General features: G+C 45.5%; 2 protein-coding genes, 1 non-coding gene and 2 pseudogenes across 5 annotated transcripts in view; all 5 read left to right on the forward strand.

Annotated features, from left to right (window-relative positions):
- Nucleotides 1–26,414: 26,414 nt before the first annotated feature.
- FGD5 (FYVE, RhoGEF and PH domain containing 5) lies at nucleotides 26,415–166,920 on the forward strand. Its single transcript, XM_053598601.1, has 21 exons — nucleotides 26,415–26,732; nucleotides 33,999–36,654; nucleotides 91,266–91,398; nucleotides 107,091–107,149; nucleotides 107,262–107,292; nucleotides 132,646–132,806; nucleotides 132,956–133,112; nucleotides 133,684–133,771; nucleotides 135,240–135,290; nucleotides 135,921–135,979; nucleotides 141,905–141,976; nucleotides 144,781–144,849; nucleotides 150,600–150,683; nucleotides 151,716–151,795; nucleotides 154,248–154,347; nucleotides 154,744–154,881; nucleotides 155,342–155,471; nucleotides 156,172–156,302; nucleotides 157,903–158,031; nucleotides 165,015–165,169; nucleotides 165,550–166,920. Exons 1-21 carry the CDS (start codon nucleotides 26,720–26,722, stop codon nucleotides 165,584–165,586), a joined length of 4,533 nt encoding a protein of 1,510 aa, XP_053454576.1. The 5' UTR covers nucleotides 26,415–26,719; the 3' UTR covers nucleotides 165,587–166,920.
- On the forward strand, nucleotides 37,853–38,016 carry LOC128592965 (U1 spliceosomal RNA). The gene has a single exon (XR_008382165.1). It is a non-coding gene; the product is annotated as a U1 spliceosomal RNA (small nuclear RNA).
- A 9,866-nt stretch (nucleotides 166,921–176,786) lies between the features above and the next one.
- Nucleotides 176,787–177,722, forward strand: LOC128592426 (cyclin-dependent kinase 9-like; annotated as a pseudogene). Its single transcript, XR_008381864.1, has one exon. The product of XR_008381864.1 is annotated as a cyclin-dependent kinase 9-like (transcript).
- A 5,768-nt stretch (nucleotides 177,723–183,490) lies between these two features.
- NR2C2 (nuclear receptor subfamily 2 group C member 2) overlaps nucleotides 183,491–288,358 on the forward strand; it is a 118,268-nt gene continuing 13,400 nt past the window's right edge. The window contains exons 1-12 of one of the 2 annotated variants that reach the window (XM_053598603.1): nucleotides 183,671–183,807; nucleotides 202,116–202,199; nucleotides 253,388–253,498; nucleotides 267,464–267,664; nucleotides 271,053–271,155; nucleotides 275,801–275,980; nucleotides 278,380–278,527; nucleotides 279,240–279,333; nucleotides 282,199–282,332; nucleotides 283,950–284,127; nucleotides 286,247–286,368; nucleotides 288,251–288,358. The exon at nucleotides 288,251–288,358 is cut by the window's right edge and continues 32 nt beyond it. In XM_053598603.1, the coding sequence (XP_053454578.1) occupies nucleotides 202,140–202,199; nucleotides 253,388–253,498; nucleotides 267,464–267,664; nucleotides 271,053–271,155; nucleotides 275,801–275,980; nucleotides 278,380–278,527; nucleotides 279,240–279,333; nucleotides 282,199–282,332; nucleotides 283,950–284,127; nucleotides 286,247–286,368; nucleotides 288,251–288,358 (1,439 nt within the window). In that variant the 5' untranslated portion in view covers nucleotides 183,671–183,807; nucleotides 202,116–202,139. Of the gene's footprint in view, nucleotides 183,808–202,115; nucleotides 202,200–253,387; nucleotides 253,499–267,463; nucleotides 267,665–271,052; nucleotides 271,156–275,800; nucleotides 275,981–278,379; nucleotides 278,528–279,239; nucleotides 279,334–282,198; nucleotides 282,333–283,949; nucleotides 284,128–286,246; nucleotides 286,369–288,250 lie in introns of both variants that reach the window. The other variant, XM_053598602.1, reaches the window with a different exon arrangement.
- On the forward strand, nucleotides 237,708–246,824 carry LOC128592318 (protein downstream neighbor of Son-like; annotated as a pseudogene).

The raw sequence follows: 288,358 nt of genomic DNA on the forward strand, positions 1-288,358 counted from the left end.
CAATGAATCCCCAACAATAATAAAAAACTTAAAAAAAAAAAAAGAAGAAGAAGAAGCCTGCTCTGAACCAGTGTAACAGTAAATAAAAAGATTACTCACCCTGGAAAAAAGAATTTGAGGTGGGTATGAGCTATGACGCCATGGAACTCTACCCAGGGCGACACATTCTGTCTCAAAAAAAAAAAAAAATAGTTCATTCCTATCTTTTATAAGTTGCTCCTAAAAATAGTAAATGCTTCCCAAATCATTTCATAAGGCTGTATTTTTTTAGTGTAAATTTTGTCAAAATATAACAAATACAGAAAAATAAACAATGCATAAGTTCCAGCTGAGTGGATTCTCACAAGGTGAGCATATTCATGAGACCAGAATCCAGATAAAATCAACACCTTATCCAGTAGTTTTGCCTGCTTTTGCATTTTATTTAAATGGAATTATGTACTGTGTACTGTTTTGTGTCTGGTTTCTTTTAGATTCATTATCTGCGTTTGTGTATGATTGAAGTTCTTTTGATCACCTTGGCTTACAGAATCTCATCATACAGATACACCACAATATATTGTAGGTGGGCAACTGGGTTCTTTCTGAGCCTCGTACACCTCAAAATCAGATAAGGTCAATATAAAGGAAAAAAGATGAAAGCTCATTGCTTATTTCACATGTGAATATAGATACAAAAATTTGAAATGAAATATTACCTAACTGATCGTATATTTGCTTTTAAAAATAATAACTTATGGGGCTGGATGGGGTACCTCGTGCCTATAATCCCAGCACTTTGGGAAGCCAAGGTGGGAGGGAAGATTACTTGAGCCCAGGAGCTTGAGATCAGCCTGGGCAACATAGCAAATGTCATCTCTACAAAAAGAATAAATTTTTAAATTAGCATGGTGTGTGGTACACCTTTTGGGGACAAGGTGTACCTTGTGGTTAACAGCTGTAATCCTAGCACTCTGGGAGGCCAAGGTGGGTGGATTTCCTGAGCTCGTGGGTTCAAGACCAGCCTGAGCAAGAGCAAGACCCCATCTCTAAAAATAGCCGGGCGTTGTGGCAGGCACCTGTAGTCCCAGCTACTTAGGAGGCTGAGGCAAGAGAATCACTTGAGCCAAAGGGTTTGAGGTTGCTGTGAGCTATGACATCACAGCATTCTACCAAGGGCGACAAAGTAAGTGAGACTCTGTCTCAAAAAAAAAGTTAAATTGGCTGGATGTGGTAGCGCACGCCTGAAGTCCTGGCTGCTCAGGAGGCTGAGACAGGAGAATCCCTTGAGCCCAGGAGTTTGAGATTATACAGAACTGTGATTATGTCATTGCACTCCAGCCTGAGTGACAGAGCAAGACCCTATTTTAAAAAAAAAAAAAAAATTATAGTCAGGTAAATTTATCCTAGCAATGCAAAGACAGTTTAGCATCAGAAAATCAATCAATGTGTTTCACCACATTAATAAACTAAAGAAAAATAAAATACTATCTGAATTGGTGAACAAAATGCATTAGATAAAGTCTTAGAAGACTGAAAATAGAAGGTCACTTTCTTAGTAAAGGTTATATAATGGAAACCTACAACAAATATGTTTCTTAATGGAGACACTTTAAATGCATTTCCTATAAGATTAGGAACAACGCAAGGATACTACTCCAGCGTACTATCCAAAAAATACTGGAAATCTTGAACACTCTGTAGGAAGATATTAAAATACAGGCATTCGGACAGGAAAACATAAAATTATCACTATTTTCAGATAATTTCATCATCTGCCTACAAAAACCAACAGAATCAATAGATAAACTATTGGATCTACCATGGATTTAGCAAATTGCTGAATATGAGCTCGTCTATAGTCAGTTTCTCACTGGGAGCAACTCAGGCCAGGTTGCAGGCAGGGGACAGGGGGTCTTAAACACACAATGGGATGGCTAAGAAACACCCGTGATCCGTAACACAGCAGCAGTGCCAGGAACGTACTGAAAAAGCAAGCCTGAGAGGATGGGGCCACCCTGCCGAGAGCCCCCAGAGGTCCACCAAGGCCCTGAGGATGCAGAATAGATCTGAGGCCCCAGTACCCTTCCCCCAGAACACTCAAGTGTTTCCCCTTGAATAAATAACACTTGCCCCTTCCTGCACTTCCCCTCCCACCCCTGCCTTGGGACCAAGCAACTTTGGTCTCCAGACAGCCACTTCCTCATCCGTAGAATGGGATGATCACAATAACAACCTCCCAGGCCAGGCATGGTGGCTCATGCTTGTAATCCTAGCACTCTGGGAGGCTGAGGTGGGTGGATTGCTTGAGCTCAGGAGTTTGAGAACAGCCTGAGCAAGAGCAAGATCCCATCTCTAAAAATAGCAGGGTATTGTGGCCAGCTTCTGTAGTCCCAGCTACTGGGGAGGCTGAGGCAAGAGGATCTCTTGAGCCCAAGAGTTTGAGGTTGCTGTGAGCTATGACGCCACAGCTCTCTACCCAGGGGGCCAGGAGAACAGAGACTCTGTCTCAAAAAAAAAAAAAAAGAAAACCCTCCCAGGGATACCAAGTGGATTAAATGGATCACGCAGAGAAAAGATTTAGTTCGTGCTCAGGAAACATGGATGAGGATCACTATTAATAAAATAGTTAACAGTGCTAACCTCCACGGCAGCGGGGCCCACCCACCTGCTGGCTGCCTCCCAGTCTCCAGCTTCCTCAAGGGTTAAGAAGCTTGGCTGTCTGCCAAGGAGCAGGAGTGGGAATAGAGTATCAGCTCCAACCAGGGCTCCCTATCTCTAAGCATCTCCTCCCGCCCAGCTTGCCGTATCATAATGACTTCCCCAGCTGAAGAGATTGGGGGTGGGCCACCCCCTTGGCTGCTCTGTCACTTGCCTATGCCTAGGGACTGGCAGAGACCCCCGAGCTGCCCAAGAGCTGTCAGCTCACATGTGAGAGAGAGATTGAGTTGCTCCAGCTCTGGTGGGGTGGGGGTGGGGGGGCAGTTCCTGGAGAACGGGGGAGGTGTGAGCCCCGTCAGTGTACCCCCTGCTCTCTGAGTATCCAATAGCCTGTCTCGCAGTGGGTCTGGGCAGGATGTTTCACAGTGTAAATTACAACCCAGTAGTGACTTGCAAAATCCATGGAGTTCATCGTAATGTGCATTTTGAAGAAGAGCTGTAATGGAAAACAAGATCATTGCATGTAACGGAGTGACAAGCTCCATTTCAGTCACCTGGGGAGTGCAGTGGTAAAAAAAAAAATGCAAGTCCCAGCTCGGCACCTGTAGTTCAGCAGCTAGGGCGCCAGCCACATACACCAGAGTTGATGGGTTTGAACCCAGCCCGGGCCTGCCAAACAACAATGACAACTACAACCAGAAAGGGCATTGTGGCGGGTGCCTGTAGTCCCAGCTACTCAGGAGGCTGAAGCAAGAGAATCGCTTAAGCTCAAGAGTGGGAGGCTGCTGTGAGCTGTGATGCCACAGCACTCTACCGAGGGCGACATAGTGACACTCTGTCTCAAAAAAAAAAGAATGCAAGTCCTAGAACCCATCTGCCCGGCCATGTGACCTCAGACATGTGACTTAACATTCCAGGCCTCAGTTTCCTTATCTGTCTGTGGGGAGAGGACTAGCCCCTGGGTGGGTGGTTGCGAGGAGTGAAAGAGTGAGCCAGGAGCGGAGCTCAGGGACGCAGGACAGCAGCAGTGTGGGTTCTGTCTCTTGGTCTTCAGCGTACAAAAGGTATTTCCTCATTGGGAGAGTAGTCACAAAAGCTTGAAAGCTGCTGGATTTGAGGACTAGTCACAGGACCAAGCTATGGTGAGAGTTAGGGGTGCAACCTTAGGCAGCAGGGTGACTCTTAGCAAGCTGAATAGTGGGACCGAGAGGAAAGGAAAAGAGAGAGGTCCCAGAGGCAGGTCTGCCTGTGCACAGCCCTCTCCAGCTTCCACTCTGGCTGGCTTCCCTCACCCCTGCCACACTTGGCTGATCTTTAGGACCCCTCCTGGTCATCCAGGCAACTGATTTTTAATGAGCGACTGCTACCTTGGCTACTCAGTGGTGTGAAGACAGGGCAGCGAGAGAAGAACCCTGACTCGGGCTGAGCTTGTCCCAGGACCCTGGTGATGCCACGTGAATCTCCTGAGTGGCTGTGCTAGGCCCCACACCAGGCTTGACATACATCTGTTCATCTAATCTTGCACAGGATTCTAGCACGCACATTTTACAGGGGATTTAACGGAGGCTGAGAGAGGCTGAGGCAGCTCTAGAACCCAGGCTGCAAAGCCAGCGGGTGGAAGGTCTGTGCTCGATGGCCTCGTGCATGCACCTAGTCCTGCCAGGAATCCCGAGAGGTCAATGTTAGAAGCCCGTCCTGGTCACGCAGGCAACTGACCTTTAGTGAGCAGCTACTACCTGCCAGGCCTTGAGGACTTAATGGTGAGAGGTAAGCAGAGCCTGACCTTCGCTGTTTTTGCAATGAGGAAATTGTCTTTTCTGTCCTCCTACTACATGCCAGGCACTCAGCTCACCTGCCTTAGCCTGTTTGATGCCCACCTCAATGCCTTCCATGCTCACCACTCCATTTTCAGGTGACAAGCTGAAGCTGAGAGTAGGGAAAGGCCTAGCCTGTGACCCCATAGCCCATCTATGCTGGAAGCAGGATCTGATCCAGGATTCCAAGCTCTAGTGACTACCCTGCAGCCCTCAGAAATCCTCCCTGAGCTGGCGAAGCTGCAGCTACTCTCTGCAGGTCGAAATGTACAAAGGCCCACCTGGCTCCCTCCACCCTCAATGTCCCCTCTCATCTTTCTCTCTTCCTCATAGTGGACCCCTTCAAGCATATCAAGATCCACCCCAACCCCAGGGCCTTTGCACAGCCACTCTTCTGCCCGGAAGGCTAATTTGCTAGATCTCCAGATGCTTAACAACTTACAGTTGGTCAGTCTCAGCTCCTCAGAGGGGCCCCTGCCCTCCCTCTCATGTCCTTCACCTCCATCCCCTGGCTCCTGACAGCACACTGCCTAGATTATTTTCTTCTTATTGCCTGTTACTGGTTTTGTTTGATCGTGTCTTGCCAGCCTGCCTGATGAAAATGCAAGTTTTCAGGTTCTAGTTCTACCCCTACAAAGCAGAGTGAGCATAATAAAAGAGCCCAGGACAAATAACCCAATTAAGATGTGGGCAAAGGAGCTGAAAAGACATTTCCACAAAGAAAATACATGAATGGTGAATAAACACATGGAAAATTGTTCAACATCATTAGTCATTAGGGAAATGCAAATTAAAACCACAATGAACTAGCACTTCACACCCACTAGGGCTATCCTCACATGCTCTCTCAGGTGTGGTGGGAGGTATTTCTTCATGTCTTTATTTATGAATGAATAAATGAATGACAGGGTCTCACTCCGCTGCCCAGGCTAGAGTGCAGTGGTATCATGGTAGCTCACAGCAACCTCAAACTCCTGGGCTCCCGTGATCCTCCTATCTTAGTTCTGAGCAGCTGGGACTGCAGGTAGGAGCCGCCATGCCCAGTGTCTCTCCATTTTTAAAATAAAACTTGACTTCAATTTTTACGTTCGCAGCAAAATTGAGCAGAAGGTACAGAGTTCCTTTATACCTCCTGCACACCTTCCCCGACCAAGCGTCCCCCAAGCAGTGAGCCCCCATTGACACATCAACACCAATCTGAGTCCACGGTTTCTGCGAGGGCTCACGCTTGACGCTGCACACTCCATGGGTTAGGACAGATGTACAGTGACATGGATCCACCACTGCAGAGTCACGGAGAATAGTGTCACTGGCCTAAAAATCTCCTGAGCTCTGTTGATTCATTCCTTGCATCTCCCAACCCTGGCAAGCACTGACTTTTTCACTGTCTTTATAATTTTGGCTTTTCCAGAATGTCAAATAGTTGGAATTAGACAGTGAATAGCCTTCCACGCTGGCTATTTCTCTTAGTGATAATGCGCTTACACTCCCTTCAAATCTCTCATTTCTTCCTCCGGGCAGGTCCTCACCCTGTAGTCCAGCCCCACCCCTGACCAGCCCCAGTCTGACTCTGTATAGCACTGAATATTTCCTTGTCTGGATGTCCTGGGGTTTACTTATCCACTTACCTACTGAAGCACATTTTGGCCACTTCTAGTCTTTTTGTCCATTACAAATAAAGCTGCTATAAACATCGGTGAGCAGATCTAAGGAGTTTTCAACTCATTTGGGTAAATACCAGGAGAATTATTGCTGGATCATATGGTAAAAGTCTGTTTAGTTTTGTATGAAACTGCCATAGTGACTTCCAAAGTGGCCTCCCCACCAGCCGTCAATGAGGAGGTTGCTCCACATCCTCACCAGCATCTGGTGTTGTCAGCATTTTGGATTTTTTAATGGGCTCCTCCAGCCAGGGCCTGGGTCTCATCTCTCGGTGATGTCTTTGCACAGAGAAAGTCTCCAGAGAATGTTTGTTGAATGACTGAGTGAATGTTGGTAGGAGAGGCAGGATGGGAGGAAGAGTGGGAAGGGGGTGGCCACAGGGCCTTTGGCTGTGATGGGCTTTGACCTAGGAGCAGACCGAGCCCTGCAGGCTCCAGAGAAGAGCATATTGAAGCCAGTACAGCTCCCTTCTTCTCCTCTTGCCCCCACGTGAGCCCCAGAGCACTCTTCCCTCTGCTTTTCTCACTCTTCACCTCAGTTTAGAGGCAGCTCAAGACCTTATTCCAGAGCAGCTCTCTCCAAGACCGCACCGTGCCTACAGTCCCTCAATGAAGGCCTTCCACCAAGAGGTTCCCAGAGGCTCTCACGGGTTCTCTGGACAGGGTGCAGGGCATGCCACTTGGGCTGTTTTATTTCAACCTTCCATCAGGCCCAGGAAGCAGGTGCACATGTGAAGCCACCACACAGAGGGGGCCAGCACACTGTCCAGGGGGAGAATTGTCATCTACTATGAGAAGCCTGGAAGTCAGGAGGCCTGATTCTAGTCCTGGGTCAGTGAAAACTTTGCTTAAGGACATGAGTAAGGTCAGGGGCCCCCTCCAGCCACCTGGGGCTGTGACAGTGTACTCCCACCTTGGCAAGGGCCTGAGGCCAGGCTGTTCTGGGGTGTATTGGGTCCAGCCCAGAGGCTACTCAACTCCCCATAGCACTGTGAGCCCCTGGTTTCCACCAGCCCCACACTGAGCACCACAGGCTCTGCTCCGGCCGTGTGAGGCTGTCACGCGGGGCAATGCTGGGCCAACCATGCCTCAAGCCAGCAAGAGTCCATCATCCCACCTGACACCCAGCACACATGTGCTGACCGACCCTAGTGCCTAGCTCCCCCTAGGCTACAGCAGTGGACAAAACAGGCGCAACCCCTCTTTCCCCTATAAGGGGAGAGAGAGACACCAAACTGGTGAGTAAAATGTGCAGCGTGTCCAATGTGGTGAGTGTGCCGTGGGGACAGCAGGAGGGCTGCACTGAGCAGGTGATGTCTGAACAAAGCCCCGAAGGAGGTGTGCAGTGAGCCCCGGGGGTGTCTCAAAGATAGGCCTTCCAAGCAAAGACCTGGGGCGGGAGCATGCTTGGAGCACAGAGAGAAAAGCGAGAGCCGGTGGGACTGGATGGTGGGAAGGAGGTGACGTCAAAGAGGTGACGGTGTGTGGGGGGTGGACCCCTGGAAGGAGTTTGGCCTTTACCCTGAGTGAGGTGGGAGCCATGGAGGGTACTGAACAGAGGGGAGATGTAGTTTGAGCAGCATCCGTCTTTGCTGCTGGGAGAACAGTCTGTCTGGGGGCCAGGTGGGCAGGAGAGTGTGTGGATGTATTTTGAAGATCAAGGCCACCAGGTGAGAAAGCTAGGCAGCAGGATGAACTCAGCGGCAGGATGGAGATGCTGCTCCTGAGTGGTGGAGGCCGCCCAGGGGCATGGTCAGGGCTGGGAACAGACTTTTGCTTGTGTTCATTAGAGAGGCACCCTGGGCATCTCCTGGTCAGGAGGGCCAATGCCACCATCTGCAGATTCCAATCCAACCTGCCACCTGCACAAGTGAAAGAGGCAGGGCTGGGACCTCTGGGCTCAGGAGGAACCTCCTGGGGGAAGGAGGACCCTACAGGCGCTGTGAGCTGTAAGGGAGGTATGAGCAGTGATCGTGCACCTCTGAGAGCACAGTGTGGCTCATGTCCTAGGCCTGTCCAGCCTGAGATCCAGGATCCTCCCCCAAGCTGGCCTCCAGGCACCTGGAGAGTCAGCAGGGGACTCTCCAGGAATTCTCATCCCATTAGTACCATCAAGGAATTCACGGCAGCTGTCATAGCTGTAAGCACTGTGCTCCCCCTCTCTTCTCATCTCCTGACTACACCAGGGAGCAGTCTCCGGGTGCTACCCTGCCTCCAACACCTCTACCACCATGGGGAGGGCGGAGCTGGAGCTCAACACTGTTTGGCTAGAAGTTAACGATACAGCTTTACATCCCACCTATCTATTTTACAGTGACCTTGTATTTATGGCAAATCACGGCAGTGATTGGAAGGTGCCTTTTTAAATCTATCCAAGTTGCGAATGCGATGGATGTGATGAGAGGTTATTTGTTGAAGAAGCAGGTGGCAAACACCCCGTGAGCAGCCCCACAGGCCCCACCGTCACAGGCAGGGCTGCAGTCAGGTCTGGCTCATGTGGATCCTTTAGTCTGGGGGTATCTGGGGTGTCTGTCCTCATTCTCTGTGATATTTTGCTCCCTCTCCCTTATTGTCCTCTGGGAAATGGGAACACGTGGAATCCAGCCTTTGTCCTACCCACCTCAGCTGGGTTCTGAGAACTCCTTTTTTTTTTTTTTTTTGAGACAGTCTCACTTTGTCACCCTTGGTAGAGTGCTGTGCTGTCATAGCTCACAGTAACCTCTAACTCTTGGGCATAAGCGATTCTCTTGCCTCAGCCTCCCAAGTAGCTGGGACTACAGGCGCCCGCCACAGCACCTGGCTATTTTTAGAGATGGGGTCTCCCTCTTGCTCAGGCTGGTCTTGAATCTGTGAGCTCAGCCAATCCACCTGTCTCAGCCTCCCAGAGTGCTGGGATTACAGGTGTGCGCCACCGTGCCCAGCTGAGAACTTCTTTTATAAGGAGTCGGGTCTGGGCTCTTGACGCGTCCCAGGCCACAGGAGGGCGTCTGTACACTGGCCAGGGCTGCCCACAGAGCTACTGCCAGGAGCCCTGACTTTCCTCTCCACCCTAGGCTCAGGGCGTAAGGACAGCAGCAGGCTTTGCTCTCTATCTACCAGGGCTTTCCACATCTCACCGGCCCCCTGTGCACCCTGTGTCTACCCCACTCAGCAGCCCTGTGATGTGGGGGCCAGCCCTCCTTCTATAGATGAGGAAACAGAGAGATAACATGGCTGGCTGAGGTCACCTGGCAAACAAGTGGCTGATCCAGGATGGCACAGGGATAGTGGATACCAGGCTGGGCCCCCAAGTTCCACTAAAGAGCCACCTAGGAAGGGGTGGACAGGAAGTATGGGAGGCTGCAGAGGGAGGGGCCACAGGACTCAGCATCTTCCTGAACAGGTGGGCTCCACCCTGCGGCCAGGGCTGCCCCCCCACATGCCCCATCTATTAGGGACAAAACCAGGTCCCCGGGCCTGGGGACTTAACTTCTCCCTTGGAGGGACTTAAATCTGACTCCAGAGGAGGCACTGCTTAACTCAAAATGCTGCCATTTCTGACAATGTGAAGTGAAGCCTTCTCTTTAGAGTCCCTCAGTAATGGTTTTTAAAAACTCGTATTTACTGTACCAGAGACTGTTCTAAACACATCATAGGTAATAACTTGCCTGTCATAGCCCTAAGACGTGGGTGCTTTTCATTATTCCCATGTTGAAGATGAGACCATCAAGGCACATAGAGACAAAAAGACTTTTGTAAGGGCACAAGGAGGTCAGTGGCTGAGCTAGAAGTCAAGCCCAGAGAAGTCTGCTCCACACTTACCGAAAGCTGTTTGAATAGAGGGAACAAAGCTGCTGGGACCTCTGAGACTGCTGGTGCACAACTAAAGATGCCCTAGCCTGGAAATGCCCTCTCAGTACCCGACTCTGACCTGGCACTGTCAGCCCTTGACAGCTTCCTTGGCAGGTGGGATCCCACCTGTGTTCTCATACCTCCAGCGATGAAGGGCTCACTCCTCCTGGATGCCTGCATCCTCCCTGCTATGCTGTGCCTGAGAGGACTCTCCTGGCCTTTGGCTCCGGCCCTCAGTGGCTCTGGCACTGACCTCTGGGCTTCCTGACTTGCCTGCTCCCCTGCTTTGGGACAACACCTGGGACCCCTTAAGTCTTCTCAGCTGCAATCCCTCTGACCTCTACAGAGATGGCAGCCTTTCTGAAGTCCAAAATCTGTGCTTATGGCCCAAGGGGCTCAAAGGGTGGTTTGGAAGACAATCCTGCCAGGGAAGTGGTGGCTTCTGGGCTCTGCTTCCCCCCAGCCTCTCCACCGTTGCCCCCAGTGAGGCCAGCCTGGTGCACTGTTTCTAGAGTCTAGCCCTTTTAAATTTAGCTGCAGGAAAAAGCAGTTTGTGCAGTCCTGGAACGCAGAGACAATCAGCAACAGGAAAGAGTCATCCGAGGGGAGTTTTCAATGAATTATGGAGGCATTGTTCCTGCGCCCAAGGAGCCGGGCTGCTGGTCCAGGCCTCACTGACCCAGCCCAGGCTTTTGGGGCAAAACACTGCCTGGAGCTGCGTCAGGACAACACAATGTGGGCCTCTGAAGGCCAAAAAAAAAAAACAGCCAGAGGAAGAAAAATACTGGAAATTCCCTGTGTCCCGGCGTCCCAGCAATGGAAGGGCCTTTCTTGAAAATCAACAGCAAGGGAAAGGTTGCTGCCTGCCCAGGCAGGGGCCTCGGGGAGCGGGAGGAAGTCACAAGAGATATTTTGAGATATTTTCAGTCTGGTGTGATGCTGGTTGATTTTCCAAAACATAAGGGCCTCATGCTGGGGGGAGAATTGAGGTTGGCCTGGGGCTGACCAGGGGTGGGGCCTGGTGCAGGATGGGCCAGGACGAGGACATAAACAGAAGCTGACCCAGTTGGAGAGCTCTGGTGTTTCAGATGGCCGACTTGCAGACCCGCGCAGCCCTGGGAGGCCTGGCGGGGTGGGGGAGGTCTCCTGTTGACCCACAGGCCCTTCCGGACCTCACCTTGGTAGGAGAACCACAGACGAATACTGAGATCTCCCATACAGAAAGCCTGTCGAGTGCCAGACTCTGCTTACTCACCACTTCTGAAGAGGTGCTCCCTACCTATTGGGTACTTCATCCCGTTTCTGCACAGCTCCGATCGGGAGAAATACCAACAATGTTTATGGAAGAGACACAGCGGTGACAAAATCAATGAAAACTCTTGTCCTCACGGGAGATGACATTCTAGTGAGGGGACAGACAGTACACAAAGTTAATAAAATACATGGCATGGTAGAAAGTACAGGGACTATGAGGGAGAAGATAAAGCAGGAAAAGGGGTAGGGAGTACTTAGTACGCGATTCTGGAACTAGGTGGTTAACAACAAGTTTCTCCTCACTCTCACCTGGGACCCATCTCCCTGGGATGTCTCATGGGCCCCCACTCTGCCCTCTGGGCCCGTAAGTCCATCTGCTCCCCCTGTACTAGGACAGCCTTGCTATTCTCCTCATGGAATGGGGGCTCCACCGTCTCACCCTTCTCATAGGAGCCAAGAACTGAGCACCTTTTGCAGAGGTGGGCAGAACATTACAAATCCTCCATCTCCATCCTAAACCCTTTTAGCTGGTTTTTGGAGCTGCATCCCACTGTTACTTCCCACTGAACACACCAACCTCTGATGTCACAAGTGGTTAACACATCCCACCTCCTTTATCCAAGGTAATGTGGGCCTGCAGACTCAAGAGCTAGAATTTGCATTTATTCCTATTGTTTTATCTGGGGTGTTTTATCCATGTGGCTTGCAGAGATCTTTTTGGCACAGAGGTGGAACACACATGAGGTAGACAAAGGGTTAATATTCTCCAGGCACACAAGAGTACCTAAAATTGATAAGAAAAATACATAAACAAAAACAAAGGGAAAAAATGTGAGCAAAGAATATGACCAGACAACTCACAGACGCAGAAATGCAGATGGCCAATAAACAGATGAAAAGATGCTCAACCTCTCAGGCAGTCATGGAGATGCAAAATAAAGAAACGATGAAATGCCATTTTTATCCCATCAGATTGGAAAATTATTAAATATTGATGGCATCCAGAGCCAGCAAGGAGGGGGGACAGGCAAGCGGTTTTGACACTGCTCATGGGAATGTGAGCTGCCATGATCTTTTGGGATAGTATTCTGTATTAAAGTTTAAAACGTGTATGTCCTTTGATCCAGCAATTCCACTTTGGTGAATGTATCCTGCAAAACCAAATAGACACATAAGGTGATAGGTACAAGGACGTTTGTCCCCTGCCCCCCAAAAAGGCACTAAATGTTGATCATTAGGGGAATGATTTAATAAATTCTGGGACATTTGTTCTCCAAAATGTTAGGCAGCTGATAAACACAATTACGTCTGTGTATACGTACTTGCATATGTATGAGCCTGGCACTGTGTTTATGATATATTATTAGACAAAAACAAGTTGCAAACTCAGGTTTGTGGTATGATCCTATTTTTGTAAACATGTTTGAAAGAGCGGAGTCAACTGGAAAGAAATATTCACCAAACTGCTAACATCAGTTACCCCAGGGGAAGATCACTAGCAGCAAGATGATTAAATTTTCCTATGTCACTTCTGTTTTGTTTGACTTCTGCAATAAGTTTTGATAGCTCTAATAATTTGAGCTGCAAACGCTCTTTCTTAGAAGTCATTTTAAAACAATTCTTATGGGGATCTGCCCATCATGCCTTCATCATCTCCCCAGGATAGAAGGTTGTCCTCTCCCTGGCGAGCTGGGGGTTCTAGCTTACCACGGACCCTCCTCCTGAGCCTCCCAAGGGATTTTCATTCCTCTTCTCACCTGTACCCTAGCGTGAATCCCATACTCACTGAGTCTAGTATGTTCTCCCCACCTCAGTTTCCTGCATCTTCCTCTCCTGTGCCTCATCTCACCTTCTCTGTTCTGTAAATATGACTGGTGCCAGAAACTGCAGAAGGGACTGGGCTGGGTGTCTGAGTCTTGGTCAAAGATTTGGGAGTGTAGGGTCTAGGTCTGGGATGACAACCAGTTTGCATGTTGCATATCAACAGTGGTGATGGCTACCAGGGGTGCTGTGCAGAAAGGGCTTCAAGGATCTCCTGGCAAGAGTGTGGTGATTGATTAGCCATGTCTGCCCCAGGCAAGGGACTGGTAAATGGGGGCGTGCCAAAGTTACTGGTTGGCCACACTCAGTCTAGGCCAGCTTTCCAGGAATAAGCACTGGAGTCACTGAGGATCTTAAGAACGTGTGGATTCTGGTCCAGCAGACCTAGGGCAGGGCCAAAATGCTGCCATTCTCACAGGCCCTGGTGATGCTGACACTGCTGGTCCTGGGCAAGGGACAAGCCATCTCCATTCCCAGCGACCTCCTCCTCTCCCACATTTGCAAACCCTTTCCAACTATTCTGCACTTCTTATATCCATCACATAGTTTGATTCTGGGAACAGCCCAGCTGATTATCTCTTTTGAGGTACTGGAGGGAAAAAACTTGCTTGAGTTCCCCCAGCCAGCTGAGGTGGCAAATCGGTCACCACTTCTCCTCACCATCTCCTCTCCTGCAGCCAAAACCAACCAGAAAGAGCCTGCTGCTGCCCTGAAGTGCTGTGTTCACTGCCATAAATAAGGACTCAGCCGAGCCAGCTCCCTCCTCCTCTCAGCAACATCTCACAGCAGGCTGGGGCCTGGATGCCAAGGAGGGGAGGGAGGCTGCTTTGAGACAGCGTGAGTTATGGGCTCCGGGAAGCCCATTAGTCACTGAAGCGAGAGAAGTTAACTCGAGCTTATTAACTCTAAACGTTTATTATTCACATTGATCACCCGCAGCAGACAGCACCCATCCCCAGCCCCCAGAGTTGGCCAGTGCCTTCCAATGGCAGGATAGTGGTGCGGGCTGCAGGCTCCCTGCATTCTAGGGTCCCCAGGAATTGCAGGGATGGCACAGACAGGCCCCCTCAGTAACACAGTCAGGCACCATCCCCACTGTCATAGGCCAACCAGAGGCAAAGGAGGTGGGACGGCCTGGTATTGATTTTAGCAGCAGGTGACCTTGCATCTAAGTTGCATGACTTTTCAGAGACTCAGTTTTGTCACCTACAAAATGGGGATGGCTTCATTCATTCACAAACATTTATGTGGGCACTTACTATATGCCAGGCAGTTTCTAGACCTGTGGATACAATAAAGAACAGGAAAGCTCCAGTCCCTACAGATGGTCTGGAGATGGGGACAGACATAAACAATCAGAGTCATTTCAGATAGGGGCCAAGGGAACAGCATGGTGGAGAGTAACTCGGGGCTTGGGGATGACATCAGTGGATCAGGGACGATCTCTCCAAGGAAGGGGTATCTGAGCAGAGACCTGAAAGAGTCCATGAAAGATCTGGGCAAAGGGGAGTACAGGCAGAAGGAACACACAGTGAGGGCGAAGGGCCCAGCTCAGCAAAGCAAGGTGTGCACAGTGACAGAGAGGGGCTGGGGTGGCCTAGAGGAGGAGTGGGGAAAAGGTGACCGTGTCATGGGAGGGCAGCAATGGGGCCACATCACAGGGCCAGGCCCGCTCTTGAAGGACTTGGGATTTCATTCTCCTGGCCGTGGGAGCTACCAAGTTGTTTTGGGTCCAAAAGGTCATTAAGGATATAATCCTAACCTTCCCTGGTGGCCATAGGACATGAGTGGACACTGGGGGTTCCCTGCCCTGCCTCTCATTCCCATTTTGGTGTCCCTGCCCCCAGCTTCAGTGGCTGACAGCTGTCCCCTTCTCCTGAACACTGCCCTGGGCACCAGCAGGCACCTCCCTGGAGCGATGCCCCCCTTCTCCAGGGTAAGGTCTCTCACCAGAGGAGGCTTTTCTCTCCTGCCCGCTGGCGTTCCTCTTCCTGCTGGGAGCACGCCTTCAATAATTCACGTGCACCTGGCTCCCTGACTCAGGCTCTCCCTCGGGAACCTGACCTAAGACTTGAGGATTAGATCAAACGGTTGACTATAGAGGCTGAAGCCTACATTTGCACACAGTTTGCCCAGAATGTTCCTGACTTTAGCACTGGAAGTCCTGTATTCCAGGAAACCCCTCAATCCTAGGCAAACCAGGAAGATTGGTCACCGTAGGTAACTGTAGGGAAGGATTCATTCTTTCAGGGAGTCTGGCCCATCCTCACGGAGCTCACAGCCCGGCTGCAGCAGGCAGGCAATGCCCTAAAGTGGTTGCTCCACCTGTGAGGGTTGGCAAAGTGGGGCCTGGCAGCCCAGTGACTAGGAAGGGGGCATTCTGCATTAAGCACCCACCCTGGTGAGCTGGTGATCAGGAGAGCCCTGTGCTTTCATCTATAAATGCACAGTGAGGCTTCGAGAAGTGGTCCCACCAGCCATCCCCTGAGCTTCTCCGGGCCTCAATTTCCCCATCTGGGAAGGTCCCACCAGCTCCAGCAGGAAGCCCAGAATGTCTGCCATGCAAACTGCTCTTTGGCAGAGCCCTCCAAGGTGACCAAGGCACCTGGTTGACCATCAAGATGGTTAAGTGCTCAGGGAACCTCCTCTGAGCCAGTGGACAATGTACTGGTCCCTCAAGCCCCTGGACAACCAGACAAGTAGACCTATTATTTCCATTTCATAGACAAGGAAACTTAGGCTTAAAGAGAATTAATGACTTTCCCTAAGTCAAGTGAGGAGTGGGCCACTTCTTAGCTAATTCAAGAAGATAAGCAGGTATTGTCATCTCCACCCTATTCATTCTTTTATGCTTTCCCCTTTTATCCACTCACCTACTGCAGAAGGGACTGGAGGAAAGCACAGATTCCCAGCCCATCTGCCTGGGTTCAGACCCTAGCTCCACCATGCAGAAGCCTTGGCACTGAAAGCAAAGACTTAGCCTTCCCTGTGCCCGGAGTCCTCCTCTCTAAAAGAGATCAGAATAACACCTCCTGTAAGGGACTGTTACGAAGATTAAACGAGTTAATATATGTGAAGCACTTAAGAGTCTGGCACGACGTCAGTCTCAACTATTATTGCTTTTTTATCACTGTGACTTAGTACGATGCAAGTCATAATAATAAAACATTGGAAACAACCTTAATGTCCAACAATAAAGGAGTTAGAAAGTCAAACAAGATTTATCGATTTCAGTAGACACAGCAATTATGAAAGGGTGATCTTGGTGCAGATGGACAAACAGACCCAAGGAACAGAAGTGAACAGACCAATAAGTGAAGAAGCACCAGATTAATGACACAAGGGGACACTGCAGTACAGTGGGAAAAGGATGCTTTACACTGGATCAACTGGACAGCCACGGGAGACTGGGAGACTCTTGACCCCTCCCTCACACCACATACCCATTTCTGTCTCAGTGAACTCTAAAAAGCCATCCCCCCTGACCAAAATACTGGCTGTGTATGTGTTTTCCCAGTCCCGTGCATTTGGAAAAGGTAACATTAGGAGCAAAATGTGTGAACTTGAGGTAATGAAGCCATTTCAAATATGTGCGCAGACTGACAAGGAAGCCAAGGTGAATTTCAGCAGCGTCGGTGGCTCCACGTGAACGCAAACTTTGGTTGTGACGGTGGTCCTTTTAGTAAGATGATGGCCGTCCCTTTATTTCGAAGGTAACTCACACTTCTCACCCAGTCCAAGATAATCTCAGGAGAAGGAAGATGAATTTAGGCAAGTAGTCAATAAGAAAGTTCCAATTTCCTTTGGAGAAAAAGGAAAACATGTTTTGTTGTCCCCCAACGGTGAGATGGAAAAAATAAAATAACTAAGGGAAAAGTCACCCCACGCTTTCCTCATGGCCGTGGGCCCCCACCACTGTGGTGCCATGAGGAAGTCGAAGGTTGAGCGAGCAAAACATGTTTTCCTTCAGCAGGACATCTGTAGGACTGTTGGAATCAATTATTGGAAAACACAAAAATAAAATAAACTTCAGCCCATGGTAAACACTACCCCTTCTTTCTGGGGTCAGGAAAACAAAGGCCAGGATTGGGGTCAACAGGGAACAATGGGCAGGCGTGAAGTGGGAGTCAGGGACTTGGTGGATAGTGCAGGCTGAGTCTAAAACCATCTAGAGCAGGGGTTCTCAACCTTCCTAACGCCGCAATGTATTTTCATTGTTACAAAGGGGCTGCAACCCACAGGTTGAGAACAAGTTCTCATGAACATCTGTGAGTTCATGGTTCGATGTCCACCTCATGGCGTTGGGGGAGAACATGCCATTTCACTCACTCAATGTATATCTCACTCCTAGGCTGTATCCGGCTGTGAGCTGGGCCTGGGCCAGCCTCCTAGGTGGGCAAGCAGTGCAGCCACAAGGGGCCCTGTACTCAGGAGAGTCCCATGCTTGGTGTGAAACCCCATGCTCTGCTGGTACCATCCAGACAGTCTTAATTTTTGGGGGGGGAGTGGGTGGGTGACAGAGTCTCACTTTGTGCCTGGGGTTGAGTGCCATGGTGTCATAGCTCACAGCAACCTCAAACTCATTTGCTCAAATGATCCTCCTGCCTCAGCCTCCTAAGTAGCTGTGACTATAGGCACCTGTCACAACGCGTGGCTATTTTTTGGAGATGAGGTCTCAGGCTGGTCTCGAACTCCTAAGTTCAGAAGATCCACCCACCTCGGCCTCCCAAATGCTGGGATCACAGGCGTAAGCCACTGTGTCCGGCTAGACAGTATGAATTTTTGAATAAGATCCTGTAACTGCCACTGTTTGGGGGAAAATTATCTACATGTTTGTAGGAAAGTCCTCAGTTATGACTAGATGTGAGGTCATGTTTCTCTCACATGCCAGCTGTGTGTTTCCAGGCGTATCACTGGGCCTCGATTTCCTCATCTACAAAAAGGGTATTACACGCATGATGTATATACATATAAAGCACTTGTGAAAATTAAAAACATGTTATGTAAAGCCCCACAGTCCTATCAGTCTGAGGAGGCACCAAGCCCACACTTACAGGCAGGGAGTGTCTGGATCTCGAGGGTGGTGTTGACAGGTAGAGGCAAATTTTCCCCAGGCTTCAAATTTATGAGTTTGACCTGACCCTGGGAAACTGTCCCTGGACAGCAAGGGCTGGATGCTGCTATCGGTGAACAAATGGCATTTAAAATAGTTAAAAATCGGTTAATCGAAGTATCAAATCAGTGAGAGATGGCACATGGATTGGATCTTCCTAAAATAGAAGTGTCTTCTACCTCCTAGACATCAAATCCTAACTGATCACCTACTATGTGCCAGGTACTTCATTAATAATACCTAGTGATGAAGTCTAATGTTTGCTGAAAGGTTACTATGTGCCAGGCACCAGGCTATGGCTTTAGGGTCATTATATCATTTCATTTTTCTAATGGGCGTATGCACAGGGTACTAGAAAAGAGTTATTTTACAGATAAGGAGAGCAACTGGTCTGAGACTCAGGGCTGGTACATGGTGGGGCTGGGGCTCAATTTCTGCCTTTAAGCTGTCAGAGCTCTGTCCCCAGCTCTGGAATAACCAGCACAATTCATCAACACACCTCCTTAGCCACCACAGATGGAAGGTACTCCCCCACACCCCCACCCCTCTTTAGTGATTCCCTCAAGCTGCAGAGGCTAGGGCTCCAGCCTGCGCCCCTTGCTGGAAGGCACCTTGGAGGCTGCTCCTACAGGTAACTTTATGTGTTGGCTGCAGCCTCTTCTAGAAGGACTGAGCCCCAGTGGTCACAGGACAATGGATCAGTGCCCAGAGCAGCCAAGTGTTTTAATGGAATTCCCAGACTGGGCCAGATTAATTTCTCTAAGTATCTGGGTTTGGCAGGAGGGAGGCTCACACCCAGCGATTGATGGTGTCTATGACAGGGGGTCACAATTGCCTCCCAGGTACTTCTCTGTGCACAAAAACAGTGGTGCGTATGTGCTTGTTAAGCTAATTAATATGGTCTTTCTGGAGCCACTATCTCCCTCGCCCTCTGCCATGGGGCCGGTGGAGAGACACAGTCTCTACTCTGTAGCTTGAATGGGGAAAATAAATCAGGTGGTGGCCCTAGTGGCTCATCAAAATGCCTCTTTTTAAATCACCACCCCTCCTGGTGCACCGGAGAAGGTGACATTGCTACCTCTATTCTGCAAAGCCAGCCAGCAAGGGAAGGGGGTCAGCCCCTGTGAGGGCTGGAGCTCCTCATCCCAAGGTGAGTCCAAGCACAGGTGGCTGGCAGAGGCAGAAAGATGGAATGGATTCCTTGTCAGGGCCTCCTGGCACCAGGCTCCCCAGCTCCACAAAGCAAGGCACTGACAGGCCTTGGACACTACTACACATTGGGCGAATTATTAACAGTCAGATTCTTCTCTGATGACCCAGCTGGAACTTAAGGCTCTTTGGTGAGAAAAGGGTCCCTGGGCTCCTCCCACTCAGGCTCCCAAGTCTTAACGCCATGTTTTCTAAAATGAAGGATCTTGGGCCCAATCCCTGGGAATCTTACCTCCCCAGGCCTAGACTCAGGCATTGGTATTTGTATTTCAACCAGCCCAAAAGATTCTTCAAATCAGGCAACGTGGATTCCCTACATTAACTCAAAGGTGAGGACTGTGGCAGTGACCTTGTCAAACCTTCTGAAAGTCAAACCAACCTCTTTCATCCTCTGTCTGTGTGTGAGGCCCCTTTCAGACAGGGTGGGACAGGGTTAGGAGAAGGGCACAGTCCTCAGTTTACCCTCAACTCCTCAGGCATAAGATTTTTACTTCTCTGAGCTTCATCTGAAAAATGGGGATAATGAAATGTCCTTCCAGTGCACTCACCCCCAACACAGCCTTTTAGTGATGTCAGTCGCTTAAAAAATGTTAGTTCTTTTATAGGGCAGACACGTAATCTTTGCTCCCCTCACCCTCAGCTAACTCGTCAGAGCTGGTCCCCTGCATTTAATAGATGTTATACTGAGCACTTGCTGTGCACTGGGCTCTGTTCTTAGTGCTGAGCAAAATAGAAAGACTCAGCCCTTCCCTCCTAGGCCTGGCATGCTGGTTGGGGGGAAAGATGGCACACAGGCACAAGGACAGACAAATGGGACCATTTCACGTACAGATGAGCGCAAGGCAAGGGAAGAACGGGGGTGATGGGATGTTGAGAGACCCAAGAAGTGGTGGCAGGGTCATCTCTGTGAAGAGGTCCCATTTGAGACTTGAATAGTGAGGGCAGCTAGCCCAATTGTGTGAGAATTTGGGAAGAGAGTAGGTGCAAAGCCTATGGGACCGGAGGGAACTGGGCAGGGAGGGAGAGGAGGAGGCCAGTGTGGCAGAACCTAGTGATGATAGGGGAGGTGACAGATGGGGAAAGGGATGCAGGTCTCAGGGGCCATGGCAAAGGAGAAAACATGCTATTCCCAAAGCAACTGTTGAGCACCTGCTGTGTGCAGCGACAATGCTCCTGGCATCCTTACAGTGCCAAGGGAGGGCTGGTCAGGGGCAAGGCTGGGCTCCTGAGTGGAGGCCACCCTGCCTCGCCGCCATCAAAACACCAAATAAGTGTCTTTCTTTGTAACTGGGGTCTTCCAAGGTTCACAGGGCAAGGTCCCCCAGAAAAAAACACCTCTCAGAGTCCAGAGTCCTTGTCACTCTTGAGTTGAAACCCACCAGCACCCATGGCCAGAAAATCTTTCAGAGTGCGAGATAGGTGCCCTCTCTCCCCTGCTTCAACTGCTCTATGGCTGTATTGCTCTAAGGATAAACCCAAACCCTTCTGCTGTGTGGCCCGGGTAATGACCAGCCTCTCTACTCCTCTAAGTTCACCGCAACACTTTCATCCAATTAATGGGCACATAATCCCAACCCTGCCTTTCCCTTGCAGCGGTGAGACTCAGAGGAGGCAGACCCCCCCCTTGTCACCTGTGCAGTGTCATACCCAGGAGAGGTTGGTGAAAAGAGGTTCTGGGCCAGGCCTGCCCTCTCTGGAAGGGTTAATGTGGCCTCTTTGTCCCATGGTTGCCATAGGGACAGTTCCTGTCCTTCAGGAAGCAGGGAGAGCAGTTTCCTGTTTTGAAGAAGGCTTGAGGGCTGTTTTCCTCCAATCCGCCTGCCCAGAGAGGGGCAGGAAGCCTGGGGCCGGGCCGCCCCTGCTGCTGGGTGTGTGGTGGAGCCGTGCCCACACCCAGCCAGCCAGGAGGGGCTGTTGTGGAAATGCAGCCTCGGGGAAAAAGCCAAATGGGCCAGTGCAAGGAAAAAAAATGGCTGGCCGGAAGAGGGTGGCCGCTTCCTCCTCAGACCTTGAATCCCACCCAGTGATAAAAATCCCACCCAGCGATAAAAACTCCCAGCTGGCCCTGCCCAGGCTCAGGACCCCCTCCCCCAGGGCTAAGCCCTCCCTTGGTGAACTGAAGGCCTACTAGACCTGTGAGGCTACTGCCTGGCCCTCTGGCCTTAAGGCACCTCCACCCTGCACAGTGGATACCTCACCTAATCCAAACCTAATACTAATCAGGTTTGGCCCCCATCTCCCATCCCCACCCTGCCTGGAATGCCCTTGCCTCTGATGGTGCAGGTCAAAGCCCACCTCCTCCTGGAAGCCTTCCCAGCATGCACTGAGTCTCTGCAGCTGTGGGTCAGGAACATTCATGAGTTTAGGCTTAATCTCCCGTGGCACCTCTGCTCCTGCTTCCTGTCATGCCTGCCGCCCACCCCCGCCACCCGACTCACTCACCACTCTAGCTGCTGCACAGTTTTCTACCACATAGGTCTAACCATATGACTCCCTCCCCCAGAAATACTCTATGGCTCCGGCTCCCATCACCTGCAAAAGTCTAAACCCTTTAGCCCATCATCAGAAAGCCCGAAGGCCCCGTACACATCCTGGGGTGTGACTGTAACATACATTTCACTGTGCCTTCCCCATCTTCCTCTTTCATCCCTCCAGGCACTTCTGCAGGTTGGTCCCCATACCTGGAATGCCACCTCTTTTCCTCTACCTGGAGAATGCTGCTTGACCTTTAAACCCAGGCCAAATGTCACCTCCTCTCATTTAACCCCATAAGCTCAATTCAGTCCCCTACTTTCAACTCAGCCCCACTGTATCACTATTAGCTGATCTCAAGTCCTTCTCTATGAACACACTGTGAGCTCTTTGAGGATGGAAAGTAAGAGAAAGGAACTAACACTCATTTTATCCTCATTTCAACCTGAGAGAGAGGTTTCATTATTCCCATTTTAAAGATGAGAAAACTGAGGTGCGGATAGGTGAAATGGCTTGCCCAGGGCACAGAACCAGCAGCTGCTGGAGCTGAGAGCTCTCCAGGTATCCTGCTCCTCTCAGCCAGGGTGAGCAGGGTGGTGGTGGGTTGCTGAGCCAAATATACCTGTCTCCCCACCCACCTTTGTAGCACAGGAAGGGATAGGCGGCTGTGCTAAGACACCATCCACCCCGGCAGGGGTCTGGCTTAGATTTGTTCTCCCTGGAGCCAGGAAGGCAACTCAATTACTTTTCAGGAAAGATAAGCCCCAACGACATCGTGGCACTGTAGGGTGAGCAGTCCCAGGCTGCAGGGACCTTGAGGTCAGCAGCCGAGGAGACTGCAGGGCCAGGGTAATTTCCTTTTTAATAGCATGCATTTAATCCCTGGTGACAAAAGTTATACTTTGTGGAAAACCACAGTGGGACCCTGCCATAGGAGTAGGAAGCAAAGGTGACGCCAAGGTGGCCCGGGTGGGAAACCAATCCTTGATTGTCATCCCCTTCTGAGTGGAGGCAGGAAGCAGTGCCCAGGCCACCTCCCACATTACCCTCCCCCTCCACACCCCGCTCATTCCGTTATAAACATGGTGCTCAATAAGTGCTCTTTCTTGTCCCTCTCATGCTCTGATTGTGGAGTTTGTGTGCCCCACTCCCTGGTGAGTTTAGTTTGTTTGTAAATATCCTCTGAGCACCAAGTGTGTACTAGACATTACGTAACGAGTGCGTATTGAGCGCCTCCTTTATACCTAGCTGAATAACCTCATTTAGTGAGCAGACACTATTATCACTTCCACTCGAGGGTGGGGGGCAGAGAGCCGAAGGAAATAAGACAGCCAGTCCCAGAACCAGGGAGCACTTCCCACCACTTACTAGCTATGGATTTCTGGGCAGGTACCTTAGCCTCCCTGTGCTGTGGCAGCCTCACCTGCAGCACGACAGGAACAATGCCTACCTCCTGAGTTTGTTGAGAGGACTGAGGGAGTTAATATATGTGCAACACTTGCTAAGTGCACAAAATAAGCACTCAGCAAATACTAGCTACCATGATTTGCGCATGGGGAAACTGAGGCTCAGTGACTCACTTGAGGTCACACCCAGGTTAATGTGGGTCATTACCACCATGTTCTACTGCCTGTCTGGGAGGCTTGGTAATGGGCACTCTCATGTGAGCTCATAAGAGCCTGGGGTCCTTTTTTGTTTCTGGAAAATGAGGCTACATCCAGCTTTGGTGCTGGCTTAACACTTTGTGGAGGCTCCAGGCAGGTGGGAATAGAGAGCTGAAGTTCAGCAGTTTGGATCTGAAGTTGGCATAAATCTGAGCCATGTGCAGGGAGGTAATGAGCCCAGATTGACTAAGGATAATAAAAAGATGAGAAATATTTGCTTATTTGGAGAACCATGGTGTGTATTATGCATATGCATGAGTGACAGGTGTGAGCCAGGGAACTTTGTCCAAAGGGAGGTCTTAAAGGGTCTAGTGTCATCTCCACAGCAGGGGTCTAAAGGCACCTTAGGGGTGGTGTAATAATAGGAACACTAGCCAGGAGTCAGGTCTGTTTCCCCCCTTGGCTTTCTCAGCAGGCCTGTGAGCTCTGGAGGCCATGGTGATAAGTCTGGCCTGCTCACCCAGTCCCTAGCCTGAAGCCTGGCACTGAGTAAGCACTTTATGCATTTTTGTTAAATGAATGAATGAGCACATGAAGGAAGGAAGAAAGGCCTGGGATTCTGGGCAAATGTGATATATGGCAAACAGCACGGGCCTTGGGAGACAGACAGACCTAGGTCCAGCTCTGAGTCTTGACTAAGTATCTCATTTTTCCATCTCCTGGTTTTCTCGTCTGTAAAATGGGGGCATTGATACGAATCACTTTACGTTGTTGTGAGAGTAGCAGATAAAGGGTAGAGCACAGAGAAAGTGCTCAGTAGATGTTAGTGATCAGCACTTGTCATCACTGTCATTACTGTCTGCTGTTGCTGTGACAGCCTTGCCATCTGGCTGAGGTACTGGACATTCAAGTTCCTTTTATCCCAAGTTCCCCAGGCTCTGATGCTGGCTATTCCTTGGATATGTAGAAGCGGGTGACAGCACCCTTCCTTCCCACCCCCACAATTCTCACAGACATGGGCTGGTTTATCACCTTGAGGTTGCCAGGAGCTGCCAGCCATTCTAACCATCCAAAGTAGACAGAAAGAGAGAGAGAGGGGAAAGTAAAAAGAAGAAAGAAAGCGGGGGGAAAGAGGGAAAGCCTGCTCAGGGATGCCCGATACTTGCTGATATCCGCCTTAGAAGTGTCATGTCCCCCACCCTGACAGGCTCCTGCAGAAAAGTGGGAAGAGGCTCTTGCCATTAAAGGGCAAAGCAAGAGGCTGTAACCATCTGACAAGTAGCAAATGGGTGAATGGTATGTGAATCCTGGCTGGGTGGTGTTTCCAACTGTGAATCGGAAATAGAATACCTCATTTATAGAATACACACGTTAAAGGCTTGAAATGGGCTCCGCACCCGTAGTACCGTAGTTATGGTGCCAGCCACGTACACCAAGGGTGGCGGGTTTGAACCCAGCCCCGGCCAACTAAACAAGTGCAACAAAAAAATAGACGGGCATTGTGGCAGGCGCCTATAGTCCCAGCTACTTGGGAGGCTGAGGCAAGATAATTGTTTAAGCCCAAGAATTTTGAGGTTGCTGTGAGCTGTGATGCCATAGCACTCTACCAAAGGTGACATTGTGAGACTCTATCTCTAAAAAAAAAGAAAAAAAAAAGGTTCGAAACAGTAATAATGATGCTCATTATCCCCACATGTCCATAGCCTTTGTAGGTATTTACATTCATTGTCCCTGACTTCAGTGAGCGGCTGGGGCTTAGTTCCCTAAGTGCAGCTACTACCATCGGCAAGAGGTATCTATAAAGCCCATGGTTTTTCATGCTCATTTTTTCTTACTAGGAAGATCAAACAAAGGAACTTCAATTCATAGCCCATCACTCCACACCACTTTGTGGCTTCAACTATACAAGTTCAGACCTGTGGTTTTTCCCAGCTGGCCTTGGTGCTAAGATAATTTTTAAGTAGACTTTCTGAGCCTCCAATCCCAAATTCAACAGGAGTGGAACGGGCTTAGCAAAGCACTTAGGGCTCTTCCTGTCTTCCCTTCTCCTTTGCCCAGGCCCCGCAGCAGAGAGTAACAGTGGTGGTGGATTTAATTATCTGAGCCTCCCTCAACTGCTCTGCCCTGGGTGGGGGGTGGGGGGGTGTCCTAGCTTATTGTTTTTACTACTAATTCCAGAAACAAGCTCCATTTCTTAAAAAAACATATTTTCTTTTGGCATCAAATGCTGAAGCAATTCATCCACTTGCTCATCTATACCCACCTTTAAACACAGACCTCACCCACTTTCTCTAACACCAGCTCCATCACCCATGTGGCCTCCATCATCTCCACTGACTCACTTGACTCCATCACTCCACCACTTCCATCATTTCTCAACTGCACCAGCTCTATCACCTCCACCACTCCCACCACATCACCTATCTCTACCACTTCTACACCCCATCACCTCAGAGGAGCCCACCATCTCTACCACTTCCATGACCGCCACTTCATCTAGCAAGTCCACTATCTCCAACTCTCCCCAAACCACAAAGTCCATTATGTCCTCCCTCTACATCATGACTTCCACAACTACTTTTTTTTTTTTTTTTGCAGTTTTTGGCCGGGGCTGCATTTGAACCCGCCACCTCCAGCACATGGGGCCGGTGCCCTACTCCTTTGAGCCACAGGCACCGCCCACAACTACTCTCACCACCTCTCTGTCTGCCTCTGCCACCCTCTACCTCCTCTGTTCCTACTACCTTCCTCACCTCTGACCATTTCTACTGCCTCACCACCCTACCATCCCCATCCCCTCCTGCCACACCTCCACGCCTGGACCCTCGGCTCCCTCGATCCCTGACGGAGCAAGGAAAAAAAAAAAGAAAGAAAAAAAAAAGCCTTCCTCTTCGGGAGCAGGAGGAAACGTCTAGGAGGGGGCGGGGGCGCGGCAGCGGCCAGAGAGCAGCGCGCAGCGCGCGGAGCCCGGAGCCGCCAGCAGACGCGACGCCGCGCGCTGTCCCCGCCGCCACCCCTACGCCGCGCGTCCACCCCCTGCCCTCGGCCGCTGCCCGCCCCCGGAGGCTCGCGCCCCGCGCCCCCGCTTGCCTCGCGCTCTGCACCGGGTCGCCAGCGAAGGCGACGCGGCGCTGCCCGGGCCCCGCCCAGCCCGGAGGCTCGCGCCCCGCGCCCCACTGGCCGTGCGCGCCGGGGGCGGGGCGGGCGCTCGGGGGTGCGGGCCCCGCGGGGCGGCCATGGAGTGAGGCTGCGCGCGACTCGCGCTCGGACCCACGGACCGACCCGCGCACCGACGGGAAAATGAACAGAGCAGGTAGGAGGCTCCGCGCGACCTGGAGCTCCGAGGGACGCGCGCGAGGGGTCCCGGCCAGGTGCTCCAAGTTGGAGCTCGCTGGGCGCTGGGCGCGAGCTGCTGCGGACCCCCAGACCTGCCGACGCGACTCGGCTGCGGGTGGACCAGGGGCGGGCCCGGGACACCTTCGTGGAGGAGGCTGAGAACGGGGGCCCCTGTCCGAATCGCCCCGCCTCAGGGACGCCCCCTCAGCCTGGGCCAGGCCGCGCCCTGGCGGTGTCCGCCTTTATCCCACATCCCTCTCCCACCGCGGTCCCCACAATGAAGGCCCCTTCTGCAACGGAGGAAGACTCCCGTTTCGCAAAAGCCACCTGGTCGCGCCTCCGAGCCCCTAACCCGCTCCACCCTCCGGGGTACCCGGCAGGCCCTTAATCGCCCACGGGGCCGTCTGGAGTTCTCCCCAACACGGGTCTCCCCGGTGATTCAGTGGTCGGCTCCCCCTTAAGATGAAATTCCGCCTCCCTTCGCTCTCCCCAGTCCTGAGGCTTGGAGCTCACTCTTCGGTTGAGATTAAAAAGCCGGAATTATTCCCCCTGTAGCTACCCCTCTCCCGAAGCACCCTGGCCTGAGGCCGCCTTTGTGCCTCCCCTAGAGACCGAATGCCAAGGGGACACTCATTTCCGTGGCTAAACCGCTCTGCTCCCCAGGCGTCCCCACCCCCCAATACCCCCATATGTTCCTGTTCTGTGAATTTAGCTCTTCCAGCTCGTCCCGTCAGTTCAGGGATTCTATGAAATCAGAATGTGTTTGAAAAGAAATCTTAGTGATCCCCCAAAGGAATGCCATTTAACAGATTTAGAAAGTGAGATTCAGAGATGGGCGGTGCCTGGAACCCAGTCACCGGGATTCCCAATTCCATCTATGGGGAGGGTAGAAAGTTCCCTCAAAGAGATTTGCAAGAGAACAATCCCAGCTAACTTCATCTGCCTGCCAAGGAGCGGTCACCACTCTATTTTCTTTTTCTTGTAGAATTTAGGAGACGGCAGCCCCCTTCCCGACCAACACCCTTGTCCAAAGCCATACTCCAAAACACACATCCCTAAAGAAACAGGAAGCCACCATTTTGGCTGTCTTGGAACCATATCCTGCTGGTCTGTGTGTGTTGTGTTTTTTTTTTTTTCTTTTAAAAATCTTTTTAATGAAAAAAGTCATTGTCTTAGAAGGGAGGTACAGGCAGGAGATATTGGGCTGAACTGATCCTGACAAAGGATTGGGATTGTGGCAGCCAGTTTTCCTGTGTCCAGGCCCTGTTCTTGCTGGGCATATGGACACCTGGGCAATTAAGAATGTGGGTCACAGAATTGGGTGGCAGGCGGGGCAAGGAGTCCAATTTGTGGGAGTGGAAGTGGCTGGAACAGGGTCCCAGAGCACAGCCAGCCACTGCTTGGAGAAAGAAGATTGACTCCTGCCTGTGCTGGCGTGGCCTGACAGAGCCAGGCTAGCTTTTTCCTACACTCCTAATAAAACTTGCTTTATAACAATGGTGAGAGAGTTTCCAGTTTTCTCACGTTTTCCTGCATGAAGCTTGGGCAAGCCCTCCCTTCTGTGAGAATCTGAGAGATGGAATGAATTGGAATAAATTTAGAGGCAGGTTTTGTCCCAGGAAATCCTAGCAGTTGCCCCTCTTAAATTTAACTATCCTGTAATTTGTCTCCAGGGTAAATCTGGTTACTTTTTCAGTGTGATGACAGTGATGACTTCTGTGTTCCATGGTCTGAATTTCCTGATCATGTGGCACAATGGTTCCCTGCCTCCGTGGGACCGAATCTCAGCACCATCGTAGACTTAGCTCTGTGACCTTGAGCAGGTTACTTAACTTCACTGTGCCTCATTATCTTTATCTGAAAAATAGGAATAATGTTTGTTGTTGAGTTCTTAGGATTAAATAAAATAAAATCGATAAGGTGCTTAGAATAGTGTCTGTCACGTATGTGACCAATAAATACCAGCTAATGTTTATTGGGTGCTGACTGTGAATCAGGTACTGCTTTTCAGTGTTTTACTTGTATCAATTTATTTAGTTTTCTCTCGGTAACCTTATGAGATAAGTACTATTCCTATCCCCATTTCATAGATGGGAAAACTGAGGTACAGAGATTTATTGAAGGGGCTGAGACAAGATTGAAGCACAGATTGTTTAGCTGCCTGAGATCTTGGTTTTATATCCAGTGCCGAACACATAGTGGGTGTGTAGCAGCCCTATGAAAAAGGGTGTATTTCTTAATTTTATCACGAAGGAGACTGAGGCTTAACGAGGCAAAGTGGCGTGGATCACACGCCCGTGCACAGCAGAGCTGGGATGGGAGCCCAGGTCTGCCCGAGCTGGAGCCCACCCCTTCTATTCCCTCCTGTGTGTCTCCCTCCTCCGTGCTCTGTTGTGGATCACTGGACTAGCTCCACAGCAGCCTAATTAGAAATCACTAGGCTTGGCTTGGACATTCCAGGCACCCTGGAATGAAAAGTTAAATTAAGATGCAATTGGAAGGTGAAATTGTTAAGATAATTACTCTTGCAACATATGGTTATGAGAGTTCTAGGGGGAGTATAGTGAACGGCAGCTGAAACAGACTTGGGAACTGAAAATGGGAATGTCAGGGCATCGTAAAAAGAGCCCTGAGTTTAAAAGATGTGGCCAGCCAGAGCAAACCAGACTGACTGTTTGGTCCAGTCCCCTCATTCTACAGATGAGACAACTGAGGCACATCAGGGGAAGGGAATTGCCCAAGGTCATACCTCCGGTTAATGGCAGAAGGAGGAGAAGGGACCAGGGCTCCTGACTCCTCATCCAGTGCTCCTCTCAGTAGCCTTTCTAATTGAACTTCTGCATAACTGACAAGGGAGCCGCAAGCATGCATGTGTGAGTGACAGATATTTAATTAAAATATAGAGAGAAAATATAAACTGGTACCAGGAGGCTGGTTTTAGATGATTTCTATCACCAGAAGCTGTTCGAAATCTCTTCCTCCCATCATTGTGGTTCCCCACTCCCTCCTTATCTCTTGGCATGTTCTGCATTTGAGTCATCCTCAGGCATGGCCAGGGAGTCCTGGGCATTAGTAACTCAGGGTAGGGAGGGAATAACCCCTGAGTTCTGTGATACAGAGAGAGACAAAGGACTCCAGAGGCGCTCAGGAGACCCCAGAGGGCTATACCTGTGCTGGATTCTGGAAAGTTAACCTCAAGGAGGTCTGATTTAGCCTGTAATTCCCCCACCCCCCGCCACCATACCCTAAGGCTCAGCAAACTGGACTCTATCCAGCTCCCAAAGAGCTTTGCATTTACCTGCCACCAGCCAGTCTCTGCAGAAGCTGTTCCCTTGACATGAAAGGCACTATCTCCAGTCACTTTTTCAGTTGTGAAAATTGACCCCGTCCGTCCTTCCGTATGCACTCAGTACTCTTCTCTTGCCTGAGTCTTCTCCAGGTAGAATTGGTCTGAGACATCGGGGGCTGCATCTGGTTTCTTTTGTGACCAGGGATGGGCAGGAGGGAACTGGATGCTTCACACTCTCTTGATTTTTTTTTTTTTTTGCACTCTGCTTAGCCTCTGCTGGCTGGAGCCATCAGGACTCCCCCCTTGGCCCTATTCTCTTCTCTGTTCATGCTCATGCCTTAAATTCCATCTCCACGATGGCTGCCTCCCGCCAGACCTCTCCCCAGAACCAAAGCCCACTTGCCATCTCCACCTAGGCCTGTAACAGGTAACTTGTATTTGACATATGCAAAGTGAAATTGTAGCTTTCCCTCCCCAACACCTGCCATTTTCCCCATTCTTACTTAACCTTTCTTGTTGCTCAGAGTAAAACCTTAGCGTCATTCTCATGTCCAAACCGCCAGCAGATCCCCTCAGCTCTACCTTCGTATTTGGTCTCTGACTCCTTTGCACCCCAGCCTGCTCTGAGGCTCCATCACCTCCTCACAGGTCTGCCAGCTTCCTTCCTCGCCATTTCGGTTTACTTCAGCATATTAGCTGGAGTGTGCATGTCGTCCTGCTCAAACCCCTGCAGTGGCCTCTCACATCACTCTGAGTCAAAGCCTGAGTCCTCTCATGGTCTATAAGGCTCTGCATAATCCGCACCCTCCCCTCTGGTCTCCTCTGCTTCTCTCTCTCCCTCACTCACTCTCGTGTCCTCTAGCTTGGTCACTTTATTTAAAATTGCCCCTCCCAACTCCTAATCTTTCTCCATAGACCTTATTGTCATCAAATTTACGCTGCGTAATGTACTTACCTTTTTTCCTGCAGATTTCCCTCACCTCCCAGTATATGTAATCCCCAAGGGCAGAGCCTTGTTTTACTTATGATGTGTCCAAAGAATCTAGATGAGGCCCTGCTATATAGTTGGTGTTCAATAAATATTTATTTAATGTTATTAGACTGCAGGAAATTGAATGGGAGCAGATTAAAGATAGCCTACCAATGGTGGGCCCTGAGCTTCTAAGCCCTGGACCCAGCCTGATATAATTTCTTACTTGAGTAGCTGTCCCTGGTCTCACAGGCCTCAGTTTCCCCTTCATTTTAGCCTTCTGCATTACTAGATGCTGGGATCTCTGAGTCTGCACTGTGGAGGGAATGCTCTGTGGCAGCAAGGTGGAGGCAGAGGGTCCAGTGACAGGACCTAGGGCAGGAAAGCCAGGTTCTAGGTGGACTTGCTTACCCTCTCTGTGCCTCAGTTTCTTCATCTCCAGTGAAGGGTCAGACAAGGCCTCTGATTCAGAGTAGAGGCAAGTGAAGAACTGTGTATTCCAGAGCTGAGAGCAGAGGTGGCCACTGAGTCCTTGTCATTCCTAGAGACTCCTGTGGGAAAGGCATTTTCTTGCAGAATCACGCCTCAGACACCTACTGTAACCTTTCCTGAGAAGACAGTGCCCACAGATCAATAGCTTGATTGGATGAAAAATGGGGTGGGGGGAGGAGCAATGTAGCCAGGGTGATAGTTATTTTTCTTGGCCCGTCTGTCACTGTTATGTCTCATGGCACACATGTGAAATGCCACCTGTTAAGGTTGAGAAATGGGAGTCCCCACCCCCAAGGAATAATTTCATGCCAACTCCTAACATCAGAAAATGAGAGCTTGAAGCTAATACTACATAATGCATGTATATTTTCATGTGGAATAAAACATACCAGGAGATTTGGGGTAGGCAAAGATTGACTTTATTTGGACAATAAGAGCTACTGTCTATTGAGTATAGGCCTGCTATTAAGAACTTTTACTGTGGGGTGGCGCCTGTGGCTCAGCGGGTAGGGCGCCGGTCCCATATGCCAGAGGTGGCGGGTTCAAACCCAGCCCCGGCCAAATTAAAAAAAAAAAAAAAAAGAACTTTTACTGTATATCTTTTAATCTTTATAACAACTACTTGAGGGTAGGTGCTGTGTCACACCCATTTTACGGATGAGGAAACTGAGGCAGACAACCAAGTCCATTAGACTTATGTGAATGAATAGAATCTGGAGTATATGGACTTTGTAATCTGGTATTATTGCTATGCCAAGCCTTTTTTATTTCCTCTGGGGCCTCTGCTGAATTGCACATGGTTCTACCAGCCTGGGGCAGATGAAATAAATGTTTGCTTCAGATGTATTGAAATTAAGTTGCCAATGGGACAGTCTCATGGAGATGTCTAAAAGCACTTGAAGAGCTGAGCTAGAAAGCATCATAGCAGCCAGCCACATGTGGCCAGTGAGCGCTTGAAATGTGTCTGGTATGAATTGAGATGTGTTGCAAAAGTAAAATATATGCTATGTTGAGAAGACTTGGTATGAAAATCAGAACTTCAAAGATCTAATAGATTTTATGTAGTGATTACATATTGAAATGATAAATTTGGGTATATTGAGTTGAATAAAATATAAAATTAAAATTACATTCACCTTTTTATACTTTTTAATATGGCTATGAGGAAATTAAAAATTACATGTATACTGACCTGCGTGGCTCACATGATATTACTATTGAACAGCTCTGGATTAGAGACAACTGCTGTTAACGTGCTACAGGGATGTAGCTGAACATAAGGTGCCTGGGGAAAGAAGAGCATCTTCCTTCCTGTCATGAGCCAGGCTGGCATTTTGAGGCCATCCTGTGTCATACTCGAGCCTTGTCAAAAATGGAACTGGGAGATGAGACCAGGCTAAAAGAGAAACATGAGGGTCCTAACCCACGGGCCGTGGGATCCAGGCAGTACTTCTGGATGGGGATGTTAGGACAGAATTGCATTCCTGAAAAGCTCTTTCTGCCCACAGCGTGGAAGTGGGTGTAGGGAGTCTGGCAAGAGGCAAGGAGGCCAGGGAGGAGGCATGGAAGGGCTTAGAGCAGAGAGATGCCGAATTTGGAAGTTGGCACTACTCCTTCAACCCTTCCCCTTGTCCCAGTCCTTTCCATCCTGGAAAAGGTAGCTGAAATGTCATCTTCTCCAAGAGGTCCTCCCTGGGCATGGCAGCCCACATCTCCCTAATTCCTGTTGCGTGTGGAGTCTGCACCCCTTCCTCAACATTCACAAGGAAGGAAATCTTTTGCAAATATCCATGTTGGCAAATACCATATAATTTTGCCCATGAAATTTGGGTGCAGGGCTGGCTGGGCGCAATCTTGAATCATGTAGATTTCAGATGGAACTCTCAACAGTATCAGGCATCATTGTTTCAGGACCTTGGTGTGTTATTCATGACGGGATGAGATAATGGCTGTCCAGTCATGACATTCCCAGGGTCTGTGGCCCTATCTTCCACTTGTTCTGACTCGGTTATGGGTACTCACAGGGGTAATTCTTTTCTGCAGTGTTACTGCATGCGGATAGCCAGTATCCAGTGAATTAGCTGTAGGAGGAAAGGAAACTCCTTGAGGACATCAGGGATGGTGATCTTCAGGGTCAGCCTTTTCTCATGGTCACTTGGCACATCGAAAGTGTTTAATGAATAGCTGTTGGATGAATGAATTTAATGATCTGGATACTTTAATTGAGGAGCACAGGATACTTTTTCAGTTCATTTTCGTTGGGTGGACAGCAGTTAGAGGACAGGTCTTTTTAATGTTTACTGGGAGATCAAGGGTTTCTAAAGGTTGTAGAGGGGATAAGCTTAAAACAAAACATAGCAGATAGGGTTCACATGGGTTGGGGAAACCATCTCCAGTGTTCCCTTACAAATGGTAATGTAGGTGACTCTGGATGGAAATCAAATTAATTGTACTTTTATCCCCTTCTCCTTTTCTCTGTTTTTGTCCTTTAGATTCACCAAAACCACCCCTTGCTCCCAAGCCCAAGACGACCAGTCCACTCACACCAAGGACTGCACCCAAATTCCCATCGTCATCCAGGCCTGATAGTCTTCACAGCCCAAACTCCATGTTCAGGGGACCAAAACCCCCCATTGCTCCTAAGCCCAGGCTGGCTGCCCCCAGCGAGTGGAGAGCCAGTGTGTATGTGAACAATAGCGTGAACAAATGCAGCAATGGGAGGCTGCTTTACGTAGACAGGGGGCTTGATGAAGGGCACCGGCCTAACCTGGAGTGCTTGGAGTCAGAGACAGACGAGGATTACATCGTGGCCCCCAAGGCCCCGCTGAGTGCGGACGAGCCCAAAGATGGAGGCTATGCAGAGAACGCAGGCATGGTGCCTCCGGATGCTTCTGGGGAAGAAGAAGAGGAACATGAGGAGAGAGGCGAGGCAGGTGGCATGGAGGGGGCAGGAGCTGGTGAGAACTCAGCTGCCCCGGCTGACGGGGTGCTGAGCAGGGAAGGTGAGGAAGATGTAGACCACACTCCTGAAAACGGGCAAGAGGGCTGTGACAATGATCCGGGGACAGAGGAGCAGGTGTCCACAAGTGAGGAGGAAGAGAAGCTGGTGAAGGAACACAACGCGTACAACCTGGAGGGCAGGGATGGAGAGAATGGTTTTCACGGCAATATAATCCTAACTTTCGCTGATGTAGGGGACCCAGCAACCCCTGGTGAGGAGCCTGAGCCTCTCAAAGCCGCCACGGAGGTAGAGGAGGATGGTGAGGAAGGCTGTGTCAACACCGAAGCAGGGGGGACAGATGAGGGCGTGGATCCAGACACTGAACAGAATGCTGACCAGGCCAGTGAGGAGCCCCCTGAGAATGAGGAATTAGCCTCAGGTGTCCAGGAGGCAGAGACAGGCCCAGGTGACCCTGAAATCTCTGAGGAGGAATGTGAAGACATCACAGGTGGTGGGGACCAGGTTGACCAGGATGAGCCGTCTGAGCATGATGATGAAACCAACCATGAAGAAATAGCAGCAGCCTCCCAAGCGGTGGTAGGAGACCCTCATGACAGCGAGGACCCAGCACAGGACCAGCCTGCCGAGGAGAACTGCCAGATCGTACCTTTTGAGAGTGACTGTCTTGATGACTTGGTGACTTCACTCACAGGAAGCCCTTACGAGTTCTTCCCAACTGAGAGCACCTCTTTTTGTAGCGAGAGCTATTCTCCTCTTTCTGAGTCAGCAAAAGGCTTAGAATCAGAGCAGGAACCAAAGTCAGGGGTCTGTGCCGGAACGTTCCCTGGCCGGCAGGACTCCCTACAGGGTGGAGCTGAGGAAGGCCCCTTTGTCCCTGATGTAGTGGTCATGCCAGAGGAGGAGGATGCTGCAGATGACTCGCTTACCAACCCCTACGTGATGGGAGTTGGCCTGATGTGCCAGGCTGACCCTGGAGAAGAAGAGCAGTCTGAGACGCAGGCTTCAGCAGATGTTCTCAGTGGATATGCTACAAAGGAAGATGTGAACGCTGATGCCGAGGGCGGCCTGGCCCCCACTGACAGGAAGAACGTTGTCACAAGGGCCCGGCCCCACTCTGGAAAGGTAGCAGGCTATGTCCCAGAAACTGTCCCTGAAGAAACCGGACCGGAAGCTGGCTCATCTGCCACGGGCATCAGAGGTGCCCCTGAGGATGCAAGGAAGACGGTTTTGTCGTTGGAGGGAAAGCCCCTGGAAGCCAGCAGGGCCTTGCCAGCAAAGCCCAGAGCCTTCACCTTATACCCTCGGTCATTCTCGGTGGAAGGTCGAGAGATCCCGGTTTCTGTGTACCGGGAGCCAGAGGGATCCGGGTTAGACGACCACAGGATGAAAAGGAAAGAGGACAACCTTTCTCTGCCATGTGTGATCGGCTCTTCTGAGAGTTTCTCCCAGAGAAACCACCTTCCATCCAGCGGCACGTCAACACCATCTTCTGTGGTAGACATTCCGCCCCCTTTTGATCTGGCCTGCATCACCAAGAAGCCCATCACAAAGAGTTCTCCCTCGCTCCTGATTGAGAGTGACTCCCCAGACAAGCACACCAAGAAGAAGAAGTCATCCTTTAAGCGGTTCCTGGCACTGACGTTTAAAAAGAAGACGGAGAACAAAGTCCATGTGGACGTTAACGTGTCTTCCTCCAGGTCCTCTTCAGAATCCAGCTACCACGGGCCTTCCAGGATTCTGGAAATTGACCGGAGAAGCCTCAGTAACTCCCCTCAGCTTAAGTCTCGGACTGGGAAGCTCCGGGCTTCTGAATCCCCCTCCTCCCTCATCTTTTACAGAGACGGCAAGAGGAAAGGGGTGCCCTTCAGCAGGACAGTGTCTAGAGTGGAGTCCTTTGAAGATCGCTCCCGGCCACCCTTTCTGCCCTTGCCGCTGACCAAGCCACGGTCCATTTCATTCCCCAATGCTGACACTTCAGACTATGAGAACATTCCAGCCATGAACTCGGACTATGAAAATATCCAGATTCCACCCCGGAGGCCTGCAAGGGCAGGCACGTTTACGAAGCTGTTTGAAGATCAGAGCAGAGCCCTATCCACAGCAAACGAAAATGATGGCTATGTGGACATGAGCAGCTTCAATACCTTTGAGAGCAAACAGCAGAGCACAGACCTGGAAGCAGAAAGGTACTGTGAAATTATATTTCTTTTCTTGTTTGGCAAATGTAGCTATTCCAGAGGCAGCTTAGGTGTGGGGCGGGGTGGATAGACGGATGGTGCCTGCTTTTTAGCCTCAGGCTCTATTTTTTTTTTTTTATGGCCCTCAGTAGAGTGCCGTGGCCTCACACAGCTCACAGCAACCTCCAACTCCTGAGCTTAAGCGATTCTCTTGCCTCAGCCTCCCGAGTAGCTGGGACTACAGGCGCCTGCCACAACGCCCGGCTATTTTTTGGTTGCAATTTGGCTGGGGCCGGGTTTGAACCTGCCACCCTCCGTATATGGGGCTGGCGCCTTACCGACTGAGCCACAGGCACCACCCCTCAGGCTCTATTTTTTTTGCAGGTGTGTGAGTTGAGGTGCGTGGCTTTGCCTCTCTGAGCCTCCATTTACTTCATCTGTGAAATAGGACTTATGCTACCTCATGGCAGAATGTTTAAGGAAATCAGAGTAATAGCCGGGCGTTGTGGCAGGCGCCTGTAGTCCCAGCTACTTGGGAGGCTGAGGCAAGGGAATCGCTTAAGCCCAAGAGTTTGAGGTTGCTGTGAGCTGTGATTTCACAGTGCTCTACTGGGGTGACATAGTGAGACTATGTCTCAAAAAAAAAAAGAAAGAAAATCAGAGTAGACATTCTTTGTGGAAGAATTATATAAAATGCCAAATACACGTACAAATGCAAACATTTTACATTATTTGGGGGGGTATTTTTCATTCTTCTAAGTAGATAGCTTTGCTACTTCTCTCTGGGAGAGTCAGTGAGAGAGAAGTTTCTGGAATCTTGCCAAACTATCTATCACTGTCAGGAAAATACTGTAAATCAGTGGTTCTCAACTTTCCTAATGCCACGACCCTTTACTATAGTTCTTCATGTTGTTGTGACCCCCAACCATAAAATTATTTTTGTTGCTACTTCATAGCTGTAATTTTTGCTACTGTTATGAATCATAATGTAAATATCTGATATTAGGCGACCCCTGTGAAAGGGTCGTCCAACCCCCAAAGGGGTCGCGACCCACAGGTTGAGAACCGCTGCCCTAAATTGAGATTGATACTTTTTTATTGTTTAAACATACACTATATTCAGCAGAGAACTAAAAGAGACAGTTTATTTAAATTGTTTAAAGAGCTACCGGTGCCTTGAGCTAAATTTCCGAACGGAAGTCTTAAGAAGTACACCTGGTGGGGGAGATACCATGATCACGAAGGTGGTTTTCCCAGGGCGAGGCTTATCCATTGCACTCCGGATGTGCTGACCCCTGCGATTTCCCCAAATGTGGGAAACTCGACTGCATAATTTGTGATAGTGGGGGACTGCGTTCGCGCTCTCCCCTGTTTTTAAAAAAGAAGTACATCCAAGCTGATTATTTTTTTCGGACTAATTCACCTTGGAAGTGCGAGCGAGGCACTGAAGTTATTGAGCAGTAGTGGAGGCTTTCTGACCCCACCTGCCCAAGACTGACTGGACGCCCTTTATTGTCATCGAGAGAATAATCGCCAAATCTCTTGTCCTCCATGCATGGTGGATGCAGTTTAAAGGCGATGCAATTCATCCACCACTATTTACACTCTTTGAGGGCACCTGATCTGAATGAATGCAAAGCCAAAATGGTTGTGACTTTAAAAGGAATCCTCTGATTCTTTCTTCTCATGGATAGGAAATTAAACCAGTCCTACACTGCTGTGGCCGCTAGGAATTCCCTTGGGAACCTGCAGTAGTGACTCAAGAAGGATGATGCGTAATTAGCTGTTGCTGGAGCATAAATGCTAGGAAGTGTTTGCATGGTTTATTCTCTTGAGTATTTTACGTGGTCCCTCACCCCCACCCCGGCCCCAACTTCTCCCTACCCCAAGTAGGAAGTTCCTTCTAGGATAAAAAGATTTGTTTGCCAGAGCAGAGGTACATACCACCCCTGCCCAAGGGATCAAGTTTAATTTGGAGAGTTTGGGCTTGTGGGAGCTGCACGAGGAGTAGAGAGGCAGAGCTGACAAATTCATTGTATGTGTAACTATCAGCAGGGTTTGACAAGACCCAGCCCTAGCTGAGTGCCTCCTGGCCCTAATGAAAACAGCACCAAGCTTGGAAAGAGTAAGCTTTCCATTCAGGAAAAGACCTCAAAAGCCATATGGTCAACCATCCCACCTTTGACAGGTGGTTACCCAGTCTGCACTTTAAATCCTCCAGCTGTGGGGACTCAGCCACCCCCAGTGCTGTCTCAACTGTTGCTAGAAACTCTGATTATGAGAGAGTTTTTCTTTCTGACTGACACAAATACTGTCCCCCTCTAACGTCTCTCCCTAACTCATTCTGGCTCTTCTCTCGTAAGGCAGGCGAGTGAGCTCAGTTCATCTTTTGTGTGGCAGCCCTTCAAAACTCAAAATCTCCTATAGAATTCCGTCATGTTATAGCTGGAGGGAACTTCAGACGTCATGCAGTCTTGTTACAGAAGAGGAAACTGAGGCCCAGAAATGAGTGTCAGAACTCAATTTTCCTCACTGCTGGTTGGGGATTTTGTGGTGAACTATGTGAAGGAATGCCGATCTGGTTGTGCAGCCCACACGCGGTATGATTCCAAGGGTAACTCCTTGGCCTTTTAGTCTGTACGCGATGCCCCCAGGGTTACACAGTGCACTGGCTGCTTGGCTGTATGCAGAGTATCTGTGCTTTGATCTATACTTTGACCCAAAACAAGAAAAAGGTCTCTTCATCCAGACCGACGTGACAATAAGGGAATAAAATAGCTAAGAAAATGTTAAAGCTATTGGATCTTGACTGCTTACCGTGCGCCAGGCACCACGCTCCTTGCATTACCTCACACTCGAGGCTGTAGCTTAGGGCCGTGGTTGAGGATCCTGAACTGTCAGACCCTGAATGTCAAAAGCGCGGTTGTGCCACTCTGCTGCTATTTCGCTGGAGGCCAGATTGGGATAAATCTCCCTTGTGGAAAGCACATCCTCTTGGACATTAATCAGTGAGCAAACCTTTCTTCCGCTTTCCTGAATGAAACAGATGGGAGCAAAGGGGAGAAAAATCCCTGCTTGGGGCTGGAACAGGTCTGGGCAAGGGAAATCTGAGATCCAGTGAGAAGCACAAGTGACTGCCGCAGGGTGGGGGCCCCTGCTTCTTTGCCTGGATGGGCGCTTTGAGTATGCTTTGGAGGGTTGCTGCTGCTCTGACACCTGTGTGCAGGGCGCTTGGGGAGAGGCTGGCAGGTGGTTCCATCCTCTTCCTCTGGGTCCTGCCCCACACCTTGCTTCAGTGTGAGGATCAGAGGCAGAAGCCAAAATAAATATCAACAGCCCTGACAGAGGGCAGGGCAGTGTACCAGGAAACAGGGATTCAAAGCCCAAGGTTCCCAAACTTAGTATGGGACCTTGGGAAAGACTGGGGCACAGTGTGCTCATCTATAAAACGGTAAGGTGGGAGCGTTTCTATATTTCTCAACCATTTGCCCTTTCTGTCCTGCCTTCACTATTTCTGTTATTCTGCTTATCCTGTGATTTACTTATTTTTCTTTAAAGCAATCCATCTTTCTCACTTAAAAAAAATATATGCATAGGAAATATTTTTGTCACTGTTGGGACATGGAAAAGCAGCATCAGTTGCCATAAATAGAAGGCCACTGTAAAAGTAAGATACAAAGAAAAATAAAATAACGTGGGTCAAGTCTAGCTTGCAAAGACTGTGCGCTGGAGGCCTGGTTGTCTTTTTATTAAATAGGAAGAGGTGGTAAAGACATCTTGGCAGGGCGGCACCTGTGGCTCAAAGGAGTAGGGCGCTGGCCCCAAATGCTGGAGGTGGCGGGTTCAAATCCAGCCCTGGCCAAAAACTGCAAAAAAAAAAAAAAAAAAAAGACATCTTGGCACCACAAGGGGACTTCCTACTTGGCATAAGGACCAAGAAAGAAGTAACTCTCAGTGTGGTGTCATTCAGTGTTTTTTTTTTTTTTCTTCTTCTTCTTTTTTTTTTTATTATTAAATCATAGCTGTGTACATTAATGCGATCATGGGGCACCATACACTGGTTTTACAGACCGTTTGATACATTTTCATCACACTGGTTAACATAGTCTTCCTGGCATTTTCTTTTTTTTTTTTTTTTTTATTAAATCATAACTGTATACATTGATATGATCATGGGGCATCATACACTCGCTTCATAGACCATTTGACACATTTTTATCACAGTGGTTAACATAGCCTTTCCGGCGTTATCTCAGTTACTGTGCCAAAACCTTTACATTCTACATTTACCAAGTTTCGCAAATACCCCTGTAATATGCACCACAGGTGTGATCCCACCGATTCCCCTCCCTCTACCCACCCCCCCCTTTCCCACTTCCCCCTATTGTTAAGTTGTAACTGGGTTATAGCTTTCATGTGAGAGCCCCAAATTAGTTTCATAGTAGGGCTGAGTACATTGGGTACTTTTTCTTCCATTCTTGAGATACTTTACTAAGAAGAATATGTTCCAGCTCCATCCATGTAAACATGAAAGAGGTAAAGTCTCCATCTTTCTTTAAGGCTGCATAGTATTCCATGGTATACATATACCACAATTTATTAATCCATTCGTGGATCGATGGGCACTTGGGCTTTTTCCATGACTTAGCTATTATGAATTGGGCTGCAATAAACATTCTGGTACAAATATCTTTGTTATGTTGTGATTTTTGGTCTTCTGGGTATATGCCCAGCAGAGGAATTACAGGATTGAATGGCAGATCTATTTTTAGATCTCTGAGTGTTCTCCATATATCTTTCCAAAAGGAATGTATTAATTTGCATTCCCACCAGCAGTGCAGAAGTGTTCCCTTTTCTCCGCATCCACGCCAACATCTCTGGTCTTGAGATTTTGTGATATAGGCTAGTCTTATTGGAGTTAGATGGTATCTCAAAGTAGTTTTGATTTGCATTTCTCTGATGATTAAAGATGATGAGCATTTTTTCATATGTCTGAAGGCCGTGCGCCTGTCTTCTTCAGAGAAGTTTCTCTTCAAATCCCTTGCCCAGCCTGCGATGGGATCCAAAAAAAAAAACAAGGCATTCAGTGTTATTTAAATCCAAGTGCTTTTTCCACTAAAGACCTTTTTCTACTAAAAGTATCTCTGCTTAGAAACAGTGTATAATAGAATCCAGAGGGCACTTGGGGCCCCCTACATTGGGTGAGCAGCAGCTCAGGTTCTAAGGGAGGGTTATAAAGTCTCCTCCATGCTGTTACCTCCTTTGAGATTTGTATAGCAGCCTCTTAGTATCTACCATAATATTATCCATCTTGTATAAAATAAGTTGTATAAATTGTTACCTATGTATACCTTTCCCATAGTATACAAAAAAGGTTTTGTCATCCTTTAGTTTAAAAGGTAGCCCTAGGGCAGCGCCTGTGGCTCAGTCAGTAAGGCCTCGGCCCCATATACCGAGGGTGGTGGGTTCAAACCCGGCCCCGGCCGAACTGCAACCAAAAAATAGCCGGGCCTTGTGGCGTGCGCCTGTAGTCCCAGCTACTCGGGAGGCTGAGGCAAGAGAATCGCCTAAGCCCAGGAGTTGGAGGTTGCTGTGAGCTGGCACTCTACTGAGGGCCATAAAGTGAGACTCTGTCTCTACAAAAAAAAAATAGATAAAAAAAAAAATAAAAGGTAGCCCTAAAACATCCTTTTTTTTTTTTTTTCCAAACTGATCCTCATACAAAAAGGAAAAAAATGTTTTCAGCAGAAATCTAGTCTAACATCTTACCTTTCTGACAAAGGAAAGTAATATTCTACCTCAGTCAGGACTTGGTCAGGGCAGCCCGGCCTTCACTTCTGAATATCCCATGGCACCCCACTATGTTGGTTACACGCTAGAAGCCTAATAAAAGTATGTTGATGAATTGGTGATTCTGAGCTTCACAAGGGGAAAGAACTATCATATGTCAGCATCACATATCGTGTATAAAGTACCTGTTTTCAGCAACAGTGCTAGGCGCCTTGTATATACTTATTAAATACTCATTGTATGCAAAACACTGTACACCCTGGCTTGTCCTTAGGGTCTCACTCAAATTTCTGTCGTCACATGTTTGTATTTTGCCTAATGTTCAATCTACTTAGTCAGAATTATACAACAGCACAGATCCCTGAGGCCACTTTTATCCAAAATTTTATCATGAAAAAGTTCAGATTTACTGAGAAGAGTTTTACAGTGAGCATCTGTGTGCCCACTACCTAGGTTATAATTCAAAAACACGTTTTTGTTTTTGTTTTTGAGACAGTTTTACTTTGTTGCCCTCGGTAGAGTGCTATGGCATCACAGCTCACAGCAACCTCAAACTCTTGGGCTTAAGTGATTCTCTTGCCTCAGCCTCCTGTGTAGCTGGGACTATGGGCGCCCACCACAATGCCTGGCTTTTTTTTTTTTTTTTTTTAAGAGACAAGGTCTGGCTCTGGCTTGGGCTGATCTTGAAGCTGTGAGTTTAGGCATTCCACCTGCCTCAGCCTCCCACAGTGCTGAGATTACAGCCTTCCCGGGGCCAATTCACATCTTTCTGCACTGGCTTTCTCTCATCTCCTCTCCCCAACTCCATTAATCCATATTGTTCTTTTTTTTTTTTTGTAGAGACAGAGTTTCACTCTATTGCCCTCGGTAGAGTGCTGTGGCATCTCAGCTCACAGCAACCTCCTCAAGGCTTAAGCAATTCTCTTGCCTCAGCCTCCCAAGTAGCTGGGACTACAGGCCCCGCCACAACGCGCCGCTGTTTTTTTTGTTGTTGCAATTTGGCCGGGGCTGGGTTTGATCCTGCCACCCTCGGCATATGGGACTGGTGCCCTACCCACTGAGCCACAGGTGCCGCCCCCCTGCATATTGTTCTCAACACACTTATGGTGGCCTTTTGTTTGCAGATGAGGACACAGGCCCAAGGAGAGCCTGTGAGAGCACCATGGCTGAGCACATAGGCTGTCAAGCCAAGCTGCTGGGTTTCAGTGTATACCACTTAATTGTCTGTGTGACATGGGCCAAGTTACTGACCTCTCTGTGCCTCAGTGTCTTTTATCTGTAAGAGGGGATGATAGTCATGTCTGCCTTGTAAATGTCATTGAGACTAAATGAGTTAACACAGCACATGGTAAAATGACCCGTAAGCATTGGCTGGTATGATGCCAGGATTTGAATTTGATTCTAGAGGTGTGGGATTGAGAGGGAGCATCTGGACCCTTTCAGTGTGAGGATGTCTCTGTCTCCTTGTCTTTCCTCCCCCTCTCTGTCTGTCTTTCTCTCTTTCTCATACACACACCCACACCTACGCATACACACACACACACTCAGAGCTGTACTGCGTGTGTTTGACTCAGCATTTAGGATATCACATCATCAGGTTGTGATACAAGCTTTAGCCGCAGCCTTACCTCTGATTCCCCGTGAGATGGGTTCAGAGCTGTAGACAACAGCTTAGGGACATTGATTTGGAGTCATGAGCCACCTCTTAACACCAAATACAATAGAACTAGGGTTTTCATGATTCCATAATCCTAGTAAGATGCCTGTCTCTATGACCATGACTACAGTTGTTCCTTCACTTGTAATTTTAGATAGGAATCTCCAGTTCCCTTTTTCCAGGTGAGAAAACTGTGGCCTGATGAAGTGGTATGAAGCATCTTCTGTCACATAGATAGTGAGTGGCCAAACCAAAGTCTGTGTGACTTTCAGTCCAGTGCAGTTTCACTACTGCCTGTTTTCTGTGGTTGGAAAATGCCACATTCTCTGGTGTTCTTAACCCAAAAGCTGTGGGTTGTCTTCCTGGCAGGTGGCAGGGTAGCACAGTCACCCCAAAGGGCTGGCATTGCTCATCAGTCCCGGGGCTCAAGGAAAAGTGGAAGGACACCTTCCTTTCTTTTCTGGTGGCTGTGAGTTTGTCTCTCTGTTGGCAACTCATCAATAAGACATGTTGTTCCCTCCAGGGCTGCAGTGGGGACCCTTGCTCTCTCGTGGCCGCCTGTGCCTGAAGAGCAGACAGGAGCTCTGGGTTTGGAGTGTGCCATCTGTTTGGGATCATACTGCTCATTAGGGAAACTTCAGACAATTCAGCACCTCCCCCCCACACACACAGGAGCAGCAGCTCCGAGTGCCTGTGCCTTGCAGAGAGAGCTGTGTGAGCTGTAGCACTTCAGGATTCTGTGCTGCCAACCCAGGGGTGTCGCAGAGCTGATCGTTTGAGAAATGAATCGTTCTAGGCAGGGAGTTGTGCTGAGTGACATGTGGAAGGACAGAGGTGGATCAGGTACCATCTCCTCTGGGAGTAGAGGAGAACTTCAACCCAAGTTACTGAAATGCAAGATAGAAAATGCTCAGGCTCGGCGGCTGTGGCTCAAGAGGCTAAGGCGCCAGCCACATACACCTGAGCTGGTGGGTTTGAATTCAGCCCAGGCCCACCAAACAGCAGTGACGGCTGCAACCAAAAAATAGCTGGGCATTGTGGCAGGCGCCTGTAGTCCCAGCTACTTGGGAGGCTGAGGCAGGAGAATCGCTTGAGCCCAGGAGTTGGAGGATGCTGTGAGCTGTGATGCCATGGCATTCTACCCAGGGTGACAGCTTGAGGCTTTGTCTCAAAAAAAAAGAAAAGAAAATGCTCAGGAAGAGGGTTCCAGACGCAAGGTGGGTGGCTTCATGGTCAAGGTGGCGCTTCAGCAGACTTTGCAGGAAAAGTAGGATTTTGACATAGTGCTAGAAAAAAGATGAGACAACTGTCTGGGCACGGTGGCTCACGCCTATAATCCTACCACTCTGGGAGGCCAAGGTGGGTGGATTGCTTGAGCCTAGGAGTTCTAGATGAGGCTGAGCAAGAGTGAGACTCCCGTCTCTACTAAAAATAGAAAAACTAGCTGGGTGTCATGGCAGGTGCCTGTAATCTCACCTACTTGGGAGGCTGAGGCAGGAGGATTGAGCCCAGGAGTTTGAGGTTGCTGTGAGTTAGACTGACACCACAGCGCAGCCTGGGCTACAGAGTGAAACTGTCTCAAATGGAAAAGAAAAAAAAAAAAAAGAAATAGGACTCTGGTGAAAAGGACCTCATCTTTGTTCAGGAGGTACCTTGACGCCTTTATTCCGGGCACAAGTCACATTATCTGAGGACATGGAGATTGATTATAGAGAGGAGGGTGGGTGGAAAGGCTTAAGGACTAAACTCAGACACCATTTCTTTCTCATTTCTGGTTAGTACAGGAGAGTCTTGCCCTGGCTGAGCTAACTCACTCACTCTGCTGGCGTTCTCTGAGTGTCTGCTCACCATCAGCCACAGCCTACGTGGTGGAGGTGTGGAGATCCCTGCCCTTGAGCATTTTTAGTCTGGCTGGGGAGGAGGATGAACAGAGAAGGGGTAAGTGGGACCTAGTGATAAAGTGGGAACACTTGGTTACTGGTACATCCGGGTAGTTCTAGATGGGGCAGTGGGGAGCCATCGCTATCTGGAGGACATGTGAGGCAGGTCTTGATAGGCAGCAGGAGTTCATGATGGAGACAGACCATTCAGGAGAAGCCTGTGCATGAGTCTGGAGGTCACAGAGGACCTGGGGTCTGGCGCCATGGTTCATGCCTGTAATCCAAGCATGCTGGGAGGCTGAGGCGGGTGGATCCCTTGAGCTTAGGAGTTTGCAACCAGCCTGAGCAAGAGCAAGACTCTGTCTCTGCCAAAAACAGAAAAAATTAGCTGGGCATGGTGGCACGTGCCTGTGCTCTCAGTTACTCAGGAGGCTGAGGCAGGAGGATCACTTGAACCCAGGAGTTTGAGGTTGTTGTGAGCTAGGCTGAAGCCACAGACTCTACCCAGGGTGACAGAGTGAGACCCTGTCTCAAAAAAGCAAGGAAGGAAGAAAGGACGGATGGACAGACCCCTGGAAGTATGTTCAGATGGAGCTCTGTGGGTAGCTATTACATAGTTGGAAAGCAAGGTGTGGCCCACCTGAGAAAGCCTCATGTATCGCATTGATGGGTTTGTACCTCGACCCCTAGGGAAGTGGGAAGTTCACAGTAATTTTTTAGCAGGGTGATGCCCTGACAGAGATTGTGACATGATGGGAATGCCGGGGATCATGGCTTGGCATGGATACTTTGTTGACAGGGTGGAAAGTGAGGGGATGGAGAGACGGAAAGCAGGGAGTTTGTTCACAACTGTCACAATGGTCCCCATGTCTATGGCCTCAGGAAGGGAAGTGGGGGAGCTCTGCCCCCAGATGTACACAGTAACCCTGGTTCTTCCATGTCCATTAGCCCCAGGGCTAAACTGTGTCTGCTCTTGGCATTTCTCTTCTCATTCTTTATCTTTTACAGTCTGTTTGGTCCCAGATAAATAAAAGATTTGAGTTGGTTTCCAATAAAAGACATAGCAAGAAATAATAAGAATCACTCTTTAAGGGCGGTGCCTGTGGCTCAGTGAGTAGGGCGCCGGCCCCATATGCCGAGGGTGGCGGGTTCAAACCCGGCCCCGGCCAAACTGCAACCAAAAAATAGCCGGGCGTTGTGGCGGGCGCCTGTAGTCCCGGCTGCTCTGGAGGCTGAGGCAAGAGAATCGCTTAAGCCCAGGAGTTGGAGGTTGCTGTCAGCTGTGTGACGCCACGGCACTCTACCGAGGGCTGTAAAGTGAGACTCTGTCTCTACAAAAAAAAAAAAAAAGAATCACTCTAGGCGGCGCCTGTGGCTCAGTGAGTAGGGTGCCGGCCCCATATGCCGAGGGTGTTGAGTTCAAACCCAGCCCCGGCCAAACTGCAACAGAAAAATAGCCGGGCGTTGTGGCGGGCGCCTGTAGTCCCAGCTGCTGGGGAGGCTGAGGCAAGAGAATCGCGTAAGCCCAAGAGTTAGAGGTTGCTGTGAGCCGTGTGACGCCACGGCACTCGACCCGAGGGCGGTACAGTGAGACTCTGTCTCTACAAAAAAAAAAAAAAAGAATCACTCTTTAAAATAAGAGTTAAAGGAGACGAGCCAAGTAATAATAAAGTTAGGGGGAAGGAAATAATATGGGGGAATCCCAAGGACAGTGCTTACAATTAAAATTCTGAAATCAGCACAAAATACAGCTTGGAGTCCCCTTCTTCCTCCCTGTCCACCAGTACACCCCCGCCAGCATCCTTAGAACGCAGTAAATACTTTGCTGAAGTGATTTCCTAAGAGAGTAAAACCTGACTTTTATTTTTTACAACCATGGACAGTTCTGTAGCAACAAATAACACATCATGTAAAACAAAGGTGATTTGCAGCCTCGACTGTAAATCCTTGGTGGGTACGTAGCAGAGCTGCAGCGAAGCCTTCTGCTGACTAATTCCACTGGTGCTCAGAGCCGCGTAGCTGGATTTTTGGCATATCCTGGCTTTGGTATTCATTGGTATCTTTATATCTGCCTGTAAACCAGGAGCCTTCCTACTATTATTATGTTTTTGACAAATGAACTCATGCAGAGCTTTCATTAAGTTTCATTGAAAGGACCTAGAAATGCCATAAAAATTATTATAATCTCAAAACCATCACATCCTAATGCATGTGGCTGTGCTTCTTGTTGAAATTGACTGATGAGAATACTCAGTTTTTAATTTTCTGACTTAAAATAAGACCATCTGCAGCTGTTTCTTTTAGCAATAATTTTTAATTAAATGCAATAAAAATTTACAGGGAAGGACCCTAATAAGAAAATCGTGTCAGGAGCACAGTTATTGTAACATTAGAAGCGTGATATTAGGACCCCCGACTATGGGTTTTTTTGTTGTTTTTTACTTGCAGAGCTGTATCGTAGATGGCATCCTGATTAAGTGTTAATCACAATGTGGTTTTACCTTCAGAAAGTCAGGGTTTACTCCCGTAGGAGGTGTGAAAATAATTCCCGCTAATAGAAGGCCATCTTGTCGTCCTGTTCTTTGGTGAGATGTCAGCAGCAGGTCTCTGAGACCAGCTGAGCCCCAGAGGAGTGAGGTCTTTGTTCTAGCCTTAGTCTGGATAGTCTTTGATGAATTGGGGCCTCACTCTTCCCCACTGTCAAATGGGAACAAGACTGTCAGGCATTGGATGAAGCCAGAGAGAACAGTTGTGTGGATGTTTCCTGCATTGCTGCAGGACATGTCCACCAAGTGCCTGGGCACTGCTCCCTGAGCTTCAGGTCTAGCAGTGGACAGACGGACAAGGCCCTTGCTCTGGCAGAGCTGATAGGCTCCTGGAGAGAGACAGATAGTAAACTAATAAATGAATCAGTAAACACTAGAATTACAGTTTGAAGCAACCAAGAGCAATGTGATGGAGAGTGATCGTTGGGAGGGAAGGTAGTGTTTGAGTGAAACTTGAGTGATGGTCACACATTCTGGCGGGTGGGGAGACATTCCAGGCAGAGGGAACAGCAGAGATAAAGACCCAGTGTTCTGAGGCTGGACGCCCTCTTGGGGTTTGTGGAAAGGCAAGGGGGCCTAACTTCTTCAATCCCTGTCATGCGATGGCATTCCGGTCATGGCAATAGCACGGTGTCTCAGAGCACTCTGGCCAGTCTGGAACCTCCCAGCGATGGGCTTCACCGGGTGATTGATGGTATTTAGTGGGCACAGGCGGAGGAGAATGTGCTATGCCCCTAACCTTTTCCTCTGATCGGAGCCTCAGTTTCCTCCTCCTCCGTGCAAGTGGGTATGATGGTCTCCTCATCACTGAGCTATTTCAAGGAGTCAAAGGGATACTGTGTGCACAAGGGCATTGTTAGGTTTTCCAAAATAATTCTATCAGTCTTGTACAGTGCTGCTAGGAGTGATACTGCTGCATATGAGCTTTACTGAGCTCCCTATGGGCCAGGCCCTGTGTTAGACCCTTTATACATAGCTGAGTTAATCTTAAAAACTGCTCTGAAACTTAGAGACATTGATACTGCTTTTTATCTATACCCAGCAGATTGGAAACTAAGGTACAAAGAGGATCCAAGGTCACACAGCTGGTCAGCAGGTGAGCCAGAATTTTAACCCAGGCAGTTTTCCGTATCCATCTTCTCAAGTAGGCCGTGAGGTTCATTCCCCCTTTGTGTGCATTATTGCATTTACTTTTCTGAACATCCCTTTAGGGATAGTTAGCCAGTTTTATTTATTTATTATTATTTATTTATTTATTTATTTTTTTGTAGAGACAGAGTCTCACTTTATGGCCCTCGGTAGAGTGCCGTGGCCTCACACAGCTCACAGCAACCTCCAACTCCTGGGCTTAAGTGATTCTCCTGCCTCAGCCTCCCGAGTAGCTGGGACTACAGGCGCCCGCCACAACGCCCAGCTATTTTTTGATTTGCAGTTCAGCCGGGGCTGGGTTTGAACCCGCCACCCTCGGTATATGGGGCCGGCGCCCTACCAACTGAGCCACAGGCGCCGCCCTATTTATTTATTTTTAATAGAAGAGAAGGGCCGTGCCCATAGCTCAGGGGGTAGGGCGCCCGCCACATACACCGAGGCTGGTGGGTTCAAACCCAACCCAGTCCAGCTAAAACAACAATGACAACTACAACAACAAAAAATAGCCGGGCATTGTGGCGGGCACCTGTAGTCCCAGCTACTTGGGAGGCTGAGGCAAGAGAATTGCTTTAAGCCCGAGAGTTTGAGGTTGCTGTGAGCTGTGACGTCATGGCACTCTACCCAGGGCGACAGTTTGAGACTCTGTCTCAAAAAAATGAGAGAGAGAGAAAACTGAGGTTTAGAGTGGGGACATCTCTTGTAAGCCAGTAACAGTGATGGAGGTAGGATCACAAGGGAGATACCTGCAGGCAGGGTTCTTCCCTCTTTCTGGTTCACTCTCTTGAGATCATATGAACTGGAAGTGACCACAGGTGTCAAAGTAAGGACACACAATAGGGCATGAATCTTCAGAGTGGAAATGTCCTTTTTATAGGTTTGCAGAATCGGACAGCTTACAATGACCACTTGCTTAGATCTCCATGGCCAAGGAATGATGTAAAAATTATACAGAGAAGTAAAAGCGCACACGATTGCAGTAGCAAAGAGATGATGTACAAAAGGTTAACGTTTTCTTAGCTCGCCTGGCTACACTCAGGACGGCCCTGGGGGGATTTATTATCCAAGCTTATGGTACGCCGGGTCAACAGGACAAAAAAATCATCATAATTTCTGAGTAATGAATTAATGTCCCAAGACTGTCCAGCCTTTGAGAGACGAAGGCAGCCACCCAGCCATGTGCCGGGAAATTCTGATCTTACAGCTAAGAACTGTGGTACCTCCTTGTCTTGGAGAAGCCTGGACCTTTGGCTGTTTTTCTGTGAGATGATTGTCTCAAGTTGAGATTGTTTTTTGGGATGATGTGGCTGGTCTCTATGTAAACAGACCCATTCTCGATATGCGTGGGGGTTGTTTTAGAGGCCTGGATAGGGCCCAAGGGAAGTTTCTCCAGGTCAAGGCATGACCCAAGAACTTGAAATTTCAGCTTTCTTGCATGATTTTAATTAACAAAACAAGACACATACACATTAAAAAAAAAAAATCCTGCCTTACAGAACCAACTCAGGCATCTTAAGTTGTGCTGTATTCTGTTATCGTGAGACTTTCTTACATTGGAAAATGTGTCCAGCAGGACTGTCCTGTGAGGTAGTGAGCTTCCTATCATGGTCAGTAATTAAGCACAAGTGAAAAGGATACCAGAATTTATCACAAGGCTCTAGTAACTTACACAGGTCAGGAGATCTGAGCTCTTGGATTCATTTTTGGTAGAGTCCTAAGGAAGAAGGAGTAGATACTCCTCAGTAGCCCCTGAAAGGTTTCCAAACCTCAAGGATGGAGAGGCCCAAGGAGACTATAGGAGAACTCAATATCCACAATAAGGTCAGGTCCAAAAGGTATCTCCTACTGCAGTGAAACATGTTTTCACGAGCAATGCCTACTTCATCTGGATCCTCTGAAGTGCTGAAGAACTTGCCCTCTGTAAAGGCAGCCCTCAGAGGAGTGGTAGCCCCTGGCTTTGGGCTTCTGAGCAGAGTGCAGAAGTCCTCCTCCAAGGGGAAGGGCCAGGCCAAACTGAGGTGAGGGGCAATGTCTCTGAGTTTCATATATGCAGTTTAACTCAGCTGCATATAAAGGGTCTAACACAGTGCCTGGCCCATAGCAATCTCCGTAAGGCTCGTATGCAGTAGTATTATCTGGTCCTCCTCTGACTCCCTCACACACTGAGTCTTGTGGTGTTCAAACTTACCGTGACAACAGGGTCCTTTTTAAAATAAAATCTTACTTTTGAAACCCCAACATAAAAGGCAAAGATTTTTTTTTTTTTTTATTAAATCATAGCTGTGTACATTAATGTGATCATGGGGCACCATACCCTGGTTTCATAGACCGTTTGACACATTTTCATCACACTGGTTAACATAGCCTTCCTGGCATTTTCTTAGTTATTGTGCTAAGACATTTACATTCCACATTTACTAAGTTTCACATATACTCTTGTAAGATGCACTGCAGGTGTAATCCCACCAAGCCCCCTCTCTCTGCCCACCTCCCCCCAAAGATTTGTCATCATAATTCTCTTTCATAAGTTCCAATTTTTAACACTTAATATGAAGTCATTTAACAAGTTTGTCGTGATGAACAGAAATCTTGAACACCGGGGTTGTGCGATGCAGCGCTACTTTTATGGCCCCGTGAGGGGTGGTGGCTGTGTGATGCGGCGTACCAAGGGGGCCGAGTGTATGTTCCCTAGAATCAGATGCTGAGTTCAAATCCCAGATCTGCCACTGACTAGCCATGTATTCTTGGAAAAATTACCTCTCTGCATTTCAGCTGCCTTTCCTTACGAACAGGGGAAAAGACACTAGCCACATGAAAGAGTTGTGAGGATTGAATGAGTTCACATTTGTGATGATTTAGCAAGAGCCTGGCATAGTATAAGTGCTTAGTACAGTTTAGCTGTTGTTGTTAACACTGTAGCACTATCTGTGTCTCTGAAATTCAAAGCAGGCATTTGTGAACCCACAGGAGCCTGGGGTGTCGGAGAAATGCAGTTTGAAAACCCCTGCTCAGTGGGAGAGGTGGCTCACACCTGTAATCCTAGCACTCTGGGAGGCCAAGGCAGGTGGATTGCCTTAGCTCAGGAAGTCGAGACCAGCCTGACTGAGCAAGAGTAAGACCATCTCTACCCAAAATAGAAAAATTAGCTAGGCATTGTGGAGGGAGCCTACTTGGGAGGCTGAGGCAAGGGGATTGCTTAAGCCTAGAAGTCTGAGGTTGCTATGAGCTATGAGGCCATGGCACTCTACCCAGGGTGACAGAGTGAGATTGTGACTCAAAAAAAAGTGTGTGTGTGTGTGTATGGCTTAGCGCCTATAGCTCAGTAGCTAGGATGCCAGCCACATACACTGGAGCTGGCAGGTTCAAACCCCACCCGGGCCTGCCAAACAACAATGACAACTACAGCCAAAAAATAGCTGGGCAATGTGGCGGGTGCCTGTAATCCCAGGGAGGCTAAGGCAAGAGAATTGCTTAAGTCCAAGAGTTTGAGGTTGCTGTGAGCTGTAATGCCACAGCACTCTACCGAGGGTAACATAGTGAGACTCTGTCTCAAGAAAATAATAAAAATAAAAGTAAAAAATAAACCCAACAAAAGCCCACCTCATTTGCTACAATCTGGGTAGTCTTCTTTTAAGAGCCATCTGTTGAACATACATATTTATTTATAAATCTTTTTTCACCAGTAACTTAATCAGTGAAGTAACTAAAACTTTTAGTTAAAAGTAACTAAACTTTATGGAGCCTTGTGCCAGGCATAGTGGGGGAGGTGGAAATGGTGGTTCCTGCCCATCTTTGAAAAATAGGTCTTTTGTTCTCTTCAGGGAGCAAGGCCATAGATGTGACAGGTGAGAAGCCATTCAGGTGGTTGAATAACTGTTGGATCATAAGTTTCTGGGTTATAATATACTCCTCACCTTCTCTTTATAAGAATGGAAATGAACTCAACAGAGTAAATAGGGATAGGAAGCAGCACCCTCCCCATCTGCCGCTGTTTTATGAGTGTTATATCACTAATCCTGCCACTTGCCATGCAGGACCAAGAGTGTCATACAGCCTCATTTTCCAGGTAAGAAAACTGAGCCTCCAAGATCTCAGACAGTCTGAGAACCCAGAGGACAGAGCCGGGACCCACAAGGAGCACCCAGGACTGAGCAGTGCTCTCTTCTGGCAGGAGCTGCCCCCACCTACTCCCTCAGTCAGTCCCTCCCCAGCGGGTGTGTACAGAGGGGCTGGGGGATCCCTGGTTGGAGAGACTGCCCAGGAGATCCCTTCTGTGGGTCAGAAAGCTGGACTACAAAACCAGTAAGTTCAAGAAATCCCAAAGCCTTAAGGTAGCGGCCTCACACTTGGGCAACCTGCTTTTTGTGCAATTTACAAAGCCTTTCTGTACTTGTTTCCCTGGTTCTCCCACAACCACCCTTTTGGAGTAGATAAGACACCAGCTAAATGCAAACTTTAAGCAAAGACCTGAAGAAGAACAGGGATAGTGAGGCAGTTATTTTCTATTTGAGGCCTGAGTAAGCCATTTTCCATAATTTTTCTTGGTTTTCTCCCCTAAAGTGGGGATAATACACAGTGACAAGTATCTAAAAGCTCGGAGGAACCCATGCCAGGTGCTTGGTGCAGGGCCCGGAGTGTAGAAGGTTCTCGGTGAATGCTACTGTTGTTGTTCTTACAACTGTACCTAATGTGAAGAAGGTATTTGAGCATCTGGCAAATAATAAGGAAGTGGCAGGGGATGAAGAGCAGAAAGGGACTATAGGCCCCAGAGGCAAAATCAGACTTAGAACCGAGGGGCGTGTGCTGTGAAGCCACCATGCTGTGCGTACTGTGGGGAGTCCAGGCCAGTGGAAGCGCGGTCCTCGGGCCCAACCTGGGACAGAATGTGGCAGGCTGTGGGCCACACCTGGAGCCCCGCCCTGGGTGATAACAAGAAAGGAGGGTGATGTCATGCAGCCAGGGATTGTTCTGGGCCATGGTCCCCTCCCAGAAAGCTTCTTGTAGATGCTGCATCTGGTTTCCAGGGAGGTCCCTGGTCCAAATCCAAGTTTCCTTGCCGGCTGGAAGCCAGAGGTCAAGGCTGAGTTAAGCACTGTGGAGTGAGTCAGTGGCTTAGCGGGGATCGGAGAGCGTGGGCAGCTGCCCAGCCCCTTGGATGAAGAGGCCTCCCCCATTCCCAAACCCAAACCAACTCCAGGAGGCCCTGCAGTCTCCATCCAGCAGCTCAGTGAATGAAGAGGTATTTGTGCTGTGTAATCCTCTGCCTTGACTTTTGGGTTTTCTTTGCCTCATTTCCCCAGCCTTCAGAGAGGGAGGTTGGTTCAGGATTCCACCTACCCTGTCTGAACCACCCTCACTTTATGGAGGGGACAGCGGAGGCCTGGAGAGGGGAAGGGACAGGTGCTGGGACGTGGTTACTTGATTAGCCCGTCATGAACATGTGGGAGAATGATGAAAGAGGGGCACGCCATGTTAACAGGGCATTTCATACATTGTTAAACTCTGGGATGTGTTCCTCGGTCCCCAGCAGGTGAACACCACTCTCCCCAGGAGTGGTTCACTTTCTTCTTCATACCTCTGGTAGACTCTATCCTTCCTCCTGAGTGGTTATGGAGCTGTCTCCCGTCCCACACTGTGAGCCCCACCTGGGCGACCCACAGACAGCTCATCCCTATGTCTCCAGCGTTTCTCGTAGGGCCTGGGTCCCCACTGATGTTCAATGAGAGTTGGTTAAATAAACAGGTGTATTCTGGGGGCAGAAGGGCACTGCGTCTCCTCAGATGGGCACCCCACACCCATATAGAACTTGCTTTACACAGATCCTTGTCAGGTACCGTCACCACCAGCTGCTGGAAATTAAGAGAAGCAGGGCAGGGGATAGCCCTGTGCTCACGGAGTTGACAGTCCGCCTGGAAGACAGACATGAAATGCCTGATAGGCACCATTACACATTTAAATTCAGCTCTGCTGGGTGAACCAGAGAAGTGCAGAGAGTTCAAAGGACTTCTCATAGGAGCCCTGACTTAATTATGGCCAGAAAAGGCCTCTGAGAAAGTGAGTCTTGGCCTTGGTCCTAAGATATGGTGGTGAGTGAACTTGATAGAGGGAGAGGGTTAAGAGGAGTACAGGAGAACAACATGTGCACAAGGAGAGAGAGGTGCAGTTGCCATTCCCATTTTACAGATGAGCAAACTGAGGCTCAGGGCAGGGAAGTGACTGGCCTGAGGCCACGAGGGTCAAGCTGGGTTATGCATGCAGGACTGTCTGACCCCAGAGCCCGGGCCCTTTCTGCTGCTGCCTCTGACCTGAAAGAAGCAGGAAGCCCAGGCTGCCTGGGGTGACGTCAAGGTGTGCTGGGCCAAAGCCCTCACTTCCTCCGTGAGCAGGTCAGACTTCACTCCTCTCCAGCACCCAGAGGCTCACCCACTCCCAGCCCTTTCTTCTCATGTGCTCTGCATCGCAGCCCAGTTTTAACATCTCTTATCTCTTGGCCTCTGTTTCCTCAGCCATATAGTGAGGGAGTCTCTAGCAGCCCATATAGCCTATGGCTAGGAGAAGTGAGAGTTATAAGAAATACCTGTATAGCTCAATAATGGAGCACCTTGGTGAAGGGGGTGTGGAGAGGGATTTAGCTCTCCTAACAAGCATGAGAGCTCGCCAGATGAGAGCAGTGGTGATTTGGCAGTCTCTACACCTGTGGTGTCGAGAGGCAGGAGCTCAGCCTTATATTAGGCTGGTGGAGAAGGCAGTCGGGAGCATGCGCATTCTGTCACAGACTTGGACTCGCTTACTCTGTCTCCTCTTCTGCCTGCAGAACGCCAGCACGGCGTCTCTGCTGAAGGTTACCAAACTCTGCTAAAGGCTAAGATCTATCTTTCTAAGAAGACTGCTTTACTCTCTCTAAGACACACACTCTCTCTCTCCAGCTAAAGTAGATAGCCCTCAGGCACCTAGCAGACCTGAGCAAGGTAACTTAGCAATCCGTGTCCAGAACCTAGTTAAGCTGGGCCTGAGACCTGGCCAGTCTTGGGCCCTGACAAGTGGTGTCAGGAATGAGATGTGACAGGGGTCAGGCAGCAGAACTTCTCAGGTTCCTGTCTGTGATTTTGCTGTATATGATTCTGACCTTGGAAAACACTTGTGAGCCTCATAGCTTTCTTAAAAGCAGTATTCAAATTACGAGCATTCACTGGGCATCCCTATGCACCAGCTCTTGTAGGATTGGGGGCTGGAAATCACAGGTGGGGGTCAGATATAGTTTCAGAGGGGAAGGCAGGTTTATAATAGTTGCTTAGACAACAATATTCTGGTAGCACAGAAGGAACAGCCAAGTGCTTTGAAGAAAAGGCTTCCCCAAGGAGTTTACAGTGTTAAAGTGAATATTTGAGATGGGTTCATAGGGCAATTAAGAATTTGTAAAGTGAGGCTGGGCACGGTGGCTCATGCCTATGATCGTAGCACTCTGGGAAGCTGAGGCAAGGGGATTGCTTTGAGACCAGCCTGAGCAAGATGAAGACCCAGTCTACTAAAAATAGAAAAACTAGCCAGGCATGGTGGCAGGCACCTGAGCCTAGCTACTCAGGAGGCTGAGACAAGAGCATTGCTTGAGCCTAGGAGTTAGAGGTTGCTGTGAGCTGTGCCGCCACAGCACTCTACCCAGGGCAACAGAGTGAGACTCTGTCTCAAAAAAAAGTTTATAAAGTAAAAAAGGGTATTCTAAGGCTGGATGCAGTGGCTCACACCTATAATCCTAGCACTCTGGGAGGCCGAGGTGGGTGGATCGCTTGAGCTCATGGGTTTGAGACCAGCCTGAGCAAGAGTGAGACCTCTGTCTCTAAAAATAGCCCGGTGTTGTGGTGGGTATCTATAGTCCCAGCTACCGAGGAGGCTGAGGCCAGAGAATGATGTAGGAGCCCAAGAGTTTAAGGTTGCTGTGAGCTATGATGCCATAGTACTCTTACTGAGGGCAACAAAGTGAGACTTTGTCTCAAAAAAAGAAGGGGGTATTCTAAAAGGAAGGGGCCCCGTGCACAAAGGCACACAGACATAAAGTGCCTTGGGCCAGACTGGGACGGCAGAAGGAAGGGGAGAGAGTAAGCCCTTCTCACTCTGAAGTGCAGAGTGGAAGCAGAGGCTGAGAGCACGTAACCAAGGCCAAGACTCCCAGCCTGGGGCCCTCTGTGCCCCTGCAGCCTCTGTTGGATTGCCCCCTGCCTTTTTAGCCATCATTGGAACTCTCTGACATGAAGTGCGACGCTCCTGTGCCCCACAGTTGGAGAGGGTGTGAGTGTAAAAACAGGCAGGGGTCTGGTCTGCCTCTCAGTTATCCCAAGAGAGATGACCGCTCAGGTCACAGGCTTCATTCTCCAGTTGTTTCTAGACCATGATGCCTTGGTGACAGGTATAAATTAGTTTCCTTTGAATAGGACAATTAGAGCTAATAGCTGGGCAGAAAATATGTAAAGGTGGCACTGGCCCAAGGACTGTCCTTCTCTGTTTTGTGGCTTTTCAGGATCTTGCATCTGCCCTCTCTCTCTGGCCAGAGGACCAGCTGGTTTTGTATAAAGTCCAGCCTTGTGCAGACGCTGCTCCTCCCGCAGAGATGGGGACGGACTGGGAAGTTATTTTCAGGCTCTGTGTGGATCACCAAGTGATCAATTATGGTCATTTACAAAGGTATTCATTGTATTTGCAGTTTGGTTTGGGGCTTAGGGCCCTGGATCTGCCTCTGAGCCCCAGAACCGGTCCAAGGAAGACCCTGGTTCTGCCTCTTGTGTAACCATTTTGCTGTACTCCTCTTTCTGGGCTTCAGTTTCCCCGTTTACAAAATGAAGGCTTTAGCTAAATGATTTCTTAGGGCTGTTCTGGGTCTGAGAGGAGACATTCATTTTCTGTTGCTACAGCACCAATTCACCAAAAGCTAAAAGCAATTCACTTTTTAGCTCACAGTTCTGTGGCTCAGAAGGCCAGACGGCTCATCTGGGTCCTCTGTTTAGGGTCTTGTAAGGCTGAGACCACCATGTCCGCTGGCCAGAGCTTTTATCTGGAGGTGTGAGAGGGGAATCTACTCCCAAACTCTTTCAGGTTGCTGGCTGGTTTCTGTTCCAAGCAGGGTAGGACTGAGGTCCCTGTTTCCCCGCTGGCTATTGGCCGGGTCTGGTCTTACTCCTAGAGGCTGCCTGATTTCTTATGCTTTCCATGTGGCCCTCTCCAGCTGCAGTGAGTTGAGTTTTCTCACACTCTCAATCTGACTCTAGCCGCAGAAAGTTCTTTGCTTTTAAAGACCCCTGTGATTAGATTGAGCCTGCCCAGATAATCAAGGATAACCTCCCTAATCAAAACTTTAGTAACCTCAACTACATCTGTAAAGCCAGGTAATGTAGTATATTTATAGATTCAAGGATTAGGGTGTGGACATTTTCTTTTTTTTTTTTTTTGTAGAGACAGAGTTTCACTTTATTGCCCTCGGTAGAGTGCCGTGGCATCACACAGCTCACGCAACCTCCAACTCCTGGGCTTAGGCGATTCTCCTGCCTTAGCCTCCCAGGTGTGGACATTTTTGAGGCCCATATTCTGCCTATCGTTGTTTGTCCTCAGACCCCCCAATTCACATCTGTCCCAAATGCAGAATGCATTTGCTCCATCCCAAGGTATCCAAATATCTTTTGACAATATCAGCTCAACAAATGCCATCTGGATCTCATCAGCTCCAAAGTACTAAATTCCATTGTCTACAGCATCTAAATCTGGTCTGGGCAAGGCTCTGGGTGTGATCCATCCTGGGGCACAATTCCTCTTCATTTGTGAGCCTGAGGAACTAAAGAAATAGTTAGCTGCTCTCAAAAACCAAGGTAGGATCAGTTATAGACATTATAGTCCAAACCGGGAGAAAATAAAAGGTAAAATGAAGTCATGTGACCCTCCTGAGACCTCAGATCCCTTTCAGGAAACTGTAGGGAAAAGACACAACAGAACCTGAGGTTTCCTAGCCCTCTGCCCGCCCACCTCTGCTGGCTGAGTGCTGGTTATACTCCGGCCCTGTGTTTGGGGTCTCAGGAGTACACGGTTGCGCAGTTGAAATAGTTGCTTAGAAACGGTAGGAAATTTAATTGAAATGGAGTAGAAAGGATTTGAGTAAGACTTAAGGATGGTGTTTGCTTTGAAAGGGGTTTGTTAGTAACAAGAAAGGAAAAGCATGTGTCCTGGCATCTTTCGTCTGTTCCTTGACACTAGGAACTTCATGAACATTTGACCTGTCCCTTCCTAGCTGGGTGGAATTGGAGAATTCATTTGGACACTGGACACCTTATAGAGTTGGGAAGATCTGATGGGAGCCGTGTTTGAGGGCCTCAACCTGTCTGTAAATAGTAGTTCTGTTTGCGGTAGGGGTGGGCTGCCGTGGGATCTTCTCCTCCTTGTTTGGCATGACTCCCACCTCCCCAAGATGAGCAGATTAACTGGCAGTGTTTCGAGGACAGCATGGGAAGGATGTCTTAGGTGGCATAGCACAGCGTCATGGAGGTCTCAACAATAGCCAGAATTCTGGCCATGGAGGAGGAAGTCGTACTGTGGGGATGATCCAGGGAGAAAGGAATTCAGCCGTTTTGGTTTAGAACTCATTTTTTAAATGTTTCATAAAGAGTCACATGCACTCCAAAAATTCAGACCTGGAGGGAAAAATGAAATCTCACACCCCTGAGCCCCCTTCCCAGATAGTTCGTGCCTATACAGTCATGTGCGGATACAGACACACATGCACATTTATAGTTATGTGTAAATAAGCATGCATATTTATTTAGAGACCCTCCACTTTTTCTAGACATAGGTGGAAGCATATTGAATACATTCATCTGTATCTTGCTGTTGTTACTTTAGAGATGGTTGCCTATCGGGGCATATAGGTCCACTCCCATTCCTCCACTATCTAGTCACCCACTGATAGATACCTAGTTGTTTCCAGTCTCATCTGACTCTACAAATGCTGCATTTCAAAGCTTTATACATATTTGCCCATATTTGTAAATAAATGTGAGGTTAAAAACCAAAACCAACCAATCAGCCCCATTGTGCTGATAGAATCACTATGAACATTGGATTGTACTTTGTTCTTTCAGAGGGTGGGAATGTTTAGTGTATGTTTAACAGGGATGTGGCCATGTCTGCATAAAATTGCTTCTTTTGTTTAACTGTATAAGTACTTGCCTATATTTTAAAACAATTTACTATCATAAATTGATTTTATTTCAGATTAATATGGGATACATAGGATTAAGTTCTATAGTATAAAGTTAAAGCCCGAGTTGTAGTTGTGCCCTTCACCCAAGAAGTGTGCAGTACACCTGTGCACTTGACCCGTGAACTTACTAATTAAAATGTCAGGCAGTTGTGGTAGGCTCTGGAGATTCAGCAGTAGCGAGTGTATGTACAAATACTCAGTTTAGTGGTTATGCCCTAAATCAATGTACTTACTCTCTTTTGTGACGTAGAACGCTTGTGATATTTTGCTGTTTTGTAAAGAACACGGGGGTGAACCTGTTTGTAATTAAAGCTTTTCCAGGATGTGGGGTTACTTCCCTGGGAGCAGAGTCAAAGGTTGTCACAGACTGTATTGTCAAAGTGCTCTTCAGAGTAATCCCCTGGGCCATCTCCTTTGGGCCCATCTAAGATGGAGCTGTGTATCCCCAAGGGATGGAGGGGGAACCATTGTGAAGATTAGTAATAAACATGAAGACAGGACAGAGCAGTCCCCATGGTAAAGTACTGTCATATGCAGGGTGATCATTTCCAGAAGAGGCTGGTGTGTGCTTAGGAACACCAGCAGGGCCTGCTGGGTTAAATGCTGTTCTGCCCTGATTTGTATCGAATTATGGAGGGCTGATGAGCTGCGATGGGTTTGAATAATTCAAGATTCTGAGACACGGAAGGGATTATTGGGGACAGGAAAGAGATGAACAGGCTCAGTTAAGGAGCAGGTTTATTTTTTTTAGGATAAGATTTCCAAGAAGATACAAGAAAAGTCATATGCCAGAGGGCATGGATTTAACTGACAATTGTCCTTTCTCTCTTATCTGGAAAGGACACAGGTGGGGGGAGGGCCTCTGAGCAGTACAGGAGTTAGCATTCTGAGAAGAAAAGACAGCCCTGCCACTGGACAGCTGCCTGCCCCCAGAGGACCCCTCTCTGCCTGCTTCCCTCATGTTTCCAGTCGCTTCTTTGAAGGTGCTCATTCCTGGGGGTCTAGAAGTCCCCCTACCCAATCTCCCAGTGTGCCGAGGTCCCAGACCCTAGCTTTCTACAGTCCCAGAAAGGACTCAGGCATTTGCTAAAATCCAGATGTTTGGCTCCTGTCTCCGCTCCGTACAGTGCTCAGCCCGAGGGTTAAGTCTGGGGTGTGCTTTTGTCCTAGAAAGGCATCCCAGCTGAAGCAGCTGCAGCTTTCTGGGACCCAGTGAAATTTAACTACACATCCCCGTGTTGAAATGCCAAGTTGTCCTCAAACCAACTCAGTGGTGCTCCCAGCCAGGCCTTTCCACCACATCCTCTGAGGAGTCCGTGGAGAGCTTTTCTTAGACCTCAGACCTCAAGAACCACAGCCACGTGCCTCAGCCCCTCAGCGTGTGGCCAGCTGTCCAGGGGCTGGAAGCAACTTTATCAGGACCTTCTAAGCCTGGTCTCCTCCCAGATCACCAGATCCCAGGAGCAGGCATGGGCCCGGAGGTGGGTCCTGCACAGGTGTCTAACCCCCCACCTGAGCCCACCTGCTGCATCTCAGGCTTGTGAGCACACGAATTCCCTTTCCCGGATGCCAGCTCTCTTGGGTGGGGCTCTACAGCCCACTTCAGGGCTTCCCACCCTCATCAGGGCCCCTTCTCCACTTTCTCTCTGCTCCCTGCACACCCCTCAGAGTCATTCCCATACGTGTCCTGACAGCTTCGACTTCTGTGCACTTGCCTATGCTGTGCTTCTTGCCCCGCTCCCTCACTCTTTCTGCGCATCTGAATCCTCCCCAAGGGCACGTTGCACTTTAGATACCACCTTCCCCTCCAAGTCTTTGCTGTATCTGTGGGCAGTTCGTGCTGTCTCTGCTGTCATATGCTCCCAGCAGTTTGCCTCTCCTCCACAGCTCTGGACCTCTCTGCTGCCTTCCCTGTTTGGTGGTGGTGCGTATGTTCTCATACCGTGATTTCTGAGGGACCAGCACTTGTCTGCCTCCTGCCTTAAGTGTCCAGCCTGCTGGACACTGTGTGTTAGGTGAGGGTGGTGTATGGATGGGAAGGTAGGTGTTAGCGCTGGTCCCTCTGTCCGGGGTGTCATCTTGTCTAAGATGGATTGCTTCAGTGGGACCTCTTGGCTGGGCCCTCCTCCCCACTACTGAAATAGAAAATAAATAGTGGGATATTTTTAAGTGTTTATGATATTTGTCAAATGGAATCTTATGCTTCTTGTTCCTAATTTTTTAAAAATCCTGAAGGTTGGATGCTTGCTAGTTCTTCAAGAAAAAGAGAATCTAAATTAAGTTGCTTTTATCCCCTCATGTTTGACATTTTGATTTATTTATTCTTATTTTCTTTTTAGGCTATGGCTCTTGATGAAAGGAAGGGTCCCTATCCCAAACTTAACACAGTACTTGGCACGTGGTGGGGTCTCCATAAATAGTGAGCTGAATTGCCCTGGAATCAAGGGCGTGGAAGCCCTGGGGTGGGGGGTGGGCGCCTGCGGTTCAGGGAGTGTTCTCTGCAGGTGCTCACAGCGGGGGGTTTGGCTCTGGAGGAGTGCGGCTGATGTTCTGTGTCAGATGCCCTCTCTGCTATGGTCTTTTCCTTTTAGTATTGAAATCTGACACCGGGATCCCCCTCCTCCCTCTGCAGATGCTCTCCTGGGGGCTGGCACTGAGTCGGCCTGAGGCGGCTGCATATAATTCTCTGCCCCAGGGCTCCATGGCAGGCATTGCATACAGAGTGCCATCTGGGTGCCAGGTAATCCCATTCCGGATGCCAGGCCCTGATGGGGGACCTGCTGGGTCCACCCTGCCCTCATTGTTGATGAGGTCGCAGTTAGCCCCTCCCCATCAGAGTGCAGTTCTCATAGATTAAGCACAGGCCTGATAAGCTGGGGTCTGCATCTGTGCATTCCCAGAGGGCCTTTCTCACTCCATTGATTCTCACCACAACCCTGTGTCTTGGAAAGAAGGAATTCCTGTCCTTACCTGACAGGTGGGGAAGCTGAGGCTTAGGAAAGAGAAGTGGCCTACCCAAGGTTGCACAGCTAGGGGAGCTGGAATTTGAACCTTAGTCTCTTGACCCTTTCAGCTATAGCATTTCTTAAATCTTACTTAACTTTTTTTTTTTTTTAAACAGAGTCTCACTACATCACCCTGGATAGAGTGCCATGGGGTCACAGCTCACAGCCACCTCAAACTCTTGGGCTTAAGCGATTCTCGTGCCTCAGTCTCCCAAATAGCTGGGACTACAGGCATCTGCCACAACGCCCAGCTGTTTTTCTTATTGCAGTTGTCGTTGTTTTAGCAGGCCCAGGCCAGGCCGGACTCGAACCTGCCAGCCTCGGTGTATGTGGCTGGTGCCCTACCCACTGAGCTACGGGCGCTGCCCATGCATTTCTCAAGTCTTAATAGGCCTTATAAAAAAACTATTAAAAATGCAGATTTCAGACCTGGTATGACACCTGTAATCTAGCACTCTGGAAGGCCAAGGTGGAGGATTGCTTGTGGTCAGGAGTTTGAGACCAATATGAGCAAGATAGTCGGATGTGGTAGTAGGCGCCGATAGTCCCAACTACTCAGGAGGCTGAGGCAGGAGGATTGCTTAAATCCAGGAGTTTGAGGTTGCTGTGAGCTAGGCGAAGGTCATGATGCTCTAGCTCAGGAGACAGAGCAAGAGGGAAACTGTCTAAAACAGAAAAAAAAAAAAAATTACAGATTTTCTGACCCTGCCTCTAGAGACTCTGATTCACTGGGTGTGGGATGTGGCTCAGAAAGATGCATTTCTGACGGACTCTCCCAGGTACTCCCAGGTTCACCCGAAAGCAGAGGTTCTTAACCTGTGGGTCGCGACCCACAGGAACTGTATTAAAGGCTCGCGGCATTAGGAAGGTTGAGAACCACTGCCCTAGAGAGACACATTCCTACACCACATGGCTTCTCCTTCACTAGCTCCATGGAAAAGTCACTTCCCCTTGGCCAGATCCATTCCAGAAATCTCAGGGCCAAGCTGAAAAAAGAGGAGAAACAGCTTCATAAAGGAAGGGATGGGGAGAAGGGCCCCAGGACTGCCAGACCTGACAGGGTACGTGCAGGTTGCAATGCTGAGCGTCTTGCTGTTCATTCAGGTTTGGTGTAAAACCCTGGCTGCATGGCTATTAGCTGTGTGATTTGGTGTTAGTTGCTTAATGTCTCTGTGCCTCAGTTTTCTCATCTATGAAATGGAGCTAATAATTCCTACCTCATGAATGGCCAGGAGAGCTGAATTCGATACGTCAAGTATTGCACTTGAACAACGGAGAAAGCCCCGTCTGTCCTTAGCAGGTTGGAGGCACACCTGTCTCCATGCCTTGGCTCATGCTGTTTTTCCTTCCGGAAAAGTCTTTCCTTCATCTTGTCTCTGGTCAGTTGCAGGAGCCAGTGGCTGCTGTTTCATTACCTTCTAAAGTGTGCAAGGGTAAGGAGGTCCTTGCACGTCAGTTTCAGAGTGGTAGGGAAGGACAGATGTCCACCTCAGCTCACTAACTTCTGTGCCTTCTGGACATTTGAGAATTAACAGGAATTCTGCCTCAGCTTGCTCAAAACATTCCTACTTGTTTTTTTTGTTTTTTTCCTTTTCCTCTTACTTGTAAATGCTAATGAAATCCTGGTGTCCCCCTACCCCATCCCAGGTTCTTTCCCTCGTAAGCGTTCTGAAGGCAGATGGGGACTCTCCTGTGCCACCCCGTGGATTGGTCTGGGCTGCAGGAAAGGTTTCATCCAGCTGCATTCTGAAGTCATCCTTGGCAGGCGTGGTGGCTCCTAGCACTCTGGGAAGCCAAAGAGGGTGAATTACTTGAGCTCAGGAGTTTGAGACAACCTGAACAAGAGCGAGACCCGTCTATACTAAAGATAGCAAAACTAACCAGACATTGTGGTTAGGAGGAGGTTGAAGCAAGAGGATTGCTCAAGCCCAAGAGCTGAGATTACTGTGAGCTATGAAGATGCCATGGCACTCTACCCAGGGTGACAGAGTGAGACTTTGTCTCAAAAAATAAAAAATAAATAAATAAATAAAGTCATCCTCAAATTTGCTGGCCACATCAGCCCCTGACTTATTTTATTCTGGAGAGTTTGGATTAGAACTAATGAAGTTAATTCAGTTTGAGGTTGGGAGGAACCTTCCATGACCAGGTGCTTCAGTTCCCGGTAAGCCAGTGTTGGAGTGCCTCCAGGGACGGGCACACTCGCTGTCCCCGTGCAAGGCTGCAGCATCACGGCATTGTGCCTGTTAGTCCTGTTAGTCCTCTCCTTACTTTGAAAGGTTCAGGAAGTTTCCTCAATCTGAGGAGTCTGGGGACAGTTGATGCAGGCAGGCAGAAGGTAGCAGGACTCTACTTACTGAGCGGGGATGTGGAGAGTGTATCAAGACAGAGACACAGACCCTGGAACCCAAAGATCCCTCAGCAGTGGGTGTCAGAGTCAGCCCTCCCCAGTCCCAGGTCTGGAACACTCCAGCATGCTTGGTTTATAGACCGTCACAGTTTGAAAACTGCCTTAACACACTTTACATTAAAGCCCTGGGCTGCTGAATGAGGTTCCCCAGGTCCTCCCCCACTAGGGGCAGTATACATTTCAGAATCTAGAGAGGGGCTACAATCGAAACTGGGGACCAGAAGGCCGAGCAGGTAGAGTGGAAGGATGTTGGGCAAGATGCTGTGCTGCTTGGAGGCCAGGTTTGGGACTGGCTGTAAGCACAGAGATGAGAACCCACACTCACCAAGCCCAGTGGCTTGATGACATAAAGGGGACTATCTCTTAGAAAAACTTCCCTACTTGATGAAGCTTCAAGCTTGTTTCACCTATGATTTTTCTCCTGAATCATTAACTAGGGGATTAACCCCATCAATTCGAAGGAACCTGGGTGCAGAGTCTGATCTTTGTGTAGGGGAAGAAAATGTTTCAAATTGGTGGGGGATGGTTTGGAAGCCAGGGTGGGGGCTTTTCTTCACAGAGGCTGAAAGATCAGACTGGTGAGGATGGGGCTGAAAAAGGAGGGCCCTTTCCTCAGGGATTCTATTTTTCAGCTCGTTGCCTCTTTTCCAGCACTTTCTTTTGTCCCAAGCCAGAATTATCTATGGGGTGGGAAGTTTTCTCAGCCTTGTATTGCCGTGGTCTCTGTCCTGGCATGTGGGGAGAAGGCTCTGCCAGCTGGTGTTGCAGCCAAAACTCTCAGAACCCGTGTTTCAAAGCAATTACTGACCAAAAAAGCGGTCTTAGCTGCACAGCTCATAAATACTTCCAGACACCTGGCCACAGGCCCCCAAAACTGCTCGCACGGCACCCTGGGCTGGGTTTGGAGTCAGGAGCCTCTGTCCAGGGTCCTTTCTTGTCCATGAAGGGAATAAAGAAGTGTTATTATACAAAAGGGAGACTTGTCAGCCATGGGGCCAGAGACCCCATTTCTGCTGTGTGACTGTGGGACCAGGTCAACTGGCCTCTCCGGCCTCGTCTTCCCTCTGTGTTGGAGGTGAAGATGCCCCCCATCATCTTGTACAGATGCCTACTGTACAAGTTTATGGAGAGAATCAACTGAGATGAAGTGTGTCGAGGCTTTTGTAAAGTGCTGTGCAAGTCTTAGGGGGGCTGTAAGGACATCCTGTCCAGCCCATTCTTAGAGCCCAAGGTGGTATGTTCAAGACAACTCAGAGGAGTTTGAATTTAGGGAATCATGCCTCTCATCCCTTAATTTTGTCAGTCGTGACATGGGAATGTTAATGCCCACTGGTAGAGTTATTTTGAGGAATAAATGAGATCCTGAGGTAAGTATCTGGCCAGGACTTGGCACACAGGAAGCTCTTGGTGGAGCCATATTATTAACACCATGCCAAGAAAGACTTTCAGAGTTTATAATGGAAGGTGAGTTTCTGTGACAATTTGTTTGCGGATGCCGACCCCTACATTAAACGCCTGGCACATCAACTGGAACTTTAACATGTACTTTTCTGCCCATCGTTTCCTTTGATCTTCCAGCAACTGATGAGATAGGCAGGGCAGGGATTTTGGACTCTGTGTTTTTTGTTTTTTTTTTTTTTATTAAGCATAGCTGTGTACATTAGTATGATCGTGGGGCACCATATACTTGGTTCATAGATCGTTTGACACATTTTCATCACATTAGTTAACATAGCTTTTGTAGCATTTTCTTAGTTATTTTGCCAAGACCTTTACATTCCACATTTACTAGGATTCATATATACCCTTGTAAGATGCACTGCAGGTGTAATCCCATTAATCCCCCTCCTTCTCTCTCCTTCCCCCCTCCCTCCCCTCCCTTTCCCCCTTCTCCCTATTCTTAGGTTATAACTGGGATATAGCTTTCATGTGAAGGTCCTACATTAGTTTCATAATAAGGGTGGGTACATTGGGTACTTTTTCTTCCATTCTTGAGACACTTTACTAAGAAGAATATGTTCCAGCTCCATCCATGTAAACATGAAAGAGGTAAAGTCTTCATCTTTCTTTAAGGCTGCATAATATTCCATGGTGTGTTTTGTAGGTGAGGGAAACTGAGGAACAGAAGAGAGTTTTTGTTTAAGGTCACAGGGTGAGTTACTGGCAGAGCAAGAACAGCCCTTCTAACTACGGACTGCACTGAAGCTGGAAATCTAATCCCCAGATTCTTCCATCCTGGGATATAGCCTGGAGACCCAAGTCTGTCCTGGATGGAGCTTTCAGTGAACATTTAAAAATAGGAACAGTAGGCCAGCCACAGGCTCATGCCTTTAACCCCAGCACTCTGGGATGCTGAGGTGGGAGGATCACTTGAGGCCAGGAGTTCGAGACCAGCCTGAGCAAAAGTGAGACCCAGTCTGTATGAAAAATAGAAAAATTAGCCAGGAGTGGTGGTGAGCATATCAACTGGAACTTTGTAGTCCAAGCTACTCGGGAGACTGAGGCAGGATGATGACTTGAGCCCAGGAGTGTGAGTGAGCTATGATGATGCCGTCTCAAAAAAAAAAAAAAAATAGTAACGTAGCTGCTGTGTGGTCTGGGTACTTAGAGTGTGTCAACTCACCAAGTCCTATTATCATCCCCATTTTACAGATGAGAAAACCGAGGCACAGAAAACGTGCCCAAGTTTTGGAAACCCAGGTGAGCTGGCTCTAGAGTCTGTGTTCCTTACCCATGTTCTCACCTTCAAGAGCCCAGTGTGTTGCAGTCAGCATATCGTATAAGGCGTTGGGGTACAGAGATAAACAAGGTGTGACCTTTTATTTTTCTGCAAACATGTGTAGCTTGGGGAAAACTCCTCCTCTCCTCTGTGGGCCTTACTTTGCCCATCTGGGGTATGGGAACATTGGATTGCCCAGCTCTAGCAAAGGGTGGTATTTATCTGAAGGCCTCAAGCAGGTCTGGGGGTGGAGTGGCCAGCTGGAGTCCTGGGCCAGCCATTGTGTGCTGGGCTCTGTCAGCCAGCAGGGTGTGGTTCTAGCATTGCCAGGCCCTCCCCAGGGAGGAAGTGTCAGTGTTTACAGGAAATGCAGGACAAGGCCCGAGAGGTGGGTGGAGGAGGTGCTGCTGGCCACTGTGATCCCTGAAGACGTGTCTGGGCTTTGGTGGGGCTAAGGGTGGGTGCCTCTCTTCCCACCCCAAGGACAAGGCTTTTTGTTGTTGTTGAAGGGAAAAAGTCTCAGCTTCCCATAGCCCTCCCCTTCCCCAGGCTTCTTTCCTCCAAGTCTGCCGCACCCTGAATGCCTCAGAGAGCCCCAGGACAGCTGACCCCTCCTCCCCAGGGAGGCTTGTGAACTGTGGCAGTCTGGTCTGCCTTCTGGTCCCATCTCTCTGGATCTCACTTTCCCCACCTGTTGGGAAGGTGGCCTGCCATCGCCCTTACAAAGCACATCAGAGCTTCCTGCCTCACGAGACCGGGGACCCAGTTGGGAAGGGCAACATGCCAGGCCAGCCCTGCTCAGCCTGGGAAGCAGTGGGTACAGGTTGGCCAAGAAAGTTCCTTAGAATGTGTGTGTAAATTGAAATTTTGTGAAAATGGGCTCTTTGTTGGTGTTTCGGGTTTTTTTGAGATAGACTCACTTTGCTGCCCTCAGTAGAGTGCCCTGGCTTCATCGTTCACAGCAACCTCAAACTCTTGGGATCAAGCGATTCTCTTGCCTCAGCCTCCTGAGTAGCTGGGGCTACAGGTGCCTGCCACAACGCCTAGCTATTTTTTTTTTTAGAGGTAGGGTCTTGCTCTTGCTTAGGCTGGTCTCAAACCAGTGAGCTCAGGCAGTCAATCCACCTCTGCCTCCCAGGATTCTAGGATTACAGACGTGAGCCACTATGTCTGGCCTCTGTGTTGGTTTTACTGAGAGTGCAGGTTATTTTTTAACACCCAAGTAAGTACTGGAAAGGGGACTACCATTCATTGAGTCCAGGCCAGGTGTCAGGCAGTCTTCGCCACCTTTACACACCTTTTCTTACCCTGTAAGAGAAACAGGTTTTATATATGGGGACAGAAGAACTCAATTTAAATCTTGAGATTGTCAGTTGCTAGCTGTGTCACCTTGAGCAAATCTTTTAACTTCTGGGATCCTCAGTTGTCTCCTCTGTGAAATGAGAAAGGAGTTTCTGTCCCACTCATCTCTGTCAGGATTGACTCAGCCCACATCTCTCTGCCCCCAGTTGGACCAAGGCCAGCCTCTTCTCTCCCAGCCTCCAGCATGTCTCTTCCCCAGGGCCACAGGGTGGCCAGGAGGAACAGCCTGGGGAGTATGACTGGTCAGTCCTACCCCAACTGAAACCTTTTTACTGGCTCTGCATCACCCCAGGGGACACAGTCCAGGTGCCTGGGCCCTGCTCTGGAGGAGCCCTTGCCACCTCGCCTGCCTCTCCCCCCAGCCCTGCTTGCTTCACAGTTGGCGCTCATGGCTCCCCTGCAAGCCTGCCCTGACATTTCTCCCCCTGTGCCTTTGCATGAACTTCCTAGGGCATGTCTCCTACCTTTTCTTTTGCTGTGTTTGTTCAACCTCTGACTCGGCTCAGGTGTCCCTCTGTTCCCACATCCTCCTCTGATTCTCTCCCACACACCCACACTGGCTGAGGGACCCCTTGGTGTGTCTGCTTTTCCACTAGGCTGTCAGCACCTCAAGGGCAGAGGAGGATGTCTCATTTACCTCTCTGTCCCCAGCAGTAGACACACATGTGGGGTACACCAGGTATCCTAGTTCAGACAGCAAGGGCTCTGTTGCCGTGCACTGCTGCGCCTCGGGTGGGTAAGGAGGTTCTGATTGTCAGCTGTGTCCCAGTCTGTATCTGTTTGTGGATGCAGACAGGGTCCTGGCTGGAGGTGTGTCTCCCTTCCCCTCCTGCCCCTTGAGCCAATGTGCAAATTAAACGCTATGGGCTGGCAAGAAGCAGCTCACAGTTTGGTGAGGAAGAGAAACCTGCAGAAAGCTAGGATCACACACCTTGATGAGGGGGCCTTTGGAGGGAGTAGAGCCTCGGCAAACAGATATGGTTGGCCAGATTCTGAAGCGTATGTAGTCTGGGGAGTCTCTTCAAGAAAAGCATTACACAGCTAAGAATATAAATTAATCCACAGGACCTTGAAAGGGACCCACTCATGCAAGCGTAGGAACCAAAGCCTAAGCTTCATTAGCTTAGCTAGTCGGTAGGAAAGGCTTCCTGGGCGTCTGAAGGGCCTGCACCCACCTGCCCCGCCCCGTGCCAGCAGTTCTGTGGACACTCCCATGTGTCCTGGTGCCTCTGGCACATCCTCAAGCCTCCAGGGCTGGGAGTCCTGCTGAGTCGTCTCTGCCCTTACTTGGCCGAGCACAGAGGCGGTGGCAGTGAGCTATGTGAATGGATGTGTCTATTAAGTGGTCCATCTGTTGGTCATTTGCCTGTGGTTGTGTCTGAGAGAGGCTGATGAATGGGGCATACCAGAGGGGATGTTGGACAAGTCATTTAACTTCACAGAATTTCAGTTTCCCCAGCTCAAAAGTGGGCATCATAATAGGGCTTACCTCGCTAAGTAGTCGGAAGGATCAGATGAGATCGTCCATGTGACATGCTCAGCTCAGTGACCTTGAGCTGCTACTGCTGGTGGAGGTGGTGTAGACGAGCCTTCAGAAAGTGGGCTCTGAAGTCCTAAACTTGCCCTCTCTGTGCCTGTTCTCTGTCTGTGATGGGGATGTGAATACCTATACGATACAGTGGTTGCAGAGGATTCATAAAGCACCTGGCAGGTAGAAAGTACTAAAAATGCTGGATTCTCCATTCCTGTTGCTGCTACTGTTACTGGCTGGCTGGGTTCTTGTGGAAGGGAGAAGTGGGAGAAGGGGATTGTTTTTCAGACCATCTCACCCAGAAACCACAGGCTACCCTCTCACAGCTCCTGGCAGCTTCTGATGTGGTGTGCAGTTGTAGAATTACAGGGTCTTCCATGAGTCTCCAGCCACCATATTCTCCCCAGCTGCCCCAGGTGGGAGCAGTGATTCCCTGAACCTTCTTGCTTCCCCTGTGATCCCAAAGCAGAGATGATAGGAGAAAGATGTGTCCTAGTTGCTTCCTGCTTTGAACTAGGGTTAGGTGTTCAGGACCCCAGGCAGTAGAGCTCTCTGAGCAAAATGAAGCAGTCCAGCCAGCAGTCTTTCAGCATCTGCTGAACCTGCGAGGAACCAGATCTAGCCCATGGGGTGCCTGCCCCTCGCTCACCCCCGACCATAGCCAAAGGGATATAACATTCTTCCTAATTAGGAAGGATGCCCCTTTATCTATTAAGACATGGCTGACCACAGAGTTCTCGGTGGTGGCAACATCTGCTGGTGCTATTTCAGCCCAAGGTGCTGAGCACCTCCAAGTGTACAACAAGCACCCTGTTCTGTATGCAAACATGCAGGGAGGCCTTCCCTGAGCACCTGGTGAGGGGTCGGATCAACCAGCTGGGACGAAGCAGAGAAAGGGTTGGACGATCATTCAGCATGTGTCTGTGGGGCCCCTTCCATGTGCCATTGGACACAGACGTGCACAGCAAGCCCACGATTCCTAGCTTCCTGGAACTTGTGACTCATAGAGCAATGTAAGGAACTGTAATCACAAGATACAAACTGTGACAGAGTCCCTTCCTCTTGGAGAGATGGAGAAGGCTTCCTGGAAGAGGTGGCAGGTATATCTGAGTTCGGCCTTAGCGAGGATGGTGGGGACAGTGTCAGTCAGGTGGAGGGAGGGTGGGAGGAGTTCTGGAACAGTCCTAGAAGAGATGGACAGGTGGAAAGCACAGTGTGCACTGACCCGGGAGTCACTGGTTTGACCATACAGGATTCAGAGGACGATGGCCAAGATGTGACAAGAGTTATTAGAACAAAATTCCTCAGGCTTGGATGTAAAACCACAGGACGTCATGGTGGGAAGGATCTTCAGAGATCTTCTCTCGCTCTTACTTTGCTGACAAGGGAACTGAGGCCCTGACAGGGGCCCACTCAGTGTCACACAGCAAGCTGGTGGGAGAAGTGGGGCTAAAATCCACGTCTATAGACTTTGGGGAGTAAATATGTAAATACTGTGGCCTCAGGCAGTCAGGTCCCAAAACTTGTGCCCTTTGCCACTATCTTGTAGTGCAGTCCCAGAGATAGCCAAAATGTCAGGGCCAACAGTTGTAGCTAGGCCAGGCCCATGTACCAAGAGTGGGGCCAGCCTCTGCCTCTGCCGCTTACAGCAGTACCCCGAGTTGCGTGAGGCAGTTCCCGTGTCCCACAACCAGAGCCTGAGACACTGTCAGGCTGGCGAGTTTGGGACTCTAGCTCACACGGTCTTCTCCTGTGTTACCTCTTAACGTTGTCTACCATTTCATGAGGCTTCTGCAGATCTTCTAGAATTATTTTCTTTGCTGGACCTCTGAGCCTCACTTGATTATCTGAAACTAAAGCCTTCCTAGTCACAGCTAGGACTGCAGCTAGGGAAGATGGCAGTGTTTGCTTGGGATGGGAGGAGGCTAAGATGCAATCAGAGAAAAAAAAAGATCTTTGAAAGCCACCGTAAAACTACTTCACACTCAACTCGGACAGCTAAAATTAAAAAATGACAGACAATAACAAGTGCCAACAAGGATGTAGAACCTTCACACATGGGACTGTAAAATCCCTTGAGTTGTTAAATGTAGAGTTACCATGCGACTCGGTGGTTCCATTCCCACAGACCCAAGAGAAATGGAAACGTATGTCCACACGAAAATTTGTTTTTGTTTTTGTTTTTTTGCAGTTTTCGGCCGGGGCTGGGTTTGAACCCACCACCTCCTGCATGTGGGGCCGGCGCCCTACCCCTTTGAGCCACACGAAAATTTGTACACAAATGTTCACAGGAGCGTTATTCATGATAGCCAAAAAGTAGAAACAATCCAGATGTCCATCAACAGTCGGATGGATAAGTAAAATGTGATCTGTCCGTGCAGTGGAATATTATTCAGCCATGAAAATAGATGAGTGCTGACATGTGCCACCATGAGGAAGGACCTCAGGGCACTGAGGTCAGACACAAAAGGCCTTGTACTGTGTGATTCCGTGCACGTGAAATGTCCAGAATAGGCAAATTCATAGCGACAGAAAGTAGATTCATGGTTCCCAGGGGCTGAGGGGCACAGTGGGTAATGGGAGTGACTTTTAAAGGGTATGGCGTTTCTTTGGGGGGTGATGAAAATATTCTAAAATTAGACAGTGGTAGTAATCACACAGCTCTCTGAAGATACTAAAAAGCACTGAATTGTACATTTTAAAAGGGCAAACTTTATGGTATGTGAACCCTATCTCATTAAAGCTGTGGTAAAAAGAAAACAAATCCCCGTAAGCCGTTGACGCCGGGTTTTAAGAGGAGGGGGGTGGGCATCACAGGTCCGAGAGTGAGGATGAACTTTTGTTTTTACTTAGTGAGAAATGGAAATTGAATTTTTTTTTTTTTTTTTAAGTCTCTCCTTGGATCATGTTTCTGGGAACCGTCCCAAGGCTATCCTTTGGCTGACCCTGGGTGCATGATGCATTCTCTCCGAGAGAGACAAAATGCAGCCTCACTTCAGACGTCAGGAGGCACCAGGCAGGCAGCTGCTCTCAGAGCCGGGCCCCCAAGCCATGGGGCACATACAGGCTGGTCGCAACACGCAGCTTCGTATTCTGGGTGTTTTGTGCTTGGACCCATTAGTCCAGCCTCTTCCTCCATTTTACCAATGTGGAAACCGAGGCTCATGGGGACAGTCATGTAGCCCAGTACGTGAGTGGTGAATGCAGAGTCCCTAGTCCTCCTGGGCTCTTTCCACTGTATTGTATTTTCTCTGTGCCTTGTCATCGAAGGTGTCCATATACTGTGTCTATGAAGTCCTCACTGTCCCGCTGAGGCAGTAGACCACAGGAGGGGCCCATTCTGATGAACAGTGAAGTATCAGCCTCCCCTTCTGGGGAGGCTTTGGAGGGAGTGTTTGAGTACTGAGAAGGGGCTGAGGAGGCTGCTGGGGTCAGCAAGGAACAGAAGTTTAAAAATCCCTGATTTTGTACCCAGCTGTCCCCTCTGTCCACTTCCAAGCTCTTTCAACTGTTCTGCTAATTGGGACAGTCAGGCTCGCCAGCCTGTCTCCTCCATCTCAAACTTTCCGGCTCCCAGAGAGCTCAGCCCTGAAGCCCCTGTCCCCTCCCTGCCAGGCTGGCGAGCTTTAGAAAGGCTCCATCCTGTCTTAGAGGAGCTGGATGAAGTTGACTTTGCAATCTGGCGTCGTTCATACAAATCACCACAACAGCAAGGGTGGAATTTGGGGCTAGAAAGCCCGCTGAGAGAGCCCCAGGAGAAAAGTGTTCCTTTTTTATGAGTCAATAGGCCCTTTTGGCTGTGTTCAGGGTTATGGCTCCCAACGAGTGTTACATAGGGTGGAATTAAATGGTCAGAGCTGGACAGCGCCGGGCCAGGCCGTGCAGTGCTGGTTTCCCCATGTGGGTGCACATGTTCTTACACGGTTCTCAGCTGCTAAAAAGGACTGGACTCATTTGGAGGGTCGTTTAAGGTAATGAAGCTTTGGGCAGCTTTAATTTATGTTGCCCTTAAAGCACAAGTGCACTCAGAGAGAGGATACAACTCCATGGAGACTAGTCTGTGGGATTGGAACTTGGCTGTTTGGCAGGCACTTCTGGGCTGGCCAGAAAGGACCTACTATGTGCCAGGCTTTGGCTGCTTGTCACCGTGATGTTTTTCATTAAACCCCATGATGAACCCATGTGGTTATCCCTACTGTACAGACAAGAAACACGTTGAGTGACTTGCCTAAGGTTTCATAGTGACTATTCTCTGATGCCAAAGTTCTGGGTCACTTGGTCACTAAACTTGCAATACTGACTGCCTGGCCTTTTTGGCTGTGTGTCCAGCATGTGACTCCCCAGGTGAATTCTATGAGTGCTGGAACCGTATTACCCCTGTAGTGACCATAAGCCAGGATTTCCCGAAAAGACCCCATTCAAAGTACAACAGCCCATTGGTCCCTTAAACAATTGCAATGATGCCCATAAATTCTACTCTTTTGACTTCCAAACTGTATCTCTCAAATACCTTTCTCAAAGTTTCCAGATCCTGGTCCTGCTTTGGGGCTTGAGATATCAGGCATGGAGTGTGGCGCCTGTGGCTCAAGGAGTAGGGCGCTGGCCCCATATACCAGGGGTGGCATGTTCAAGCCCAGCCCCAGCCAAAACTGCAAAAAAAAAAATAAGAAAGAAAGAAAAAAAATGTATCAGGCATGGAAAGGTTAAGAACCTTGCTTAAAGTGGCAGAGCTGGAATTCCAACCCAGCAGTCTGACTTCTTTTTTTTTTGAGACAGGGTCTCACTTTGTTGCCCTCAGTAGAGTGCAGTGGCTTCACAGCTCACAGCAAACTTCAAACTCCTGGGTTAAAGAGATTCTCTTGCCTCAGCCTTCCAAGTAGCTGGGATTATAGGTGCCCGCCACAATGCCTGCCTATTTTTTGTTATTGTTACAGTTGTCGTTGTTTGGCAGGCCCAGGCCGGGTTTGAACCCACCAGCCCCAGTGTATGTGGCCAGTGTCCTACTTCGGAGCTACAGGCACAGAGCCCAGTCTGACTTCTGAGCTCACTCTCTTAACCAGTACTTTGTACTGTGCTCTCTCTGAGGCAGAGAGCATGCTCTGTCATCTCTGATTGCTCTTTGTTTTAGCTCCATGAGGTAGGCATGATCTGTATTTGGTGAGTGAGCAAGGGAATGGGTGGATAGAAGGGTGGATGACTGGATGGCTGAGTGAGTAGATGGAAAGATAGTTGGATGAGTGAGTGGGTGGATGCCTGGATGTGATACCGCAATTTCGTCTTCAGTAGGTTCTTGGTCTCAGTGATTTAAAGAATAAATCCTCGGACCACAAATCAGTGGTAAGACAGGATTTATTGAGAGAAAAGAATACAAAAACACCAAACCTCTCAGCCTGGAGAGAAAACCCAAGTCGGGAGAAAAAAGCTCAAAAAGCTCACCTTGTCTGTCTGTCTCTTTGTCTAGGGGTATAGATAGTCACAGGGGCCCTGTAGAGTTACATTTAGTGGAGCTGGGTAGTATTTACCCTCTGTAATTACATTTAGAGTGTCTAGGACCCTCTGTGATGTGTCTGAATGGCTACAATCCCGTTCATTCCCAGGCCTAGGAAACTTACATGAAATGGACCAGGCCTAGAAAATGGGCGTTTCCTGTTCAGCCATAAGTGCAAGGGAAGGGAAACCTAAGGTGCTGGTGTCTGGCCCCTCTGGCTACTGGAGCTTCCTGCAGCCCCCACCCCCCCATCCTACCCTCCTGCCTGCTGGTTCCGCTGCTCCCTGCCACAGCACCAACGCTGCCAACACCTCCCCACCCCCGCAACACTGCCAACACCCCCCCACCCCCGCAACACTGCCAACAGCACCACCCCACCACCACCACCCCCGCAACCTAGCTGGCTGGGATGCCACGCCACTTGTTCTGAATCAACTTTCCCTCTCTGAGTAGAAACTCTAACTGCTGTTAGGGAAAAAGGACGAAGACTCAATCTAATTGCTTCCTGCTGAGTGGGCAATGATAGAAGAGGCAGTTTCTCTGGAGGGAGAACGATCCTGGAGTCCATGATAGAATCGGGTCTTGGACTGGAACCACTTTTACTGTGTGTGTCTTGATGACATTTCTAGAAGACACAAATCTGATTAGCATATTAAAAGGCAAGGGTAGAACAGTGAGAAGAGGGGGTTAATTACAGCGTCGGGTTAGAAGAACAAAGTCATTGATGTTAAAAAAAAAAAACTACATGGGGCAGGGCCTGTGGCTGAGTGAGTAGGGCACTGGCCCCATATACCGAGGGTTCAAACCTGGTCCCAGCCAAACTGCAAAAAAAAAAAAAAAAAAAAAAGATAATTGTTATGGCGGCGGGTACCTGTAGTCCCGGCTACTGAGGAGTCTGAGGCAAGAGAATCGCCTAAGCCCAAGAGCTGGAGGTTGCTGTGAGCTGTGACACCACAGCACTCTACTGAGGGCAACAAAGTGAGACTCTGTCTCTAAAAAAAGAAAGAAAACTATAGTAACACTTTTCTTGCTGTCTTCTAAACAATAATTTCAAAGTTTCTTTAGGCTCACACATGTAGGTGGACTGTGGTTGATTCTCTTCGTGTTCTGCTTCTGTAGGAGGTGTTGGGTTCCAGGATTTTACTGGTGAATAATGTATCCAGGAAATCTATTCTGTAACTTTTTTTTTTCTCCCACCACCCGCTCCCTATTCCCTATTCCCGTAACTTTAACAGCTATAGGAGAAGACAAGATAATAGAAAAGGGACCTTCCCAAGTTGGGGTTAGGGAAGGTGAATTAGAGGGAAGAGTTTTGATCATGACTGCATCTCCAGTAGAGAAAAGCTCCTTTAGTTTTGAATGTGAAGATTTAGTTGGGAGGTTTTGAAGGATTTGTTGAAATATAGCTAAAGAAGTAATATGTTTTACTAATTCTGTAGTTTCTTGATCTAATAATAAATTGTTTAAAAGGGTCTTCCATATAATTCAAATGGGCTACAGCTGAGTTTCTGAAGTAAATTTCTTCTTCTAAGGAGAACAATGGAAAGTAATTTAGTCCAACGGAGATGAGTCTCTTGAGTCCTTTGATTTTATCATTCATTCATTCATTTTTTTTTTTCCACCTTCCCGGAAGACTGGGGCCTCCAAGAGCAGTGTTAGATGATATTTTATGCCTAGGGCTTTAGATATTCCTTGTGTTACTGTTGCCTTGAAGGCTGGCCCATTATCACTTTGCAAACTCTGAGGGAGTCCAAACCTGGGGATAATCTCATGTACTAAAGCCTTTACAACTTCCTGGGCCTTTTCTGTCCTACGAGGGAATGCTTCAACCCAATTAGTAAAAGTATCCACAAATACCAGCAAATATTGTATGCCATGTACTTTAGGGAGGTGAGTGAAATCCATTTGCCAATCTTCACTTGGATATCTACCGTGTCTCTGTATACCTGGGGGAGCTAGATGGTGATTTGAAGGATTGTTTCTTTGACATACTTCATAAGTCCTTGTTATCTGTTTTGTGGTTTTAAATAAGTTTTTTCCATTAAAGAGAGCTTTAGCTATATGATAGGTACTTTCAGTGCCAAAATGAAAAGACTGATGTAAAGTTTTAAGTATTTTCCATTGGCTTGCAGCAGGTAATAGCAAAAGTCCACTTCTAATTTGTAGCCAGCCTAATGGAAGTAGTGAATAGTCTCTGGGTAAAGCCCACTCCTTTTCTTTTTGGGTATATTGAGGTGCATGATTCTCAAGTGATCCCTCCCAAATAAGGGATGCCACAGGGGGAATTATTCCTTTCTGTGCTGCCATTTTAACCTCTTTATCAGCAAGTTGGTTACCTTCAGAAATCTCAACTAAGGTCTTTTGGTGTCCCTTATATTGAGTAACTGCTACTTTTTATGGAGCATGAGCAGCTTGTAACAACCTATTTCATGATGATATTTTATGGGAGAGCCATTGTAAGTGAGATATTGTCTTTCCTTCCAAATAGCAGCATGGGCCTGTAAAACAAGGAAGGCATATTTTGAGTCAGTGTATATATTGACTCGTTTGTTTCTCCCAATTTCTAAAGCACGGGTTAAGGCTATTAACTCAGCTAATTGTGCACTGGTTCCTGGAGGGAGAGACCCGCTTTCCATTACAGCATACTGAGTAACTACAGCATGGCCTGCTTTTAAAGTTCCATGTTCTAGGAAAGAACTTCCTTCTGTATATAAAACCATCTCAGGATTAGGTAGGGGGATTTCTCGTAAATCTTCTCTAGCTGCATAGGTCTGTGCTATCGTTTGTTGGCAATCATGCCCTGTTTCCTCATTGGATTCAAGGAGGAAAGTGGCAGGATTCAAAGCAGCACAGGTGCGTAATTGTAGCACTGGTGCTTCTAGTAATAAGGCTTGATATTTAAGAAGTTATCGGGCAGAGTTATCGGGCGGAGCCTGTGGCTCAGTGGGTGGGGCACCGGCCCCATATACCGAGGATGGTGGGTTCAAACCCAGCCCCAGCCAAACTGCAACAAAAAAATAGCCTAGCATTGTGGTGGGTGCTTGTAGTCCCAGCTACTCAGGAAGCTGAGGCAAGAGAATTACCTAAGCCCAGGAGTTGGAGGTTGCTGTGAGCTGTGTGATGCCACGACACTCTACAGAGGTCGATAAAGTAAAACTCTATTTCTATAAAAAAAAAGAAGAAGGAGAAGTTAGTTATCTGACAGCCAAAGATTGCTTTTTGAATTTAAAAGTCCAGTAAGGTCATGAAAAGTGTAAATAATTAGTTCGCTTCCTAAAGTTAGCTTGGTTGCTTCTGGGGTTAAGAGGCTACAGCTGCCACAACCTATACACAGTGTGGTCGTCCCTTGAGGCTGATGGGATCACTGTCCCCAGAGGCCTTTGCCTCTGAGGACAGGCCACCCTCCAGTGGTCACCCTTGCATTCTGCACAGGGGCCAGGTGGCTTGCCCCGCCAGTGGCGCTGCTGGGGGCAGTCCTTTCTGTAGTGGCCAGCACTTGTCCCCAGCACCTCTGGCTTCCCCCTGCCCCTGAAGGGTGCTCATTTGTCAGAGTGCCATTCCTAGAGCTGTCATGCTTTTCATATCCCTTTCTCTCTTTTTTCTCCTCTTTCTCCTGATCTTGGTTATAAAAAACCACAGTGGCCGTTTTAAGAAGATTCCCCAGGTTATGATCTGGGCCTAGAGCCAATTTCTGGAGTTTTCTTCGAATGTCTGGGGCCACCTCAGTGATAAATTTATCTTTTAAAATAATTTGGCCCTCTAAGGAGTCAGGTGTTAACTGGGTATGTTTTCTTCTTGCCTCCCTAAGCCGCTCAAGAAAAGCTGAGGGACTCTTATTTTGCTCCTGGTAAAGGATAGACAACTTAGAACATTTCATAGGTTTTTTTCTTGGATCAACGTAAACCTTTTAGGATCCATGTTAGAAAATGTTTATACCACCAGTCACCTTGTTTCTCGGGGTCCCATTCGGGATCGTCAGAGGGAACTTCCCGTGGGGTGTCTGTCCCTTTCCTAGGAGACATCCCGCCATCAGTATTGGACATGAACCACAAATCACCCCACTTCCTAGCTTCATCCAGGACTTCATTTTTTTCATTAAAAGTTAAAGTTTGATCTAATAGTAACATTACATCTCTCCAAGAGAGGTCAAAGCTTTGTCCAAACCCTTGGAGAACATCTATGTACTTATCAGGGTTATCAGAAAATTTTCCTAAATCAACCTTAATTTGCTTTAAATCTGCCAGAGAAAATGGAGTGTATACTCACGCACTTCCCCAAACTCTCAACCAAGGGACACAAAGAAGGATATGCCTTCTGGGGATCCCAGTAGGACCAGAAAAAACTCTTGAGACAGCTTCCCTCCTGGGGTTCTCAGAACACACGGAGGAAGGTGTGGGAGAAGTAGAAGTTGGATTTGAATTAGGTTGTGACAGTGTCTCCCTCAAGAATCCCTGACCATTTAGGGAAGTTACTACAGCCAGGAGAGCTGAATCTATCTGACAGGTTTTACACAGTTGGGGGGTTGTCCCTGAGGAAAAAGAAAGCTTGCACACAGGCCACTTCAGACCACTTTTCTCTTATTTAGAAAAAGTATCTGAAAAATGGTGTTATAATTTAGAGTACTCTCTGGGGGCCATTGTTCACCACTGGAGAGTTGATACTGAGGCCAGGCCTGGGTGCAGAAGAAAACCAGACATTCTTTTTTCATTAAAAGTGTGGGGATCAGGCGGTGCCTGTGGCTCAAGGAGTAGGGCGCCGGTCCCATATGCCAGAGGTGGTGGGTTCAAACCCAGCCCTGGCCAAAAACCAAAAAAAAAAAAAAAAAAAAGTGTGGGGATCAAACATGTCCCAGTGCTTCAGAACATAGCCTAGCGGGGTGTTCTCTTGGTGAGAGAATATGTTACCCATCTGTAGGGAAGAACAAATGTCCAGTGTTTTAATCAATCCCACCCTGTATTCCTGGGTTGTCAAAGCATCCTCTGAGCAACCCAAGAAGCCTTCTGGCCAAACAAAAGGAACCATCCTTCCAATGCCTGGGGAAGAATCCCTGAGGAGAGTGGCCTCTCAGCCCCGGAGCTTGTCTGGCATTAGCCACTCTTACCAGTGTAGCACTTAGTGCCTGCTGGTTCTCCTGTGCTTGTTACTTGCCAGCAGCACAGCCCAAGAAATCGGGTATCAGGGAGCCTGGTCCCACCTGATACAAGCTCTGCCCTTTTGTGCCCCTTCCCCCCTCAGCTCCAGAGTATCAGTCAAAGTGGGGATGAGCCCCACCCTGGAAAAAATGTGCAGTTCTTGCACATTTAACTCTATATAATCTTTTTTTTTTTTTTTTTGTAGAGACAGAGTCTCACCCTATGGCCGTCAGTAGAGTGCCGTGGCCTCACACAGCTCACAGCAACCTCCAACTCCTGGGCTTAAGCGATTCTCTTGCCTCAGCCTCCCGAGCAGCTGGGACTACAGGCGCCCGCCACAACGCCTGGCTATTTTTTGGTTGCAGTTTGGCCGGGGCTGGGTTTGAACCCGCCACCCTCGGTATATGGGGCCGGCGCCTTACCCACTGAGCCACAGGCCCCGCCCTCCATATAATCTTTAAAAGCTTCTTTTACATTCCCAGTAACAAAGGAAAATAGCAGGTCTTAAATGCTATGTTTTCCAACCTCCCCTTTCTTTGCCAAAAGTTAGCTAGGCAAGGACAATTACTTAGTGACACTTAGAAACTTTTGTATTACAATTAGTTACAATTAACTGAAGTCTTAAAGAAACCTGGAAGTATTTTAAACTTTCCCATTTACACCAATAAACCAGAAGAAATCAAAACCCAGAGTCATTTTTGTTGCCTTTCTTCATTTTCAAGAGACTGAACTGTAGCTGAGGGTCTAGGGCCATTCTTGCCTTCGGGAATTGCCCAGGGCTTCCCTTCACAGGCCTCTAGGTGCCCAGAGAAGCCGTGTAGGGGAGTCTTTTTGCCCTTTGTTTGGAGCTGACTTGTTTCAGACGCATGAAAAAGCCAACTGAATTTAATTTTGCAATGAAAGGCAATAGAAAGGACCTTACAGAACACCTACAGCACCTGAGGTACCCTTAAAATATCCGGAAAAATACAAGAATGAGCCTGTACAAAAGCAATCCTATACCGGCATTCAAACAAAGTATGCAAACTACAAGAAGAGAGAGCGAGAGTAGAGGTCTATAGAGATAAATAGGAAAAGTTTGGGACCATGGAAGAAAAGAAAAGGTAGTAAAAGAGCTGGGAGAGTGCGATTTTCCCACGGCCCTCCCATGTCCTGGGGTCAGAACCATTGCTGGGGACCCCAGGGCCTCTGGGTGCTACCTTTCTCTGCTCAGCTCTCAACCAGAGAAAAGGAGTAAACCAGAACAGTTTCTAACATTCTCTTCGACTCCTTTCTGGAGCCAAGGGGAATTAGAAAGTTGGTTCCCCAACAGCCTCTCACCTGTGACCTGGAGGTCAGCAGCCACACTGTGCACATTTACCAGCCAACGGGCATCAACATTATTAGCCTCCATTATTATAACTATAGAGAAAAGCAGGGTAGAGGTAAGTGGTCCCATTGCTTACCACGGACCTTCAATCCCGGACACGAGCCCCCAAATATGATACCAGAATTTCGTCTTCAGTAGGTTCTTGGTCTCGGTGATTTGAAGAATAAATCCGCGGATCACAGATCTGTGGTAAGATAGGATTTATTTACAGAAGAGAATATAAAAACACCAGAGCTCCCGGCAGGGAGAGAAAACCCAAGTCGGGAGAGTAAAGCACTCTCTCTCTCTCTCTTTCTCTCTCCCTGGGCTCTTTGTCTAGGGGTATAGATAGTCACATCCCGCCCTCTGTAGTTACATTTAGCAGGGCTCAGTAGTTTAGGGTGTCTAAACATTTAGGGTGTCTAGGACCCTCTGTGACGTGTCTGAATGGCTACAATCCCTTTCATTCCCAGGCCTAGGAAACGTACATGAAATGGACCAGGCCTAGAAAATGGGGGTTCCCTGTTCAGTCATAAGTGCAAGGGGAGGGAAACCTAAGGTGCTGGTGTCTCCCCAGCAGTTGTCTGGCCCCTCTGGCTACTGGAGCTTCCGGTGGGCCCCACCCCATCCCACCGCTGCCTACCTTCCAGCGTGCTGGTTCCACTGCTTGCTGCCACTGCACCAACACCGCCAAGGTGGGTGCAGCTGGTCCGTCCCCCGTGCCCACCCCCCCCACCTAGCTGGCTGGGACACCGCTTGTCCTGTATCAGATGGATAGGTGAATGGGGGAGGATGAATGGATGTATAGATGAGAGGGTGGGTGGATGGGTCGATGGTTGGGTTAGAAGGTATAATACCAGTGTTCTCATTTGGCCAGACTAGAGAGAAACTCAGGCATGGGGGGCAGGTGTGACACGCTTTATTCAGCTCACACGGTGCCAGGAGGAACAAGCTTGGCGAATCCACCCTGGCTCCTGGTGGCTGAGGAGCTTAGTTACACATCACAATCTGCAATCCATACGTGGGAAAGGTCCTGTGCACCTTTATACCCAGGGGAACAAAAGTGGCAGCATGCCAAGCAGCAGTGACATAAATGTGACTGCACTGTGCACAGTTGTGGCTGTCTAAGAATACACGGCACTTTCCCATGGGAAGAAAACCTGGACAACTTCATCTCGTCCCATACCCAAGGCCATGGGAGAGAAAGCCCAAACCCTTTTTCTTGTCCCTACAGAGGGCCTTCTCATATACACTAGAGAATCCATCTGGAGAAAAGAGAACACCTCACTTAGTTATAATAGGGGGCATTTTGATTAGAGAGGCTACGGGACAAAGACTGTGTCTGCACGCTAATCTGTGACCTACACCCCAAGTCTGGAAGACAGAGGCCTTTCAATAGGAACTTTTTTGAATGAATGAAAAACCAGACAGGCACAAAATAGCAAAAAATACACACAGGCTTTCTTAGACCATACTGAGCAAAGGACCCATCTCAGAGGTTTACGTTGGCAGACTGGGGAAATGGATGTAACATACAAGCATCTGTTTCCCAAGGGAAGACATGGTTACTCACCCAAGACACAGGTTCTGCCAGGGTCTCTCAGAGAATTTGGGAAGAAGATGTTAAGAAAACAACTATAGCCCAGGATGAAGGAGGGAAGGGGAGGAAGAAGGGAGGGGAGGGGAGTGGTTCGATAGAGGGAGGGTGAATGGTGGGGCCACACCTATGGAGCATATTGCAAGGGTACAAGTCAAATCTATCAAGTATAGAACACAAGCCCCTTAACACTGTGATTAAGTAAAATGAGGTGAAAGCTGTGTTAATTAGTAGGATGTAAGCGTTCCAATTTGTACAAATAATCAACACATTGAATCCCACAAAGGCCCATAAATGGGTCCCATAAATGTATTCATGATCTATATATATATGACTTAATTAAAAAAAAAAGAAAAGAAAACATTTCTCTAAGTTGTTTCCTTCCCTATATATGAAGATCAATCTGGTAGCAACTACCAAGTGTCTGTAGGACTAACTGTTGACAAGTTTTGTTCTAAGTGTCAGAATGTTTTGATTTTTTTTTTTTTTTTGTAGAGACAGAGTCTCACTTTATTGCCCTCGGTAGAGTGCTGTGGCGTCACAGCTTACAGCAACCTCCAAATCCTGGGCTTAGGTGATTCTCTTGTCTCAGCCTCCCGAGTATCTGGGACTACAGGCGCCCACCACAACGCCCAGCTATTTTTTGTTGCGGTTTGGCCAGGGCCGGGTACTGCCACCCTCGGTATATGGGGCTGGCACCGTACCTACTGAGCCACAGGCACCACCCGTGTTTTGATTTTTTTTTTTGTAGAGACAGAGTCTCACTTTATTGCCCTCGGTAGAGTGCTGTGGCATCACAGCTCACAGCAACCTCCAAATCCTGGGCTTAGGTGATTCTCCTGCCTCAGCCTCCCGAGCAGCTGGGACTACAGTCACCCACCACAATGCCCGGCTATTTTTTGGTTGCAGTTCAGCCGGGGCTGGGTTTGAACCCGCCACCCTTGGTATATGGAGCCAGCGCCCTACTCACTGAGCCACAGGTGCCAACCCGTGTTTTGATCTTTTAAATTTAACTGATGACTTCTGTCCAAGATAGGCTCTGTGGCTACAACTTTTTCATTGAATCTGCAAAGGCATTGGATCATATTTGGCTCTTCTATGTTGTAAAAGCAGATACTTTTTAACATTTTTAGACTTTAAAATTTATTATACAATTTATTATAACTATTGTTTTTGATTGACAAATCACAGTTGTACACATTTATGGGACATGTTTTGATACATTCAATGTGATATGATTAAATCAAGCTAATTAACATATCTGTCACCTTGCTTATCAGTTTTTTGGTTTAAAAATTACTCTTCTTTTGAAATAAATAATACATCATTTTTTACTGTGGTCACATCACAGTCCAGTAGTGCTCAGAACCTATCCTTTGTGTTTGTCTGAAAGTTTGTACCCTTTGATCAACAGCAAAAGCACCTTTTTTCTTTTTTTTTTTTTTTGAGACAGTTTGCCCTGGCTGGAGTGTAGTGGCATCATCATAGCTCACTACAACCCCTCGTAGTGGGGTAGGCCAACTCCTGGCCTCAGGTAATCTTCTTGCCTCAGCCTCCCAAGTAACTGGGACTAACAGGCACCTGCTACCACACTGGGTTTATTTTTTCTATTTTAGTGGAGTTGGGGGTCTCTTCTTGTTCAAGCTGGTCTCAAACTCCTGACTTCAAGCAGTCTTCCCGCTTCAGCCTCTCAGAATGCTGGGATAACAGGCATTTACCCGGCCAAAGGGGCATTATTATTGATGATTGATCCCCACTTGTTGTGCTCCCAAATCCCTAAATAGGACAGTGAAGTCATTGAGCCATAAATACCATCAGAGCTCCTGAACCTTTGCTCCTGACCTCCATTTTAGCAATCTTTCTGGAAAACAGAAATCAGAGAGAGATGTATAATGAAGAAGAGAGCCATCACCATGGACCACATTTGTTTCTCTTTTTTGTCTTTTTAATTTGTATTTCATTTATTTATTTTAGCACAGGCTACACCTCTGACCATAGCTGAGATTGAGTTGAGGGCAGATGGTTGGTGAATCAGAAGTAACCAACTGTATCTGTGAGGTTTGCGCATCTCCATGGGCACCAGGATAATTTCAGTCAGACATGTTCCCATAGATTAATAATTACATGGTTTATTTTAAAGTGTTAAAATCATGCACACTGTGACCTCACAGGTGTTATTGCTCAGGATGGGGCCAGAGTAGGCAGCAGGTGTTACAAATGAGTTGGGCTTAAAGGAATATTAGGTAAATAATAGAACAGCTGTAGACAGCTAGGGCCAGGCTGGTGAAATGGGGGCAGGGGGCGGTGATCGGACAAGCAGAGACAGGAAGAGACGGGGGACTAGGGAGCAGATCACAAGAGAGCTCGTGTTTATTGAGTTGTTATGCTTGGGGCACTCTTCTAAGTGGTTTACGCTATTTAACTCATTCAATCTCCTAACCCCCCTGTGAATTAGGTGCTGCTGAGGCTTGGGGAGGTTAAACATAGTCATTGTGGCCAAGGCAGAATGTGAACTCAGGCAGTCTAACTTTGAGCATGAGCTCCCATCTCTGCACTCTGCCAAACCAAAAACAGTAAGAAAGCACAACTTAAGACCCAATTCTGCGTATCAGTGTGCTAACAGAACCCAACTGTGCCTCTGTTTTCATGTCTTTAAAATGGGACCAAGCACTGGGAAAGGCGTCTTCACGGGCAGTTGTGTGTTGATCCAGATTTGCCACCTGATGTGGAGCCAGCCCCTTCCCTTCTCTGGGGTTTGGTTCCCATGAGCTTTCTCCCCAGTGTTCCCTATGGGGACCGCCTTGAGGCAGATCCTCCAGGTTCTGTGATGCCCAGGAGGGTCTGATGCTGAGAAGGCTTCATAGCAGCATGGAGCCAAAGGTGCCCCCTGTCCCCTGTGCCAGGCCATGCAGAGCCTTGGTGGGACAGCCGAACTGTTGGGGCTATATCCCAGCAGTGCTGCAATATTCCTGGGTTATTTTAAGCAAGGGGGTAGCACAATCAGTTTAAGCTTTGATACAGTGAGTCTGACAATGGGGTAAAGAACAGATTTGGGGCAGCCAGGGTGGAACAGGATCGAACAGGAAGGCAGCTGTCGCAGACATTCAGGCTAGAGGTGGCTTAAACTACAGAGGCTGAGGTAGAGTCGAGTGGAATTGGGAAGTATTTAGAGAGGTAAGTTTGAGAGCAGGTCTGTGCTGAGTAGCAGCTGGGCAGGGAGGTGCTCAGGTTCTTGGCTTGCCACCGCGAGGCCTGCCTGGAATCATCAGAGCACCTCAACTTTTGCCCCCTCCCTGACCTCCATTTTAGCAATCTCGCTGGAAAACAGAAGTCAGAGAAAGAAGTTTAATGAGAAGAGGGCCATCACCATGTACCGCATTTGTTTTTTCTTTGTCTTTTTAATTTGTTTGTTCCTTTATTTTAGCACAGGCCAGAAAAGGCCTGACTCGGCCATCCTTTCCTCCATCTCTCACCATCACTGGTTACCCTGCCCAGAGCAGAAGGGGCTCCTGCCAGGGCTGAGTGTGGCCATTCCTCTTGAAGGAGAGTGGGACTCCACTCCCTGTCTGCTGGACAAAGGACTGCACTTGGAAGCAGGTGGCTCTGGAGGGAGAGGAGTTAGGGCTCGACGAGACTGGTCCATGCAGTCTCCTTCCTGAACCTGGTTCTGAGCCTACTGAGGAAGTGAGGCACCTGCTGCTCACTTGAGGCACCTGCTCACTTGAGGCACCTGACTGCTCCTCTGTGGAGGGGGCCACTGGCCCCCTGGGAGGGTGGGGGCCGGGGAGGCTGCAGCGCACTGCAGTGGACCTGGCCAAGGGCTCTTTCTTAGTCCACGTTGGTGGTAGGTGTATGGTGTGTTGCATAATATGTTGTTTGCTCTCATAGTTTAAAAGAAAAGGCAAACAAAGTGATTTTTTGAGGAAGAAAGAGGTCTCACCAGAAGGGTGGCCTCTTGGGTTGGGTCATAGCTCAGCCTGGAGTCCTGTTTGTGCCTCTGCAGACCAGTGCACAGCCACAGCACCCCCTTATGTCAGTGAAGATTGAGGCCACCTTGTCTCTTCTCTGCCTGGCCTTATAGCCCTGTGGGAAGCCCTGTTCTTGACAGAGCCCCTATTGCTTGGACCCCAGATGTTCTGGAGCTGGGTTCTTACCCCAATGATAGACAGCTGAGAAGGAGCTCCAGGGTGGGCCCCTGGTTCGGTGGTAGCCTAAGGCGTCTCCTGTGTCTCCAGGCCCCTCCTGTGTCTCCAGGCCCTCAGCCATGCTTCCCTCTGCCTGGACCAGGGCCTGAGGCCAGTGCCCTCTGCCTTCCTGAAGGCTGGGCTGTGGTTGGCCTGGCACAGGTGATAACCTCTTCTCTTGCCTCCCATTCATCTGTCCATCATTCCAGCATCTCATCCTGGCACTCCCAGAGGGCAGGATCACTGTTCTTATTGATTCGAATATAGTAAGACCAGATTTTGAGTATAAAGGGAAGTTGGGTGAGACCATATTGCCAGTGGCAAGAGGGAGCCTTTGAAGGTTTTTGAGCAGAATGGGGAACTGCAGGATGTAGAACAATCACTCTGCTATGTGGAAAAGAAGGCTGAGAGTGGGGAGCAGGGTGAGGAGGTGGCTGTGACAAGGCCACACTTCCTCTGTGGGGATCCCATATTTGTAATTGTATGTGAGTTGCTCACTTTCGAGGACAGGAACCATATCTGCTTTATTCCCCAGTGTTTCACCCACTGCCTAGCCCGGTGCCTGGCATAAAGCAGGCAGTTGATAAATTGAATGCAGGTACTCGTTATTTAATTAATTAATGGAAGTGCTCGCGTAATAGTCACAGGTGTACAGATAGGAGATTATCACAGCTGTATGAGCCGTGAGCCTCATAGTGTCTGCCAACAAGGTAAGACAGGAGTCATTATTCCCACACAGCTGAGGCCGAAAGCGTCACCCTGAGGCATAGTTGTCCATGATCTATCAGGGATCCTCAAACTATGGCCTGTGGGCCACATGAGGCGGTGTGATTGTATTTGTTCCCGTTTTGTTTTTTTTTACTTCAAAATAAGATATGTGCAGTGTGCATAGGAATTTATTCATAGTTTTTTTTTTTTTTGTTAAATTATAGTCCGGCCCTCCAACAGTCTGAGGGACAGTGAACTGGCTCCCTGTTTAAAAAGTTTGAGGATCTCTTGGTGTGTGTCACACTTTATGGGGTCAAGACATGATTGCAAGAGGGACTTTACCTAACAATTGCAATCAGTGTAACCTGGCTTATTGTACCCTCAATGAATCCCCAACAATAAAAAAGAAAAAAAAAAAAAAGTTTGAGGATCTCTGTACCAGGCGAGGCTGGGATTAGGACCTGGAACACACTTCCTAGATTCTGTCCACGGTATCACTGCATCCCATATCCAAGCCCAAAGGACACAGCGCACCTTGAGGACTAACCCTGCTTCCTGGCCAGGCCAGTTCAGACCAATAAGATTGAACATCTCCTTCCCTCCTAGTAAATTACTTGGACTTCCCCTCAGCATCACAGCCCATTTCACGTCTAACAAGGAACAAGTCTGTCTCAGTGTGTGTAAAGGTACTGGGGCAGCCAGGAGCCTGGATGTTCAAGGCTCTAAAAGGAAGCCAGCATAGTAGGGGGGAGGGGAGTAGGAGGTTTACACCTGGGTCTTACTCATTTCCCTGCATTCCTGTGGCCCAGATAGGACCCCTGGCGGGTTTATTTGCCTTTACTGAAGAAGAGCTAATCCTTCTCTCCCCTGCTCTGACCCAGTGCCTACACAGAGCCCTACAAGGTCTGTCCCATCTCGGTGGTGGCCCCAAAAGAGGACCTCACATCGGATGAAGAGCAGAGAAGCTCAGAGGAGGAGGACAGTGCTCCAAGAGACTCCAGCCTCACCCACAAGGTAGGATGCCCAATCAGGTGAAGGGTCCATGGGATGTGGATGTTGGAGATGTGAAGGTGGCAAGTGACAGTGACAGATCTGCTCCTTCCTCTCTTGGTACAGAAGGAGCTGTTTGCACACAGCTGAGTACAGAGGCTGTGTCACCCTGCAGGGCTCCTCATGCCACAGCCCACCTTTTCCTGCCTGGTGATGCAAGGGCGACTGTTCCTGCTGACATCCTCTCGGGTCTGAGGAAGTTTGGAGGTTTCCAGAGCCTTTGTGGGTGCAGCAGAATAGAGCTGCCTGATTTAAGTCAAGCACCACCTTGCAGTGATGCTGTTGGTGGTTAGGGCTGATGAAAGAAATGTTGTTTGCCTGGGGATTGATGGTGATTAGGCCTAAATCATAGTGAAGACCCAGACCTCTTTACTGGGCACATCAGTGCCAGTGCTGGTGGTGTACATGGTCTATGTTGAGTGCTCCTGGTGAGCTGGCCTGACCCGTTCACTGACATGATCTCAGCCCTCCCTCACATACCTTCTAGGAGTCAGGAAGTTCTTCCCACATTTGAAATCTGCAGAAACAGCCAGGGGGGCAGAACTTGCCCAGGGGCACACAGCTGATGGGTGGCATCCCAAGAAGCATCACCGGGTGATGCGGGCCAGGAGTTTAGACCACAAAGGACACCAGTGCTGCAGCAGAACAGGCTAGGAAGGTTGAGACCAGCCTGAAATCCCCCATCCATCACCTAGGCAGTTCCTGCCTATTGAGGAACAGCTGGGAGGCAGGGAGCACAGTCCCCCACAGCACAAACCTCCTCAGGCACCTTTTTCTGGGTCTTCTACTCCCCATCCTCCCCTTCCCAGCCTGGGTTAGGTTTGTCATGTTGTTTAAAGAAGGCTGACATACGGAGAAGCAAACAGCAGAAGTGCTGGCATTTACCAAGCATTGGAGAAATGGGGATGTCTTTCATTTTGTTTCCATACACTTGATTTCTTTTAAAAATTCATTTGTCCCTCTGGACAGTGTTTCCAGTTACTTACCAAGTGCTGGGGGAGCCCTGAAGAGCTGTTGCCCACACCGGTCTCTCCTCCCCTTGGCCCCCACCTCATCAGGTTCTTCTCCCTCCAGCTGCTCCTTCACTGCCCACCCCCTTCCCTTCTCACGTGTGTCCCCCCCCCCCAGTACTGGACTGTTTGGCACTTCATGTTTGTCATCTCTTTTACTTCTTACAGCAACTTCAAAGTCAGCACCATTATCCCTGTTTTACAGTTGGGGACACAGAGGTTCAGAGAGGTTAAGTAACTTGCCCGTGGTCACACAGCTAGTGATCAAAGGGTTGGGGCTCCCACATAGGCCTCAAGTCCGGTGATACTTGTCACTTCAGTCTTTCTCTTACCTCCCCCATTCCTCCATCCTGCCAAGAAGTAATTATTGGCTCCTTTGAGAGAAGGGAGAGCAGGCCTCGAATCCATGGTGCTCATTTGGAGATGATTTTGACTTTTTCAGACATCCCTGGGGTCGTGGACTCGGGAGAAGAAAGAGATAGTTATCATCAGGGATTTGGTCTCCACACTGAAATGGGAGTCAGGTCTGGGCACCAGGCCGGGAAACTTAAAGGACCAAGGGAGCAGTGGGGCTCCTGCGTGCAACTTTCTGCCTCTCAGGGTCTTCCACTTTGTGATGGTGCCCCACCACAGTCACTGTGTGCTCTGTGAAACCTTTCTCTGGGACCTCCTGCCTCTCCTCCTATAGCCGTGTCACCACTGGCCAGTGGCTCTCCACCATGGGGCCTCAGCCTCTCCGTCTCTAAAATGGAAACATTAATAGTAACTCCTGGATTGTGGGAGGGTCGAATGAGAACATAAATATGAGAGTTCCAGCCACATAAGACATAATTATCTGTTGTTTCTGAATCTGAGCGGGAGAGTGGAGTAGGGGAGGACAGGTTCTGGCCTGCTCAGGACCCCTGCGAAGATGCAAATGTTGTAGGACCCTGGGCATTGGCAGTCAATTTCCCAGCCTTTTAGCTTCCTGTCTGCTGTTCAGAGACCCCCAGGAAAAAGGAGCTGGCAAGAGGCAGCTGGAGATTAAGAGGTTGGAACCCAGCTTTGCCACTTACTAGCTGAGTGACGTATGCAGCTTCTTAACCACTCTGATTCTTGGTTTCCTCATGTCTAAAATCAGAAGAACAACAACAGCGTCTGCTTCAGAATGGTTACGAGAACAGACAGGACTAGGGAGACTTAGAACAATGCCTGCCACACAGTAAAAGGACATGCAAAGGTCAGAGCTCTGGGCTGAGACTGTGGCCCAGAATAGGGAAGCAGCGACAACACCAGCAGTCGTGAAGGTGAGGCAGCTCCCGCACCAAACAGGACAACCCTGTCCTTCTGCTTATGCGCCCTGCAGGGGCCAGGGTCAGAGAGGACGTGTGTGGGTCCAGGCTCATCTTTTCAGCAGGTGGGATGGCTCTCTGAAGCCCAGACTTCTCATATGCTGATGAGACTGAGGGTCCCTGCCCTCTTGCCCTCCCCTGCTCCCTGATGGGGCTTGCGTGGTATTTCAGAGTTGGAATCACCTTTAGAAACTGCCTGCGCCTTGGGTAGGCTGTGCTCTACCAGACTGTCCTCATCACGTGTCAGATCTTTATAGATGATTGTGGAAGTCCCCTCGGACTCTCATTCCTAAAGCCCGTTCCCTCACAAAGCACGTTGTTTGTGGGTTGTTAGTAGGTTGTGTCACACTGTAAGAAACCCGCAGTGACTTGGTCGGGTACTTTCAGTGATATGGTAGAGATTCCCACGCGGGTACCTGGAGCTCTAAATGCCACAATACGCCTTTTTCTGGATGTGCTGGGGGTGGGGGTGGTGCGGAACATCTACAGTGAACGTTTGTAATGTTTCCCATTTGTTTGCTCTCCCATGAGCACCGCCATAAACCAGTGCACACAGCTCCGTGCACACATGCGGAGGGTGGGTCAGACAGCAGGCATGGGTTTAGTCCCCATATCTGCTGCATTACCTGGAGGGCCCCTTGGAGCAGGCTCCCCGGCCTGTGCACGAGGGTGCCCAGCCCCCTGAACTGCAGTGGGGGTGGGAAGGGAGGATCCACTCCAGCTCCTATAAGCAGGGGGATTTGGGTAGGCTGTGAATGGGGAGAAGGGTCATTTACTCTTTATTCATTTGTCCTCCTCTGTGTTCAGAATTCCATTTCTCCAAAAGGCAAAGACCTCACTGTGCCCTGGTCACCTTGTGTGGGAAATGGAACCAAGGGTTTCCCATCTCCACCACCTCAGAAGAGCAGTCAGGCGGGGTGTGAATGATGGTGGGGGTCACCCATGCGGGGCCTCAGGAGTCATGTTTGGGGGTGCAGTGGTGAGCCCCACCCTCCCCAGATGTTTCAGGTCAGGAGGGGAGAGGTTTCGGAACAGGGCAGGAGGCTCAGCCCAGCTGGATCACCCATGCGTCTGACCGCTCTTGCTCTCCCACTCAGAGACATACAAAGGGTGTAGGTGGAAGGAAAGAGGGAGGGGGAAAAAGGAAAAGTGAGAAGTACTTAAAAATAGCTCTTCTTGTGAAAGGGTACATTCAGAGGCTGCCTGGCCTGTAGGTCCTCCCTGACAATGAGCGTAACGGGGACTTTTCAAGTTAAATACCAGTTCCCAGGAGAACAGCCCAGGAGCTAGCGGCCCTCCCCGGTACCCCCTCCCTTGTCTGAGTCTCATGGCCATTTTGCTTCCCTCCGTCTGGCCCGTGTTCCCGTGGCCCTTGCCCTCTCTGGTCAGGCATCTCCTGCACAGCTGGGCCCATATGCCCAGTCCTCTGCCCCTGCCCAGCCAGCTGACCTGTGCCCCCAGTTCTTGCATCTGTAGCCTCATCTTGACCTTCTGCCCCGAGTCAAAGGGTTCATTTGAGCCCTGGCGGTTATCACCAGGCCCATCCCCAGCCTGGGCTAAACCTGCCCTTCCTCCTGCTGCAGACTTCTGAGCCAGACGCACAGTCCTGCCGCTGGCCTGACTGCGAACGCTCAGTCTCCTAGTCCTCGGGGAGGCAGCCCTAAACCTCTGGCAGCTTCCTCAGGCTGCAACCTGTACTTCTCATTCCCAGAAGTCCCAGAAAACAGCCCTGGTCTCCTGTCAGACTTGAACTCCCTCCACTTTGGGCACCTCTTTTCTCTGTCTCCCCCTCAGTTGTTTCTGGGTCCCTCCTCTTCCACAGAAATGTACTTACTTAACAAGTATTAATACTGCCTGAGCAGCTGCTTTGTTCCAGGCACCCTTCTGAAGGCTGCAGAGACAGCAGCAGGGACAAGTCAGACCCAGTCCCTGCCTGCCCAGGTGGGGTTTTATATTCTAGAGAAGACAATGGGAGACAGGCTAGAAAACTCCCAAGGTGGACTTAGGTGGTGACAAGTGCTGTCAAAGGCCGAACTGACCACGGTGAGGAACAGAGCTCCGGGGGAGGGGCTGAGTGATCTCAGAAAGGGAGGCTACAGAAGGCCCTTTTAATTTTTTTTAAATCGTGGTAAAATTATTCTAACATAAAATCTGCCATCTCAACCATTTTTAGTCATATAGTTCAGTGGCAGTAAGTCCTTTTACACTGGGGCAAAACCATCACCACCGTCCATCTCCAGAACTTTTTCATCTTCCTAAACTGAAAGTCTGTGGCCCTTAAAACACTAACTCCCAGTTCCTCCTCCTACTTTCTGACTTGTGTGTTTTACCTCCCTAGGTACCTCATAAGAGTGGAAACACACCGTGTTCATCCTTTTGTGCTGACTGGTTTCGCTTAGCACTGTGCCCTCCAGGTCCATCCATGTGGTAGCCTGGGCCAGGACTTAACTTCTTTTTGAGGCTGAATTGTATTCTATTGTACAGACAGACCACATTTTTCTCATCCAAGCGTTCGTCTGTGAGCACTTGGATTGTTTTCATCTCTTGCATAATGCTCTGTACCTGGATGTACGAATCTCTCTCCAAGACCCCGTTTTCAGTTCTTTGGGGCATGTACCCAGACATGGAATTGCTAGATCATGCGGTAATTCTATGTTTCGTTTTTTTTTTTTAGATACCATCATACAATTTTCCACAGCAGCCGTGCCTTTTTACACTCCTACTGATAGTGCAGAAGGTTCCAGTTCCCAGGGAAGCCTTTTTGATGAGGAGGAAACGTTTTGAGCAGGGAACTGAATGGTGTGAGGGACCAAGAAGTGCCAAGCTTGGCCGGGTGCGGTGGTTCACACCTATAATTCCAGCCAAGATGGGTGGATTGCTTGAGCTTGGGAATTTGAGACCAGCCTTAGGAAGAGCAAGACCCCATTCTCTAAAAATAGCTGGGTGTTTTGTCCCAGCACTCAAGAAGCCGAGGCAAGAGGATCACTTGAGTCCAAGACTTTGAGGTTGCTGTGAGCTATGACACCATGCTATTCTACCAAGGCTGACAAAGTAAAACTATGTCTCAAAAAAAGAAGTGTGAAGCTCCAGGGACAAAGCAGAACAGTGGGATGGGGAGGGATGAACCTGTCAGCTTCTGGGGGGTAAGTGTGGCTGGAGAAAAGTGAGATTAAAGAAAGTAAGAGAGCTGGCTAGGGAGATTCTTCGCATCTGCCCCCACCACAACCATATTCAAGCCTCCCCACTCCTCCACTTCCCCTGCTCCTGTAGTTGGTGCTAACTGACCTCTGTGAGCCAGGCCCTCTCCCCCGTTCACATCAGACCCCATCTTACCCAACACCTGAGCCTCAGCCCTGGTGGCCTCACCCTTTTTGGGATCTTCCTGTTCCCACCACCGTCCTCTTCTGGTCCTTTTCCTACTTCTCTGACTGCAACTCGGCATATTCCTTCTTCTTAGGCATTTCTCAAGGCTCAGCTGACCCCAGCCTACATCCCTTGTTCTGTATCCTCTGTGTGGGTGGCCCATCCCAGGCCAGCTGCCAGCACTTCACAGTTTGTAATCCCAGAACAGACCTTCTGGCTCGACCCCAGACTCAAGCTTCCATCTGCCCTTGGAAGTGCCCCACTCAACTCAAACGCAGCACGTCCTGAACTAAGCTTGCTCTCTTCCCATCGCTCAGCCTGCTTCTCCTCTTATATTTGCTATTCTAGCCTCAAACTCCTGGCCTCAAGCAGTCCTCTCACCTTGGCCTCCTAAGATGCACCCAGCTGCATTTGCTATTCTGGAAGTTGGCACTAAATTTGAAAGATCTGAATCCCTGGCATTTCATCTTCTTGCTGCCACGTCTTCATCACAGATCAAATAAAATTCAACAGACACGCAGTTCTTGGAGTAGGCATCATGAAAGATACAAAAAAGAGTTCTGTCCCTTCCTTAACCCACCTCAGGGCCTTTGCACTTGCAGCATCTCCGTCTGAAGCACTCTCCCTGTCCGTCACACGGCTAGCTACAGGTCTCAAGTTAAATGTCACCTCGCAGGAGGCGTCCCTGAGCATCTGCAGGTTGCCTGTTGCTTTGTGCTGTAATTATGCTCTTTCTTTCTCTGCTTGCACATTGCTTGCCTTTCCTCCTCAGACTAACCCCAGGAGGGCAGGAACCATGTCTGTCCTATTTACGGTCACATTCTTGCTGCTTAGTACATAAAAAGGTATTCAATGAATATTTTCAAATAAGCTGATAAGTAAATGAACATGTTAGAGTCAGTTTCTGTATTTAAGCAGGGAAAAAAAACTTGAATGAATGACAGTTTACTAAAATGAAAACACTTGTGGGCAGCACCTGTGGCTCAGTGAGTAGGGCGCCAGTCCCATAGGCCGAGGGTGGCCGGTTCCAACCAAGCCCCTGCCAAACTGCAACCAAAAAATAGCCGGGCGTTGTGGCGGGCGCCTGTAGTCTCAGCAGCTTGGGAGGCTGAGGCAAGAGAATCGCGTAAGCCCAAGAGTTAGAGGTTGCTGTGAGCCGTGTGACCTCATGGCACTCTACCTGAGGGTGGTACAGTGAGACTCTGTCTTTACAAAAAAAAAAACAAAACGAGCAAACACTTGTTTGGTCCTGGATAACGTACGCTGCAGAGGGTAGTAGAGATGGGAGGCAACCCCTCGTCTTTTAATATTCCTGATGCTTCTCTCTGGCTCCCTAGTACCTGCAGAGTGTGCTGCAGGTCGCCACAGTGACACAAGAGACATGTTAGGGCGTGTGAGCAGAGGAGGAGGAGGGCTGCAGACACTGAGAGCTCAGAGGAGATGGGGGAGAATAGGGGCTCAGAGGTCCCCAAAGGTGTCCTGGATGCTCATGCCAGTATGTCTCATATTTCTTCCTTGGGGACTGAAGAGGGCTTGGAGGTTATCAGGACCAACGGGCTGGACATGAGGACAGTTAGGATCCCCTGGCCCTGGAAGAGTTTGTTCTACAGCTGAGTTTCCTCTCAGTTGAGCCTCAGACATGCCCCTTGACCCAGTTGTTTGGGATTTGGTCCACAAGGTCATGTTCACTCTTGCTTTCTCCTTCCTGACCTTGCTGCCCAGATGCTGTAGGTGACCCTTGTTAGAAATGCAGCATCCCAGGCTCCAGGAAAGGCTGAACAGTCAGCCAGGAAACTCCTAAGATCCTAGGCTCACAGGACTGGGGCCTGTCTGGGAACTCACACGTGCCTGTTGAAGTTTGGACGTCAGTCTCTGTGTGTGTGTGGCATCAGCTGTCACGGTGCCCTCAGCTGCATTGGGGATGCCGAGAAAGAAGCTAATGGAGCTGCAACCTCAGGGACCTTACAGTTGAGATGGAGAGTGAACAAGCCGTTCACGTGATAATCTTTAAACCTTGCATTTACATTTTTCTGTACTTCTCTGAATATTATGTCTCACAATTAAAAAAAAAAGTCTGTGTATCAGATGGAGCAGGGGTGGGGCAACCCTGAGAGCTTGGCTTGAGAGCCAAACCGTGAGCAGTATGAGTGTTCCCAGGCCCAGGGTCAGGCAGTCAGAGGGGGCTTTCAGGAGACAGCGAGACCTGAGCCCTCCTTGGAGAGAGTAGGGTGTGGTTAAGTGACGAGGTGAGAAGGAGGGCTTACAGGAGGCAAGAACAGGCCGGACAAAGGCGTAGAACCCAACTTTGGATTGAGGTCATGGTAGACATCTTTTGAAATGAAGGGAGACTGTGTCTCGTGGGAGCCATGCACTGGCCACTTCTTGTCGTGAGACACCGGGAGCTGCTGCTTAAAAGTCGCAGCTGCTCTCCTAGGGCTCCAGACAAGTGAGAGCTGAAAGGGGTGAAAAGAAGAGATCACTTCTTTTTTAACCTTGGTCAGAACACTGAACATGAGATCTACCCTCTTAATGTCTATCTGCAGAGGGGAGAGACAAAGAGAATGTGGTCTGTACATATAGTGGAGTGTTACTCATCCTTAAGTTGCAACAGGGTAGATGAACTTGGAGGACCGTTATGCTGAGGGACAGAAGCCAGTCATAGGCGATATCCAGCATAGCCAGACTCAGATGCAGAGAGGACAGTGGTGGTTGTCAGGGGTCCAGGGAGAAATGGGGACCTGGGAAGCTCCTGTTCAGCATATATGACATTTACTCAAGATCACTGTGTTTTACAAGAATAAAAACTAAAGCTCACTCGGGGCAATTCAGCAGGTTGGAGGCAAAGTAAGGAGTAGAAGTCGGCTCTCCTGATGCCTCACTTGGGCATTCCAAAAAGCGTGCTCCTTCTATGCATTTATTACAAACTGCAGCTAGAGCTGAAGATTCTCTCCCAGATTGAAAGTCTTTTAAGTAGCTGGGCCAAACCCATACTCACACCAGCCTGTCTTCGGGAACTGGATGGTCAGCATGAACTGGGAGGGGACCAGCTGGTCCTGGAGTGGACAGGAAGACAGTGGGGACTCTGTCCGTTCCTTCTCCTACCCTTAGTTGTCCAGTGTTTATTCTCCTTTGCCTCTTTCTACTCAGCGTGACCACCTAGAACACAGGTGGCAGCCAGAATGAGCAATGAGCCATGTCCCCCTGAATGCTGTCTCTCAATTTTCCAGCAGCCGCTGAAGGCTATGCTGGAAATCCTGTCTGAATTCCATGTCTGCAACAGAGTTCTGTCTTGGAGAAGTCTGGTGCCCCATGCACTTGGCTTCCTGAGCACTGTCCCATCTGGGACCCTTAATGCGTTAAAGACTCATTAGGAAAGTTTCCCTAGGGCTTGAAAAGCCATGAAAGGTAACCTCTTCCTCTTTCTGGACGTGGATGTTTTTTTGTTTTGTTTTGTTTTTTGAGGCAGAGTCTTGCTCTGTTGCCCCAGCTTGAGTACCGTGGCATTATTACGGCTCACTGCAACCTCAAACTTCTGGGCTCAAGTGCTCCTCTTGCCTCCCAAGTAGCTGGGACTACAGATGCCCACTACAACCCCTGGCTAGTTTTTTCTATTTTTGGTACAGACGGGGTCTCACTCTTGCTCAAGCTGGCCTCAAACTCCTGAGCTCAGGTGATCCTCCTGCTTCAGCCTCCCAGAGTGCTAGGATTAGAAGTGTGAGCTACCACGCCTGGCCAATTGATGTGGATTTTTTTTTCTTTTTTGGCTGGGGCCAGGTTTGAACCTGCCACCTCCAGTATATGGGGCCGGTGCTCTACTCCTTTGAGCCACAGGCACCGCCCATTGATGTGGATTTTTTTAGATGGGCTGCATGGCTGGGAAGCCTGGCACTTAGGGAGCATCAAGGGCCTTCTTGGTGCTCTGTCCCATCTCAGGTGTAGTGTGTGACCTAGATATGATTATGGAGACTTTAAGGAGATTCTGGACACAGGGAACTGCATGAACAAAACAGAGCCAGAGGTAGAGAAAAAAAGATGAGCTTCAGGATCACATTGAGCCCTGTGTGGCATGGAGGACTGCAGTAGAGGTCACAGGGGCCCCTTTCTCTTCAGTGCTGGGGAGCTGCTGGAACCACTCAAGGATGCCAGAGACAGCAGAAGAAGGTGGGTAGGAGTGGCTGAGAGACTGGAGCTCTCAGTGAGAAATAAGTTCAACTGAGGGTTGAATGCAGTGCCATGCCGTCTCACTCCCCTGTAGCTGTTCAGTGATTATGAAGAGCTTTTCCTTCTCCAACCCCCCGATGCCCTTGTGGGACGGCACCCAGGACAGTGGTTCTCTAAACCTCTTGGTAGTGAGTACAATGAAACACACTGTCTGGGTGACGGGCACACTTATGACCTTGACTTGAGCATGTAACCCCCCCCAGAAAAATTGTACCCCTATAATATTTAGAAATTAAGAAAAAAAACCTTTTTGGTCTCAGACCCCTCTACCTTTCTACCTTCCTAAAAATGTTTGAGGGCCCTAAAGAGTTTTTATTTCTATGAGTCATATCTTTTCAACAATTACTACATTAGAAAGTAGACCTGAAAAAATTTTAAAATATCCGTTATTTATTTACTTTAAAATATAGTAAACCCATCATATATTAACATAAATAGCATTTTTATGGAAAAAACCCTACTTCGTAAAACAATCAAAATTAGTGAGAAGAGTAACCTTTTTTTCTTTTTTTTTTAAATAGTTTTTTTTTATGTTGTTGTCAAAGACAGGATCTGACTCTGTTGTCCAGGCTAGAGTGCCATGGCCTCAGCCTAGCTCACAGCAAACTCAAACTGCTGGGTTCAAGCTATCCTCCTGTCTCAGCCTCCTGAGTAGCTGGGACTACAGGTGCCTACCACAACGCCTGGCTAATTTTTCTATTTTTAGTAGAGACAGAGTCATGCTCTTGTTCAATCTGGTCTCAACTCCTAAGCTCAAGGGATCCTCCCACATTAGCCTCCCAGAGTGCTAGGATTACCAGTGTGAGCCACCATGCCTAGCAAGAAGAGTAGCATTTTATTATTTTTACAAATACTGTTAACAGTCTGGCTGAATAGAAGATGCTGGATTCTTCTGTGTGCTTCTGTAGTCAGTCAGTTGGTTGATGTTAATGAATACTGTCCAGGTTCACACAGATGTGTAGTTGGGAAGGAGGGGACCTCTCAGACCACAGTTTGGGAACTGCTATCCAAGGAGGCTAAAGTTGCCCCCATTTCACAGCTGGGCAAATAGAGGCATGGAGACATCAGACCAGTACTCCTGGATCTTTCTATGGTCCACTGTTTATCCCTGAAAGTCTCTGAAAGGACTGTCCTTCCCAATCTGCCCTGGTCCTAGAATGGCCAAGTGTTTGCTGGGGACAGGGGTGAGGCACTGGGCCAGGTGGCCCTGGGGATAGCCTCCAGCAAGGGCAGGCAGCCTTCTGGTGTTAACACCCAAAGTTTCATCTGAGAAATCTAGCAGGACAGGCTCCCAGCCCCCACAATCCTGGGAGGAACCCTGTTCCCAGAAGCCTGTCCCCAAATACTGCCGTCAGCCTCAGAGTTCATTTCCTGGTTAAACAAACACCTACATTAAATGGCCCAGTTGGGCAACGCCCAGAGTAGCTTCTGAGTAGAGACTTGGGCACACAGCCTGCCAGGCTGCCTCCTTGGCCGTCCGGTAAAGACGCATCCATCATCACAGAGTTGCTGAAGCAGGGCTGTGCTGTGAGTCCTGCCCAGACTCTGCCCGTCTGGGAGGAGGGTCTCAGAGGGACGTGAAGAGTGGCCCGTGCCCAGACCTTACAGAAGTGTGTCTCCAGCAGCTCGGAGACTGTAACAATGGTAATGATAATAACTTCAGATGTTTGAGTAGCTACTGCTGTCTGTCATCTCATCTCCTCCCTGCAGGGTGGAGATGCTCACCCATTTTCCAGATGAGCAAACTGAGGCATCTGAGAGGAGTTCACCCAGGGTCACATAGGGGTGTCTGCATCCTCACTTCCACTTCTCCTTGTGCCACTGTGGCCACTGCTCTATCAGGGAGAGCTCAGTACAGAGGGACTAGCCCAGGCCCCTCCTGGAGTGCTAGACTCCTGCTTGCCTTCAGGCAGTGAAAGAATAGGTATTCCCAGCGTCATACTCCCACTATCTGTAATGGGCAAACATGCCACTTACTAAGTACTTACTGTGGACATCAGAGCCAAACTAGATGGGTTTGAATCTTTGCTCTGCCCCCTAGTAGCAATGACCTTGGCCCAGGGTAGGGCTTAATTGTGCCTCCATTTCCTCATCTTGGAAATAATAGCACCCACCTTATAGGCTGTTGGGAGGGTTCAGGGAGATGATACATGTAATAAGCTTAGAGCCATGCTTAGCACATACTGTGTTCAGTAATGCTAGCTCTCATGTTATGATGGAGACGTTAATACTATTCCTGTTTTGCACATGAGTCTCCGATAAGAGATAACTTGCCCAAGGGCATAGGATAGGAAGGGGTGGGGCCCAGGATTTGAACGTGGGCTCTCGGCATCATTTCATCTGACAAGTGAACATTGAAGCATAGGCTCCTAGGAGGTTGGAGGTCATCTTGACTCCTGACCTCATTTTATAGGGGAAGAAACTGAGCTTCAGGTCTCCTGACCTCTTCCTTTTCCCTACAAAATAATTCTCTTGATGGAAGCCTTGCCACCAGGTTTCTTAGCCTGTTGAGGCCTGCCCCGGCAGAATACATTTTCCCTTGTAAAGGCTTTTCGCACGTAGGACTCTGCAGAAGCCCCTGCGTTGGAAAGTGAGCTCCTTCTTCTACAGAGCGCCACACTAGTCCTGCAGATGGAGAAGGGACACAGTGAGTCGTGATTTGGTGCCCACAGGAGGGCAGGGGCCTCAGTGGGCCTTGAGGTTTTCCCTCTTGCTCCTTAGAGGCTGCAACGCCCCAGCCAAAGAGGCCTCAGGGAGATGCGAAAGGCAGACTGACCCTGTGCCCGAGTTCTGCCCTGCTGGGAGGGTTGTGGAGGAACTGAAACCCCCCAAAACAATTTGGTTATTAGGCAGGAAACTATTAGGGGTGGACCAGCTAGAGACGGGAACTCTGCACACCAGGCACTGTATCTCATGCCATTACACCTTTTATTGAACATCTGTGTATAAAGATATTAGGGGATGCATCTGCTCTGATGAGAAGCACAGCAAGGTCAAGGTCCTGGTTTTTACCCCCAGGGGACATTTGGCAATGTCTAGAGACATATTTGGTTGTCACAATGGGGATTTGGGGGCTGTGTGTAGAAGCCATAGATGCTGTTATTATCCTACAGTACATAGGACAGCTCCTACCACAAAACTATTCTGTTCCAGCACATGCCAGGATTGAAGAAACCCCAGGGCACAGAATGACTTTGGGTGTTCTCTAGGTCAGGTAGTCATGGACAGCCAAGCTGCAACTTTTGAGCAGAGACTTATCACTACAAGAAGAGAGAACAGCACGTGCAAAGGCCCCGAGTCAGGAACATGTCCTGAAAAAGACCAGAGTGTGTGTGATTGGATTGGTTATTCTCCACCATATTTCGGATGAAAAAACTCAGGCTCAGAAAGGGGTTTGCTGAAAGTCACACAATCACACAGTGCCGGAGCTGAGATGTGAACTTTGATGTGATTGATTCCACAGTCCGCTTGCTTTCCACGCCTCAGCTGCTACTATCAGAGGAGTGGCTCAGCTTTTCATTTTGCAGTTAATATCTTTCCCTTACTTGAATCTGTGAGTTTGTTTTACTTTATTCCATCTCTGAGTACTTGGGGTTTTTTTCCTGGTACCACCTCAATAATAAAAACAACAACAAGCAGTAATTCTGTACTGCTTCCCATGTGCCAGGCATATGGTGTGCCAAGTGTGATATTCACGTATACACACACACACACACGTACACTCATTTCAACCCCATGTCTTGTTATACGCATGTGTACGAGATGCTATTCTTTTGTGCCCATTTCACAGATAAGAAAATTGAGATACAGAGTTAAATGACTTGTTCAACTAGTAAAAATCAGAGACAGGAAACTACCTCGTTCTAGAGTCCGTGGTTTTTTTGTTTGTTTGTTTGAGACAGGGTCTCCCTCTGTCATCCAGGCTGGAATACAGTGGCATGATTATAGCTCACTGCAGCCCCCAACTCCTGGGCTCAAGCAGTCCTCCTGGCTCAGCCTCCTGTGTAGTTGATGCTACAGATGTGCACCACCACACCTGGCTAATTTTTTAAAAATTTTTGGTAGAGAAAGGGACTTCCTGTGTTGGCCAGGCTGGTCTGGAACTTTCTGTGCTCAAATGATCCTCCTGACTCAGCCTCCCAAAGCGCTGGCATTATAGGTGTGGACCAGCATGCCTGGGCCACAGTCCATGCTTTTTCTTTTCTTTTTGTAGAGACAGAGTCTCACTGTACCGCCCTCGGTAGAGTGCCGTGGCGTCACACAGCTCACAGCAACCTCCAACTCTTGGGCTCACGCGATTCTCTTGCCTCAGCCTCCCGAGCAGCTGGGACTACAGGCGCCCGCCACAACGCCCAGCTATTTTTTGGTTGCAGTGTGGCCGGGGCTGGGTTTGAACCCACCACCCTCGGCCTATGGGGCCGGCGCCCTACTCACTGAGCCACAGGCGCCGCCCCACAGTCCATGCTTTTAACTGTGCCTCTGTGTATTTGCCCTCTCAGCAGGTAGTCAATGACTTTCTCAGCACTAGAGTCTATTATTTGCTTGACTAGTGAGTGGCTCCTCCAGTTCAGTAACATGCAAGGTTCAGCACAGAAGGGAATTTAGAAGTTAGTTTGTTGATACATGGGGAAATCAAGGTTTGACCTTGAAAGTGACTTGTGCAGCCTGATACTGGGAGGCAGTGGGTGAGCTGGAACCAGAGCCAGGTGTCCTGGTTGAGTGCTCTCTGCTCCACTGTGGGCTACTGGCCACCAGCCACGCCCGGCTGCCTCGTCTGTTTCGTCAGGCTGCCGGTGGTGTCTTTGTAACTCTGGATCCCAGCCACCAACTGTGTCTGATATCCGGCAGGTCTGGGGCCGCAGAGGAGGAGCCTGCTTTTGGCAGAAGGCTCAGGCATCTGTCTTTGTCTCAGCCCCCACCCATCCTTCCTGTTTATACACATAATCTCAGTGTATTTCCCAGATCTTACAGGTGTGGGAGCTGAGGCTCCAATGAGTTACATAGCTCACCTTCTGAGGTCAGCCTACAGAGTTAGCTCTTCCCAAGTGGAGTGAACATTCATTCGTCATTCACTCATTCATTCACTCATTCATTCTTTGCAACAACAAAGAACTACTTATCCGCTAAGCACTGGTCATGCACCAGTGAAGTTCATGTTCCCTACCCTCCAGTGGAGATGTAATTGCCTTGTGGTAATGATGGGTGTCATGAGAGGGGAGTGTTCAGAAAGGATACCGGACTCATCCAGCTCAGGGATAGGGATCAGGAGAAGTTTCTTGGAGGTGATACCATGGCTGAGGCTTAAAGAATGACTGGGGGCTACGTAGGCAGACGAGGGAAAGGACTTGGAGGGAATAGCATGTGTATAAGAGGAAGGAAGAGAGGACTCCCTAGTACAGAGAACCACAGGTTGTTCATGATTGGTGGGGCTGTGGGATGGGAGGCAAAGGTCACACCATAATGCTAGCGGCCATTTATTGAGCATTTATTATGTGTCAGACTCCATGTCGGGCCTTAGCTCAACAACCTTCTGAGTTAGATGCTCTGAATATCCACACTTAAAGACAAGCAAACCAAGGTGCAGCGGGGTTAAGTAACTTTTTGAAGACACACAGTTAATGAGTACCAAGACACAGTCTAAGATACACTGGACCTTGTCTCCAGCAGCTTGGTGGCCCGTCTAGAAACCCTTAGTACCTGCCCCTCTTAATGGCTTTGTTTCCTCCTGCAGGTGGAAGGACAGTCCAGAGCCCTTGTCATCGCACAGGAGCTGCTGTCTTCAGAGAAAGCGTGAGTCCCCAAGCAGCTGCCTGTGGCCTTAAGCTTGTAAACAAAACATCACCCCTCCCAGGCTTATACAGGATGGGAATTAATGCAGCCTCAACCCTCTTTTCCTCTGCAGATATGTGGAGATGCTCCAGCACTTACATCTGGTGAGTTAATCATTTTAATTGTCCAAAACTAATTGCCCTTTTACAAGGCTGTGATAAAAGAGGCAGGAAAGCAATGAGGAGATAGAGGTGATTTTCATTAACAGGGGCTTGGCAGCAGGCAGGCATTCACCGGGGCTTTTCAGGGAAGTCCATCTCTGATTAATGTGCTTCAAGGGGCTGACAGCTCTGAGCTTTCAGTGCGTGTACCTCCCTGTACACACACTGAGATGGATGGGGGCAGGGACCGAGGTTTCTAGAAGGATTTGAGGAAAGGTAGTTCAGGCCTTCCTGTGTGTGTGTGAGTTCACGTGCACACCTGTGTGTGTGAGAGGTGTGGGTCCATTTGGAGAAGGTGCTTGCACAATGACAGGGCAGCTGAGGGCATAAGAGGCTTTCTAAGTCACCTCTCTGCAGGGACAGGGACATCTGCGCTGGTTGTGAGGGACTCCTTTGGACCTTCAGAGGGAAGAAGGCAGACTCGGGGATGACCTGCACTCCAGTCACTGCCACCTCATACAACTGACAGGGCCATCTGCACAGTCCCCCTTTGCCATCAGTTCAATTCAATACCACAAATTTTTTTTTTTTTTTTTTTTGAGACAGAGTCTCTCTATGTCACCCTTGGTAGAGTGCCTTGGCATCACAGCTGACAGCAACCTCCAATTCTTGGGCTTCAGCGATTCTCTTGCCTCAGCCTCCCAAGTAGCTGGGACTACAGGCACCTGCCACAACGCCCGGCTATTTTTTTGTTTTTAGCAGGCTGGGGCTGGGTTCGAACCCACCAGCCCTGATGCATGTGGCCAGCACCCTGCCCACTGAGCTACGGGCGCCACCCAAACATTTTTTTTTTAACTCTAGTTGTGTAATAGGAGCTGGGGAATGGAAAGACAGATTAGACAGGGCCTTTCTCCAGGTGCTCTCTGGCCAACGAAGGGAACAGATCAGGGGAGTGACTAACAGTGTTGGGAGATCTGGGCAGGGTTCCCTGAGGTGGTGCTGTTTGGAGCTTACTCTTAGGAAGAGGTAAGGGAAGAGGTCACCACTGAGACTTGGGAAGTGGGGGAACGTGGTAGACTTACCACCTCAGGCACTTGGGACGGTTCCCTGCCCCTCTGAGCTCTCTGAGCCATTTGCAGTCTTGCCATAGTTCAGCATTTGGTTCTACACTGCTTTGTATCACTCGCCATCTCAAAGCATGTCTGACCTGGGAATGTCCACGCTGGACATTTTGTAGGTGGTGATATGGAGGCCCAAGAGGAGTAAGTGGCCAGTGTCACACAGGGATTGAGCTGGTATAAACTCCAGTCTCACTCCCAGTCCACACTTCTTGGGTGTTAATTCTGAGTCCCCAGCTGCCTTTGGAGCCCTTCAGGGCAGGGACCATCTCCGGGTGCCCTGGAGCACCCAGCACCAAGCCAGGCCTCCTGCTGAATCTAGCTGTGGTCCCTGTCAGCAGTGTCACCTTGATGTCACACCCGCATGTGAGCAGCCAGGTCTCCGGGAGGAAGACTGAGCACTACTCTGGTTTGGGGCTCCCAGCCCCTCATTTTACCCTTGAGGATGAAAGCTTTGTGTGCATTAAAACCAAAGCCCTCAGGCCTGACATTTACCACCCTGCCAGCCCCTTACACTTAAAGGATCTCTTTCCCAAGAACAGAAGGGATCAGTCTCCCATTTTTCTTCTCTCACTTGTTTCTAGGCTGGCAGCATGACGGAGGAGCTGGGCTTTTTTGTTTTATGACTTTTGTTAAGAGGGTTTTAACTGGGAAAACTTCCATCTGTGTTTGTACCATTTCCTGCCAGTTGGAAAGGCACTGAAGCTACTGGTTATCCATAATAATATACTGAGGGTGGAGGGGCAGAGCCCTTAAAGAGAGAGCCCATAACAATCACAGCTCATGAGCCAGTCGCGGAAATTGGTCGGGAGCTATATTTATCCTATCGGTGCTTATGTGGAAAGAGGTGGCAGAAATCCCTAGTGCAACTCTTAAGTCCTAGCAGAGGGACGCTAGTCTCAAAGGAGACCCACAACCTCTAGGGCAGCAGTTCTCAACCTGTGGGTCGCGACCCCTTTGGGGGTCGAACGACCCTTTCACAGGGCTTGCCTAATATCAGATATTTACATTATGATTCATAACAGTAGCAAAATTACCGTTACAAAGTAGCAATGAAAATAATTTTATGATTGGGGGTCACCACAACATGAGGAACTGTATTAGAGGGTCACGGCCTTAGGAAGGTTGAGAACCACTGATCTAGAGCCTTCACCACCCCCCAACTTTGGATCCATCCCTATTGGGTAATTTGGCAAGTTCTTCCTCAGAATTTCCCCTTAGAGATTTGATGCTGTTGACATCCCAAGGTGACCCAATGATGGGCAGGGCTGGCCATGCTTCCCCAATCTCCCCAGCTAGAAAGGTCCCTGGCTCTGTGGTGCTGTTGTTAGGGGAGTAGGCTGTGGTCTCTATGTTTGGAAATCAGTTCTGTGCTTGTCAAATGGTATTACAGATAGATCTGACTTGGGGATTATTAAAAATTCTTATCATCTAAATTGAACCCTAATGGTTGTGATCCTGTTTCTGGATAGCCTACTAAGAATGGAGTTTATATATATATATATATATACACACACATAATTTTATACATATGTAAATATATGTATATTTGTATAATATATATATATATTTTTTTTTTTTTTTTTTTGGAGACAGAATCTCATTATGTCGCCCTCAGTAAAGTGCTGTGGTGTCACAGCTCACAGCAACCTCAAACTTGGGCTTAAGCAATTCTCTTGCCTTAGCCTCCCAAGTAGCTGGGACTATAGGTGCCCGCCATAACACCCAGCTATTTTTTTGTTGCAGCGGTCATTGTTGTTTAGTTGGCCCCCTTCACCCCCAGTCCACTACTCTGATGTCTACCCACCCAGCCAAACAACCATCCATCCCTTACCATCTACTCAGCCGACTGAATCCAACTCTCCAATCATCCGTCTGTCTGAACTACTCATCCTAGAACAGGCCTTGGAGCCCCAAGATGAATAAAGCCCAGAACTTGCCCTTGATTAGGTTTCTTTCTTGCAAGGAGAGGTGGGGAGGAGAAATAGATACGTGAACAATTATGCTACTTTGTAAGAATAATTTGCACAACTCTAGTTTTGTGAAAGATCTACAGGGGCATAAGGGAGGGAGCGACTCACTTTGGTGAATCCAGGAAAGTTTGCAGAAGAGGTGCCATTGAGATGGACTTTTGAGGAGTCTTGCAGGCAGGGCAGCGGCAGAGGAAGTCACACAGGCAGGGTAGTCGGCGTGGCAAACACTCATGAGTGTGAAGTCTGTCTCCTGATTGATGTGCTTCCGAGGACGGATAGCACTGAGTTTTCATAGATAATTTTGGAAAGGCAGGTGGGAAGTTGAATCAAGGGTTAAGTCATGGGTCCTAAAACAAAGTTAGGACCAGAATGAAAAGTACCTAAAATGCCAGGCGAAGGATCTTCTGCTTTCCCTTGTACATGGTGAAAATTAGAGATTTCGAGCAGATACGGCCCCTGGACACCTTTAATCCTCTGTTTTCTCATCTAAAATAAATCCTTCTAACAGAAGCTGAAATTTCCTACCATGGCTCCCTCCTGTGGCCTCAGTCATTGAAGGCCTGCTCAGAAGCCAGTCTGCTGATTAGGAGACATAACCCTGGAAGTTGTCACCACCTGAGGCCCCAGGAGAAGTTCCCTCCTCCGAGAGGCCCCTACCCACATCTCCAGCGTTCCCTCCTGCGTGGGTCCTTACCACTCACTTTAGCTGTGCTGGCCTCTTGCTGTTATTTGGATAATAAGAATGTGTTCACACCTCACAGTCTTATGTTTGCCCTCTCTTCTGCTGGAGTGTTCTGTCCCTGATCTCATAACCAGTTCCTTCTCATTCAAGTCTCAGCTCCAGTGTCACCTGCTCAAAAACTGATATCACAAAACTTAGGGGCATGAAATAACTGTGTTACTATGTTAAGAGATCATCTGGGCCAGGAATTTGGAAAGGGCCTGGTAGGGGAGCTTGTCTCTGCTCTGCGATGTCTGAGGCCTCACCTGGAAGACTCAGAGACTGGGGAGACTTGATGTCTAGGGGCTGGTATCACCTGGAGTTTCTTCACTCACATACCTACGACCTCAGCTGGGCTGCTGGCCAGAACACTACTGTGGCCTCTCCATGTGGTCTCTCTTGGTAGGGGAGAGACCTTACAGCATGGTGTAAGACCATAGTGTAAGACCATGCTGTAAGGATGGCTGGGTTTCAAGAGTGAGTGTCTCAAGAGAGAGCCAGGAGAAAGTGGCATTTTTATGATCTAGCATAGAAAGTCATACAGTTGAGACAGTGACAAAGGTCTACCCAAGTTCAGGGGAAGAGGACATAGTCTCTACCACTCCATGGGTGGAACATGAGACTCACATTGTATAAAGATTGAGTGAGAGAAGAGATATTGTTGTGGTCATTTTTGGAAAATACAGTCTACCTCCAAAGCCTTTCTTACGTGTCAGTTAGGAATTAGGTTTGACTGCTAATAACAGAATTCCAATTATAGTGGTTTAAATAATTTAGGGGTGGTTCTTGCATGTGGAATAAACCCAGGTCAAATTTGGCAGCTCCACAAAGTTTCAGGGACCAGGATTCCATCTGTCTTCCTGCTACATCCATTTCCAGGAACACATTTCCCTTGTACATAGTGAAAATTAGAGATTTTGAGCAGGTACGGCCCTTGGACACCTCTGTTTTCTCATCTAAAATAAATCCTCAGGAACACAGGATGGCTGCTGCAGTTCTAACCATCACAGCTATGTCCCAGGCAGGAAGGAGAAAGGCAGAAAAGTGAGAGGTCATGCCTCTTAGCTTAGTTAGTCCTCTTGAAAGCATGACGCTTTCCTGAAATCTTTGCTCAACTACTTCTTCCCTTTCACTGGGCACTCCAGTTATAGGAGAAGCTGGATCAACTGAGAGTCTACTGGTCAAAGCTGGCCGCAGCTCAGTGGGTCTACTTATATGTTCATTCTGGGTCCCAGGCTAAAGGGGCAGTAGGTAACCCCAGAAGATCTTTTCCCAGGGTGACAGCAGAAAAGCAAATAGAAACAGCAGAGGGCTTTTAAGAGGCAGGCTCACAACTGGCACATTGTCATTTCTGGCCATATCCCATTGGCCACAGCAAGTGCCATGGCGAGGCCCAGAGGCTCACGGGGCAGGGATATGCTCTTGCCTGTGGTGAGTTCATGGCAAAGGTTGGATTCCGGGAGGGTAAAGCACGTAGCTGTCCTCTCTTCCCCACTCTCCATCTCACACTTCCTTTTATTTAATTCCTAGCACCTTTCACCATGTGAAATAACCTAATTTATGTATTTGTTGACTTGTTATGTTATTGTTTTCATCTTCCTTCAGTTCAAAATACTTTCTAATTCCCCTGTGACTTCTTCTTTGACCTATGGGTTATTTAAAACTATGTCGTACAACTTCCAAGTATTTGTGTATTTCCCAGAATTACCATTGTGGTTGGAAACATACCTTGTATGGTGGCAGTCCTTTTAAATTTATTGTAACTTGGGGCGGCACCTGTGGCTCAGTTGGTAAGGTGCAGGCCCCATATACCGAGGGTGTCAGGTTCAAACCCAACCTCGGCCAAACTGCAACAAAAAATAGCCGGGCGTTGTGGCAGGTGCCTGCAGTCCCAGCTACTCGGGAGGCTGAGGCAAGAGAATCGCTTAAGCCCAGGAGTTGGAGGTTGCTGTGAGCTGTGTGAGGCCACGGCACTGTACCGAGGGCCATAAAGTGAGACTCTGTCTCTACAAAAAAAAAAAATTTATTGTAACTTGTTTTACAGCCCAGCATATGGCCTAGCATGTCCTGGAGAATGTTCCATGCGTACTTGAAAGGATCATGCTCTTCGGTTTCATTGCGTGGGGTGTTCTGTAGATGTCACTGAGGTCAGGTCGATTGATAGTGTTGTTTGAGTCGTCTGCATCCCCTCATTCTCTGCACAGTGGTTTTGTTCGTTATTGGGAGTGGGCGTTTAGGTCTTGACTGTTAACTGTTGAATTGTATATCTCTCCCTTCAATCCTGTCGGGTTTTGCTTCATGTGTTTTGGGGCTGTTTTTAGGTGCTTGTTTGCTGTCTGCCTCCCTTGCTAAACTCAGAGTTCCTTAAAGGCAAAGAGCTAGACTGTTCCCTTGCCCCCTGTGGCTTGTGATGCCTGGTACATAGTTGGTGCTTAATAAGTACCCAATGAGTGAGTAATGGCAGGGTTAGTCCTTCCAACAGTCCTATCATTTCTTCAATCAGGTAGCACCGGCTGTGTCCCAGGTACTGGCAACTTATCAGTGCACAATGGAGGAGGTCCCCATCTTCCAGGAACTGAGTCTAAAGAGGGAGGCAGGCGTGACAAGGAATAATATTAATACAGTGGTAGGGGGTATTTCAAAGCTGAGGGGCTCATGAGAGGCACCCCAAGGGCTTCAGAGACAGATTGGGGTCAGAGACAGAGTCCCAGAGGGAAATGTGTCTGAGAGCCAGGTCCAAATGCAGTGGGGAAGGTTTGTGTCTAGCATCAGCATGTGCAAAGGCCCAGAGGCCAGTTAAGAATGGCATGTTTGGGAACTGAAAGAAATTCAGCCTAGTGGAAGCATCGTGAGTGAGAGGCAGAGCAGTGAGTGATGAGGCTGGAGAGATGGGGGGAAGAACAGCCTCATGAACCATGCTAGATCCCTGAGGGTCCGTGGAGAGGCTATTGGGTGATTCCAGCACTGGAATGCCATAGGCAGATTTGAGGATTATGTGCTTGGTGGCTGACTACAGGGGTAGGGCTGGGGGCAAGGAGACAGACTGGTCACACATTTCTGGGTTGCACTAAAGACAGCAAGTCCTAGAGAGGGTCAGAGAAGCATCATGGTGACTGTATGCGGGTCTTGCAGAGGGTGAGGGCTGGGGAAGGGCATGCTGTGGTCAGCGTGTGCACCAGAAGTGATCCAGAAGAGATGTTAACTAAGATGCCAGGGTTTCCCTAAGGGAGGGTGCAGATGAGGAGGGGACTTTCAGGTACCCTGGGGGGGGGAGGATTGCTAGATTGTTCATTTATTTTAGATTTATTTTTAGTTTTTTGAGAAATCTTCGTACTGTTTTCCATAGTGGTTGTACTAATTTATATTCCTACCAACTTTTCTCCATACCCTCGCCAGCATCTGTTATTTTTTCTTTCTTCTTTTTCCTCAAATTCATATGAAGAGAAGCATCTGCTATTTTTTCTTTCTCATGCTAGCCATTCTGACTAGGGTAAGATGATATCTCGTTGTGGTTTTGATTCGCATTTCCCTTATCATTAGTGATGTTGAGCACTTTTTCATATCCCCGGTGTCCATTTGCCATCTTTTGAGAATTGTCTGTTTGTGGCCTCTGCCCGATTTTTTTTTTATTTCAGATACAAATATTTTATTAGGTATGTGATTTGAAACATTTTATTCCATTCTGTTGTTTTATTTTTGTAGTTTTTTGATGATATCTACTAAATTGCAAGTTTGCATTTTGATAATGTCTAATTTATTATTTTCTTTGCTTTTATTGCTTTTCATAAGCCATTCTTTTTTATTTTTTCATTAAGTCATATGTCCATAGATCATTGATACATTTATGCCTTTGTGGGATTCAATGTGTTGATTATGTGTACAAATTGGAGTGCTTACATCCTACTAATTAACATAGCTTTCACCTCAATTACTTAATCACAGTGTTAAGACATTTGGGTTCAATACTTGATAGATTTGACTTGAAGGGGAGTTTGTTTATTGTTGGGTTGTTTGAGTTCCTTGTATGTGGGTCACTGTGAGTGTTTTGAGGCAGACTGTGTTACAGTCCATTATTTCACTTCCAAGAAACACATTCAACAGCATCCTTTCTGATTCACCTGTGTAAATTTCAACTTGCTTGGCTTATCAGTGTTGCTAGGAGGGCTTCATTTGTTTCCATCCATGAGGATTTTACGTTTCTCAATTTTTGTGTATCTCGAAACTTTTGTACTGACCCACATACATTCTGGATATTAATCCCTTCTCAAATGAATGGTTTGCAAATATTTTCTCCCACTCAACAGGTTGTCTTTTCACACTGTTGGTTGTTTCCTTTGTTGTACAGATGGTTTTTAGTTTAGTTTATCTATTTAGTTATAGTCCCATTTATCTATTTCTGTTTTATTTATAGTTGTCTGTGCTTTCGAGGTTTTAGCCATAAAATCTTTGCCTACATCAGTGTCCAGAAGTGTTTCCTTTGTTTTCTGTTAGTAGTTTGGGGTCTTATGTTTAAGTCTTGAATCTGTCTTGAATTGATATTTTTCTGTGGTGAGAGATAGAGGTCCAGTGTTATTCCTCTGCATTACACATGTCCCATCTTCACAGCACTGTTTGTTCAAGATGGTGTCCTTTCCGAAATGTATATTCTAGTGCCTTTTCTGAAAATCAGTTGGCTGTAAATATGGTTTATTTCGGGGTCTGTATTCTGTCCGATTGATCTACCAATACATTGCTGTTTCGGTTAACACAGCCTGGAAATATATTTTGAAGTTTGAAGTCACATAATGTGATGGCTGCAACTTTGTTCATTTTGCCTGAGAAACTTTGGCTTTTTAGGCTTTTTTCTGGTTCTGTGTGAATTTATTTTTTATTTATTTTTATTAAATCATAGCTGTGTACATTAATGCAATCATGGGGTACAATGTACTGGTTTTATATCCAATTCGAAATATTTTCATCAAACAAGTTAACATAGCCTTCACGGCATTTTCTTAGTTATTGTGTTAAGATATTTATATTCTACATTTAGTAAATTTTCACATGTGGCCTTGTAAGATGCACCATAGGTGTGGTCCCACAAATTACCCTCTCTCCACCCATCCTCCCCCCTCCCCTTCCCACCCTATCCCCTTTCCCCATATTCTTGAGCTATAATTTCATAGGAGGGCTGAGTACATTGGATACTTTTTCTTCCATTCCTGAGATACTTTGCTAAGAAGAATATGTTCCAGCTCCATCCGTGTAAACATGAAAGTGGTAAAATCTCCATCTTTTTTAAGGCTGCGTAATATTCCATGGTGTACACATACCACAATTTATTAATCCATTCGTGGGTCAGTGGGCACTTGAGCTTCTTCCATGACTTGACAATTATGAATTGGGCTGCAATAAACATTCTGGTACAAATATCTTTGTTATAATGTGATTTTTGGTCTTCTGGGTATATACCTAGTAGAAGAATCGTAGGATCCAATGGCAGGTCTATTTTTATATCCCTCAGGGTTCTCCAAAGGTTCTGTGTGAATTTTAGGATTTTTTTTTTCTATTGCTGTGAAAAATGATATTGGTATTTTGATAGAGATTGCATTGAATCTGTGTGTACCGGTATCTGTACCTGTATATGGTATAGTCATTTCAATGATGTTAATTCTTCCAGTCCTTGAATTCAAGATGTCTTCCCATTTATTTGTATCCCCTATAACTTCTTTCATCATTGTTTTGCAGTTTTCCTTACAGAGATCTTTCACATCCTTGGTCAGATCTATTCCTTGATATTTCATTTTTTCTTGCTATTATAAATGAGACTGTCTTTTTGATTGCTTTTCCAGCTATTTCATTATTGATAGATTATATAATAGAAATGCTACTGATCTTTGTATATTGATTTTGAATCCTGTAACTTTACTGAATTTTCTTATCAGCTTTAAGTTTTTTGGTAGTCTTTTTTTTTTTTTAGAGACAGAGTCTCACTTTACTGCCCTCCGTAGAGTGCCGTGGCGACACATGGCTCACAGCAACCTCCAGCTCTTGGGCTTACGTGATTCTCTTGCCTCAGCCTCCCGAGCAGCTGGGACCACAGGCGCCCGCCACAACGCCCGGCTATTTTTTGTTGCAGTTTGGCCGGGGCTGGGTTTGAACCCGTCACCCTCAGTATATGGGGCCGGCGCCCTACTCACTGAGCCACAGGCGCCGCCCTTTTTGGTAGTCTTTAGTTTCACTAAATATAAAGTCATGTCATCTGTCAAGAGAGGCAGTTTAATGTCCTCTTTTCCAATTTGGATGCCCTTTATTTCTTTTCCTTGCCTGATTGCTCTGGCAAGTACTAGGATTTCTCGTACTGTGTTGAATAGGAGCGATAAAAGTGTCTTGTCCAGTTCTTAGAGCCTTTCAGCTTTTCCCCTTTCAGTATGATTTTCGCAGTGAGTTTGTGATATATGGCCTTTATTATTTGAGGTATGTTCCTTCTCTGCCTACTTTATTGAGTGTTCTTATCACGATACAATGTTGAATTTTAACAAATGCTTTTTCAGCATTGAGGCAATCATATGGTTTTTGTCCTACATTCTGTTGTTGTGATATTTATTTGCATGTGTTAAATTATCCTAGTATTAGTGCTATAAATGCTATCTGATCATGGTGTATCATCTTTTTGATATGTTATTGAATTCACATAGCTAGTATGTTGTTGAGGATTTTTGCATCCATGTTTATGAGGGTTATTGGCCTGTAGTTTTATTTTTGTTGTTGTGCCCTTGTCTGATTCTTGCATCAGGTAATGCTGTCCTTACAGAAAGAGATGGAGAGAATTCCCTCTGCTTCAATTTTTTGGAATTGTTTAAGGAGGATTGGTATTAGTTCTTTATATGTTCAGCAGAATTCAGCCGTGAATCCATCTGGCCCTGGGTAGCTTTTCTTTGTTGGAAGACTGATTCAATCTTGCTACTTGTTATTAGTCTGTTCAGGTTTTCTATTTCTTCGTGATTCCATCTTGGTAGTTTGTGTGTTCCCAGGATTCTATCCATTTTCTCTAGGCTTTCCAGTTTATTAGTGTATAGTTGTCCCTAGTAGACGCTGATGATCTTTTGTATTTTGATATTGTCAGTTGTAATGTCTCTTTTTTAATTTCTGACTTTTTTATTTGGGTCTTCTCTCTTTTCTTGGTTTTAGTCTAGCTAGTTATTAATAGAGGGTGTCCATAAATTTCATGTGCAATTAAAAGAGACAAGTATTTTAAGTTGCACACGAACTTTATGGGCACCTAGTATTTATCAATTTTGTTTTAAGAACCACCTTTTTGTTTTATTGATCCCTGACATCATTGTTTTAAAAAACCCTCCAGGTGATTGTATGAACAGTAACATCTGAGAACCAAAGACAGATGATCCTTTAATGTCCCTTCAGTATGGACACTGTGGTATCCTGCTGCCTAGAATCCAGCGTCCTCTAGGTCACTAGTCTCCAGTCTTGGCTGTGCAAAAGTATCTAAGGAGTTTTAAAAAAACTCCAGATGCTCGGGTCCCATGCTTAGAGTTTTTTGTTTTTTTTTAAATTGATTTAGAGAGCTGCCTGGCCATCAGGATTTGAGAAGTTCCTAGGAGATTCCAGTGTGCATCTTAGATTGAGAACCTACTGGGAAAGTAGCAAATTGGAGGGTGAAAACACAAGTCAATGAGAGTGAGTAAGGCACAGTCTGCTCTCTGCTTAATGGGGGGAGGGGGGGAGACGACAGAAATATGAAGGGCAAGTAAATAGTCTGATAATGCAATTATTTTGGAAAGGCATTGCTTTTTCAGGCTGGGACACGTGAAACCCAGCCCCAGGTGTGCATCAGGGGCCCAGGAGGACTGAAGGCCATGGGCTAAACATGGCACATTTTCTAAGAGCTGCTGTTTTGCTCCAGATGCATAATTTTAAACAAATTAGATATGGATATATTTTGAAGACTAACATAAAATTTGCATTAATTTATAAGTTAAAATAAGATACATCAAAGACATTTCTAAGATCGTCCCTTCAGACTGTGACCCCAAATTTCTGCAGACTGTAGGATGCTCAGGAGGCCCTTAGACTCACCACTGAAATAATCTCAGAGGGCCTCAGGAAGAAGATGGCATTTTAAGTAGCTTTGAAAGGTCAGCCAGATGTAGATGCTGGTAGCACAAAACAAAGACACAGAGGATGGAAAAGAGGATTATTATAAAGCAGTGGTTACCAGAAGAATCAGTGTCACCTGGAAAATTATGAGAAACAAAGATTCCCCAGCCCCACCCAGATCTGCCAAATGGAGACTCTAGGTGTGGGGCCCAGAAATCTGGGTTTCCGTAAGCTGGGCAGGTGATGCTGTGCTTGCTCAAGTTGGAGAGCTGTCATGATGGAATGCTCAGGAAGCTGTTGGGGGCTGGGCCAGCTTTTAAAGGCCCTGACCATCAGGCTAAGGAGTGTAACTCAGCTCTGAAGGCAGCAGAGCTGCCAAGGGTTTGGAGGAGGGGAGTAAAAAGTGAGGAGCCTCTCCTCCTTGCTCTAGGAGCCTCAGAGAACGGTTTTTATAAAATGTCTTAGAACTTAAGTGCAGTGGAGTACACAAATCTTAGTGCAGCTCGTGTGTGTGTGTGTGTGTACACTTCTGATGGCCACCCAGGTAGAACATTTCCATCATCCCAGAGATTCTTTTCACATCCTCCCAGAAGTTGCCACTCCTATTTTGCTTCTGTCACATTCAGTTAGTGTAGCCTGTGCTTGAACTTCCAATGAATGGAATCATGAATTATGTACCCCATGGTGTCTGGCGTTAGCTCAGCATGGTCTGTCAGAGTCATCTGGAGATAGGATATAGGTATTCCTTTGTAGGAATATCCCATAGCTCGTGAACATTGGGGTTGTTTAGGTTAGGCTACTATAAAGGTGTTATGAATGTTCTAATATGTATCTTTTAGGAAACACATGCCGTCCTTTTCTCCTTGTTATTTATCTAGCAGCAGAATGGTGGAGTCAAGGCAAGCCTAGATTTAGCTGTGTTAGAAACTGCCAAATACGCTTGCAAAGAAGTTAAAACCATATATATTCCCCCTCCCAGTGTATGAAAGCAACACTTATCAACCTGTGGGTGTTGTCGCTCTTGACACTACTCATGGCCATTCTGGAGATGGCGTTGTGCTGTCCAACTGTGGCTTAATTTGCATTTCCCTGATGATTAATGCAATTGTGTCTCCTTCCTTCTGTTTGTTAGCCTTTTGGAAATCCTCTTTTAAAAAGTGTCTTTTGCTTTTTTTTAATTGAGTTGTCTGTCTTTTTCTTCTCGACTTTACAGGAGCTCTAGAAATATTCTGAACACAAGTCTATTTTCAGATATGGGTATTGTGATATTCTTCCGATCCATTTACTTACCTCATTCATTTTTTTAACAGCTTTATTGAGGTATAAATCTCATACATACATATCTGCCCTTTAAAGTGTAAAATCCAGTAGTTTTTAGCGCATATATTTTCAGAGTTGTGTAATCATCACCACAGTCAATTTTAGAACATTCTGATCACCCCAGGAAGAAACCCCTTACCCTTGAGCTATCACTCCCCATGGGGGATGGGGGGGAGTCATACACACCAGTCTCCCAGCCCGAGGCAACCACCAGTCTACTTTCTGTGTATAGATTTGCCTATGCTGGGCATTTCATATAAATGGGATGAGAGAATTTGTGATCTTTTGTGTCTGGCTTTTTTTCATCTAGCATCTTCTTTTCAGGGTTCTTCCCTATTGTAACATGGTCCATACTTGGTTCATTTTTATGGCTAATATTCCACTGTCTGGATAGACCATAATTCGTCCGCTTTCAGTTAATGGATATTTTGGTTCTTCCACTTTTTGAATTTTATGAAAATGCTGCAATGAACACTCACATACAGATTCTTGTGTAAACACAAGTTTTCCGTTCTCTTAGGTATATACCTAGTAGGAGTATAATTGCTGGGTCGTGTGACAACTCTTTAATCTTTCCAGGAGCTGGCAGAGTGTTTTTCAAATTGGCTGCACCATTTCACATTCCCACCATCATAGTACTGTATGAAGGTTCCGATTTTTTCACTCCCCTGCAACACTTGTTATTGTTGGTCTTTTTGTTTTGTCAGTCTTTTATTACAGCTATCTTAGGGAATATGAAATAGTAGCTCATTGTAGTTTTGATTTTCTGTTTCCCTAGTGAGAATCTTTCATGTGCTTCTTGGTCATTTGTATGTCCTCTGTGGAGAAATGTCTTTCCAAATCCTTTGTCCATTTTTTTAACTGGGTTGTTATTTTATCATAATTCTGTAAACAAGTCTCTTACCAGGTATATGATTTGTAGATATTTTCTCCCATTCTATAGGTTGTCTTTTTACTGTTTTGATAGTGTTCTTTGAAACCCAGAAGTTTTTAATTTTGCTGAAGTCCAATTATCTATTTTTTGTCGTTGTTGCTTGTATATTTGGTATCATATCTAAAGATGAAAGCTTTGCCTACCCCCACGTCACAATTACTACTATACTTTTTAAAGAGCTTAGTGGTCATAGCTCTTACATTTAAGTCTTTAACCCGTTTTGAGTTCATTTCTGTGTACAGTATAAAGAAAGACTCTAGGTTCACTCTTTTGCATGCAGATACCCAGTTGCTCAGCACCATTTGTTGAAAAAACTGTTCTTTCCCACTGAATTTTCTTATCACCCTTATTGAAAATCATTTGACCAGAAATGAAGAGTTTATTTCTGAATTCTGAATTCTGTTTCATAAATGTATATGTCTATCTTTATGCAGTACCACACAGTCTTGATTCCTGTAGCCTTACTGTTTAAATTTAAGTCAAAAAGTCTGAGTCTTCCAACTTTGTTCTCTTTTCAAGATCGTTTTAGATATTCTGTGTCCCTTGCATTCCCATTTGAGTTTTAGGATCTGCTTGTTGTTTTCTGATATTAAAAGAAAAAGGCAACTGAGATTTTGATAGGGGTTTAAACAAACTTGTATGTTAACAATACAAAGTGTGAAACTTAAGTTCACAAACTCATCCTAGAAAAAAGTGCTACATATCTCATTGTTGATATCAATCACTGTGTCACCTTCAACATATTCCTCATGGGAAGTTATGCACAGATGCCAGCAACTCATCCAGTCTTCAGTTTTGGAACTCTTTTTCTGGAATGGCCATCAGAGCTGTTGTCATACTATGCTTGATGTTCTGAATGTCAACAAAGTGTCTTCCTTTTAATATTTCCTTTATATTCAGGTGAAGAAAAAGTCATCAGAGGTCAGATCAGGCGAGTAGGGAGAGTGTTCCAGTAAAGTTATTTGTTTACTGGCTAAAACCTCCCTCACAGACAGTGCTGTGTGAGCAGGCGCATTGTCGTGATATAAGAGCCATGAATTTTTGGCCAAGATTTTTAGTTAGGATTTTCTTTACTGTTTCTCTGTTGATGTTTACTTTGTCAGCTATGCTTCTCACAGCCACCTGATAATTTGAAGCATAATTTGATGAACTTTTGCAGTGTTTTCTTCAGTTCTGCTCATTACTGGCTACTCTTACTTCTCTTTATCAGTGATGCTCTCTCTCCCCTCAGAAAAACACTTAATCCATTTGTACACTGCTGTTTCTTCATGACATTATCCGCATAAACTTGGAATAACATGTTCCTGATTTCTCTTCCATGCTTGCCAGTTTTAACTAGAATTTTTTTTTTTTTGAGACAGAGCCTCAAGCTGTCGCCCTGGGTAGAGTGCCGTGGCATCACAGCTCACAGCAACCTCCAACTCCTGGGCTCAAGCGATTCTCCTGCCTCCGCTTCCCAAGTAGATGGGATTATAGGCACCTGCCACAATGCCCGGTGATTTTTTTGGTTGTAGTTGTCATTGTTGTTTGGGCTGGATCGAGCTGGTGGGCTGGATCGAGCCCACCAGCTCAGGTGTATGTGGCTGGTGCCTTAGTTGCTTGAGCCACAGGCACTGAGCCTTAACTAGAAATTTAATGTTTGTTCATTGCTGTCATCGGAGCTCTTAACATTTTCTCGATGGCACACAAAAACACACACTAACAATAATGAACACCACTCAGCAAGATACCACCATACTGTGAGACACTGATATACCAAGGTCATGAAACCTTACCAAGTTGTTTGGACAGTGCTGCCAGCATAAGCACATGGTAGCAAGTTCATGGACTTAATTGTCAGATCCGAGCACACAAGTATGTGTATTTTTTTTTTTTTTTTTTAGAGACAGGGTCTTACTTTATTGTTCCAGCTGGAATGCAGTGGTGCAATCATAGCTCACTGGAGCCTCCAACTCCTGGCTCAGCCTCCCAAGTAGCTAGGACTACAACCCTGAGCCTTAAGGTCCAGCTAATATCTTTGAGTTTTGTAGAGATGGAGTCTCCCTATGTTGCCCAGGCCTGTCTTATACTCCTGGAACCAAGTAATCCTCCAGCCTCGGCCTCTTAAAGTCTTGGGATTACTGGTGTGAGCCACCACTCCTAGCCTCTTGCCAATATTAAGTTATGAACACAGGATGTCTTTTCATTTCTTTAGGTCTTTGTTAATTTCTTTCAACAATGTTTTGTTATTCTCAGAGCATAGATTTTGTGCTCTTTTGCTAAATTTATTCTCAACAGCTGTAGTCTTTAGCTTACTCCTTTTAAACATTATTTTTAAGCTTTTATTTAAAAATAATTTAAATTTCGTAGCATTTTCTTAGTTATTTTGCTAAGACCTTTACATTCCACATTTACTAGGATTCACATATACCCTTGTAACATGCACCGCAGGTGTAATCCCATTAATCCCCCTCCTAAGAAAATGCTACGAAAGCTATGTTAACTAGTGTGATGAAAATGTGTCAAACGATCTATGAACCAACTGTATGGTGCCCCATGATCATACTAATGTACACAGCTATGATTTAATAAAAATAAATAAATAATAAATAAATAAATAAAATAAAAATGAAAATAAATTTACAAAGAAGCCATAAGAATGGAATTAGTACATAGAACCTTCCTTTCCTTTTACCTGTGTTCATCTTTTAACATAAAATCCATTTTATTACTTTTTTCTATAGGCTAGTACTTTTGTTTACCATTTAAGAAGTCTTTGCCTGGAGAGGTGTGGTGGCTCGTGCCTGTAGTCTTAGCACTCTGAGGTAGGAGGGTCATTTGATGTTAGGAGTTCAAGACCAGCCTGTGCAAGGGCAGGACGCCATCTATACCAGAAATAGAAAAATTAGCTGGTTGTGATAAGAGGCACTATATATAGTCCCACTACTCAAGAGGCTGAGGCAGGAGGATTGCTTGAACCCAGGGGTTTGAGGCTATTGTGAGGTAAGATGAGCCCATGGTATGGTAGCCTGCGCAACAAAGGGAGACTCTGTCTCAAAAAAAAAAAGTCTCTGCCCCAAAGAGAATTATTTACAAGGTTCCAAAATACCCTATAGTTACTGAGCAGGCCAAGTGAAGTCATGACCCCAGGACAGCTCACAACCTGTTGGCAGGTTGGTGACATGGGGTGGGGGTGGGGTCATGGCTGAGTTTGGCATGTGTTTAGCCAAATGGAGCCCAGAAAGTCCACTTGACTCTTGGCAGTGACATCAGTGGCTTGACCTCTTGCCAGGAGGATGTTCTGGCTACCCAAGAATGCTTCAGCCCAGAGAATGGAGACACACTATAACCTGGAAAACTCAATAGTGGGTTTGAAGAATGTAAGGTCCACTTATGCAACAGGCAAGCCAGGGGGCCAGTTCTTGGGAGCCTGTGAGTTCTAGGAGACGTGTAGGAGCTCCAGAGCCAGAGTGGCTATCCTTACACTCAGGCCTATTGACCAGGCTACCCAGTGGTTGCTGAAGTTGGACAGAGAGCCAGAGAGCCCTGGCTGAAATTCTGGAGACATGGGTCCTGGCTTCACTCCTTGACCATAGTCAAGTTACCTCCCTTGTCCAGGCCATCTGTCAAATGAGGAATTGGTATGTAACAATGGAAAGAGCTAGGTCCTAACTTTTTGCATCTTCTGGGGCAGTGGTTCTCAACCTTCCTAATGCGGCATTAATACAGTTCCTACATGTTGTGACCTCCAACCATAAAATTATTTTCGTTGCTACTTCATAAATGTAACTTTGCTACTGTTATGAATTGTAATGTGCAGGATATATTTTCATTGTTACAAAGGGGTCACGACCCACAGGTTGAGAACCGCTGCTCTAGGGCATCCAGCCTTTTTTCTTTTCTGCCGCACATTGAAAGAGTAAGTGTTGTCTTGGCCACACACTAAATACAAAACCATTGACAAGGGATCGCCTGTGGCTCAAAGGAGTAGGGCGCCAGCCCCGTATGCCAGAGGTGATGGGTTCAAACCCAGCCCCGGCCAAAAACTGCAAAAAAAAACCCCACTGACAATAGCTGATGAGCACAAAAAAATATCTGACACCACAGATGAGCAAAACAATCCTCAAATAATCTTCATGCCACCCTTGGCACAGGTTGGACACTCCTGGAGGACTTTGCAGTCAGGCAGACCTAGGCTTAAACCTTACTGCCTAGGTGACTTTAGGCAAATTACTTCATCTCGCTAGGCCTAAATCTCTTGTTGGTCAAGTGGAAATAATACCAGCACAGTAGGGTTGTTGTGAGGATTACATGGATGTGAAGTGTTTAGCACCCACAGCTTGTGCAGGGTGTGTTCAGTGAATGTCAGCTGTTGCTGTTTGTTAGTCGTCTTCCCTGGGCTGGTTACTGGGGATAGTAAAACTTAGTCTAGGGGAGAAAAAACACACAGAAACCAAAATTGTAAAACGCAACAGCAGTCAGTCTTCACAAACCCCACGAAGCAGGTATTTCTTTTTTTTTTATCCTCATTTTGCAGAGGAGGAAATCGAGTTCCTTGGAGATGAAGTGACTTGTCCAAGGTCACACACAGGTGCCTCTCAAGGGAGACAAGAGCTCGTGTGTTTTCTCGCAGCCTTGACTCAGGGAGCCCTCTAGGGTTGGAGCAGGGACTCCACAGGATATACATCCTGCCTGTCAGATATTTACATTACGATTCATAACACTAGCAAAGTAGCAGGGGAAAGTGCAGAGCCCCATAGGACGACAGGTCTTCTGCCTGACCCTCCAGCAGCGTCCTATCTCGTCCTGTGCAGTTCTGACAAGGGCTCATGCCTGTGCATGTGCGCGCGCGCGCACACACACACACACACACACACACACACACACACGCGCGTGCGCGCGCTGTCCACCCAAACTGTGCTCCACTTCTCCATGACCCGTCCACTTAGGGGCCTTTGCACGTGTCCCTGCTTCCTGGACCGCACCGCTCTTGTCTCAGTGAAAGTGTGGCCTCTTTGGCAGGCTTTCCCAGAGCCAAGCCAGACATTCTCCCATGCTTTTCCCCATCAGACCACTTATGCCCCTATGTTGAAATCATGTTTTTTCTCCTCTTTCCCCCCAGACTACTTCTGAGGGCAGAAGTGCATCTCTCCTGCACCCACTTTCTCCTCAGGGCTTGGTGAGAGCAGGTGCTCAGAATATTTGCTGAATGAGTAAGGGAACAGGGCGGGGTAACTTCCACACTCTTCCTCCCTCTGAGATGGATGCCAGGCCCCCAGAGGTGGTGATGGACCAAATAATTGAGACAGCAGAAACCTTTCAGGGAGTGATGGATGGTGTGGCTGGCACTTGGCTCTTCCAAGTGGTACATGAGTTTTAAGAATGGACGTTTGTGGCAATTCTGATTATGCTCAAGTTTTCGAAATGAGTCATTTTGGTGATGGCTGTCCTGCCCATTGGGACTGAGCCTATTTAGTGAGAATTAATTACAGACGAGAAACCAGCTTGCAGCGCTATTAATATTTAAGCTCCCTGGAGAATGATGTGGATACAGCCTGGAGAATGATGTGGAATGATGTGCCTTGTCTTTCCCTGTTCTTCCTCCTCTCTCTTCCTCCCCCGCCACCTCCCTCCCCCTCTCTCCTACCTCCTCACCCTCCCCTCGCTGTGATGCTCTGGGTCTGTGTGTCAGGCTGACCAGATTCTGGTCTCAGCTCCCCCGTGACTCACTCTCTCTCCTTTTCTGTTAAGTAAGGGTCTTGCAGTCAGTCCTCTAGTATACTTTATAAAACTGCTTCACTGGGTCACAAACTCTGCAGAACTTCAGAAACATAGTAGGGAACAAAAATATGTGGTCCCTTCTCTGACGATGTCCTAGCTAAAATATAATCACAACTACCAGGGAACAGCACTCCCCAGTTTATAAAGCTGTTTCAATCATCAGGACGAGCCTTTTCACAGTCATCTCCCATTTTACAGGGGAGGAAACAGAGGCTCAGAAAGGCAGCAGCTTGCCCATAGTCACTTGACTACTGTTTGGCGCAGCCGGGTTAACATGGCCCAGAGCACATGAGAAGGTGTTGAAAGTTCTTCTGTCAACCAGCCACTGAAGCAAGAAGAGTTATTGCCCTCATCAGGATCTAGGGAAGGTTTTCCTTCTTTTCTTGGGATGCCCAGGCTGAGAAGACCCTGTAAGGGCTGGAGGCTGGATCCTAACTTACAGGAAAAGAATGGGGATCTTCTTGCCCCAGGTCAGCAGAGAAACCCTCACCCCAGGTTTAGAATGACCCCAGTACCCCCAGAGTGGGCAGTAGTCAGAATTACCCACCACCTCACTCCAGCTGCCCTCTGCACCCAGCTCCCCTCCTTGTAACCCTCGCCTTCTCCAGCCCCTGAGACACACTTTCAGGAAAGGCTCTGACATCTCACATATGAGGAGATTCAGTTTGTTATCACAGCTCTAGCATGTGGTTGCCACACAGGGACACACGCGCTTTCAGTCCAGAGAATCTATTCATGAATTCAAACTTAGCCTTGATGGAGCTGGCCAGCCTCAGGCAGGAACCAGCTCATCCTCCCTCCTGGGGACTGCAAGCCAGGGTGGGCCCTGCTCCCTGCCCCCTCCCCGCCGTTCCCAGCAGACCAGGTCACCACGGCAGGAGGTTAGCTGAGGACAGGATGAGGTGTTCAGGAAGCAGACCTTTGTCATCTCCACATCTGCCGTCCCCTATTTGATGGCATGGATGCTTCTGGGCAGATGTTGGAGGGGCAGCACGGAGGGGTTGTCTTTCAGTCTCAGAGTCCCCACCTTCAAACCCTCCTCTTGCCCTTCACACCCCCTCCCCCTTTCCCTCTCTCCTTCCTCCTCTGTCTCCCGCTCTCAAGCTTGCTCACCAGTTCTGGGCTTTCCTGTTTTTCTTCGTCTCTCCCCCTTCCCCTCTTCCTTTCCTGTGCTTCTGCCATTTTCCTGCCCTTCTTCTCACACCTCTCCCTGGTTCTTCGCTCCTATACCCCTCCCCTGGGAGGAGAGAAAGCCAGAAAGGCTTCCTGGAGGAAGGGCTGCCCGTCCTCTTAGGCACTTTCTTCTTTCAGAGCTTTATATAAAGAAGACTTTTCTAGTGGTGGAAACTGTTCGGCAGTGGAGCATCTTGCCCAGTAGTGAGTTCACTCTCAGGGAGGCAGTCCACCAGGGCAAGGGGTCATCCCTCCTCAGTGTGGGGCAGGGGATTGGACCTTCCTGACTTGGGCTACCACTTACGATCTCTAACTGAGGTTTTCTCCAGGTGTGTTACTCCACGATTCAACGTGGTTTCAGGATGTCCTGTATTTACAACTGTAGAGCTCAGTCTCATACAAGAACGGGTGTATTTGAAGATAAAATATTTTTCTAGTGAGAAATTAGTCACAGGGTCTTCACAGTGTTTTCCTATTTTAAAAAGTTTTTGATGCATAATAGGTATACATAGTTTCAGGGTACATTTGACAATTTAAAACATTCGTATCATTTATGAAGCTCCTTTGAGAGTTCAAAAGCCAGTTAAAAAAAATGAAATCCGTGTACTTGGGATATCTATACCTTTAAATGTTTGTCTTTTCCTTATGCTGAAAATATAGAATTATTTTCTTCTCACTACTTTGAAAATGTATAATAAATTATTTTAAACTACAGTCACCCTGGTGATAGAGCACTACATCTTATTTCTTCCCTCGAACTGTATATTTGTATCTGTAAATCAACCTGTCTTCCCCACCCTCCACTCTTCAGCCTCTGGTAGCCGTTCATCAACTCTCCAACTTTATGAGATCTACATTTTTAGCTCCCACATATGCATGAGAAGATGTAAAATTTGTCTTTCTGTGCCTGGTTTATCGCACCTCTCATAATGCCCTCCAGTTCTACCCATCTTGTTACAAATGACAGGATTTCATTATTTGTGATGACTGAGGAATGTTCCATTATGTATTTGTACTACATTTTCTTTATCTGTCTATCTGGTGATGGCCACGTAGGTTGATACCGTGTCTCGGCTATTATGAGTAATACTGCAGTGAACGCGGGAGTGCGGGGATCTTTTCAGCACATTGATTTCCCTTTTTTTGTTTTGCAGTTTTGGCCGGGGCTGGGTTTGAACCCCCCACCTCTGGCATATGGGGCCAGCACCCTACTCCTTTGAGCCACAGGCACCACCCTTGATTTCCTTTCTTTTAGATATTTACCCAGGAGTGGGATTCATGGATCATATGTTAGTTCTGTTTTTAGTTTTTTGAGGAACCTCCATACTGTGCTCCACAGTGGTTGTACTAATTTACATTCCCACCAACAGTGTACAAGGTTTCCCCTGTCTCCACATTCTTCCTGGCATCTGTTATTGTCTTTTTGATAAAAGCCAGGGTGAGATGGTATTTCATTATGGTTTTGATTTGTGTTTCTCTGGTAATTAGGGATGTACCTCTTCAAATACCTGTTGGCAATTTGTATGTCTTCTTGTGAGAAATACCTGTTCAGATCTTTTGCCCGTTTTCCAATCTGATTATTTGTTCTTTTGCTATTGAGCTATTTGAGCTCCTTATATATTCTGGTTATTAATCCCTTATCAGATGCTTGCAAATGTTTTCTCCCATTCTGAGGGTTGTTCCGTCACTTTGCTGATTATTTCCTTTCTGTGTAGAAGCTTTCTAGCTTTACATAATCCCATTTGTCTACTATTGCTTTGGTTGCCTATGTTTTTGAAGTCTTATACAGGAAATTTTTGCATAGACCAATGTCCTGCAGCATTTCTCCTCTGTTTTCTCCCAGTAGTTCTTCTAGTAGTCCCATAGTTTGAGGTCTTAGATTTAAGTTTTGAATCCATTTTGATTTGATATCTTTGTACGGTGAGAGAGAGGGGTCTAGTTTCATTCTTCTGTGTGTGATTGTTCAGTTGTGCCAGCCCCATGCATTGGACAGACTGTCTTTGCCCATTGTATGTTCTTGGCACCTTTGTCAAGGATGCGCTGGCTGTAAATGGATAGATTTACATCCATGTTCCCAGACACCCCCTACCCTGATACCACCTTGTTTCATTTGTAAAAGGAAGTATAGAAACCCCTATTAAAAAAAAAAAAAAACTAAAGACTACACCAAAAAACTGTTAGAACTGGTAAAAAATTCAATAAAGCTTTGGGATACAAAAGCAACATGCAAAAATCAGTAGCATTTCTATATGCCAACAACAAACAATCTGAAAAAGAAATCAAGACAGCAAGGAATCAATTTAACCAAAGAAGTGAAAGATTTGTACACTGTGAAAACTATAAAACATTGATAAAAGAAATTGAAGAGGACTCAAAAAAATGGAAATACATTCCATGCTAATGAATTGGAAAAACTAATATTGTTTAAATGACAGTACTACCCAAAGCAGTACTACAGATTAAATGCAATCTTTGTCGAAATACCGATGACAATTCTTGACAGAAATAGAAAAAATAATCCTAAAACATATAAAAAACCATGAAAGACACTGAATAGCCAAACAATACAAGCAAAAAGAACAATGCTGGAAGCATCACACTTCCTGACTTCAAAATTTATTACAAAGCAGACCGGGCGCAGTGGCTCACACCTGTAATCCTAACACTCTGGGAGGCTGAGGCAGGTATATTGCTCAAGCTCAGAAGTTTGACCAGCCTGAGCAAGAGTGAAACCCCATCTCTACTAAAAATAAAAAAACTAGCCGGGCATTGTGGTGAGCCCCTATAGTCACAGCTACTGGGGAGGCTGAGACGAGGATTGCTCAAGCTCAAGAGTTTGAGGTTGCTATGAGCTATGATGATGCCTTGGCACTCTACCGAGGTCGACACAGTGAGACTCTGCCTCAAAAAAAAAAAAAAAATTATTACAAAGCTAACCAAGTAAGCATGGCACTAGCATAAAAAACAAACACAAAGACCAGTGGAACAGAATAGAGAACTCAGATGTAATTTTAATGTTTATTAACTTTAGTTTAATTTTTAAAGTACATTAATTATGATAGAGATGTTAGACAAGATTAAAAATCATTCCTAGGCTCAGCGCCTGTAGTTCATAGCTAGGGCACCAGCCACATACACCAGAGCTGGCGGGTTCGAACCCAGTCCAGGTCTACCAAACAACAATGACAACTACAACCAAAAAATAGCCGGGCGTTGTGGCAGACACCTGTAGTCACAGCTACTTGGGAGGCTGAGGCAAGAGGATCCCTTGAGCTCAGGAGTTTGAGGTTGCTGTGAGCTGTGACGCCACTGCACTCTACAGAAGGTAGCATAGTGAGACCCTATCTCAAAAAAAAAAAAAAAAATCCTAATTCCTTACTCTAACACAGCCACTATTTTCACTTCATTCTTTTTTTTTCTTTAACCTTTGCCTTTGTTGACTTTTTACACAATCGTGTAATTGTATTGGGGTAAGGAAACATCTCTGTATCCTTCCTTAATTTCTTAACACAATGACATGAGTATTTTTACATAGTCACCATCTTTATCATCTTTATAAAGTTACTACTTAGCCCACCATGGAGTGGATGCCTCTGATTTACTTAAACTTTGTTTTTAAACAGCACGGCATGTGAACCTCTTAAAAGATGGTTAATTAGAAAGTGAAACAGGGTGGCGCCTGTGGCTCAGTCGGTAAGGCGCTGGCCCCATATACCGAGGGTGGCGGGTTCAAACCCGGCGCTGGCCAAACTGCAACCAAAAAATAGCCGGGCGTTGTGGCGGGCACCTGTAGTCCCAGCTACTCGGGAGGCTGAGGCAAGAGGATCGCTTAAGCCCAGGAGTTGGAAGTTGCTGTGAACTGTGTGAGGCCACGGCACTCTACCGAGGGCCATAAAGTGAGACTCTGTCTCTACAAAAAAAAAAAAGTGAAACAATATTTCCTTAGAGAAGGAATTACCCAGTTCCTTACCTATCATGAAAAGCAGAGAGTTCACCAAGTTACCACAAGAAAAGAAGGAATGAACGTGTGTTAAGCTCTGTTGTACTGGGAATTGGGTTGGGTGCTCCTTTGGGCATGATAAGACAGCCCTGTGGTCACCAGCCCTGTAGTCATAAGGTGCACGTTGTCAGCTCTGCTTTATAGGTGAGAAGGCTAGCTTAAGGTCTCCGGCTATCTCTGTGTAGACCAGGGCTTCACATCTGCAGGGGAAAATCTTCCAAGGACTTGTCAGCCTATGGGTAACAGACCTTTTGGGGTTTCAGGATTTCCATGGAGCTGTCATGAAGGCCTTGAGTGACATGGACCAAGAAGGCAGAGACACATTGGCCCGCGAAGAGCTGAAGCAGAGCCTGAGTGAACTCCCAGCCCTCCACGACCTTCACCAAGGCATCCTGCAGGAGCTGGAGGAGAGGCTGTCGAACTGGTGAGTAGTCTCTGCCTCCTAGACCCCACTGCTTCACAAGGGTCGGGCTGGGAGCTGAACCTAGGGATACGACTCCAACACTCCCCTTCAAAATCTTTGCTGGTCACAAAGCTGAGTTCTCACTGCCTCACTCCCCTCCCCGGCTGCAGGGAGAGCCAGCAGAAGGTGGCCGATGTCTTCCTGGCCCAGGAGCAGGAGTTTGACCACCACGCCACTCACATTCTGCAGTTCGACAGGTCCCTGGCTCTGCTTGGTGAGAACTGCCTCCACTCTCCCCGGCTGGCAGCTGCTGTCCGTGAATTCGAGGTGGGTCCTTGGCCTTCCAAGACCCTGCCTTAAGGATGCAGGGGTAGGGAGTGGGCCTTGAAGGGCTTAATGTAGATCAGTGGGATATCCTGGTAGGTCTGAGGCCAGGGAGCAGAGGGGACAGGAAAGCCAGAACCCAGAACATCCCCGGTTGGGCAGTGGATGTCACCTCCATGAGCCCCACTGTAGTAAAGTTCTCTCAGTTCGCCTGGCCTAGCTGAAAAGTACCAACCAAGCTGGGGGCCTAGCTATTAGGAAGTGACCAAGGACATTACCAACACTGGCTACAAACGTGGGATCCAGTTCCTAGGCAGAAAAGGGGGGATCTTCTCCATTGCTAATAGCAGGAGCAAAGCAGGAACTGGAGAGGCATGTTGCTGAGTATGGCACTGACCGAGCCCCAAGGAATGACAGTTATAGCAGGGTGAGCTAATCTAGGAGGGCTTCCTGGAGGAGCATGACCTAGTTTGTCAGGTGAGGGAAAGGTTAGGGATCAGTGTACTTGCTGTGAGCTCAGTGCCCTAAGGCAGGGGTCTCTGATGGGGTTTCTTCCTCCCTCTCTTGAGAGCAGCAGAGTTTGCAAGGAGACGGTCAGACCATGAAGCATCATCTGCTGAGGGTGGTACAGCGCCTCTTCCAGTATCAAGTGCTGCTCACAGGTGGGCCTCACAGGCGGTCAGGGTGGGCTGAAGTGAGGAAGGGTGGAGGGGACGGTGGCAAGTGCTTGGCACTGACCATGCCTCCTGCCTTTCTGCAGGCAGGTAGGTGTCGGTGAAGGATGGCTGTCCGTTTCCAGGCTGCCTCCCTCTGTGGGGCTGAGGGCCTTTCCATCACCTCTGCCAGCAGTTGAACTTTGAACTCCTGAGCCCCTTCATGCCACCTGGGAAAACCCCCTTCAGCAGCCACCTCCCATCCTAAAACACAAAATCCCAATGACACCCCTCACGCCCCATCCTGTGCTTCCTCCCTGTCTTAGCCAAACATCTCCTCATTTCACGAAAGCTGCTCCTGTCACCAAAGCCCTCCTGGGGCCAAGTTAGAGAACATTTTCAGCCTCAGACCTACCTCCTGGACCATTGACCACCTCTTGCTTCTTGGGTCCTTCCCTCCCAGGTGTCTTCTCATATGCAGTCCCCTTTCCCTCCCACCTGTCTCTCTTCCTGTCCCTGCTGGTGACCTCTCACCCTCGACCATCCTGTAAATGTCAGAGCTTCATGGGCTCAGTCCTGGACCCTCTTTCCCACCCTTTCTACACACTCTCCCCGGAGAATGTCACCCTCTCCCCCACCTCTGCCTACTGGAAACACCCACACCTCTGTCCTGAGCTCCAGACCCATTTACCTGCTGCTTTCCGAATAGACAAAGACCTACTGCCCTGGGGAGCTGTTATTCTAGTCCAATACATGTAGATATGTGCATGTTATTCCAGGTGGTGATTAGGGCTGTAAGAAAAATACCCTATGGCCAGGGCATGGAGAATCCAATCAGTATTTATTGAGCACCTACTGTGTTCCAGGCCCCTTGCTGGAGTGATGTAGTGGTAAATTAAACAGGCAAACTCTGTTGCATATAAGCCATATGTAGACCTGAAAGAAGAGAGTGTCAGGTGGTGGGAATGGCAAGTGCAAAGGCCCTGGGGCAGGAACAAGTTTGGATGTTCAGGAAATAGCAGGAACCCTGGCATGATCTAATGGAGCAAGTGGGGTGGAGAGGTAACTGGGTGGTGCCGGAGCCTGTGGAGCCTGGTCCATATAAATGCAGTAAAGGTTCAGCACGTCACACGTTACTGTGCTGTCATATCTATTTCCCCAGTAGGCTGCATGCTTCTCAAAGGCAGGATTCACTCTGCGTGGCTGTGTTGCAGAGGCATAGGCAGTGCCAGGCATTTTGCAGGCGCTCAGTGGATGTTTTTTTTGGCTGAGTGAGTGACTGGCTGTCATGGCAGCGATGTTGATGGTGGCTCCAGGGGCCTAGTTTTGTGCTTGTGATGGAGCTAGTGGGTGAGAGCGTGGATGCCCCTTTCTTCTGGAACTTCATCTCTTGCAAGAGAGGGGGTGCCCACGGTCGTGGCAGTAAGGTTTGGCTTTCCCAGAGCGTAACTGACTCTGGCTCTCATTCTGCTGACAGACTATCTAAACAACCTTTGCCCGGACTCAGCTGAGTACGACAACACACAGGGTAAGTCCAGTGTGAACCGGGGGGCAAGGCCCACACTTCTGTTTTGGCCCCACTCCCCAACCCTGGACTCTGCTCCAGTTCCCGGCGCAGGACGCAGCCCCCTCCAAGCCAGCTGGGCGTGTTCGGCACAGCACATGTCCGGGGCTTCTGTGAGAGCCTTCCATCTTCTGGGATGATTCCCCCTTTACCTCAGCAGCGGGGGCTCCCTGGGAGGGGCTGTTGTCTAGCCAGAGGAGAAGGGAGTCACCAGCAATAAGAGGAAAATGCCCAGTCTAAAAGGCTCTCCCAGACTTCCTGTTTCCTCCCAGTTCCATGTGGTTCCCCTGTGTGTCACCTCCTAGGGGAGTCCCTCTTATAACACGGTCATTTTACAGCCATTTACAGGGGGACTGAGGTAGAGTGGTCAGAGACTTTCAGGGTCACTTAGGCAGTAGTGGCAGACCTAGAATGGGGGCCTGTGACCTGACACTACAGTGGGGAAATTTTGGTGCCCCTCACAAGTGCCAAGCAGAGGCTCAGGTGTGGGGAAGGAGGGCGAGAGGAGGCCAGAGGAAGGGGAAGGGTGAGGACAGCAGCACCTAAACTGGCCCTCCCCCATGGCCCAACAGCCTGCTCTGCATCCCTCCCCAGGTGTGCTGACCCTCATCTCCAAAGTCACAGATCGTGCCAACGACAGCATGGAGCAGGGGGTAAGTGTGGCCTGTTGGCACCTGTCCTCGGGCGAGGCTTCCAGGACCCTCTCCACCCTGCCCTGCTCTGCCTTGTGTTCAATACCCCACTCCTGTGGTCTGCAGGCACCTTCGGTTCTGCTGTGTGACTTCAGGCACCATGTGTCCCTCTCTGGTCCTCTGATTCACCATCTGAACAATGTGGGGGTTGAAGACTTGCACAGACCTGACACGTAATGCCCCGACTAGGGTCTCAGGCCCTCCATGTCAGCACCTGGGGTGCTTTGTAGGCATTCCCTAGGATCTTCCAGGAGTTTCTGGGCATAGGGTCCAGAAATAAGCATTTTAAACAAGCCCCCAGGTAATTGTGGTGCCCACGAAAGCTTGAGAATCACTAGTCCACGAGAATACTTGGGCTCTAAGCACTCGTCTGGTTCTGACAGGGTCTCTCTTTGCCAGACACTGGTCAGGAGCAAGGATGGCACACTTAATATCACATCCCAGCTCCATCCAGTTGTTAGATGGTAGCCACATTCTTGCCGCTCCCCTCAGCTTAAATATGAGAGAACACTGTGTTGAGAATGATTCTAAGGCTGAATCCTAGCTCAGGGAGAAAGAGTTCAGCACCAATTAGTCATGTCCTCTGCGGGCATGGAAGGGAGGTGATGGTAGTGTGTCTGCAGGGACATTGCTCAGCTTCGTCACAGATGGGTAGAGCACCCTTATAGTGAGTCATCCACAGACAGGAGGGGACGTGGCATTTATTAGGCGCCTGCTGTGTGTCAGGCCTTGTGCTATGCTGGGGATTGGAGCTACAGAAGTGATAGGATGTGAATCCCAGCTCATGGAGCTTTAAATACAAGCAGCCATGATAAACGTCATGAGGGAGGGGGAGAGAGAAAATGCCTTAGGGCTGAGAAAAGGGAGGTGTTGTTCCCAGGTGAGGTTGTCAGAAGAGGTGACATGGCGGTTCCCCATGGGGGGGATGTGTACACAGGCCAGGAAGGCAGAGGGAGAAGAGGTGAGCCCGGAAACAGGAATGGCCTAGGCAAAGGCATGGAGGTGGGAGTGTGCGCCTGAGTTCAGAGAGCCACTTGGCCTGGCAGGGAGATGGGCACAGAATAAGTTAGATAGGACCAGAATCTGGGGAGACAGGCTGGTCTCAGCTCCTGAGGTGGCTGGGTATGAAGGCTGAAACCAGTGGGGTGTAGAAACATGGGCCAATTTCTGGGGCTGATTTCAGGGTCACCTCTACCCTCCCATGCTGACGTGCCCCCACCTCCCTCCTTTTTGTCATCTTGTACATCGACTGAGATTCCCTCATTGAAGCCAAAGCAGAGGTGCTTTTGGGGTCCAGCGCCCTGTCTGTGGCAAAGCAGAAGATGGGCTGGGATTTCCACATTTCCCTTTACCTAAGGCTGTCTCTGCTTCCAAAAAGAACGATCAGGTCAGGAAATGCTGTATCTTCCTGGATTCTATGGGCGAGCTTCATGCGCAGCACCGTCTCATAGGAGGCACTGGAGTAGCCACAGCCAAATGCTCTCCTGGCTGTCTCCGTGGCTGAGGCTGGATGTCCCCGGGTGAGGCTAGATACCATGCCGGGAAGCACAGGCCAGCTGCAGCCTCTCAGGTCAGCTGCAGACAGCTGTACCAGCCAGCTCTTGATCAGAGGGCCCCACTCCCTCCTTGCTTGGATTGAGTGGGGACTCTGCCTGGGACATTTACTATTTCAACTATTTTTAAGTGTATAGTTTAGTGGCATTGACTGCATTGACTTTGCTATGCAACCATCACCACTAAATTTTCTCCAGAACTTTTCATCTTCCCAAACTGAAACTCTGTCCCAGTAAACACTGACTCCCATTCCCATCTTCTCCTAGCCCCTGGTAACGGTCATTCAGCTTTCTGAGTAGACCTTGTGTTTTTAGAACAATTTTTAAATTTACAGAAAAAATTGAGGAAATAATACAGAGCGTTCCCATGTATCCTATACACAATTTCCTCTATTACTGACATCTCATATTAGCACGGTGCATTTATTACATTAAGGAACCAATTATTAATTAAAGGCTATATAGTTTATTCAGATTTGCTTAGTTTTAGCCCTAACACCTTGTTCCAAGACCCCACCCAGGACACTACATTCCATTTAGCTGTCATTTTTCCATAGTCTCCTGTTGACTGTGGTAGTTGCCCAGACTTTCCTAGTTTTTGATGACCTTGCCAGCTTTCAAGAATGCTGGTCAAGGTATATGGTAAGCTGCCCTTCTACTGGAAAGGTGTGATGTTTTCCTCATGATTAGACTGGGTTGATGGTTATTCAAGACAGTGGTAAAGTACCATTTTCCTTGCATCATACAAAGGGCACGTGCTGTCAACATGATCTGATACTAGATCAGCCCGCTGAGGTTGTATAGAGTTTTTCTCCCTGAACCTTACCCCACCCCCTGCCTTTCTCATATCCCTTGGAAGAAAAGTCATTATGCACAGCCCATGCTTGAGGAATGAGGAATTATGTCCCCTCTCCCTGCAACCTGCCTAGATTATTTAGGATTTTTCTGCATGGGAGAGTTGGTTTTTCTCCCTCATTATATCTGTATGGAATCATAGTATTTATTTCATACTTTGAGTTATAATCCCACATTACTTTTTTATTTGGAAATATTGAGGGGACACAAATAACTGCACTGCTTTATTCATCATATTTCTGAATTATTCCAGCTTTGGTCTTTGGGAGCACTTTTGATTTACTTTTTCATACCCCCCTAAGTATAGGTTTGGGTATTTATGTGTATTTGAGTTCTTCCTTACTTTCTAGCATTACAAGATGCTCCAAGCTCACTCACTTTGTATATTTCATGCCCCCACCTTAAAACCAGTCATTTCTTCAAGGAACTCTGGTTCTTTTAATTGGACAAAGCTATTAGAAACCAAGCCATGAGCATTAGGTGCGATCACTATTAAGGTAGTATTATTTCTTTTGGACCCTCCTAGCTGATAGACAAATATATGTGTGTATACACATATCTGTAGATATTGTCATACGTAACTTTTTTTATCTGAATATTAATGTGAACAGGAGTTTACTGATATCTCCAACTCTAATCATTACCCATGGATCATTCTAGCCACCTCCCCTTACTTAAATTCCCACTCCAACAGTGAGGAGGAACCTGGCTCCCACCATCCATGACCCATGAATTTAATTGTTCTATTTACCTTAATTTGTGGAAGATATTTTTCCTGGGTACAGAAACCTGGGTTGACAATCTTTCCATATTTTAAAGATGTCATTCCACTATCTTCTGGCTTACATAGTTTCTGATAAGAAGTCTGCTGAAATGTTAATGTTTGTCCTTTCTATAATGAGTCCCTTCTTTCTGCCTGCCTTTAAGATCTCCTCTTTTTTTTTTGGCCGGGGCTGGGTTTGAACCCACCACCTCCAGCATATGGGGCCTGCGCCCTACTCCTTTGAGCCACAGGCGCCACCCAAGATCGTCTCTTTTTATTTGATTTTTACAAGTTTGATTGTGAGGTGTCTGTGAGTCTTTGGTGAGGGGATGGGGTCATACTTATCCTATTATGATTATTAAGCTTCTTGGATCTGTGGTTTGTTGTCATTCATTAATTTTGGAAAATTATTTTGGGTGCTCATTTTCTTCCCCCACTGTTTGTGTTTCAGTTTGGATAATCTCTGTTAATCTATTTTCTAGTTCATTGATTCCTTCCTTAGCTATGTTCAGTTTGCTACAAAGCCTATCAGAGGAATTCTTTGTTTCTTGTGTTACATCTTTTTATTTTAACATTTCCACTTTACTCTTCTGTATAGTTTCCATCTCTGCTGGAATTCTCCATTTCCCTTGTCCACCTTTCCCACTAGATCCTTTAACATACTAATCATAGTTACTAAATCTCTGTCCATAACTCCAACATCTGTGCTCTCTTTCATTTTGATTTTGTAGGATGCCTTGAAGGGGATTGGGAATTTTCTCTTTTGTTTTTTGTTATTATGATAAATATTATAAATAAATGTAAATTATTATTTCTAATAATCTTTTACTGAATTCCAGGCATTATGTGTGGAAACACTATAGAGACTGAGGTAAAGAGAATGTATTCCAGAAGCAGGCTTGCCTCTTTGTTGGTCATGCCGTTCATGGAAGGGGCAGGGGCAGTTGAGTCAGTCCAGTTAGGACTTCCTCTGAGTTTGGGTTTTGTTGTCATGTCATCACTTTTCGGGCTCCAGACTTCATGTTCCTGTAGCAGAAGGCCGCTGTTCCTTTGTGCTGTTTGTGGGGTCTACGGTGCCAGCACGTTTCCCTCTTATTCCTGCTCCACATGCAGCTTGTAGTGATCCCCGCACCATAGAAAGCTCTTCCATGCTCACCCCTACATTGAGGTGTGGCCTCTCGTTACTCAGTGCAGGGCTTATGGTGGTACAAGCAGATTTCTCATCCACCTGCACAAGACTCCGTCTGAAGCAGGGATTGTGGGCCAGGCTCTCTCGGCACTCCTGCCACTCCTCCCCAGGCAGCCAAGCTCTGCCCTAAATCTGTGACCACCCCGGCACAGGTTTCTGCCCATTGCCCAGCAGCAGCTGACCTCTGCATGATCCTGGTATGTTGTACAGGGCCCTGGGGCGTCTACCCTTTTCCCAGAGCCGTGGCTCCTTGCCTGGGCTCTGGGGATGGGAGGTTTCCTGGCTTACCTAAAACCTATGAGAGAGGGGCTAGAGGAAGTGGGCAGGGTTTTGTGTACCCCCAGTGGTAGCCTACACACCTTCACCATCCATGGGGGCTCCTTCTGGCCCCCTGTCCTACCTGCATCTTACTGTGCGCATTCATGGGAAAGAGCTCCCAAGTGAGTGCAGATTCCCTCCTGGCTGCAACTCCTTGTTTTCTACACTATCCCACCAGCCCACACTTGACCTTTAAGTATTCATTAACATTTTAGTTACTTTCTTGCCCTCCTTCGTGCTGACCACCACGTCCTCCTTCTGTGTGTCACCAAAGGTACAACGAGACATAGGTTTTCTTTCCTACATCTCCTTTCTCCGTGGAGGGGCTTGTCAGTCATTGGAATTCAGTTCACTTGGTTTTCCTCCGCAACCTTATACACTGAAGAAAAGTTAGGATTTTGCACATCACTTGGCCTTTTCTCACTGTTAAGACAAAAGCAGTGTCCTCTTACAGTTTTGTACATCATAAGTAGAAATGAAACAAACGTTACACATTTTTTACTGTGCAGGATTTTATGCTCTAAAACATAGGTAATAGAAAGGACTTACCAACTCACTGTTTACCTTACAAGATGACTTTAAAACTGGCCTTTGCATGAGGTTTAAGGGGCCACCTGCCCAGGAGGTGGATGCTTGGTTTTTCTAGGATTGTTGGGTGCTGTGCACCTATTTTGAGTAACCCAGTGAGGGATTGAGAGGGAGTTCCCAAGCATACATATTTTTCTGACCTTGGAGCTCCAAGAGCTTAGATCCCATCTTTTCTCCTCGACAATGCATTTTCTTGTTTACTCTTCCTCAGGGGTTCCATCCTATGCTGCAAGTTAGGAGAGCCTGAGTCCAACCTTGGTGCTAGGTTACCCAAGTCCAGATGCCCCAGGCCTTGTGAGGGACCCAAGCTGAGTAGGAACAGTGGCCCAGAGACAAACAGGTGTCAGAAGGCATAGCAAGACCCTGTGGCCATCCCCATGACACACAGAAAGATGGTGGTGTCAGGCTCCAGGCCTGAAGGGACTAGCTTAATTGTGGACAACTTTGGCATCCTGCAGACCCAGGCTCAGGTTCTAGTCCTAACACTTATAAGAGACTGGATTTGAGGCAGGCCTTTCTGAGCTCTGTTTTAAGCACAAGCAATCCCACTCCTTACAGAGGAAAGAATACCCCTAGAAGGAGCCTTAACCATCTCCCTCTCACCCCACTCCCACCTACAGGAGAACCTACAGAAGCTGGTCCACATTGAGCACAGTGTTCAGGGCCAAGGGGACCTCCTCCAGCCAGGAAGGGTGAGTGCTGCTGTCTCCATGGGCAGGGGCAGAGGGCAGGCAGGCGGGGCCTGATAAGCCCCATTGTTCGGCTGGGCTGGCCCCAGACAGGCCTGGCTGCAGGTGCTGTCTGCCTGTGGAGGGCGGGCAGGCGGGTGGGCACGGGCTCTCTGGGCCTCCCCTGGGGTTGTCTGCCCAGGCATCTGTTCTCAGACAGTTAGTGACACAATGCCAGTTGGCTCGGCATTCCTTGTGGTTCTACTTACCTCCAAGAAGAAAAGACACCAAGTATTTTTAGTCTACATTCGCTGGAAAAGAGAAAGCCCCTAGAAAACATCTTTAAAATAACTTCTTTGAAAAGTTATTTCCAAATGGAAAACATGAAATCAGCTCAAAAATATGTTCATTACCAGTTATAGCTTATGAAGGAGAAGACAAAGGAATGAGAGGCTGTGCTCGGGGGGTTTACTCGAAAGTATTAGGGCTCTCACGAGTCTGAGAGTCTGCAGAATCACACAGTGGTTTGAAAAGGATCATGAGTTAGGTAAGCATTTATTCAACATCTGTTTGTATCCTCCAGGTTCAAAGGCTATCATGGCTGTTCACAGCAGTTTTAGCAGACCTTCAGAGGCTCTACTCTATTTTTTGTTTTTTTTGAGACAGAGTCTCACTTTGTCACCCTCAGTAGAGTGCCATGACATCAGAGCTCATAGCAACTTCAAACTCTTGGGCTCAAATGATTCTCTTGCTTCAGCTTCCCCAGGAGCTGGGACTATAGGTGCCCACCATGGCGCCTGGCTATTTTTAGAGATAAGGTCTCACTCTTGCTCAGGCTGGTCTTGAACCTGTGAGCACAGGCAATCCACCCACCCTGGCCTCCCAGAGTGCTGGTATTACAGGCATGAGCCACCTTGCCTGGCCACTTTTTTTTTTTAAGACAGAGTCTCACAACCACCCTGGGTAGAGTGCCATGGTGTCATAGCTCACATCAACCTCAAACTCCTGGGTTCAAGTAATCTTCCTGCTTCAGTCTCTATAGTAACTGGAACTACAGGTGTTCACCATGACGCCCAGCTAATTTTTTCCACTTTTAATAGAGGCGGGGTCTTGCTTTTGCTCAGGCTGATCTCCCAGAGTGAGCCACTGTGCCTGGCCGAGGCTTTGGTCTGAATTGCCCTCCTGGACAAACCAGGAAGTCTTGGTTTTGACCACTCTGTGGCCAGAACAGTATCTGGGGCTTGGTGCAATACAAGGTGGACGTTGTTGAGAGGCCATGGCTCCCTCTCTCCAGTGCCACTCTGGTTGGAGCTGATTATAATCCTGAAATCCAAAAAATCACAATCCCAAAAATATAATTCTGGAAAAAATAACTTAGAAAAATCTTTAAAAGAGATTTGTTTACATTTTTAAAGGGGGATTCATTTGAGAAACACATGAAAACACTTCATAGGGCTCAGCGCCCGTAGCTCAGTGAGTAGAGCGCTGGCCACTTGCACTGAGGTTGGTGGGTTCAAGCCCAGACTCGGCCTACTAAACAACAATGACAACTGCAACCAAAAAAATAAAATAAATAGCTGGACATTGTGGCGGGCACCTGTAGTCCCAGCTACTTGGGAGGCTGAGGCAAGAGAAGCGCTTAAGCCCAAGAGTTTGAGGTTGTTGTGAACTGTGATGCCACGGCACCCTACCGAGGGCAACGTAGTGAGACTCTGTCTCCAAAAAAAAACAAAAAACTCTTCATAGGCCACTTTACACAATAAAATAGGTAACAATGCAAGCATAATCACTCAGGTATACTAGTGATAGTGACAGTTACGTGCCAACAAGCTGTATTCATAAAAAATAAGTCAAAAGGTAAATTTATAAACACAGTTGTGTGTACTTGGCTTTATCACTGCTGTCATCTAAAATACCTCAGTGAACAACCTTGTCTTTTGACAAGATCAGTCAAAAGCCATGATGGGTCACTACCATATATAGAGTTGCCCAAGGAGCCAAGATCTTGAGAAATTTTATCTTTCACGCATACAGAAGTACAAAAAGAACGTCTCTTCATTTATTCGGTTTCCGCGTTTCTATGTACGAACCCAACGCTTACCCCAGAGTTAACACTGTGATAGTGTTCTTTTGTGGAGGCAGATTTGGAAAAAAGAAAAAAAGGCATGAATTTATTAGAACTCTCTAAAAGTCTCTACACAGTTTATGTCTCCAGTATTGGAAATGGTGTGAAGGTGAAGTATATGGAATAGCAAACGGCCTTACTGGGTTTCTAGCTACTCCTTTATCCAGTCAAGTTGACAGCGGACACAAGCTCACCGCTTCAACCCTGGCACCCACACACACTCCTTAAACAACACTTAATTTCCAAATAAAAACAATAATAAGGTGATAGTTCTGCCTAACCTGATACAACTATCCTGTGATTTTATGTTTTGTTTTATGTTGTGTTGTGTTTTTTTTTTTTTTTCCAGACAAGGTCTCACTGTGTTGCCCAGCCCGGTTTTGAACTTTTGTGCTCAATGATCCTCCCAAGTATTTGGGACTACGGGCATACACCATAGCACCTGGCTTTATTTTCCAGATTTTAGACGTTCAGGATTTTAGATGTTTGGTATTTAGACTTTGGCATTCAGGATTATATCTTGCAGGGTGCTCTGGCATATGGGAAGCATCTCTCACGAGGTAGGAATTCACCCATGAGCCACTCTCTGGTTCCCTGAGAGGCTTCTTGATTTAAGTTTCCCACTCAGGAGCTCCCCCACACCCTTCTCTGGGACAGCAGGGAACATCAGCCCAGTCACTGAGGTCTGCTTCTCTCCCCATAGGAGTTTCTGAAGGAAGGGACACTGATGAAGGTAACGGGGAAGAACAGACGTCCCCGGCACCTGTTTCTGGTAAGTGCCCAGCCACCTGGGACTGTCAAAGTCCTGTGACATTTTGTAAAGTGGAAGATAGCAGATGGAGAGTAGAACAGCAGAATTTTTAGAATGAGGATGGTTCTGCATAGCTGAACTTCCTGGAAAGCTGAGAGCTTAACCCTTGTGAACCACAGCCCATACTCATTATTTGAAAGATTTCAAATGGAATGTTGCTGAGTGGGTATGGCAGCTCACGCCTATAATCCTAGCACTCTGGGAGGCCAAGGCAGGTGGATCACTTAAACTCAGGAGTTCGAGACCAGCCTGAGCAAGAGTGAGACCCCGTGTGTACTAAAATAGAAAAACTAGCTGGGCATTGTGGTCCATGCCTATAGTCCCAGCTACTTGGGAGGCTGAGGCAAGAGGATCACTCGAGCCCAAGAGCATGACGTTGCTGTGAGCTATGATGCCATGTCACTCTACTCAGGATCACAGTGAGACTCTGTCTCAAAAAAAAAAAAAAAGGAATGTTGTTGAAATTTAATTGCCCACGTCCTCATTGTAAACATGTACAACCAGGAAATTCTTAAGCTGGGAATAACTGTCTAACCACTTTATCTAACATCTGGGAAAGCTGAGTTCTAGAAGGGAAACTCACCCTTGGACCAGCCAAGGCAGGTTGGTAATAAAGAGAAATCAGAAAGAAGCCAGGTTCGTGACCCTACCCCCTGCACTTTCTTTACCATGGAGAAGACCTCATTTACCAGTTTTTATTATTTACAGCCACAGTTTTGAGTATCAGGGAGGTCTAGGCCCGTGGTGTAGCACTGTCAACCCTAGGGGTGTGTCAGCTGTATAAATAGCTCTTTGCCCTAATTCTGAGACCGCCTCCCCCACCAGCTCCAGGCCCTCTGTCTGCTGGTGTAATTGCCCTCTCTTCCCCCACACTTCTTGCTGTCATTCGTCGCTCCTGCGGCCCGCTCACACTTAGTTGGAGCCATGCATGAATCAGGCACAGCTCAGCTCTGGTAAGAAGCAGCTGCCTGCTCCCGTGTCTGACATTTACTGAGCACCTCGATTGCACTGGCCACTGGAAGCAGAGAGGAAAGTCCTGTGTCGCCCTCAGCCTCTGAGTCCAATGGGAATGAGGCAAGGAGAAAGACCATTGTAAATACAGGGTTAGGAGAATGATACGGAGGGAATCTCAGGGGACCGTGGAAGCAAAGAAGATGACTTGGGGCGGGGGTCAGGGATGAACAACAACAGCAGCTGCCGTGGTAGAGTGTTTGCTTCGTGCTCTGAAGAAGGGACGCGAGTTGCTAGGTGGATGGAGGAAGGGCGAATCAGGAGAGGACCGGGCATAAGCCAAGGACCGGGACTGAGAAGGATGGCGTGTTAGAGGACCTGGGCGAGTCATGAGGAGTCTTTCACTACTGACAAGCCCTCAGCTCCTGAGTTGGGTTTCTGCCACCCCCCAAATAGACTCTGCCCACAGAGGGGCCCCTGAAGGGCTGACTTCCCGAGAGAGCAGAGAAACTCTGAGCCCCGCCAGAAAGCGCAGTCTGCAGCTGCCTGTCAGGGTTTGCTGAGCCTCAGTGGCTTGTGTCCAGCTTCACCGGGTCTCTCTGCTCTCTATGAAGCACAAAGGGGCCCAAATTCAGAGTCTCCTCTCCCTCCCCCATTCCTAACAGCCATCTCTAACCTCCCATGAAGAGCCCCTCACTCTGGCTGGTGGGTGCTGCAGGGTGGAAGAGATCTGGCTACAGGCAGGCGGAACAGATCCCCGCACAGGGCTTAGCAGGGATCTGGGAGTCTGGCAGTGTGTGGTTCAGATGTGGGTTCTCAAAAGGATCTCAGAGCCCCCACACTTTTTTCTAGCCTCTGCTTATGCACCTGTGGTGTTAGGGAGTTCTCTGCTTGCTGTAACATTCACTCGCTCTGAGCTCCTGATCCATCTCCTGCGTGCCAGGTCTGTGCTGAGGTGCAGGACGTAGCCTTGTCCTATTGTGGATCTCGGAGTCCAGCAGGAAAAACCATCCCTTGTTCCATGTTAGACAAGTCTAAATATATTAAGATCCCTTCACTGAGGAGAAATCCACGCCCCTGAGTTTATGGGGCCATCTATGTGGAAATCTGGCCATCTGATCCAGACGGGGCAGATTAGATCCTGATCCATGGGACACATACCCACTCTGTAACCCTTAAAGAAGTCACAGACACCCATTGGCCTCAGATTTCCCACCCGGAAATACTGGGTTGTTTTGAGAATTAAATAACGGCGCCCAGAAGTTGTAACAGTGGTTCCCTGTCTTTCCCCTGAGAGTTACCCAGGGGACACAGGTCCTCCCTACAGAGCTCATCCATTCCCTCTGGCCCACAAAACCCTGCAGAGGGTTTGAGCCCAAAGTGGGCTGTTCCTGAGACCCCTTCGCACAAGGGATGCTGGGCTGGATAGCGATGAGGGGGCAAACAGACTCAGACCCCAGCTCCGACCCCTTTTGCTGGGACACCTACCCCTCCTCTGCACTCCTCTGAGCCTCAGTGCTCTGCCTGTACCTCCCGTACCGAGGGAAGCCGAGAAGCAGTGGCGGGTGCAGAGGAAGCCTTCTACTGGTCCCCTAGCCACTCACTACCTCGCCAGCTCCTCTGGCCACGACTGCCAGTCTCTGTATCTCTCCCAGGGACCCTGAATGCCAGGCAGAAACATAGCTCCCCACCCCATCTTCACCCCCGTCTTCTGTCATCTCTGTCCTCAGTCTCGGCTCACTAGCCCTGACATGCAAGGCTCTTTGTGACCCACCCATCTCCACCCTGCCAGCTCCTCTCCATTCTCAAACCCTGCACAGACGGCACCTTTTATGGAAGCCTCGGGACACCTGCCCCCCCCCCTTGCTCTTGCACCCTCCCTCTCTCCCTTCCCTCACCCCACCTTCTCTTAACCCCCACCGACCTTCTTCCTTATCCCAGCACCCAGAAGGCCTTCATCAGATCCCCTCTCCCCCTAGGTTGCGGTGGCAGGCCTCTGTACCTCTGATTCCCCTAATATTATTGGGCCATAAGCTCCCTGAGGTCTGGACCTGGGTCCTCTCCTTCCTCCATCTCAGCACAATCCACTAAGTAGAGGTAGCCCCATGGCGAACAGACACACTTGGGAAGGATTTCTCTTCCTCATAAGGTAACCTGGGCTGCAGAAGTGAGTCCGGCACCTGCCCACCAGCACACAGGGTTTCATTGGAACCCACTGGGCCCCCATGTCCCCAGGCTGCAGGTGGGGCTGCCCACTGATGGCTCCTTATGCTGGGAAATTCCCTACCATCAGAAGGGATGCCTTCTCCTGCCTCCAAACGGGCTTTGAAAATGCCTACTTCGAAGGGGGAAAACCACAAGTCGTTAGGAAGGAGCCTAGTGGGGACTACCACGGTGCTAATGGCAGCTGCCGTGGCAACAGGTGCTCCAGGGGCAGACACAGGCTGGGACTGCTCTCCTGAGTAATGCAAACCAGTAACTCAGGGATGGGAAGGTTCCAGAACATGGCTTGTTACCAGGTTTGGTCTTCATCCCCAGCAGAGCTAGGAGTCATGTGAGACTACCCCTAACGCCATATGAGCACGCATTGGCCCACAATCCTGGTTCCGCCACCTGCTAACTCTGTGACCTTGGGCACGCTATCCAGCCTCTCTGGACTGTTTCTCCCTCTGGGAATTGGGATGATGATAATGGTGCCTGCCCTATATAATTATTGGGGGAGTAAAGTGAGATCATTCGTGTCAGGGGCCTGGCACAGCATCACTGTCATGTGCTGTAGCTCTCGTAGTCCTTAGAAGGAAGGACAAGAGGGGCCTTGATCCAGGGATCGCTCACTAACTACAGCTCACAGGCCATAGTCAGCCTGCTCTTATTCTGCACACGCCCTCCTCTCGGGCTGTCTGTAGCTGTGTGTGCACCACAGCAGCGGGGCTGAGGGCTGCAGCAGAGGCAGAGTGGCCCACAGGCCTAAACGTCCCATCCTTGGCCCTTGACAGAAAGGATACCAGCCCCTGGGTTATTCAACTTCACCTAGAGACAGAGAAAGGAAGAGACTCCTGAGGTCACACAAGTGGTCAGTGTCCAAGCCAGGTGTCCTGCAGCTGGGACCGTGGGGTCCCAGGAAGAGCTGGCAGTGGGAAAACCCGTCTACTCGTCTGTTCTGTTTGGTCAACAAGCTCTGTCTGTTGGGAAAAGAAAGCTAATCCCGGTTCTCACTATTCCAACACAGAGATACAGCATCTTGTTAGTCTGGACAGCACTTAGAGGGCTCCCCGGGGTGGTGGCAGCCCCTGTGGAGAGGGTCACCTGGGTGGTGGCAGCCCCCGTGGAAAGGGTCACCTGGGTGGTGGTGGCAGCCCCCGTGGAGAGGGTCACCTGGGTGGTGCCGGCCCCTGTGGAGAAGGTCACCTGGGTGGTGCCGGCCCCCGTGGAGAAGGTCACCTGGGTGGTGCCGGCCCCCGTGGAGAAGGTCACCTGGGTGGTGCCAGCCCCCGTGGAGAAGGTCACCTGGGTGGTGCCGGCCCCCGTGGAGAGGGTCAGCTGGGTGGTGCCGGCCCCTGTGGAGAGGGTCAGCTGGGTGGTGCTGGCCCCTGTGGAGAGGGTCACCTGGGTGGTGCCGGCCCCTATGGAGAAGGTCACCTGGGTGGTGCTGGTCCCTGGGGAGAGAGCTTTCTTTCTCAGCATCCATAATTCAGTAAGGTGGCGATATCCTGCATTTCCGAGGTGAGGAAGCTGAGGCTTACCTGAGGAAAGGGCCTGTCTATAGTCACAACACTGGTACATAACAGGGTCAGAACTTACAACCCTGAGTAGGACGCTATCTTTTCAAACATGAAACCTTTTAGCTAAATAGAAACACTTCTGAGGCAGTGAAGCAACTTTCATTGCGTTCCTTTCTGTCTGCCCTGCATGGCAGGAGAGCTTCAGCTGTCCGTTCAACACACATTAACTGAGCACCTACTCCATGCAGGGCTCTAGAGGTGCAGCAGGGGACAGGCCCACCAGGCCCACCTCAAGCAGCCTCTGCCCTCCCTTCTTCCCTCCCTTAACTATGCTTTATTGAGGTTTAATTTGCATAGACTAAAATGCACCAATCTGAAGTGCATCAGTCCAGTCTGGCAAGTGTACACCACTGTGTAGGCACAATGGGTTGAGCTACAGAACATTTCCAGGGCCCGGGACGTTCCCTGCACCCCTTTGCAGTCAGCTCCCCCTCCCATCTGCCCCCTCCCGGGGGCTCAGGCAGCCACTAGGCTGATGTATCACTATAGATTAGTTTCGCCTGTTTTGGAATTCCATACAAATGTAATCAAACCGTGTGTACCGTGGTGCCTGGCTTCTTCCTTCACCTGGTATGATTTCAGGCTTTGTCCCTGTCGTGGGTCACATGCATCAGCAGCTGGTTCCGTCCAGTGGCCCTGTAGTATCGCACTGTACCACAACTGTCCATTCTGCTGTCAGTGAGCATTGGAGTTATTCCTGCTTTTTGGCTGTTACTCACAGCCGTCCTGTGAGGCGGACGATGCATAAGGCTGTGAATGTTCTGATGCTGACTTTCTGAGGCCATAGCTTTTCTTCCTCCTGAGCGTCTACCTAGGAGTGGGACAGTGGGGAAGGGGCATACATGTTAGCACAGCATTCTTGCTCACCTGTGGGGGTCACTAGGGAATGTGACCAGAGCTCAGGGGCCCTCCACACACAGAAGCCAGGCACAGCCTTCTGGGGCCAGGATAACTCTGACAAGGTTTCCCTCTCCCCAGATGAGCGACGTGCTCCTGTACACGTATCCCCAGAAGGACGGGAAATATCGGCTGAAGAGCTCATTGCTAGTGGCCAACATGAAGGTAATTTATGGAGTTGGGGGACAAGGAGACCTGAGGGCAGAGGAAACAGTGTACTGCTTCTAGGAGCACCCAGACCAGCCGGAAGAGGGAGGTCCTGAAGGAAACTGTTGAACTGTGGGCTACAGCAGATGTATAGGTGGTCCAGGGAGAGGGGAGGGAGACGGAGGGCTTTCTGCAGGAGAGGGGAAGGGAGAAAGGGAAGGGCCTCCTGTGAGGCGGACGATGCATAAGGCTGGGAGGAAAAAACAAGCAGGTGTCTAGTAGATTTTGGTTCATCCATATGGTAGACTATGTCGGAATTTCTTTCCATCACATTATAGACCACATGCTGTTTATCTGTTCATCTGTCATTGGACCCTTGCATTGTTTCCATCTTTTGGCTATTGTGAGCAGTGCTGCTGTGAACATGGGTATACACGTGCAGCCTGACTTAGTGCAACTGGGTCCCAGCAATGGGGACATCTGGGAACTGTTGGGGATTCCTGAGGAGCAGGTTTAGAAAGTTAATTATGGTACAGGTAGGGGCTGGGGGCAGAGAGGAGAACGCTGAGGTGGACCACCAGAGCCGTTAGGTGGTTGTCATTTCCCAGGGCTGAGGTGAGGGTGGCCAGAGCTGTCAGAGGCATTGTAGGGTCTCTCTTGATCCTGTCGGCTCTTAAGCACAGGGAAGGGGAAGAAGGAAGCACCTTTCTCTACTGAGGACCCTGGAGAAGGCTGTGGGACACCATGGTCACTAGGCATGTGCTTTCCCAGCATAGTGGTTCACTTGCAGGTAACCAGGCTGGCCTCTGGGCCTGACGCTCTGAGTCCTTCCTAGGGCTGGATGAGTGGCCAAGGACAGTGGAGCCAGCAACTGGCGCCTCTCATAGCATCATAGCACCTGTAACACAGAAAGGTTTGCCGTCTACAGACGAGGAAACCGAGGCTAAGGGGACAGAAATAGGCGGAACTGCCACCTTTGTCCCTCTGCCACCAAGAGAAGCTGGTCTGTGCTCATCCTATCCTGAAGGGGGGCTGCTGCTGGTTTTCCAGGTCAGCCGCCCCGTGATGGAGAAAGTGCCCTATGCCCTGAAGATCGAGACTTCCGAGTCCTGCCTGATGCTGTCTGCAAGGTACCGGGAGGTGGCAGGGAGGTGACTTAGCAGAAACATGAGGGTAGGGGCCTTTGGAATAAATAGAAGCTGGCTGTGTCATTTTTATTTTAGTGTCCTTTTGGATCAGAGACCTTTATTTTTCTTTAGTGTTTCGTAACCATTTGGGGGTTAAGAATAAAAACCAATGGCTTCTCTTCCCTAGAAAAATGCACATACTCATATATAATGTTATATATAATTTCAGGGGTTTCTAAAGTCCACTGCTTAAATATAACAATTAAAATATCTCATGTTTATAAAACTCTTCATAGATGATGGTATCTTTATAACAATACAAAAAAAGTCAAGTGAAAAACATACTATGCCCCGCAGTTCATAAAGTGGTATGCCTTTACACTTTGATGTCTGGGGTGAGAAAAAAATAATGAGTGAACATTCATCACTTATCTTTCTCTGTTTGGGGGATGTTGCGGTCCGTTCAAGGCTGCTATAACAAAAATACCACAAAATGGTGAGTTACCAACAACAGAAATTTCTCAGTCTGGAGGCTGGGAAGTCCATGATCAAGGTGACAGCACATTCAGTGTCCTGATTCATAGATGATCCCTTCTCACTGTAATTTCATATGGTCTGCAAGGTGCTAGGGCCTTTCTCAGAAGGGCACTAATCTCATTGAGGAAGGCTCCACCCTCATGACCTAATCACACCCCAAAGGCCTCACCTTCTAATGTCATCACATTGGGAATGAGGTTTCAACATATGAATAGGGCTGGGTAGGGCACAGACATTCAGCCACAGCAGAGGGTGCGGGCTTTCTGTCAGAAATGTCTGCATTTTGGGCGGCACCTGTGGCTCAAAGGGTAGGGCTCTGGTCCCATATGCCGGAGGTGGCGGGTTCAAACCCAGCCCCGGCCAAAAAAAAAAACATTTAGAAATGTCTGCATTTTCTCCAGGCTCTTGGGTTACCTGAGGATCCTCATGGCTGACTCACGCCCTGGTTTTAAAGGGCATGCTCCTTCCCCTTTCAGAGCAAGAGGACCACAAACTCACTTACGGGGACTCAGAAACCAGGAAGGGTGGCTCTTGGGCCAGAGATGGGCACAAGTGGGAGTGGGGGAGGGTTCCTATGATTCTTAGCCAGTGTGTGACCCTGCGGTGGCAGCTGGACCTGTCTTTTCCGGGTTTGTCCTACACTTGGAGGGGTGCTTCAGGGTGTGAGTGGTGTGTGCACACACTGGATGCATGTTAATTTGCTCGTTAAAAGTGCCAGGTCGTGAGCTGAGGGTACAGATGAGTTAGCCCTGGAAGTGCTTGGGAGGAGCCTACTTTATGGATGGGAGAGTTGTAGACTGGTTCTGATGCAGAATGGTGACTGCTGTAGACATTAGTGGTGGTCATGACGGCAGTGACAGGCGTTGACCCCTTGCCAGGTCCCAGGGAGTCCTCATCACCCACCGTGGAGGCAGGGCTTGCAGCTCCTTCCATGCACAGGGAGTTGAGGCCTGGAAAGGTGCAGAAGTGGGTTTAACCCTGGGGCCGTAGAAGAAGCCTTGGAAATTCTAAGGCATGATTGCTCACCTAGCAGGTGAGGGAAGACTTCCTGGAGCAGGTGGTGCCTGGGTGGGCCTCCACGGCCTCTCCTCTTGATAAAACCTGGAGCAGAAGGAGGCCCAGGGCATAGCTTCTGTTTGCCCAGCTGTGACACGAGGGTGGTGACAGGCCACACTTGGGCCTTCAGGTGGGGCTGCCCATCTCCCCAGGCAGGGATACTGGCTTCTGGACAGTGGCTTTGAGGAGCCACCATTACTGACAGGCTAATCACCTTCCTGATAGACCCTTCCTTCACATGAAGCTCCCAGGGGCCAGAAGAACCCCTGTATTTTCTTTGAGGGACATGGCATTCGGTTCCCCATCACACTGGTCAGCCTCTGCCGCACCTTCCTTCCCTCCGGGACCAAACTGCTCCCTTCTCCCCGCTTTCCTGGGGCCAGCACATACTCATGTGCGTGGAAAGCCTGACACCTAGTGGGCGCTCTTAGAATTTCCACCCAGCTGCTGGCCCTGGGAGCATCCCACACCCAGGCATAGCTCTCTCCACTCAAGCACCCCGAGTGTCTGAGAAGTTCTATGGGAAAACAATTGGATTCCTTCCACCCCTGCCCCCTGAAGGGTACCAGCCTCTGTTCCTTGCCAGTGTGCCCCTCCTGGGGTATGGGACCCTCTAGGCCTTCCTAAGGGCTCTTGCTAATGCAAGGTGCTTTGTCATCGACACAGGGGGTCCACATCCCCGTCTCATTTTATCCCCTCAGCAGCCCTGGGAGTTAGGGGAGGCCCAGAGGACAACTAACATGCCTATGGTTATCTGCTAATAAATGAGTTGCTGGGCAAGCATTTCACCCACACTGAGATTGAGGGTGGGAGGCAGTTGCAGGTGCGTGCGTGCCTCTGCTTACTCCAGCCCATGCCGCAGCTCCTGTGCAGAGAGGGATGAGTGGTACAGCTGTCTGAGCAGAGCCCTCCCTGAAGACTACAAGGCCCAGGCTCTGGCTGCATTCCACCACAGCGTGGAGGTGAGTGGGTGGGCAGGGCCCCCGACGCCTGCCTTGGAGCCCTGGGTTTCCCTAAGCAGGCACCACTATGGGCACTTACACCCAAGAGGGTGTTGTATGGCTATGTCCTTGGGGTATTGGGTCCCCCTTACCTGCCATCCTCCCACCCCAGTCAGGGCAGCCTCTGAGCATTCTAGGAGCACAGCACCCCAGACGCAACCTCACAATCTGGCTGTGTTTCCAACCCAAGGTTAGATGTTTGGAGGATCCTTGGTGGGGGATGCAGAGGAGATTTGGAAAATTAGAATCCGCCCCACCTTTCACATATCCCCCGTTCAGAGAAGCAGGGCTGGGGCTGCTGGGCCCACATAGGGCCGGTCTCCTGCCCACACTGTTAAGCCCATTCCATTGCTCCAGATACGGGAGAGACTAGGGGTTAGCCTGGGAGAGAGGCCCCCTACCCTGGTGCCAGTCACACACGTCATGATGTGCATGAACTGCGGCTGCGACTTTTCCCTCACCCTGAGGCGCCATCACTGCCATGCCTGTGGCAAGGTGAGTCGCCTGGCGTGGGGTGAGTGTGTGCACAGGGTGGGGGAGGGGAAGGGGAAGAGTGCATCCCTGTCCAGCCAGGGCTTTGGGGTGTGCAGAAGCTATTGAGCCTCAGACCCAAAGTGGGGTGTGTTCACACCATTTACTGATACCCTCAAACCTAGGCTGCACGTTCCAGGCCCGCTCTGCTACACACCAGGTTTTCAGTAGAAAATCGTGATATATGTGGTTACTGTTCTTAGAGAAAAAAAGTATGGCGTGGTGCTTAAGGGTGTAGACTTAGCAGGAAAACAGGCAGGCACTTGCTCAGAGACATGGCGCAGGCTGCTACTGGGAAAGCAGGGAGCATGGCACAGTCCCACAATCAAAGTGTGGGGCTCCCTGGAGGAGAGGACACGGCTCTTCCTTCCACGTCCTGGGAGGATGAGAGGCACAGAGACACATGTCCCGCCTGGGCCCACAGATTGTATGCCGGAACTGTTCAAGAAACAAGTACCCACTGAAGTACCTCAAGGACCGGATGGCCAAGGTCTGCGATGGCTGCTTCGGAGAGCTGAGGAAGAGGGGCGGGGCCGTCCCTGGCCTGATGAGAGGTAACCTGGGGACACTCACACTTTCCTCCTGGTGGCTTCTCCATGGTTCATGGCTGAAACCACTTTCCCTGGGAAAGAGTTACTCCCTAGAGGGAGTCTCCAAACAAAAGCCTCCCCTGAGGAAACAGAAGTTCCCACTCACACCAGGCATCATTTCCCAAAAGGCTGGTTCTGTGGAAGAGTGATTGGTGCTCCCACAAGGGTTCTGGGCAGTTGAAGAGTCTGAACAGGACAGAGTAGGCAGGGGTACTTATGAATTCTGGACTGTAGAGGCCCTCAGGTGTCCTGGAGGCCTGTGTTTTAGACCAAGACTGACAGCAGAGGTGTCGGGGGTTGGGGAAGGACTGAGGACCCTCTGACACAGGAGCCTCAGGAGGCTGCAGACTCAGAGCTGAAGGGACAGGCTTTGCCATACGGAGCTGAAGGGTCAGGCATGACGGAGAGCAGGTGTATCTGGTGCCTGAAACCAAAGCGCTCCCCTCTCCACCAGGGGGCCACACTGAGTCATCCGAGGGGACAGCCCCACCCTCATAGTCCTGTATAAACAGGAACGCGTGTACCCCTCTTTGTGGTCCCACTTAACCCCCATGGCAAGGCTGGCTCACATCCAGGAGGGATTTTATAGGCATCAGCGTCTCAGAGCAGTTAGATTCCTGACCACGGCAGTTCTCACCTCCCTCCCCACATCTCTTGGTTACAGAGCGGCCTGTGAGTATGAGCTTTCCCCTATCTGCACCCCGCTTCTCGGGCAGTGCCTTCTCCTCCGTCTTCCACAGCATCAACCCCTCAACCTTCAAGAAGCAGAAGAAAGTCCCTTCAGCCTTGTCTGAGGTAAGGCAGACCGGGCTGCCTGATTGGGAGCCAGGAGATTCAGAAGGTTCATAGTTCTCAGCAGGAAGGGTTCGACACATCCCCAGCCCAGCCTGACCAGTCTCTTCCAGACAGAGCACTCCTGGCTGTGAGGTCAGGCTCCCCACCAAAACGCTCCTTGCCAGCCCTTAGGAACAAGCCTCTCTCCTGGGCGTGGCTGAGGAAACACCTGCCTGGTGGCAGAGGGCAGGCCTCAGATGGTTGCAGATGGTGCTCTGAGACATCTTTCCCATCCTTCCCTCTACCTCTTCCCTCATCCTGCCCCCAGCCTATACCTAGTACCCAAGGGTGCTGCACAGGTCACTGGGGCTCTGCCACCTAAAGGAGCCAGAGTCCTGGGGTAGTTCCCCCCATCAGGCCTCTAAGGGGTCCCATTGTCTTGCGGTTCTGGATTCCATACGGGCTTAGGTGGTGACCCCCCGGAGGCCATGGGATTCTGCAGGAAACCTCAACATTGGTTAAACTCAGTTCCATCCTGCAAATAGGAATAGATTGTATTTATATTTTTTCTCATCACGACCTCAGAATAGTATATGCCTGTGAATATACTACAAGCTGTCCAAAGAAGTATGATCAGCTGTTTCCAAATTGTTCCATGAATATTCTCAAGGAGCAGGTAGCAAGGATTGCGGAAGGGACGAGGGAATGGTGTTTTAAATGAGTACAGTCCCTACTCATTAACTTATCCTTTTGCAAATAAGAATCTTAGAAATAACAGAGAAGAAGAACACATGTGATGAAAAGTGAGTTTCCCACCTTCCCCAGCATCCCTGTCAAGTTTCCTTTCCCCCAGCCTGTTCCCCAGGGACCCCTCCTCACCCTACTCAGTGATAAGAGCTGCTGCTGTGACTGTCTGCAGAATTTCTGCCTCTGAGCCTTTCTATGTGGAGATGGTCCAAGCAGGGTTGATGGTGGCAAGAGAAACCCATATCCAGTGTCAGGGGTCTTGGGACCCGTGTTAGGGGCAGGTTTTAATATCAGGACAGCTGTTCCTGAAACAGAAGTGCACAGAACTTGAGAATATTTCTGAGAGGCTTAAGTTTTTACCCTCTCTTCAGCTAAGCAGGGTTATGACTTTCACAGATCTTCCATTCCTCTGGGCCTCATTTTCCCCATCTGTAAAATGGGAAAGCCAGATGAACTTATTTCTAGACCTGGCCATTCAAGGTCACGTCATATTAACAAAGCACCTCCTGTGGGTCACGCGCTGCACCTGCCAGGTAGCTGCCTTAATATCATTTAGGTCCTCTTTTCCTAATAAGGAAATTGAGACTTAGACCCCAGGTTGGTTTTACTCCAAGCCTGTCTGGGAGTCTTACTTCTGCTGCTACCCCCTGTGGTAATGACCCGTGTGTCTCCTGGGTTCATTCACTGAATCCTGTTTCTCAAACCGTGAAGTACTATTTTGTGGACTTTGGTACTAAGTGAATCCCGAGACTTCATCCAAGTATCCGATTTCCAAGCAGTATAAGTAGGCTGCCAGGTGGTTGGTTTGCAGTGTCACTTGGGCTCTGTTTGAACCAACCACCTGATCCCTGACCTGGTGCTTCCCTCCTGCCAGGTGGCCGCCTCCGGAGAGGGCTCTGTCATCAGCGGCTATCTCAGCCGGTGTAAGAAGGGCAGGCGGTACTGGAAGAAGCTCTGGTTCGTCATCAAAGGCAAAGTCCTCTACACCTACATGGCCAGCGAGGTAGTTGCGTTCAAAACACCCTGCCCTCTGGGTGGCGCCTGTGGCTCAAGGAGTAGGGTGCCAGTCCCACATGCTGGAGGTGGTGGGTTCAAACCCAGCCCCGGCCAAAAAAGCCACAAAAAAAAAAAAACCCCTGCCCTCTCCTGGAAGGCCCTCAGGATGCCCACCTGGGTTGTGCGCATTCTGTTACCTGTAGGGCTATGTGAGTCATGGGTGTTGGGACCAGTTCTTATGGCAGCCAAGTCTCTATTGAGCAAGGCCATGTGATGAGTGTGGCTGTGGCTATGCAAATCTAAGGAAGAGATGAGACGGTCTGGTATGCCGACCTGTGCAACGAAGTGTTTAAGTGTCACAGGCCTAGGATCTAGGACAAGCCAGGCACACCACAAAAGAAGACTCCGTTCCACTGTCTACTCTGGTTGCTTGGGTCAACATATGGAAAAAGCTCCTCCCTTTTTGTCCATTTCTTTTATTGGTAAAACTCTGATAACTCTTCTAACAAAAATGAAATTTATACAGAGTGGACATAAAGTTGGTGTGCAGTTTACCATGTTAAACTATTTTAAACTGCACATGAACTTCATGGCCACACTGTATGTATGTATATACACATGTGTATACGCATACTGTATATGTTTGTTTTTTTGAGACAGAGTCTCACTGTTGCCCCAGGTTAGAGTGCCACAGAGTCAGCCTGGCTCACAGCAACTTCAAACTCCTGGGTTCAGGTAATCCTCCTGCCTCAGCCTCCTGAGTAGTTGGTACTGCAGGTGCCTACCACGCCCAGCTAATTTTTCTGTTTTTAGCAGAGACAAAGTCTCCTTCTTGCTCAGGCTGGTCTTGAACTCCTGAGCTCAGGTGGCGCCTGTGGCTCAAGGAGTAGGGCGCTGGTCCCATATGCCAGAGGTGGTGGGTTCAAACCCAGCCCTGGCCAAAAAAAAAAAAAGAACTCCTGAGCTCAAATGATCCTCCTGCCTCAGCCTCCCAGTGTGTTAGGAATACAGGCATGAGCCACTGTGCTCGGCCCTGAAATGTATATTTTTATAGAACATCTTACTTTATTTAGGTGAGTGAGCCTCAGAAATCAAGGCTGCTTCCGAAGTAGACAGATGTGGGGGCCGTGGTTGTGAAGCAGGGGATTGTCTGGCCCTGACCCAAGCTGACCCTGGTAGATAAAGAGAAAGACTTCCAGCTCCAGGCCCCCCATCTGGTGGCTTCCACAGGCTAAAACCACTGTGAAAATGGGACTTTAGTGCATTCTGACCAGCTGCAGAGGGTGGGTACTTCACACTACTGGGATGTACATGTCCTATAGGACTGATCTTCCTCCCCTGACTGCAGATGTGTAGAAAGCACTTTCATCTTTGGGCATAAAACTTCCCTCTAAGACCTGCAGCTGTGAAGGTTGTGGTATGCTCTGTCCTCAGGAATCACAAAGGCCATCAGGGAAGCAGTCACACGTGGACCCTTTGTGGGTTTGAGTGACTTGGGCACTGTGTGAACTGTGCCCTCCACAAAAGAATTCTTTACTACACTGTGGGGAATTTTTATTTTTCCAGAAATGCAATATAGTACCCTTCTGCCCAGAGCAGCTTCATCCTAAGCAAGCCTTCTACAGGACTCTTAAGTCTGTGAAAACTAAGCTTTAAAGGAGCCCTGAGTGGTAGTCAGCAGGACTCTCAGAGTCTCTACTAGCCTGAGGCATGTTGTGAGGCTCTAAGACGGGGAGGTCCTCACATTGGCCTGAGCACATCCCCTTCCTCCGGGAGCAGCGTGCAGAACTTATTGCACAGAACACAAATGGGGTGGGAGACCCTTTGGGCCATGTGTGACCTTCTGGATCCTTGTGACTGACTCCAAATTTTACAGAACAAGTCCTTTTAATAAAGGATTCCTAAAGATAGATTTAGGTATGGCTACAAAGCAGTTTCTTCTAGAGAGAGAAAGTTATACAGTTTCTCAATAAACCTGTTCCACTGGGCGGTGCCTGTGGCTCAGTGAGTAGGGCGCTGGCCCCATATGCCGAGGGTGGCGGGTTCAAACCCAACCCCGGCCAAACCGCAACAAAAAAATAGCTGGACGTTGTGGCGGGTGCCTGTAGTCCCAGCTGCTCGGGAGGCTGAGGCAAGAGAATCACGTAAGCCCAAGAGTTAGAGGTTGCTGTGAGCCGTGTGACGCCACGGCACTCTACCGAGGGCGGTACAGCGAAACTCTGTCTCTACAAAAAAAAAACCTGTTCCACTGATGGGACAAAGCTTTCATTCTCACCACAGAAAGGGTTTCCATGAAGCAGATACCAGCTGCCTCTGTTGACACCACCAGGGACCCCTGAGGTGGCTCCAAGCTGATGCAACTTTGCTTTTTAGTAGCAGTCATGGGAGAAAGTGACTATCGGGCACATATAGGAATCTTTTTAATTTTTTTCCAACATTTTATTATTTATTATAGTGACTATAAAATTTTTCAAACTTAAAAGAATTGTTGTAAGACTTTAACAGTAAACTGCAAGCATTGCCATTAACTAAATTATACAATTAAGATTTTAATGGACCTCCTTTATCAAATACCTGTTTGTTCATCCCTTTATCCATTTTACTTTTTGATGCTTTTCAAAACATACTTTCCCAAAGGGTTCAATATTTGTGTATCTTTTCTTCTTTTGAGGTACAATTTACATATGATGAAGTGCAAAACTCTTTCTTATTTGCATTTTGTTGAACTCATACACTTATAAATTGCCTTACCCCATCCCCAGAGGCAACACACAATGTTCTGATTTTTTTTTTTTTTTAAGAATGTTCTGATTTTTTTACCACTTTAGTTTTGCCTCTTCATCCCCATGATGTATATGGAATCATGTGTGACTTCTAATTATGTTTTTTTTTTTTTGAGACAGAGTCTCACCCTGTGGCCCTGGGTAGAGTGCCACAGCATCACAACTCACAGCAACCTCCAACTCTGGGGCTTAGGCAATTCTCTTGCCTCAGCCTCCCAAGTAGCTGGGACTACAGGTGCCTTCCACAACGCCCGGCTATTTTTTGTTGCAGTTTGGCTGGGGCTGGGTTCGAATCCGCTGCCCTTGGTATGTGGGGCTGGCGCCCTACCCGCTGAGCCACAGGCACCGCCCCACTAATTATGTTTTTAAGAGACTCACTCATGTTTTTGCCAAGAGCAACAGTTCATTCTTTTCTATGGTCTTCCATTTTATGACTATACCAGTTTTGTCTATCCATTCACCAGCTGAAGGACATTTGGATTGTTTCTAATCTAAACTTTTGGTGATTAGGAGTAAAGCCATTTAAACATTTGCAAACAGGTTTTTATGTGGATGTAAGTTTTTATTTGACTTGGGCAAATACTTCGGATTAGAATGCTGCATTATAAGGAAGGTGTATATTTAGTTCATAAGAAATTTTCAGACTTTTTTCCAAAGTGGTGTACCATTTTACACTCCCCAAAGAAGTGTACGTGAATTTGAGAGTTCTGGTTGCTGTACACCTTTGTCAACCTATTGCCAGTTTTTTAAATTTTAGCCATTCTAGTGGAGCACAGTAGTATCACAATGTAGTTTTCATTTATATTTCCCTAACTAACGATATTAAACACATGATTTTTTTCATGTACTTCTCTTTGAGATATGTCTTGTTCAGATCTCTTGCCCATTTATAAAGTAGGTTGTGTCTTTTTGTTACTGAGTTATAGGAGTTCTTTATATATCCTAAATACCAGTCTTCATCAGTTAAGTGTTTTATAAATATTTTCTCCCAGTCTGTGGCTTGCCTGTTCATTTTCATAATGAACAGCTAAATGAATCTTTTGATGAACACAAGCCTATGACTTGGATGGAGTCTAATTTATCAAGGTTTTCTTTTATGGTTGTTGCTTTCTGTATCCTAAGAAACTTCTGTCCACTGCAGGCAACAAAGCTATAATCAAAGTTACAGAATTTTCTGAAAATGTTAATGTTTTAGCTTTTACATTTAATTGTATCTCAAATTAATCTTTGTGTATGGTGCAAGGTAAGGGTTGAGGTTCATGTTTTTTTCCATGTGGATATCCAGTTGTTCTTGAGCCATCTGTTGAAAAGACTTCCCTAGTGGATTGTTTTGGTGTCTTTGTTAAATATCAAATACTGAGTAAGGATAGGTCAAGTTTTGGACTTTCTATCCTGTATCATTGATACATTTACCAACCCTAATGCCAATACCAAATTGCCTTAATTAGTATAACTTTATAGTAAATCTTGAAGTCAGGCTGTGTAAATCCTCCAACTTTGTTCATTTTAGATTGTTTTGGGTATTCAAAATCTTTTGTGTTCTCATATAAATTTATCAGTTTCTGTGAAAGGGAGTATTGAATCTTTATTTCAATTTGGGGAGAACTGGCATCTTAAAATATTGAATCTTTCAATCCACGAACACGGCATAAATCTTCATTTATTTAGTCTCTTAATTTCTCTTTTAATTTTTTGTATGTTTTTGTGTGGTGGTCTTACATTCCTGTTAACATTATTCTCAGGTATTTTCTTTTTCTTTTCTTTTTTTTTGATGCTATTTTGAATGGAGGTTATTTTCTGGTTGTTTACTGCTACTATATACATATAAAAATTGATTGTCCTGTGACCTTGCTGTTTTAGGCTGGTAGTTGTTTTGTAATCAAATATGTTCTTTGCAAGCAAAGACAGTTTACTTTTCCTTTCTGATCTTTGTCTTTTAATTCTCTTTCTTACTTTAACACAATGGCTAAGACCTCCAGAACAATGTTGAATTGGTGAGAGTGAACACCCTGCTGTCTTACTCTCAATTTTATGGAAAAAGCATTCAGTTTTTCACTAATAAGTATAATGCTAGCTGTAGTTTTTGTTTTGTTTTGTTTTTGCAGTTTTTAGCCAGGGCTGGGTTTAAACCCACCACCTCCGGCATATGGGGCTGGCGCCCTACTCCTTTGAGCCACAGGTGCCGCCCCAGCTATAGATATTTTAGAGATGCCTTTTGTTAGAGTAAGGAAATTCCCTTCTCCTGGTTTGCTAACATTTTTTATCATGAATGGATGTTAGATTTTTGTCAGAGGCTTTTTCTGATCTAACAATCTTTGACAGTTGACTCCCTTTTAAATTTTTAAAAAAGTTTTAGGTTTTTATGAGTTTTTTGTTCATTTGTTTGTTTGTTTAAAAAAAAAAAAAAAAAGATGGTATGTCGCTATGTTTCCCGGACTAGACTTGAACCCCTGGGCTCAGTTGATCTTCCCACCTCAACATCATTCCTGATTTGAGTCCCTTTTGTACATAAACTGTACTCTCCCTCTTCCTACCATCACCATTCTGATATGCTTAATTGTATCTCTGTATGTGTTTTTATAAAGCCTGTTTTGTTAATGACAATGTATTTTTATTTTATGTAAATTTATGTATTTTACATAAATACTATGAAATTATTTCTTTTTTTGCAGTTTTTGGCCAGGGCTGGGTTTGAACCTGCCACCTCCAGCATATGGGGCCAGTGCCCTACTCCTTTGAGCCACAGGCGCCGCCCATATGTGAAATTATTTTAATCTAGTCCAGGCTGAATGGTTCATGCCTGCAATCCCAGCACTTTGGGAGGCTGAAACAAGAGGATTGCTTGTGGGCAGGAATTTGAGACCATCCTAGGCAACATAGCAAGAACCTGTCTTTAGGGCGGCGCCTGTGGCTCAGTCGGTAAGGCGCCGGCCCCATATACCGAGGGTGACAGGTTCAAACCCGGCCCCGGCCAAACTGCAACCAAAAAATAGCCGGGCGTTGTGGCGGGCGCCTGTAGTCCCAGCTACTCGGGAGGCTGAGGCAAGAGAATCGCTTAAGCCCAGGAGTTGGAGGTTGCTGTGAGCTGTGTGAGGCCACGGCACTCTACCGAGGGCCATAAAGTGAGACTCTGTCTCTACAAAAAAAAAAAAAAAAAGAACCTGTCTTTACATAAAATAAGCAAATTAGCCAGGTGTGGTAGCACATGCCTATAGTCCCAGCTTCTTGTGAGGCTGAGGCAGGATTGCTTGAGCCCAGAATTTAAGGTTAGAGTGAGCTACAATCGCACCACTGTACTTTAGCCTGGGCAACAGAATGAGACCCTGTCTCAAAAATATATATATTTTTATATGTATATAAAAATCTCTTGCTGGGCGCGGTGGTTCATGCCTGTAATACAAGCACTTGGGAAGCCGAGACATGGATTGCCTGAGCTCATAGGTTCGAGACCAGCCTGAGCAAGAGCAAGACCCCATCTCTAAAAAATAGCCAGGCATTGTGGCAGGCTCCTGTAGTCCCAACTACTTGGGAGGCTGAGGCAAGAGAATTGCTTAAGCCCAAAAGTTTGAGGTTGTCGTGAGCTATGAAGCACTCTACAAGGGTGACAAAGTAAGACTGTATCTGCAAAAAAAAGAAAAAATCTTTTTCTACTGAGCACTTTGCTTTTAAGATCCATCTATGTTTTCTTGTTATATCTTACCGAATTGTCAGCAGCTTTATAGCACAGACTACACAAGTTCTCTGTATTGAGGTGCTGCATGTGAGGGTTTGGAGGAATGAGGACAGAATGTGTGGTCGGAAGTAACTCTGGAAAACGGGAGTCTCTGGCTAATCAAGTCAGTGTGAAAGATACAGGGTCATGAGTCCAAATTCTGGATCTGCCCCTTACTGACTGTATAGTCCTGGGGAGTGAACGTCTTTGAGCCTTGGTGTCTTCTTAGAACGTCGGTGCCTTCTAAGACTGTTGTGAAGATTAAACAAGATAATGAAAGTATAAATGCCTGGTCCCCAACAGGCTGTCAACAAAATAGTGAGTTTCCTTCATTCCCCAGGGCTGGCCCTGACAGGAAGCAGGGGTGGACAGTGTATGTGGGATTAGCCTGCAGTTACGCTCCTCATGCAGTGACTATGCACCAAGGTTTAACATCAGTTGAACTCTGACTGTGCACCCAGGTTTAACATCAGTTTTTCCTTCTGTCCTCTGCAGGACAAAGTGGCCATGGAGAGTATGCCTCTGCTAGGTTTCACCATTGCCCCAGAAAAGGAAGAGGGCAGCAGTGAAGTAGGACCTACTTTCCACCTTTACCACAAGAAAACCCTATTTTATAGCTTCAAAGCAGAGGATACCAACTCAGCTCAGAGGTACCAAAATAACTAGTCTTATACCTTATTTCCTCTCTGTCAGAAAGAATCAAGTCGTCATCAGGACTTTGACTTCTGTCCTGCTCTGCCTATCCCATCAAGTCCCTTTGGGCCATAGCAGAACTGTGAAACTACCCATTCCTCAGTGCAAGGATTTTTAGACTGTTAGGATTCATTTGCACTGGCATGGATTCAGTAAACTTCCACACTGTGTTCCAGGCCTTTTGCTAAACATGGAAATCATGCTTGAAAAAAATATGAATATGACATCATCCTTGATTTCAAGCTAAGAGGAACCTAGTCCAATCACTTACAGGTTCTGTGACGAGAGTCACTGGCAGACCCAAGACACCTAATGTCCTCTCTCTTCTGTTTTACAGGTGGATTAAGGCCATGGAAGATGCAAGTGTGTTATAGCATTTATCAAACATGTGGACTCAGAATAAACTCTTAGGTTGATATGTGAACCCTTCTAGAAGCCAATCCATGTCTCAACTCGCCTGGACACACACCTGGATTCAGCATGGGGCTTGATCTTTTTGCTGTAATCACCCCCACCCACACACACAAATACACCTTCACCAGTGGTGCCCTTGAGAAATATTTATGGATCTCTCCTCTTCTTTGTGTTTTCCCTTCACTCCACCCCACCCCCATCATAAACTATTCTCACCCCGCTGTGCATTAAAATGTAGTAAGGTGAAGCCGTGGAAACCAGTAGAAAAGTACTTTAGAAATGCAGGCTTTTTTTTTTTTTTTTTTTGTAGAGACAGAGTCTCACTTTATGGCCCTCGGTAGAGTGCCGTGGCCTCACACAGCTCACAGCAACCTCCAACTCCTGGGCTTAAGCGATTCTCTTGCCTCAGCCTCCCGAGTAGCTGGGACTACAGGCGCCCGCCACAACGCCCGGCTATTTTTTGGTTGCAGTTCGGCTGAGGCCGGGTTTGAACCCGCCACCCTCGGTATATGGGGCCGGCGCCTTACCGACTGAGCCACAGGCGCCGCCCAAGAAATGCAGGCTTTTTAGTAGCAACAAGCTTTTACAGTTTTTACTCCTGGTAAATCTTATCTTCTTTCATAATGTCAATTGTGGTGCTTCAGATGAAATGAGAAACAACCAGTAAGTGACAGCTACTCTCAACCAAAGCACTTTATTGTTTTGCTGAGTTGCAACCTCCAAATTTGTGTTTTCCAAGTGATTTACTTGTGTCAATAACAGAATCTTGTGGACAGATTTGCAAACAGTCCTCTAATAAGGGTGAACATAATAAAACTGACTTGTGTAGGTCTGGCTGTGCTTGCCAGCACTTGAGCCCACAGCACCATGGCTCAGGGGCCATGCCTACTGATAGGAAGGGGAGGATTTTCTCCTGCAATTATCTCTCAGCCTGAACACTGACATAACTTATTCAAGGAGGGCACCCTCTTTCCCAGGGTCCCCAACAGGACATCAGTACTAGAAACACAGCTACTGGGGCCAGGCACAGAGGTTCACCCCTATAATCTTAGCACTCTGGGAAAACAGGAGGATCACTTGAGTTCAGGAGTTTGAGACCAGCCTGAGTAAGAGCTAGAAAAATACTAGCTTGGGGTGGTGGTGAGCGTCTGTAGTCTCAGCTACGTCGGGGGCTCAGGCCAAAGAATTCCTTGAGCCCAGAAGTTTGAAGTTACTGTGACCTAGGCTGATGCCATGGCGCTCTACCCAAGGTGACGGAATGAGATTCTGTCTCACAAAAAGAAAAAAAATTTTTTTTTTTTTTGTGATTTTTGGCCGGGGCTGGGTTTGAACCCGCCACCACCGGCATATGGGACCGGGGCCCTACTCCTTGAGCCACAGGCGCCGCCCAAGAAAAAAATTTTTTAAAAAAAGCAGCTGCTGGCAGATCTGCCCCCTACCTGAGGTCATCCCAGACCCTCTGAAGAGTCAGTCTGCTTTAACTTACTGTGTGCCTTTCTCTGTTTAGCCCACTCAAGCTGACAACTTTGTTTACTGGAACTTATGCATATTTTAGACACACAGTAATCCTTGGGCTAAATTACCAAAGCCTTTTTTTTTTTATTTTTGAAAGAGAAATAGAAAAATAGAAAAAAAGATATACGGAGAAAGGTGAACCCATGAACTTGGCAGATGGCTCTGGACACAGTGAGGGAATACAGGAGTGGCTTGAAGATGCCCTCTGGTCATGGACACCAGAGGTTACATCACCTCTGCCTGTTGCCTCGTTTTCTATGTAAAGCAGAGGGAGAATACTGATAGGAAGGGGAGGATTTGATCGCCTTGTGGAGGTGGGATTCCTTGTTACTCTCATCACAATAAAAACAATCACATAATTGTTTGATATCCTGTCCCCATTGGGTAACAAAGCTTTTGTTAAAAAAAAAACAAAAAACACCATCTCAAGGACTTATTTACATTAAATATGTTCAGGGGAAAATTTTCTTTTAGTTTGCAGTTCTTTTTAAAAATGTTTGCATTACATACATGACTAATGATTGAAACTGAGTGATTGGACACATCTTTTTGAGGGCTTAATTCCAACTGAATCTAGTTCATCAACAGATATACTCACATACTGCTAGACCTGTTGAGTATTTTAAAAAGCAGAGCAGAACTTCAGTCTCAGACAGGCATTTCCCCAACCTGCCTCCTGCCACCACACACTGTCATTTCCTAAGCTCAGTAGAATTATATGTCTAAATATCATCTGAAAGCCTCTTTATAACATCCTATTTTGATGTTCTATAAGGAAGAGGTAATTGGGCTTTTATTTTTCAGTTAATAGTTACCCCCCAATAAAAATGCCTAGGTTATAGATAAAACATACTGGGTAGGTTTTGTAAAGGAAAACCTTTGGGTGTAAGCTGATCCTGTGAGCAATTTTCTGCTGCCTGCAATGTGAATTCCCCTCTAACATGAACAGAAATTTCTGGTTGCAGATGACCAATCAAGTAGGTACTTTTTCTTAAAGTCGTAATAAATTCTGAATTTCATTATCTAAGCAAAAAAAAATCACTAAATTTTATCACTGTATACAATCCATGCACATAATTCAGTATTAAACACGTCATCTATAAAAATGAATATAGTTCGGGGCGGCGCCTGTGGCTCAGTCAGTAAGGCGCCAGCCCCATATACCGAGGGTGGCGGGTTCAAACCCGGCCCCGGCCAAACTGCAACCAAAAAATAGCTGGGCGTTGTGGCGGGCGCCTGTAGTCCCAGCTACTTGGGAGGCTGAGGCAAGAGAATCGCTTAAGCCCAGGAGTTGGAGGTTGCTGTGAGCTGTGTGAGGCCACGGCACTCTACCTAGGGCCATAAAGTGAGACTCTGTCTCTACAAAAAAAAAAAAAAAATGAATATAGTTCTATTCTAGTCATATGCACAAGATTTGCCTCAATTGCAAAACACAAGCTTTAAAACATTTTAACACGTTACTAGTGTTTCTCAATAATGAACATGTTAAGATGAACATGCAAATATGAGAAGTTTTTAAACTAAATGAATTCATAGATTCAGCAGAATGTCTGCGATGAACTTACAGGGAATAACAACCTGGTGAATTGATCAAATAACTTCCTACGGGTTAACTATCTCTTACCCAAAATGCCTGGCACCAGAAGTGTTTTGAATTTAGTATTTTTTCAGATTTTGGACTATTTGCTGATTCTTTTTTTTTTTGGTTTTTGGCCGGGGCTGGGTTTGAACCCGCCACCTCCAGCATATGGGACCGGCGCCCTACTCCTTGAGCCACAGGCGCCGCCCTATTTGCTGATTCTTAACCATCAGAGCGCCCTAATCTGAAAATCCGCACACAAAGTTTCAGATTTTGGATTTTTGGATTCGGAATGCTCAACCCACAGTCTCAAAACTTTAAGAATGTGCATTGTATGTGAAAAGACAAGCCTGAAGGTTATGGTTAACATGTTCTATGAGAACTAACAAATCTTTATTTTGGGAAGGAAGACACCAGCTCCCAGTAGAAAAGAGAGTGCATGTCCACACCACATCTCTGTGTCCCAGGGGTGGGGGGACTATTTTCAGAAATCAAGCCAACCTCAGAGCCTGTGCCTGTGGGGCATATGTTCAGACAAGAGACTGCAAATTTGCCACATGCTACAAACAGAACAGGAGCCACTCTACCAAGGTCCCTAAGAGGAACAGCCAGAGGGAGAGCCATCCCTGGGATGGCTCTGAATTTCCTCAAGGATTTCAGCCCCCAAGCAGAGCTCAATAACCCCCAGGCATGCTTGGTCTCAGGCTCCTCCCATGGCCCACACCTCACATGCTGGGGTTACCTCTGGGTAGACAGGCCAGGCGAAGCTGAGGCATCTACAGTTTCTACGATGTCTTGGGAGATTGTGTGCATAGGCAGAAGATGAGTGGTGGGAGAGAGGATGGAAGAGGTGGCAGGTCAGCCACCATGAATAATGAGTCAAAACTTAGTCATTAGCTGTGATCTGTTTGTCACTTGAGAGAGTCTGTGGTAGAAGCCATGATTTGCAAGGTGTATCGGGCACAGCATATATTCAGATTCTTAGCTGAAGAAAGTGAGACCCAAGAATATCTGAAAATGACTTTACAAAGCATGAAAGCCAGCACTGGGATCATCAGACAAGACTGCAAGACACCTTGGAGAATTTGACAGTACGCTAATTACAGGAGAATTGTATGCCCAAGGTAGTAGACATTTGAGGGTGAACAAGGCTGAGGCAGACACAGGACTACCACCAGGGCAGTGCCCAGCCAGGAAAACATCACCTTCCATAGAACTTTTCTCTGGAGCAGCTTAATGAATGACCCTGTGGACCCTCTGAGTATCCTGGTCATCGTGTGAGAGATTTTGCAGAACAGATTCTGTACGTGGACTTGGGCTCTTCCTTGTACGGATCATTTGATGCTGTCATTCAGTAAAGGGCATTCTGTGTTGACAAAGCAGAATGGCAAGCTTCTTTGTCTACTTTGATCACCTTGTGGTCATCTTGCAGCAGTGTAAAGAGACAGCCTTCCATAAGAGCAAAAGAGGCTTGTTCAAAATAAACTAATGTGAAGACACTAATGTGTCTCTCTATTTGTACAGAGACAAATATTCTTTTAAGCTTGGAGCCATGACTTTCGAACTCTGGGAATGGGTTGTGAAATTGATGGGTCACAACCAGCTCCCTCCCGTCTCTCTGAAGAAAACAATACAGGAGAATGTATCCATCATCGAGGACTATTTAATAAATTTTTTTGTTTCAATTATGTGTGTATGTATATACATACGATATTCTGGTTGTTAATATAAAATGTATTTATACTTACAGACTGGCCAAAAACGTTTATTAACCATTAGTATAAGAGTAAAAGATAAGTAAGAAAAAAAGTGCATAAAATTGCATAGATACAAAATGAACCAAAGCAAACTAAAGGAACATATGCAAATTTAATGACATTTCCAGTTTTATTTTTTGAATGGGTTCAAAAAATGTAAGATTTTAGGAAGAAGTGTAAAATTAATACTAAAGCTGTACAAATTCTTTTGATCAGGAAATGGATAATGTAGCAATGAAAGGAAAACCCTATTTATTGGTATATGCTGAGAGTTGCAAATATTGCATTTTTTTTTTTTTTTTTGTAGTTTTTGTCTGGGGCTGAGTTTGAACCCACCACCTCCGGCATATGGGGCCAGCACCCTACTCCTTTGAGCCACAGGCACTGCCCACAAATATTACATCTTAACAGAACTTTAAAATAACAAATTCTATGCCAGGTGCTCCTAAAGCCTGTTTTCTTTTCTTTTCTTTTTTTCTTGAGACAGAGTCTCACTATGTCGCCCTCGGTAGAGTGCTGTAGTGTCACAGCTCACAGCAACCTCAAACTCCTGTAGTGTCACAGCTCACAGCAACCTCAAACTCCTGGACCTAAGTGATTCTCTTGCCTCAGCCTCCCTAGTAGCTGGGACTACATCCACAACACTGGCTATTTTTTGGTTGTAGTTGTCATTGTTTGGCAGGCCCAGGCCGGGTTCAAACCCCCTAGCTCCAGTGTATGTGGCTGGCACCCCAGCTGCTGAGCTACAGGCACGGAGCCCTTAAAGCCTGTTTTCAACAGTGTCTACTACTATGGTTTATATAAAAAGTCCCCATTCAAATGCAAACTGCCCTAAATGACCTCAAGGTCTCTTCAATCTTAGGGTCTCATCTTCGGTACATTCATCAATAGCTGTATCCAAGAACTTGTCTTATAGTAAAGTGTAGTGTCTACTACTATGGTTTATATAAAAAGTCCCCATTCAAATGCAAACTGCCCTAAATGACCTCAAGGTCTCTTCAATCTTAGGGTCTCATCTTCGGTACATTCATCAATAGCTGTATCCAAGAACTTGTCTTATAGTAAAGTGTAGGCAGTAAGCCATGTGTTCCTTAGAACTCCTTTTTTTTTTTTTTTGTAGAGACAGAGTCTCACTTTATGGCCCTCGGTAGAGTGCCGTGGCCTCACACAGCTCACAGCAACCTCCAACTCCTGGGCTTAAGCTATTCTCTCGCCTCAGCCTCCTGAGAAGCTGGGACCACAGGCGCCCGTCACAACGCCCGGCTATTTTTTTGGTTGCAGTTTGGCTGGGGCCGGGTTTGAACCCGTCACCCTCGGTATATGGGGCCGGCGCCTTACGGACTGAGCCACAGGCGCCGCCCTCCTTAGAGCTCCTTTTAAGTAGCAGATACAATGAATAGGAGACCAGAATGTAAAAGAACTGCCACTTCCAGTAAGCCTATGGCCTTTCAGGTCCAGAGACCTGTACTTAACAGCCCTTAACAGTCCCATAGCAGAATTCATGAATGTGTAATGGACCTATCCTGTTGTGAGCAGCAGACAGGAGAAAATAAATGACTTCTAGGTTGCTACAGTAATTGGCTATGCCCTAAAGCATGAGACTTGATTATTCTAACATGTATAATTATGAAAGTTATTATAGGCATTAAATTAGCTCTTCTAAAGATACAGCCATAGAACTACTCAGTGTGACCTTGAAACGCACTTTGTGGGGCAGGTGAAAAATAACCATTGGTTTTCACCGTGACAATTCAACTGATTTCTTTCGGATCTTAACCTTTCACATACTCAGCAAAAACCTTCCATTTTTATAACTATCAAGATATTATTGTCTCATCCTGAGGGTCTACCATTTGATGCACAAAATGAGAAACTGGTCCTTTCCTAATGAAAAGTAAAGGTGGAGAAAATGGCCTTTTAATAACATTAAAAAAAAAAAAAAAAACTTCCCCTGCCAGATATGTTCTTTGACATATTGTTGTTAAACTTTCTTTCTGAAAATTTATGTCTTTTCTCTTCAGGAGAACTATAGGGACAAAACTTCCAATTAAAGATACAGCAAAGTGTTTCTTGATTAAATTCTCTTTTGGTGAAAAACAGTAGATGAAACATTTGCTAAATAATGTATTTCAAATTTTTTTGTGTGGGTTTTTTTGGCCGGGGCTGGGTTTGAATCCGCCACCTACGGCATATGGGACTGGCGCCCTACTCCTTGAGCCACAGGCGCCGCCCTGTATTTCAAATTTTAAAATTAACAGCATGGGAAACCATGAAAGTTACCTTATCTGCATAAATTAAGGTGCTTTGGGGCTTCAATCAGGAGCACGGAGCTTCAGATTCAGCAGCCTTTGTGAATGCCTCAGTTTACCTCCTAGGTGGTACAGCCTCAAATGACCTTAGAGCAGTGATTCTCAACCTTCCTAATGCCGCGACCCTTCAATACAGTTCCTATGGGTTGTGACAGGAGTAAACAGACTCTGGTGTTGGATCTCTCTCTGAAACCCCACAATCAGTAAGAGCAAATCTGGAATGCAGCAATACAGCCAGAGTGTTCGACACTTGGCCACTGCCACCTCCTCAGCTGAAAGGTTATTAATTTTCAATTACTCTAAAAACTGACTCTACTAATTCAAATTCTGACACACAGTTGATTGATGAAAACTGACTTTCCTACTAAAGAATACTGATTATCCAAGTCAGAATCAAAACTTTAATGTTGAAATCTGGAGGTTTGGGAAACAGGTTGATATTTATCTCCAGGATCAGCTAGAAGGCAAGGTTATTATGACTGGGTTGTGTTTCCTGGGGCTAGGAATTTTCAATTCACTCTGTTAGCATAAGAGGAGGGGGAAGTGAGGCAGGAGAATTGCTTAAGCCCAGGAGTTGGAGGTTGCTGTGAGCTGTGTCATGCCATAGCACTCTACCAAGGGCCATAGGGTGAAACTCTGTCTCTACAAAAAAAAAAAAAGAGGAGGGGGAAGAAGTGGCTGAATGCTTAAGTAAGTCTATGAGAATTCTAAGAGACTGTGGAACTCCCGTGATACCCAGGCAATATTTTAACAGCAGCACCAGACTTAGCATAACAGCAAGCACTAGAAACAAGACTATTTACTTCAAGTCAGGTACAAACACTATAATTCTCTGTGGTTAGGAGCACAAAATAAGTGCTCTAGGAGAAAGGACAGTAGTGAGTGGAGTGCCTGAGGCAGATCTGAGTTCCTGAGGGTGACTTCTGAGTTGGGGCTTGACAAGGGAGGACAGCTGGGTTGAAGAGGTCCCTGGACACGGCAGAATGAATAAGATGTGTGATAAAGAGGATCCCATGTGGCATGCTCAGGGAATGGAGTAGTTCATTATTCCCAGAGAACAGGAAGGAAGTCACCAAAGTGGATGATGCAAGAAAGGCCATGTCATTCAGGCCCACTGAACTCAGCCTATAGTTACTGACCGACAGTGGGAGCCTTCAGACACCTTAAAATAGGTAGGTAGCCAAGAGCAATGGCTCACTCCTATAATCCCAGCAATTTGGGAGGTTGAAGTAGGAGGACTGCCTGAGGCCAGGAGTTCAGAGACCAGCCTAGGCAACATAGCAAGATCTTGTCTCTACAGAAAATAAAAAAAATTAGCAAGATGTTAAGTTACTTAGGAGGCTGGGGTGAGTGGATAGCTTGAGCTCAGGAGTTTGAGCTATGATCATGCCACTGCACTCCAACCTGGGTGACAGGGACAGATCCTGCATCTTTAAAAGAAAAAAACAAAACAACTGGGCGATGCCTGTGGCTCAGTGGGTAGGGCGCCAGCCCCACATACCGAGGGTGGTGGGTTTGAACCCAGCCCTGGCCAAACTGCAACAAAAAATAGTCGGGCGTTGTGGCCGGCGCCAGTAGTCCCAGCTACTTGGGAGGCTGAGGCAAGAGAATTGCCTAAGCCCAGGAGTTGGAGGTTGCTGTCAGTTGTAACGCCACAGCACTCCACAGAGGGTGACAAAGTGAGACTCTGTCTCATTAAAAAATAATAAATAAATAAAACCAATTGGGCAAATTGGCTCACACCTGTAATTGTAGCACTCTGGGAGGCAGAGACAGGAGTATTAGGATTGAGTTCAGATCTGGATGGCATTAGGATTGGTATCAGAATTAACATTAGGATTAGAAAGATTAGATTAGGACAGGATCAGGATTATAGTGAAATTAGGACCCTGATCCTGAGTTAGGATTGGGATTAGTGTCAGTATTAGCATTAAGATTAGAATGAGATCGGGAGGATAGTGTTAGAATGGGATTAGGGTCAAGATTATGATGGGATTAGAATTGGTAGGATCAGTATGGGATGGAATTAGAGAGAATGGGGCTAGGATTAGGCTAGGCCCTGGATGAGGTGAGATTAGATTTAGAATTAGGATTAGAATTAGAATTAGTAGTGACATTAGCATTAGTTCAAAACCAACCTAAACAAAGTGAAACCCTATCTTTACTAAAAATAGAGGGCATGGTAGCAGGCACCTGTAGTCCCAGCTATTGGGGAGACTAAGGCAGGAGGACCATTTGAAACTAGCATTTTTGAGGTTGCTGTGACCTAGGCTGGGGCCATGGCACTGTAGCCTGAGCAACAGAGTGAGAATCTGTCTCAAAAAATATGAAAAAAAATAAAATAAAAAAGGAAAAACAAAACCTGAAATAGGTAGGTGACAAAACCAGATCTGAGTGTGAAAAAACCCATTCTGGTCTTCCATTTAAAGAAGACAAATTGGGACGGTGCCTATAACTCAGTGGGTAGGGCACCAGCCCCATATACCAAGGGTGTTGTCCTACCTACTGAGCCACAGGCGCCGTCCCATTGATGGGTTCAAATGCGGGCCCTGGCCAAACTGCAACAAAAAAATAGCCAGGCGTTGTGGCAGGCGCCTGTAGTCCTAGCTACTCAGGAGGCTGAGGCAAGAGAATCACGTAAGCCCAGGAGTTGGAGGCTACTGTGAGCTGTGACACCATAGCACTACCCAGGGTGACACAGTGAGACTCTTTTTTTTTTTTTTCTGTAGAGACAGAGTCTCACTTGATTGCACTCAATAGAGTACCATGGCAAGACTCTGTCTCTCAAAAAAAAATAAAAATACAAATTGAACACAGGTACTCATGTGGTAGTCTATCAAAGCTGACCACCATAGACTCCCTTCTGCATGTTCCTAAGTGACGTCACTCCTCCCATCACGTAGTGGAGTATATATTCCCTCCCCTTACACCTGGACAGAGGCCAGGCCAAGTGGCTCACACCTGTAATCCCAGCACTTCGGGAGGCCGAGGTGGGCAGATTGCCTGAGCTCAGAGGTTCAAGACCAGCCTGAGCTACAGTGAGACCCTCATCTCTAGAAATAGCTGGGAGTTGTGGTGGGCACCAGTAGTCCCAGCTACTCGGGAGGCTGAGGCAAAAGAATCTGCTTGAGCCTAAGAGTTAGAGGTTGCTGTGAGCTATGATGCTAGAGCACTCTACTGGGGGTGAATAAGTGAGACTCTTTCTCAATTAAAAAAAATAAATGGACAGACTTTTGTGATGATAGTAAATAGAGGAAGTGAGTCTATGTAACTTCTTGGGCTACATAAAAATGCTGCTTTGTTTTCTCTACTCCCTCTTGGAATGCATCCACCATGCTGTGGAAGCCCAGGCCCACAGCCACATGGAGGTGTTCACGTTGACAGCAAGTATCAGACATTTAAAGAGCCTTTCAGATAACTCTAGCTCCAGTCACTATCCGAATGCAACCATGAGAGACCCTCAGACAGAATCACCTGAGTCCCAGACAACTGTTAAGATTTTAGTTTTAAAAGAGAATCATTTTTGGTTTTTAGGTCACTGAGTTTGGGTGTGATTATACAGTAATAGATAACCAGGAAACATACATTTCTTTAGTGGGCTTCCTTCCAGAGCCCACTAAAGACAGTAAACGAATACAACTAACTCAAAGAATAGAGTACAAGAGACACAGGATATAGAAAATGTCAACCCATTTTTTTAAGATAAATTATGGACAGTGACACCTAACTTGGCAGAAAAAGTGATCACTAAATTGCCTCAGAAGGAGGTGCCAGCAAGATACACCAGGGCGCTTGCCCTTGGAAAGGCTCAGAAACTGGGGACAGGGTTAGATCAGGGTGGGATGAAGACAGGAAGACCAATTGTGTCTACAAGCAGTCAAGAAAATCTCCCCTTAGAGAGAAGTGATCATCCTTCACCCATCCTGCCAGGAGAACCTGTGGGGACTAAAGGACAAAAACACGGCTAAGACCAGGAATACTGAAAACAAGACAGCTAAGAATGTCTATGTGCTGGGAGCGGGGCGGTGGTGGCGTGCTGGAGGCAGCCATAGCAAAGCAGTACGACTCAGTGGAGTGTCCCTTTTGTGACAAGGTGACCAAATATGAGAAGCTCGCCAAGATCGGCCAAGGCACCTTTGGGGAGGTGTTTAAGGCCAAGCACCGCAAGACCTGCCAGAAGGTGGCTCTGAAGAAGGTGCTGATGGAAAATGAGGAGTGGTTCCCCATTACAGCCTTGCGGGAGATCAAGATCCTCCAACTCCTAAAACATGAGAACGTGGTCAACTTGATTGAGATTTGCCCAACCAAAGCTTCCCCCTATAACCGCTGTAAGGGCAGTATATACCTGGTGTTTGATTTCTGCGAGCATGACCTTGCTGGACTCTTGAGCAATGTTTTGGTCAAGTTCACGCTGAATCAAGAGGGTGATGCAGATGTTGCTTAATGGCCTGTACTACATCCACAGGAATAAGATCCTGCACAGGGACACGAAGGCTGCTGATGTGCTCATCACCCGTGATGGGGTCCTGAAGCTGGCAGATTTTGGGCTGGCCCGGGCCTTCAGCCTGGCTAAGAACAGCCAGCCCAACCGATATACCAAGCGTGTGGTGACACTTTGGTACCGGCCCCCAGAGCTGTTGCTCGGGGAGCGGGGCTACGGCCCCCCATTGACCTGTGGGGTGCTGGGTGCATCATGGCGGAAATGTGGACCCACAGCCCTATCATGCAGGGCAACACGGAACAGCACCACCTCGCCCTCATCAGCCAGCTCTGTGGCTCAATCACACCTGAGGTGTGGCCAAACATGGACAAGTATGAGCTATATGAGAAGCTGGAACTGGTCAAAGGCCAGAAGCGGAAGGTGAAGGACAGGCTGAAGGCCTACGTACGTGACCCCTATGGCCACTACCAACCAGAGTTTGAGCGTGTCTTCTGAGAGCCGGTGCTTTCACTAGAGTGTTTTATTTTTACTTCTGCTATGTGGAGATGATAAGGCATTTTGAGTTTTTTTTCTCTAGTGCATATTTTATTTATCCCTACCTTGGGCACTGGGAACAACCAGCTGAGTGGACTGGAATGAAGCATTGGCTAAAGGGCCAGGAGGGCACTGTGGCTGCCCCGCTCCCGGCTTTCTGGATGGTGCCCAGAAAGTCCGTTTACCTTAGGACAAGAGCAGGGTGGGAGGAGAGGCTCACCGACCAGTGACTTTGTAAGAGCTCTCAGCATGATGAGAGAAGGGGATAGGTCCCTGCGTCATCCCCAGCCTTTTCTTGGGATGAGAAACTTGTACGGGAACAGGGCCAGCCTCAGTAATGGGCTGTTGCTAGCCTAAGCTGTGAAACCTTGGGGGTGGCAAAAAACTCCTAGTTTCTTGAATAGGTGAATTTTATCGTGTTTATTTTGTTTAGTTGTTCAGAGGCATTCCTGGATGCAGTTATTAGGTCAGTTACAATTAAAAGTTGACTTTTTTTCCCAGTGGGAAAAAAAAAAAAAAAAAAAAAGAATGTCTATGTGCTCCCCAGTGGGAACTCACCACCTCTCAAACCTCAAGGTTCTAGTTAGGTAACATTCAAAAAACAAAAATCCTTCAGAGCAACCCATAATCTAGAAACGGGGGACCAAGAGCTAGTGAATTTTCCTGAAAATACCATTTTCTATCACATTCTCAAAGAGGTTCATGTCTTCCACAAAAGATCAAAAGCTACTGCTGTTAAGATAGCTGAGCCAAGTACAATTTGGAAATAACATCTTTTCAAGGCCCAAGGAGTCCCACTCAGAAAATAAAAGGGCATGAATCTCAGTAAAACCAATTCAGGAGGGGGCTGGGGAATACACTCCCTATAACCCTGTACCACTAATCCACCACAAAGACAATACTCTTTTTCTTTTCTCTTCTTGGGAAGAATAGGGCCATTTATATAGAAGTTGAGGCCTCTCCAAGCAGCCTGATAAGACTGTGAAAAGTGCTTGACTTTGACAGAAGCATGGAGGTAGGTAGATGGTTTTCTTCCTCTCAGAGTCTTCAAGGACAGAAGAAAATAAGCAGAAACAGCTATTAATACATGTACTACCATGTGCAAGCCATGTGACTTTGGAGAAGTCATCCTCTGTTTAGTTCTCTTTAGCTGGGAAAAAAGGATAACACCATTTACTTCACAAGGTTATTATTAAGTTTAAACAGGATAATGTATAAGTGAGAGAAATGCGTAATCTGGTATTCAGAGATTATGTCTATTTAGATTCCATGTTCATAAAAACTAAGGCTAACAACAATTGAGGTTTAAAAGTTTATTTTACAAATACATGTAGTAATTGCACAAACATATAGTCTGATAAAATGATTACTATATATAGGTAATAAAACATACTTTTACAGAAAAATTAAGACAAAATTGTACATAAGTACTTATGAAGGTAGTTCTTAAACCTTCCCAGTCTATGAGAATACAAAAGTTATCAGCAATTTGTTCCAAAAAAGGAAAACCACTATTTACACTATCACAAAAGCAGTACTCTTACAAGTAAAAATCTTTGCTTGATAGTAGTAATTTGAAAAATTAGCTCACACACAATTGCTATTGTTTTATCAAAATTTGATTTTCAATGACTCGACATTTATCATTTAAGTGGACATGTAAAATAATCCTGGACAGCAAAAAAAAACACGTTTTCTATGTGCTAGGTACAAATTAAACTGTATGATACGGTTCCTGTTCTCAAGTTCCCAGACAAGTGAATCAATGATTGAGTGCAGAACAGACTGGTAACCTGCCCAGAGGGTCACTGGGGTGAAGGAAGGAACACCCAAGTCTCACAGAACACCGTGCAAGAAGCCACAAGTCCCAGGCTCTACATTCCAGCTCCAGGCAAGTCACCAAACCTTACTTTTACAGAGCTCATCTGTAAACACAGGGACAATGATATGAATGGTTTGTCATACATCGCTGCTGGGAGAATCATTAATTCAGTACATGTCCACTTCATACCCACTCTGTACAAGGTTGAGATAGAAAAGGTCAAGGCACATCCTGACACATACACAGGACTAGGTACTGCCAGATAAAATCATCACTCCCAACAAGTACCTGTCCCTACGAATGAATAATCTCTTTGTAGGGTCCAGAGTTAAATTTTTTTCTTCTAAACTGCATTTCAAAAGGTAAAACAGGGCTAGATGTGACTACTCAGTAATACCAGTGGTTTGGAAGGGTGGCGCTAGAAGATTGTTTGAGGCCAGGAGTTCAAGACTAGCCTGAACAACATGGTGAGACCCCATCTCTATAAAAAATTAAGAAATTAGTTAAGGATGGTAGCACACATGTGTTGTCCTAGCTACTTGGGAAGCTAAGGCAAAGGATGGCTTGAGCCCAGGAGTTTGAGGCTGCAGTGAGCTATAACAGAGAGATCCTATCTCAAAAAATAAGTAAATAAAAATAAAGTGAAACAACTTTTTTTTCTTGAGACATAGTCTCACTTTGTCACCCTCGGTAGAGTGCCGTCGCATCACAGCTTACAGCAACCTCCAACTCCTGAGCTTAGGTGATTCTCTTGCCTCAGCCTCCCAGGCAGCTGGGACTAAAGGCGCCTGCCACAAAGCTGGGCTATTTTTTGTTGCAGTTTGGCCAGGGCCAGGTTTGCACCCACCACCCTCAGTATACGGGCCAGCGCCCTACCCACTGAGATAGGCTACACCGTGAAACAACTTTTAATTTTTTTTTTTTTTTTTGGAGACAGAGTCACTGTCAGTCCACAGTGCCATGGCCTCAGCCTAGCTCACAGCAAACTCAAACTTCTGGGTTCAAACAATCCTCTTGCCTTAGCAGCCCAAATAGCTAGGACGACAGGTGCCTACCACAAGGCCCTGGCTAGTTCTTTCAATTTCTAGTAGAAACGGGGTCTCAAACTCCTAAGCTCAAGTGATCCTGTCTCTGCATTCCAGAGTGCCAGGATAAGTTATAAACCATATGGTGCCCAGCCTGAAATAAGTTTTTTTGTCGTTCCTGTCTGGTCTTATTAAAAAACAAAACACAACTTTGGCTGTTGTGTTTTATTATCCATATTTGGAATTAGATCAGTGGCTCAGGCCTGGAGTACAGATTAGAATTACTTGGGATGATCAGTGAAAAGTACTGACTCCAGGCACCCACTAAAGCTTACTGTTTCAGGGCGGCGCCTGTGGCTCAGTCGGTAAGGCGCCGGCCCCATATACCGAGGGTGGCGGGTTCAAACCCGGCCCCGGCTGAACCGCAACCAAAAAATGGCTGGGCCTTGTGGCAGGGTGCCTGTAGTCCCAGCTACTTGGGAGGCTAAGGCAAGAGAATCGCTTAAGCCCAGGAGTTGGAGGTTGCTGTGAGCTGTGTGATGCCATGGCACTCTACCAAGGGCCATGAAGTGACTCTCGTCTCTACAAAAAAAAAAAAAAAAAAAAAGCTTACTGTTTCAGAAGCAAGGGGATGTGGCAGTTCTAAAGTATACCCCCAGTCAAGAAGTCTTTTATTTTAAAAGATGATAAAGTTTAAAGTACTGTGAATGTAAATGTTTCTCATTAATAAGAAGTTAAAAAAAAAAAAAAGTATAGCGGGCGGCGCCTGTGGCTCAGTCGGTAAGGCGCCGGCCCTATATACCGAGGGTGGCGGGTTCAAACCCGGCCCCCCCACCCCCCCCCCCCGCGGCTGAACTGCAACCAAAAAATAGCTGGGCCTTGTGGCAGGGCGCCTGTAGTCCCAGGTACTTGGGAGGCTAAGGCAAGAGAATCACTTAAGCCCAGGAGTTGGAGGTTGCTGTGAGCTGCGTGATGCCACGGCACTCTACCCAGGGCCATGAAGTGAGACTCTGTCTCTACAAAAAAAAAAAAAAAGTATAGCTAGTATAATACAACGTATTTTTTTGTGACTATAAAACCCATCAAGTTATACATGTGTAAAACCACTTAGAAAGTTCTTACTAGAAAGACTTCTAGTCAAAACACCCTTAAGTAAAAATAATGGCACTTTAGTAGTGCTGATCTCAACTTGTAAAAGCCTGTTACACAGTGATATTGTACACAATTTGAGTGCTTTGTACACATGCATGTTTTGAGGCAAAGAAAAGCTGCTCAAGCCAATCAAGGTTATGACCCCTTGCTACTACTTTTAATACTAAGAAACTATGTTTAACTGAAAATGTATTGAACACCATCACAAACTGAGACAGCTAGGCCCTGGTTTAACTTACTAGGGCACCTCAGTAAAATGGAAGGGCTTAGTTCACAAAGCTACTAAATATAAAATGTAAGAAATCAGAAAACCATAAGCCAATACAGAAACATGAATTACTCTTTAGTTTATTTTAAAATCTAGTACAATTACAATGTGTTTCAAGAAAATCTCATTGGTATGTGGATCTTTACACTATATCCAGAACCATTATTTACCCGTAAAAATTTAATATTTGAAAACTATTACACAACCATTAGGCAGTTCATGTTTGCAAAGACTTCCCATCAAAATAGTTACTTTGGGCGGCGCCTGTGGTTCAGCGAGTAGTGCGCGGGCCATATACCGAGGGTGTCGGGTTCAAACCCGGCCACGGAAAAATTGCAACCAAAAAAATAAGCCGGGCATTGTGGCGGGCGCCTGTAGTCCCAGCTACTCGGGAGGCCGAGGCAAGAGAATCGCCCAGGAGTTGAAGGTTGCTGTGAGCTGCGACCACAGGGGACATAGTCAGACTCTGTCTTAAAAAAAAAAAAAAAAAAATACTGTTACTTTAGGTGCATCACTTGATATTTCTGTTTCTGGCCCACCTCACCCATAAATAAACAGGGAAAACCTTCCTGGTTTTTTTTGGTAGAGACAGAGTCTCACTTTATGGCCCTCTGTAGAGTGCCGTGGCCTCACACAGCTCACAGCAACCTCCTGTGGCCCACAAAGCGTCGTGATCAATCAAGCCGAGTGTCGCCTAAATGCTTCCGAGGATCTAGAATACAGAATCGCCAGTACCTTCCCGGGAACCTCAAAAGCCATAAAGAAATAACGGGCCGGGCGCGGTGGGAGGCCGAGGCGGGTGGGTGGTCTGAGCAGCAGTGAGCCAGAGTAAGACCCCGTCTCTACCAACAACGTCAGGAACAGCCCGCACCGCAGGAGAAAGAAGAAAATCAACCAAAAGAAGGGAGTACTTCAAACAAATAAGAATGAACCGGCAGACTGAAATTAAAAAAAAAAAAAAGAAAGAACGTAAGGAAAACCTATGATCCCAGAGTCGTAAGCTGGAGAGGGGCCACCTCACACGTCTGGGGGACGTCGGTCATTAGAAACCACAAGCGGTAAGTCCCGGGGCGCTTCAACACTTTAACCCCAATAAAAAGCCGGCCGCCCGCTTCCCAGCTCCGCGCGCGGCCGGGCCCCGCGTCCTCAGTGCACGCTCGGCGGGCGCCGGGGCAGCCGGGGGAGCCGAGAGCTCGGGTGCCCCGGACAACGGCGCGCGGCGCCCTCGGCTTTCCGAGCCCGCCGGCCCGCCCCCCTGGAAGCCCCGGCGGCGGCGGCGCCACTTGGGCCACGCACTCGGCCGCCGGCCTCCGCCGCCGCCCGGGGCCCGCAGCTCGCGGGCCGGATGGCCCGAGCGGCGGCCGCGGCGTTCCGGTGCGCGCGCGCGCCTCAGCCAATCGCTGGCTCGCCCGCCCCCCGCCGCCGCGGCGAGGCTGGCGCTGGGAAGAGGAAGAAGAACATTCGCCCTCCTCCTCCCAGCGCGCGGGCGGCGGCGGCGGCGGCACCGGGGTCACGAACTCTGACCTTTCACTGACAAAAACAATAACAAACCCCCCCCTCCCTGCGACCCCCGCGGCGCCCCCGGGCCCGTCTCCGCCGCCCCCGCTCCCGCCTCGGCGTCGGCTCCCTCGCCAGCTGCCCCGCGAGCCTGCGGCCCCGGGCTCCCGCCACCCGCCGACGCCGGGAGCCCGGCCTCCCCGCGCCCTGCCCTCCGCGCCGGGGGCCGCCCGCCGCAGACACGGGACCCGCTTCGAGGCCGCTTTGGCGCCAAATCCTGAGGTAAAATTGAAAAAGGGTCGGGGCGGGCTCGGGCCGGCGGCGGAGGGGGCGGGCCTGGCGCGCGGACATGGAGGCGCCGCGGCGGCGGCGGCTGAACCCGACCCTTTTACCTTTGCCACGGGGCGGCGGCGGCGGCGGCGCCGGGCGCTTTGCATAGTGGGCCGGGCCGCTCCCCTCCCCTCCCCTCCCCACCCGCGGCCGGGCGAAGCCAGCGGGTTCCCCCTGACCGGCCCGGCCGGCGCAGGGGTGGGGGCAGAGGGGGAATGGCCGCGGCCCCGCCTCGCAGTTGGCGCCCTGCCAGCGCCGCCATTTTGTTCCCGCCGGAGACGTCTCCGCCCGGGCCGGCCCCCCCTCCTCCTTCTCCTCCTCCTGGTCCACCTCTTCCTCCTCCCTCCTGCGCTCCCTCCTTCCTTCTCTCCCCAGCTTCTCTCCCCTCCGCTTCCCGTTCGCCGTTGGCGGCTGCCGCGGCCCAACCGCCGTTTTTCCTGAAGGGGCGGGTAGAAGGAAAGGAGGAAGGCGGGTGCGGGGCGCGACCTTGTAAGCGACGGCCGGGCCGGCCAATCGGTGCCCAGATAGGAGGGCCGGGCCCTATGGCGCCGCCCCCCGAATCTCTGCTGATTGGCTTGGATGAGAAAGGGCGGTCCTCGAGGGGCGCGGTCCCCGGTGGGGCAGGAGCAGAGGCCGAGCGCGGCGTGGGGCCGGGTCGGCGGGGGCGGGGCCGGGTCGTCAGGGGCGGGGCCGGGGGCGGGGCGCTGGGGGCGGCCCGGGGTCTGGTGCGCCTGCTGCGGGCGGTGAGGTGGTCGGCTTCCGGCAGCCTGGGACGTGTCGTGGGGAGCATTGTGGAACAATGGTAGTAAAGGTGATGAAGCATCTTAGGTCCACGGCGCGGTCTCGTGGAAAGAGCTTTGCGGAGCTTGGACACCACTCAGGGCTCCTGCCCGGATTTTCGGCGCGGCCCTGCGGTTCAAGTTCACAGACTGGGAAATGGAGAGGATGTGTGTGTTCCTGCTTGGCCGTACCTTCCTTCTCAGAATTGTTTGGGAGTCTCTAAGAAAATGGAGTCAAGGCTCCTTTGCGAGCTCAAAGTATATTTAAGATGGTGTTAGTGTTAAAAAGGGATTAGGGTCTCCAGGAGTGAAAAGCATAAGGACATCAAGGGCTTGAGAGAGCACAATTGCGTGACTTGATCCTGTGGATACATCCTGAGAACCAGCTGGAGAAAGTCCCTGCTTTCCCTAGAGTTGAGGGCTGGGGGATGAATAGACAAAGATAATTTCAGAGCGTGATAAATTCTATGAAAGAAATGAAGATATGCTAAAGAAGCCGGAGGAGGCTAATTTAGAGTGGATGGTCAGGGAAGGCCTCTCTGAGGAAGGGGTGTTTGAACGGGGAACCCAAGGAGGGAATAGAGTTACAGAGGGTCAAGGAAAATACATCCATCAAATGAGTTGTTGATGAATATACTACTTGAGGAGTGAGCTTTAGAAAATCACTTCACTACCAGATTCATATTCTTTGTAAGCCTCTCATAACCATCTTCAATTCATCAAATATTTGCTGAGCCACACTAGTACTAGGCTGGGAATACAAAGATGACTTAAGACACTAATCCTCTAATATATGTGAATATGATTCTATACATGTGAATTCTGCTCTTTTTTTTCTGTCTCTCTCTGGTGCAGACATGCACACAGAAAATGTTTTAGGCAGAAACTAGTGTTATGATTAACAGCTTCAGTCTTTACTAGCTGTGTGATTCTGGGTAAGTTACTTTATCTTTCTTTAGTGTCCTGGTATGGACAATAATAGAACCTTCCTTCTAGAATTGAGGATTAAATTAGTTAATGTAAGTAAAAAGCTTAGAAAAGTGCCTTGCACACATTCAATACTCAATAAATTATTGGAGTTGTTTTTGTCATTATGAACTACTAGTTGTATGATACAGACAATGAATTTTTAGGCAGCATGGTATAGGGGCAAAAATAATGGATTAGAAAGAACACTGAAATTCTTTCTTGTTTTGACTTTCTTTTCATTTAGTCAGTTGGCACCTATATCAAAATTTATTTGGAAAACGAAGTAGTGAAACTAAGTAGTACTAAGAAATGTATACGGTGCTTTGTAGTTTACAAAACTCTTACACTCATTAAATTGTTCAAGGCCCGGCGGCGCCTGTGGCTCAGTGAGTAGGGCGCCGACCCCATATGCCGAGGGTGGCGGGTTCAAACCTAGCCCCCGCCAAACTGTAACAAAAAATAGCCGGGCGTTGTGGTGGGCGCCTGTAGTCCCAGCTACTGGGGAGGCTGAGCAAGAGAATCACCTAAGCCCAGGAGCTGGAGGTTGCTGTGAGCTGTGATGCCACGACACTCTACCAAGGGCAATAAAGTGAGACTCTGTCTCTACAAAAAAAAAAAAAAATTGTTCAAGGCCCACCCAAGCTCATGTAATGGGAGAGGACCTTTTCTTGCTCCCTACTTAATAACTTCTCCAGGGACTTTTCTTTTGTCTTTTTCTTTCACTTTTTTTTTTTTTTTAAGACAGTCACTCTTTTAGCCTGGGTAGAGTGCTGTGGCTCAAGTGATCCTCTTGCCCATTTTCTCATCCCTGTATCCCTCTGTGCTTTAGACACACTGGCCTACTTTTGACTTCCTTGACAGTATAGATTAACAGCTTGGCGCCGGTAGCTCAGTGAGTAGGGCACGAGCCACATACACCGAGGCTGACAGGTTCAAGCCCGGCCCAGGCCTGCTAAACAAGGACAACTGCAACCAAAAAAAATAGCTGGGCGTTGGGCGGTGCCTGTGGCTCAGTGAGTAGGGCGCCGGCCCCATATACCGAGGATGGCAGGTTCAAACCCAGCCCCGGCCAAACTGCAACAAAAAAATAGCCGGGCGTTGTGGTGGGCGCCTGTAGTCCCAGCTGCTCGGGAGGCTGAGGCAAGAGAATCACGTAAGCCCAAGAGCTGGAGGTTGCTGTGAGCCGTGTGACGCCACGGCACTCTACCCAAGGGCAGTAAAGTGAGACTCTGTCTCTAGAAAAAAAAAAATAGCAGGGCGTTGTGGCGGGCGCCCATAGTCCCAGCTACTTGGGAGGCTGAGGCAAAAGAAGCGCTTAAGCCCAAGAGTTTGAGGTTGCTGTGAGCTGTGATGCCATGGCACTACCAAGGGTGACATAGTGAGACTCTGTCTCAAAAAAAAAAAAAAAGTATAGATTACCTTCTCTCCCCTTTCATATGCTGTTTTCTCAGCTGAAATACTAAATGGTCCACCTCTCTAATTCCCATCCTGCCTCACTCCTGCAGATTTTGGCTTAGGTATCACTTTCTCAGGGAAGCCCTCCCAGATTGCTTTTGCCACTCTAGATCAGATTCTCTTTCTTTATATTGCGTTTCTTTCCTTTATAACCTTTATCATAATTTGAAATTATACACTCTATTATGTTATTTGATTAATGTCTGTCTTCCTCACACCACAAGGTTTATGAGAACTGGAATCATTTTGAGTCTACTATGTTGATTTGTTTATTTTTTAAAAGAAAAGAAATAGATAATTTATTAATTGAATTATAAGTTTAATTACATGAAAGCTAATAAGTTCATAAACAACTCAGATATAATCATGTCGTATACTTCAATAAAGAAACAAAGCACCAAACTAACATAATTTTCTTGAAATCAAAAATTCTAGGTTTGGATGGCACCTATGGCTCAAGGAGTAGGGCACGGCCCCATATACCGGGGGTGGCGGGTTCAAGCCTAGCCCCAGCCAAAACTGCAAAAAAAAAAAAAAAAAAAATTCTAGGTTTTGTTTTTCTATCACAGAAGATCTGAGAAGTCTTTAGTGGGTTTATAGGGAGTTGAAAAGTCTCTGTAGCCATTAATTTTGAATATTTAGCTTTCCAAAGATAAATTGATTCAGGTAATTATTGAAAATCACCTTTTAATTAGTTTCTAAAGTTAAAAGCAGATTTTGCAAAGTATATGTCAAGCTCTACTGGAAAATGTGGTAAATAGAATATTTTATTGACTTATATAATACAATTGTTTAAAAATAAATGACTATTAATGATATTTTAAAAATAATAGTTTTATTTAATTCTTTGTTTATTTTTGGATGTTTTCTAGTTTGTTAAAAGATTTTTGGTCTCTTGCGGGCAGCGCCTGTGGCTCAGTCAGTGGGGCGCCGGCCCCATATGCCGAGGGTGGCGGGTTCAAACCCAGCCCCGGCCAAACTGCAACCAAAAAATAGTCGGGCGTTGTGGCGGGCGCCTGTAGTCCCAGCTGCTCGGGAGGCTGAGGCAAGAGAATCGCTTAGGCCCAGGAGTTGGAGGTTGCTGTGAGCTGTGTGAGGCCACGGCACTCTACCGAGGGCAATAAAGTGAGACTCTGTCTCTACAAAAAAAAAAAAAAAAGATTTTTGGTCTCACTTGTTCAATTCAACACTTGATTCCTTGAACTAACTACTTAGTGTTACCGAAGAACTGATAGTTTAATGAAAAAGTTATATATATATATACACACACACACACATATATATAATCTTACACTGTTAAATTACTTATAGTTGTATTTACAATGACCTTAAAGCAGGCGTCCTCAAACTTTTTAAACAGGGGGCCAATTCACTGTCCCTCAGACCATTGGAGGGCCGGACCATAGTTTAAAAAAAAAACTGAACAAATTCCTGTGCACACTGTATGTATCTTATTTTGAAGTAAAAAAACAAAACGGGAACGAATACAATCACACCACCTCATGTGGCCTGCAGGCCACAGTTTGAGGACCCCGGCCTTAAAGTTTTCATGGTCATGCCTTTATGGAAAGAAGAAAAACTCCAGGTGTAACAACCTCCTCACTTTATGAGGACTGCCAGAAAGTGTTTGATGTTTGTCTCCAGGGAGAAAGCTTAGACTATGGTGGCAGAAAGACTGGCTCCAGAACCTTGAATTTGTACCCTCTCTGAGGCTTGTGCATGCCCCATTTATAAAATGGGGGTGGACGTCAACATTGAAATTGGGGCCAAGGGTAGAGGCCACTTGTTCACATAACTTTGAGAATAAAGAAGGCGGGCCTGTGTGAAGCAGCCCTACCTTCAACCTTGGCACTGAGAGCCACTGGCCTCCTGTGTAGTGGCCAGAGTGTCTCCCACATAACAAGGGCCCTCCATTGGGATTTTTACCTTTGAGTTCTCTTGCCTTACCTATGTGTGCTATTTGCTCCTTAGTCTCAGAACATGTAGAGTGAATACAAGTATCACTTCAGGCGGATTCCATGTCAGGGGAATCCGAAGGAATCTCAGAATGTTTCAACATCCCAGAGTTGGAAGCAGTCTTAGAGTTTATCAAGTACAGCCTCATACCTGATGCAGGACTTCTGCCAGACTCTTCTTACTTTATTGCTGATTATGAAGCAATGAAATAATGCTGCCTTTTTTCTTCCCTGTATGATCATCATCTTTAATCTAATGGAAACGTTCATGCTCCTCTCACACATTGTAAGAAAATATGTTCTTCCTTATTTGTTGGAGGTTTGCTTGCCTTCAACCTAACATGCCTACAGACTGAGATTCTCTGTTCCCTCTCATCCTGCCATTTCATCTCCATATTCCTTGTTATCTGCTGCTGCTACTACCCCAGCTAGTAGGTCTGTGCCCCATCCTCACTTGAGGTGTCCCGAATACTTTTGAGTGCTAGAGAGTTAAGCAGCAGGAGCTCTACACCCAAGGCAGGACTGCCTGGGAACAACAGCCCAACTAGCGTAGCTCACAATGGTGAGAGGGAGTGGGGAGAGGGGTGAAAACCCAGACCAGGGCATTGGCATAGAGCATTTGCTGAAGAGCCAGTAAAAGCAGATTTAGACTCTGGGAATCTTGGAGTAGAGGAAGGGGAGGTGAATTTTTTTTTTTTTTTTTTTTTTAAAGAGTCCTCTTTACTTTTTTATTTATTTATTTTTTGTGTGGTTTTTGGCCGGGGCTGGGTTTGAACCCGCCACCTCCGGCATATGGGACCAGCGCCCTACTCCTTGAGCCACAGGTGCCACCCCAATTTTTTTTTTTTTTTTTGTAGAGACAGAGTCTCACTGTACCGCCCTCGGGCTCACAGCAACCTCTACTCTTGGGCTTATGCGATTCTCTTGCCTCAGCCTCCCCAGCAGCTGGGACTACAGGCGCCCGCCACAACGCCCGGCTATTTTTTTATTGCAGTTTGGCCGGGGCTGGGTTTGAACCCGCCACCCTCGGCATATGGGGCCGGCGCCCTACTCACTGAGCCACAGGCGCCGCCCGGGGAGGTGAATTTTTAAGGACAGGAAGGGAATAGGCTTGCTCAGACCCTTAATTGTTCTTTCTGATTTACCCTTGGGGTTCCAGGTAGCTTACAATGATGAAAGTCAACATCAGGGACAAAGTATAATTTTTAAGGGCAATAAAAAGTACCTCTCCTCACTTTAATAACAGCCTCAAATCCTTTAATAAGTAAAAGATTTTATCCCGTAACTATTGAAAATAACCTCCAAAATTCTAGTCTCTGGAAATGTTAACAAGTAGATGGGGAAACATTTCTTTTTTTTTTTTTTTTTTTTGGTTTTTTGGCCAGGGCTGGGTTTGAACTCGCCACCTCCGGCATATGGGACCGGCACCCTACTCCTTGAGCCACAGGCGCCGCCCCAGATGGGGAAACATTTCATTCCAAGATTCCAAGTATAAAAGAGGATAATAATTTTTTCCTGTTTGGGTTAGTGGGAGGTATGAGAGAAGGTCTCGGGGCCTGGAAAGTGGGGTAGCTGCTACTCGAGTAAAGAGGAGAAATGAGAGGCTGATGGGATAGACTCAAGCTACTTGGATGACTTGAAACAAGTTGGTTAACTTATTTACATTTATTATTGGTGTATTGATAAAAGCTGTGTTTGGGGAGGTTTTTTATGTGGCTGCTGACACAATGTCCCTTAAAAACTCTAATGACTGGGGTGGCACCTGTGGCCCAGAGTAGGGTGCCAGCCCCATATACTGGAGGTGGCAGGTTCAAACCCGGCCCCAGCCAAAAACTGCAAAAAAAAAAAAGAAATAAACAAAAAAACCCCAATAACTGCCTGCGGTATGTGGCAGGCTGAGAAAGCTACACAACTGAGATTGGATGGTTATTAAGAAGTTAGTGCCATGGGGCAGCGCGTGTGGCTCAGTGGGTAGGGCACTGGCCTCATACCAAGGGTGGCAGGTTCAAACCCGGCCCTGGCCAAACTACAAGAAAAAAATAGCCTTGGGAGACTGAGGCAAGAGAATCGCCTAAGCCCAGGAACTGTAGCTTGCTGTGAGCTGTGTGACACCACAGCACTCTACCGCGAGTGATAAAGTGAGTCTCTGTCTCTATAAAAGAACAAAGAAAGAAGGAAAGAAAAAGAACTTAGTGCTGGCTCTGTGCCCATAGCACAGTGGTTAGGGCACTGGCCACATACACAGGGGCTGGCGGGTACAAAACCGGCCCAGGCCTGTTACAATGACAACTACAACAAAAAAATAGCTGGGCATTGTGCTGGGCGCCTGTAGTCCTAGCTACTTGGGAGGCTGAGACAAGAGAATCACTTAAGCCCAGGAGTTTGAGGTTGCTGTGAGCTGTGACGCCATCGTACTCTACTGAGGGAGACACAGTGAGACTTTGTCTCAAAAAAAATAAGTTACTGCCTGCAGCCTTCATGATGAATTTCCCCATTGGTATTTAGTGTACAGTGAATCTGATTATGTATTTATTATTTGTAGAACATTTCAGAAATGTCAGTTGTACCAGCCCCATTTTTGTTCATCGCCCCACTTCATTGCTTCTACAATAATGGTATTTTTTACTAGGTTGATGAGGTGACTTGACTAACCTTGTAATTATTTAAAAAAAAAAAAAATCACATTTTGATTGCTTTTTTACCAGGAGACAGATACATATCAAAAAGGATATGTCAGCCTTTAGCTGGCAAGGCTGATAATTAGAATGTGTTTGTTGACTTATTTACTATAACACAGATTTTTAAAAAATAAAATAAAATTTATGGCCAGGCATGGTGGTTCATGACTGTAATCCTAGCACTTTGGGAAGCCAAGGCAGGAGGATCACTTGAAACCAAGAGTTTGAGATCAGCCTGAACACTGTAGTGAGACCCTTGTTTCCACAAAAAATACAAAAATTAGATGGGCATGGTAGCCTCTAGTCCCAGCCACACAGAAGGCAGAGGTGGGAGGATGGCTTGAACCCAGGAGTTTGAAGTTGCCCTAAGTTATAATGATGCCACTGTGCTCTAGCCTGGGTAACAGAGTAAGACTCTATCTCAAAACATAAAAATATAAAATAATTTTTAATAAAATTTAAATTTATATTATAGGGTGTTTTTTTTTCTCGGAGAAAGCAAAAGATAGTCTTTTTAAAAATAGGAAATTTTCCAATGAAGAAAAGCTAGCAGTGCCTTGAAAAACATTGGTAAAAATCTTCATAGGAGCACTAGTCATGAAGACGCCAAACTATAGAAACAGTTAATTTCTGTTTAGTTTAAATGTCCATCAGCTATAGAATGGATAAGTAAATTGTGTCATGGGCATACATTAGAATACTGTGAAACAATGAAAATGAAATAGTCACTGATAGTTATCACAAAAATGATGTTGAGCAAAAGAAGTCAAGCACACAAAAATAGTACTTTACAATACTATTGACATAAACTCAATCATGTGGTAAAGTCATACCAATGGTATTACTCAGAAGAGGAAAGAGATGTTAATGATTGTGGGGGGGGTGAGGTAGACTTTGGGGTGCTAATAACATTCTATTTTCTGATTTGAGTACTTTTTATGTGTATGTGTTCAGTTAGTGAAAGTTCCTCAAACTGTTTCATTTGTGATTTGGGCATTTTTGTATTTATATGTTGTAGTTCAATAAAAGTGTTTACTTAAAAATAATATTACCCTCACTGTTTTTATCAATATGACTACTGTGTAGGTAAAATTTTAAGAGAAATGTGTTCAAAATTCTAAAATAATTGTCATAGTACTACTTGGGTGGAGCTGGCTCAGAAATTTCTGTCAGCAATGTTGAAACATAACTTGTATCTGGGAATTAGTGGTTGTGTAAATCAGCTATTAAATGACCTACTTATGGATGTAAGCAATTTGTACCCTTAGATATTTGTCTCCTGTAACTATTTTTTTTTTTTTCATTTTCTCTTTGACTTCCTTTTTCTGGAAAGTTGTTTTGAAGGGCACTATGATCTAAAGGAAATACAATTTCAGAGTCAAAGAGGCCTGAGTTGGAATTCTAGTTCCATTACTTCCTAGCTAGATGACTTAAACAACAACTTTTTTTTTTTTTTTTTTTTTTTGAGACAGAGTGTTACTGTGTCGCCCTTGGTAGAGTATCCTGGTGTCACAGCTCACAGCAACCTCAAACTCTTGGGCTTAAGTGATTCTCTTGCCTCAGCCTCCCAAGTGGGTGGGACTACAGGCACCTGCCACAACGCCCTGTAGTTGTCATTGTTGTTTAGCTGGCCTGGGCTGGGTTCAGACCCGCCACCCTCACTGTATGTGGCTGGCACCTTAACCACTGTGCTACATGTGCCAAGCCAGCCAACTTAAACAACTTCTGAATCTCAGTTTTCCACTCAAAAGCTGTGCTGACGGTTAGATTGTGCCTGGTTTAACACACACCACGGCACATGGTAGCTGCCCGGGAAGTTTATCCTGCCTTCCTTTGCTTTGTCTATCTCTGGTTCACACTAATTGAAATGAAGAAAGTCCACATCACCCTTGCTTACACTTGGGCCCTTGGTAAGGTGAGGAAAAATCATCCACAGTGTTCAATGACTTTTCAGGGAGTTACAACAGAAAATGTAGAACTGTGCCCTACTAATACAGGAGCTCCATTTAGGTGAAAGCTACTTCTCTTCCCTACTATTCGATCCTTCCCTCACCCCTTGCACATAGATACCCCTGCTGCCCTCTTTTTACATTCCAGACTTTTTATTATATTTTTTATTTTATCATTATTATTTTAATATGGAAGAAATAAATTTCATATCGAGGGGCACAATGGGCAAGAAATCACCTAATTCTAAAACCAACTAACCTTTGAGTCTAAATAGTGGCTGGGTATCCACTTCAAGGCGTGTACCTGAACTACTCTAGACCGATCCCAGTGCTTATCTTTTCTGTTGATGAGCATTCGCTTCCTGCTTTCTTAGGCTGTCTTACAAAAGAAATATTTTTTATGTTCCCATGAGTATACAAAAGTCACATCATAATTAAATTTATACTGAATACCCTGTACCTATCAATAGTTCTGTATCCAGTGGTATTTTGCAAGTAGTTATCAAGTATTAGTTAATTTTTACATATTTCGAAAATTCACCCCTTTCATTTTGTTGTCCAGCTGCACATTTTAGCAGAGGGAATTACAGATGCTGTACGTGTGTGTGTGATACATATATATACATGTTTACATTTTGTGTGCGGCAGCGCCTGTTGCTCAGTGGGTAGGGCACTGGCCACATACACCTAGGCTGGCAAGTTTGAACCTGGCCCCAGCCAGCTAAACAACAATGACAACTGCAACAACAACAACAACAACAAAAAATAGCCGGGCATTGTGGCGGGTGCCTGTAACCCCAGCTAATTGGGAGGCTGAGGCAAGAGAATCACTTAAGTCCAAGAGTTTGAGGTTGCTGTGAGCTATGATAACACGGCACTCTACTGAGGGCAACATATAAGACTTTGTCTAAAAATTAAAAAAAAATTTGTCGACCTTATGTCAAAAAGAGACCTGTTCCTAATCATAATACACATTTAACAGAGTTAACTATTTTCAGATTTCTTCGGAAAAGCAAAGCCAGCACCAACCATCACCTTCCACCAATAGTAGCTTATATTGTCCTTCGAGAGTAGACATGTATTGGATGTCTGCTATGTGCCAGGCACAGTGCGTACATTTTAAAAGCTGATCCTCGCAGTAACCTTGTATGGTCCAGTCAGAGTGGTCAACTTAGTGCCAGAACCTTAGAACCCAATGTAATTGTTTAGATAAGAAACTATCAAGACAGTAGATACTTCGAATATTATATAAGCCATAAATACATAGACATGGATGATTTCAATCAGTTGTTTGTAGAGGAAAAGGCAGGCTACCTGTTCCCATCAAAGAAGACAGAGTTTCCTTGTCCCAGGACTTGTTTATTGTTATATGAAGAGATTCAGGTGTTTCCAGTCAGAGCCCAGCTTTCACTAACGTGAGTTCTGTAGCTCTACTTAACTAAAGAAACCCTTGGTTAGCTGGGCGTTGTGGCGGGCGCCTGTAGTCCCAGCTGCTCGGGAGGCTGAGGCAAGAGAATCGCTTAAACCCAGGAGTTGGAGATTGCTGTGAGCTGTGTGAGGCCACAGCTCTCTACCCAGGGCCATAAAGTGAGACTCTGTCTCTACCAAAAAAAAAAAAAAAGAAAGAAAAGAAACCCTTGGTTGCAGGGTTTAGTCAGCTGTCACTTTTGTTGAGCCTGAAAAAGTCGATTCAGAGTCACTGTTGTGTTCTCTGCTTCTTTGTTGTTAAAGGGATGATATTGATCCACTTGGGTTTGAAAGGATTTCTGTTATAAAACCTGCTACATAGGCCAACCAGTCATGTATTATTCCATCATTCTGTAGTTTGTATTACAGTTTTTGTGTATTGTGCCTTGTTGTCATTTGTATACTATCGAGGAAAAATACTAGTTCAAATTAAGAATCTGCCTTCATCTCTAGACTTAACTGACGCCACCGCTTCTTCGCTGGCTTCGCATCTACTGTCTCTCTTTTCTATTATGTCCACACTGCTTCCCAGGTGATGTTTTTCCTTAAGATCCAGATATGTTACTTTGTTCCTCTGCCCAACTGCTGTAGTTCTCCACTGTCTTCAGTGTCATCCTGTCTCCTCCCGTGATCTCTCCAGTAGCTCCATGCTGGATTCCTCAAATGTGCCATTCTTCATCGCATCTGCCAGTTTTGTATGAGCTGTCCTCTCTGCTTACAACTCTTTTCCCATCCTTTCTGTCTTTGCTTGCTAAATTTACACTCTTCCTCCAAGACCTAGTTAAAATATCTCCTCTCCCATAAAATTTTCTTTGGCTCCCACAGGCAGGGAGAGATGCTCCTTCCCTAGATACTTATAGCATTTACACGTGTAGATACTGTTTCCTTCTTTGTTCATCAAGGATGAGGGCTGTTTCTTCTCCTTGTCCTCTTGTTATTAATTCTCAGCAGTCAGTTCACTGTCTACTTCAGCTGCTTTATAAGGATTGGTGGAAGTGGTTGGATTTGATTAATTTAAAATCACCAGAGGAATATCTTCTGTAGCAATGTTTACTTAAAAGATTCAGTTTTATGGCTCCTCTGACACCTAATCAGGTTCTTTTCTGTAAACATTATTATTATTATTATGGGAGGGGCAATCTTTGAAGGTTAGTAAGCTGAGTGTGTCAAGTGCCAGCCTTTAAGATTCAGGTTTCTGTACAAAAAGCTAGTGTAGTGTTCTTTATACATTGCTTATTAAGACAGTCTCTGATGGGGCGGCGCCTGTGGCTCAGTCGGTAAGGCGCCGGCCCCATATACCGAGGGTGATGGGTTCAAACCCGGCCCCGGCCAAACTGCAACCAAAAATAGCCGGGCGTTGTGGCGGGCGCCTGTGGTCCCAGCTACTCGGGAGGCTGAGGCGGGAGAATCGCTTAAGCCCAGGAGTTGGAGGTTGCTGTGAGCTGTGTAAGGCCACAGCACTCTACCGAGGGCCATAAAGTGAGACTCTGTCTCTACAAAAAAAAAAAAAGACAGTCTCTGATGGATAGTAACCACTTTGTAAGTGTTGGTTACCATCAGTGTGATCATACATAACTGCACTAGCAAGAAGGTTGTTTTTAAAAGCTTTATTTCTGTGTGTTTTTGCAATATCAAATAGGAGTTTTTCAGATTACAGCTACAAAATTATATTATGGTACTATATAGGGTTTTTCAAACTATATATAGACACAACCCACTGTTTTTTGGAGCTTCTCTTCCCATGAGCACACCCCTAATTGATAACCATTTTCTGATGACCTTTCCAAAAATCTTGGGCCTGCCTTCTCACGGTATGACCTTACTGTCTCTAGAACCACCTATGGCTGCGGTAGCAGTAAGAGAAGCTCTCAAGTCTCATCTCCTAATGTTACCTTTTTTTCTGGGTGCATTGAGTTAAGTGTACCCTCTCCCTTCCTTATGCCACTTGAAATTTTTGTTTTACTTCTTACATTGTAATGTCATGGAAGCCTCTGTCTTCCTTATTTATACATGTGGGTAGGATATGGTTTGTGACTTAACAGTTTCAGAAGCAATATAAAATATTTTTGACACTGCCTCTCACCTTCTTACTGAATTTAAATCTTTATTGAAAGTACTTGCTTTATACAGTTTTTCATTCAATTTCTCCCTCTCACTTTTATTCTTATTCTTTGTCTCTGCTTGTTTTTCCAGAAGATGAGCGTTCCTCTTCGTTCATTTTTAAGCAGCTTCCAAAGCTGCTGTTATGATGGCTGAAGCTGCTTTGGAAGCAGAAAAGCAACAGTGAGATCAAGAATTGTAAGAATTCAAGTGTATAAAGAAAGGTTACTGCTCAATTCAGATTTTTTTTTTTTGAGACAGTCTCACTATGTCGCCCTTAGTAGAATGCTGTGGCATCACAGCTCACAGCAACCTCAAACTCTTGGGCTTAGTCATTCTCTTGCCTCAGCTTCGCAAGTAGCTGGGACTACAGGTGCCGGTCACAACGCCCAGCTATTTTTTGGTTGCAGTTGTCATTACGGTTTAGCGGGCCAGGGCCAGGGCCAGCCAGAAGCTGCCACCCTAGGTGTATGTGGCCGGCACCCTGCTGACTGAGCTACGAGCACTGCTGTCTAATTTAAATTTGACATTTCTCCACACTTCCCTCCAAAAAGGAAGTATTAGTTTGCAGTCCCACCATCAGTGTAAAAGCCTTCCCTTCTCTCCACATCCATGCCAGCATCTGCAACTTTGAGACTTTGTGATGTGGGTCATTCCCACTGGGGTTAGACGATATCTCAGGGTAGTTTTGATTTGCACTTCTCTGATGATTAGGGACAATGAGCATTTATTCACGTTTGTTAGCCATTTGTCTGTCTTTAGAGAAGGTTCTATTCATGTTTCTTGCCCAGTGATATATGAGATTGTTGGCTCTTTTTATTGTTGATTAATTTGAATTCTCTGTAGATCTAGTTATCAAGCTTTTGTCTAATTCATAGTATGTAATATCTTTTCCCATTCTGAAGGTTGTCTTTTTGCTTTGGTTGTTGTCTCCTTAGCTGTTCAAAGGCTATTCAGTTTAATTAAGTCCCATTTGTTTATTTTTGTTGTTGGAATTGCCAAAGAAGTCTTCTTTATAAAATCTTTCCCCGGGCCAATATCCTCAAATGTTTTCCCCCTACTTTCTTCAAGGATTTTTATTGTTTCATGCCTTAGATTTAAGTCTTTTATCCATCTTGAATAAATTTTTGTAAGTGGTGAAAGGTGCAGATCCAGTTTTAGTCTTTTACATGTGTTTATCCAGTTCTCCCAGCACCATTTGTTGAATAGGGATTTATTTATTTATTTTCCCCGTTATTTGTTCTTATTTGATTTATCAAAGATCAGGTGGCTGTAAGATGTTAGTTTTATCTCGTGGTTTTCTATTTGGTTCCAAATGTCTTGTCTCTATTTTTGTGCCAATACCATGCTGTTTTGATCACTATGGCCTTACAGTATAGCCTAGTCTGGTAGGATGATGTCCCTGGCTTTATTTTTATTGCTAAGAATTGCCTTGGCTATGTGGGGTTTTTTTTGGTTCCATACGAGGTGAAGAATTATTTTTTTCCAGTCTTGAAAGTTTGATGTTGGTATTTTATTTTATTTTATTTTATTTTTTGTGGAGACAGAGTCTCACTTTACTGCCCTTGGTAGAGTGCCGTGGTGTCACACGGCTCATAGCAACCTCCAGCTCTTGGGCTTATGTGATTCTTTTGCCTCAGCCTCCCAAGCAGCTGGGACTACAGGCGCCCGCCACAACGCCCGGCTATTTTTTTGTTGTTGCAGTTTGGCCGGGGCTGGGTTTGAAGGGGCCGGCGCCCTCCTCACTGAGCCACAGGCACCGCCCTGATGTTGGTATTTTAATGGGGATTGCATTAAATCTGTAGATTGCTTTGGGAAGTATAGACATTTTAACAATGTTTATTCTTCCCAGCCATGAGCATGGTATGTTCCTTCATTTGTTACTATCTTCTGCTGTTTCTTTTCTTAGGGTTTCGTAATTTTCTTTATAGAGGTCCTTTACCTCTTTTGTTAGGTATATTCCTGAGTATTTCATTTTTATTATTATTTTTTTTTTGAGGCTATTGTGAAGGGAATTGCATCCCTGATTAACTTCTCAACTTGGCTATTACTGGCATATACAGAGGCTACTGATTTGTGAACATTGATTTTATATCCTGAGACATTACTATATTTTTTTGATCACTTCCAGGAGTTCCAGTTCAAAACTTAAAGGATCAAGCCACCTCTTAGGGAAACCTAGAAACATATGCCTTTCTAGGACTCTGTTGTTTGTAGACTATTGAGTAATATTTTCCTAACAATATTTCTATAATATTCAAGTTTACATATTTCTTGCATTAAACTACAATAACAGGAGAAATAATGTCTAAAAGTATTAAAATTACTAGTTTCAGCTGCATATTTGGATTTTAGTTCTTAATACTGTATATGTAATCCTAGCATTCTGAGAGGCCTTTATGTAATCCTAGCATTCTGAGAGGCCAAGGCAGGTGGATTGCTTAAGCTCAGGTGTTAACTAGCCTGAACAAGACCTGAACTAAAAATAGAAAAAGTAGACAGGCATCTTGGTGAGTCCCTGTAGTCCCAGCTATTCAGGAGGTAGAAGCAAAGAAGCAAGAGGATCGATCGCTTGAGTCCAAGAGTTTGTGACATTGCCATGAGCTATGATGCCATGGCATTCTGTCAGGGAGACAGAGTCAGACTCTGTCTCAAAAAACAAAACAAAACCCCAAAATTGTGTATAATACCTTTTGCTATCCATTTGATTTCTTAGAGAGTTCTTCTTTTCTGTTTTGAGAGAAAAGATTACAAATTTAGACTTTTCATGTGCAATAATTATTTTTAACAACAGTTGGTTGATTTTTCTGGTACACTTAAAGATGCCTTTTCCCTCCATCTTTATTAATTGGTACCAAACTATAGCAAGGAAAAATGTGTTTTTCCTTCTAGAAACAAAAGTTAAAGGTTTTGACTACTTACTAAAAGAATGAATAACAAAAAACACAAGCTCCATAGGTTCAGACTTAATCATTTATGAAAATGAATCACTGATACTGGTGGCCTGGTGCTCTTACAGGGTTTTGAGTCCATAAAGACGTAAGTCCGGTCTTTCATACAAGGTGTCCATAGAGTTATATTTTAAATTATACTCGAACTTTATGGATAACCTATATTTGTCAGTCAGTTTCATGCTTCTGCTTCTTTTTCTTACTATTTTGGCAATAAAATAATGTGAAGAATTATAATAATAGAGATGGCTGTCTAATAGTACAGAGAGTAGTGATTATAATTCACTTTAAGTAGGAACACACAGAAAAGTGTTTTATAAAATTGCATTGCAAAATAGTTTGTGATTGAGAAAGGGCAAGCAAATGAACTATATGCATTTGTGTCTATTGCATACTCAGTAATACTATATAGTTTTATATGTAAATCCTACAAATAAATTTGAGCTTTACTCTATAAACTGGAACATATGCAGTCAGTAATGAATTGTCCAGGAATTAGGTCCAAAATGGACTGCTTTTATCCTGAATTGTTTGTGCTAGAAGTATTGGAAAGAGTTTGAGGAGTATTCAGGAGAGCTATTTTGTGACCAGAGGAAACCAGGGATTTTTTTTTTTTTTTTTTAGCAGTGCTGGTATTCAAGTGGTCATGACCCAGGAGACTAATATATAAGACTTTTTGGTCTTTAGGTGATTTTCCTCAATTTTTATAAACCATGGCATCAAATCAATTTTTTCTATTAGTAGAAAACTGAAATGTCTGGCTTTCTAATTTTTTTTTTTGAGACAGAGTCTCACTATGTTGCCCTTGATAGAGTACTATAGAATCACAGAGTTTGAGGTTTCAAACTCCTGGACTTAAATGATTCTCTTGCCTCAGCCTCCCAAGTAGCTGGGACTACAGGCACCCACCACAACGCCCAACTATTTTTTTGTTGTAGTTGTCATTGTTGTTTAGCAGGCCTGGGCCAGATTCGAACCCACCAGCCCCAGCACATGTGGCTGGTGCCCTAACCACTGAGCTGCAGGTGCCAAGCCATGGCTTTCTAATATAAATTAATAAATGTATGGGTACCATGTTCTTATTGGCACACTTTAATAACACAGTCCCTCTACTTCTTGCTTTGTCATTGAGAGTGTTTGCCTTTCAACCCGTGAGTAAGATAAGTGAGCACCTAGGCAGAGTTTTGTTTCTTACATTGCCACTAGTAAAAGAAGTATAATTGTTTTGGGGAGTCTTTTTGTTTGTTTGTTTGAGACAGTGTTTCACTTTGTCACCCTTGGTAGAGTGCTGTGGCATCATAGCTCACAGTAACCTCCAAACTCTTGGGCTTAAGTGATTCTCTTGCCTCTGCTTCCCAAGTGGCTGGGACTACAGGTGCCCACCACAATGCCTGGCTGTTTTTTTAGAGACGGGGTCTTTCTCTTGTTCAGGCTGGTCTCAAACCTGTGAGCTGAGAGCAGTCTTCCCGCCTCGGCCTCCCAGAGTAGGATTACAGGCGTGAGCTACCCCACCCAGCCCCGCTCCACCTATAAAAGAAGTATAGTTGATGATAGCAATCTAATGCTGTATCCAAAGTTAATCTCACACCTTTCTCAGATAGCCACCTTCTTAATCAGCATACTGTGATAAGAAGCTATCAAAAAAGGTGTGATTCCCAACTCTCTGAGAGGTAAACCAAGCTGTTACAACCCAGGAGCCCAGATAATTAAATTTCCAAATTCATCTTTGTTATATTTACCTGGAGAAGTCTTGTTTCCAAATTCAGTGTTTCTACAAATTAATTTTGTTACCTGTAATTGAAGAAGCTGGTATAGCATATCCGGATATGCTAGCTGTGTCTTCTATAGAGGCTAAAATCTGCATAAGACAATACCAAAGACAAATTTTGATTACTAATATTTTTCAAGTAGCCTGGTTTCTTCCACCTGATAGAAGTTGCTGCATCTTTCCAAACAGGTTCTCTAATGATCTTGGTTCATCATGGCTACAAATATGGAGGGGCTGGTTCAACACAGAGTGGGGACCCAGCAGGTGGCTGAGGTGAGTGACGGGCTAGCATAATAGCTGGCACCCTTGCTTTCAAAAGGAAAGAAAAATAAGTGTACTCTGGTGATTCATAACCGTCCTGAGGAAGTCAGAATGTTATTTAAATCTAAAGCAGGATGCTGGCATGGAAGAAAAAATTAAAATGACAACATTTATTTATAACATGTTTTTGCATGAGTAGGCTGGCCTAGCTATATACAATACAGCAACTTGAAATTTTATCTTGAACCAAAAACTAATAGAATCTGATTCTTACTGAACTTGTGGATATACTTTTATCTTCAAGGCTCTGTCTTACTTTCCCACACCCTTGATATTTGTTAATACCATGAAATGATAAAAAGGCCTGATAATGTACATTAGCAGTCATTGACCATCTACCATGTACCTGAGATTACTAAGTGCTGAAAAATATGGAGGTGAAGGAGCCACGATGGCTTTAGTGATCTTGAGGCCTGATTAAGGAGTAATTGTAAAACAGATAGGGAAGTACAACTCCTTATGAGGTGGGTGATCCTGGAGGTGGGTCTTGAATGACAAATAAGCATTTGTCAGACAGACCGGTGTAAGTGGGGTAGAGAACTTTGTGGCAGATGCTGGGGAGGAACTGGTAAGTCAGAAACTACGTAAAGGAACAGCTTGGTATGGGCAGGCAACCTGAGTGTAATGGAGGTGCTTAGGGCCAGCTCTTGAAAAGCATACTTAATCTATCATTAATATTAATAATATACTTTGAGCATTTGCTCTATACCAGGCCCTTTACAAGGGCTTTAATCCTTATAATAACCTTCAGAGGTTGGTACTATCTGCATTCACATTCTATAACTAAGGAAATCAAAGCTTAGGGCACACTGCAGCAGAATTGAGATTCTGACCCAGGTTCACTTCTAAAACTCCTCCAATTAGCCATGGGCCTTACTGCAACCAGAAGCCATAACTGAGCATACACATACCAGTTTAAGCCAGTAAAAAGAATGAGCAGAGTTTTCAGGTTTTAAATTAATCATTACTTTAAGGCTATCGTATATTTTTGAAAGGGCTATCAGAGCTGTGAAAGTATTAGAGTTCAAATGCTTGTACAGTAAGTCTTCACTTAATGTTATCAATAGGTTCTTAGAAACTGCAACTTTAAGCAAAACCATGTGGAATAAAACCAGTTTTACCATATTAACGAGAGGTAAGTTCCTGTGACATTATTGTTGGTCACAAAAACATCACCAAACGTTTTAAATAAAGACCCAAAACACTCCTAATATTAAACATTGAAATAAATATGAGCTATGCATACATTTAAGAAATAGCATGGGGTGGCGCCTGTGGCTCAAAGGAGTAGGGTGCTGGCCCCATATACCAGAGATGACGGGTTCAAACCCAGCCCCGGCCAAAAGCTGCAAAAAAAAATTTTTTTAAGAAAGTATGCATTAAACAAGATAATTATTTACTCAACTTTTAGTGAATCAGTGAGTGACAGTGGTCATAGTGGTAATGAGTTAAATCAAGGAATAAATATCATGAGCACATCCTTTCACCATGAAGTTTAAAAATAATCACAAATATGGTGGCTTGCTAAGCACTGTTATATTACATTGTTTATTGTCGTGCATTTGTATGATTATTGTAGACTTGATTAATTTTTATTTTTCAATAATTTGTATTCATTCCTTTTTTTTTTTGAAACATAGTTTCACTTTGTTATCCAGGCTAGAATGCCATGGCATCAGCCTATCTCACAGCAACCTCAAACTCCTGAGCTCAAGCAATCCCCCTGCCTGAGCCTCCTGAGTAGCTAGGACTACAACATTTATTTATTTTTCATCTTGTTTATTTCAGTTCAGGGTTGCAGGTGCCTGGAGACTGCCCTGCGGCTCAGGGCACAAAGCAGGAACCATCGCCAGCCAGGATGCCATTCCATCGTAGGGCACATTGGCACACACCCAAACCCTCAAGCTGGGACCATTTAGACATACCAATTCACTTAATGTGCACACTTGGGATGCAGTAGGAAATGGGGAGTACCCAGAGGACACCCACACAGACATGGGGCAAGTATACCAGCTCCACCCAGACAATAGCCCCAGCCTAGAATTGATTTTTTTCTCATGAAACATCACTGGAAGACCTGTCTATATTTATTTGTTGCTTTAGTTCAGTGGTTCTCAACCTGTGGGTCGTGACCCTTTGGGGGTCGAACGATCCTTTCACTGGGGTCGCCTAAATACATCCTGCATATCAGATAATTACATTACCATTCATAACAGTAGCAAAATTACAGTTATGAAGTAGCAATGAAAATAATTTTACAGTTGGAGGTCACCACGACATGAGGAACTGTATTAAAGGGTCATGGCATTAGAAAGGTTGAGAACCACTACTTTAGTTGGTGATAGGAATAATTACCTTGAAAATAATTGCTAGTGGTTTTTTTTTCATATATTTAAGGTTATTTTGCATTTAACAGGGTTTCCAGTGAGGTTGATTTGGAGACTGGTACACAGCTCACTTCCCTAAGAGGCCATCATTAATTCTTTAGGAAAAGAGGTTGATTTAGATTAGTGTAAGTTCTGTGTATACATTCAAATAATTTACTTAGCTGTGAACTCTGATTTTTGGAAAAATTATTTAACGTCTTTGAAATTCAACTTTTCTTTTTCCTGTTTAAGCCGCCATATTTTTTCCCCAGAATATTAGGGGGTACACATGTTTTGTTTACATACTTCATTTTTGTACAGGTTGAATCAAAGTTATAGTGTGCACTATACCCAGTAGGTGTGAATTTAGCCATTCCCTCTCTCCCCCAGCTTGATTCCCATCGAGATTTACTTCCATGTGTGCACTCAAGTTCATCTGTTTGTTCCTATTTGGTATTTGAGTACAAGTGTTTGTTTCTCCATTCTTGTGATGTTTCACCTAGAAGAATGGTTTCTAGTTCCATCCAGGTTGTCACAAAAGATATCACAAAAGATACTGGATTGTCATGGAAATAATTTTAATTTAATAATAACTTTTAACTTCATATAATAACTATATATAATATTTAAATGGCTAAATGAGTAAGTGAGCTTATAGTTCATCATTTCAGTGTTAGGCATTAAAGCAGTGGTAATAAAATGTCCACATTGAGGAGTTATTAACAGTCAGTTCTGGATAATTGTTCATTCAATCAACAGACAATGAGGCAGCATACTCTTTCCTTTCCATAGACCAGGGAGAGTACATGGGCGAATAATAGGACAGGGCTTCTGTTCTGTTCTCTAAGAGGGTAAACCTGAGACAGGCCACACCGGAAGAGTAAATTGGAATGAACAGGATCTTGGAAGAAAGGGACTCTACAGAATGAGATTATGAGCCATGAGATCAGACAGATTAGGGTTTAAATCCATGCCCTGTTATTTGCCTCTTTGTGCTTCCCTTTCTTCATTTAGAAAAGAGTACCTATTTATCTCGTGGATTGTTGTGAGAATTCAGCAAAATAATAACCCAACGAACTTTAGTAACCACCATGCTTTTGCTTCATGAATGAGATACAGGGACGTTGTCAATTATGTAAATAGTTTTCTGTAGAGTCCCCAAATCAACCTTTTTCTCAGTAAATCAGTTAAGTCACAAATACTAAGGTAAACTACAGAAGTTGGATAATATAGAATAACAACTTGATGTCCTATAATGTGCTCAAATTTATTTGGTTATTCAGACAGACAATTTAATAATAGTGGTCAATAGAATAGACCTTGGAGCCAGATTACCTAGATTTAAATCCAGGCCTTACCATTTACAAGCTGTGTGGCTCCTCTGTATTTTGAAACTGTTTTATGAAGATGTAGTATTAACTTTTCTTAAAAAGTCTGTTAGAATTCAGCAGACAAGCCATCTGGGCCTAAGCTTTCCTTTACAGGTAGTTTCTTGATTATTCATTTAGTCCCCATTTGTTACGGATGTGTTCATATTGTCTTTTCCTTCTCAGGTTAGTTTCAGTGGTTTGTCTTTTTTTTTCTTTCTTTGAACAAAAAAATGTGTTACCTCAGTGTTCTGGAGGCTAGGCATCTGAAATTGAGATGTTAGATGGCCATGTTCCTTAATGGTTTATATTTTTGAGAGTTTGTTCATTCCATGTTACTTAATTTATTGGTGTACAGTAGTTCACTGAATTCCTTTATAATCCTTTTTATTTCTGTAAAGTCAGTATTAATTTCTTCTCTTTCTTCTTCTTTTTATTTGAGACAAGAGTCTCACTATGCTGCCCTTAGTAGAATGCTGTGACATCACAGCAACCTTCAAAATGCTTGGCTTAGTTACATGGTTCTCTTGCCTCAGCCTCCCAAGTAGCTGGGACTACAGGCGCCTGCCACAACGCCTGGCTATTTTTTGTTGCAGTTCAAAATAATGTACAGGTTTTAATACATTTAATACATTTAATGTACAGGTTTTAATAAGCTGGGTTTGAACCTATCAGCCTCAGTGTATGTGGCTGGTGCCGTAACCACAGTGCTATGGGCGCCAAGTCAATTTCTTCTCTTTCATTTGTAATTGGTTTCTTTCAAAGAGATAGCTTTTTTGGTTTCACTAATTTTCTCTGTTTTTCTATTCTCTATTTTATTAATTTTCACTCAAAACCACAATGAGATACCATTTTACATCCATCGGAACAGCTAGGATTTAAAAATCAGACAACAGGTGCTGGCAAGGATGTGGAGAAATTGGAAATCTCATATGTTGCTGGTCCATTAACTATGAAATCACTATAAAAGTTGATTTTTAAAAACTTTATGGTTAGTTTTTGTGTTTTTTTAAAGGAATAGTTGAGGGCAGGGCATGGTGGTTCACACCTGTAATTCCAGCACTCTGGAAGGCTGAGGTGGGAGGATCACTTGAGCTTAGAAGTTCTAGACCAGCCTGAGCAACAGTGGAGACCCTGTCTCTACTAAAAATAGAAAAATTAGCTGGGCATTGTGGCAGGTCCTTGTAGTTCCTGCCAGGCTGAGCCAGGGTTGCTGTGAGTTAGGCTGAAGCCCTGGCCTGTAGCCTAGACTACAGAGTACTACTCAACAGAAGAGAATTGGTAAACTGAAGCAGTGAGAGCTTCAGTAATATCTAACCGTGTCATTAATCTTGCTTTTCTTACATGAAAGAAATGAAATTTTCTAAAGGGGCTTCAGTAGTTGGCAAACATTTAAGATTTCCCTTTATAACTAGAAACTTAAAAGAGAGATACGTATATACACACACACAAAAAAATACATACTGTTTGTTTCTTCATAATTAGCTAAATTACCTAAAGATACTTTTTAAATTTCCTAAAATGTTTTGGGTCAGGAGAAATTTAGGAGTTAACTTGCTGGAGCATTTTGAGTGCTTACTAAGAAACCACTTGTATACCTAAACTTTAAGTTGCATGCATGTTTACACCATGGCAATGAAGTGACTAAAAATCTTGGGCAGGCTTTTTTTCTGATCCTTGGATTGTCTAAGGGACTCTGAGTCACAGATGCTCTGACCAGAAAGGCCCTGCCTCTGCTGAGAAAACAGCCCAAATCTCACAGCCACATTACTCCTTTTATCATCACGCCTTACTCCATCATTGCAAAAAATGTACACTAATGCTTCCATGTAAGGGAATGTTTAAAACCATTTGATTGGGCTTTCCCAATTCTTGAACAGAGCTCAGTGTTGGCAAGGCTACATCCTCAAGTGGGGGAAAGCAGAGTCATTGCACAGGTTTCATAGTTCCAGTGTTCTGAAATGGGCGACTCATTGTGATTACATTTGATTAATTTTGCCCTCTACCAAACTGCTTAAGTTCTTCATTTTCTTTTTTTTTTTTTTGTAGAGACAGAGTCTCACTTTATGGCCCTCGGTAGAGTGCCGTGGCCTCACACAGCTCACAGCAACCTCCGACTCCTGGGCTTAAGCAATTCTCTTGCCTCAGCCTCCCTAGTAGCTGGGACTACAGGCGCCCGCCACAACGCCCGGCTATTTTTTGGTTGCAGTTTGGCCGGGGCCGGGTTTGAACCCGCCACCCTCGGTATATGGGGCCGGCGCCTTACCGAGTGAGCCACAGGCGCCGCCCAAGTTCTTCATTTTCTTGTCAAAGTAGTATATATACATAGATTTAAAACAGAAAACAGCAGGTACCCGAGCTATAATTCCCCTTTCCTTATCCAAGCCTCCCTTGCTAAATTCAATTTCTTGTGGTATTTAACTCCTTGCTTTAAAAAATATTCTTATGGACAACTCATTAGAGACCCTTTCCCTTGTGTTGGGAGGTCTCCTGTCTATCCTCTATTTCCTGTCTATCCTTAATAAACTATCACTCTGGCTTGGCAACCATAGCACAGTGGTGACAGCACCAGTCACATACACTGAGGCTGGCAGGTTTGAACCCGGCTCTGGCCAGCTAAACAACAATGACAACTACAACAAAAAATTAGCCAGGCATTGTGGCGGGCACCTTTAGTTCCAGCTACTTGGGAGACTGAGACAAGAGAATCGCTTAAACCCAAGTGTTAGAGGTTGCTGTGAGCTGTGACACCATAGTACTCTACTGAGGGCGATGTAGTGAGACTCTCTCAAAAATAAATAAATAGGGGTGGTGCCTGTGGCTCAGTGGGTGGGGTGCCGGCCCCATATACCAAAGGTGGCGGGTTCAAACCCGGCCCAGGCCAAACTGCAACAAGAAAATAGTTGGGCGTTGCGGTGGGCACCTATAGTCCCAGCTACTCAGGAGGCTGAGGCAAGAGAATCACCTCTTAGCCCAGGGGTTGGAGGTTGCTGTGAGCTGTGTGACTCCATAGCACTCTACCAAAGGTGATAAAGTAAGAATCTGTCTCTACAAAATAAATAAATAAATAAATAAAGTAAAATGAACTATCACTCCATTGCTCTGCTAAAAAATAAATAAATGAATAAATAATATTCTTACCCTGTTATTCCTTGATTTTTCAAATTTAAACATTATTTCTTTTTTTAGAGTGAGGTTTCAGTTGTGGTAAAATATGTATAACATAAAATACCCACTGTAACCATTTCCTTTTTTTGTTGTTGCAGTTTTTGGCCTGGGCTGGGTTTGAACCTGCCACCTCTGGTATATGGAACTGGCACCCTGCTCCTTGAGCCACAGGTGCCACCCATTAACCATTTCTATTATAGTAAAATATAACATAAAATTTACTGTACTAACCATCTTTGAGTGTACCGTTTTATGACATTAAGTACATTCACGTCTGCATTCATCACCACCATCCTTCTCTAAAACTGGTTCATCTTCCCCAACTGAAACTCTGTGCCCATTAAACCCTAACTCCTAGTTACCCCTTCCCCCTAACCCCTGGAAACCACCATTCATTCTTTCTCTAGGAACTTGACTGCTCTTGGTACCCTGTATAAGTGGAATCATATATTTGTCATTTTGTCACTAGCTGTCTCACTTAGTGTGATGTCCTTGAGGTTTGTCCATGCTACCGCGTGTGTCAGAATTTCTTTCCTATTTTAGGCTGAGGAATATTCCTTTGTAAGTATATTCCACATTTTATGTGTCTATTCATCTGTCATAGACTTTTGGATTAATTCTACCTCTTGCCTACTGTGAGTAATGCTGCCATGAACACGAGTATACAAGTATCTGAGTCCTTGCTTCCAGCTCTTTTGGGTATACAGTTGGTCCCTGTCTTACAGTGATTTGACTTACAATTTTTTGGTTTACAGTGGTGTGAAAGCGATATATATGCATTCAGCACAAACCAAACTTTAAATACCTCTACAAACTATTCTATTTTTCACTTTCAGTACAGTATTAGTAAATTACATGCAGTATTCAACATTGCATTATAAAACAGGCTTTCTATTAGATGAGTTTGCCCAACTGTAAGTTAACGTAAGAGTTCTGAGCACATTTAAGGGAGGCCAACCCATGATGTTGGTAGGTTAGGTGTATTAAATGCATTTTTGACTCATGATATTAACAATGATTTATTGAAACATAACCCCATTATAAGTCAAGAAGCATCTGTGTACCCAGAAGAGGAATTGCTGGATCATATGGTAGTTCTGTTTTTATTTTTTGAGAAACCACCGTACTGTTTCCCATAGCTGCACCATTTTGCATTCTTACCAGCAGTATGAAAATATTTAAATTTTTCCACATCTTCAACGGCACATGTTATTTTCTGTTTTGTTTTTTGATAATCGCCATCCTAATGGATAAGAAGTGGTATCTCATTGTGGTTTTGACTTGCATTTCTTGGTGATTACTAATGTTGAAGAGCTTTTCATAGGCTAATCAGCTGTATATCTTCTTTAGAGAAATGTCTATTCAAGTCCTTTGCACATTTTTTAACTGAGTGGTTTGAATTTTTTCTTGCTGTTGAGTAGTAAGTTCTTTTTTTCTCACTGTGTTGCCCAGGCTAGAATGCCAAGACCTCAGCCTAGCTCACAGCGACCTCGAACTCCCAGGAATTCTCCTGTCTCAGCCTTCCCAGTAGTTGGACTATCTGTGCCTGCCACAATGCCCAGCTAATTTTTCTATTTTTAGTACAGACGGGGTCTCATTCTTGTTCAGGCTGTTCTAGAACTCCCAGCCTGAAAGGATTACAGTCTTCAGCCACTGTGCCTGCCTTGAGTTGTGATTCTTGATCTGTTCTGAAGCTTTATCAGCTATATCATTTGTAAATATTTTATCCCAGTCTGTAGGATTGCCCTTTCACTCTCTCAGTGGTTCCTTTGATGCAAAAAAAGTTTTAATTTTGATGCAGTCCACTTGATCTATTGTTCCTTTTATTGGCTGTGTTTCTGGCATGATATTCAAGAAATTATTGCCAAATCCAGTATAATGAAGCTTTTTCCCTGTGTTTAGGCCTGTGATCTATTTGTATGTGGTGTCACGTTAGGGATCTAACTTGGTTCTTTTTCCTTGTGGTGTGTTACAGTTTTCTCAGCACTGTTTTGTTAGAGATAGTTCTCTCTCCGTTGAAAGGTCTTGGCATCTTTGTGACATTTGACATATTTGAAGATTTATTTCTGGGCTTTCTGTTCTTTTTTTCCCTATAATATTGTTTTTTTAAAAAAGACAAAAAACTTGTAACATGAAATTTGCCACGTTCTACTCATGGTGTGCATTCAGATAAACTCATCATAAGTCAAAGATACTGTAAGTTGCACCACCATTAAGTCAGGGACCATGTGTATAAGTTCAGTAGTTTTAAGTATATTCATATTATTGTGTAACAGATCTTTACAACTTTTTCATCTTGCAAAACTGAAAACTTAGCTGATACAACAGCAACTACCTGTTTCTCCCTCCTCTCCAGCCCTTGACACCACCATTCTATTATGTTTTCTATGAACGTGACTGCTTTTGATACCCCTTTGTGTAGAATCATGTAGAACTTGTTTTTTTGTGACTGGTTTCACTTATGATAATGTACTCAAGGTTCAGACTCTCTTTTTTATTCCATTTGTCTATATGTCTATCTTTATGCCAATACCACACTATTTGATTATTGTAGCTTTGTGTAGGTAAGTTTTGAAATCAGGAAGTGTGAGACAGTGAACTATTCTTTTGCAAGATTGTTTTGGCTATTCAGAGTCCCTTGAGATTCCACATGAAGGTTAGGGTGGATTTTTCTAGTTTTGCAAAATACATCCTTGGGATTTTGATAGGGATTACACTGAATCTGTAGATGGCTTTAGATAGTATTACCATCCTAACAATATTCATTGAATAGCCAATTCATGAACATGGAGATATCTTTCCTATTCGTGTCTTCTTTAATTCTTTTAGCACTGTTTTATAGTTTCCCACATATAGGTCTTTTATTTCCTTGGTTAGATTTAACCGTAAGTGTTTTATTCTTTTTGTTGTGGTAGTAAATGGAATTGTTTTCTTCATTTCCTTTTAGGAAATACATTACGTTGTTAATGTATAGAAATGCAGTTAATTTTCTGGCGGCACCTGTGGCTCAGTGAGTAGGGCGCCGGCCCCATATGCCGAGGGTGGCGGGTTCAAACCCAGCCCCGGCCAAACTGAAACAAAAAAATAGCCGGGCGTTGTGGCGGGCGCCTATAGTCCCAGCTGCTCAGGAGGCTGAGGCAAGAGAATCGCGTAAGCCCAAGAGTTAGAGGTTGCTGTGAGCCGTGTGACGCCACGGCACTCTACCTGAGGGCGGTACAGTGAGACTGTCTCTACAAAAAAAAAAAAAAGAAAGAAATGCAGCTAATTTTCTATTTTGTTTGGGGCAGGTTTGTTTATTTGTTTGTTGTTTTTGAGATAGAGTCTCTGTTGCCCTAGGTTGAGTGCCATGGTGTCATCATAGCTCACAGCAGTCTCAAACTCTTGGGATCAGGACATCCTCTTGCCTCACTCAACCCCATGAGTAGCTGGGACTATAAGTGCTTGCCACAATGCCCACCCAATTTTTCTATTTTTAGTAGAGAAGGTTCTTGGTCTTGCTCAGCAGGGTCTCAAACTCCTGAGTTCAAGCAATGCCCCTGTCTCAGCCTCCCAGAGGGCTAGGATTACAGGTGTGAGCTACCTCACCTGGCCTTGGTTTTGTTTGTTTTTCTTTTTTTTTGTAGAGACAGAGTCTCACTTTATGGCCCTCGGTAGAGTGCCGTGGCCTCACACAGCTCACAGCAATCTCCAACTCCTGGGCTTAAGGGATTCTCTTGCCTCAGCCTCCCGAGTAGCTGGGAGTACAGGCGCCCGCCACAATGCCCGGCTATTTTTTGGTTGCAATTTGGCCTGGGCCGGGTTTGAACCCGCCACCCTCGGTATATGGGGCCGGCGCCCTACCAACTGAGCCACAGGTGTTTTTCTTAGACACAGTCTCTCTCTGTTGCCCTGGCTAAAAGAACAATGGCATGGTCAAATTCCTGTGTTCAAGTCTCCTGCCTCAACCTCCCAAGTAGCTAGGATTATAGGCATGCACTTACATGCTCAGCAAATTTTCCTATTTTTTGTAGAGAGAGGATATCCTTCTTATTCGGGATGTTCTGGAACTCTCAACCTCAAGCAGCATTCTGGCCTTGGCTCCCAGAGTGTGTGAGCCATCACACTTGGATTTTTTTCTTTTTTTATTATTTAATGTTTTTATGTCTTCAATTGGTCTTTTTATCCTTTGGGTAGCAACTGGTTTGGGGGTACTGATTTTTTTAATCCTATAATTTTGCTGAATTTATTAGTCTATAACAGTTTTGTTGTGTAATTGTTTGGGTTTTCTGCATATAAGATCATGTCATCTGCAAACAGATAATTTTACTTCTTCCTTTCCCATCTGGATGTCTTTTATTTATTTATTTATTTATTGGCTGAATTCAGGGAACTTTATTGATGTTATATGACAAGGTGTGGCTCCCTAGGCCCCTCCCATTCTTTAGGGGGTCTGGTGTGGAAACTGTGTCGAAGGGAGATTCTCATGAGGTGAGGGGCTGAGTAGGCAGGGGCCCCCCAGCAGCTAAGGGCCTCTCTCTTCCTTTTGTGCTCTGGCTGGGGCTGGTGGTCTGGGAATTCTTACTCCTTGTAGGCCATGTGGGCCATTAGATCCACCACCCTGTTGCTATAGCCAAATTCATTATTATACCAGGCAATGAGTTTAACAAAGTGGTCATTGAGGGCAATGCCAGCCCCAGCATCAAAGAATGGTTGTCACTGTTGAAATCAGAGGAGATGACCTGATACTCGGTGTAACCCAGGATGCCCTTGAGGGGACCCTCTGATGCCTGCTTCACCACCTTCTTGATAATCACCATATTTGGCAGCCTTCTCGAGATAGCAAGTGAGATCCACGACCGACATGTTGGCAGTGGGGACCTGGAAGGCCATGCCAGTGAGCTTCCCATTCAGCTCAGGGATGACCTTGCCCACAGCCTTGGCTGCACCATTTGAGGCAGGGATGATGTTCTAGAGAGTCCCACGCTATCACACCACAACTTCCCAGGGGGGGCATCAGTCTTCTGGGTGGCAGTGATGGCATGGACTGTGGTTATGAGTCCCTCCCAATGCCGAAGTTGTCCTAGATGACCTTAGCCAAGGGAGCTAAGCAGTTGGTGGTGCAGGAGGCATTGCTGACAATGCTGAGGCTGTTTTCATACTTCTCGTGGTTCACACCCATCACAAACATGGGGGGGGGAGCATCAGCAGAAGGGGCAGAGATAATGACCCTTTTGGCACCTCCCTGTAGGTGAGCCTCAGCCTTCTCCATGGTGGTAAAGATGCCAGCAGACTCCACAACATACTCTGAGCCTGCCTCACCCCCTTAGATTTTGGTGGGATCTCGCTCCTGGAAGATGGTTATGGGATTTCCTTTGATGACAAGCTTCCCGTTCTCAACCTTGACTGTGCCATGGAATTTGCCATGGGTGGAATCATACTGGAACATGTAGACCATGTAGTTGAGGTCAATGAAGGGGTCATTGATGGCGACAATATCCACTTTGCCAGAGATAAAAGCAGCCCTGGTGACCAGGCGCCCAATACAACCAAAGCCGTTTATTCCGACCTTCACTTTCACCATGGTGCCTCCGGGATGCGGCTGGTGCTGCACTAGAAGAAGCGGCTGTCTGACAAATGGGAGGACCAGAGAGCTGGATGTCTTTTATTTTGTTTTCTTACCTAATTGCTAGAACTTCTAGTATAAGTTGAGTACATGTAGACGTGTCAAAAGCAGGCACCCTTGTCTTATTCCTCATCTTAGAGGAAAATTTTCAGTCTTTCATTGAGTGTGATATTAGCTGTGGGGTTTTTTGTATATGGTCTTTATTATGCTGAGGTAATTTCCTTGTATTCCTAGTTTGTTGAATCTTTTTATTATGAAAAGTATTGAATTTTGTCAAATGCTTTTTCTCCATTAGTTGAGAGGATCATGTGGGCTTTTTTCCCTTCATTCCATTGAACCACTCTTGCATTCCTTGTATAAACTCTCTTGTTCATGTTTTTTATTTTATTTTTTTTCTGTTTTTTGTTTTGTGAGACAGAGTCTCACTATGTCGCCCTTGTCACAGCTCACAGCAACCTCAAACTCTTGGGCTTAAGCGATTCCCTTGCCTCAACTTCCCAGGTAGCTGGGACTACAGGCACCCACCACAATGCCCGGCTATTTTTTGGTTGTGTTGTCATTGCTGTTTAGCAGGCCCTGGGCCGGGATCAAACCCACCAACTTTGGTGTATGTGGCCAGCGCCCTACTCACTGAGCTACAGGCGCCGAGCCTTGTTCATAGCTTTTAAATATTTCTTTTAACATATTGTTGAATCCTTTTTTTTTTACTCTCTCTTTTTTTTTTTTTTTTTTTTGAGACAGAGTCTCACTTTGTCACCCTGGGTAGAGTGCTGTGGCATCATAGCTCACAGCAACCTCAAACTCTTGGGCTGAAGTGATTCTCTTGCCTTAGCCTTGGGCCCAAGTAGCTGGGACTACAGGCGCCTGCCACAATGCTCGGCTATTTTCTGTTGCAGTTGTCATTGTTGTTTAGCCAGACCCCGGGCTGAGCTTGAAACCACCAGCTTCAGTGTATGTGGTTGGCAGCGTTACCACTGTGTACAAGCACCGAGCCTTGAATCCTTTCAATACACAAGCTGAATTCAATTTGCTAGTATTTTGTAGAGGATTTTTGTATCAGTGTTCATGAAAAATATTGAACTGTAATTTTCTTCTGATGTCTTTGATGCCAGCCTGATAGAATGAGTTTGGGAGTATTTCCTCCTCTTTAGTATTTTTTGGAAGAATTGGTAGAATTCACCACTGAAATCATCTATCTGGTCTAGGGCTTCTCTTTTTTGGAAGCTTTTTGCTTATTTATTCAATGTCCTTACTAGTTATAGGTCTATTCAGATTTTCTGTTTGTTCATGATTCAGTCCTAGGAAGTTGTTTGTGTTCCTGGGAATTTGTCCATTCCATCTAGGTTGTCCAGTTTGTCAGTTGACAGTTGTTCATAGTACCCAGTGAAATCTGTAATAATACCCCCACTTTTATTTCTGATTAGACATTTCTTTTGACCTACTATTATGAGGAAACTTTATTTTTCATTTAGTGCCCCATACTTCTACATCTCTTTCCTCTATTTTCCCAATAAAATTAATATCCTTTTTGTATAAGTCAGTGTTCCGTGTTATATAATTAATGACACTGTTGCAAATACTTTCCAGTGTCTCCAGTATAATCATGAAACCCTCTAAATGTTATTTTCCACACAAATACATCAGAGGAATTTTTAGTGGGGTTTTTTCCCCCCCTGTGAAAACATTCCTTCTAAAGCCCTCTAACCTCCTGCTTCAGTCAGTCCTTTACTGATTGCTTTTGGAGCTTGCTGTGCACAGCTGTTTACCATTCTTTCTTTTCTTTTCTTTTCTTTTCTTTTCTTTTCTTTTCTTTTCTTTTCTTTTCTTTTCTTTTCTTTTCTTTTCTTTTCTTTTCTTTTCTTTTCTTTTCTTTTCTTTTCTTTTCTTTTCTTTTCTTTTCTTTTCTTTTCTTTTCTTTTCTTTTCTTTTCTTTTCTTTTCTTTTCTTTTCTTTTCTTTTCTTTTCTTTTCTTTTCTTTTCTTTTCTTTTCTTTTCTTTTCTTTTCTTTTCTTTTCTTTTCTTTTCTTTTCTTTTCTTTTCTTTTCTTTTCTTTTCTTTTCTTTTCTTTTCTTTTCTTTTCTTTTCTTTTCTTTTCTTTTCTTTTCTTTCTTTTCTTTCTTTCTTGTTTTGAATTCTTTGTTCCCTTGAATCCATGTCCTGAGATTTCTTTTGGTTTCTTTTTTGGGGGAGGGTGTTTGAGATGGAGTCTCAAGCTGTTGCCCTGGGTAGAGGGCTGTGGTGTCATAGCTTACAGCAACCTCCAACTCTTGGGCTCAAGAGATCCTCTTGCCTCAATTTTTCTATTTTTAGTAGAAGACGGGGTCTTGCTTTTCCTCGGGTTGGTCTTGAACTCAGGAACTCAAGCAATCCATCCGCTTCGACCTCCCAGAGTGCTAGGATTACAGGCATGAGCCACCCTGCCTGGCCAAGGGGGTGGTGTGTTTTGTTTTGTTTTGTTGATGGACAACATACTCCATTAGCTTCCCAGGAAAGGATTCTTTTAATCTTAAATATCTAAACACATCTTTATTTATACCTACATGCTTAATTAATGATTTGACAAAGAATAGAAATCTAAATCGAAAATGATCTTACCTCATATTTTGAAGATGTTGTTTTATTGTCTTCCCTCTTCTTTTTTTTTTTTTTCTGGTTACAGTTCAGCCGGGGCCGGGTTTGAACCTGCCACCCTCAGTATATGGGGCTGGCGCCTTATCGACTGAGCCACAGGCGCCGCCCCTGTCTTCCCTCTTCTAGTGTGGCTTTTGAGATGGTCAATATCATTTTCATTCTTCAGCCTTGTGGGTGACCTTTTCTCTCTCTCTTCCTATCATTCCCACACCAGTTGTTGACATCTTTGTCCTTGTTCTGAAAGTCACAATAATGTCCCTTAGTGTATATATTTTTTCATGCATGATATTGGGTACTCAGACAGTCCTTTCAGTCTGGAAATTCATTTCTTCCTTTTCTTGGAAATTATTTTTTACTAGTTCTCCAATAATTCTTCCCTCGATTTTTTCTAGTCCTTATATATTAGTAGTACTCCTAATTAGTTAGTTGTTGGATCTCTTGAACTAATCTTTTCATTTCCTATCTTTTCTCCTATTTCCATTTGTCTGCTTCTTCTACTTAGGGAGCTTTTCTGATTTAGAAGCTATCTTCGGCACCTACTAGTTTTTGAGCGTGCTACTTAATCCCTTTGTGCTGGTTTCTCCTACTGTCAAGGTTAATTATTGTACTTATTTTGGAGGATTGTTGCGAGAATTATGTGACTTAATGCACGTAAATAAAACATGACACATACCAATACCATGTGGCAAATATTATATTAAGCTCTCAGCTCTTGCTGTTCTTTCTTTAATTTTATTTTCATTTTTGAGGTGTTTGTTTGTTTTGAGACAGTGTCTAGCTGTGTTACCCAGGCTCTAGAGTGCAGTGGCATCATCATAACTCACTGAAACCTCAAATCCCTAGGCTCTAGCAATCCTCCTTTCTTGGGTTCCCAGGTAGCTGGGACTACAGGCGTGTGTCACTATACTAGGCTGATTTTTTGTATTTTTTTGTAGAGACAGGGCACCCCTTTGGTGCTCAGGCTGGTCTTGAACTCCTGACCTCAAGTGATCCTCCCACTTCAGGGAGGGTAATGCCTGGGTAATGCCTTTCTTTCTTTTCTGTTCTTTTTTTCTTCTTCTTCTTTTTTTTTTTTTTAGGAACTCTTTTGCTTTGTTTTTTTTATAGCAACTTTGTCATATTTCATGAGTGCAATTGTTTGTCTTCATTTTCTGGGGGTGTTAATTGCAGTTTTTTTTACTCTCTAAATTTGTTCTTCTTACATAGTTGCTATTTCATCTAAATTTCTTTTTGTTTCTTTTAGTTCCTTTCTTTTGTATGGAAGCTTTCCTCAGATGACTAATGATCCTTGTTGGTTCATATTTAAGAATAAAGGACTTAAAACTAAAAAAAAAAAATTTACATGGTTACACCTCATCAGCAGACATCCTAGCTTAGCCTAGCCTACCTTTTATAGTTGGGCACAGCCATCTAAAATAAAGCCTATTTTATAATGATTATTTCCTATAATTTACTAAATAGCATTACTGAAGTGGAAACCAGAATGGTTGTATGGGTACTTGAAGTACAGTTTATACTGATAAGTATCACTTTTGCACCCTAATAAAGTCAAAAAAATTTTAAGTTAAACCATCACAAGTTGGGGACTGTCTGTATATCTGTAGCTTTCCTTTCTAGGTCTGTTCACTTTTCCAAACATGAATTCTTTTCCTGTATAAGAGGACATGTCTTTTTGCCAGTCATTTTTACCCTTGTTTGTTTGAAAACTGTGGCACAGTGAATAGGTTAGGGGGTGGAGGTAGCTGGTGGTCTACCTTTTGATACTTAACACTATCACTTAGTTCACCTCTTTAAAATCTGAAGAACAAAGGCTCTCTCCTTTGCTATGAAGATGCTCTTTCATTCAATTAACTTATCCACAGATTGGGCTTCCTTTTCTGTGTAGTAGAATGAGAGGTGGTGGTAATGGTAGTGAGTTGCCTGGCTGCACCACATTCAGCCAGCCCCCTTCTCAACCCAGGTTTCTGTGGGACCAAAGACTCTAGTACTGAGTCTTTCCAGGGTTCTGGGGTGGAAATTAGTTTGCTTCTCAGTAATATCCCCCTCTGTAGTCCTTTTGGATTTGGCTTTGTTCATTCTGCCGAAATGGTCTCCACTCCACCATCTGCTTTCCATCTTCCAAAAGGCTGTCAGCATCCGTGATTTACTGACATCTCCTTGGTGGGTTTGGCCTCTTTTTTGTTGTTGTTGTTGTTGTTCCTTTATTCATAATTTAATGTGGTTTGGTAATGGAATAGAGATAATAAATGCATGTAAGTATTTTCTATACTTAACTAAAAGTCAGGGAAAGTACTACCATTACTTGACAGACTTCCAGGTGTCTAGAAATATTCATTTATCTATTCAACATGTTTTTAAGGAGTACTTACTGTATGCTAGGCATTGTTTTAGTTTTCAAGGTAAAGATTTTGCTCACATGAAGCTTCTATTCTATTGGGTAGCAGAAATAAATATCCAAACAAAAATAAAATGTCAAAAGAGCCCTAAGCGAAAAGAAAAAAAGATCAAAAGTGACAGGAGTTACTGTCGAAGCACAATCAGGGAAGATTTTTCTTAGAAGGTGACATTTAAACAGAGACCTGAATGAAGCAAGAGAGCGATTCATGCTAGTATCTGGGGTGGGGGTCCAAGCGGGGGGAACATTCCAGGCAGGGAAGAAGGTGGGAAGCCTGCTCAGCATGATGAAGGGACCGCAAGAGGACTGCTGGGCTACAGTGCAGGGAGCAAGGGAGAAAGTGGCAGGAGATGCAGTCAGGGTGGGAGGTGAGGGCCAGGTCATCGTGGGTTTTATGATGTAGGCCAACGTCACAAATGTGTTATTTGTTCTAGATATGTTGGGGAGCCATTGGAGAGTTTTCAGCAGGAGAATGACCAGTCTTTGAGGGTTAGATCAGTAGCTTAATGATAGTGCAAACTACTGTATTCAGTTCCTAGCGTGACAGACCAAACTCCCTTCTTTGATGGTGGACAGATTTGGGAGTACTCACAATTTTTAAACCATTGCCTAAAGTCCTCACTGTGGAATTTCTATTGGTGGCTCTTTCCATGCTGCATGACTCTGGGTTTCCTTAGTATACACCTCATGAAACTAAGCTGCATAGTATATGCCTAATGGACTGAGTTGTCAAGATTTCTACTCTTGGGTTGGGCACAGTGGCTCACACCTGTAATCCTAGCACTCTGGGAGGCTGAGGGGGGTGCATTGCCTGAGCTCACAGGTTGGAGACCAGCCTGAGCAAGAGCAAGACCCTGTCTCTAAAAAGGCATTATGGCAGGAGCCTGTAGCCCCAGCTACTCGGGAGGCTGAGTCAAGAGAATCATTTGAGCTCAAGAGTTTAAGGTTGTTGTGAGTTAAGACGCCAGGGCACTCTACCGAGGGCAACAAATTGAGGCTCTGTCTCAAAAAAGAAAGAAAGATTTCTACTCTTATGAATTAGAAAGACATTTCTACTATTACATGATGTATACATTTCTGAAAAAGCTAAAGATAACAGAGCTTATGGAAAAATAGGGTTTGGGGTAGATCAGAAAACTAATAAAAATAATAATAATAATTAAAATGCTAGCACAGTTAAAAAGGCTTATTAAATTCTCAATAATAAACATTAGAGTAGATACAGGTTTTTTTCTTAAAAACAAAGTAAAAGTTGCTTTGTAGAAGAAGGTGTAAGGAAGGGTTAAAGATGCCGTGTTACTATGTAAACACAAAGAGCTGTGAGAGAAATGTGTTGAACCGTGTGATGATCATTTACAAGAGGAAGAACCTGGTGTGAATAGGTATCATGCAGAACATAATTCCTTGTAGCTTTCTATGCCAGTGAATTGTGCGTTCTGTGCCTGTTACTTTGTGATAACAAAGAATTAAGGAATTAGGAGCAACCAACTTGTAAATCATTATGATTTGTACATACTGACATCATTTCTCTATTTACAGTTTTCCAGAATCAAAATCACATTACAGAAATAACTTTGCAACAGACCACACCAAACTAACAGTAATAGTTATTGAACAGTTTGTTCTAGGTACTGCAAAGCATCATACATATATCATCTCATTTAGTCATTGTCTTTTTTTTTTTTTGGCCGGGGCTGGGTTTGAACCCACCACCTCTGGCATATGGGACCGGCGCCCTACTCCTTGAGCCACAGGCGCCGCCCTGTTGTTGTTCTTGAGACAGAATCTTACTCTGTTGCCTGGATAGAGTGCCATGGTGTCATCATAGCTCACAGCAACCTCAAACTCTTGGGCTCAAGAGATCCTTTTATTTGCCTCAGCCTCCTAAGTAGCTATAGGTACCCACCTATACCTAATTTTTCAATTTGTGGTAGAGACAGGATCTCACTCTTGCTGAGGCTAGTCTCCATCTCGGCTCCAAGAGTGCTAGGATTCTGGGCGGCACCTGTGGCTCAGTGAGTAGGGCACCGGCCCCATATACCGAGGGTGGTGGGTTCAAACCCAGCCCCGGCCCAACTGCAACAAAAAAATAGCCGGGCGTTGTGGCGGGCGCCTGTAGTCCCAGCTGCTTGGGAGGCTGAGGCAAGAGAATCGCGTAAGCCCAGGAGCTGGAGGTTGCTGTGAGCCGTGTGAAGCCACGGCACTCTACCGAGGGCGGTACAGTGAGACTGTCTCTACAAAGAAAAAAAAAAAAAAGAGTGCTAGGATTCTAAGCGCGAGCCACTACGCCTGGCCATCTCATTTAATCCTTATATAAAACCTATGAAATAATACTCTAACTTTTCATAATTAAAGACTCTTGGCTCGACACATGTAGCTCAAGCAGCTAGGGCACAAATCACATATACTGGAGCTGGCGTGGTTCAAATCCAGCCTGGGCATGCCAAACAACAATGACGACTACAACCCCAAAAATAGCCGGGTGTTGTGGTGGGCATCTGTAGTCCCAGCTACTTGGGAGGCTGAGGCAAGAGTATCGCTTAAGCCCAAGAGTTTGAGGTTGCTGTAAGCTGTGACACCACGGTACTCTACCCAAGACGACAGCTTGAGACTCTGTCTCAAAAAAAAATACAACAATAAAGATGCTAAGTCAGCTTGGTGCCTGTAGCACAGTGGTTAGGGCGCCAGCCACATACACTGGGGCTGATAGGTTCGACCCTGGGCTGGGCCTGCTAGAGCAGCAATGATGACTACAACAACAACAAAAAAATAGCTGGGTGTTATGTCAGGTGCCTATAATCCCAGCTACATGGGAAGCTGAGGCAAGAGAATCCCTTAAGCCCAAGAGTTTTAGGTTGCTGTGAGCTGTGACGCCACAGCACTCTATGAAAAGCGACAAAGCAAGACTTTGTCTCAAAAAAAAAGATGCTGAGTTTTAGGAGAGGGTTGTTTCTTGTCACATGTAAATGATGTCACCAAACACTCAGTAGGTTGTAAGATCACATATTATCAGGGCTTCAGTTGATACCACGTATAAGCCCAAATTGTCATACATGGAAGCAAAGAAAGCTAGTCTTCAGAGAAAGGCTGGAAAGTAACCAGACTGTGGTCCCAAAAAGAGATGGAAGACAAGCTGCCTGACAGTTCTCTGTTCCCTTATAGCCTGGTAGTACATCTTGAGATTAGGTTCTGTAAATATCCTTTCAATAAATCTCCCCTTCTCACTTGAGCAAGTTTGAATGTCATTTGTTACCAATCACTAACAAAAGCACCCAAACCCTCCTAAATTCTAATATTTGATATCTGTCTGGCATATCACATTTCAGGGATATAAACATCAGTTTTCAAGTAAGTAGATTAATTTGACTTTTTTCCCTATGAAATTGAATAAATTATCTGTTGGGGTTCAAGTCCATGGCTCTCAAATATGCATGTTGGATTGGATTGGAGGTGGGGGTGCTCTGAAGCTAGGGAAAAAGGAGCAAAAAGAGGGTATTTGACTTAGCTTCAGTGTTTCCTCATTCTTAGTGTCTTTGACATGAAGGAGCAAGTAACATTTACCCTTCAGTAACAGTGTATAACCTTTGTGCTGAATTTTATGGAACCTTTTATTTCCTTTGTTTATGACTTTTCCCACCTGTGCATATATTCCTAAATAATACATTATTTTTTTCTGGTTTTAAACTTTAAAAGTAATTTTTTTTTGCATGTGTTCTTTCCTCTGATTTGTATCTTCTATTCAATATTTTCAGATTTGTCCATACTTAATGTATTAATTTATAGTTCATTCATTTTCACTAGGTATAGTATTAATATCCTGTTGTATGAACATACCATCAAGTATTCATTCTACTGCTGGTGGCCATTTGGACTATGCATCTGTTCCTTTTGGAGGGTGACAGAATGAGGGTAATGTTACCAACAGGGCTTCAGGAAGCATTCTTTCACATGCCTCCTGGACTATGTGTGGAAGAGCATCTTTTCAGCATATGTAGTACTGAGATTACATGACATAGGGGATGCACACATTCAACTGTTTTTTTTTTTTTTTTTTTTTTTTTTTGAGAGCGAGTCTTACTTTGTCACCCTCAGTAAAGTGCAGTGGCATTACAGCTCACAGCAACCTCAAATTCTTGGGCACAAGTGATCCTCTTGCCTCACCCTCTCAACACCCGACTACTTTTAGAGGCGTGGTCTTGCTCTTACTCAGGCTGGTCTCAAACTCTTTTTTTTTTTTTTTGTAGAGACAGAGTTTCACTTCATGGCCTCGCTAGAGTGCCGTGGCGTCACACAGCTCACAGCAACCTCCACCTCCTGGGCTTAGGCGATTCTCCTGCCTCAGCCTCCCAAGTAGCTGGGACTACAGGTGCCCGCCACAACGCCTGGCTATTTTTTTGTTGCAATTTGGCTGGGGCTGGGTTTGAACCCGCCACCCTTGGTATATGGGGCCGGCGCCCTGCTCACTGAGCCACAGGCGCTGCCCTGGTCTCAAACTCTTGCGCTCAAGTGATCCACCTGCCTTGGCCTCCCAGGGTGCTAGGATTACAGGCATGAGCCACCATGCCCAACCTCATATGTTCAGCTTTAACAAGGAATACCAAACTGTTTGCAAAGTAATTATACCACTGTCCATTCGCATCAGCATTGAATAAATGATAGTTACTGTGCCCATTAGGTGGGAGCATACCAAATCCCTCCCCACTCCTTCTCCCTCTCCCCACCCTGAATTGATTTGAGTTTTTCTCTTAATGTATTAGATCGTCTACTGGCTTCATATTAGTATTGAGTACAGTGAATACTTGCTTCTCCATTCTTGTGATCCTTAACTAAGAAGAAAGTTGTTTCTGTTGTTTCAACTGTGGAATACTATTTATGGCTGAATAGTATTCCATGGTGTACATATACCACAGTTTGTTAATCCATTCACGGGTTGGTGGGCATTTGGTTTGATTCCACATTTTAACAATTGTAAATCGAAGTGCAATAAATAATCCAGTACACACATCCTTGTGATAAAATGATTTTTTTTTTTTTTTTGGGTAGATGCCTAATAGTGGGATTACAGGATCAAATAGAAGGTCTAATTTAGTTCTTTGAGGATTCTCCATAAAGAGGCTGTATTAGTTCCCTTCTGTCCACGTCTGTGCCAGCACCTTCAACTTTGAGACTTTGTGATGTGGGCTAGTCTCACTGGGGTTACGGGGTCCCTGACTAACTTTTTAGAAAGATTTTGTGGAGACAGTGTCTTGCTATGTTGCCTAAGTTTACGTCATACTCCTGGCCTCCAGTGATCTCCTGTCTTGGTCAATAAGAGTGCTGGGATTACAGACCTGCACCATCATTCATGGCCATTTCCAGTTTACGACTATTACAACTAAAATTGCTATAAACATTTGTATATATGTCTTTGTGAGAACATATGTTTTCATTTTTCTTGGGTAGATAGCTAAGGGTGGGATTGCTGGGTCATGTGATAATTTTTTAAGAAGCTACCAAAAATGTTTTCCAAAAATGTTCATCCTTTTATATTCCTGCCAGCAGCGCTGGAGAGTTCCCGTTGCTCTTCATCCTTGCCAATACCTGATATAGTCAGTAATTTTACTCTTAAGCATTCTAATAGAAGGGTAATATTTCCCCATTATGATTTTATTTTGCATTTTCTAATGGCTAATAATGTTGACTATCTTTTCATATATCATCTTTGATGAAATGTCTGTTAAAATCTTTCGTCTATTTTAAAAAATCCAACTCCAGCCAAAACCTGCAAAAAAAAAAAAAATTAAGGGCGATGCCTGTGGCTCAAGGAGTAGGGTGCTGGCCCCATATGCAGAGGGTGGCGGGTTCAAGCCCAACCCCGGCCAAAAACTGCAAAAAAAAAAAAAAAAATTTAAGTTTTGTTGGTTTTTGTTTGTTTGTTTTCGGGGATTTTTTTTTTTTGAGGCAGAGTCTCAAGCTGTCACCCTTGGTAGAGTGCTATGATATCACCGCTCACAGCAACCTCAAACTCTTGGGCTTAAGCGATTCTCTTGCTTCAGTCTCCCAAGTAGGTGAGACTACAGAAGCCCACCGCAAGGCCCAGCTATTTTTTTTTTTGTAGTTGTCATTGTTTTTGGCAGGCCTGGGCTGGATTTGAACCCACCAGCTCCAGTGTATGTGGCTGGCGCCCTAGCCACTGAGCTATAGGTACCAGGCTGATCTCAAACTCCTGAGCTCAAGCCATGCACTGCCTGGGCTTCCCAGAGTGCCAGGATTACAGGCATAAGCCTCCACACCCAGCCTTCATTATCTTTAGCTAATCCATGGTCACAAACATTTTCTCCTGTGTTTTCACTAGAAGTTTTATAACTCTAGGTTTTACAATTATAATTATTTTTAATTATCTTTTTAAAATTAATAATATAATCAGAATATCTGGTCCCTTTGATGCCAATTCTTTGAAATATAATTTATGTTTAGTTCAATGTATTATCTTTCAGAATTTTTCCTAAGTATTTACATTTATGTATATATAACTATGGAAACATAAGTTTTAAAATTGAAGGTAAATGGAATCAAACTGGATATGATGTTCTGCAAGTTGATCTATTAGCTGTCTCAGATACACAGATATACCTAATTCTTTTTACTGTTGTATAATATTTGATAAATTACATCTATATTTAGCTATTCCTCTGTAGGTGTACATTTGTTTCCAGATTTTCTCAAACATAAATAGTACTATAATGAACACAGTTTTTTTTTTTTTAAACAGTTTTTTTTTAACAACCACACATAGCCTCAGATGCATGAAGAAGCTGGGCCATTAATTAGCTCAGTTGTTAATTCAGCAAGTATTCATTGAGTAAGACCCTTGTATGCACCAAAGGGATAGTCATAGAAAATACAGTCATTCATATACAGATAACTCAAAAAATCAGTATATTACAATAACCATATTCAGAAAAAATATATATGAGTTATTATGAAATAATTTTTATTTTCATGTAAGTATTTGGACATAGCTGGATGATATAAGAGAGAAGTCACATATTTGTTAAGTATGTTTGCATATACTTAAATGAGTCATGACTTAAGAGTAATAAGATAAAACTATTTTTTTAATAATTTTTTTTTTTTTAAGCAGGCTAGGGCTAGGTTCGAATCTGCCACCCCTGGTGCAAAGGGCCAGCACTGTAAACACTAAGCTATCAGCGCCTGATAAAACTATTTTATATATGAAATGCATACAGTAAAACTGGAATAAAACTAATATCAGTGTAAGTGAACATGACTTGTACTCTAATAAGAGAAAACCAATTGACAAGAGGAATTGTTAAAAAGAAGAAAATGAGGAAGTTTATGTCCATGCAAAAAAAGCTATACCTTATGTAGAATTGTGCCAAAATAATTTCCTATGGTATGTCTTGGTACAGAATAATGATGATCTATCACAGAAGACATCTTTTTTTTGAAATCTCACTGCATTTAAGGTATATCTTTAGTTTCTAATACCTTGGAAACCATATTTTTATTGGTCACAGAGCATAAAGAACAAGAAAATGAAGGCAGTTTGTCTACCAAAACAAAAATCAAAAATTAAATATCTGCCATAGGAGAAGATAGACATCTTACTAGGTTGAATATTGCACTTGATTTCCTAAGGGTAAGTGTAAAAGAAATGTCCTGGATTTTTCTTTTCTGTTTTTTTTTTTTTTTAATACATTGTACTTTATATTATTGCCTCGTTTAATCCTCTCAATATCCTGTGAGGGAAGTGGTATTAACCGCAGTTTTACAAATGAGTAAATTAATTTAAAGAATTTGCCCCCAGTCACCCAAACAGGAGCCATAATTCTAAGTGAAATGTGTTTCCAGGTAACTAGCTGCCCGCCGGGATGATTAGCTTTGTAGTTGCGGAAACAGCCTAATTTTTAAAAATCTTAAAAATCCAATTCTTTTTTTTTTTTTTTTTTCTTTTTTTTTATTGTTGGGGATTCATTGAGGGTACAATAAGCCAAAAAAATCCAATTCTTTAATGGATAGGAAAGAGGGAGAGTTTTTCTTTAAAAATGAGGAAAAGTATGAAGAGTGCCTATTATTAATTTCCAATTCTAAAAAATAAGATCATTCATAATACCAAATTCTGGCAATATTGTCAAGTTTTAAAAGGTAACCTTTTTAAAAAGTTTTTAAAAATTGGGCGGCACCTGTGGCTTAGTCGGTAGGGCGCCGGCCCCATATACCGAGGGTGGCAGGTTCAGACCTGGCCCAGCCGAACTGCAACCAAAAAAATAGCCGGGCGTTGTGGCGGGTGCCTGTAGCCCCAGCTACTCGGGAGGCTGAGGCAAGAGAATCACTTAAGCCCAGGAGTTGGAGGTTGCTGTGAGCTGTGTGAGGCCACAGCACTCTACCGAGGGCCATAAAGTGAAACTCTGTCTCTACAAAAAAAAAAAAAGTTTTTAAAAATTAATTATAAAAGTAATATAATGTTCTTTATCACCTTATTTTATAGAATAAACATTTCTACCTCTATCACTTTTTTTTAAATTTATTTTTAGTTTTTGGTGTTTTTTTTGGTTTGTTTGTTTGGGATTCATTGAGAGTACGAAGAAGTAGGTTACCCCGATTGTAGTTTTTGTATTTTTTTTCTTTCTTTTTTTTTTTTTTTATTGAATCATAGCTGCGTATATTGATATGATCATGGGGCATCATTCACTAGCTTCACAGACCGTTTACCAAGTTTCACATATACCCTTGTAAGATGCACCGCTGGTGTAATCCCACCAATCCCCTTCCCTCTACCCACCTCCCCCCTCCCTTTCCTCCCTCTCCCCCTTCCCCCTATTCTTAGGTTGTAACTGGGTTATAGCTTTCATGAGAAAACCCTAAATTAGTCTCATAGTAGGGCTGAGTACATTGGGTACTTTCTCTTCCATTCTTGAGATACTTTACTAAGAAGAATATGTTCCAGCTTCATCCATGTAAACATGAAAGAGGTAAAGTCTCCATTTTTCTTTAAGGCTGCATAACATTCCATGGTGTACATATACCACAATTTATTAATCCATTCGTGGATCGGTGGGCACCTGGGCTTCTTCCATGACTTAGCAATTATGAATTGGGCTGCAATAAACATTCTGGTACAAATATCTTTGTTATGATGTGATTTTTGGTCTTCTGGGTATATGCCCAGTAGAGGAATTACAGGATTGAATGGCAGATCTATTTTTAGATCTCTAAGTGTTCTCCATATCTCTTTCCAAAAGGAATGTATTAATTTGCATTCCCACCAGCAGTGCAAAAGTGTTCCCTTTTCTCCACATCCGCGCCAACATCTCTGGTCTTGGGATTTTGTGATATAGGCTAGTCTCACTGGAGTTAGATGGTATCTCAAAGTAGTTTTAATTTGCATTTCTCTGATAATTAAAGATGATGAGCATTTTTTCGTATCTCTGAAGGCCGCGTGCCTGTCTTCTTCAGAGAAGTTTCTCTTCAAATCCCTTGCCCAGCCTGTGATAGGATCCCTTGTTCTATTCTTGCTAATGCGTTTGAGTTCTCTGTGTATTTTTTTGAGACAGGGTCTCACTGTTGCTCAGGCTGGTGTGCAGTGGTACAATCACGGCTCACTGCATCCTCAGACTCCTGGGTTCAAGCAATCCTCCTCCCTCACCTTCCCAAGTAGCTAGGACTATAAAAGCACATGTGACCATGCCCAGTTGATTTTTTTATTTTACCCTGTGTTGTTCAAGCTAGTTTCAAACTCCTGGCCTCAAGCAGTCCTCCCATATCAGCTCCCCAGAGTGCTAGGATTATAGGTGTGAGCCACCATATCTGGCCTCTACCTCTGTCACTTTTTCTACTCTTTACTCTTTTGTCTTTCTCCATAATGCTTATCATTATCTATAAACATATTTACTTGTGATCTGTCATACTAGACTATAAAATTCCAGGAAGGCCAGAAGTTTGTTTCATTTTCTGTCGTGTTCCCAGTGCCTAAAGTATAGTGCCTGGAACATAGTAAACGCTCAATATGTGTTAATTGAACAAATAAATATATTCTCTTTTGTTCTTTCTTCCCATGCATATCATCTAGTTGACAGTGTGCCCGTAAATTTGCCTTGTATTTTCTTTTTTCTTTCTGTTTTTTTTTTTAGAGACAGAGCCTCACTATGTCACCCTGAGTAGAGTGCTATGGCGTCACAGCTCACAGCAACCTCCAACTCCTGGGCTTAGGTGATTCTCTTGCCTCAGCCTCCCAAGTAGCGGGGACTACAGTGCCCACCAGAACACCCGGCTATTTTTTTGTTGCAGTTTGGCCAGGACCGGGTTCGAACCCACCACCCTTGGTATATAGGACCGATGCCCTACCCACTGAGCCACAGGTACCACCCAAATTTGCCTTGTATTTTCATAAAATATTATTTCACAGAATAAATATAGTTGGCCTTTCCCAGGTTGCTACATAATCTTCTTGACCATTATTTTTCTTTTTTTTTTTTTGAGACAGAGTCTCACTATGTCGCCCTTGGTAGAGTGCTGTAGTGTCACAGCTCACAGCAACCTCAAACTCTTGGGCTTAAGTGATTCTCTTGCCTCAGCCTCCCAAGTAGCTGGGACTACAGTAGCCCGCCACAACGCCCAGCTATTTTGTTGTTGTTGTTGTTGTTGTCGTCGTCGTCATTGTTGTTTGGCAGGCCCAGACCAGGTTCGAACCCACCAGCCCTGGTATATGTGGCCGGTGCCTTAGCCACTGAGCTACAAGTGTGGAGCCTTGACCATTATTTTTATAATATTATATCTAGAGAATGTACCATAATTGTTGCTAACCCATCTCCTAGTTTGGAACATATAAGTTGCCTCTGACCTTTCTCTATTATAAATCAATACTGATAAATACAGTAGAACCTCCATAGCTGACCACCTCCCTACACTGATCACCTCCTTAATTTGACCTAATTTTCATAGACTGGACATGCACCACATGCACATAACAGTCGAATGTTGACCAGTTTGTTACAGTCCCTTGGGTGGTCAACTTTAAGAAGTTCTATTGTAGGGTGGTGCCTGTGGCTCGAGGAGTAGGGCGCCGGTCCCATATGCCGGAGGTGGCAGGTTCAAACCCAGCCCCAGCCAAAAACCACAAAAAAAAAAAAAAAAAAAGAAGTTCTATTGTAAATAATATTCATTATTTACCAGTCAATGGGCTTATTAGCAAATGACAGAAACAAACTGTAGCTGATTTTTTTTTTTTTTGTAGAGACAGAGTCTCACTTTATGGCCCTCGGTAGAGTGCCGTGGCCTCACACAGCTCACAGCAACCTCCAACTCCTGGGCTTAGGCGATTCTCCTGCCTCAGCCTCCCGAGTAGCTGGGACTACAAGCGCCCGCCACAACGCCCGGCTATTTTTTGGTTGCAGTTTGGCCAGGGCTGGGCCTGAACCCACCACCCTCAGCATATGGGGCCGGCGCCCTACTGACTGAGCCACAGGCACCACCCAAACAAACTGTAGCTGATTTAAACAGAAATGAGATTCCTAAAGAATATTGAGTTAAAATGTATGTGAGGGTAGATGACTGGACAAATGGATGGGCAGATACGTATAGATGAAACATTATGCCAGGTAGGCTAGAGAGGCAGCTCTAAAGCTCAGAAAACACCCCAGAACACACTAGAGACGCAGTCTGGTGAAGCTGTGGTGGGACAGTACCACCAGTGCAGTCTCAGGCTAGCACATCTGACTGACACCACCTCCTCACCTGGCCCTTCTACCCCTTGTCTAAGGGAAGCCAGGACTGCAAATAGCTGACATTGTCTTGTACAGTTGGAGATAGGCTCTGCCTCACCCAGAGCCTGAAAGAGGGAATTCTATATTGCCTAGAAGAATAATTCAGGACATAACACTTGATAAAGCCATTCTCTATTTAAGATAATTTGTATAAAGTGGATTACCAGGACCAGACTAGGTAGTTGACTGCAATAGTTTGGTCTTGGAGGTTTTTGTTTCCTTGGCATTAATCTCTTTCCTTTTGTACACCATTTATTGGCTGCAGTTAGTGACTAGAGTGTTATGTTTCTTAGAACTTTAAATAGCTGTTGAAGTCTGGGCACAGTGGGACATGACTATAATCCCACCACTTTGGGCAGCCAAGGCAAGAGGATCACTTGAGACCAGGAGTTTGAGACCAGCCTGTACAACATAGTGAGACCCATCTCTAGAAAAAAATTAAAAAAAGAAATCACCTGGGTGTGGTGTGTGCCTGTAATCCCAACTACTCAGGAGGCTGAGGCAGGAAGATCTCTGAGCCCAAGAGTTAGCAGTTGCAGGAAGCGATGTTTGCACCACTGCACTCCACCCTGGGCAATAGACAGAGAGACAGTCTCTAAAATAAATAAGTAAATAGTTGTTGAGCTGAAGGGACTTTTCCTCTACCTTCTCAAAAAGGAGAATTATCCCTGTTTTCTCCTTTATTAATTTTTCCCTTTTATATTAGGGTCCCTGAGGTTATGTTAGAATCTTAAAAAAATGGATGACGTTTATCTAACTTAGATTGTTTTAAGTTAGTGCACATACAAAATTCGGGAGGAGAAATTGGTCATTTATAGCAAAATGGACTTTAAAAAAAGTTTATCTCTTTCATCTTCCTTCCCTACCCTATGTAAAAGTAAATATCCATTAGACCGTTTTCTCCCCATCTGTCACTATGCAAGAGACATGAATAGAACCTTCTCTGAAGAAGACAAATGGCTAACAAACATATGAAAAATGCTCATTGTCCCTAATCATCAGAGAAATGCAAATCACAACTACCCTGAGATGTCACCTAACCCCAGTGAGAATAGCCCACATCACAAAGTCCCAAAGCTGTAGTTGCTGGCGTGGATGCAGAGAGAAGGGATCACTTTGCAGACTAGTACAGCCTCTTTGGAAAGAAGTATGGAGAATCCTCAAAGAACTCTAATTGGACTTTCTATTTGATCTCACAATTCCCATTACTAGGCATCTACCCAGAAGGAAAAAAAAAATCATTTTATCATAAGGACATTTGCACCAGATTGTTTATCACCCCTTGTCCAAGGGAAGCCAGGACTGCAAATAGCTGACATTGTCTTCTACAGTTAGAGACAAGCTCTGCCTAGGTCAATTCATAATCACCAAGATGTGGAAATGCCCACCAACGTAGGAATGGATTAACAAACTGTGGTATATGTATACCATGGAATACTATTCAGCCATAAAAAGATGGAGATTTTACATCTTTTGTATTAAACTGGATGGAGTTGAAACCCCTTCTTAGTAAAGTATCACAAGAATGGAAAAACAAATATCCAGTATACTCGATACTAATACAAAGACAGTAGATGATCTAATATTCATATAAGAGAAAACTCACTTCAATTCAAGTTGGGGGGAAGAGGGTAAAGGGAGACGGGAGGGGATTGGTGTGTTTCCACTTAATGGGCACAATGTAAGGTATATGGCACACCTCTTGAGTGCAGGACAAAACTATGAGAGGGACTCTACCTAACCAATGCAAACATTGAAACTCAGTTGTCTGTACCCTCATGTTAACCTGAAATTTAAAAAAAAAAAAGTCTTTTCTCGTACCCTTTCCCTAGGCTTTTGTTTGTTTTGCTCTTTGATGATTGGCCAGTATTCACCTCCTATTTGTGAAGTAGTCCTCACATCAAACAAACTTAGTGATAGGTGTTTTCAAAGCCAAAGAATCTGGGTGTTCGTTTCAGCCCCACTTCTACCTCTCTTTAGGAGCTCCCTCTCCTTAAGGCCTTGGGGAAGGGGTGGGACTGAGACTCCTTCTGTGGGCCTATTATATACTTTGACTACATACGCCCATCTTTTTGCCAGAAGGGTAGGCTTCTGAGTCCAGAACTTTGTCTTGTAGTATTCATGTGCCTGGCACATTTTGAGTGGATATAGTTAAATGAGCCCAGTTTTGTTATTCCTGTGAGCATTTTTGTATGTAACACAGCCCATATGTTGTTGTCTACCCTTTGAATGAAAGAGAAACTTGCAGAGACCCTCATATCATTAAAAATATTAGATTATCCAGCTACGGAGGCTAAGCGGGAGGATAGTTTGAGCACTGAAATTTGAGACCAGCCTGAACATAGAGATAGATCCCATCTCTGCAAAACATTAGCCAGGCCTAGTAGTGTGTGCCTATACTTTCAGCTACTCAGGAGGCTGAGGTGGGAGGATTGCTTGTGCCCAGACGTTTGAGGCTACAGTGAACTATGATTATGCCACTGGTTATAGCAAAAGAATAACAATAAAAAAATTACTGCCCTATGAAGTTGAAGATGCTGTGTGCAGAACATGGTGTCTCTAGGTTCTCCAAATCGTCCCTCCTCCACTCCTTACAGTTTTAAAACTGTTTTGAGTTGGTTGGACTCCATGGTAACATTCTTGCCAGCTTTCAGTTGAGGAAAGGTAATCTTTAAGGGGAAGGGGGTGGGGGGAGTGAGGGGAGAAGATTTAGCAAAGGCAATAATCTAGGAGAAGGGAGAACTTTTCAAAGCAGAGTACATTTTTTCCCAGAAGCAATTAATCGTATTAGACAAACCGCTTCAGCAGCTGGGGAAACAGCAGGAACATGTCGATTTTGCTTCCTTGGTTACAGGGGAGTGATAGTGTACTTGACCTTCAGCATAGCAGGGTCACAGAGAGGGCATCTTTAAACAGCTCTGTCTGGTTTTGGTGAATGGAATCTGCACTGGCAAGGTTTGAAAGCAAATGCCTGTGAATTCCCTCAACCAACCCCTGGCCGTTTTGGTTGGACTCTGTGGCTGTGAGGTTGCTCAGGAAAAATGTAAATAAAGCTGCAGGAAACCAGTGGCATGGTAAGTCTGAGTGTCCTAAAGAAAACACCACGACTGCAATATTGAAGTCTGTTCTCTTTCTGTTTCTGGGAGAAGCTTCCTTGTAATGTAGTATATTTCAACAGGCACTTGTTTTTAGAGCAATTTGTGTAATAGCAGTGCATTTAGACACCTATTGTGTATTTGAAGGAATTCAATTTATTGTCTGTTGCTATGCCAAGCTCTTAGCAAATTGTTTCTTCATAGACTTGTATTTGAGAGTGCTGGGTAAATTCAGGTGGGGCAAAAGATGTTGTCCAGCAGGTTAATCTGCCTGTGAACAGAGACTTTATGAACCATACTGCACTTAAACATCTTGTTGTTTGACATCATTGTGGGTAATGATTGTTGACTTTGGATCTTTGGTTTTGTGCCAAGAAATTTAGGGCTATAGTTTTACCTTTTTATTTTTATTTATTTATTTATTTATTTATTTTTTAGAGACAGTCTCAGTTTGTCGCCCTTGGTAGAATGCCGTGGTATCACAGCTCACAGCAACTGTCAGCTTTTGGGCTTAGGCAATTCCCTTGCCTCAGCCTCCCAAGTAGCTAGGACTAGAGGCACTCGCCACAACGCCTGGCTAATTTTTGTTGTTGCAGTTTGGCTGGGCGGGGTTCGAACCCACTACCCTTGGTATATGGGGCCGGCGCTCTACTCACTGATCCACAGGCACCGCCCAGTTTTACCTTTTTAAAATCTCTTATTATCAACTGGAAAATTCAAAAACTGGTTAGTCAATTCTGATATAAATGATGCAGATTTATAATGGTGAGGTTTCATCCTTCATTGACTTTATTGGAGAGTGGAATTACAGGTCACTAAGAGAAGTAATTGTTTAGGAGCATAACAGATTGGCATTATAAGCTTTAAATACTTTGTAAGAGGTGAGAGGGTAAGTACTTACTAAAGCCAGCAACCTCCTATGGTGTTCTTCTGTCTGCGATATGGTTATAGCACAAAGAGGATTAGCCTCTTTGCCCATTGACCCTTCACCACACTTACTTTATAATGGTCCTCTGAAATATAATAAATATAAAAGGAAGATGTGGTATGTTTAAAAGTTCAGGCAAGAGGTGTCCTGCTGCCTGAAACCTTTTATCCCACTTAGGGATTTACATCCTTCATTATTTCACTGGGAGTGTTAAGGAGAAGTGGGAACTTCTGTTTGAGATTTGTAACATACTAGGTCTGCATGATCTGTTTTTTCCCATCTTGTGAACTCTGTTACCCTGTTTATTACTGTATCCCATGAAAATGTTACAACCAGACCCCAGAATAAATTACAGATTTAGAAACTTTTTTTTTTTTTTTTTTTGAGACAGAGTCTCACTATGATGCTCTTAGTAGAGTGCTATGGCATCACAGCTCACAGCAACCTCAAAGTCTTGGGCTTAAGCGATTCTCTTACCTCAGCCTCCCAGGTAGCTTAGACTACAGGTGCCTGCCACAATGCCCGGCTATTTTGTTGTTGTTGCAATTGGCATTATTGTTTTAGCTGGCCCAGGCCGAGTTCGAACCTGCCAGCCAGTGCCCTACCCACTGAGCTATGGGCACTGCCCTAGAAACTTTTTTTTTTTTGTGACCCTGCTAGGACCTATAAACGCTTAATATTGCCCATTAACTCGGTGCTATGAGCATCTTCTTCAAACTAGCTGTTCCTCTTTCAGCAAGTGACTGTATGTAAACCAAAGAAATTTTTCTTAAGAAGTATTTCCTTTAAAGCAAAACAGCAACCACCACCAAGAAAAACACTGTTAAAGCAGTGTCATATTATAGAGTAGAGAAGGTTCTCATTTCAGGGTGAAAATATGTGAATTTCCCCTAAACCCACCTGTGTCATCAGTAATTGCTAGGGCAGGTCAACATGTTGTCTCATTAGCAGACAGGCACAAGCGTAAAATAAAGCCAAGTATAGGCACAGTCCTAGGATCAAAGGCTGTATAAAATAGAGACTTTGTATTCATTCCCTAAGGTAATATGTGTTCATTCACTAAGTGTACTAAGCATTCACTGTGGGGCTAATACAGTAGAACCTCTGTAAGTTGACCACCTAAGGGACTATAGCAAACTGGGATTGTTTGCTACAACAAACATGTATGTTTCAAAATAAGGAACTGGGCCTACTGTACTTGTGGTGCATGTCCAGTCTGTGAAAATCTGGTCAACTTAAGGAGCTGTTCATGTAGGGAGGTGGTCAACTATGGAGTTCTACTGTATGTGCCTGGCATTGGGAATAAAAGGAAAAATAGGAAATATGGTCCTTGGGGACAGTACTAAGATGGAGGCACTGTGGGAACCCAGAGGAGTGTGTTCGTACCAGCCAAGGAGGCAAGAAATGGCCAGAGGAGCATGGCTTTTATTAAACTTTTTAGACAATAAATTTCTGTTGCACAAGCATGATAACCTTTAGAAAGGATATGAAAGGGAACAGCTGATTTTACCTCGTAAGTATGAGTTGGAGACCATCAACCATCCCCTAGAAGACTTATGTCCAAATTTATAATTTTTTTTTTTTTATTAAATCATAGCTGTGTACATTGATATGATCATGGGTCATCATTCACTAGCTTCACAGACCGTTTGACACACTATAATTGTTGTTGTTTGAGACAGAGTCTCAAGCTGTTGCCCTGGGTAGAGTGCTGTGGTGTCATAGCTCACAGCAACCTCCAGCTCTTGGGCTTAAACGATTCTCTTGCCTCAGCCTCCCAAGTAGTTAGGACTATAGGCGCCTGCCACAGCACTTGGCTATTTTTTTCTTTTTGGTTGTAGTTGTCATTGTTGTTTGCCAGGCCCGGGCTGGATTAGAACTTGCCAGCTCCGGTGTATGTGGCTGGCACCCCAGCTGCAGAGCTACAGGCACAGAGCCAGCTTCTCATGGTTTTAACTGAGTCCTTTAGACTAGCAGTTTAATAGTGCTTTGGAATAGTAAAGTCCACGTGCCCTAGCCTGAGTATAACACACACAACTGGGTGTTGTTAGGTATTTATGTGTCACTATAAACTAAGCAATTGTATTCTTTGCAACTTGAGCAGGTTAAAGGGGTACAAAATAGGCTAAGGCAGAGGCCAAGAATGACATCAGGCACAGAAGGTAGGCAGGAAAAGATAGAAAGGAAATACTTCACCTACTCAGAAGTGTATCCAATATTTCTTTGTTCTGTTACCAAATTGACCTTTTATCAGTGTGCTGAATGATTCTCAGCTTCTGGGAAAAAGTGGCTATCCTGCCTTGATATCTTTTGGCAATTTTAGGTTCTAAATTCACACAACTTCAAGAATTTCTTAGTGGTTCCAACATGGCATGATTTTGCCTTCAAGCAAGAGCATTGCTGAACTATCCCTATTGCCACTGGAACGCACCTCCTTTCTAATGGGCTCAGGAATAGGGGATCCCAAACCTTTCCCTTAATCTGTCATTTCTGCAGTTAAGCATCTTTATACCAAATCTCAGGAATATTTAAGGTTTTTTACCCAATCTAAATTTATTATTGCCATGTGTGACCCATCTCCCTCTCAGGTAAAGAGTTCTTTTGGATCTCTCTATAAAAGGAATCATAAAATTTACAAGCATATCCCTAAACAAGTAACAAAGCCAAAATATGGGGAGTTTAAACTGTAGCCCTCGCAAGATTGAAAGTTAATGAAGAGCAGTCTCAGCACCCAGCTGGTGCTGCTCCTCTGCAGCTAGCAGTCCCTCCTCCAGAGCCTTGTAGACAGGGCCATTTCTGATTGCTCTGTGCACACAGTGTCAGGGTGGCACAGGGAGAGTGTTGGGCAGATCGAAGGGAAGTGTGGACAATAGTTTCTTTGGCTTAGTGATACAGGAAACTTTTTTAGTACCTGCAAAAAATGGTTTTTATAAATACTGTTTTTTGTTTTTATTTTTTTGAGACAGTCTCAGTTTGTCACCCTGGGTAGAGTACTCTGGTGTCACATCTCATAGCAACCTCAAACTCTTGGGCTCAAGTGATTCTCTTGCCTCAACCTCCCAAGTAGCTGGGTGCTTGCCATAACACTTGGCTAGTTTTTCTATTTTTAGTAGAGACAGTGTTTCACTTTTGCTCAGTTCAAGTAGTCCATTGCCTCGGCCTCTCAGAGTGCTAGGATTATAGGTATGAGCCATTACATCCTGCCTAAATAATGTTTTGTTTTGTTTTAATAAACTTTTTTTGTAATATAAGTTTAAAATTCATCAGTTTATAATTTAGTGAATTATCACAGAGAACGTTCCCATGTAACCACCGCCCAGTTTAAGAGCAGAATAGAATTTCTTATAACACAGAAGCTCTTCTCAGGCTCCCTCCCAAGTTACTACCTGTTCCAATTACTAACTCCCAGTACTAACTACCCATTACCTCTGTTCCAGCCCCTCATACCATGAATGTTTTGTTGTTTATTCATCCTTTTTTTAAGACTCTAGGGTAGAGTGCTGTAGCATCATCATAGCTCACAGCAACCTCAAACTCTTGGGCTCAAGTGATCCCAAGCTTCAGTCTCAGTTTCCTGAGTAGCTTGGAATATAGGTACCCGCCACAATGCCTGGCTAAGGTTTTTTCTATTTTTAATAGAGACAGAATCTTGCTCTTGCTCAGACTGGCCTTGAACTCTTGAGCTCAAGCAACTGCACAGCTGGGCCTTCCAGGATGCTAGGATTATAGGATTGAGGCACCGCAGCTGGCTGTTGTTTATTCATTCTTTTTTTTTTTTTTTTTTGTAGAAACAGAGTTTCACTTTATCACCCTCGGTAGAGTGCCGTGGTGTCACACAGCTCACAGCAACCTTCAACTCCTGGGCTTAGGCAATTCTCCTGCCTCAGCCTCCGGAGTAGCTGGGACTACAGGCGCCCGCCACAACGCCCGGCTGTTTTTTTGTTGCAGTTCAGCCGGGGCTGGGTTTGAACCCGCCACCCTTGGTATATGGGGCCGGCGCCCTGCTCACTGAACCACAAGCGCCGCCTGTTTATTCATTCTTTAAAAAAAAGTTAACAGCCTTTTATTAAGATATAATTCACATTCCTATTTAAAATGTACAGTTTTGGCTGGGCACTCATGCCTATAATCCTAGCACTCTGGGAGGCCAAAGCACAGGGATCATATGAGCTCAGGAGTTCAAGTCTAGTCTGAACAAGAGTGAGACAGTGTCTACTAAAAATACAAAAAAATTAGCTGGGTGAGGTGGCATGTGCCTGTAGTTAACTAGCTACTTGCGAGGCTGAAGCAGGAAGATCGCTTGAAATCAGGAGTTTGAAGTTGCTTGAGCTAGACTGACACCATGGCACTGTAGCCTGGGCAACAGAGTGAGGCTGTCTCAAAAATAAATCAATAAAATGTAGAATTCTTTGGCTTTAGTATAGTCACAAGGTTGTTCAACCATCGCTGCTGTCTAATTCCAAAACGTTATTCCTTATCCTGGAAAGACTCTGCACCGTTAGCTGTCATCTCTAGCCCTGGGCAACCACTAATTTACTTTCTGTCTTTATAAATTTGTCTCTTCTGGATTTTTAGTTTAAATGGAATCATATAATATGCAGTCTTTTGTTGCGACCAGTCCCAAATTGTATCACGAGTTTTTTTTAGTGACTGGTGGAGACAAGAGGATGAAGGAAAAATGAAAAAGTCAGAACACAGAAAGTTTAGAGTAGTTGGGTCAGGATGGCTGACCACCTTTAAGCATGAGGTCTCATGGAGTCATTCTAGGCTAGTTCTGTTTTGTACACATCATTGTTTTAATCATCAATTTAATAGGGAAGACTAAACCCTTATGTCATGGTTTTTGGTGGGCTTGTATTTTTTAACTAAGCTATTTTTTTACTATGTTAATTAGACTGATTTACTTCTTACTATTATTGTTGTTGTAAGTTATTTATGATCTTAACACAAATAGAGTATGGGACAGGGAACATAGTCTAGGAGTGGAATGTCAAAGCAGACCCAATTACACCATGTTCACAAATCACAGGATTGGCAATTAACACTCAGAAAGTCTGTGTTCAGACAAGTTGACACTTCTACCCATATCGAGATGATAGAAGAAAGGAGATTTTTTTTTTTAATCTTTTTTTGAGGGACTTTTTTCTCTTGAGGTACAGACGTATAGACATTCATACTATCTCCAGTGTGTTTTGTATTCCCTAACTGCAAAAGTAGTCACTCTCTCTGAGAGGGCAGTCTCGCCCAGCCCTGGGAGCCTTGCCTCTCAGTGACCTCGCTTGCAGAGTCTTGAGGAGGAGGCGTGAAGCTTCAGCAAGACAGTTTCCTTGTCTTAAAGGGCCAGGCTTCCGGGCTGCCACATTTTGTCACAGATTTGGGGTTTTTCTGATCTACTTTTCTCCTGTCTCTGTTCTCTTTTGTCCGTCATCTGTAATCATTTTTTAAATTTAATTCTTAACTTTTTTTATAATAAACAATTGAATATTGGTTTTAAGCTTATAAAATTATTATTTTTAGCAATGTAAATACATCAAGATTTGACTCTTTCCTTCAGCACCCATGTGTACATCTACAGTCTTTGTGATTGGTTTCTTTTATATAATGTAAGTCCTTTAAGGCTTATCAATTTTGTAGCACGTACCACAGTTTATTCCATTATTGCCAGATAATATGCCATTGTATAGATTATACACATACAGATTATACACATATAATTATTTTCACTTTCTGGCTATTAGGAAAAAGTGGCTGCTACATTGTGTATCAGTTTTTCTGTGGACATGTTTTTGTTACTCTAAGAGTGGAATTGCTGGTCAAATGGTAACTATTTTTAAACTTCTAAGGAACCACGAAACTGTTTTGGGGGGGGGGGTTAGGGGAGGGTTGAGACAGAGTCTCACTCTGTCACCCTGGATAGAATGCTATAGTGTCATCATAGCTCACAGCAACCTCAAACTCCCAGCTTCAAGTGATCTTCCTACCTCAGCCTCCCAAGTAGTTGTGACTACAGACGCATGCCACACAACCCAGCTAGTTTTTCTATTTTAGTGGAGTCAGGGTCCTGCTCTTGCTCAGGCTGGTCTCCAACTAGTGAGCTCAAGTAATCTGCACTCCTTGGCCTCCCAGGCATTAGCCACCGTGCCAGATCTGAAGGAACCACGAGGCTGTTTTTCAAAGTGACTGTATATTTGATTCTGATACTACACTGTCAGAACCAGCAGCGTATGAGGGTTCTGATTACTGTACATCCTTGAAAGCACTTGTTATTGTCAGTCTTTTTTTATTATAGCCATCCTAGTGGATGTGAAAGTGATACGGTTTTGATTTACATTTTTATAATGCTGAGCATTTTTTCAAGTGTTTATTAGCCATTTGTATATCTTCATGTCTGTTCAACACTTTTGCTAATTTTTACTTGGATTTTGGTTGTCTTATTATTGAATTATAAGAGTTCTTTAGATAAATATTTATCAAATACATGATTTGCAATTTTTTTTCTCATATTCTGTGGATTTTCTTTTTATCTTCTTGATATTGTCCTTTAAAGCAACAAGATTTTAATATTGATAAGGTTCATTTTATTTATTTTTTCTTTTGTTGCTTGTGCTTTAAGTGTATAGTATCTAAGAAACTATTGCTTAATCCATAGTCATGAAGACTTAAGTTTTTTAATCTTTGTATATGATATGAGCTTGGGTTTAATATTATATTTTATAATAAGAAAATTGAAAAATTGTCCAAGCTGGCTGGGCTCAGTGGCTCACGCCTGTAATACTAGCACTCTTGGAGGCTGAGGCAGGTGGATTGCCTGACCTCACAGGTTTAAGACCAGCCTGAGCCAGAGTGAGACCTTGTCTCTAAAACTAATCAGGCGTTGTAGCAGGTGCCTGTAGTCCCAGCTACTTGGGAGGGTAAGGCAAGAGAATCACTTAAACTCAAGAGTTTGAGGTTGCTGTGAGCTCTGATGTCACAGCACTCTACCAAGGGCAACAAAGTGAGACTCTTATCTCCAAAAAAAAAAAAAAAATTTGTTCAAGACACACTAATACAATTTATTAATTTATCATTTGTGGCAAATATATTTATACAATGTTTATAACTCAGGTTTTAGAAAAAAATTATGAGAAATGTGATAGTATTAATAGCTACCATGGTATTAGTTACCATGCAACTAATACTTAATTTATATTACACTTATTCATTGACTTTCACACCCGTCCTGTAAAGTAGTAACAATATGTTCATGTTGAATTTGGAAAAACTGAAGGTTAGAGGGTTTAAGTGACTTATTCAAGATGGTAGTACATAGTTTAAAGGCCTGGTCTGTCAGATTTTATAGCCTGTGGGTACGCAAGTAATATTGATGGCTTTAAAATTTCTTGCAGGTAAAGTGAGGATCTAAACCCAAAATTTGGCATATTGTATCCGTCAAGAATTTTCAATACAGTCGTAGCATACCTTACCACATAGTAACGTTTCTGTGAATGATGCACTGCATTTCTGAGGGTGGTCCCGTAAGGCTCTTACTATACCTTTGCTATGCTTAGATGTACAAATACTTACCATTGTGTTACAGTTTCTTTCCATATTCAGTACAATAACATGCTGTACAGGTTTGTAGCCTAAAGGAAACAGGCAATACCATAAGCAGGGGTCCTCAAACTTTTTAAACAGGGGCCAGTTCACTGTTCCTCAGACCGTTGGAGGGCCGGACTATAGTTTAAAAAAAAACAAACTATGAACAAATTCCTATGCACACTGCACATACCTTATTTTGAAGTAAAAGAACAAAATGGGAACAAATACAATCACACCACTGCATGTGGCCCATGGGCCATAGTTTGAGGACCCGTGCATATAGCCTAGGTGCGTAGTAAGTAGGCTGTACCCTCTAGGTTGGTGTATTCTGTGATCAACATGATCAGTGACAAAATCACCTAACCATGCCTTTCTCGGGACATATTCCTGTCTTTAAGCGATGCATGACTGTATCTAAAAATAGCAAAATTAATCTGCAGGCTATTAGACTCAAGCAAAATTCTAAATGTTTATTATTAAAGAAGGATTCAGTGAATGTGCTCTCTGGTAAAGTATCTGGCCAACCTTTTCTTCTTAGTTACCACAGGGCTAGCAAATGTGTACATGGATGCTGGGAGACATACCCATATAGACCTAATCTATATGAAGCATTTTGTAAACGAGAAATCATTGTATTGTACACATGTAAGAATATTGGATTCTGTTGACTCACTATAATGGTGAGTTTTTTGGTAAAAGTAATGCCTATGAAAGAAAAAGGAAATATTTTTTGAGACAGGTCTCACTGTGTCACCTGAGCTGGGGTGCAGTGGCACAATTATAGCTCACTGCAGCCTCAAACTCCTGGGCTCAAGAGTTCCTCCTGGCTCAGCCTCATAAGCAGATAGGATACAGATGTGTGCCACCATGCCTGGCTAATCTTTTTTATAAATTATTTTGTAGAGACAGGGTACATCTATGTTGCCCACGCTGGTCTCCCAAAGGGCTAGGATTACAGGCATGAGCCACCATGCTTGGCCAAAATAAAATATTAGCCAGCAACAAATTAATCATCATATGCTCTTTTTAATTGAGATATAATTTATATGCTGTAGAATTCATCCTTTAAAATGTATAGTTTAAAGGTTTTTAATATATTCACAAGTCTTGCAACTATCACCACTATTTAATTCCAAAACATTTTCTTTTCTTTCTTTTTTTTTTTTTTTTTTTTTTTGAGACAGAGTCTCACTATGTCGCCCTGGGTAGAGTGCTGTGGCATCACAGCTCACAGCAACCTCAAATTCTTGGGCTTAAGCGATTCTCTTGCCTCAGCCTCCCAAGTAGCTGGGTCTACAGGCACCGCCACAACACCCAGCTATTTTTTGGTTGTAGTTGTCATCGTTTGGCAGGCCCGGGCTGGATTCGAACCTGCCAGCTCTGATGTATGTGGCTGGCACCCTAGCCACTGAGCTATAGGCGCTGAGCCTAATTCCAGAACATTTTCATCCTTAAACAAAACTCCATATACAGGCTGAGGCAGAAGTAACACCCTTTTGTGCTTGAATGTAATATTGTTATGTTACAGAATTTCATGTTTATAATTTTGTAATAAAAGATAGATTACAAGCTCATAAAAAGAAGGCATTATTTGAGCCATTGTAACATAACAATATCACACTCAAGCACAAAAGGGTGTTACTTCTGCTGAGCCCTGTATATTAGCAGTTACTCCCCCTTCTTTCATCCTTTCAACTCTTGGCAACCACTAATCTACTTTCTGTCTCTATGGATTTGCCTGTTCTGGATGTTTTATGTATGAAGGTCGCTGCAAAAGTTTTTTTTTTTTTTTTTTTTTTGGCCAGGGCTGGGTTTGAACCCGCCACCTCTGGCATATGAGACTGGTGCCCCACTCCTTGAGCCACAGGCGCCGCCATCTGCAAAAGTTTTGAGACAGCCTGTGTTGTGGTCCATTATTTCACCTCCAAGAAATGCAGTAGACAATGGCATCATTTCTGATTTAACGCACAAGTTTCAGTGTTGCTGGGAGGGCTTCATTTGTTTCTGTCCAAGGTACTAAGTTGGCATCTGCTATGGAGCTGGGTAGAGAGCACTTTTGCATGATGATTTTCAAAATGGATTAAGAGTCTCAAAGCCTTGAGCAGTTGCTAGCTTTCGGGGACCTTAAGTCCTTACCGTGCAACAATTTTTTGGTGGTTTCAGGAATTTAGAAGAGGCTGAACTTTACTGAAGGAGAAGAGCAGTGGGCATCCAGTGACCCAGTGACTAAGGAAAACATCACCACTGTGGAAAAAGTGGTACACAAAATCAATCAAGTGACGTTTAAGGACACTGAAGCAGCACTCAGATTGGATCACTGGCAGTGTCCAAAATCCTGCACACCAATTCTGATATTCCATCCTCAGAAAGTACTGAGTTACCTGTGGACTGGAGTATTAAAACTTGGCTCCTTTTCACCTCTTCTCAACCCTTTACCTGGGCAGAGCATTTGAAAACACAGGAAGAGGCCTAAGGTCTCATCCAACATTGTAGGGCAACTGAAGTTACTTTGCCTCAAAGTATACAGGATCCCAAACTCTCCACTGAGCTCCGGTGTGCCTTCTAACAGAGCCTTATTTATTGGCTCCACCCTGCCTTCCCTTGGCTACCACTGTTCCCTCGTACTGGAGCTGATAGGAAAATGACTGGGAAGACAAGCCCATGGTCAAATGTTGAAACTCTGCAACAAATTTTAATGAGTGACTGGTCTGTGAGCTTTACTTCTCTCTATAATCTGCTGAAGACAAAACTTTGCCCCTATTTCTACATTTGTACCTATCAGTTTACTATCCTATTCCAGCAGCAGGATTAGCAGGAAGTGATGTGATCACAGCTCTCATATCTCCTACAACTCGAGGTTTAAGAGAAGCTATGAAAAATGAAGATATTGAATTTTCTCTGCCTTTAATAAAAGATAGTGGCCCTAAGAAGAGAGCATCCGGAACAAGCTTGGGATATGGGGAGGAGCAAGCAATCAGTGATGAGGATGAAGAAGAGGAAGGTTTTTCCTGGCTGGAAGAGATGGGTGTGCAAGATAAAATTAAAAAACCAGACATACTCTCTATCAAGCTACATAAAGAGAAACATGAAGTGAAATGGATCACAGACCTGAGTCTGTTGTGTTGGTGAAAGGAATTGACGCCTTAACGTTGCCTAATTTTTTGATGAGCTGTAAGAGTTTAGTTGCTACCTCAGGTCCACAGGCAGGACTTCCACCAACCATCTTCGCCCCTGTGGCTTTCCGAGGTGCTACAATGCAATGCTTAAGGCCCGAAGTGTAAATGTGAAGACACAAGCTCTTTCTGGATATAAAGCTCAGTTTAGTTTGGAAATCACAGGTCCTGTCATGCCTCATTCTCTGCACTCTGTGACCATGCTACTGAGATCGTCACAGAGCAGGGCTTTCTGTGTAGGACTGTATCCGCATGAACCAACTGCTGTGTTTAATATTTGCCTACCGAAGGACAGAGTACCAGACAAGGAGCTTGTACATAAGGATCTTGCTAACTGTGGTTTACACCCTAAGACTCTGGAGCAACTTAGTCAAATACCATCACTGGGGAAGTCATCTTTATGGAATGTTGAAATGAGAGACTACATTTATAACCGGAGATCCTAAACACCAAAGTAAGCCTAAAAGGAATCTTTGAGGAAAAAAGCCTTCTAGCAAGGAAATTCAAGATTTTTGAAGTTAAAGAAAAGAATATACTTAAAAACACTGACATGTTTGTAACATTTAACTCTTTCCATTAACTTTTATTACATGCTCTGAATAGGAACATCAAGGTTTTAAATCATTTTCTGCTTTTACTATTTTCAGATTAGATTTTAAGATATGACAATAACTCACTTAAAAAAAAAACCCTCAAGTAAACATGGATAAGAAATCCGTATCCCTACAACCTAATTGTAAACAAGTAGAAAACTGAATGTGTTATGGGAAATTGAAATTAAACCTGTAGCAATTATCTTATGGCATTGTGACAAACAGCAGAACAAAATTGTTACATTAATATTTACCCATTATTATTCTCAAATTCTTGTTTTACAAAGGTAGAAAATAAATATAGACACTATCTACTGAGCTGACTGTTGCTTCTACCTTAGCATCTTACCTACTGATTTATGATTATTCTATTTTCAAGTATGCTTAAATTTGTCTTTTTTAATGCATTAAGGGTATTTTATATTCTACATGGAATAGTTAGGGAAGTTGTAAACTTCTGCTTAACTATTATGGTAAAGTATTTTAATGTGCTTATTAGTGAGAGTGTGCATGTGTGTAAAACTCAATATTTTTTAAATAAAAGTACTTAGAAATAAAAAAAAAAAAATCCTGCACAATTGCCTTTGAGTCAGGAAAGTTTCATCCCAATGAGTGCCTCACACTTTCACAGACGAGCAAAAGCATATCTGTATTGAATGAATGGTGAAAAGAAAAGCTATTCGGATTCAGTGGAGGCAAGTCTAGATGTGTTTCTGACATCGTTACTGAGTACGAAACCTAGATTTACCAGTTTGATCCAGAGAATAAGCATCAGTGTGGATTTTTTTTTTCCAGTGAAAATCCATCAACAGAAGTGAAGCAGCCCTGAAGTGCCGAAAAGAAAACAGTGACAACTTTCTTCTCCAAAAGTGGTCATAGTGCAGCTGTTCCTCTGGAGCTGTTCTCAAACTTCCTAATGCCGCAATGTATTTTCATTGTTAAAAAGGGACCGTGACTCACAGGTTGAGAATCGCTGCTCTGGAGGCACAAAAGACTATACTGGTCAGTGGTACCCAACAGTACGCCTACAAAAATTTCAGGAAGCTTCAGGAACAAACAGCAGCCAAGGACAGAACTGCAGAGGACCATCATGAACCATGACAATGTGTCTGCCCAGACAGCCAGCATCACCATTTAGTTTTTGAAATCTACAGAGGTTAAATTTATGACTCATCCACCATGCAGTCCTGACCTGGCCCCATGTGATTATTTCCTATTTGCTATAGCAGTGATTTTCAACCAGTGTGCTCCAGCTCACTGGAGTGCCATTGAGAGGATCTTAGGTGTGCCACAAAATTTTTTAAAGATCATTAATTATGGGGCAGCGCCTGTGGCTCAGTGGGTAGGGCGCCAGCCCCATATGCCGAGGGTGGCAGGTTCAAACCCAGCCCCGGCCAAACTGCAACAAAAGAATAGCTGGGCGTTGTGGCGGGCGCCTGTAGTCCCAGCTACTCGGGAGGCTGAGGCAGGAGAATCGCCTAAGCCCAAGGATTTGGAGGTTGCTGTGAGCTGTGTGACGCCACGGCACTCTACCAAGGGCGATAAGGTGAGACTCTGTCTCTACAAAAAAAAAAAGATCATTAATTATTTTTGAAAAGTTCAAAGCAGGCTGGGCAAGGTGGCTCACACTTGTAATCCTAGCACTTGGGAGGTGGAGGTGGGTGGATTGCTTGAGCTCACCAGTTCCAGAGCAGCCTGAGCAACAGCAAGACCCCATCTCTAAGGCAAAATGATCACTTGAGCCCAAGAGTTGGAGGTTGCTGTGAGCTATGATGATACCATAACACTCTACCCAGGGCAACAGCTTAAGATTCTGTGTCGAAAAAAAAGAAAAGTTCAAAGCACAAAAAATATATTCCTTTTTTTACTTTTTTTTTTTTGATAATTCTATATTGTATTCATAAATCATAGATCAACATAATTTAAGTGTGCCAACGAAGTTTAACTATAAGTTCAAGTGTGCCATGAGATAAAAAAAGTTGAAAAATACTGCTGCACAACAGAATATTGCATGTATAGGAGAAGGTTCTCCAGCCCTGAAGAAGCTGTTCATGCCTACAAAAATGAGCTTACAGCACTTGAAGAAAATGAGTGAAAAAAATGTTTTCAAAAATGGTTTACAAAATGCAAAAGTGCACAGAATGTCATAGCAATTCTTTTGAGAAATACAGTAATCAAAATGATTTTATATTTCTTAATTTTTGTGTGTCTCAAAACTTTCATACCATCCCAGTGAAAAAGTTGTCACTGTTTTCTTTTCTCCCTCATAAATGGAACCATACAATACGTGGTCTTTTGTGACAGATTCACCCATGCTGTGGTATGTACTGGTGCTTCATTTCTTTTTATTGCCAGGTAATGTTCCATTGCATAGATACGCCACATATATTCATCAGCTGATGGATACTTGGGTTATTTTCTACTTTTTGGCTGTCATCAATAATGCTGCTGTGAATATTTATAGACAAGCTTTTGTGTGGACATGTTTTTCTTTTTCTTGAGTATATATCTAAGTGTGAAATTATGGGCTCATATAGCAACTATTTGTTTGACTTTTGAGTAACAGACAGGCTTGCTTCCAAAGTGGCTGTGCCATTCTACATTACTACCATCAGTGATGAAGGTTCCCATCTCTCCACATCTTCACCAACACTTGTCCCTCATTTATACTTCACCCATCCTAGTGCGTGGGAAGTGGCCTCTGTTTGTGGGTTTGGTTTTCATATCCCTCATGATATTGAACATTTTCTTGCTGTACTTATTAGCCATTTGTTTATCTTCTTGGAGAAATGGCTATTTAACTCTTTACCAATTTTTATATTGGGATTGTAGTCCTTTTATTAGTAAATTGTAATAGTTCTTTATAATATTGTATATCAGATGTATGATTTACAAACATTTTCTCCCATTTTGTAGTCTGTTTTTCACTTTCTTGTTATCTCTTGAAACACAGCAGTTTTTAAATTTTGATAATCAGTTTATCAAATTGTTTGTTGATTTTGCTTTGGGTGTCATCCAAGAAACAATCACCTAATTCAGGTTCACAAAGATTTATACCTATGTTTTCTTCTAAGAGCTTTATAGTTTTAAGTCTTTTCTTTTTTTGTGACAGAGTCTCAAGCTGTTGCCCTAGGTAGAGTGCCATGACGTCATAGCTCACAACAAACTCCATCTTCTGGGCTTAAGCAATCCTCTTGCCTCAGTTTTTCTATTTTTAATAGAGACGAGGTCTCAATTTTGCTCAGGCTGGTCTCAAACTCATGAGCTCAAGTGATCTGCCTGCCTCCCCCTACCACACGGTGCTAGGATTACAGGCGTGAGCCACCACGCCCAGCCAGTTTTAACTCTTATATTTAGATCTTTTACCCATTTTTAGTTGTTTTGTAGATAGCGTAACATAGGGGTTCAAATTCTCTTCTGCATTTGATTTCCAGTTGTCCCATCTCCATTTGTTGAAAAAATAATTCTTTGTCCATCAAATCGTCTTGGCACCTTTATCAGAAATTATTTGAACATGTATGTGAAGGTTTACTTCTGGGTTCTCTGTTCTGCTCCATTGGTCTGTGTGTCTGTCTTTATGCCAATACCTCACTGGTGGTTGTTTTTTTTTTTTTTTTTTTTGGTTATAAATTGACAATTTATAATTGTACATATTTACATGATACCGAGTAATGTTATGATTTATGAATACAATATAGAATTATCAAATCAAGTTCATTAATGTGTCCATCACCTCAAATACTTATTTTTGTGGTGAGAACATTTGAGATTTACTCTTAGCAATTTTAAAATATATAATACACTACTACTAACTGTATTCACCATGCTATGCAGTAGATCTCAAAAAAAATCTTATTTTTCTTGTCTGAGATTTTGTACTCTTTGACAATTATCTCTTCATTCCCCCATCCCTGAAGCCTCTAAAACCATCGTTTTACTCTGCTTATATGAGTTTTGTTATTTTAGATTTCACATGTAAGTGAAAGCATGCAGTATTTGTCTTTCTGTGCCTGGCTTAGCATAATATTCTCCACTTACATCTGTGTTATTGCTAGTGACAAAATTTCCTTCTTTAAGGCTGAATAGTATTTCATCATGTGTGTATACCACTTTTTTAATTCATTGATAGACACTTAGGTGGATTCCAGACTTAGCTGTTGTGAAATGTGCTTTAGTGAACATGAGAGTGTAGACATCGGTGGCGCCTGTGGCTCAGTGGATAGGGCACTGGCCCCATATACCAAGGTTGGTGGGTGCCTGTAGTCCCAGCTACTCAGGAGGCTGAGGCAAGAGAATCACCTAAGCCCAGGAGTTGAAGGTTGCTGTGAGCTGTGATGTCACGGCATCTACTGAGGGTGACAAAGTAAGACTCTGTCTCTTAAAAAAAAAGAGAGAGAGAGAGAGAGTATAGACATCTCCAACAAACTGACTTCAAATCTTTTGGATAAATACTTGGAGGTGGATTGTTGGATCCCATACTGTTAGGATTACTGTAGCTTTGTAATAACTTTTGAAATCAGTAACTATGAGTCCTCTAATTTTGTTCTTCTTAAAGATTGTTTCAGCTATTCTGAGTTCCTTGCATTTCCATATGAATTTTAGGATCAGTTTGTCAACTTATGCCAAAAAGGGTACCTGGGATTTTGATATGGATTACATTGCCTCTGTAGATCAATTTGGGGAATATTGCCATTTTAACACTATTAAATCTTCTAATCCTTGAACATGGGTACTTTCCATATCATTTAGGTTGTTTTTCAATTCTTTCAGCAATGTTTTTCAGTGTACAAATCTTGCATTTCTTTTGTTAAATTTAGTCCTAAATGTTTTCATCATTTTTGATGCTGTGGTCAGTGGGGTTGCTTCCTTAATTTCAGTTTCAGATTGCTTATTGCTAATGTGTAATAATAAGATTGATTTTTGTATATTTATCTTCTATCCTACAACAGTGGTTCTCAACCTGTGGGTTGCAACCCCTTTGAGGGTCGAATGACCCTTTCACAGGGGTCACCTAACTACATCCTGCATATCAGATATTTACATTACAAATTAAGTTATGAAGTAGCAACAAAAACAATTTTATAATCGGGGTCACCATAACATGAGGAACTGTATTAAAGGGTCGTGGCATTAGGAAGGTTGAGAACCACTGTCCTACAACCTTATAAATCATGTACTACCTAATAGTTTTTTGTGGATTGTGTAGTATTTTCTGAATATAAGATCATGGTATCTTCAAACAGAGATAGCTTTCTTCCTTTCCAATCTGAAAGTTTTTGTTTCTTTTTCTTACCTAACTGCCCTGGCTAGAAAGTCTAGTACAATGTTGGATAGAAGTGGAGAGGGCACACATCCTCTTCTACTGTTAAGTATGCTCTTAGCTGTATTTTGTAGTTACCCTTTATAAGATTGAGAACGTTCCTTTTACTCCTAGTTTCTGGAGTATTTTTATCATGAAAGGGTGTTATATTTTGTCAAGTGCTTTTTCTTCAGCAATTGAAATGATCACATGGCTTTTGTCCATTATACTTTTAATATGATATGATAAGCTGTTGAATTCTCATATGTTGAACCAGCCTTGCATTCCTAGGATAAATTCAACTTAGTCACTATATGTAATTCTTATATGCTGTTGGATTCAGTTTGCTAGCATTTTGTTGAGTGTGTTATGCATCTATATTCATAAGGGATTTTGGTCTGTAATTTTCTTTTTCTGTAATGTCTTTGTCTGGTTTTTGTATCAAGTAATACGGATACCATAGAATGAACTAGGAAGTGTTCTCTTCTAATTTTAGGAAGAGTTTGTAAAGTATTTGTTTATGATATACTTTTAATCAAGGATAAATAATATATGCCTACTTCAGGTACCCAGGTGAGCACTCAATACCTTGAACCTTGCCTTTGGCAGGTATTAACTAAATTCTAGACATTTGTGTTACTGGTAGGCTTTTCTTGGTTTTATCCCATTGAGCCTGGGAAGTTGTCAGGACATTTTCACAAGTAATGATCACAGTAGTTTTCAGTGTAATACTAATTTGGTTTGTCATTCCCTGGACAATTTTAAGAACCTTTCTCTCTGCAGATCATATTGTACCAAAAAATGGGCCCTTCTCTAGAAACTACCATCTTAAAGAAGTATTTTACGACTGGCTTTGGAGACGGTGAAAATTTTCAAAGACCATCTCTAAAAAATTATATAGCTTTCTACTTTATTAAAGTTGCACAGAACAGAACTGAAAATTCCTTTTACTTTTTCTTACATTTTCAACATTAGAAATACTATTTCAAGATTGTATTTCCTTGGTGTCATCCTATGGCAGTATCTCACTGATTTCATTTGTCATCTTGGGTCCGTACCTTGTAACTATACAAACTTATCACTCAAGGCCACAGTGAAAGCAAGAGGCATGGTCCTCAGGCCACCACTGGGCATCATCATTCTCAGACCCTTTGTGATCTAGCCCACTTTTCGCCTGCAGGTACCCCGTACACAGATCTCTCGGCCGGAATCTCCAGGGATGACCAGCCCCTCCCCGCGCATCCAGATAATCTCCACCGACTCTGCTGTAGCCTCACCTCAGCGCATTCAGGTACCTGCACCAGTCTCCCTGTTCTAGCCACCTGCCAAGAGCAGCTCTGCCTTCCCCGAATCCCTTCCAAACATAAACCTTCTAAAGGGTTTCACTAAATAGTTGTGTCTCTTGGGCACCAAGTACAGAACAACCTCATTTATTCTTAAAAAGTTAAGGAAAGGCTCAGCGCCTGTTGCTCAGTGGTTCGAGTGCCAGCCACATACATCAGGGCTGGTAGGTTAGAACCCAGCCCAGGCCTGCTAAACAGCAAGGACAACTACAAAAAAAAATAGCCAGGCGTTGTGGCGGGCACCTGTAGTCCCAGTTACTTGGGAGGCTGAGGCAAGAGAATCGCTTAAGCCCAAGAGTTTGAGGTTTCTGTGAGCTGTGATGCTGTGGCACTCTACTGAGGGCGACATAGTGAGACTCTGTCTCAAAAAAAAGTTAAGGAAAAAAATATGCAGTCATTTAGCTAACTTACTTTTTTTTTTTTTTTTTTGTAGAGACAGAGTCTCAACTGTACCGCCCTCAGGTAGAGTGCCGTGGCGTCACACGGCTCACAGCAACCTCTAACTCTTGGGCTTACGTGATTCTCTTGCCTCAGCCTCCCGAGCAGCTGGGACTACAGGCGCTCGCCACAACGCCCGGCTATTTTTCTGTTGCACTTTGGCCGGGGCTGGGTCCAAACCCGCCACCCTCGGCATATGGGGCCGGCGCCCTACTCACTGAGCCACAGGCGCCGCCCTAGCTAACTTACTTTTAAAGCAAAAATCTGAAGTATTGTTTGAAACTATTGGGATGTAGTACCATTTTATTATTTATTTGCTACCAAATTCAGTGGCATTATATTAGGATATAATATACTGTAGTAAAGAACAAGGGCCCCCGCTTGAAGTCAGATCCATTGTCCCACTTTCTGACCTTGGGCAAGTAGCTCTTCATTGCCTCAGTTTTTTTCATTTGGAAAATGTACATAGTAGTAGGACTTGCTTTATAAGGTTACTATGAGGAATCAATGGGATACTGCTTGGAAGATGCTTAGAATGGTGCCTGGAACATAATAATGTTCAATGTGTACTAGTTATTATATTACTAGTATTGTTACTATTAACTAGTTGCTAGTCACTTATGGGAAGTTTAGTCTTCCCCTGAGCTCTGAACCTGGCCTCTGACCTATTGAGTGTTTGTTTACCACTCTGAACAAAGGAAAGGTATGTATAGCTATTGAACTTGTAGGCAACAAGCTGGGAAGAAGGGATAATACATTGATGGTGGATTCAAGATTCGTTTTTATCTCAGCAAGCTGAATCACAAGGCCAGCTATAACTGTTGATTTTCTATTTCTTCTCGCAATTCTATCAGTTTTTCCCTCCCTTTGATGCTCTATTGTTAGGTGTTAGGTGAATACATGTTTGTTTTGGGGTTTTTTGTTTTTTGTTTTTTTTTTTGAGACAGAGTATCACTGTGTTGCCCTCAGTAGAGTGCTGTGGCATCACAGCTCACAGCAACCTCAAACTCTTGGGCTTAAGCGATTGTCTTGCCTCAGCCTCCCAAGTAGTTGGGGCTTGGGCACCTGCCACAACGCCTGGCTGTTTTGGGGGTTTCCTGTAGGCAACAGATAATTGGATCTTATTTTTTCACCCAACCAACAATCTGTCTTTTCATTAGTATAGGACGATCATTCACATTTAAAGTGATTATTGATATATTGGATTAATATCATCCATGGCATAAATGTTTTCTTTTCATTGCCAGAGATTTCTTTTCCTGCTTCTCTGATTCTATTGAGCAGTTTGTTATTCCTTTTATCTCCTTTCTTAGTACATTAAATATACTTGTTTTAAATGTTTTTAGTTGGTGCCCCTGAGTTTACAATATACCTTTTAACTAACCTAAGTCTACTTTCAAACTACACTGTTCTGTTTCATATATAATGCAGGTAGCCTATAACAGAATATTCTGTTTTCCTTCTGTCCCTTGTTACATTGCTGTCATTCATTTTATTTGTCCATGTGCTATAATAGCCCAATATATTAGAACTATCATTAAAGTTATTTTTTAGATCAATTATGAATAAGAAAAGTGAGATTTCATTGTACCTTTATGTTTCTTTTTGTTTGTTTTGTTTTGTTTTAAGACAGAGTCTCAAGCTGTCACCCTGGGTAGAGTGCTGTGCCATCACAGCTCACAGCAACCTCTAACTCCTGGGCTCAAGCAATTCTCCTGCCTCTGCCTCCTGAGTAGCTGTGACTACAGGCACCCGCCACAACACCCAGCTATTTTCTGGTTGCAGCCATCATTGTTGTTTGGTGGGCCCTGGGCTGGATTCGAACCCGCCAGCTCAGGTGTATGTGACTGGCGTCTTAGCCGCTTGAGCCACAGGCACCAAGCCCCTTTATGTATTTTTCTATGGCACTCCTTCATTCTTTATGTAGATTCAAGTTTTTGACTGTATGAGTGCTGTGGCATCACAGCTCACAGCAACCCCTAACTCCTGGGCTCAAGCAATTCTCCTGCCTCTGCCTCCTGAGTAGCTGTCCAAAGAATACATTTTGATATTTCTCATAGGGCAGGTCTGCTAGCAATGAATTCCTTTAATTTTTATTTGACTGAGAAGGTCTTTATTTCTCAGCCTCAGCCTCCCTTATAGGTTTAAAAAAAAAAATCACTGTAATTCACGTAACATAAAACTAATCTTTTGTTTGTTTGTTTTTTTGAGACAAAGTCTCACTATGTCGCCCTCGGTAGAGTATCATGGCATCTCAGCTCACAGCAACCTCAAACTCTTGAGCTTATGTGATTCTCTTGCCTCAGTCTCCCAAGTAGCTGGGACTACAGGCGCCTGCCACAACATCTGGCTATTTTTTTTTGTTGTTGTTGTTGGTTAGCTGGCCCAGGCTGGGTTCCTACCCACCATTGGTGTATGAGGCTGGCTCCATAAACACTGCTATGGGCGCCAAGACAAAACTATTTTGAATGAACAATTCAGTGGCATTTCAGAGCATTGAGGATGTTGTGCAACTAGTTCCAAAACATTTTCATCACCCCAAAAGGAAACATTGTATGCACTACACAGTTCCTCTTTATTCTTTCTCCCTAGTCCCTAGAAACCACCAATCTGTATCTTCTGTCTATGGATTTATTGATTCTTGGTATTTCATATAAATGGAAACACATTCAGTTCATGACCTTTGTTTTCTGGGTTATTTCACTTAGTACAATGTTTTGGATGCTTGTCCACATTGTGACATGTATTAGTACTTCATTCCTTTTTATGTGTGTGTATACCAAGGTTTGTTTATCCGTTCCTTCATTAATGGAATTAATGAGATTCATTTCTTTCTTTCGAGATAGCATCTGGCTCTGTCACTTAGGATAGAGTGCACTGGCATCATATCTCACAGCAACCTCAAACTCCTGGCTCCAGCAATCCCCCTTCCTCAGCCTTCCAAGCAGCTTGGACTACAGGGGTGCCCCACCACGTCCAGCTACTTTTTGTATTTTTTGTAGAGATGGGATCTTGCTTTAGTGCTCAGGCTGGTCTTAAACTCCTGGCCATTAGCCTCTCAATGTGCTAGGGATTACAGGCTCGAGCTACCATGCCAGACTTCTTCACTTCCAAAGTGTGCGTTAGCTAAATATAGAATTCTAGTTTGGTAGTTTCTTTCTTTCAACATTTGAAATATTTCACTCTTTTTTATTTTTAATTATTAAATCATAGCTGTGTACATTAGTGCAGTCAAGGGGTACAATGTGCTGGTTTCATATACAATCTGAAATATTTTCATCAAACTGTTTAACATAGCCTTCATGGCATTTTCTTAGTTATTGTATGAAGACATTTGTATTCTGCATTTAGTAAGTTTCACCTGTACCCATTCTAAGGTGCACCGTAGGTGTAGCCCCACCAATTACCCCCCCTCCCCTCCCCACTCTTTTTACTTACATGGTTTCTGATAAGAAGTTTGTTGCAAATCTTAATTTTATAGGTAAGGGGTTTTTCTCCTCTGAATTCTTTCAAATTTTTCTGTTTGTCTTTGGGTTCTTGCACATTGAGTATGTTGAGGAAATATAATTAAAACAAAATCTTCTCCCAATCCAGAAAACCTTTTCACAAAGATCATAGGGACAGAAAATTGTTTTATTATTGATTGAAAAGGCATTAAGCCAGAATATGATGTGTATCATAGGTAATTCATTAAGAGCCCATAAAGGCACAAAAGAATTTTACCCTTTTATATAGCCAAGCAGGTACAATCCATTCCGTACGTGTTTTTAAGATTTTAATGTTACTATAGAAACTGGGGAGCCCCACCCATATTAGCTAATTACCTTTGGCTGGAGGAGAAATAAATTTCCCATAACTTTATGATAGCAATAGTTTTGCAAATTGGAGCAAAGTACCCATCAGTTTAGCCTCTTACCTCTACAGCAATGATTTTCAAACAGTGTACTGTGGCACACTGGTGTGCCATGAAAGGATCTAAGGTATGCCATGAAAATGTTTAAAGATCATTAATTAAACTTTTTTTTTTTTTTGAGACAGAGTCTTACTTTGTCACCCTCTGTAGAGCACTATGGCATCACAGCTCACAGCAACCTCAATCTCTTGGGTTTAAGCAATTCTCTTGCCTCAGCCTCCCAAGTAGCTGGGACTAAAGGCGCCCGCCACAACTCCCGGCTATTTTTTTGTTGTTGTTGTTGTTGTCGTTGCTTAGCAGGCCTGGGCTAGGTTCAAACCCACCAGCCCCAGTGCATGTGGCCAATGCCCTAATCATTGGACTACTGGCACTGAGCCATTACTAAATTATTTTTGAAAGAAGTTCAAAGCACAGTAAGTACATATTTTTTAAAAAACTTTTTTTTGTTTTGTTTGACAAAGTTTCAGTGTGCTGCAGAAGTTTTAACTCTTAAGTTCTCCTATAGGTTCAAGTGTGCCGTGATATAAAAAAGGTTGAAAAACATTGCTCTATAGGAACTGAAAGATAAGGGAGCTAGGTATTTGAGACAACATTCCTGAGTTCTTAGACGAGAGGTTTATCAAACCACTAAGAAGATTTATGTGCAACTGAACAGGACAAAGAAAGAAATTCTGAAAGGAAAAGGAGGGGGAAAGCTCTCTTCCCTTATTTTCAACAGAATTAAGCCTGTCTTTAATTTAATATTTGTCATTACAGATATAGGATGTCTACATGTAATTTTTCAGTATTCTTCTTGGTGTTTTCTGAATCTACAGAAACAATTGAAAACAATTTTCAGAATCTACAGTTGATGTCTGTCATTGATTTTGGAAAATTAGCAGCCATAATTGTTTCAGATATTTCTTCTTCATTTTCCTCCTTCTGGTATTCCGGTTACATATATGTTACATCTTTTGAACTTACCCTAAGATTTTTTTTTTTTTTATCCTAAGATTCTTGAATATTCTGTTCAGTTTGGTTTAGTTTTCCTATCTGTTCTTACATGTTGTCTATTTTTTATAGTAAAGCCCTTAACATATAATTCTTTGTCATATAATCCTAATATTTGTATCATATCTGAGTCTGGTTCTGATTCTCGTTTTGTCTCTTCAAACTGTTTTTCTTGACTTTTGGCATGCCTTGTAAATTTTTGTTGAAGGCCAAACCATATCCATATTGTGTAATAAGAACTGAAGTGAACACGCCTATAATGTGAGGATTTATGTGAGTCTGTCTGGCTAGCAGCTGAGCTATGTAACATTAAACATCACCATCACAGGTGTCAGAGGCTTCAAATTTCTGTAGCGCCCTTGTTTTGGCTCCCCTCTTGACTTTGGGCGTCCCTAGATATTCCTTCTCAGCTCTTCTAGCTATAATCCACTGTTACTACCCTGGAGTCCTGTGGGTATGCCGGAAAGGTGTAGGAGGGAAGCTTTCTTTTAATATAATTCCATGATTAAATCTCAGTATTTTAGTAAGCCTGTGTCCTTGGGCTGTGACCTTGACAAATGTTTCTTAATTCCCCTTGCTTCCCATTCACACGAAGCAGGAAGGCTAGAGGAGGCTGGAGTGAGAGAAATGCTCTTACTTATGAGATAACACCCTTTCCTTTTGAACATAGGCTTTTATTTTGGAGAAGGCTCTAGTTACAAAGATTACTCACTTCTTCCCCTGCCAGAGCCACCAGAAGATCTTTCCCAACCCTTTACCATAATAATCAACTGGGGTAAAACCCATGAAAGTGTGTATGTTAGGGGTGGAGGGGAGTTTCTCACTCCCATGCTAGTCCACACTCAGCCTCTAGCAGTTATCAAAGTTTCTGCTTCTGGGTTCCTACTAGCCATGGTTCCTGCAGCTTCTACTCCAGGCAGGCAGATCTCCTGTGACTTTGACTTCACCACCTATCTCCAGATTTTGGGATGGCAGTTTGCCCTGCAAACTCAGTTCTCTGATGGGCCCAAGAAAACCCATTGATTTTCAGTTAGCCCAGTTTTTCTTATTGTAACGACACACAGTCAACATCAAGGTCTTTACCTATTGAAGTTGAAACCAGAAGTCTGCTTTGAACTCTAAACTAATCTCCAGTAGCTTACTTGATATATTGATGTGGACATCTCATACTTGGCAAGTCAAAAACAAACTTCTGAATTCCTACCAAGCCTTGCCCCTCCACACCTATCATCCACCCCATTGCTCAGTCTAGAAACCTGAGTCATTCCTTCTCTCTCCCCTCAGCGTCACATCTCTGCCATCTGCACATGCCTAAGCTGCTTCCTCTGCATGTGTCCCAGTGGCCCACCTCTCTGAACCCACAGCTACCCCCTTTACCTCTTACCTGGGCATCTTCACAGTTCCTCAGCTTCCACTGTTTTTCTTCTATATTTTTTCTGTCCATCATCTAGAAACATTTTTCCAAATTTTAAACACTTCCCATCATTCCCTCACTTGAAATCCTGAATGTATTTAGAAAACACATTTTATGTTATTCAGGGAGGGAGGCTTTGTCAAATATTTTATCTCCCTGAATTTTGTAAGATATTGCTCTGATCAATTGCCTCTGATCAACACTTAGTATTTATGTGAGTTAAATTTGGGTTTAAGTAGATTATTTACCTTTTTGTATAGGTCAAAAAAATGTTCAAGTAGGCACCTTTTTTACCTTTTCTATTTTTAATTTAAACATCTTTACTATTGTCCTATAGCATATCTGATAAATTTTATGCATACTTAGTCTATTTATACTACAGGAAATAGTGTGTGTGTGTGTGTGTGTGTGTGTATACAGTAGAACCTCCATAGCTAGCCACCTCCCTACACTGACCACCTCATTAAGTTGACCTAATTTTCACAGACCGGACATGTACCACATGTACTTATCAGTACAGTAGACCTAGTTTTTTGTGTTGACCACCTCTGTATGTTGTAGTCCTTTGGGTGGTCAACTTAAAGAGATTCATAAAATAGAATATGAAATCAGAAGAGCTGATTTAGGGCAAGGAGACAAGCCCTTGAATAGCTTCCCATTATACTTAAAATGAAATCCAAACTCCAGCAGGGGCAGCCCACCTCCCTCTCTGGGCTGCTGGGCTATTCCTGCTTGTCCATGAGCCTAACAGCAATTCCAGCAACTCCTTCCTCTCAGGTCTTTCCATGTGTCAGAACATTTCCCTTTGCTTAGGACATACTTTTCACTGATCATTTATCTGGTTGCCTTCTCCTCAACTTTGAATCTTAGCTAAAATGTCCCTTGTCACAGAGGCCTTCTCTGAGATCTTTTTCTAAAGTTAAGTTCTTATGGTATTCAACTTGATCTTTTCCCTTATAACATATCCTATAAATTGAAATTGTTTACTAACTGGTTTGTTTACTTACTTATTGCTAGTCTCTTCCACTGAACTAAAAATTTATGAGTGCAGGAGCATCTCCGTGTGCTTTTGTCTTGCATACTGCCTGGCACAGTGTAGATCTCTCTATTTGAAGAATGAATGAGAGAGGGACTGAGCCACAGTGGAAAGTCTTGACTTAATGGGAGAGATTTGATGACATGAAAGGGGTAAGACAAGACTTTCTGAGTGAGAAGAGAAATATGTGGGAGCTTAAAGGGGGAAATTCTTGTACACAGGCCCTGTTATACGCTCTGGATCATGTACCAAGTACTTTCACACACATGGTATCGTTTCACTTTCCTAGCCATCCTTTTTTATAAGTACGTAAAGTGGGGCTCAAGGGCTTACATAACCGATCCAAGTTGGGACATAGTCAGGATCGCAAACTGAGACTCTGCAGGGAGGGAGGGAGGCAAGGTGAAGAGTGGGCATAACTGGAGAGCCCGTGCTCCATCCAGAGGGCAGCTAGCTGTGCCCAGCTCCAGCCAGGTGGCACCTTGGGAGAACTTCAGCGCAGGATGCCCAGAGCTCCCAGTTTGTCAAGAGAACTGTGAACTTATTTTGAGGGGGAAATACTCATTATTTAGATGTTGGCAACCAGTTTCTTAAACAATTTAATCTTTAGGAAGTCAAACAAAATCTACCTGGTGGCTGGTTTTTGCCTGTAGGTCATTCGTTTTCAGGCTTTTCTTTACAATAGAAATAATGAATGGGTGCCCATGGAGGAGAATGGCAGTGTGTCAGGTTACTTCAAGGTCCTTTTGGGTTAGAACTAGGAAGGGCCTTGGCTTGGAGGAACACAGTCAGCTCTGCTATAATGTGGCTTGTACATTCCTAAAATTCCCATGCTATACAGAATTGTGCAGTGAAAACCACAGGACTGGTGGTGAAAAATGGGTTAGTGGCACAATACTCAAAAACTTTGTCAGTAATACATTGAAAAACAGGTAATGAATCTAAAACTGCAAGTGGTTAAAAACATGATGACTTCAATAAATATGGTACTTCAACTTGAAAAAGCCTTGCAGTTTCTTGTGGGGATGGGGAGGATTGCATCTCATGAGTGGTAGACAGAGGGTGATCTGAAATCAAAGGAAAGTTACAACACTGAATGGGTAGGTATAACCCACACTTATTTTCCGTATTTACCTAAGTGTTTCTCATGGAGGAAAGCATGCACAAACAAACACAACATGTGCATTATGCTGAAATTATTCACTGACTTACCACTCATGTTGGAACAAATCAACCTTTTCACAGCAAGTGTATAGCAGCTCTGATTGTGTAGCTAAGCCATGGAGGACATTACAAATCATATGGAAAACAGGATATCCTTCCTTGCATTTCATTACTCCCCTGTCCCTAGTTTCTTACTGTTTACAGGCAGGAAGTAGGAAGATTTATTCCAAATAGAGAAATTAAATCAAATTTGCCTCTTAGGTTCCTAGGGCTACCATAACAAATTACCACAAACTTGGTGGCTTAAAACAACAGAAACGTACTCTCTCTTGGTTCTGGAGGCCACAATTCTGAATTTAAGGTGTTGGGAGGACCATGCCCTCTTAAGCATCTAGGAGAGCATCCCTCCTTGCCTCTTGTTAACTTCTGATAGTTGCCAGCAGTCCTGGGCATTCCTTGCTTGCTTGCAGCCGAATCTCTCCAGGCTGCCTCCATTGGCACATGGCTTTCTCATAAAGATGCCAGTCATTGAATTTAGGGCCCACCCTAATCCAGTATGACTACATCTGAATTCGATTATGTTTACAAAGACCCTATTTCCAAGTAAGTTCACATTAACAGGTAAATATCTTTAGGGGCACAATAATTCTACCCATAACACCTCTCCTCCACTCCTACACAAGTGCCTTACATTTAATGAGTTTGGATATATCCTGGCAATTTGATGCTTCCTCAGTCTCATTAAATAGGAAAATGTCGGGCAGCACCTGTGGCTCAGTGAGTAGGGCACTGGTCCCATATACCGAGGGTGGCGGGTTCGAACCTACCCTGGCCAAGCTGCAACAACAACAAATACCCGGGTGTTGTGGCGGGCGCCTGTAGTCCCAGCTACTCGAGAGGCTGAGGCAAGAAAATCGCCTACGCCCAGGAGTTGGAGGTTGCCGTGAGCTGTGATGCCACAGCACTGTACTGAGGGCAATAAAGTGAGACTCTGTCTCTACAAGAAAAAAAAAAAAATAGGAAAATGTCTGCTGATGTTTGTTAACAAGGTCTTTGCTTTTAGGTTCTAGTAGGGTATTCTGGGGGGGGGGGGGAGTGTTGTTTTCTTTTTTTTTTTTTTTTTTTCCCCTGTCTACACTTTCAGTTTTGTCCCAGAAGTGACCTGGAAAGGGGAGGATAAACAAAAAGACAAAAAAAAAAATTGTATTCATTGAATTTATATGACCCTGTGTCTTTGAGGGAAAAAAGGAAAAGAATACCCTGGGCTTTAGAATGTATTATGTGGTGCCATCAAGCAGCTATCCCCGTCCATACCCAGTCTCTCCTACCTTCCAACCCCTTCCGTGGCTCCATACCTGTCACTCCTCAACCATGAGACTGGGGACGAGCACAAAAGGAAATGACATAGTACCTTCTAGCTGTGTGTGCTCGGGTTGTCTCTGAACTCCCCAAGGGCAAAGAAATTACTAGCCTTGCCTTGGGTTTCCTTGGTAATTGAAGACCCCTGTCAATTGCATGGCTATTCCATTTCTTTTTCTTTCCTTTTTTTTTTGAGACAAAGTCTCACTACATCACCCTTAGTAGAGTGCTGTAGCATCACAGCTCACAGCAACCTCAAACTCCTGGGCTTACGCAATTCTCTTGCCTCAGTCTCCCAAGTAGCTGGGACTACAGGCGCCCGCCACAATGCCCAGCTAATTTTTTTTTTTTATTGTAATTGTCATTGTTGTTTGACTGTCCTGGGCTAGATTTGAACCCGTCAGCTCCAGTGTATGTGACTGGTGCCCTAGCTGCTGAACTACAGACACCAAGCTGCTCTTCCATTTCTTAACAGAGAAAACAGTTTAGGAAGGAAATAAGAATTGATAGACATGGAAAGAAAGTAAAACATTTGACTTGCACGTCTCAAGGTTGTGAGGGCCTTCCAAAGGCCATCTTGTTCTTCTAAGGCAGGAATTCCTTCTGTGCCAGCTGAGAGAAGTGTGTTTCAATCAGCTCGTGTCTGCAGTCTTTCAGTTTGAACATTTGGGTAGGGAAGTTTTTTTTGTTTTGTTTTGTTTTTTGTTTGAGACATGCTCTCTCTCAAGTCACCCTGGGGTTGAGTCCTGTAGCATCATAGCTCATAGCAACCTCAAACTCATAGGTTCAAGTGATCCTCTTAGTTCAGTCTCCCAAGTAGCTAGGACTATAGGGCCCACTACAACGCCTGGCTAGTTTTTCTATTTTTAGTAGAGATGGGGTCTCACTTTGCTCAGGCTGATTTCGAACTCAGCCTCCCAGGGTGGTAGGATTACAAGCATGAGACACTATGCCCAGCCAGTAGGGAAGTTTTTTGAAAGGCAGTTCTTTTCACAAGATTTTCTGTATTACGTTAAACCTTTTTGGTAGATTCTAGATTATAATCTATAATTCTAGATTCCAGGTAGGTTATAATAACAGGTTATAACAAGGAAAGGTACTTCCTTTCCCTCTCTGTACATCTCTCCTCCTTAATCCTTGAAGGTATTTTGACTCTGGTTAGAAATGGTGATGTTTAGGAGTTAGTCCCCAGCAATCAGCTAGGGAGGGATTCATCATTGCATCTTATGGTGCCATCCTGCTCTTCTCTCTGGTCTTGCACTCACTGTACCCTCTGCCTGTTGGTAGAGATATAATACAGGCGTACTATATTCCAGAGGACTCAGGCGGGCGTGGCCCAGGGCCTCAGCCCCCTGCTCAGCACGCCTAAGCCTATGGTGGCAAGGGATTTGGAATGTGTGCCAGAATAGACAGAAAACTAGTTTGGGGATATCTGAGTAAAATTCAGCAGCTTATTGGAGAAATGAGATACCATCAGAGTTAGAAGGGGATTAAAAATGACCCTTGAGCTAAGACAATCTAGCCTGGGTGCTGTAACCATAATCATTCTCCTGTCTAAGGTAACTTTATTTGTTACCTACTTAGTTCTGCCCTTGAGAATTATTCTATAATTTAGAGCCACCACCCTGATGACCTTTTTCATAATCAAAAGACCACCCACATGATTGAGTCATGAGACTATTAGCTCTTTACTTCTTCATTCTGTAAATACACTCCGTAAAATCTTAAATAAAAACCTTCTAAGAATGTGAATCAGGACAGCACTTAACTGCCTATAACGGTCTGTCTCTCTGGGTCTCAGCAGACTTTCCCCAAAACTGCATATTAATTTCCCAGTGACATTTTTCCCTCTGCCTCTGGACCGCGTTGAATCTTGGGGGATTCTCAGTCATTCTGTTGTAGCTCTTTCCTGTGCCACATCATCAGCCTACAGTACACTTTGCAAATCTTCGCATGACTTCCCCTCCTGCCTCCTTCACGTCTTTCCTCACTCACTCACAGAGGTCCGTCCTCATAAAGTTGGCCTTCTGCCTCCTTCCTGGTGCCATGCTCTCTCTGTTTTCTCCAGGGCACATGCCACTGACTAATATTCTTTATTCAGTGTTCATTATCTGTTTCCCCCACTTGACTGTAGAGGGTGCTCAATAAACATTTGCTAAATAATTGAATCTTTTCTTGCCTGTGTCATTTTATTTTAAACCAGCCAACATTATTTGATTTTCCACACTGGACAGTTGACCGGAGCTGTTGTGTTAGACTATGTGAGTTTGTTGTCTGAAGCCTGGAGTTCCATTTCACAAGTCTCAGGAAGGAGGTGGTGCAGATGACAGACTTGCCCACAATTGTACCGGGCTGTGCTGTGGGAAACTGAGTTCCAGTCAGAGACTCAGCGCAGGTCCCCTTGCCCGAGACCTGGCAATAGAGGCACGAGAGTGCTGTGTGCAGTGAAGGCCTGCCAGTGTTTCAGAGAGAGGCAGCAGTGCTCGAGCTGGGGTGACCTAGCCTAGGGGAGAGGCAAGGTGGGGACTAGAAGTGCTTCAGAGAACTTCATGAGCAAGAATAACAGCAATCACTTTTGTCATACTATTTTTATCATGACTGAAATAGTTAGGGAGTCTGGGAAGAGGTGACCCTGTTAGCTGTGGCTCCTGAATGGCAGGAGCCCCCAGAGGAATCAGGGTCCTGACTTCTCTGGAGTCAGTGCCCCTGCCTTCACTGTATCCCACAGCCTTTTATCTTCACCCCTGTGCTGGCCCTGGGGAGCAGCATTTGTTTTTTGTTTGTTTTTTAAAAGACAGAGTCTCAAGCTGTCGCCCTGGGTAGAGTGCTGTAGCGTCACAGCTCAAACCAACCTCAAAACTCTTGTGCTTCAGTGATTTTCTTGCCTTAGCCTCCCAAGTAGTTCCTGGGACTATAGGCACCCAACACAACACCTGGCTATTTTTTTGTTGTTGCAGTTTGTCATTGTTGTTTTAGCTGGCCTGGGCTGCGTTCGAACCCACCATCCTCGATGTGTGTGGCCAGCGCCCTACCCACTGAGCTATGGGTACTGTCTAGGAAACAGCTTTGAATAGGATGTGGCCTCTATCCTTAAAGACCTCAGGGGCTGGAAGCGGGAGTGAATTAGGTGTGTGGTCAGTCAGGCACCCTATATTCTGTTACCCTGAGGCAACATTATTTACAGGACCTTCCCTTAGAAGTAATCCTTCTTTAAAGGAGTCATTCCTAGATGTTTGGATTTTGTAAATCAATAGCATTTCAAGAGTTAGGGTTGCCTACATTTTTTTTATTACGCTAGGACAAGTTTAATTACGTTAAACTTACCATCTATTATTTGCTATTATCTTCATTTTATAAAAGAAAGGGCATTTTAATTCTATACATAATAGGAAAGACAGAATCCTAAAATAATGGCTCTGTGATATTTGGAAAGCTGACTATTGTGTTTTATTTTTCTCACTTCGCCATGGACTGGTGAAACTGGGACCAGCCTTAACTGAAGACCGGTATTTGGTAGTCACCACTTATGAGCACTGCCTATAAGTGCACGGGTTTCATGACACTACATCATAGTAGCCTCCACACGTTGTGTCTTACAGATTGTGACAGACCAGCAGACAGGACAGAAGATCCAGATAGTCACCGCAGTGGACGCCTCCGGATCCCCCAAACAACAGTTTATCCTGACCAGCCCAGATGGAGCTGGAACTGGGAAGGTGATCCTGGCTTCCCCAGAGACATCCAGTGCCAAGCAACTCATATTCACCACCTCAGACAACCTTGTCCCTGGCAGGATCCAGGTAAAGTCTTTTCACAGGTATTGTTTTCAGCCATTGAACTTGTTCCTGACTTGTTCTTACCTCTGTCTTGGAAGTCAAATCGATCTCTGGAAGGTTGTTTGAGGACCTGCAAACATGGTAGGTTGCTGCTTTGCCAGCAAACAAGAGGCAAGACCCAGAGGACAGTCAGCAATAATGCTCAGAGGGAAAGGGATGAGTCAGGAAATATCAGGGGCCACAGGAGGCTGGCAGGAGCAAGCTAGCACCAAGCCCACTGGAGAATGGTTCTTTTTTTTTTTTTTTTTTTTTTTTTTGAGACAGAGTCTTACTCCATTGCCCTGAGTAGAGTGCCCTGATGTCGTCATAGCTCACAGCAACCTTCAACTCTTAGGCTGAAGCAATCCTCAGTCTCCCAAGTAGCTGGGACTATAGGCACCTGCCACAATGCCCAACTAGATTTTCCATTTTTAGTAGAGATAGGGTCTCATTCTTGCTGGCTTGTCTCAAACTCCTCGGGTCAAGTGATCCTTCCACCTTGGTCTTCCAGAGTGCTAGTATTACAGGCATGAGCACCGCATCCACCCTGGAGAATTGTTCTTAACAAAGGCCACACAGTGGCAGTGCTGGGCCCATGATATTTTAAAGACCTGGGGCTGGCCGCAGCCAAATGAGAATTGACTTGTTCCTAACTCCTACCTCCGCCTTGTCCAGATCATTAGACCTGGTCCCAGCTCTTCCTTCTGTCTTCACTTGCTCTTGTGAACTGCTGGCTCTGGACTCCCCCACAGTTCTTGTCTTCATCTCTGCCCTGGTTCCCCTACTCTGGCAAGGCAAGATGGGGCTGGGGACAGGCCATAGCGAGGAGAAGAGCATGTTGAAGGAAAGCAGGGTTGTTGCTTAGCTTTGCATGAGGTTGGGAAGTGCTGGATTTCCTCATTCAATACTTAAAGAACAGAGACTCAGCAGAGATTTGTCTTGTGGTGGCCAAGCAGGAACATGTTTAATTGGAATCTGTGTTGTTTTTAATTTTTTTTAATTTGTAATAAAAATATATATATATATATAATATAAAACTTACCATCTTAACTAACCATTTTTAGGTGTACAGTTTAGTGGTATTATGTATATTCACATTATTGTACCACCATACATCTCTGTAACTCACTCTTTTTATCTTCCCAAACTGAAACTGTACTCATTGAATGATAACTGCCCATTTGCCTCTCCCTCCAGCTCCTGGCACTCATCATTCTACTCTGTGTCTCTGTGAATGTGACTTCTCTAAGGACCTCACATGAGTGGAATCATACAGTATTTGTCATTTTGCGACTAGTTTTTTTTTTTTACTCAGCATAATGTCTTCAAGGCTCATCCATGTTGTAGCATGTTATAGATTTTCTTCCTTTGTTAAGGCTGAATAATGTTCCATTGTGTGTATATACCATATATGGTTCATCTATTGGTGGACACTTGGATTGCTTCTACCTTTTGCCTATTACAATTAGTGCTGCTAAGAATCAGTACGTTGGGGCGCCTGTAGTCCCAGCTACTTGGGAGGCTGAGGCAAGAGAATCACTTAAGCCCAGGAGTTTGAGGTTACTGTGAGCTCTGATGCCACAGTACTCTACCTAGGGCGACAAAGTAAAACTCAGTCTCAAAAAAAAAAAAGAAGAATCAGTGTGTTGGGGAAGGGACTTTTTACTATGGAAAAACTTAAGGAGAGAATTTTTTTTCTTCTGATTGAGCTGGGAGCAGAACACCCATAGGTTCATCTTTCAGAACTGTACTTTCAGACACCTTGCATTCCACTTACTAAATACTGTCTCACCCTTTACCAGAGTACATTCTGAGCATCTGAAATTGGAATTCCTCCCTGCTTATTTAGAGTACTCCTTATTTGTTAAAGGATGGCTATTGATGTGTTGCATGTTTCACAAGTTTCTACTTAATGGTTTCTGTATATGTTTCCCTATGTGCAAATCATTTTATGGCTTATCATTAGCTCAGATTCAAGTACATTTTTTAATAACAGCTATTTTTCACTTTCTCAGATTGGTATCAGTTATAGTGTTATCCCACATGGGTGGCACTGTCTATCACCTACAAATGATGGGCAGAAACAGGTTTCAGAAGTCATCCATTCTAGTTGTTTTACCACCACCTCCCTCAATGGGAGACCTAGTTATTTAATTAATAAAACTTGGTTATTTCTTCTAAATACACCTTTTTGCCTATATTCAAGTTGTTTGGTAAGAACAGAAGAACAAGGTGGGTGTGGTGGCTCACGCCTGTAATCCCAGCACTCTGGGAGGCCAATGCGGGTGAATCACCTGAGCTAGAGCAAGACCCCATTTCTAAAAATAGGTGGGCATTGTGGCAGGTGCTTATAGTCCCCGCTACTTGGGAGCTGAGGCAAGAGAATTGATTGAGCCCAAGAATCTGAGGTTGCTGTGAGCTGTGATGCCATGGTACTCTACACCAATAATGACAAAGTGACACTGTCTCAAAAAAAAAAAAAAAGGCAAAAAAAGAATGGGCACAGTGGCTCACTCCTGTAATCCTAGTGCTCTGGGAGGCCAAGGCAGGTGAATTGCTTGAGCTCACAAGTTTGAGACCAGCCTAAGCAAAATCAAGACCCCATCTATACTAAAAATGGAAAAACGGAGGCAGAAGGATTGCTTGAGCCCCAAAATTGGAGGTCGATGTGAGCTGTGATGCCACAGTACTCTACCCATGGCAACAGCTTGAGACTCTGTCTCAAAAAAAAAAAAAAAAGAAAGAAAAGAAAAGAAAGAAAAGCAGCAGAAGAACTTTAAATATCTTTATTTTGGAGCATTTATGTGTGATTCCCCACGTGGCCCCCAATTTTAAAAGGCTGTGTTAGACAGGTGAGTAGATCAGTGAAAACCATTACCTGATCCTGGAAACCACCCAGCTGAAGGGGTGCAGTCTGGATGAGCAGCAAGGCCATTCTGAGTGTCAGATGAAGTTGTCAGCTGGAATTTTCCCAGTTCTTCCCAGGGTTCTCCAGGTTAAAAACCCAAGATTAGGGGCAGCGCCTGTGGCTCAGTCTGTAAGGCGCCAGCCCCATATACCGAGGGTGACAGGTTCAAACCCCACCCCGGCCAAACTGCAACCAAAAAAAAAAATAGCCGGGCGTTGTGGCGGGCGCCTGTAGTCCCAGCTACTCGGGAGGCTGAGGCAAGAGAATCGCTTAAGCCCAGGAGTTGGAAGTTGCTGTGAGCTGTGTGAGGCCACAGCACTCTACCGAGGGCCATAAAGTGAAACTCTGACTCTACAAAAAAAAAAAAAAAAAAAACCCAAGATTAGGAATTTATAGTTAAATATTACTTTCCTTTAGTGACTTGGTTTTTAATTGGCATCCTGTTTGTTTCCTGATTTCTCTTAGATCGTCACGGATTCTGCTTCTGTGGAGCGTTTGCTGGGGAAGGCAGATGTCCAGCGGCCCCAGGTGGTAGAGTACTGCGTGGTCTGCGGTGATAAAGCCTCTGGTATGTAAACCCAGGGTATACCAGGCAGACATTCATGAACCAATGGCATGAAATAACTGTTGTGGGTGGGGTGGGAGTGAATTTAGAAAGAACATTTTCTGTAGGTTTGTAGGTTTCAAGCATGAACTGGGCACAGTGGTGTATGCCTTTAGCTCCATAGTTAGTTGGTAGGCTGAGGTGGGAGGAATTCTTGGGCCCAGAAATTCAAGTCCAGCGTGAGTAATATAGTGAGACCCCATCTCTTAAAATTTATTTTAAACCCAATGAATTTCACTTCTCTACGTTATTAGTGATGTAAATGTGCAAAGCAGCTTTTCAGATTATTAGAATCAAAAGGAAAAGGCAAGAAACTATTCCTGTGCTTTGTAAATTTTGGTTGAGTGCCTAGTTATTTATATGCTATTAAGAAAGTAATAATTCTTTAACATTAGCACAGTGCTTTGCTATTTTACAAGAGGTAATATTTGGATAGTTTCACAGCATCCTTACTGTAACTATCTCTGTCATCCCCTTATTGTAACCTACAGTTTTGCTGTATTGAAGGAGGAAGAAGCATTGGCTAGAGTCTTCAGGTCAGAAAAGGCCCCATAGAGGCAATCACACCTGAGGGTTTTGGTGGTTAAATATATGTATGTTGTGTGAAGCAAGAGAAGAGCATTGCAGCTAGTGCAGCCAGGGCCCAGGGAGTTTATTATCTTGGGAGACAGCTCATAGACGTCCAAGGTTAGGATGTGGATAAAGGGAGACTGGAACAGTTTGGCCCAAAAGTTCAGATTTTGGTTCACTAGCACTAAGGAGCCACGGCAGGTTACTGAGGCAGGCAGGTAAGAATGGAGAAATATTTGATGAGGGAATAATTCCAGGGATGCCAGGGGCACAGACCTGAGTTCTGTGATGGCTACTTGGCTACTTTATGCTGTGGTCACAGAATTTATAGAAACTTGGGACACTTTGTAGTGCTGGTTTTGTTTTGTTTGTATTTGTTTTGTTTGGCTTTAAGAAGGGAGATTATGACTTGGCGCCTGTAGCTCAAGCGGCTAAGGTGCCAGCCACCTATACCAGAGCCGGAGGGTTCGAATCCAGCCCAGGCCTGCCAAACAACAATGACAATTACAACCGGGAAAAAAAAAGCCAGGCGTTGTGACAGGCCCCTGTAGTCTCAGCTACTCGGGAGGCTGAGGCAAGAGAATCGCTTAAGCCCAGGAGTTGGAGGTTGCTGTGAACTGTGATGCCACAGGACTCTACCCAGGGCAACAACTTGAGGCTCTGTCTCAAAAAAAAAAAGACAGGGAGATTATACCAAATCACTTAGGAAGACACAGCCCCATGCCAGCATCTAAGCGTCTAAGATCAGAAGCTCCAGTTGCCACTCCTGCGGGTAAGACCATTTCTTGGCCAGTGGTGCCTGCCCTATTCTTTTTCTGGTAAACCTGCCCATGCTACCCCTTCCCTGAAGCCCTCACCTACCCCACATAGGCAGATGAACAGTGCTGCCTGTGCTCCTGATTGCCCTTTTCTACAGACCTGTCTAAGCACTTGTATTCTTTTATAATTAATTCTTTATAGGTCTGGCTTCCCCATCAGACTATTAGAGCAAAAACCATGTCTTACCTATCCATCTCTATATTCCTATCTTCTTGCTTAGCAAGGGGAGGAACTCTGCAAACTTTTTTTTTTTTTTTGTAGAGACAGAGTTTCACTTTATGGCCCTCGGTAGAGTGCCGTGGCACCACACAGCTCACAGCAACCTCCAACTCCTGGGCTTAAGCGATTCTCTTGCCTCAGCCTCCCGAGCAGCTGGGACTACAGGCGCCCACCACAAACGCCCGGCTATTTTTTGGTTGCAGTTTGGCCGGGGCCAGGTTTGAAACCACCATCCTTGGCATATGGGGCCGGCACCCTACTCACTGAGCCACAGGCGCCGCCCAACTTTTAAACAAATAAATGAAGGATGAACAAAAAGATCACAGAATCTGCTTGGCTTCCTTATTTATTAGTCTTCTGAGCTTAAAGGAAAGGCCTAGTCATGGGTCCTCAGTGCCATGTCTCCAGATAGGTCTGAGAATAATTCAAAGGGATAGAGAACTCAAGAAAGAACACTGCAAGAAAAAGAAAAACAACATATACAGAGGGAATTTTAGCACAGCTTTTTTTTTAAAGAGACAGGTTCTTGCTCTGTGTCACCCACGCTGCCTTGCAGTGACACCATCATAGCTCACTGCAACCTCCACCTCTTTGGCTCAAACAATCCTCCTGCCTCAGGCTTCTAAGTAGCTGACACTACAGATGCATACTACCATGCCTGGCTAATTTTTAAATTTTTTTTTTTTTTTTTTTGGTTTTTAAATATTTTTTGAGAAATGGAGTCCCACTGTACTGCCCACACTGGTCTCAAACTCTTGCCCTCAAATGATCGAGCCACCATGTCCAGCCTTAGCACAACTTTTCTTAAAAGTACAAAATTGAGTTCCTCTAAATGCACACTTGGGAAATGGTTCCACACACTAGAGCTTAAGACAAGGAAATCTTCTATAGCCACCATAAATAGTAACCTTGTGAAATGTAGCCTCCCTAGAAGTGTAGCTATGAACTTGGGTTACACAAACAAGACAGAACCAGAAGAGCATATCCATGGTCAGTCCCAGCTAGAAACGAATGAGTTATAATGTGTGTGAAAGCACTTTGTGAACTAGGAAGGGTAAACTGAGGTAGGAGGCACTTTTAAATATCATTGATAATTAGAAGTTAGAGACACTGCAAACTATACAAAGGATTAGTATTCAGAATACATAGGAAACTTAACAGCAAAAACAAATAACCTAATTTAAAAATAAACATTTCTCAAACGAGGACATTCAGCTGTCTAACAGATACATGAAAAAATGTTTAACATCACTAATCATCAGGGAAACCCACATCAAAACCACAATCAGATACTACCTCACTCCAGTTAGAATGGCTATAGTCAAGGGCGGCGCCTGTGGCTCAAGGAGTAGGGCGCCGGTCCCATATGCCGGAGGTGGTGGGTTCAAACCCAGCCCTGGCCAAAAAAAAAAAAAAAAAAAAAGAATGGCTATAGTCAAAACAACAACAGAAGACAAAAAAAAAAAAAGATTAAAGAAAAAGAAGACAAATGCTGATGAAGATGTGGAGAAAAGGGAACATTTACACAGTGTAGGTGGGATTGTAAATTATTACATCCATGATGGAAAACTGTATGGTGGTTCTTCAAAAAATTAAAAATAGAGGGTGGTGCCTGTTGGCTCAAAGGAGTAGGGCACCAGCCCCATATGCCAGAGGTGGTGGGTTCAAACCCAGCCCTGGCCAAAAACTGCAAAAAAAAAATTAAAAATAGAACTACCATGTGATCCATAATCTTACTACTAAGTATATATCCAGAGGAAGTGAATCAGTATGTTGAAGAGATGTCTGCACTCACATGTTTATTGTAGCATGATTTAAAATAACTAAGATAGGGAATCAAACCAAGTATCCAACAGTGATAAATGGACAAAGAATATGAAAATGTGGTCTTCATACAAATAGAATACTATCCCACCATAAAAAATAATGAAATCCTGCCATTTGCAACAACATGGATAAACCTGGAGGCCATCACATTAAGTGAAATAAGCCAGACACAGAAAGACAAATAGCACAAATTCTCACTTATATGTGGAATCTAAAAAAAAAGTTAGATGTGGAGGAGACTGGTCAACAGCTACAATTAGGTAGTAGGAATAAATTCTGGTATTCTTATTGCAGGGTAGGGTGGTTAACAATAAGTATTCTGGTATTACAGATAACTAGAAGAGAGGCTTTGGAATGTCCTCACCACAAAGAAGTGATAAGTGCATGAGGTGATGGTTATGATTTCATCATTATACAACATGTACATGTATGGAAAGTGTGCAGTCAATTGTACCCCATAAATATGTACAATTACAATATACATAGTATACAAAATAAATTTAAATACTGTTAGAGACACCAAAATAACCAAGACCGGGGGAAAACATTGTTGAATAAATGTATTCCTAGGACTATGTTTCTAGAAAGCTCTGGGTAGTGAGCCCTGTGGTATCCTTCTTTTGCCTCGGTCTTTTAGTAGTCCCAGTCCCCGAGCTTCTTCTTGTGACCCTTCCACCACTTCAAGGGGTGCATAAAGCCCAAGATGTGGATCAGAGAGGGAGTGAATCCAGGAGTGAGACCCTGTGCGCTAAAACAGTACACGCACTTGTCTGCTGTGTGCCACTCATGGCAGGGCAGGAGCTGAGCAGCTTGACAACCCAGGTCTGTAGGGCTGGGACCAAGAGTGCACAGTAGAGTCAGCCGTCATCTGCAAGCTTCTCCTGGTGTTAGGTCCCTTGTATGCTACAAGAATTAAGGTCATGCCGTATGCCACTGTCATGTTACCTGTCTGAACTTCAGTATTTCCATCACAAACTCATAAAGCTGCTGGAAAGAGTATAGAAAAATTATAAGAAAGATGTGGCCATTAACTTAATGTTCAGGTTGATCCACAGGGCTGTAGGTGCCTGACACTGTATGTACCAGTCACTTTGATAAGACTTTCACAGGGCCTGTGACAGATCACCTGTTATGAAGAATCCGCAGAATTTTCATGTACTCTTTCTCCTTTCAGGTCGTCACTATGGGGCTGTCAGTTGTGAAGGTTGCAAAGGTTTCTTCAAAAGGAGTGTGAGGAAGAATTTGACTTACAGCTGCCGGAGCAACCAAGATTGCATCATCAATAAGCATCACCGGAACCGTTGTCAGTTTTGCCGGCTGAAAAAATGCCTAGAGATGGGCATGAAAATGGAATGTGAGTAACAGTATTAAAAACTGCAAGAAGTAACAGAGAAGGGGAGAGTGAGCAAGAGTTTATTAAAGGTTTCGGGGGTTGGGCGCAGTGGCTCATGCCTGTAATCCTAGCAATTGGGAGGCGAAGGTGGGTGGACTGTCTGAGCTCACAGGTTGGAGACCAGCTTGAGCCCAAGAGTTTGAGGTTGCTGTGAGCTATGATGCCACGGCACTCCACCCAGGGCGACAAAGTGAGACTCTGTCTCCAAAAAAATAAGGTTTCTGTGCCTGGCCTTAAAATACTTCATTTAAAAAAATGTCCACTCAAGCTTCATTTGGGTTTACCTTCTGGGCCACCCCGGTGATTCAGAGCTAACGCTGCTGAGGTTGGTGAGTTCTCATGGTGAAGGCCTTATTTTAGATAAATCAGGAGGCAACACAGTGGAGTGGGGTGAGCACAGACTTTGGAGAAAAGCTGATACCAAACCCAACTCCAGCTCTGATGTGGAAGACCTCTGAGGCCTGGGAAAACTTAAAGCCTTTCTCAGCCACAGGATCCTCATCCGTGCACTAGAGCCCCTTCCCTCACTTCCATCTTGCTCCTGCGGATTAAATGAGCCTCCTCTTACTAATTGTTTTCTTAGCCCCTGTACTTTCCTTTGGGGCTAGCTAGGCCCTCTGGCAAGCCTCTGTGTCACTGGGGTTCTGAAGGGACACCTATTGATCCTGGATGTGGGTAGCCAGGGAAAGCCTCAAGCCTCTCCTCCCAGTTCCTGTAGCCAATATTTGGGGGATTAGGTATTCCTCACTCACAGGGACCAATCAGAGTGAGGTCAGTTCCCTAGCTAGTGGTGAAACACAAAAAGCAGGAAACAAGATAGGCAGCAAAGAGAAACCCAAGGAGAGCAGAGGTGGGCACACAGACCATAGCAGGAAAATAAAGGTTAGCAGAGAGTGAGACAGATGCTCACCCAGACCAGGCTCGTCCTGGGGCCAGGACTGTAGGCTCCTGCTGACGTTTCTGTATGGCTCCCTCATCTTCTGCACAGTTCCCTAGGAAGACGGAAAACCGATATATTTCAGTACTGGTGTTTGAATTTCTGGGAACAGGAAACTACAAAATTCACTAGAACAAATGGAAATGTGTTCTTTGAGAAATTAGTAATATCAACCTAATTTCTGCCTAACATGATTTCATTTTATCTAGTGGTATTGCTCTTTCCTCAGAGTGAATAAATACATGGTCTGGCTTGCTGTGGGACTGGCTTATATTGCCAAACGGCCTTTTCTCAATAGTGAACTTTTTACTGAGAACAGTGATTGAAATCATTTTTCTGTAATCACAGCTGTAGCTGCAAACTCAAGACTTATATGGATTTCAGTTAGCAGGATATCTAAATACTCTTCTTTCTTTTAAAAAGTGTTTGGTTTTCAAGGCCAGTCTCAGTGGCTCACACTTGTAACCCTAACACTCTAGGAAGCCAAGGCAGGTGGATCGCCTGAGCTCGAGTTCAAAACCAGCCTGAGCAAGAGCAAGACCCCGTCTCTACTAAATATAGAAAAACTAGCCAGGTGTCATGATGGGCGCCTGTAGTCCCAGCTACTCTGGAGGCTGAAGCAAAGGGATCACTTGAGCCCAAGAGACTGAGGTTACTGTGAGCTATGATGATGCTGCGGCGCTCTACCCAAGGCGGCAAAGTGAGACTCTTTCTCAAAAAGGAAAAAAAGTCTTCATTTCTTCAGTTGCTTCTGGCACATATGCCTGTTTTTGTTTTTGTTTTTGTTTCAAGAGAGGGTCTTGTTCTATTGCCCAGGCTAGAGTGCAATGGTGTCATCAAATGATTGCTTCATCAAAGGATTGGTTGACCTCAAACTCCTGGGCTCCTCCCATCTTGGCCTCCCAGAGTGCTGGGATTCCGAGAGTGAGCCACTGCACCTGACCTATACCTCTTCTTTTACTGGATTGCTGAAGGGAGACTGTGATATAAAACTGATACCCATTAAACACCTGACTTCTGCCAGGTGTTTCTGCTACAATTTGTGGCACAGAACAAATTGAGGACCCACTTGAAGACGGGCATTTCTTATCCTAGAGCGAGTCCATTTTGTTAGCTGCAAGAACTAAAAACCCAGAGAACTCACTGGGGGGCTCCATAGCCATGCGGATGCTATGCAGTGCCCACCATTTTCAGCTGTTTATTATGCCTTCAGATTTGAAATGGCATGGTTTGGCTTTGAATTCTCTAACCTTTGGCTGAAAAGTCCACTGCAAAAGCTGAGCTAGACAAATCTAGCACCAGAGCTTATCATCCTTACAGTAATGTATTTACGAAGGAAGACTCCTTGCCTTACCATGAGGGATATGGTGTTTATCGACATGAATCTTTTCTTTAAACATGAATATTTATGTTGTAATTTAAGCTGTACAGAGTGAACGGAAGCCGTTTGATGTGCAACGGGAGAAACCAAGCAACTGTGCTGCTTCAACCGAGAAAATCTATATCCGAAAGGACCTGAGAAGTCCTCTTATAGCCACACCCACATTTGTGGCAGACAAGGATGGAGCCAGGTTAGTTCCCTGCTGTCACTGCAGTCAGCCTTCAGAGCTGGTCAGAGAAGGCATGAATGCTTCCTGCAAAGGGTGCTGTGTGACTCCCAGTGCACCTGCCACAGCCTTTTACCTTGTCTTGCCTCATTCCACTCCTTCTGGAGCTGCTCAGTCATACCTCTGAATAGGCCGGAGGATTCCTGTTTTAAGATGGTGTCAGAAGTTTTCCTGTCTTGGACTCAGATTATGTTTTTCAGTTTTGGCATCATTTATACAGGAAAACAATAGTTCTGACATTTAAGATTGTGGCTTTTTTTGCAGTAGACTAAAGGTTTCAGGTGAATTGAGGTGCCACATAGCGCCGCAGATTAATTTGTACATGTTTAAATGTAGTCCATTGACCTTATCTTAAAAGCAACAGAAAGAGGGAATAAGAAATCTAAAATGTATCATATGGAGAGCTGGAGTTGATTTTCTGAAGATCAAGTTAACTTTTCTTGACAGACTGGGGATGTGCCTCTGTGTTTCATCCTGTCCGAAGCTGTGGACCTGACTCTGTGCACATCTCATTGCAGAGAAGGGGGGACATTCAGTCACTCCGTGCTTGAGTCTAATTACAGCTTTTCTACTATTAAGACAGTTTACACATAGGGAAGGGACAGGTTAATGCAGCGTGATCATACTGTGCATAAAATGTTGGAAGCTACCCTGGGTTTCTTTATGTTTTTAATAGACAAACGGGTCTTCTTGATCCAGGGATGCTTGTGAACATCCAGCAGCCTTTGATTCGTGAGGATGGTACAGTTCTCCTGGCCACGGATTCCAAGGTGACTTTCCCTGCTCATGCTTCCCTTACTCCTTTATGTTGACAGTGCAGGTTGCTTCCTCCTGGCCCTCAGAGACCATGTTGAAAGCATGACCTGCATCTCAGTTTGCTTCTTGTGATAGCTACCCTGGGATTTGTTCGGGAGATGCTGATGGCTTTTCAGAAACCTCAGTCAGGGCTGGCTGGTCAGTTATATAACATGTCAGAGTGTAGTCTTCAATTTAGTGGACATTCTGTGGTTCTGCTCTCTGTTAAGATTTTCTTTTGTTTATGGACACACACCTTGACAAATTACTAGCATGTTGAGGAAAGAGCTACTTGTCCTTAGATGATCTTTTGCAAAAGCTCCTAGTTCCTTTTTATTAGATGATCATCAGAAGGAGGTTCAACCAGGAATCTAAGAATCCTAAAGCTTTACTAGAACAAATCAGCTGTAGGGAATTGAACTTGTGGACAGAGAGGTTTATTAGAGGGAGAGACAACTAGCTAGCTCCTGTGAAGATTACCAAAAAGGATTTTATCCAGGCAAAAGAACCCATTGTTTCGTTCCTCTTGGGGTTCCCATTGTAAACCAAGTAATAAAGAAATAGCAGTGAGCCAGAGCTATAAAGGGGGTACCTCAGTAACTGAGAGCATTGGCATTGTTGCTGCCCTTAGAGCCAGAGCAGGGCCTGCAGGCTTCCTTCCATCCATTCACATGCTCACCAAGGGGTACAGTTGGTGTATTATGGAGCATCCTTTTTGGGTAAGAGAAGGCAAAATTGAGAGCCTTTGAGCTGCCCTGCAATCATTGGTGTTCAGGCTGGGCTTTGAGCTTCCTGTCTTTGGGCAACGGTGATACGCAAAATAGAAGCTAATAGGTCATACGTGGCTCACTGCTTATCACCAGCAGACATTCTGGAACAGTGGCTCTGTGATTGTATAGCGGAATATAGAGAAAGTGTAAGCTTGAAAGTGAGACACAAATAACCTTAAAAACTCCTGATCACCAAGGGATTCACAAGCACGCATTCTGTTGGGCCATCTCTGCAAAGGAAAAGAACCAAGACCCCCAGAGCCAGCTGGGCCTGGGCTCTGGGTCCAGCACCACTTTTAGTAGCTAGATGTCTCTTTCCCACACCTCACTTTCCCCAGTACCTACCACACAGGGTTGTTGGGAAACTAGGGTAAGCTAATTTTATAAAGCACTTGGCACACAGCCCTCAGTAAGTGTTCCGCGTTAAGAATTTGTCACTGGATAGAGGAGAATGAGTGCAAAAGCCATGTAGTATTTAAGTGCTTAAGAAAAAAGCTTCAAGATCAGACACATGTCCTATTCCATGATTCTCTCCTGTGTGAAATGGAAATAACAATACCCACCCCAGAAGTTTGTTACACAGAGCACCTAAAGGTGGCTATTTTGAGAAGCTATTTTTTAATTTTACTTTGAAATGAGCTATTACAGAGCTCCTGCATAGCTTTCACCATGGTTCTCCCAATGGTTACTCTACACATATCCCGGGTACAATATTACAACCAGGACATTGACTGTGGTACAGCGTATGTTTTTCTGTGCCATTTTTTATTTTTCACTCTTTTCAACCATATATCCTTCAACATACCTTTCTATCATGATGACTTAAATCTTACAGCAGCTGTACAATATCATATGGTTCTATTGTGATTTATTAATCATTTCTCTGCATGACCTCTTCTGATTTTTTACTTTTATAATCAAGACACAGTAGACATTTGTGTAACCATGTCTTGAGTTATTTGAGTGTATCTCTGGCTTTTTTAAATTGAAATGTAATTCACATGGCATAAAATTTGTCTTTTCACTATATAATTTAGTGATTTTTAGCATATTCACAAGGTTGTACAGCCAACACTCTTATCTTAGAATACTTTCATTACCTCAAAAGAAACTCGGAACCCCATTATGCAGTCATCCCGTCTTCCCAAATCCTGCCAATCACCATCCACTTTAGGATTGTAAGGTTTTTGTCAGTTCCATACTTTTCATATAAAGGAAATCATATAATATGTGATCTTTTGTAACTGGCTTTTTTTACTTAGTATAGTATCTTCAAAGTTTGTCCATGTTTAGCATATGCCAGTATTTCATTACATTTTTTTGCCAAATAATATTCCATTCATGTTTATCAATTGATTTGATTTCTTTCCATGTTAAGAATGGAATTGCTGGTCATATGGTAATGCTTATATTTATACTTTCGAGGAACTGCCGAACCATTTTCAAAGTAGCTACTTTACAATACCACCAGCTCCGTATCCTTGCCAGCACGTCATTGTCCGTCCATCTTTTTGACGGTAGCCATTTTAGTACATGTGAAGTGTTGTCTCCTTGTGGTTTTGATTTATACTTCCAGTAATGTGGAGCATTTTTTCATGTGCTTATTGGCCATTTGTATATCTTCTGTGGAGAAAGGTCTATTCAGATTCTTGTTCTATTTTTAAATTGTGTTTTTTTTTTTGTTTGTTTATTGTTGAGTTGTTAGTGTTCTTTAGCTATTCTGGCTACTAATCCATTCTCAAATATATGATTTTCCAGGTATTTTCTCTCATTCTTTGGATTAGCTTTTTGGTTTTTTGGTTTTATGGGTGGTATTTCCACTTTTGACAATTTCTTTCGAAGCACAAGTTTTAATTTTAGTGAAGTCCAATTTACCTGTTTTTGTTCTGTCATTTTATCTCGTGTAGACTTAAGATACAGAACTATTTCATCCCTGAGAAGTTCTCCCTCGTGTTGCCCCTTTGTAGTCACATTCCCTGGAAGCTGTTTTTCAACCAGCATTATATACTAATTGGCCTAAGAGTCATTTGCATATGTTCATTTTTAATGTTACTGGTTTTTGTTTAATAGGCTGAAACAAGCCAGGGAGCTCTGGGCACACTGGCAAATGTAGTGACTTCCCTTGCCAACCTAAGTGAATCCTTGAACAATGGCGACACCTCAGAAATCCAGCCAGAGGATCAGTCTGCAAGTGAGATCACTCGGTACGAGCCCACAAGGGTAGAGACCCCCTCCTGACCTGCACAGATAGTCATGGTATTGTGAAGGTGGATGGCAGCATTTTGGTACCTATGCTATCTTTAATCAAGGATTTTAAAATTGTCAAAATGACCCTGTACCTGTGTCTTATTTGAAATTTTAACTATGGGAACATAGACCCACTTATACAGGGTGGCCGTAGTAACTATTTTAAATTGCATATGAACTTTAGGGGCATCCTGTATTATATGGCATATAACAATCAAAACTGTTTTTCATTCGAAACCATGAAAAAGGAAATTGAGTAACTCAATGGAAGCAGTGAACAGATGTTATTTGTATTAATCACTGTTTAATGCACCTGCATATTAATAGTTTAAACCCTTTCCTATTTCTCTTTCACCCTGTTTTCTCATGTATATTTTCTAAGTAGTACATTTAAAACATAAATCCACCAGGGTAATTAGATTGATATTAGCTGACAGCATTAGCTGGACCTAGATGTCGGTAACTGCTGCTGAAGTAGTTTTTCTCCTCAGCATGGTTCTTGTACTTTGTTCCTTCCATTCCTTCCTGTCTTGCCAGGCCAGTCAGGTACAAAGGTGGGGACCACACAAATATGCTGGTCCTCATGTTCACTTGTGGTCTGATAACAAATAAGATATAGGTCCAGGCGAGGCACAGTGGCTCACACCTATAACCCTAGCACTCCAGGAGGCCGAGGCAGGTGGATCACCTGAGCTCAAGAGTTGGAGACCAGCCTGAGCAACAGTGAGACCCCGTCTCTACTAAAAATAGAAAAACTAGCAGGGGTGCTTGTAGTTCTAGCTACTTGGGAGGCTGAGACAAGAGGATTGCTTGATCCCAGGAGTTGGAGGTTGCTGTGAGTTGTGATACCACAACACTCTGTACCAAGGGTGACAGAGTAAGACTCTATCACAAAAAAAAAACAAACACATGAGGCTTGGCACCCATGCACAATGGTTATGGCGCCAGCCACATACACCGAGGGTGGTGGGTTCGATCCTGGCCCAGGCCAGCTAAATAACAATGACAACTGCAACAAAAAATAGCTGGGTGTTGTGTGGGCGCCTGTGTCCCAGCTACTTGGGAAGCTGAGGCAAGAGAATCACTTAAGCCCAAGAGTTGGAAGTTGCTGTGAGCTGTGATGCCACAGCACTCTACCGTGAAGGGGACATAGTGAGACTCTTGTTTCAAAAAAAATGATCTTGGTCCAATGGAAAAAGGGTTGGATTAGAATTAGGTAGAATTCTGGTTTCATCACTTACTATAGGTGGTGATCTTGTTAAAGTTATTTAAACATCTGTAAGCCTTAGCATTCATATCTGTAAAATGGCAATAGTTTCTACCTTTGGAAAGAAAGGTAGTTGTGAAAAATAGAAATTGTATATGAAGATAAATAATATCTATGGCCCAGTGGCTAAGATAATGTATAGACAATACATAGAAGCTTTCATTGTTAGCCCTTCTTCCCTCAGCAGTTGGAATTTAATTATCTTTCCCCCAATGCATTGTTTTTCTAAATTATATCTCAGCTACAGTTCTTTTCCCCCTGAAAACTGTAGATCCACAACGGTTGCTTGCTTTATTTCTGCTCACAGGGCTTTTGATACCTTAGCTAAAGCACTTAATACCACAGACAGCTCCTCGTCTCCAAGCCTGGCAGATGGGATAGACAGCAGTGGAGGAGGAAGCATCCACGTCATCAGCAGAGACCAGTCAACACCCATCATTGAGGTCGAGGGTCCCCTCCTTTCAGACACACATGTCACATTTAAGGTGAGTGGATTCAGCCTAACTACCTGCTCCCAGCGTCCCCAGCCTATTTGGTTCTGTACCAAAGCTGATCTTCAGTTTTCAAAATCAAACCTTGGAGTGAACTCATTTTCACATTGTGGCAGTTGATATCATGACTTCAAGCAAGATTTTATATTCCAGGATATCTCATATCCCATTATAAAGCATTTGCACTCATCTTTTGCTCACAATGCCATTTGTTTCTAAAGGCAACCCTAAAGTGGGTGTGGCCTTTCGTTGTCAATGCAGGGAGACTTGGTACTAACTAGTGAGGGCTGCTGCTCTGCCTCTGACTTCCTGTGACAAGTTGGTTTCCCCACAGGCTCAGAGAGACACTCTTGTCTCTCCTCTCCGTGTCATAGAAGCTTTCACATAAAATCTTCAATAAGGAGGTATCTAGCCCTGGTTCCCCACCATTAATCCTGATCTTTTTGCCCTCTACACCAGAGTTTTTCCATTTTTTTTATTTCACAGCACACTTGAACCTATAGTTAAACTTTCACGGCACACTTGAATTATGTGGACCATAAAAGGAGTAAAAACAAGGGTGGCACCTGTGGCTCACTGGGTAGGGTGCCAGCCCCATATACCGAGAGTGGTGGGTTCAAACCCAGCCCCGGCCAAACTGCAACAAAAAATAGCCGGGCGTCGTGGCGGGCGCCTGTAGTCCCAGCTACTTGGGAGGCTGAGGCCAGAGAATCGCCTAAGCCCAGGAGTTGGAGGTTGCTGTGGGCTGTGTGACGTGATGGCACTCTACCGAGGGCCATAAAGTGAGACTTTGTCTCTCCAAAAAAAAAGAGAGAGTAAAAACAAGAATATACTTACTGTGTTTTGAATTTCTTTCGAAAATAATTTAATTATGGCAGCGCCCATAGCTCAGTGGTTAGGGTGCTGGCCACATACACCAAGGCTGGCGGGTTTGAACCAGGCCCTGGCCAGCTAAATAACAATGACAACTGCAACAACAACGACAACAAAAATAGCCGGGTGTTGTGGCGGGCGCCTGTAGTCCCAGCTACTTGAGAGGCTGAGGCAAGAGAATCACTTAAGCCCAAGAGTTGGAGGTTGCTGTGAGCTGTGACGCCACAGCACTCTACCCAGGGCGACAGCTTGAGACTATCTAAAAAAATTAATAATAATAATAATTTAATTAATGATCTTTAAAATTTTTTGCAGCACACCTAAGATCTATTCATGGCACAACAGTTGAAAATCACTTCCCCTTAGCCACAGAAAATAGATCTTAGCCATCCTTGGAGAATGCTGTTGGTCCTCATAGGTCTTCCTCATGCTCTCTTTCACTGGCCTTGGTTTTCCCACAGGACATTGCCAGGGCACCTGAATGAAGTCCTTTTGGTCTCCAGACTGAGTCTTCCTGTTCTCCAACCATTCTTTTCTAGAGAGATCTGGCCAGTCCCTACACATAGCTGCTAAAGGGTACCCAGGTCACAGGCCATCACTGGGGTTGCAGCATCAAAGGTATTGGAGCACCTTCTAGGCAATGGGCCCAACATTCTATTGTGTGAGCTTCTGCTTGGCTCTCACTCATCGTTACCTTAAAGCGGCGGTTCTCAACCTGTGCATCGCGACCCCTTTTTAACAATGAAAATACATTGAGGCATTAGGAAGGTTGAGAACCACTGCCTTAAGGCCATCTGCCAAGATGCCTGCTGCCCTATGAAGTGGACTTCTGTTTGCTTGATTCAGTTTAAACTTTAGCCTGTCACTCGAAATGGAATTGCCATAGAACAAATAATAATTTATCTGAGGCGAGAGTTGAAAATTATGAGTTCGGTTTTATTTTTTTCTTTAAGTTAGATATGATCAGAGAGAAGTCTATTCTTCTGGGGTAAGCCAGGAAGGCCCCCTCAGGCTTAATGACCACATTCCAAGGGCTGTTAGGCTCTAGTTCACTGAGCAAAGGAACACGGAGAGTTGGGCAGGCTCCACTGCAGGGGACACACACTCTACTAAAGAGCTTAAAACTCAGAGACAGGGACTCTAGCGGCCACTGCTTTTGAAACATGACAGGGATACACGACAGACAAAGCCATGCCCTGTCCCTGCTTTACCTCTGTGCTGGGTGCCTCCTGTTTTCCAGCTGACGATGCCCAGCCCAATGCCAGAGTACCTCAATGTGCACTACATCTGCGAGTCCGCGTCCCGCCTGCTCTTCCTCTCCATGCACTGGGCCAGGTCAATCCCGGCCTTTCAGGCCCTTGGGTAAGTGGCCTCTTCTCGTCTCTGTTTTTATCCTTGGGCACAGGCTTCCCCTCTCTAGAAATGGCCTGGAAAATCTCTAACGGCCCTTCCAGTTTGATTTTTCCTATGACCTCAGCCTGGGGACCCTGGGTTTCTTATTAAATATAGTTACAGGACTGGTAGTAGGAACCGCGGTCGCCAGTTCTGCAGCGTTCCTCAAACCTTTATGGAGCCTCCTATCTCTGTGCTAAGACTTGATGCTAAGAGCTGGGGATGGAGTGGAGTAGAAGCAAGAGTGGCCCCTGGTCCCGTGCTATGCACAGGGTGATGCACAGGATGAAGCCAAGGCCTTGTCTTGTCCTGGGCCCTGATAAGATGAGCAAAAATCAGCTGTTGCCTCAAATACGGGGCACTGATTGACATCCTGATAGAAGCCCCTTACCTCAGTGCCAACTAGCACACTGAGTGACACTGACCCTGGTGTCATCTCTGCAGGAGTGAACTTTTTGTATCGAACATCACTAGTGTATTCTCCCCTAAATCCCAGCATCAGCTCTACCTTTGTGCCAAGTGCTTTGTGTAGTGCAAACTTCCGTTGTGCCCATCAGTTAGTTCACGGTCTCCTCAAAAGGTGAGTAGCCACATAAACATGGAAATACAAAGAGTTAATGCATGTTACAAAGTAACCATCATAGGAGATATGTGGTGGTAAGCACCAGAGTGGAGGGCTGGGTTGTCCACTCGTTTGTTCCCCTGGCTTTGAGCGGACAGCCTGGGTTGGGGTCATAAGAATAGCTTCAGGCATTTTGTTCATAACATCATGATTATCAGTACTGGTAGGTAGCTAAGATTGTTGAAATGGGGTGAAAAAGTAATCCACTCACTGTCCTGAAGGAACATCATCTAGTTGTAACTGGAAACTTCTTCCTACAGGGTTTCTCAGCCTGGACTAGATAAAACATGCTACCACATTTAAAATTGTCCAGTTATATTTTACACTCTTCCTTGTAAATTAGCGGTCAGGGCAGTGACCATAATGAAATACTAGCTGTGCCTCTGGGTGTACAGGAATGGGGTAGTGCAGTAGCCCTGTTTCACATTGCCTTCTTGTGGCTAGGCCATCCTTAAGACAATTGGAGGAAATAGCCTTATTAAGGCAGTCCAGTTTCTGTGACCTTCCGAAATCTTGACACAAGAGAAGGGATGGTACATTTGGGAGTTTCTGAGAATAAGGACTTATTATTTTGCAAAGTGCCAACTGGGCTGACTAACCTTAGTAGAAATTACCCATGGTAGAGCTGAAAGCAGCCCTAGCTGGACCTGTCCTCCATGCTTCAGTCCCGGCTCCTGCCTTCCCATGTCTGCCCCCACCTGTATTTGTGGGATGTCTTTCTGCCCTCCACAGTCCACACTCAGGTCTTGGTTCTTTCATTTTTGCAGGTTCTCATGACCTTGGCTGTAGGACTTGAGTCACAAATACCTGTCTCCTGGGACAGAGCCAAGCAGGGAGTGCCTAGGGTTTACAAAGCTGTAGGAAATTTAGAGAATGATCCTAGACATAACCAGGGTGTCCAACCTTTTTTTTTTTTTTTTTTTTTTTTGCTGCTATACCTTGAAGGAAGAAGAGTTGTCTTGGGCCACACATTAAATACACAAACACTAACGAAAGCTGATTAGCAAAAAAAAAGGTCTGTGTATACTTTTCATGATATCCAACACCACAAATAAGCAAAAAACGTCCTCACAAAATCAGCATGCAGGTTGGACACCCCTGTACGTAGACCTTCAATAAACGTATGCTAAATCCACTTGTTTGGGGAATGCTGGGGCTGAGTGCTTATGTGCCCCACATCCTTGGAGAAGGTCTAACACACCTCACACTCAGCTTTCTCTCTGTCCCCAGGCAGGACTGCAACACCAGCCTGGTGCGGGCCTGCTGGAACGAGCTCTTCACTCTTGGCCTGGCCCAGTGTGCCCAGGTCATGAGTCTTTCCACCATCCTGGCAGCCAT

Source organism: Nycticebus coucang, chromosome 8 (assembly GCF_027406575.1).
Source record: "Nycticebus coucang isolate mNycCou1 chromosome 8, mNycCou1.pri, whole genome shotgun sequence".
NCBI lineage: Eukaryota > Metazoa > Chordata > Mammalia > Primates > Lorisidae > Nycticebus > Nycticebus coucang.

What these genes read in the sequence shown, in the direction of transcription:
- FGD5 (XM_053598601.1), top strand. An exon ending in ACTGCCATGCCTGTGGCAAG is followed by an intron (nt 154,882 to 155,341) that starts GTGAGTCGCCTG and finishes CTGGGCCCACAG; the next exon opens with ATTGTATGCCGGAACTGTTC. An exon ending in TCCCTTCAGCCTTGTCTGAG is followed by an intron (nt 156,303 to 157,902) that starts GTAAGGCAGACC and finishes CCCTCCTGCCAG; the next exon opens with GTGGCCGCCTCCGGAGAGGG.